Source organism: Falco punctatus, assembly GCF_963210335.1.
Source record: "Falco punctatus genome assembly, chromosome: 18".
Classification (NCBI taxonomy): Eukaryota; Metazoa; Chordata; class Aves; order Falconiformes; family Falconidae; genus Falco; species Falco punctatus.
Window position 1 is genome coordinate 5,330,592 of NC_137598.1, and position 241,303 is coordinate 5,571,894.

The following is a 241,303-nucleotide window of genomic DNA, read 5'->3' on the forward strand; positions in this document are numbered from 1 at the left end:
ATGAGATGGGGCGGGGGATCTCAGCCCCCGGTCGCACCCCGACCGCCGCAGCCCCCCGCACCGGCCCGGGGCTCGGGGCCGCCGGGGGTGTGCGGGGGGGGGTGGGGGGCCCCGTCCTCGTCCCCCGCCCCCCCGCCCCGTCCCTCCCCGGCCCGGTGCCGTCCCGGAGGAGGGTCGGGGGGGCCGGCCCGGCTCGGGTTACAGGGCCCGGGGGGCCGCGCCGGGACTTATACGCGGCGGCGGGGCGGCGCGGGCACTGCTGGGCCCGCCGCACGGTGAGGGGCGCCGCCGCCTCGCCATGCCCGGCCGCCCGCTGCCGCTCCTGCGCCTGCTGCCGCTCCTGCTGCCGCTCCTGCTCCTGCTGCCGCCGCCGCCCGCCGCCGCGCAGGACCGCGACCTCCGTGAGTGCCCCGGGGCGGGGGCGCGGGGCAGCGCGGCGGGGGACGGCGGGGGGACAGCGTGGCACCGAGCGGGGCGGCGGGGGGGGCAGCCTGGGGGGGGGCAGCCTGGGGGTGGGACACACTGGGGGACAGCATGGGGTGGGGGGGAAAGTTTCAGGGTAGCTGGGGGTCAGCCCTGGGGTGGGGGGACACTGGGGACAGCGTGGGGTGGAGGGAGAAAGTTTCAGGATAGTGGTGGGGGGGCAGCATGGGAGGGGGGGACACTGGGGGACAGCGTGGGATGGGGAGACAGCGTGGGGTGGGGGTCAGCCTGGGGTGGGGGGGCAGCATGGAATGGGGGAGAAAGTTTCAGGGTAGTTGGGGGCACAGCCTGGGGCGGGGGGACACTGGGGGACAGCGTGGGGTGGGGGAGAAAGTTTCAGGGTAGTTGGGGGTCAGCCCTGGGGTGGGGGGACACTGGGGACAGCGTGGGGTGGGGGGAGAAAGTTTTGGGGTAGTGGTGGGGGGGTAGCCTGGGATGGGGGGACACTGGGGGACAGCGTGGGATGGGGAGACAGCGTGAGGTGGGGGTCTGCCTGGGGTGGGGGGACACTGAGGATCAGCGTGGGGTGGGGGGACAGCATGGAATGGGGGAGAAAGTTTCAGGGTAGTTGGGGGCACAGCCTGGGGCGGGGGGACACTGGGGGACAGCGTGGGGTTGGGGGGACAATGTGGGTTGAGGGAGAAAGTTTCAGGGTAGTGGTGGGGGGACAGCCTGGGGTGGGGGGACACTGGGGGTCAGCGTGGGGTGGGGGGAACAGCATGGAATGGCAGAGAAAGTTTCAGGGTAGTCGTGGGGGGCAGCTTGGGAAGGGGGGGGCAGCCTGGGGTGGGGAGACACTGGGGGGACAGCATGGGACAGGGGGAGAAAGTTTCAGGGTAGTGGTGGGGGGCTCAGTGTGGGTTGGGGCAGACATTGGGGGACAGCCTGGGATGGGGGGGACAGTGTGGGATGGAGGGAGAAAGTTTCAGGGTAGTGGGGTGGGGGGACAGCATGGGTTGAGGGGGACACTGGGGGACAGCATGGGATGGGGAGACAGCGTGGGGTGGGGGTCAGCCTGGGGTGGGGGGACAGTATGGGTTGAGGGGGACACTGGGGGACAGCATGGGACGGGAACAACAGCGTGGGGTGGGGGGAGGTTTCAGTGTGGTGGTGGGGGAGGTCAGCATGGGATGGGGGGGACAGCATGAGCTGCAGGGGGGACATGTCAGGGTAGTGATGGGGGGACAGTGCGAGTTGGGGGACACACTGGGGGACAGTGTGGCACAGAGAGGGACAGCATGGGACGCTGGGGGACAGTGGCATGGAAGAGGAAAGTTTCTGGGTCGTGGTGGGGGACAGCATGGGATGGGGGACACTGGGGGACAGCATGGGATAGAGGGGGGTGGGATGGAGGGGGAAAGTTTCAGGGTAGTGGGTGGGACAGCCTGGGATGGAGGGGGACAGAGGGGACAGCCTGGGTCGGGGGGACACACAGCATTAGGACCATGGGGTACAGATGGGGCAGGGGGTGCAGCTTGGGGACAGCAGGCTGCAGGGAGGGGACAGTGAGGGACAGCTTCGGGTGTGGGAGCTGGGCTGGGCAAGGGGCACAGCAGGGACACTGGGGTACTGCTGGGGGACAGTGGGGGCCAGCCCGGGGAGGTGGGGTACACCCTGGGGTAGCGGGGGACAGCCCAGGGACATGGAGGGCAGCCTGGGGACAGCAGGGTCCAGCCTGAGACACAGCGTCCTGTTGGGGACACGGGGTGCAGGACAGGGGGCACAGTCTGGGGACACCGAGGTCAAGCCCGGGGGGTACATCCTGGGGACACCGAGGAACAACCTGGGGACCCTGGGAACACCAGGGCACATCCCAGGGACCCTGGGGACACCAGGGCATCTCCTGGGGATCCTGGGTCACGCAACCTGGGGACCCTGGGGCACATTCTGCGGACCCTGGGGCACCTCCAGAGACCCTGGGGTGCGGCCTGGGGACCCAGGGGCACCTCCTGGGGACATCTGGGGACCCTGGGGCACATCTGGGGGACCCTGGGGCACAGCCTGGGAACATTGCCCCCCCGCACCCCTCCCCCCCTCCCCAGACCCTGGGGACGCTGGCGACGCTGTCCGTGTCCCACTGGAGGTGCGGGGTGCTACGGGGACACACTGAGTGCCCCCAAGACAGTGGGACACCGAGTGCCATCAGGGTTCCAGGGAAGGGGGACCCCCCCCCCTGCTTGAGGCTGGACCCCCGTCGCTGAGCCACCCCCCTGCTGCTCCAGGAGTCCTTGCTTGTCCTTGTCCCCCAAGCTGAGGGGGGGGTTCTGCGAGGAGGGGGGGGACACACAGAACGGCTGGGGTTGGCAATGCCACCACCCCCATCCCACCCTGGCGCTGTCCCCCCCGCTGCCACCCTCCCGCACGGGGGTGGGTGGGTGGGGGGCTGCCATCCCCACCTCCTGGCCGTGTCCCCCCCGTCCCCCCGTCCCCGTCCCCGTTCCCCCCCCCCCGCCTTGTCCCCGCAGCCGAGGCAGGCAGCTGCCTGCAGGACGGGCAGAGCTATCGCGATAAGGACGTGTGGAAGCCGGAGCCGTGCCGTATCTGCGTGTGCGACACGGGGACCGTCCTCTGCGACGAGATCATCTGCGAGGAGCTGCGGGACTGCCCCAGCCCCGAGATCCCCTTCGGAGAGTGCTGCCCCATATGCCCCACTGACCAGCCCAGCGGTTGTAATTTATTTATTCCCTCCTCTCATTAATAAATAAATTACCCGCCCATGGATGGGCTTTGGGGGGGGGGGGGGCGGGGGGAACATCCATGGGGACCCCGGGCGAAAGGCAACTTGGCCCCCTCAAAGGGCCTCAAAAAAACTCATCCCAGGGTGAAAAAAAGTAGTTTTTTTTTTTAATTATTTTTTCACCTCAAATGGCAGTGGGATTCGCAGCCCGGATGGTTTTGGGGTGTTTTTTGGAGAAGCGGCTTGGGGGTGATGCTGGGGGGTGACCGTGGCCGTGGACCCCCCCGGGCATCCTGGCAAAAGGGACGTTCGGGTGGTGTTTCTGTCCCCAAAGCCACCATAATTCACCCAGAATGATGGAAAAGCGCTGCCCCCCCCCCCCAAAAAAGCTGCAACCCCAAGTCCCAAACCCCCAAAACCCCCAAAGTTGCCTTTTTTAACCCTTTCCTGCCCCCTCCGGGGGGTGTGAAGGGTTGAGCACCCTCCCAGCTGCCTCCCCCCCAAAACGGCACGGCCCCACTCCCGCATGCTGCACCCCGCTTTGCCCAACCCCACCGCCCTGCTTCGGGGGAGCCCCCACACTCCTGTGCCCCCCGGTTTGGCCCCACAGCCCCCCCAGGAGCATCACCATCCCTCAGGCTGGGGACAGGGGTGCCTCGTGTCCCCCCCAGCCCATCTCCCCTCTAATTTCTCTTTATTTCTTTTTTTTTTTTTTCTCCCAACAGGGCAACCTGGCCCCAAGGTGAGGATGCTGTGTCCCCCCCCCCCCGTCCCGATTTCCCAGCCCAGGGTTTTCCCCCCAAATGGGGGGGGTGGGGGGTGTCAAGGCAGGACCCCTGCACATCTCCCTGGGGCCAGTAGCCCTGGGGTTGCCACCTCCCTGGAGGGGTTGTCACTTCCTGGGGGGGGGGGGGGGGGCGTTTATCTCTTGGGGGGGGGGGGGGGGTGTCACCTGGGAGGGGGGTGGGATTTGGGGGGGGTGATGTGCCCCCCTGTTGCTCACCCCATGCTTTGCCTTGCAGGGGCAGAAGGGTGAACCCGGTGACATTAAAGATGTAAGTGTAGGGGGTGTGCTGGGGGACCCCCAAAACGGGGGGCCCTGCCATTGCAGAGATGGCCTGGATGGGGGGGGGGTCCTACACTCGTCTCACCTCACCTTTTTGTTTACCCCCCCCCAGGTTGTAGGACCCCGAGGGCCGCCGGGACCGCAGGTGGGAGCACGTTTCTCCGGGCGCATTGTTGGAATATTTGTGGGAGGGGTTTGGGGGGGTTGGGGGGAGAGCTGACCCCCCTCCTCTTGCAGGGCCCGGCAGGTGAGCAAGGACAACGAGGGGACCGTGGCGAGAAGGGGGAGAAGGTGAGAGCGTGCCCCCACCCCCGGCAAACCGCCCCCCGGCAGTGGCGGGGCGCTGCAGAGAACTGTCACGCTCGCTGCATGGGTGACCCCCCTTTCTGTCCCCGCCACAGGGCGCCCCCGGCCCCCGGGGCAGGGATGGGGAACCCGGCACCCCTGGAAATCCTGGTCCCCCCGGCCCCCCCGGCCCTCCCGGCCCCCCCGGCCTCGGTGGGGTGAGTATCGGGGGGTTTGGGGTGAGATGAGGGGATTTGGGGGTGGGCTGCGTGCTCAGCCCCCTTCCCCCCGCAGAACTTCGCGGCGCAGATGGCGGGCGGCTTCGACGAGAAGGCTGGAGGCGCGCAGATGGGCGTCATGCAGGGACCCATGGTAAGGGACCCCCCCGGGGCCAGGGACCCCCCACACGCCCCAGGGGGACCTGGCGGCCGGTCGCGTCTTGGGACATGGAGGAACCGGGTCACCGAGGGTGGGGGCTGTCCCCATTTTGGGGGGACCCCCTGGTTTGGCGGGGGGGGCCCCCCCGTGACACTGTTGTCTCTCCCCCCAGGGCCCCATGGGACCCCGCGGCCCCCCCGGACCCTCCGGCTCTCCCGTAAGTACCAACCCCCCGCCAGGCTCGGGGGTCTTTGGGTGGGCACCCCGCCACCCCACCGATGCCACCGTCTCTCTTCCAGGGTCCCCAAGGATTTCAAGGCAACCCCGGCGAGCCCGGCGAGCCCGGCGCTGCTGTGAGTGTCCCCCCCGCCCCCTCCCCGGGCTCGGGGACATGCCACCCACCAGCTCCCACTCACCCGCTGCCTCTCTGTCCCCTTTAGGGTCCGATGGGTCCCCGGGGACCACCGGGACCTCCTGGGAAACCCGGCGATGACGTGAGTCCTTTCCCGCTCGGGCTGAGAACGGGCAGCTCGTTGCAGCGGTGGCCCCGGCCAGGCGGTGACTTTATTTCCCCCCAATCTCATCTCTCTGCAGGGCGAGACTGGCAAACCTGGCAAATCTGGCGAGCGCGGCCCCCCCGGCCCCCAGGTAAGGCAGCGCCAGGCTGGATCGGGCGCCCCTGGGGCAGAGACCCCCGTGTCACCCCTTCGCCCCCAACCCACTTTTCTCCGCACGCTCACAGGGTGCTCGTGGCTTCCCCGGGACGCCCGGTCTCCCTGGAGTGAAAGGCCACCGGGTGAGTGCGTGCCCCCCTCCTTGCACCCCCAGTGTCCCCATCACCCGGTGGCACAGAGGGTGACCCCCCCCATCTCTTTGTCCCCAGGGTTACCCCGGCCTTGACGGTGCCAAAGGAGAGGCAGGGGCTCCTGGAGCCAAGGTAGGTGGTGGGCGACCATCCCCGTGGCGTCGGGGCTGGGGGAGGTGACCATCTCTGTGGCATCGAGGCTGGGGGGGTGACAATCCCCACGGCATCAGGGCTGGTGGGGTGACCATCCCTATGGCATTGCAGCTGGCCCGGTGACCACCACCGTGGCGTCAGGGCTGGCCAGTGACCATCCCCGTGGTGTCGGGGCTGTTGGGGTGACCTTCCCTGTGGCATCAGGGCTGGCCAGGTGACCATGCCCCTGGTGTCGGGGTGCCCATCCCCGTGGTGTCGGGGTGCCCATCCCCGTGGCATCAGGGGACCATCCCCGCGGTGTCGGGGTGCCCATCCCCGTGGTGTTGGGGTGCCCATCCCCGTGGCATCGGGGGACCATCCCCGCGGTGTCGGGGTGCCCATCCCCGTGGTGTCGGGGTGCCCATCCCCGTGGCATCGGGGGACCATCCCCGCGGTGTCGGGGTGCCCATCCCCGTGGTGTCGGGGTGCCCATCCCCGTGGCATCGGGGGACCATCCCCGCGGTGTCGGGGTGCGCATCCCCACGGTGTCGGGGTGACCATCCCCGTGGCATCAGGGGACCATCCCCGCGGTGTCAGGGTGCCCATCCCTGCGGTGTCGGGGTGCCCATCCCCGTGGTGTCGGGGCTGTCAGGGTGCCCATCCCCGCGGTGTCAGGGTGCGCATCCCCGCGGTGTTGGGGTGCCCATCCCCATGGTGTCGGGGTGCCCATCCCCGCGGTGTCGGGGTGCCCATCCCCGTGGTGTCAGGGCTGTCGGGGTGCCCATCCCCGCAGTGTCGGGGTGCCCATCCCCGTGGCATCGGGGGACCATCCCCGCGGTGTCGGGGTGCCCATCCCCGTGGCATCGGGGGACCATCCCCGCGGTGTCGGGGTGCTCACCCCGGGACTCACCCTCTGCCCTTCCCCTCAGGGTGAATCCGGCTCCCCCGGCGAGAACGGCTCCCCTGGCCCCATGGTGAGTCTTTGGGCTGGGGAAGGGGCAAACTGAGGCGGGGGGATGTCGCCCACCCCCACCCCCCCACCGGGCAAGACGGAGCCCAACGCGCTTCTGTGTCCCCCCAGGGTCCCCGCGGGCTGCCCGGAGAGAGAGGACGTCCTGGCCCCTCCGGCGCTGCGGTGAGTGTGACGCTGCCTGGGACCCTGGTGGCACCGCGGTGGCAGGGGGGTCCCCAGCCCCCCACAGTGCCCCCCATGACGTCTTGTCACCGTCTCCCCCCAGGGTGCTCGTGGCAACGACGGCCTCCCTGGCCCAGCTGGACCCCCGGTGAGTAACGGGCTGCCGGACCCTGTGTCACCCCGTGGGGGACAGGGGGGTCCCCTGGGACCCCCCAGAGCCAGGCAGATCCTCACCCCCCTCTCGCCCCCAGGGACCTGTCGGCCCAGCCGGAGCCCCCGGCTTCCCCGGCGCCCCCGGCTCGAAGGTAAGGGGGGGGGGCTGCTCCCAGCAGGGGAAACTGAGGCACAGCGCCGGCTGCACCCCCTCACCCCATTTTTCATCCCTCAGGGTGAAGCTGGTCCCACCGGCGCGCGAGGTCCCGAGGGTGCCCAGGGCCCCCGCGGTGAATCCGGGACCCCCGGCTCCCCCGGCCCTGCTGGCGCCCCCGTAAGTGCTGTCACTTGCTGTGACACCCCCCGGGTGGCTTGTTGTCCTGCCTGTCCCCGGGCCTGGGAGCCACAGGGATGGGGCTGATGCTGTGAGCAGGGAGGGAGTGGGTCATCCTCTGCGTGGCCGTGGGGAAACTGAGGCACAGGGGGGCTGCGGACCCTCTACCCCTCCAGACTCCCCCCAAGGGGAACTGAGGCTGGGGGTGCAGAGCCGGGCTCAGCACCGTCTCCCTCTAGGGCAACCCAGGGACCGACGGCATCCCCGGCGCCAAGGGCTCGGCGGTGAGTGTTGGGGGATGGGGTCCCCAGCCCCGGGGGGCTGTGGCTTGGGAGGGGGCTGGGTTGGGGCGGGGAGGAGCTGGCATCTGGGGACACTTTGGGACACATGGGGACCCTGACATGGGGACACCAGGATGTGGGGAGGATGCTGGGGGATCGGAGGATGCGGGATGCTGGGAGATGCTGGGGGATGTGGAGGGATGCAGGGATGCTGGGGGATATGGGGGGCGTGCTGGGGGACATGGGATGACAGGGGATGCAGGATGCTGGGGGACACGGGGGATGCTGGGGGACACGGGGGATGTGGGATGCTGGTGGGCACTGGGGGGATGCTGGGGGACACTGGGGATGCTGGGGGACACGGGGGATGTGGGATGCTGGTGGGCACTGGGGGGATGCTGGGGGACACTGGGGATGCGGGATGCTGGGGAATACTGTGGGGATACTGAGGGATAGGGCATGCTGGGGGACACTGGAGGGATGCTGGGGGACACTGGGGGATGCTGGGGGACACGGGGGATGTGGGATGCTGGTGGGCACTGGGGGGATGCTGGGGGACACTGGGGATGCTGGGAGATGTGGGATGCTGGGGGACACTGGAGGGATGCTGGGGGACGCTGGGGGATGCTGGGGGACACGGGGGATGTGGGATGCTGGTGGGCACTGGGGGGATGCTGGGGGACACAGAGGATGCTGGGGGAGGCGGGAGGGGACATGGGGACGCTGGGTACCGTGCCCCCCTGATGGCGGCTGGCTGCCCACAGGGTGCCCCCGGCATCGCTGGCGCTCCAGGCTTCCCCGGACCCCGCGGCCCACCCGGACCCCAGGGTGCCACTGGCCCGCTGGGACCCAAGGGACAGACGGTAAGACCCCGGAGAGCCCCCCAGATGGGAACCAGATGTGCCCCGCCCACTACCACATGCCACGCCTGTTCCCACTGACCACGCCCATTCAACCACAGGCCACACCCCTGCTCCCAGCCTTGCAGGTCCCCTCCCTGTCACCCTTGGGTGGCTCCTGCGTCACCCTGTCCTGGTCCCCAGAGGGGCCACCTGGGACAGGATGGGGACGGGATGGGGATGGGGACAGGATGGAGATGGGATGGGGATGGGGATGGGGACAGGGATGGGATGGAGGTGGGATGAGGTGAGGATGGGGACAGGGAAGGGAACGGAGACGGGATGGGGATGCTGTGAGGGCGGGGATGGGAATGGGACGGGGACAGGGACAGGTGAGAGGGCTGGGCGGGGGGTGAGGAGGGGGATGGGGAGAGGCTTGGGAACAGGGATAGGGTTGAGGTTGGGATCAGGAATGGGGGACAGGAAAGGGGATGGGGACAGGGGTGGAGTGGGGACAGGGGAAGGTGACAGGATGGGGACAGGGATGGGGACAGGAATGAAGGTGAGGATAAGGCTGGGTTGGCGACAGGGGTGGGGATGGTGACAAGGGTGGGGACAACAAGGTGGCGGACGGAGGGATGGGGCAGGGCCCAGGGACGGGGACAGCTGTGGGGACACTGCGGCCCCGTCCCCCAGCACCCTCTCCCTCCCCCCAGGGAGAACCCGGCATCGCGGGCTTCAAAGGCGAGCAGGGACCCAAGGGCGAGACGGTGAGTCCTGGGGGGCCACATCCAGCGCCCCCGGCCGCCGGGGGTCCCGTGGCCCCTCGCTCCCCACCGGGGCCGGAGCGTCTCGTTGGCGTCTAACGAACCTCTTCCCCTAACGAGGCCCCTCGAGGGGCAGCATCCCCCCTCCCGCGGGGGAACAATAGCCGCTGTGTTCGGCGCCCCCCCCCCCCGCCCCCCCCCCCGACATTCCCCCCTCGCTTCATTAACCAGCCTCAATGTGCGGGGCCGGATCCCCGCCGGTCCCCGGCGCCAGCGGGACACGTGGCACGGCGAGGGGCTCGCCCGGCACCCCTGGGGTCTGTGGTTTGGGGGGGGGGGCAGAGGATGCAGGCAGGGCTCCCCCGGGGTGCAGGGGGAGAAGGCTCCTGGTGACCCCTTTTCTTCCTCATCCTCAGGGACCCGCGGGACCCCAAGGTGCCCCCGGGCCGGCTGGTGAGGAAGGCAAGCGAGGAGCCCGCGGTGAACCCGGTGCTGCTGGCCCCGTGGGACCACCTGGAGAGAGGGTGTGTGGCCCCCTCCTGCACCCCCCAGTGAGGTGCTGCCCCCCAAAACCTCCCCCCACTTCACTCCTCCTCCTCCTCTTCCTCCGCAGGGTGCTCCTGGCAATCGCGGCTTCCCCGGGCAGGACGGGCTGGCTGGACCCAAGGTGGGACGTCGGGGTCATGGGGTGGGGGGGACCCAGGGGGGTGATGCCCCCCTGAACCCCCAGACTCACCCCTTCTCCCCCCTCCCACCCCGCACAGGGTGCTCCAGGCGAGCGCGGCCCCGCTGGCCTCGCAGGTCCCAAGGGAGCCACCGGTGACCCCGGCCGCCCTGGCGAGCCTGGGCTGCCCGGAGCCAGGGTGAGACACCCCTGCGGGGGCACAGGGGGGCTGCTTGGGGGGCTCCCTGCTGCACCGGGGGGGCTCGAATGGGGCTGGACCACACAGGCACAGCGGGGATGCTGGTGGGAGCAGCAGGGAGGCTCTGTGGGGTCGACAAGGTGCTTTTGGGGTTAGTTAGGACGCTTTTGGGGTCGACAAGGTGCTTTTGGGGACAATCAACTGCTTTTGGGGCTGGTTAAGGTGCTTTTGGGGTTGGCCAAGATGCTCTTTGGCATTAGGATGCTCTTTGGGGTTGGTTCAGTTGGGCTTCGGTGCAAATGAAGTTCCTTGGGGTTAGTTAAGATGCTCTTTGCTCGTTAAGATGCTCTTTGCGTTTATCAAAGATGCATGTGGGGTTACTGAAGGTGCAATCTGGGATTAGCAAAGATGCTCCTTGGTGCTAATTAAGTTCCTCAGGGTTAGTTAAGATGTATTTAGGGTTAGTGAAGATGCTCCTTGGGGTTAAGATACTTACTTGGTGCTAATTACGATGCTCTTCGGGGTTAGCGAAGGTGCATTTGGGGTTAGCAAAGGTGCTCTTTGGGGTTCACCACCATGGGCAGGGGGTTAGGCAGACCCCTCTGCGCCTCCTCTGTGAGCCCCAGGCCCAGAGCAGGGGCTGAGAGCCAAGCAGGATGGGGTGCCCAGCACCCCCCACCTCGGTGCTGGCCCCCACAGCCCCCCATTGCTTCCCTCCACCGCAGGGTCTCACCGGCCGCCCAGGCGACGCTGGTCCTCAAGGCAAAGTTGGCCCAACGGTAAGCGATGCTGCACAGGGGGTCGGGGGGCTGGGGGATGGCGCAGCCCCCGCTGATGTCCCCCTCCCCGCAGGGTGCTCCCGGCGAGGACGGCCGCCCTGGCCCCCCCGGCCCGCAGGGTGCTCGAGGCCAGCCTGGCGTGATGGGTTTCCCTGGTCCCAAGGGTGCTAACGTGAGTATGGGCCAGTTTGTAGCCGAAACGGGGCTGCAGCCTGGGCACGGGGCCCACTGCCACCCCCTCCCCCCTCTTTCTAGGGCGAGCCTGGAAAAGCCGGCGAGAAGGGGCTGCCCGGCGCCCCGGGGCTGCGGGTGAGTTGTTTTCCCTCTCTTGCCACCCCCGCAAAAGCCCACCTTGGGGTCGCACCTGCAGGCTCCAAGTGGGGAAACTGAGGCACGGGGGCCGGAGGGTGAAGCGGGGTCGGCAGCGTCGCGCCTGGTGCTCAGCGGTGGGTTTTCTCCTCCGTAGGGTCTTCCCGGCAAGGACGGCGAGACGGGAGCTGCCGGCCCCCCGGGACCTGCCGTGAGTGTCCAGCCTGGTTCCCCCAGAGCCAAAACCCACTTGAAATTTGGTGATGGGGGGTGGGGTGGGGTGTCGGGGGTTGTAGCCCCCCTGGATCTGGGCAAAGGATAAGCCAGGTCTGCTGGGATGGAGCCTCTGCGCCCCCCAGCCCTCGCAGCAGATTCCCCCCGTGATTCTGGCTCTGCCCAGAACCCTGGGGTGGGGGAAGCCCACGGGGTCCTTCACCACCGTCCTTCCCACAGGGTCCCGCGGGTGAGAGGGGAGAGCAAGGAGCCCCCGGCCCCTCTGGCTTCCAGGTGAGCACATGGGGGGCGGTTTGTGGTGCCAGGGTGGGGGTGATGCTCGTGGGTGACCCTGAGTCCCCATCCCTGGGGGTCTCGCTGCTGCCGTGCTCACGCCGCTGCTTTCCCCTCCCAGGGGCTGCCCGGGCCACCAGGTCCCCCTGGAGAGAGCGGCAAACCCGGAGATCAGGTGAGACCCCATATTTCCCTCCTCTCGGGCATCCTCCAGCTGCAACAGGGGGGTCAGGACCCCAGCGGCCCCTGGGGCTGACCCCCAACTCTTTCCCTCCGCCACAGGGTGTTCCTGGAGAAGCTGGTGCCCCCGGTCTCGTTGGTCCCAGAGTAAGTGTCACCTGTCCTCCCGGCCGCAGGGACAGGACGCCTCTCCCTGTCCCGTGGGGGGGGTCTGGGGGGCTCAAGGTGGTTGGCAGGGCCTGGCTGCCCTCACCCAGGGCCGTCGCCTGCCCCAGTCCTGGTGGCTCAGCCTCTGCTGCAGGCCGTCCCCTCTTCTCCCAGTACATCCCAGTCCCCTCCGGGCAGTGTGGGATGGCTGCTGTGCCCACTGTCCCTGGGGACACCCATGCAGGGGACATTGTGACCCTCACCATGGCCTCGTCCTAACGCTGTTCCCCCCACCCCAGGGCGAACGCGGCTTCCCCGGTGAGCGTGGCTCTCCTGGCGCCCAAGGGCTGCAAGGTCCCCGTGGGCTCCCCGGCACACCGGGCACTGACGGACCCAAGGTGGGTGACAAGGAGGGACACGGCTCCGTGGCTCAGTGCCACCAGCGAAGCTGTGACACTGGGGGTCACACTGGCACCCCAATAACTGCACCTTCGCTCTGCTTTAGGGTGCCACCGGACCAGCTGGCCCCAACGGCGCCCAGGGCCCCCCGGGGCTGCAGGGGATGCCCGGTGAGAGAGGAGCCGCCGGCATTGCTGGTCCCAAGGGGGACCGGGTAAGTGATGGGTGCTGGAGGTGTCCTGAGCGGTGTCAGGGCTCAGCTCGGCTCACACCACCTCCGTCTCGCCTTGCAGGGAGACGTCGGAGAGAAGGGCCCTGAGGGAGCCCCTGGAAAGGACGGCGCACGCGTAAGTGGGACCACGGGGACACGGTGGGTGTGGGGTGGCCGGGGGGGGATGCTCATGGTGGCCTCATCCTCATCTGTCTCCTCTGTAGGGTCTGACGGGTCCCATCGGTCCCCCCGGCCCCGCTGGCCCCAACGGCGAGAAGGTGAGAGCCCGGGGAGCCCCTTGGCTGCTCCCAACCGAGGGGGGTTCCGTGGACACCCCCCAACTCTCCATCCTTCCTTTTCCAGGGTGAATCGGGACCTCCTGGTCCATCCGGTGCTGCTGGTGCCCGCGGTGCCCCTGTAAGTGCCACCCCTGCAGCCCCCCGGGTGCCGGTGGTGCCCCCGCTGGCCTCGCTCCCCCTGTCCCCCCATTTAACTCCCACCTCCCCCACAGGGCGAGCGTGGTGAGCCTGGTGCCCCCGGTCCCGCCGGATTTGCCGGACCCCCGGTGAGTATTTGGCCCCGCGCCCCCCCAGCACGGGTCCAGCGGCGGCACAGCCCGCTCACGGCCGCTGCTCCCCGCAGGGTGCCGATGGGCAACCTGGTGCCAAAGGCGAGCAAGGAGAGCCCGGCCAGAAGGGTGACGCTGGCGCTCCGGGTCCCCAAGGTCCCTCCGGCGCACCCGGCCCACAGGTGGGTACAGTCGGGACCCCCCCAAAGGGGGATGAACCCCGCGGGGGTCCCAATCCCTGAGCAATCTGGGGCATCGCCTGGAGCAGGTTGCAGCCCCCCCGCCGTGTTTCTAACCCGTTTTACTCCTTTCCCCAGGGTCCAACTGGTGTAACTGGTCCCAAAGGAGCCCGGGGTGCTCAGGGCCCCCCTGTGAGTATGGGGGGGTGGGATGCGGGAGGGGGCACTGGAGGGAGCGGGGCAGCATCTGAGCCGCCTTTCCCCTCTCCTTCCGCAGGGAGCCACTGGATTCCCCGGCGCTGCCGGCCGTGTGGGACCACCTGGCCCTAACGTGAGTTGGGGGGCAGCCAGGATCGCTCGGGGGCAGCTGGGATCACTGGGGAGAAGCCAGGATCGCTCGGGGGCAGCTGGGATCACTTAGAGGGCAGCTGGAATTGCTTGGGGGCGCAGCTGGGATCACTGGGAAGCAGCCGGGATCATTCATGGGCAGCTGGGATCACCTGGGAGCAACTGGATCACTGGGGAGAAGCCAAAATCACTCGGGGGCAGCTGGGATCCCTTGGAGGGCAGCTGGAGTTGCTTGGGGGGCAGCTGGGATCACCCGGGAGCAGCCGGGATTGCTCAGCCCCGGGGCTGGGGGCTCAGAAGATGCTGGTTGTGCCGGGGCCAAGCAGCGGAGGGTCCCCGCTAACAGCCCCCAGCAGCTCACCAGCCCCTAAAAGGGGCTTCTCTGGGGGTCTTCAAGCCCCGGAGCGCCGGGTGGCACCAGGATGCGGGCGATGAAGGTGGAGGAGCCACCCCCGTTTGCACTAACCCCGTCTTGTCCCCCCGCAGGGTAACCCAGGCCCCCCCGGCCCCCCCGGCTCCGCTGGCAAAGATGGTCCCAAGGGTGCTCGTGGCGACGCCGGTCCCCCGGGCCGTGCTGGTGACCCCGGTCTCCAAGGCCCCGCCGGTCCCCCTGGCGAGAAGGGCGAACCCGGCGAGGACGGCCCCGCCGTACGTGTTCTGGGGGTCACCTCCCTCCACGCTCCTCCAGTGCTGTGCCACCCCCCCGTGGGTCTGACCCCACCTCTGCCTCCCCGCAGGGTCCTGATGGTCCCCCAGGTCCCCAGGGCTTGGCAGGACAGCGTGGCATCGTCGGTCTGCCCGGACAACGCGGTGAGAGAGGCTTCCCGGGGCTGCCGGGGCCCTCGGTGAGTCGGGACCCCCAGGCTCAGCCCTCCCGGTGCCCCTCCGCGGGCTGTCGGGGCGGCCGTTTGCCTTCCCCGAGCTCAGCACCCTGAGGTTGGGAGCTTTGAAGCACGGGGGGCAGCTTGGGGGCTGCAACGAGCTGCTCACGGGGACGGCAGCCCCCCAGGTGCAGGTCAGGCGCCCCAGGGACCCCCGTCCTGGGTGCAGTTTGGGGTTTTGCAAAGCCACCAGGATGCCGGTGGCATCGGGGCTGGGCGATAACTGGGGTGAGGTGGGCACAGGGGTCTGGGAACCTTAAAGCGCAGCTGCTGCCGGGTGAAGGGATGCGCTGGGACCCCTCACTCACGCCTGTTGTCTTCTCCCTTCGTTAGGGCGAACCTGGAAAACAAGGAGCACCCGGCTCTGCAGGTGACCGAGGGCCCCCCGGCCCTGTGGGTCCCCCCGGTCTGACGGGTCCCGCCGGTGAACCTGGGCGCGAGGTAGGTGGGACCCCGGGTCCCAGTGTGACCCCGACGGCAGCGCTGGGCATCGCTGGTCCTGTGGCTGGGGAGCCTGGCACTTAACTCAGCTCCTGGCAATCGCCGGCACCTTTTCACTGGCGCTTTTTGCTTTGAGAGGGGGGGTCGTGTGTGCCCTGCTCCCTCCGAAGGTCAAGACTTAATTTCTCCCCTTCTCCCAGGGTAACCCTGGCTCTGACGGACCCCCGGGCAGGGACGGCGCGGCCGGCGTGAAGGTGAGCGTGCCCACGCACCTCCCCCGGCGCTCGCTGTCTGTGCGCCCCCTCATCTGGCCAACCCCCCCGTGGGTCTCACCACCCCCTTTGTCTCGGCACAGGGTGATCGTGGCGAGACCGGTCCCGTGGGTGCCCCCGGCGCTCCCGGTGCCCCCGGCGCTCCTGGCCCCGTCGGTCCCACTGGGAAACAAGGAGACAGAGGCGAGACGGTGAGTGCCGGTGCATGGGCGAGGGAGACGGCTCGTTGGGTTTGAGGTCTTGTTAGGGGAGACAGGAACCACCCTGAGCGCAGATAAATGAAGAAATAGCAGAGCCCCTCCAGGAGCAATTAGCTACTCGGAGTAATTGGGAGAGCCAGGCAGGTGCCGTTAGCTGCTGTCGCTAATTTGGCGGCGCCTTGAGTGCCGTTACCGGCGCCGAGCATCTTCCCCGGGATTCATGAGCACCAGGAGCCCAGTTCAGGCTCTGCCTGCGCACAGGCGCTGCCCGGGGAGCCGCTGGCACCGGGAGCCTTAACCAGGCCGGTTTGTTTGCAAGGGTCGTTACTCGGTGCCGATGCTCCACCTGAGAGTATTTAAAGATGCTGTTCGGCGCCACAGCTGCTGGTCCCCGGTGCTGCGAGCAGGGCAGCTGGCAGGCGGCGGGGCGGTACGGGCACCCCCAAAGGCACAGGGCGCCCCCCCCAGCACCCTGCGCTCCTTTTGACTCCCCTCTTTTCTCTCTGCAGGGTGCACAAGGTCCCATGGGTCCCTCCGGTCCTGCTGGCGCTCGAGGCATGCCGGTGAGCAATGCTGGGTCTGTCGGAGCGTCCCCAGCGCAGCGCACGGGGTCCTGGGGCTTGTTGGGCAGGGGTCTGCCACCCTGAGCCCAGCACGTCCCCTTCCCCCCTTCCAGGGTCCCCAGGGGCCTCGTGGTGACAAGGGTGAGACGGGAGAGGCTGGAGAGAGAGGGCTGAAGGGCCACCGTGGCTTCACCGGGCTGCAGGGTCTTCCCGGACCACCCGTAAGTGTTATTTTTGGGACTCCAGCACTCAGCCCCCCCCCAGCATCTCACCGCAGAGCTGGATGCGGCTCCTTCCGGGGGGCTGCGGCTGCGGGCAGAGCCCCAAGCCCAGGCAAAGGCTTTGCTAGGGCTGACCACCCCCCGACGCCGGCCGCGGAGCTGTGACCACCCACCCTCGCTTCCTCCTTAGGGTCCTTCTGGAGACCAAGGCGCTGCTGGCCCCGCGGGTCCCTCCGGTCCCAGGGTACGTCCCGCCCGTGGCACCTGGGGATGGGAGGAGAAGGAGGCACCCCCGTCCTCGAGCCCCGCCGCCGGCCTCGCTGGCCGATGGCAGGAGCCAGCAGCTCCCCAGCACCGTCCCTGCCACCTTGCCACGACCTGACACCCCCCCCCCCCATGGGGGTCTCTCCTAGGGTCCCCCTGGCCCCGTTGGCCCCTCCGGCAAAGACGGCTCCAACGGCATGCCCGGCCCCATCGGTCCCCCCGGCCCCCGCGGACGAAGCGGCGAACCAGGTCCTGCGGTGAGTGAAAACGCTGTCAGTGGTGGGGCAGGGGAGTCCAGCTGTCAGCACAGCCCATCAGCATCGCATCTCCTCCCTCCTGTAGGGTCCTCCTGGAAACCCGGGTCCCCCCGGTCCTCCCGGCCCCCCGGGCACCGGCATCGACATGTCGGCTTTCGCCGGGCTGGGTCAGACGGAGAAGGGTCCCGACCCCATCCGCTACATGCGGGCGGACGAGGCCGCCGGCAGCCTCCGGCAGCACGACGTGGAGGTGGACGCCACCCTCAAGTCCCTCAACAACCAGATCGAGAGCATCCGCAGCCCTGAGGGCTCCAAGAAGAACCCGGCCAGGACCTGCCGCGACATCAAGCTCTGCCATCCCGAGTGGAAGAGCGGTAGGAGCCCCCATCCCGCCTCCTGCCCTCCCCTCCTCCCCCCCCAGCCCAGGAGGACAGCAAGGTCCATGATGCCTTTTGCTCCAACCTCCCGAACCTCGTGTTCTCACACCGCTCACCCTCCCCACCGCAGGAGACTACTGGATCGACCCGAACCAGGGCTGCACCTTGGACGCCATCAAAGTTTTCTGCAACATGGAAACGGGTGAGACCTGCGTCTACCCCAACCCCAGCAGCATCCCCAAGAAGAACTGGTGGACCAGCAAGACCAAAGACAAGAAGCACGTCTGGTTTGCAGAGACCATCAACGGCGGTTTCCACGTAAGCGTCCCCCCGGGCCGGTGCTCTGGAACGGGAGCGGGAGTGGAGGTTGAGCGGGGAAAGGTGCTGGGTGTCCAGTTGGAGGGCTGGGATGTCCACGCTGATGGATGTTACAGGAGGGACCGGCTGTGTTGGAGGCCTGGAGGTGGGTCAGTTGGGCTGGGATTTTTGCAGGCAGCTGGGAACGTGAAGCCTGGAAGCCCCCCCAAAAGGCGGCTGGAAATAGGGTTGTTGCGACCCCCGTAGGCTTCACCGTCTCGCCTCTTCCCTCCAGTTCAGCTACGGCGATGAGGACCTGGCTCCCAACACCGCCAACATCCAGATGACCTTCCTGCGCCTCCTGTCCACCGAGGGCTCCCAGAACGTCACTTACCACTGCAAGAACAGCATCGCCTACATGGACGAGGAGACAGGCAACCTGAAGAAGGCCATCCTCATCCAGGGCTCCAACGACGTGGAGATCAGAGCCGAGGGCAACAGCAGGTTCACGTACAGCGTCCTGGAGGACGGCTGCACGGTGAGTCCGCGGGTGCCTGCGGGGAAGACGTAGGCGATGAGTTGGGGTTCGACCCCTGAGGTTGCTGTTGGTTTGGGGGGGCTCGGGAGCATCTCGTAACGCCCCTCCTCTTCTTTCCTGCCCAGAAACACACTGGCAAGTGGGGCAAGACAGTCATCGAGTACCGGTCGCAGAAGACCTCGCGCCTGCCCATTGTAGATATTGCACCTATGGACATTGGTGGAGCCGATCAGGAGTTTGGTGTGGATATTGGCCCAGTCTGCTTCTTGTAAAAATAATTGTTTTATTTGTGTGTGTGTTTGTTGTTGTTGTTTGTTGGGTTTTGTTTTGTTTTGTTTTGTTTTTTTAAAAAAAATCCAGCCCAATACCATAAAACTAAAAAAACCCAAACTGCCCAACCCCCCCAAGGACCTGAGTACTTCCCCATCGCTCGTATGACTTCTGCACTGAATGGCTGCGACGACCCCTCGAGTCACGCCGTCCGTCGGGGACCACCGCCTCTTTTCAGCGCCGGCCGGGCAGGCTGCGAAATCAGAAAACCCACAGTCTTATTTATTTATTCTCTTCCCGTAAGACCTATTTTTTAGGTCAGGTGGAGGTGGGAATCTAACTGGCAGGTACGATGGCCCTTCCCTGCAAAAGGGATCTCACAAATCCAGGTATCACGAATCCCCTCCCACCCCCCCTCCCTCCCCCTCTGTATCACCAGCAGGAGTGCTAATGTATAATACGATAAAAAAAAAAATATGGTGCTATTCTTGTAAAACAAGTCTGTATTTTTTAACATCCGTTGATACAAAAAACAAAAAAAAAAAAAACTTTTGGTGGAAAGTAGAAGTCGATCTGGGCTTTGCTTTTGTCGCTCTCTGGAGGCGGTTGCTGCGCTCCCGCTCCCTTCTCCGCGTCTCTCAGCCATGATAAAGGAAGGGTTTGGGTCAAATCTTTTCTGGGTTGAGGCTACCTCATGCTAAGGGAAAAGAAAACCCCCAAACATATAAATTCCTCAAAAAGGCAAAAAAAAAGGGAGGGGAAAGCCATCTAAATTGACAGATCTTGGAACACCAGGAGCCGACCTTCTGTCCCGCTGCTCCCCTGAACAAAACAGGGGCAAGCACTGGGGACACCAGTAAGGAAACCAGCGGGGAGGGGGATGCTGAGACCAATCGTGATGCAAACCAGTACACCCATGGCCAGGGCCTGCCCTCTAGCCCCCCTCCCCACAGAATCTGTCCATTTTGTGCAGGTAAAAATCTCATTCCAGGGTCTATTTAGCAATACAAAGGGTGGCAGAGCTGGCAGCCATCGCACACTGACGTCTCGCAAGGCAGTTGCGCCTTTAAAGTTTCATAAAAAGTTACATATTTAAATTCTTCTCTTAAACAGGCTTGCTAATTGGAGGGAAAGCCTCAGTAGTTGAGGGTTTTTTTTTATTATCTTAAAGAAAATTAGCCCACTGACCCCACAGGAGTTACAAATGTGCTTGAGCTTTACGTGCAGGATGCAACATGCAGCTGTTGACTGGGGAAGTTTATGAGTTTCATGACAGTGCTTTTGTTAAAGCCTCGGCTTTTTGCATCCGTTGATAGCCGGGGCGCTGCAGTTTTTCATTAAGAGAAATTACAACTTTAAAGGATTAAAAAAAAAAAAAAAAACAAACACTTTTAAAAACGCTACTTTGGGGCCCTCATCTCAATTTTAAACACTCACAGCTGGCAACACAGCAGTAACTGTGCTAAAGCACCTGAGGCAGCCTCCGCAGGGCTGGGATCCTCAAAAAACATTGGCAGAAGAAATTCATTAAAAAGGATTGGGGGGATTAAGAAGGATTTTCAAAATAAAACGCCCTTTAAAAGGCCAAGTGCTTTGCCACATGACCCAGAGGGCACCCCTAATGATTAGTGCTCCGGCTCACCGCTGCTGGCTGCCACACAACTAATTCGGGGCAAAGCCCTTCCCCTGTCTAGCCAAGCAGCGGGAGCTTGTGGGAACCCCCTGAGCCCCCCAAAATCACCTGGGTAAAAGGCCCCCAGAGGCGGCTGCTTTCCCAGCCTGGAGCAGGAGAGGCTGCGTCACCTCCGGGGCTGCAGCCGAGGACAGTGGCGCAGGTGGGAAAGGTGACTCGGGGGGGGGGGGGGGGGGGCAGGAGGCAGCATCACCCCACGAGGAGAAACCAAAGGGGCCAGGACTGAGCAGGGAAGCTCATGAAACCAGATGGATAAAGAGCAAAGTTTGTGATTTCCTCATTTTCCTGAAGAGTTCAACTCATAAATTGGGGAAGGGTTGTAAGAGTCATGCGAGCAGCTCGTGATGGCATCACCCAGGACTGCACAGTGTGACAGCCACCGAAGCTGGGGTCACCCGTCCCACCAGCCCTGGGGGGGGGGGGGGAAAGGGAGGTGCTTTGCTGCTCTCTGGGTGAGTTTCTCAGCCCTCGTTCCCCCAAAACCAGCAGCGAGAGGGCACGATCCCACCCAGAGCACCAGCTCCAGGACAAGGAGGAAGCCAGAGCTTTGTCCGAACAAAGGACACCTCGCAGTAACGGGCAACTCGGGCTTTAACGAACAGAAATCAGTCCTAGAAACCCTGCTAGAAGGCACAAGTGCCACTTCTTAAAAAAAAAAAACAAAAAAAAACCCGCAAGGTGTGGCTTTATTTCAAACTCACGCAAAATAAAGATCCTTCATTGAAAAGCACCAGCCCCCGTTTCCCTCGTAGCCTTTACCTGCGCTTTGTTTCCACGCACACACATCCCCTCTGCCTCCCACAGGCGCAGGCAGAGAGGAAACACACGGGTGGCTGTAGCGATCACCTTCCAGAAAAGTTACTAAGGGCAGAAGCAGAATTAACCCCTCCGAGCTGCAAACGGCGCGAGGCCGCAGTGAGAGCATCGGCAAGTGGCGCTTTCACATCTTTTTTGCCTTAAGAACATGCCAGGAGGCCGGCTCCTGGGAGGGAAGCCTTCCAAAGGTCCAACTCCCACAAAAACCAGTTCAACTCCGCGCTTGTTTGCGGCAGGCACAAGTACGAAGCAACTCCGAGCTACGAGCCCCCTGGTTCTGAACCCCTGAGACCCCGCAGCTGCCAAAGAGGAGGAGAGGAAGGTCCGGAGCAGTGCGGAGGAGGAAGGTCCAGTTCACCAGGAGCCTTCACAGTTCCCCAGCAGTGCTGCACTGAGGCCGCCTTCATCGAGACGGGTGTGTTGGTAGTAGTTTGCTGTAGGTGGCCTCAGCTGCCAGCAAACAAAATCTGCGCAATAAAGCGTGTTTCAAAGGTTTCGCTTCCTTTGCCTCCTCCTAGTGCAACTCAGGGGATGGAAGCCTTACCTGTGCGCTCCCGACAAGGACTATCCCTTTTTAATCAAGGTCTGCTTTGAAACAAGCCAGTGACATGCTACCACAGAACAAAAGTGGAATAAATTAATTGCACAGAACTAATCAGTTTACCCTGAAAGGAGCTGACACGGTGCTAAGCTTCAAAACAGCTGCAAAAAAGGATCTTCAGACCCTAAAGCAGGAAGCTTGAGAGTCCAGTTTCCCTACCAAAAAGGTTCTTCAGAACCAAAGAGGAAGGTGGGCCGAGCAGAACCCCGGCTTTGGGGAGGGACCTGCCTGCTCATGCGTTAACAACATCCCAGGTGGGTTTTGTGGACAGGCAATGCAGCCCAGCTGCACGGGGAAGAGTGTGAAAGGGACACAGAGCTTTCAAATATCTCCTGCTAAAGTCACTTGCGATCCCCCTGCTTCCTTTTGAAAGTTCCTGCTCCCTTCTAGAAGTTCATGTGCACAACCATCTGCCCACGGAAAACATCAGCTGCACCCTCAGGGCTTGCTCTTGGCTTCCCTGGCTGCGCCTTGTGTCAAGAGGGACTGCAGAGGTAGCGGGTCCAGGGCAGCCGTGGAGTTGGTGCTGCAGTCCACGTAGTGGTACGTTTCCAAAGCGCTCTGTGTCATGTGGCCGATGTAAGAGAGCTTCACTGACGTCCTGGGAGGGGGGGGGGGAAGAGCAGTTTAGCGGGGACAGAACCCGCAACAGCAATCCCTCTATCAAAATAAAAAAGCCCAGTGGATTCTACACTCATCATGTAACCCCTCTTCCCCCTCGAAAGCTGCGGATCCTCTCAGATTTTTGCTCAGGATAGCTCACTGCAGTGGACAGGGATATGCAGAGCAGGCGAGTGCAGCCTCTGGTGCAACCACCCCTCACGTGAAAGCTCAGCGTGGAGCAGCCTGGTGTCTTCTCCTCCTCCCTATCTTACATTTCACCCAACTGTGTCAACTGGCCTGGATTAAAAGCTGACACTGTGAACCAGGCTGGGGTGCTTGCCAAGCAGAATTTTCTTCGTGTACCCTAGATTTGCTGTGGCAGCACTTCCCTTTTGAGTCAGGAGCCGAACACAGAACCACCTACCTCATGAAGATCACGATGTTATGTACCTTCACCTTGGGGAATGTGCAAAAGTAACTGGAAGAGACCAAAACAAAGAAATAGGTCAGCACGGGCTAAGCAGGGTTGTAGACACACTCGCGTTTCTTGGTATCTTCTGATGATGTTTTCCCTGCGGTGCTAACTCAACTTGAGACACGGTCCAAAAGCCACGTCACAACATCCCGACAAAGTGGCCTGTCAAGTCATTTCTAGCAAAGTTTCTTGCCAGGAAGTTAGCAGAAAACAAGTAATTTCCAGAACAAATTCTAATTAAGTGAGCTTAAACTTTCCCTCTTCCCCAACTATATGCGAAGAGTAGTAAACCCTTACTACACATAAGAGAAGGGTCCTCCCAGCTCCGCCTTCACAGTGAAATTCACCTGTAAAAGAGAAAAATATACTCAGACACAGCTTTAGTACTCTGTTAAATCCACTCCTCTCAGAATATTCCCTGCTGGCTGCTGCCTTTCAGCTGGTGTGCATAAAGCACAGGCTGCTCTAGCCATAAGGCTGTTTTGCCAAGCAAAGGTGTAGACAGACTAATACCAGGTTAACTCACAGTGGTGCACAGGTTTCGTACATTATAAGCATCACCAAAACAAGTTAAGTGCAATGAAAGAGGAGTACCAGTTTGTCACTCAGCGGCTGGATGCTAGAGACGTTGGTGATCTGCTGGGTGCCCACCACAGTGTTCATGTACTGCACCTGGCTGGTCAGGCTGGTCACTGTCACCGAGTAGAAGTTGGAGTTCCTGATCCGTAAGGTGGCCTGGATGGAGAGAGCAGGAAGACACGAGTGGCAGCGACCTTCCTGGCAGCTCAGTGCAGGATTTATTCCCTCGGGAACACAAACATAGGAAAATTTTACCGTGATGGCAAGAATAACAACGGAGTTCTTCTTGTCGAACCAAACCTGAACCACTTTAATACCGTCATCATTGACCAGGACGGAGTGTGGGAAGAGGAAGAAGACCACCAGCCCTGATATCAGCAGGCAGAGCAGCACGGAGAGCAGGACATACAGCTTCCTGGAAGAGGCAGGGAAGGGTCACCTCCTTTGCCCTAACGCAGCATCCACGGCTGCAAGAGCCATTAGATCTGAAACCCAACCTAGCCAGCACACAAGGCGTGTTTGTTCTTCCTTGGAAGAGACGCAGAAGTGCTGCTCTAACATTTTCAATATCTGAAATTGCTCAAAACCGTCACCCTTTAAAGAGGTTATTTTTCGGTAATGAGTAACCCAGCAATCATTTTTGCCCCCATAGACTTTTCGCTATCTGCTATTTTTGCTATTGTTAAGGCAGTTTCTTTCTGAGAGCTTCAGTAAAGGGTGTGGGGATGGATGAATGGTGTGAGTAGGATCATTGTTTCCACATTCACCCCACAGTGGGATTTCACAGGATGTATTTAAAGTTACACTTTAAATTGTATTTGTTGGCATACTCCGATGAAAACAAGCCACGAGATGAAGGGGAGGCTGCAGAACGTGTGAAGTGTTTAGCTGCAGCTATAAACAACAAAAGAGCCCTGTTCACTCTTTGCAGAGACGTAATTACTCTCTTTACTACACACTTACGTTCTCTGCGGACGAAGCCGTTGGTCACTGTAGGGTATCAGCGCCACCAGCTCATTTACCTGCTCTGGAACGCAAAAAGAACGCATTAACCGATGGCACGTGTGTGCACGGTCGCTCACGTAAATGACATTTGATTTTTGTATTTAAGTCACCTGTGGGAATGCAGCCAGTGCCTTGGCAGGTGGGGCAGGTGATGCTGTCCTGACCTGTGAATTCAACATACGGGAACTTGGCGATGTCTTCCACACGGCCTCGGCTGTTGAGTAAGTCATCATCATCATCATCCTCAGGCTTCTGCCTCTGCCTTGGGGGGGCACCGCTAACAGGGAGGGGAAGCGCAGAGCCCATCGTGGCCACCGCAGAAGTGCACGTAACCTGTGACAGAGTAAAAGGTTTTGAAGGAAACCCTGAACTGCGGCCATGGGGAACACCCCCGCCCCCCCCCCGCCGAGACCCGGCCTCAGACCCCTCAGGGGAACACCCCCACACAGAGACACGCCGGGGGGGTCCGGCACCCAGCACAGGGAGCCTGCCCCCAGCTGACTTCCGCAGCACCCTAGGAAGTGAGACACCCTACTTAGGGACACCTCATGGGGGGGTTGCTGCCAGGCAGCCCCCTTAGAACAAAGGCGCCCCCCCCCCCCCCCACGAGACAGCCACCCCCCCAACAGAGGTGGTAGCCCCCCCCCCTGAACAGACCTACACCCCTGAGGACCCCCCCCAAAAGGGAGACATACCCCTCCTCCACAGCCAGCCATACCTATTAGACACCCCCACCCCCCAAAAACCCCCCAGGCACACACCCCCCAACACCACCTCCTCAAAACACACACACGCCCCCAGAGGCCCACAGCCCCTCAGCCCCTCCAGAACGAAACTCCCCCCTCAAACGACCCCACAGTGACCTGCCCCCACGGGAAAGCCCCCCGCAGGGACAGCCACGAAGGGTGCCCCCAGCCCAGGCCCCACCCCCCCGACCCACGCAGTCGCTCAGACCCACCACCGCAGCCGCCACTGTGCCACCCGCGCAGCCGCCGTCGCTATGACAACGGCGGGAGGCGGCGGTGGGCGGAGCCAGCGCCGGCTCCACCCTTCGGCCCCGGCGCATGCGCACAGCGCAGGGCGGGACGCGCCGGGCACGCCCCCTTGTTAACCCTGCCCCTGCACGCCTGGGCGGGGCGTGACGTCACGGCGGGGCTGCCCCCCGCCGGGGAAATGGGCGGGGCCACTAGAGCCCCGCCTGGCCCCGCCCGGGCGTGCCCCTGTCTCAGTGCGCATGAGCATCCGGAGGGGGGCGGAGCCCAGGTCCCCGCCCCTTTGGCGGGGCCGCGGGGCGGGGCCGCGCGGCGCACGCGCCACAGCTGCGCGGGGGAGCGGTGGGCCGGGCGGGGCGGGGCTTTGTGCGCATGCGTACTGCGGGCTGCGCGCGGCCCCGCGCGGCCCCTCCTCCCCCCCCCGCCCCCGCCCCGCCTGCGTCTGCGCCTGCACACAGGCGGCTCCGGGACAGATGCTGGGCTGGGGGCTGCGCTTGCCGGTGGCGGGGGCCCTGGGCCAGTACGAGCCCTGCCCGCACCAGTACGGGGGCTCTGTACCAGTATGATCCCTGCGCGCACCAGTGTGGGGGGCTCTGTACCAGTGCAAGCCCTGCCCGCACCAGTACGGGGGCCTCTGTACCAGTACGAGCCCTGCCGGCAGCGGTATGCGGGCTCCATCCCAGTTCAAGCCCTGCCTGCACCAGTATGGGGGGTCCAGGCCAGTACGAGCCCTGCCCGCACCAGTATGCGGGGCTCTGTATCAGCATGATCCCTGCCCACACCAGTATGGGGGACTCCACCACAGTATGATCCCTGCCCACACCAGTATAGGGCTTCTGTCCCAGTGCTCGTGCAAGCTTGTGCAAGCTTGGACCTGCTTGTGCAAAGCCACGCGTGTTTGTGCAAGACCCTGTGTGCTCGTGCACACTTGTGAGTGCCAGTGCCAGGTGGCGTGGCCACAGGAGGCTGCCCCTGCTGCTGCCAGGCTGTGCGGGACTGCATGTGCTTGTGCAAGACGTGCAAACCCGTGCACATGTGTGCGAGGCCGTGCCAGCCTGGCACGCTCCATCCTTTGCCGCAGCCTCACCGGGCGCCAGCTCACTCTCCCCTGGCGCTGCCTGGGGGGGGTGTCACTCCGGGGGTCTCGGCACTCCGACCCCAGGGTCTGCATCCCAGGGGATGTTCCCACCCCGGGGAAAAGCTGCGGGAAAAACCCAGTTTCCCCTAGATCCCCCGAAAACACCCTGCGGGGTCCCTGCCCTGGTGACAGCAGCACTGGACACTCAATCTTGGCTCTGTCGCCTTTATTACACCCCCCCCAACTCTCCTGATGTTTTTATTTCTTGTTTTTTATCAGTTTTATGGCTCAAAGGCATTGGTGCAGCAGTTGGTTCAGCCCAGTATCGCCCCCAGCACCCTGCGACCCAGCCATGATGTGCTGCAGCATCTTGGGCATCTCTAAACCTCTAAATTTGGGGGGAAAAAGGGCCCAACCAGCCCTTTCCCCCCACCACCCCCAGCCCCGATGGCTCTGGGACCAGAGCAAGCAAAAACGCCCCGTTTAGGGCAACATTTATTTAATAAGCTCGCTCCTGTGCAAACACTGGTGGGTTTTTTTCTGCTGGTGGGTTTTTTTCTGCTGTGATGAACGTGAGAGCTTAGTGGAAAAATGAATTCCTTCCCCTCATAATCACCCAAACCATCAAAATAAAGTTTACAGCAAAATTAAATATTTCCACCGGCCCCGCGCACTCCTCCCGTGTGGCCGTCAGAGCTGCTCTCCCCTGCGTTGCCGATGGAAACTTTATGGATCATTTATTCTCTCCTTCCCAGGAGCAAAATGTCAGGGAGGGGGACGCTTCCCAGCTCGCCTTCCCCCCCCTGCACTAATTGCCACCTCCTAATTGAGGGCTGTGCATCTCCCATCACTCCTGAGGAGGTTGTTGGGTGCAGGACTGACCTGTGCGGATGGATGCCTGCATGGGTGGCACGGCAAACCACGTTGAGAGGGGATGGGGAGGGGGGAAACTCACACCGAGCCCCCTGGGGATGGGCTATGGGGCGAGCTCAACCCTATATTAGACAACAGAGAATCCCCAGAAGGGAAGGGAAGAAGCTGCCCCCAAAGACAACGGTGCAAAACCCCACAGCAGCCCCTCTTGCCATGTTGCATCCTGGGTGTAATCCCTTTTTTTCCCATTTTAAGCCTGTTCTCCCACCGAAGCCAGCAGGAATGGAATCGGATGGGGGACGGGGAGGGGGGCCAGGCCGCACCCCACCGGCGCATCGCCACGTCTGGGTTTTGCAACCACTTCCCAAGAAACCTTCACTCACAGGGGGATGGAGCAAGCATGTGAGTCACCCCCGGGAGAGCCGGCTCCGTCCTCCCCCCCCCGGTCGAGCAGGATGGGCTGTCACCGCTCCCGGGAGCCACCAGCACGCAGCCCCTTCCCCAGAGCCGGTGGCATTTCCAGCCCCCTTGTCTTTGTGCTTTTTGCCCTCGTCCGTGTGTCCATCAGGGTTATCTGGGGAGGTGACGTGACTTGGCTGCGTCCTTGGCTGAGGAGGGCTTCAGTTCCTCCCACTCAGCATCCCACCCTGCTTGCTGAGCCATCACCATCCTCCCCCAGCCCCGCTGATCCGCAGCCCCGACCCACCGGGCTGAGCGTCCTTTTCCCCAGGCTGGAGCAGCACAAAGGTTCATGGCTGCAGCTCCTGGCCACCGTCCCCACCCCAGAATTAAATCCTCCTGCATCTCTGCGCACCCCCTGGCTCCCACGTGGGAGGGATTTTGCAGCCCACGTGCACAAGGATGTGCAAGTCACGGGGGCACGATGGTGAGCAGAGCAGCACCAGGATTTGGCCCCGATTCCCTTGTGCAAGGTGGATCAAGGCGGGAGAAGCAGCGGGAGAGCTGCTGGAGAGCAGCTGTAACCACCGCAGGTCACGATGGAGCAAATAAAACCTCTCACCAGCTACAAGCCTCCTCTTAGCTGGGGGCACCAACCCAGTGGCGGTGGCAGGGGAAGGGGCTTCAGCAGAGCGATGTTTTACGGGGTTGAGGAGCACGTCACACCGGTCCAGGCAAGGCGAGGTCGGGGGGGACCCCCTGTGCCGAGGCTTGGGATGTATTTTAACATTTAGGAGGCTGCACCGGTGCTCAGCAGCGGTGGGATGGGTACGTGCAGCCTCTCCCATGCCAAGTCGCCCGAACCCCCCCCCACAGCCCCCTCCCCAGACTGCTGAAAAAGTTCTGCGCCACTAAATTGTCTCCAATGAACTCCCATTTCTTCCCAGACGTTGTTTTTTCTTCTTGGCCTCATTAAATCAATTTGAAAACAGTTAGCAGAACGCTTTCCCCACGCACACAAGAGCTGTTGATCCCGGTGATTGCAGCAGGGGGCGGTGATTGCTGTCTGCCTCCCTCGTGTGCACTGGGGGCTCATTTTCTCAGGGGATTTTGGGTTTAGGGATCACTTAATAAACTCTGGGAGCATCACACAGGCCTTTCTTGAAGCATTTCTTGCTGCTTTAGTGGGTGTTGCTGGTGGCCACACCCCGGGTGGGTTTTTGAGGATGGAAAGGGAAAAACTGCCAAGTGTCCTGAGTTCTCTAGACTGGGGGCATAATGTGCCCGGGCAACGGAGCAGCTTTGGGCTGGGGCTGCAACAGCGGCTGAACTGGCTCAGCCCAAACCCCTGTGCTCGGAACCTGTCTCACGTCACCGGCGAAGGAATTTTGGGTGTCAAGTTCAGTACTGGCAACCCAGCTGGTTGCAGTATCCCAAATACCTCCAGGTCCCGTGGGAGCAGCCGAACCCCGGTGTCCTGCAGGTCCCCGGACCTGCGAGGGCTTCGCACAGGCTGTGTCCATGCTTGGTCCGTGGGACCCCGGGCTCTGCCACGAGCTGAGGGTGGCTGTGGGGCCGAGCAGAGGCTGCCAACAGCCACGGCTCTGCCAGGAACCTGCCGGCACTCGGAACCGCACTGAGGCCCTGCCTGCTGCCTGCAGTCCGGAGGCAGGGGATGAATCAGCTCTCTGCCCTTAATCTGATCTAAACACCAGGAAAGCACAAGGCAGCCATAATCAGATGGAGGTTTTGCAGTGTGCGATAGGGCTCTCGGGTGTCACCCTGAAAACAGGAGAGGAGGGAGAAGCCCAGCAAACGCTACAGCTGCCTGAGCAGGATGGTTTTTCTTGCCAGGCTCGAGTACAGGGTGGCTTCTTGCTTGGAAATCCAGGAGGGCAGCAGCCTCCAAACCGCCGCCAGCCCCAGGCACAGAGCTGTGCCATGTCCAGCTGCCAGGAGGACCCGGAGCAAGGGGAGTCTGGTGGGGGCACCCCAGCGTGCCCAGGGCTGATGCTATGGGGGGGCAGTTTGCCCAGGAGTGCTGGAGGGGGGCACTATTCTACCGGTGGTGTTTGCCCTGCCCCAGTAAGGCACTGACCGCAGGCCAGCAGGACACGGGTAAGCTGCCCAAGCCCACCGGGCCTTCTGTAGGGGTTATGCTCCCCGCAATTCCAGGTGGTGGCTCTCCAAAAGCCCCCAGCCGTGCCCCTGGAGCCCCCGGCAGAGCACAGGGCTCCCCACAGGCCCCGGGAGCGGGGCAGCACGGGCAGGCTCAAGGGGGACACCGGGCCGCGCAGCGGGGTCGCGGCGGGGGGGGTCCGCCGGTCGGGCAGCCCGGGGGAGCCCCGCGGTGCGGCGGCCACGTGCAATCTCCCGCCGTCCCCCGCCACGCCCCTAAGGGGCGAGGACGCACGCAACACAGACCTTATATGGTGCTGGTGGGCGGTGTCGGAGCGGGCACGCCCTCGAAGGGGCGGAGTGGAGGTATTGCCGCGCTGTCATTGGCTGGAGCGCGGCCCGGAGGCGTGGCCCCAACGAGGGGCTGAGCGCGGAGCCGGCCGGTTCCCGTCAAAAGGCGGCCCCGGGGCGGCCAGGGGGGAGGGTTGGTCGGCGCCCGGAGCGCAGGTACCGGGGCCCGGGCTGGGAGCACTGGGGACCCGCGGGGACCCCGCTGTTGAGGGGAAACCCCCGCTCGGTGCCCACCGTGGGCCGGGTCTTGGGGGTGGCAGTGGCTCTGGTGGTCGCTGGGACGTGGGCGGACCTGACCGGGGGTGGGTGGGGGGCGGCTGTTGCTGTGGTGAAGCCCTCAGTGCAACCCCGCGGTCCGGGGACATGGGTGTGGGTCACCCCCGGGTACCCTCTGCACTTTCCCTGCCGGTTAGAGGGTCCTGGGGGGGTATGGGGGTGCGCTAAGCCCCCCTGAGATGTGAGGGTGCTGGGCCTCCCCGGGTGCTCTGTGTGCTCCCTGGTTGGGGGTCTCACATGGGCATGGGGGTCCCTGTTTTCCCTATCTTGAATTGGGGGTCCTATGCATGTTTGGGCCCCCATACTCTTTGCCCACCCCCAGGCTGGGGGTCCTGTACGAGACCCCCTGACAGCTCGTGTCTCCCCTCAGTTGGGGGCTCACAGGGCAGACAGAGGCTTCCCCTGCCAAAACTGAGGTCCCTCTAGGGTTGAGGGGGTCAAGAGCCCCTCTCTGTGAGTTGTGGGGGTGGCTCCTGGCTTTAGGGGGGCCAGGGTCCCCCCAGTGCTGCTCGGTCTAGGGTCTGACCACCCCTTGCTGCACCCAGGAATGAGGGTTCAGCTTGGAGCTGGGGGGTGTCCTGGGGCTGAATGTGACTGCTGGGGGTGCTTTGCTCCCCCCCAAAATTCTGGCTGACTTAACCCTTTCTGGGCTGGTTGGCAATTCCCCCGGGGTCAGCATGAGGATGGGGAGAAGCTGGACCCAGTCCACTGGTGTGAACCCTCCTGTTCCCCTCTGCGGCCCTGAGCCCCTTCCCCTTCTGTCCCCTATCATGGGATGTCACCCCTGTCCCCTCTCCCCATGCTCTGTCCCTCTCTGGGCCTCTCCAAACCCTTTTGGGGGGGGGCTCTGAGCTGTTGAATTATCTGGGTGCTGTTGGGGTGCCAAACTGATGTTTTAAGGTTTCCAGCCTGTTCCTTATCAACAGGTTTCTGATTCAGATAAGTGCCTGATCAGTGATCAGCTTTAAAATGTGTCTTAAACTTAATCTCTCAATTAAGTGTTTTTTGAAGTGGGGCGAGGAGAGATCTCAAAGGCCGGGGGGAGACCCCAGCGTGGCAGTAATTGCAGTTGTTTAATTCCCCAGTGACTTTTCATCTGTCTGTGAGCGATCCCGTTGGCCGTGTTGGATGTGACTGCCAGGATCTTTCATCTGCGAGTTCCCAGCATAAAGAAAGCGAAGGTACCGGGGATCTTCCTGCAGCTCCCGCGTGAGGGAGGGGGGTTCTTTTTCCCTGGGCCAGCACTGAGCACCCAAAGGGACCTGGTGGTTTGCGGGTGGCTGGCATAGGGCAGGTAGAAGTGCCTGCTCTCCGGGGTAAGCTGCTCCTTCCCCTCTTTTCCCCCTTACTTGAGCCTGGGGCTGGAGCCTTCAGCATTAAAAGTTTCTTCAGAAACTGGTTTTCACGAGAAGGCAGCCCTGGCTTTGCAGCATTTTGTGGCGTGCTCTCCTCCCACGTGAACTGGGCAGTGACTCATCTTCCTCCAAGGACTCGATTAAAGGAGCACCAGCGATTCGGGACAACGTGCCTCCTCTCCTGAGGGGAGGCAGATGTCTGCTCAGGGTCCTGCTCTGGTCTGCAGACCCTGTTGGTGCCGCTTCCATGTCTGCTGGGGAGTGACAGCGAGCCGGGCTGCCTTGGGTCAGCGCTCTGAGTGCCCCTGTGACAGGAGGGAGGAATGTCGAACCTGTCAGCTTTGGGGAAGGAAGTTAAGGCTATAATTGCTCATTTGAATAAAACCTCTTTTGCCTCCTCCAAAGCAGCCAGTTAAAACTGAGTCAAATCAGATCGGGTTGGTGGCTGTCGACTGCGCTGCAGCTTCCGGATGGGCCCTGTGAAAGTGCTTAACTGGGAGCGAGGGCAAAAAATATAACGTGCCGGGCTGAGGTAGCGCTGGGAGCCATGTGTTGGCATGGTGTGGCTTGGGCGGCTGTCCCCTGGCACCACATGCCCTGAGGAAGAGGATGAGGCAGGCCTGTCAGGTGCAGGAGGCATTGGCAGACGTCTGCCAGAGGTCTTGCTTGTCTGTAAACAGATGGGGTGTAAGATCTCGCAACGGGATTTTTGAATAACGAAGGCACAAATCACAAAAATAGGTTTTTCATCGGGCAAGAATTTGCCTCGGGTCGGTTAGTCTTTCACTAGATGTTTGTTTCCCGAGTCCCACTGTACTTAAGACAAAATAACTGGATAATCTAGCCTCTTTTTTCCATTTAATAGCTAACTGTGGAGAAGCGGCTGTCCCTCTCTCCCTGTGGCTAGAGGTGCGCTCAGAAACAATTTTTAACCCGCTGTTGCTGAGCCAAAGCGAAGTCAGTCTGGCCCGAGCTTCCTGTGGCGTGCAAAGGGGAAATGCTGAAATCTCAAGTGATTGGGAGAGGAATAACTGGAGTTAAAGGTGGCTGGAAGTGGGTCTGTCTCGCGTGGGATGTCCCAGCGTGAAGGGGTAGGGGGGAAGCCGTCAGCCGAGCTGTGGCACATCTTCCCCTGCTTGTGCAAGGGAGTGTGAGCCCGTGACAGCGTGCCGGCTCCGAGGGGAAGGGGATGTGCACGTGGGGTGCAGGGTGAGATCTGATTGCTCCGCCGTGAACCTCTTCAGTCTAATTATGGTCACAAATGAGGGCAATCAGCTGATGCTGCAGCCGGAGAAAAGACACGCGTGGCTGCAGCAGGCATGGGGGCTGTTCTGTGGGTGGGCATTGGACACTGCTACGAGGGACTTTCCTAAAACTAAGTTATGTGGGAGGAATTAAATCCCACTTCTGTGGAAGGAGACGTCATGTGTGGGGTGTCCTGTTTTGGCAGTGTCTTGTGGGCAGTGGGTTTTACGTGCTGCCCTTCTGTGTTTGAATATGACGCAGGTGGCAAGTGAATAAATGCAGGTGACATCTAAATAACAGTATCACGTTGGTGGGGATGTGTCTAGGTGCTGGGTACGGTCTTGTCCCATCCCACAGGACTGACCTCTCCCAGAGCTGTCTGCATCGCGGTTCCTCCTCGCAGCTGGAGGTGCCGGGAACCCGTGATCCAGGCAGCATCCACCACAGTTACGGTTATCGACGGCAAGCCACTTCTGCAGGAGGTGGCTCTGCTTCCATCGACTCTTTCATATAGCTAGAAAGGGGGTGGTTCCCCCTTTGGGTAACCTCCTGGTTGCGTCTCTTGGGTAAGAGATGGCAGCGGAGCGATTCAGTGCTCTGCTCCGGGGCTTGCGTAACCCGTGTGAAACGGCTCACGCTCACCACGCATCACTGAGGCAGACAGATCGGGGGGGGGGGGGGGGGGGGGGGGGGGGCAAAACAACCGCTGCGTTTTCAGGCGGCGGGTGAAAGTTGTTGCGACAGCTGGCTGCTCACCTCGCAGCCCACGGAGGGCAGGCATGGAGCATCTGGTTTCTGTTGACTGTTTTCTTCCCACTCATGTGAGAGGGTGTTTCAGGAGACCCTGAGGTGACAGCTTCTGGGTTGCCTGCTCCAGTGTCATGGTGAACACGTTCCTGCACATGAACACCCCCTGCTACCTGCCAACACTCTGTGGTGGGGAGGAGAGGCAGTGGTGTTAATTTAGAACCCTTTTGTGAAGGTGGGGATTAAAATGTAACCCCAAAATGAGAGAAATGCAAATGGAACGGCTTCTTAAAATAAATACATAGACCTACAATTTACTGCTGACCATTAATGCAGCAATTAATTATGGAAAGCATCCTTCTGATTTGGGCTGTTTGTGTTAAATTTTGTCTCTGAGGTTGTACCCCCCATGGAGGAGGACAACGGAAGAACCAGGCAAAAATGGAGTTGGGATAGGTGATTGTTGTAGGTCCCTTCCAGTTGAACTATGCTATTCTAAGAATGAAAATATTTTTTTTTTTTTTTTTTGGACAAGACCTGCGGTGTTAGGCTGACAGCCTGTGGGGACAGCTTGTGCCCCTGGGGTTGGGAGAGGGGAGGACGGTTAAACCAGGGCTTGAGGAACATAAATGGCAAAGGGAGCAAAAGTCCAGGGAGATAAGGAAGGCCAGAGGTTCTCCAAGGCTTTAAAATGGAGCTTCTCAGCAGTGACCTGGAGAAGCAGATGTGATGGCTGGGGAATGGGTCTGTTACAGTCGAGAGACCTTGGTGTGGCTTGGCTGAAGGACCAGTGCAGCGGGGCATTCGCCGGTGCCACTCTCACCTTCCTTTTAAGCGTTTGCTGAATCAGTTGCAACTCAAATACAGTTTTCTTGCCTGCGGTGTTTAACGGCAGTATCAGTGTAAAGCTCGTATGTTTAAGTGAATTTTTGCTACTAATAAATGGTAACGGGATGTAAAAGTGATGAAAAACAATACCTGGAACCTTTATCTGTATATCTAAAAGTAGTTTCCTCGTTGCCAGGAATACATGCTGTCTGCCCAAGGCGTCAGGACCTGCTGACGTGACTTCTGAGCTGTGATTATTATTTTTTTTTCCCGGTCAGTGGGACACTGGTGAGTGAATCTTCTGTCTTAAAAGTCCTCTGTGTGTTCATGGTTCCCAGGGGTTTTTGGTGGGAGCGTTGGTGTGCTGGATGAGGTGAGTTGGGTTGAAAAGGGCGTTCTTGGCACATGATGCCTTTCTGCTCGCTCTCTTGAAAAGTCTGTGCCCCTTCCTAAGGGTTTGCACACCCGACGCCGGTGCTGCCCTTTGCCATGAGCCTTTCCATCCCGACTCCAGCCAGCTGGCTGCCCGGCTCGCGTAGGTGCTATTTCAGTTTCTCAATACCAGGCTGCAACGCACAACACCTCTTGCTTTATCGGTGCTCTTACTCCTCCAGCTCACTTGGGCAAGAAGCCTCCCACAATCGGCTGGTGCGATGGGCGAGGTGATCGGTGGTGGGGGCAGTGATGGTTCCCCTCCCTCCCGGCCACGCCGGCATCCTGTGCTGCCCCTCACCCGCTGCCAGGTGCGGGATGGGGCTTGGGGAGCTGTGTGTCACATCAGGTGAAGTGATGTGTCTGTAAAGGCTTCGCTTCTCTCTGCTGCAGGGATGTGGATGGTGCTGACTTGGAGGGTTCCGTTATAAATAAGGACTCATAGCTCCATAAATACACCCGTTCAACAGAACGCAGATAAGATACAAATGAGATCTATACTTAGATTTGCTTAGTTTTGCGGAACGAAGTGTCCTTGATCAGACCTGGGAGCGTTGGCTCACCTTTGTGTCCCCAGAGGGGTGGTCAGCACGGGCTGCCATGTGTGGAGCTTGAACGTGATGCCCTGGGAGACACAGACCGAGAAGCACTTGTCTCTCCTCCGTCTGTGTCTTCCTGAGGTCCTCGTGCCCTCCTGGACAGGACACTGCGCTTGGTGCTATTGTCACCAGGAAGAGAGACTTTATTTCTGTAGTCTGGCTTATGCTGTATGCGGAGATGCTGCTGACTGGTTCCCAGTCCTGAGCTCACACCGCTGTTCTGGGGACTCTTCCGTGAGGAGGAGAGCCCTTCCCAGCCCAGCAGTCCTGGCTCGTTACTTTCCTCTGCCCTTTTGTCCTGGTGTCTGGGTGCAGGCAGTTCTTGAAAGTCCATTTATCAGACACAGACAGGTACAAGTTGTGCTCTCACTGGCACGCTCAAAGGAGAGGCGATGGTTTTCAGAGGTCTCTGCTTCCTGCTCAGACATTCGAGTAATTCTGTGGTCTGGTCAGTGTTGGACAGAGGAGAAGAAACCTGTTTGTGCTCTGGGTGGCCTCCCACACTGTCCTCTGTGTTGACACTGCGTGTCACTGGGAGAGGGCACAAAAACCAATGTAGGTGGGTTGCCTGATGCTCTTGAAAGATAAACTGTCCTTCGCCATCGCAGGGTGGGAGACCCTGTGCCTGTACCAGAACCACTGACAGGCATGATGGAGCTACTGCACCGCAGGAAACACTCCCTTCTGTTTGTTTTACTTGTCATGGATGACAGAATTTCAAGCCGGTGAAGTGACACTGTGACCATGGTTGTGTGATCCCTGCTGCACAAACTTGGCAGGGGAAAAGATGAGGTGGGATCTGAGGCAACGCACCAACAGCACTGCACGCCTAAATCCATGGGTAATACATTGATCTAATCATAGGAAGGGTGATGCTTAACTTCTGGCAGGTCAGAGGCAGCGCTTAGTGGGTTCCTCTGCTCGCGGACACCGCAGTTGCAAGTGCAGAAAATGTCATTTCTGTTTCTTTCTGCAGCCCAGACATACCTGGTCGGAGTGCTTTCTGGTCCGGGACAAGCTGAACTGAAAATGGCTGATGTGGGGGAATGGGATTGCTACAGCTCATCTCTGGGAAGGAGAAAAGCAGAATTACCCACAGATGTCTTAGTAGAGGGAACAATTTTAACCCTGCTCGCTCACTTCCTTAAGTAGCAGTAAAATTGCTGGAGAAGGAACTGCTTGTCAAGGGCAGGGCATGACTCTGCCTTGGCATCACGTGCTGCGGCTGTGCTTAGCTCTGAATTTACCTGTCTGCTCGTCCAGACAGGCAGGAGGAGCAGAGACCTGGGAGCCAACTGCTCCCCGCAGGCTGCCCGGGTACCCGCTGCAGGTAAACAGCTGTCCCAGTCTGGGGGAGCAGCCTGGCTGGCTGGGGGGGTGGGGGGTGGGTCTGACCTCTTCTTAGGGCCCCTGGTCTGCAGCAATAGGCTGTGATTCTGACCAAAACTTCACTTCAAGGGGGAAAACGGCAATTAGTGCAAAGGTTTAATGGTCACTGGGCTTGTTTTAGCTTTTATCTCCTTGGTGAGAGATGATGTGCGGATGTCCTCTTAGTTTTGTCTGACTTCTGGCTTTCCTTTTGCTCTTGCACCCACCCCTTTTAGCTGGGTGCTTTTGCCTCTTCTAACCTGTGGCTGCTGCATTTCTACTTCTCCTTCAGTCAGCTGATAGAGATTGACTGAGAAATCACTGCTTTGCCCGTGGCTGTTCAGGAAACTGAAGTTTGCCAGGAGCGCCTGGGCCGGGGAGAGGTATGGGTGCACGGGCTGGACTTCAGCACGGCTGAAAGGTGAGAGACAAGAAAGAAAATAAACAAGTAATGAATGAGGAGGCATCGCTACGACGAGCTGAGCCTCTGGAGCTCGTGCACAAGACAGATCCCTTCTGAGGAGCTGGTGAGGGTTAGTCTGGTCCTGGGGATGTTCACTTGTAGCTCCTATCCTTTTGCATCTGCGTGCATGCAAATATTCCTGGCTGTGGGATGGCCTCGGAGATGACATGACTGTGTTCTGTTTTTTTTTTCCTCCCATAAACTGGAAATACCCACTGTGATGCTCCAGCTCCGTCCCTCTGGTGCAAGCAGGCCCAGGGATACACTGATTTTTGGGTCTCGTCTTGCCCAAAAGCTGGCAGTTTCCATGGTCGTATTGTAACTTCCTGCTTGATTGCAGTCATGAGGCTTTCAGTCTTGTTATGCTGTGTATTGGGAGCTACATTTTATTTTCTAATTAACAACAGGATTCTTGTAATGCCACTTACTGTCTGTTGTAATACCAAATTCCTGGGAAACGTGCTCGATGGTGAAGCTGGATCGCTCTTAAGAAAGTGGGGAAGGCTTCTGTGTTTATCTAGGTCTTGTAATGAGGGCTGGTCAAGGCTTGTGTTTCTATGGTGTTGTTTTAGGGTGACTAATCCATCACAAATCAACTCTTCTGTCACTTGCTGCTTCTTAGACTGCAGCTTTCTCCAAGTCAGTGTCTTTCCCCACCCTAATAAATAATGGGAATAATAAATATTTAGGAAATAATGCAGCTGAGTAGGAAAGCTGTAACTGGAGCAGCTTGACAAGCCTAGATGGATGCAAGGGGCTTTAAAAGTTATTTTTCCTCTTTCATGAGAGGGTTTTGCTTGCCCCAAGGTAGATTTGTGAGTGTGGCTGAGTGGCACCTTGCAGCAAACATCTAACATAATCTGCTTCCAGCACAGGTTGACCAAAGCCGCCAGGTCTCTACTGCTGGGAATGACCTCAGACGTTGTCCTCTATCTCCAGGAATCTTAGTAAATTAGTTTATTATTTCAAAGGCCACTGGAGCAGATCAGCAGCCTCAGAAGGGCCCTATCTTTTGCATGTACGTTATGACCTCGTGAATCCCAAGACCTTGAATTCTGGACCCTTCCTGCAGAGCTCTGGGTTGGTGCCTTGCACAGAGGAGCTGTTCTGCAGCCCAGCCTTGATATCCCAGTGCCGCTGGCGTGGCTTGCCTGGCTTCATGCACTTATTTCAAGCAAGCCCGGGGAATGTGTGTGTTGTAATATCTGACCTGGTTGTGTGGGTTTAGCTGTGGTGTTAAAAGGAGCTTGCGTGGCTCTCCCAGCCTTCCTGTCCTCTCCTGGGCAGTCTGAAACCAGCCGGGAGCCACTTCTGCTGAAGAGTGGCCGTTCAGCTCCTGGCACTTCCTCAGAGTCGGGGCATGAAGATTTAAACTCTCCTCTTCAGCAGAGTTTCAGTTCCTCTCCCAAATGTAGGGCATGTCTTCAGCAGATCATTATGTCTATGCAGACTTCAGTAGCATTTTGCAGCTTAATCAGCTGAAGTTTTTCCTCCGTCTCTAGCAAAAAAACCTCAAGGTAGGCTCGATGCAATAAATGAAGTATTTTCAGTATTGAAGTTGCTGGGGAGTCCCTGGGGGTTTGTGTATTCTCGGTGCATTTTCTCTCTCTGGTGGAGAGTGATCGAGCAATTTGCATTCTTAGCAAGAACCTGTTTGCATATATTTCGAAATAAGGGATAAGCTCTTAAGGAGTGTGGTATTTGCCACATGCAGGGACAGCTCCTTTCTGTTGGCCTTTGTCGAATTTCTGGAATACGAGCAGAAGGGTTCCTCATCTGTTTTTACCCTGGAATTAGTGGTTGGGAAACAAAGGCACAGATGAAGCACACAAGTGATTTGGAGCAAGAGGGAAGGGATAATTGAAATCTAGGAAGGGTTCAGGTGCCACTAAGTGTCATAGGGAGGCATCTGTGGAAATAATTGCTGTTCTGAATTTGTTTGAGCAGAATATTCCCTTTGACTTGTCCTTGCTGTGCCCTGCAATTACCGGGTGCGCGTGTGGTGGTGTTACTTGGAGGCACAACGGTACAGGCAGAGCAACAGTGATATCAGCATGGAAATCATGTAATCATGTTGACTAAGCTAAAGACAGGCTTTCCATTGGAAGCATTAGCTTGGAGAAATAACTCTTCTAGATAACAAGTGAAAATGTGAAAGGAGGAAATAGCTATTATGTGCTACTCCTGTCTGTAGTTAAAATTATAAGCCAAAGGGGTAGGAAAAGCAGAGACATCTGCTGCCGATAATTTGTGAATGGGTTAGGGTTACAGCACCTTAATGCCAAACACTGCACAGTACAGCTGGTGTAGATTTAATTTAGGAGCCTTTTCTGCGGTGGGAAATGCTTCCCGCTCTGCGATCCTGCCGGATTGCCATCCAGGAGCCCGGGGTGGGTGAGCAAGAAGCAAGAGCTTCTGCATCCCTTGGCTGAGGACGCAGACGTGCACGTGGAGGTTGCCGTCTTTAAATGTCAATAAAACCATAGCAGGCCAAAGAAGTGCCAGCTGCACTGGCTGCGGTGCTGGAGGGAGAGGCTGTGCCGGTACATGTGTGCTTGTTCACTGCATCCATCCGAAGAGCAAACCAAGTTCTGCTGCTTATGGCTCAGCAGCAACGGCCCCGCAGTGGCCTCAGCTTGCCGTGGGGTGCCTTCGGTAGCTCCAGACTTGATTTTTCTTTTCTCTGGGATTTTTATTGATAGCTTCCCATAGCTAACTTTATTCTACAGCTCGTGAATGCCTTAGGACAGTCGAACAGGATGTCCTGCAGTCAAGGATCAGGCTAAACATGACTTTTCTCCACTTCCCCAACCGGCAGTAAGTCATAAAAGACGGGGGTGGGGGGGAAGGTCTTAGTGGGACTAATTATTTTCTGTACTTTGTCCCTCTGTTTCTCCTGAGCTAATGAGTACTTGGGGTAGGGATGATGCTGGCTGATAGCTGGCCTGCCTGAAGCGGTGTCTCCCAGAGAAGCAGGCGGGGAGCTCCCTCAGCCTCCTCCGGAGCAGACCTGCCGTAGCTTTGCAGGGCTCACGAGGAGGTCGGTTGGGTGTGCCGGAGGCTCTTCCCCCAAATCTGGGCAGAGTGTCCTGTGGGCTGCTTTGGTGAGTCAGAGGGGAAGTTGGACGGGGCTGAATCCTTCCCGTGAACTGGCATTTGTGCATCTATTTTCCCGGTGACTTCAAAGCTGAATGATCCTCTTCCAGCACCCGCTTCGGCCCCTGGGTCACGAGAATGAGCGAAAAGTGGGTTTCCGCGCCGGTGCCAAACCGGCCGCGGTGCAGTCAGCGTTACGCGCGTCCATCCGTGGTGGGAAGGAGCCTGTAGTAACTGCTTGGCTGACGTGTGGCATGTTCATGCTTGCACGTGTTCGCTGTGTCTGCAGAGCAGTTTTGACAAAGGGGAGCACTTAGGGGTAAACACACACAAACCAACCCCCTCGGCTGCAGCAGCGTTGACCATCCCCACCCCTGTGGGGGTTGCAGCACCTTTGGGCATAGTGACGCAGGTGCTCTGGGAAAAGCTGTGATGACTGCAACTTGTCACACGAAGCAGTCTGTCACCCAGCCTGCATCTTCCCTGGGCTCTCCATCTTGGCAGAGCTGCTCGCCAGGATGGCAGCCCACCGCAGCCTGCTGCCGGGAAGGTTCTAGGCTGACCCAGCTGTGCTGGAGAGCTGGAAAACGCTCCTGTCGAGCCTCACATCAACTAAGCTGCTGAGGTGGTGTGTCTCCCACTGCTGGGCTAGCTCTGGGAGAAGGTCCACGTGCACTTTCAGAGTGTGGAGTGGAGTGGGGGGGGGGGGTGTCAGTAAGCTGGGAAAACCTGGTGTCTTTCAGGTTTTTCTAGCGGAATAAAAAGAATAAAATGGCCCTGTCCTGTCCTGGGTGCAGCGTAACAGGATTTGGCAGAGATCAAGGGACCATGTTTTAGGTAGCGCAGACAGGCCATTGTGCCAGAATTTTAAACTCCGCTTGTAAATTCAGCGCTATACCAGGGCCCAAGCTGTTACTGGGGTAATCCAGTTTAACATCTTGCAGCTGCCTTTCCCCTTAAATCACAAACACACGCAGCAGCTTCAGAGCGAAAGAAAACCAACGCGGCTTCCATTGCGTGGACCCGCCAAGCTTCCTGGCCCGCGAGGCGTGGGTTCGGCGGCCGCCGCTGCGTCTCGGTCATGACTAACATCCTCCCCGTGGCACGGCTCAGGAAATGAGGCACCGTGCACCCGCTGGGCTGCAGGCACGGTGTCCCCGCTCCGGGAGATGCCTCGCGAGCTCTTCTCTTCGCGAGGTTGCTGTTCAGGCGGGGTGTGTTGAATGGGAAAGGGCTTTTGCTCCGCGTGGGTTGTTGCATCCTGGGAACGCGGTCCCAGGAGGTGCTGCTTGCCTCGGTGAGAGGCTGTGGAGCAGGCAGGGGGTCCTGGCTGGCAGGACAGGCGTCCCTTGCCAAGCACGTGCCTGCACAGTTGGCTTTTTGCTCCTGCAATATGTGCAGGTCGGGCAGGGAAACCGTAGTCCATGGGGATGCCCTTTCTCATCTGAGGCGCCAGGGATGTCTATCGAATGATTAAATACAACTTTTTTGAAGCGCCAGCTGCTAGGAGGATCTAGTGAACAAGGAATATTGCTGTGTTTGTGTGATAGAGAGGATAACGGGCTCTGTGGGGGCTGAATACCGTGCTTGGCCTCATCCAGCACGTGGGACCGTCGTCTCCTCCGTGTCTAACCTTGGCTTTGTGAGGGCCGGGAGCTCCGAAGCTGCCAGGCTTGTTTGTTCCCCTCTGATTTCCTGCTCCCTGCTTTCCCCCTCCTGGGGTGTGCTGCCCTGGCACGGGTATGTTTGATCTGCCTTGCTGTTTGCTCTATCGGTTGGCAAACTTTCACCCTTCCCTCTCCTTATTTTGCTGCTCTTATCTCAGGAGCAGCCAGAGCTGCTGTAAATCGCCTCTTCCTCTGGGTCGGGGGGATCTTCTACTGAAGAACCATCTCTGGGGCATGGGGCAGGCAGCCCCTGTGGTTTGGGTACTGAACGGCAGAGAGGGTAGGGAAGGCTCAGATGAGGCTGGCAGAGGATTCTCCCACTTTCCTGTTCCACCTGAAAGCGGTCGTGGTTTCCCATAACAGGGGAAATAGAAATTGTTTAGCCCATTCCTGGAACCCAGCCCTGCTGCACGCTAATGGAAAGGGATGCCAGCTGCCCTGAGCGCCCACCCCCTCCCCCCCTCCCGGCATCGTGGTGCTGCTGGAGCCTGACTCTGGAGTCACCAGTGCTCCCCAGTTTGGACCCAATTAGACCTGCAAAGGGAAAGGAGCCATTGCTCCAGTTCAAACTGGAGGCGGCAGTGGGGTGGGGAATGGCCAGTCTGTGGGAATGGTCGGTTGTTTTTTTGGGGTGTGGTTTTTTTTTTTTTTTTTTTTTTGGTCTGATTGAGTAGTTTTGGATTTTTGTCCTAGAAAACAAAAATTCCTACTGCTGCAGTTGGTGTAGCTCATAGCCATGTATCCTTAAATAAATGTGTGGTACTTACAGGGCTGTTTTGCACGATGACAGGTTGTGAATCATTGCTCGCCGCTTTCTTTGAAATCCAGGTTCATGAGAGCAACGCTTTGCTGAAACCGTTCTCCTATCTCTAAGCTTGTTTCGGTTAGTTTTACTCTGGAAATGTTTTTGGGCTCTGGATTCCTAAAGGAATCAGTGTTGCAGATGTGAAGTGTTAAAATGCAGCAGCTCCTTCTCCGTGTGATGTTACAAGCAGTTTAGGGCCTTGCTTTATTTTTTTTTTTTTTTTAGTGATTGTGGGCATTAGGAGCTGGTTTAATCTAGAGAGGGAGTTTCAGACAAGGAGGCAGGGGTCTCGGATCAGGAGGTCTCTACTGAAAAGACTGCTGAGGAAGGTCAAAAGCCTGATGGAGCCCATGGTGGCCCGTGACTCAATGCTGAAGGATGCTCCACCCTTCCCAGTGCATGTTTCCAGTTCCCATGCTGCAGCGCTTGCAGGTCCTTCACCACATTGAAACTCGCTGTGTTCCAGGCTGGCTCTTGCCTCTTTGCTGTGTTTGCTCCTCGGGGCAGGGACGGGGGGGGTGGGGGGGTGTCTGTGGGCGCTCCTGCAGTGCTGCAACTAAATGTTTCTCTCTGTTACTACTCTTATCAGCGACCAATGGCCCCTGCTCCAGGTGAGGTGTGCCAGGCTTGCTCATCCCGGTTGGCAGGCGGTCTTGAGACCTGGCTCTGTGTCTGCAGACTCTTACATCAAGCTGGTCCAGAGAGGATGCATGCTTGGATGAGGTTCATCGGTTGGGAATGAGGGCAGAGGCTGAGCCAGGCTGATGCCAAACAGCCCCTTTCCATCTTCCCGCAGCCAGCCCAGACAACATCAATAGGTACTGGCTTCTGCTGAAAAGCCACAATACAGCAAAGATGCAAAAAGGGACGCTCTGCCAGCCTGCATCAAAGCTGCGGCTGTATGAAAAGTTGCTTTCATTTATTTGATGAAGGAGAGTTTGAGAAAGGGTGCATCGCATAAAATTCCCTTATTAAAGTGACCCAGCTGCCACTAACACTGTGCTGGTGGGGTCTCCCTTGGTGTGCAGATCCAGATGTGTCGCTGCAGTGAGTGCTCAGTCTAATTTTTGTGGCTTAAATGACAGTGGTGTGCCAGCGAGGAGTCAGGTTGGAGGCATTTTTGATGCAGTGCCCGAGCTGTAATCTGGAAAACAGTTTACTTCGTTCCTTCCAGTCAGGGGAATGGCACTTAGAAGTATTTTCTCCTTTTTCCTGCACGTGTAAGGATTTGTTGCCTAATTTTCATGTAAGACCATTTAAAGATCCTTGGCTAAGGTGTTAGAAGAGCTTGTAGATGGCCAGGTGTTTTTTCTGCTGCCTCTCCCTGTTAGTGAAGCTGCTGAGGGTTTGCACTGTGGTGCTTGTCCCTGGCCAGCCCTCGTCCCTGCCGTACACCAGCTCCCTTGGCCCCTTTCCCAGGTCAATGAACAGGCTTCTCCTGCGCTTCCCATCCATGGTTGATGCAATTTGTGCCTGGGCTCCAGCCCCCGGCTCCTGCCTTGCAGCAGGTGAGAGGAAGCACGTCCGCCACCCTCACACCTGCCTTGCACACGTGTTTGCTTGAGGACTCCTCGCTGTGCCTTTGGATGCGGGAGGCTGGACCTGTTTTGCAGCCTCCCCGGAGGGTTGCACACTCTGCAGCTCCTGTGTGCCTGCAGGCTCTCCTGGTGCTGCTTCGACCCCTTTGGAGAACAATCATCCTTCACAAAAGAGTCGGGAAGGATAGTCCTGTTGTGTTGATGACCTTGGAAATCCAAACCTGGGAATCTGGGGCTGGCTTGTGCATCACCTCTCCTCCCATCTGGCTTCCCAGGTTCTGGATGTGATGGCAAAGATGCCCAGATGCTGGAGCTCCAGGGTCACAGTGCGGCCCCAGGGGGCTGGTGAGAGCCCTGCTGGGCTGAGAGCAGACCCTGGTCTTGCTCTGTCAACACTTATTTATTTATTTTTTTTTTAGCTTTGCTGACAGGGAGGTGGCTGCTCAGATGTCTGTTCCTAACCACGTTACTGGGGAGCGCTGGGGGCCGTAATAGAGATCAGCGTGTCCCTGGGCTTGTTCCCTTCCATACCACAAAGCGTTTAGGCAGCCCACCAGTGCCTGATTCCTCACAAGAAATTAGATTAGCATCCTGTTCCTTACAGAGGGATTTTTTTCTTTAAGTCTCTCTGACCTTCTTGAAACTCGTATTTGTAGCTTCTTTGGTTGTCATGCAGCTGGACCCTCCTCTGAATGCCTCATTGCAGTGACATGTTGTTTGCAGACTGGGAGTGTCTGGGCTCTCTGGGGCAGGAATTGTCATGCTTACGTGTTGCCTGGCATGGAGGAGTCTCCAGCCTTGGTCTGGGGGCGTTAGCAGAGGCTCCGGGAGGGTTTTACATCTAATCAAATTAATGGAGGAAGGGGTGGCATGAGCTGACTTGCATCAGGTAATAAATAGGTGCCAGTCTCGTGACACCGCCAGGCTTGCCAGATCTCCTTGCCTGGCTCCCAGTAAGTTGCAGCCACTCTGGGTCTCACAAAAACAACCAAACAACAACAAAACACACACAAAAAAATAAACCCCCCCCCGACCAAAAACCATCCTTCCAAACTAGAAACAGAGGTGAGCAGCAGCAAGAGGAATCCAACCATGCGGCAGCACAGGGAGCTTCACCTGCCGCATCCATGCACATGCAGCGTGCAGAGCCACCATCCAGGCACGGGGTTGGTGCTGGGCTCGTGTGGGAGCAGTGCTTCATCTCCCTGGGAGGCTGTCAATCCACTGTGTCATAAATCTCATGGAAAGCAGCTAAATAACAGGCCTCCCTGGAGCTACACAAGGATATTATTTCATTGTCTTTTTAATAGAGAAGGGGGTTGCTCGCATGCTGCAACTAGATGTTATGAATAGGCTGATTTGTACTGGAAAAAGCTTCTTAAAATGCAAGAGTGTTGCCAGAGGCTCTGCAGAGACTCTGTGGAGCATCGTTTTGTTTTGACATGTCAACAGTGGTGTTAATTGAGCGTGAGCCAGGAAAATAGTAAAACCTCCATGTTAATGAATGGGTCTCTCCAAGACAGCAGAGTCTTCAGTAGCAAGTCAGAGCAGTGCCAGGGGTGAGGATTTACTTAGACTTCAAAAACCAGCCTGTTCTTTTCAGGCCATGTGGGTAAAGTGTGTTTTTTTTTTTTTTTTTTTTTTGTTTTGCTTGGCAAATGAATTAACCAAAAAATACATTTTAATGGAGCAACAAAGATGCTGAGAATGTGACAAATACTTTCGCAGTATTGTAACAGTTTTATTTTCTGCATCCTGAAAATGTTTGACGACGGTAGTCTCAAAACACCAAGGACTTATAAGTCTCTTTAATGAAATGTCAGTCTTGTTTTCTGGGAATGTTCAGCTGTTCCTTAACTGGCTTGGTTTCTTCCCCAGATTTCAGCAAAGCCTGAACCTCCTGGGGAGCAGCTGGCTGAATACAAACCCATATCCTTGGCCAGACAAAGCCCTGGTCTGGCTTCTAGCTATTTCTTATGCTGGATGTTCACGTTAAAATGTATTTCTGGCTTTGCACATCAGGAAAGTGTGGGGCATCTGAAGCCCAGCTGGCTGCTGAGCAGCAGCCCTACAACCAGTGTCCCATCAGCCTCCAGCGCCGGCTTCTGGCTCTGGTTTTGTTTTGGCTTGTGTGTTGTTATTCCCAGCTCTGGTTATTGCTGTGGTTAGTGGGAGGCAGGCGGTGTTTTGGTGCTGCGATGCCCCAGGGAAACCTGCTGCTGTACAGATGCTGGATGCGGATGATGAGGCTTTCAGCGGGAGCAATCGTCCTCCGAAGCCTTTTCCCTTCTGCCAAGTCCTGGTGAGCTGTGAGGGGGACTTTTGCGATTCGGTGAGAGAAAAAGGAAAGTGATAAAGCATGAGAAAACGCTTCAGCAAAATACTTTGTACCGGTTTCTGAGAGGTTACTGAGGGTACTTGGAGATAAATACAGAGTCAGGATCCTCCTTTGGGCTCAGTATAAAGGAGGAAGAAGAGCACACGCTGTGCCTGCTTCCCCGTATGGGCAGGTAACTTTCTGGGCTCTCATTCCTTGCCCTGTAGCACAGGTGCCCCTCCTGCATCCCATGCCAGTGGTCCCAATGCTCCTGTAGCCACCCTGTGGGCACTGGGCGATGGTTTCAGTGGCTGTTATGCCAATTTCAGGATGACTAGCTCAGTTTCATTTACTCTGGTTTGTGCTTAGGGAATGGCAAACCCCTCCAAGGGATGCTTTCCCCTTTCTACGGTTGTTTTGCTTCCAAGAGATGTCTTTTAGCTTCCCGACTGCCTGCTGCTTTCCCTGAGCCCAGCTGTTGAACCACTGCTCACACAGGGCGCTCGGCCAGCAGCGAGCGGCTCCGTCCGTGCTCCACCACCAGCCACCTGCTCTGGGAAGCTGCCGCCCGCCCCCAGCCCACATCTGCGAGGCTCCGGTTAGTCAGGGGGGGCTGGAGGCCAAAAAGCTGGGACGTTTCCTGCCCGGGGTTAATGACTGTTCCAGCTGCAGCGGTGGAGGCTCCGTGTGTGTGTAAGGGTTGCGTCACCAGCCCATCGAACGCCGGTGGGAGACGGGCTGGCTGTGCCGTGGGGATGTACCGAGGGGGAGGCACAGCACCCACCTGGGGCTGGGTCTTCCGGGCACCGGTGGCCAGCAGAAGTGAGTCAGCCCTCCGGGTACGGCAGGGAGAGGAGTGTGCAGGGGCAGCCAGCTCCGGCCTCTGCCTTGCCACATCCTCCCGGCTTCCCAGGTACGAGGGATATTGCAACCCTGGCCTGAATAACAGCTGCTGGCAGGTGAGCCGCCGGCTGCAGCCCTTGCACAGCATCAGCTGGCTTATTTGTGCTGTTCTGCCCTCGCAGGGTGTCCCGCAGGTGAGCTTTTCCCATGTTTTTAAACCTTGACCGTGGTGGCTCCTTGTGCTGCTTCATCATCTGGCAGCTTCCCAGCGGAGGGCTCTGGTTGCTAATTACAATCACGCAGCCTTCCCTGCCAGCATCTTGTGGCTGTTTGAGCTTTGCTGCTGTGACGGCTCCATGCAAATCCCCCCAAAACTTGAAATTTCATGACCTGTGCATGGATGAGATGATGGGGAAACGTTAGATTTAGCAAAGCATGGCTGCTGGGAGCCAACCCCAGAGCTTCGCTGGGGTGACAGCTGGGATGCTGCAACTTTGCTGTAACCAGCTACAAAACTGGTTTGACCTTTCTGTTGCCTGCTCAAAAAAGAGGTCAGCGCTTCTAACAAATTATTTTGCTTCTTCCAAGAGATGAAGGCTAAATGTCAGGTTTGATGAATGAGCAACCTTTCAGGGGACGGAGGGAAACTCCTATGCGTGCTCCACCCTGTGCACCGACGTCATTTCCATTATGGGACTGAGTAACGTTTTCCAAGAAGTCAGAGATGGTAGGTTGAAGGAGTGCCATCATCCATGTGGGAATTGTATCTGGCACAGACTTATTACTCTCTAGTGAACATCAGTGACCAAATAATCTCTTGTTTCTTTAATTGAGAGCTGGAGAAAGCAAGAGGTGTGACAAGGGTGGGAGACACCCCTCCAAGGTTGACAGGTTGCCATCAGCACCTGCTTTCTGCATCCTGCCTCATGATGCTGGGAGTGTCAGTGTCCCCGTGTGTGGTCCTGGGAAGGTGTGGGAGAGCAGGGAGCAATACAAAGCACTGGAGAAGTATTCAACGGTGCATTGGGATGCCTGTATGGCAGGGAGGAGGTTTGCCGAGGTCTCCACATGTGTCTTCGCCCAAAAGCAGCCCCGCTGCTTGCTGGAGAGATGCCCTGTGTGACAAATGGAGCAGCTTCCAGCTTGGATGCTCAGCGGGTGTTTTGTTATGGCCTGGTATGCAGCGGCTGGCGGCACTCCTGGAATCCAGCCCTTCAGGAAGGCAAGCCTGCTCAGGGCTGTCTGCGCCCTACTTCCCCCCGAAGACCTCAAAACCTACTGGGACGGAGGCGGATGCGCAGCAGCAGGGTGCTTGGGAGCTGGCCTGAGCAGGTTTCTGCCAAGCCCGGGTGAGTCTTGGGCTTATCCTCGATCCAGAAGCTCCACCGTACGCTGCTTTCCCAGGGGAGATGCCCAAGTGCTGCTGTCGGCCGTTCACCTCTGCCGTGGCCCTCGGTGGTAGCTGCGGCACCATCCTGCAGTGCAGCGCTCGGGGGGAAATAAACCCTCTGGCTGGAGGCACGTGTTGTGAGCTGGCCGCTGTGGGACGTGGCTTGCACCCGCTTGCTTTGGCCCTACGTCGTGGCATCCTCATCGTTTAGGGTCAGAGTTTGCATTGAACAGTGGGGTGATCCATAGGGACAAGCCAGCCCCTTGCCCTGCTGCTAATGCAGGTTAGCCAGGCCTGGGGGAGAAGCTCGAGGAAGGCAAAGCACCCGAGAACCTTTTCCTAGCTCTGTCCCAACACTGTGTTAGCTGGTGCTGGTGTGGCGTTTCCCATCCGTGAGCAGAGCTGCTGAAAGAACAAAATGACATGAGAAGGGAGGAAAAAAATTCCACGTAGTCAGTGCTGCAGTGTTCCCATTGACTTTGAGCGTGCATGCTCTGTTGAATGAAGACCCGTGTTTATAGCAGCCATTCAGCTCTGCTTTATGCCATCCCACGCAAGCAGACGGGTCTCACGCTGCTGCATGCTTGACAGGCTGAATTGTGAAATTTAAATTTATAGGAAAATATTACTGAGGCTAAAGGAATGAGCTGAGCACCTCTCGCCGCCGTCTTTCCTTCCTGTGCCCTTGCTCTCGCCGAGGGTGGCTGCCGTGTTCACCGGTGCGTTCCCCCAGCTCCCTCGGCCAGCGCGCGGAGGGTGGCCGGCCCGTTGCGGTATCTCCTCCTGGATCTGCAGGGAGGAGGTGGGGGAGGCGGGGTGGGAACCAGACAAGTGGTACCCCAGTTGGCAGGCTGTGTCGAGATCACCCCACCCCAGACACGGTGTTCACATCTTGCCAAGGGGCTGGAGCGAGCCGTGACCAGGCTGTGTGGTTGGACGCTCTCCTTTTGACTCATCGACCTTGATCAGTTTTAAGCCGTCTCAGACTGTGTCCTGTCTGCCTCTTTAATTGCAGGTGGCTCCATGTCCCAGCTCCAGAGCTCCTGGGAAATGCACCAGCAGAGCGTGGCATATCTTCCTGATACAGGTAAATGATAACCCTCCTCTGCAGAGGATGTTCTCCTTGTGGTTGTGCCTGTCTCTTCCCGGGAGCTTTCTCCAAGCAGCATGGACAGCTAGGACTCCTACCTAACGGAGCCTGGTCCTAGTGCTATCTAAAGGTGCTAGGACTGTTGGCTGCGCGAAGTTTCAGGTGAGGTACAGGTGAAACCAAGGTTGGAGAAAGCTCCCAGTCCTGGGTTGCTTTGGGAGCTGTGCATCCTCAGGTGCTCCAGGGGCATCGCTGGCTGCCATGGGGCCTTTGAGCCTCGTGTGCGAGCTCTGCAGAGTTGCTGTCCCCTGGCAGAGGATCAAGAGGAGTCCAGGCTTTACTGGGATCGAGCAGCAGCAGTCTGGTAAACGTTACAGCGAGACTTAAATTGTAGGGTTGTCCTCTTGCTTTTTTCTGAACTCGCTTTTGCTCCGGTCTCACTGTCTGGAGTTCCTGGGTGACTGATGAGTATTTTACACAGCACAGCACAATTCCAGCACCTGCTGAAAACCTCGTGAAAGCAGACTGGACACAGCCAGGCAGCAGCTATCCGCAGTGCCTCTTGAGAAAACATTGAGCCATACTTCAAACAAAAAAGCTTGTTTGAAGCTCTTGAATCAACTTAAAATTTCTCACTCTGAGGTGTGCAGAGGGGATAACTCTGTCCCGTGGGGGGGGAGGCTGAGGCACAGGAGCTGCTGAGAACGCACACGCTGTCCTACCGAGCTGCTGGATGGTGCCGTCTGAAACCGCAGCCTTGGCTTCACCAAGATTTGGCACCACGCAAACTTCTAACCTTTATTTGCCCCGTGCTTCTAGATGCTTGGTGTTGCTAATAGCAAACGGGCTTCTACCAGTGGATATTGGAAGCTAGGGGAAGCCTATTAAAAGCTTCATCTCGCTATTCGTTTTGGGGATGTGCATTAGGAGCACTATTTCCGCCCTCCCTTGTTTAGGTCCCTGTTGATGATGATTTTTTTTTTTAAACAATGTTCACTTGACTCACGTTTTGGGATTTTTCTCATTTACGGGAGCCGGTGCGAGTGTGCCGCTGCTGCTTCCTGTCTGTGCACGAGGGAAATTCTGCATCAGCGTGTCAGTGCTGTGACCTCTTTCCCTGTGGGTTTGCAGCATCAGTCTGGGTGAATTCTGGTCCCTTCAGGGCTCCCTGAAAACAAACATAAAGGAGTGGGGGGTGGGGGTGGGGAACCTATCTGGGTTTAGGGTAGGCTATGGAAGTTCTCCCAGTGAAGCACAGCAAGCCTCTGTGAGCATGTTCTGTGGTTTGTTTAAGGCTGGGGGCATAGGAAGAGGGGATCAGTCGTGGCTTTACTTGGGTAGATAAGCGAATGCGTACGCTTACTAAAAACGAGCTAGAACCTGCTTTTTGGTGGTGTGGGTACACAGAGCCAAAGGGAACACAGAAGCTTCTCTTGCCAAATTGTGGTGAAGCCAAGGAAGAATCCTTGATTTGCATCTAATTTCCTTTTTGTAAAGCTGTGACAGTTTTACAGAATAAATACCTGGCTTTCTCTGCTCTCCCAGACATGGAGACCATGGCTGCTAGCACCTCGCTTCCCGACCCAGCTGGTGAGTTCGACAAGAACATGCCCCGTATCTGTGGCGTCTGTGGGGACAGAGCCACTGGCTTTCACTTCAATGCCATGACCTGTGAAGGCTGCAAGGGCTTCTTCAGGTGAGTGAGGGTCTCTGGGGAGGAGGACTCTTACCCCATGACCAGCAAGCCTGGAGGATGGGACCCCCAGGGTGCTGCCTGGCTGCTCTTCCAGTTACCCGTGTCCCTACCCAGCTGGGCTGCGGACAGCCTTGCCAGACCTGTGCCCGCATTGCAGACAGCTGACATGCCTGCAGATCTTGATAATGGAGAGATCACGTACTATTTCCCTTCTTGTGGCTCGCTGTGGCACCCTGCTACTGGGAAATAAGTTGTTTTCTCCTTAGCTGGAGATTTCCATCTGTCTGGGAGCCTTGCAGACCTCCATGTGCAGGAGTGTAAGAGCCTCTGGCACACTACAGATGGTACCTGGGGAAAATACACCTGAAACTATCAGTCTTTGAAAACTAAAACGGTGTGATGGCCACAAACTTCTTTTCTTGAAAGCAAACTGCCCCTAATGTCTGTTCCGTGCACTTGTGTACGGAGACACATGTGAGGCACCAACCTCTTCCCAAAACCAGGCAGTCGCTCAGCCACCCCTCTCGTTCCTGGGGGTTTAAGGTAGCTGTAGGCTGTGTGTGTAGCTGCCTCGAGGCTTTTTTTTTTTCCACTGTCAGGTGGAGGTCTTGAGTGGCCTTAAGCTGGACAGCAAGGCAGAAACCTCTCTGAAAGCTGCCAGGCTCCCCAAGTCTGGAGAGTGGCAGGTTTGCGGAGATTTGTTAGAGGCTCGGTTTTACCCCTGCATTGCCCAGGTGATGCTCCTGTACAGACAGTGCTGACCCATTCACGTGGGAGTTCCAGATCACTTGCACCAAGCGAGAGAATGACTAAGCGCGGGTGAAATGAAGCAAGACAGTGACTGGCGTGGGACTGGCTGGGAAAAGCCTTGCTCAAGTATTTTGCGCTGTAATGAGATGGTGGCACAGGTGGCTGTGGGATTGCAGACACCAGAGTGCACAGCTTTACGCCTTGAACTGGGCTGTTACAGCAACCAGAGCTTGAACTTTCACAGCAAAGTCATAACTCCTCTTCTTGCAGGAATTTCAGGGCTCGATGGGGGTTTTCACATACCACAGTCTTGCAGTCTGTTTTTGAACAGGGCAGCTTCGATGCCGGGCCAACCTGAGCAACAACATTTTCCTCAATTACTGCCGCTAAATGAGTAACTCTTCTTTCAGCTGCTCTCCTCTGTGCTTTGGTCTGGTGCCCCTGACCTTCCCCATCCCCCTATTGTGGCTGCAGAGGCAACAGTCTGGCTTTTAACATCTGAAATGTCCAGGGCTGCTTGGCCAACCCTTCCTGGGTGTGATGTGGCTCTTGCGCTGTTGTGAGCCCTGCTGTTGCGTTTCCCCATCTCGTATCGTCACACCATTGTAATCATGCAAGACATACAACTATGACAGTATTTCTGAACAGACACCTTAATGATGCGAAAAGCTCTCATCTTCCACTAGCCCTTCATGCCCCATATAAAGCCTTTATTTTCAATTTAAGAGTCTTACTACATTTTTTTTTTTTTTTTTTTTTTTTTTTAATCTTGCTTTCTAGGCACGCTCTCCCCAAGCTAGGCCCTGGTGTGTTTTCTCCTGCTTATATAGCCTTGTTTACATGCCACTTTCAATCACTGAATTAATTAATGCTTGGTGCTGCCACAGTATCTAAGTGCTTTCAGCATTAAAATATAGCAGCACTGGCATGGAGGAGCCTGGACCCCTAACACTACTAGAAAAGCCACGTGCCCCTTTGCCAGCGCCTCGGGGTCTGTAACAGGCTGTGCCTGTGTGCGCTGGCTGTTTTTTTCAGCTTTCAGCTTGTGCTCCCTGAGCAGATCTTTGGAAAAAAAATCACTGTGCTGGTATCTGTTTCTGGTGGCTGCTTACAGAAACGGGGAGGTCGGACTCGCTGCCTTGGCTGGAAGGGGCTAAAAGAGAGCGAGCAGCTGTGAATATCGAACTGCAGCAGCAAAACCTTGGGAAGGTTCCACAGATTTTCTTGGTTGCGCTCGGGCTGTAGACGTGACTCTGTGGGCTGGACCAGGACCAGTTCTCCTGTACCAGAGCCTTGTACACCGTAGCAGAGGGATGCAGCAAAATGCAGCCTGAGCCTTGGCTGGCTGGGGTGGCAGCAAAGCTGCTGGGGGGCCCCTGGGTGACACTCACCTGCCTTGGGGACACACCGCTGTGACACGGCTCCCTGGTGTGAAGTCCTCCAGGAGGTCCTGGGTTTAATGACTCTATAAATGGGATTAGGCATTTATTGGCGCCTCCGAGTGCTCAGATGTGCACGTAACCTGCAGCACAAACAGACGTGAGGCAACCTTTGGCTGCTGGCTTCAGAGTCCACTGTTTACTGATGATGCCAATGGCAACAGGGGCCTTTTATTGGGCTTTGCTGTTTGCTCAGGAGCGCTTAAAAAGCAACTAAGCCGGAGTAGTTTATTCTGCTGTGACTTGGCTGGAGCATCCATGGTTTTCTCTGGTTTCTCCTACAGTCCTAGCTTTGCCCCGGTGCAGTGACATCGGGTGTTAATAGCAGAGCTGCTCAGAAGGGCTCTGGGTATTTCAAAACCTCTGAAGTTCCCACCCATCCTGTCTCCGTCACTGCATCTCCCACTCCTGTACTTTTCCCCAGTTCTTTGCCATGTTCTACATGAAATCTTAAAAAAAAATCAATCCATCCCCTTTTCCTGCATACCCAGGGTCTCTAAAGATATTTCAGGGCAAGGTGCAGTGGTCTGGAGGGTTCCTGGGATCAGGAGTGGGGGATGGAGCTGGAAGGATTTGGGGGAGAAAATGCAAATGGATGCAAAATGAGTGCCAGAGAGCTGCAGCTCTGCTCCTGGCATTGACTTGGCCGCTGGTTTACCACGGGGCTTCCCTGGGCGGCTGCGTGTAGGTGTAACGGGGGAGAAACGGGGGATTATCCTACCCCAGGCAGTTTGCGATGGCTGTGCGAGGTGGTTCTGCGGCAGCCTCTGTGCCAAAATGACTCGTCGTGTATTACCCATGTGGCGGGTGACGGAAAGGATGTGCCAGGGAGGTCGCTGCGGGGTCTGGTAATGAGTAGGGCAGCTGTCAGGAAACGGTATCGCACAGGTCCTGCGAGTGGGGGAGCTGGGTGTATTTAAAGCCCACTTCACCAACAAAAACTCGGAAAGAGTGACTTTGAAGATCAGCCTTATGCGGTGAAGGACTGAGCGCACCGCTGATACCGGCCACACGTGGATGCCGGTTCGGGCTGGGCTTTGGGGGCTATCAGGCTGCTGTTCACCATCTGGCTTTTCTGCAGCTTCACATTTCTGATGACCTAAAAGCTGTTTCATGGAGGCGCTGGGGTTTGCTTTCTCCTCGGGGTGCTGGGTCAGACCATCAGGTGTATGTCTACCAAAACCCAAGGATGGAGCTCAGCTGTTGCAGTCGGGGGGTGGTTAGTGGTCAGGTTTCCCAGCTTGTGGAGCTGCAGTTAGGCAAACGGCAGCCCTCGCCGTGCCTGGAGTGCTCCTCCGATCTGTTGGGCAAGATAAAGCCAGGTGGGCATCTTCAGAGGGGTGTCCTGCAGGCACGGCTGCGCGGTGGACGTTACCCCTGGGTGCGCAGCAGCCTGTCCTTTGCAGTGCTGCACTTGCACGCAGCAGGGGCTACATCGGAGAGCGGACACGGAAAATGCTGCCCCTGTTCCACCCCCCACCCCCACCCCCCCCCAGGTGCAGCCACCCTGACCTGGGCACATCGCCCCCTGCTCAGCACACCCCCCTCCCCTGCTGCTGGCCGTGGCCGTGTTTGCTCTCACCCATGGGCTGGGTTGGCGCGGGGAGGGAGCTCGTTATTTTTAACATTTGACAGCCTGCCTGGGACATGGATCTTAAACGAGCCTTGAAATGGCTAGTTCTGGAGCTTCGTAAAAATACACCGGAGCCAGACAGTGGGACATCCCGCTGCGGGTCGGACGGCTGCTCCTCGGGGCCCCGCGTAGCCAAGAGCCATGGACCCTTGGGGCAGCAAAGCGGCTGTTGTGCCCAGCCACCCTGTATTCTAATAAACTGCAATTTTCATACCAAACCCATAATGGTGGCTTGCCCTTGCACATGGGACATCTTTCCCTGCCTGAGGGCCTCCTATTTCTCTGGCTTGTTTGTGCATTCCACAGCCTTGCCCTGTGCTGCGGGGGAAAAGATGAGCCGCCTGCCTGCCCCAGATGCTCAAAACCAGAGTCAATCACCGAAACTGGGGGGTTTTAGGCTGTTCAGGTCCAAATCTTGACTTGCCCCTGAGCTGAGCAACGTTTGTCCCTGTTCCTGGGAGATCAAAGGTCTTGCTGGAAGGGGAAAAACTCAGAGAAAAGTGATAAACTGAGAGCCAGCTGCTGGGTGAAGCAGGAATTTCTTAGCGTAAGGCAGGTTACGGAGGGCTCTGCCATCCGCCCCTCCTGTATTTATTTTCCTAAATACATTTATTCATGTTAGGTGCAGGGAGAGTAAAGCCTTTCTGTTTACATCTCCCTTTCTAAAATAGCCTCTAATTACATGCTACGTGCCCCTTGGGTCTGCAGCCCAAGAACATATTTTATATTTATACCCTATAAGCGCGGGCTTGGCGCTGTTCCTGGGCTGGAGGGGCCCGTCTGCCCTCGCCCTCTCAGCCTGGGGTCGCCCATACGTCTGTGGTGTTCGCCTATGGAGCACGGGGGTCGTGCACCATCAGCTCGGCATCCCGGAGGGGTGTTATTGCAAGGAGAGCAACTCTGCCTAGCAGGAGCCTCTTCATCCCGGTGCTGAAATACAGCATTAACTCGGGGGGGTGGATTTCTCACTGTTGTACCTGAATTGCACCTGAATTTACCCCTCTGAGCACCCTCGTGCTGACTTTCTAGCCTGGAGGCACCCTGGCCTTGGTCTGCCTCCCTTCAAGTCGCCTTTTCATTTAAACCGAGTGGCACCTTTAGAAATACTTGCAAATCCAGAGATAAGCTTCTCTCGCTGATGGCAGAGCCTTGAGTAACTTTCTCCAAAGCCAAGACGGGGCATCTCCCAAGGCAGAGGAGAAACCGCCCTGGATGGACCAGCTCAGCTATGCCTGTAACATGTCATTACCGTGCATCACGCCGGGCAGCCCCGCAGAAAGGCCAGTTTTCGCTGGGAGCTCTGGCTTTGACCCTTTGTACTTGGAAGATGTACAGACCCGACTGCCACAGCGGATTAATGTGGCACGGTGTGGTTTTGGTGGAAGAGGGGGTTATTATGTTAAGTGTTGTTTCTCTCGTATCCTGCAGTGAGATTTCTTTCTCCTGCACACGCAAACATGTGCTCCAGCCAGTTATTCTAGCAAAGCTAGGCTTTAAAGGCTGGTAAATGTTTAATAACACGCACTGCTTTGGTACATGCCTGTCTCCACTCTGGTTTCTTCTGGTGTGTGGGGGGGGTTTCTACAATCCTTCCACCTTTCTTATGGCCTTCAAAATATCTGTTCAAAACCGGAAAGCTGCTTAACCTGTGGCTGAACCCCTCAGCTGTGTCCTTGTAAGAAGTCCTCCTTTTCCCTGCTGTGCAGCAATGCCTGAGCCCCTGAGACCAAACCCGCAGACGCACGCAGCCGGGTACACCCTCTCCAACTCAATGTTCTCAAGCAGCCAGCTGAGCTGAACAGTCAGGTCAGGGATGCTCCCAGCACCCTCTTAGCCATCTCTCTCCAGCAGTTTGCGGCCAGAGAGCTGGATTTGTGCTGGCGTCTCCTCCCGATGTTCAGAGCACGCTCAAAACGGTGTTGATTTGACCCAAGGCAACTTGAGGTTTTGTTTTTTTTTTTTTCCATTCCTCTTCAGGAGAAGCATGAAGAGGAAAGCCATGTTCACGTGCCCGTTCAACGGTGACTGCAAAATCACTAAGGATAACCGGCGGCACTGCCAGGCGTGTCGGCTGAAGCGCTGCGTGGACATCGGCATGATGAAAGAGTGTGAGTACACGGACACGCGTCGCGTGGGGAGCAGCGCAGCCGCCTGCCCTGCTGGCCTTTGGCTGCTCGCTTCACGTGCGGTGCGGAACGCAGGCGCGGGAGTGCAAGACCCGAAAGCCCTACGAGGGTTCAAAGAGGATGCAAAGGGCAAGGGATGCGGTGAGCAATGATCGAGAGGAGCCCGTTTAACGATTAAGGCTGCTCCTGTGGTGATTAGTGATCTGGGGAGTTGCTTTTATGGGAGCCAGGTCACCTTTGCTGGCTCCTGGGGGGCAGCAGCTTAGCGAGAGCATCCGGGGCTGTTTCTGATTAACTCCCAGTTGCATCGACTGAACTTAGTCCCGTCCTGCCTTGTGCAAAGCCGTTGTCCTCTCCGACGCGTTCCTGCTTGCTTCCTCACTCCCTCCAGACAAGGAGGGTTGAACAGGCTTCCCGCAGCACCAGCAGTTTTCATTAGCATGGAACCAGCTCGTGTTTCTTGGCCGTACCTCTCGGGCTTTTTTTTGTTGGGGCCTTATTCATGCAACGTGGGTCTGCCCATCCAGCCAGCCACGTGCACAGCAGAGGCTTAAGTAAATAACAGAGGGAAGTAAAGTAGTTCTTAACCCAATCCAAACACGCTAATGTTATCCAAATATTTATTTTCTTCTGCTATATTTATAGATAAGCAGCTTTTAAAAATAAAATCTGTTTGACATGCTTCCTCCTACATGCACACGCTTTCCGCGTCCTAAGCGTTTGGGAGAAGGCTGGTGTTCGCGTAGTGTTCAAACCAAAATAACAGCCTTCTGCTAGGAGACACCGCAAACAGGAACTCACGTCGATGATTGATGAACCTGAAAATCTGGAAAATGGAAGTGATGCTGGTTTCCTTATGTGGTGAGCAGAGAGCAAACAGCGTCCGATGTCACAGGGTGCCACAACAGCTGCTGGGTCCTCCAGAAAATCAGAAATTGTAGGTGTTTGCAGGAAAAAATGCCTGATTTTCCAATTGTCCCAAAGATCGAGAAGATCCCTGGATCTTCTTCTTTTAAACTAGCAGCTGTGTCCCTTAAAGAGGGAGAAAAAGACCATGTAATGCAAGATACATATCCATATTTTATGGCGAGTTATGAGGACATGTGAGCCCATGGTAGCCAGTTGATGCAGTCCGTTTGGCGTACCCATTGCTAACGAGGGAAATGTGTTAAATTGCATCAGTTAATTACCCGGGAGAGGCCAGAAAATTCAGCAGCAGTGATGCACGGGGTGTTCGCACCCCGGCTGGCTCCAGGTCCCAGGGATGTGCATGATTTCCACAGGAGTTAACTTGTAAGCGACCCTGTTAGCGAACTGTTACTGGGTTAACAAAGCCTAACCTGAGGAGACTAAAAATAGCCTTCCTGCAGACTTTGCTGTTGGTTGAATGAAGAAGAACAAGGTGTGCCGCTGTTATTTTTAGGTCGAATCATGGATCTTGAAGCTCTTGATGGGGGGTTGTGTCTTCCCCAGCCTGGCATGGAAGGCAACGAGGAGCCCCGTGGGCAGGGCTGGGCCAGTTTGACCCCAGTGCTGATGGGACCCGAGCCTGAAGCAGAAATGGGAGTGTGAGGCGGGGGTAAAGAGGAGAAGGAAGAGAGCAGACCCCAGCAGACCTTGTGCCTGTGTTAATTTGGGGCCTGGCGCAGAGAGACTGTTCACCATCCCCTGAATGTGGGGTGGTTGGAGGGCCTGGATGTATTCAGACATCACCTGCAGCCCAAACTACGCAGGGCTGGGACCTGTGGCAGCGTGGCCGTGCTGAGGGTCCCTTCCCCAGCACACGGTCCCAGTTTGAGTGCAGTCCCAGTTTGAGTGCAGTCGGACCTGCAGCCCAGACACTGCAGCGGTGGGCTGGAGGAGCCAGCGCTTGTCTGGGGCGCGCAGCAAGGCAAAGGGATCGTGTGTGTTCAGGCTCGTACAGAGCAAAAACCCTGAGCCAGCAGCACCCCCCGGGGAGCTGGGGACAGTGCCAGGGCGGCCACTGTCCCCTGAGAAGGGACCAGGAAGGGGAGGAGGTGGAAGCTGGAGGGCAGCCGAGGTTATGGTATGGAGCAGGATTTATAGCCCTGCCGCAACGCCTGGGTTCACCCCGCGCTGTCCGCAGCCAGCGTTAGCAAATATTTGTGGGTTTCCATCTGTCTTATCTGAGCAGGGTAAAGCACAGGGCAAGCATGGGGGGCTGTGGGGCGCGGCAAAGTCCACCCCACACCCAGGCCGTGGCATTTGGGGAATGCGCCTTGTGCCATTCTTGGGAGCAGTTTCCCTTCGGGTGGCTCCAAGGAGGGCAGGTCTCCAGCCCAGGGATGCCTTCGCTGCCCTGTCTGCTCGCTGCTGGTTTCTGCTAGGATGATGCTTAACACGAGCGTACTTTAAAGTGGGGTGAAGAGTCTGTTGCTGGACTATTCCACCTGCTTTGGCAGTGGTTTGGGTGACCAGAAGATGCTGCGGTTACCCCTTCTGCCCTGCAGAAAAACCTTTTGCCAACTGCCTGGAGCTCGAGAAGGGACATCCATCCCTCGGGGCCGCGTTGGCCAAGGCACAGGGCATTAGATGGACCTGGGCTCTGCAGCCACCCTTAACCTTTGGGTGATTCACCTCTTTTAGTGTCTCTGCCCCTTCTCCCCCAGTCTGTAACACCTCTCCAGTGTTCACAGCGCATTCACGCAGGGACGAGGGACAGGTCGACTGTCCTGCTCGGTCTAAAGGTGTTCCTGCAAAGCGGGAAGATAAATTATGCATCACCAAATCAAGAGGCTGGAGGGATCCGTGGACTCCTCAGAGCTGCAACAGTCTCACAGCATTGAATTTCTCCTCTCCTTGCCACCTTATTTTCTGCTGGGGAATTTTTTTGTGCTTGACATGGTGCCAGTCAGCTGGGAATCGGTGAATCTCCTTGGGAGGGTCCCTAGCCATGTCCTGGGGCAGTCTGTCCCTCTGCAGCTGGGTCCTTGGGCATTGGGGAGGGTGGTTGCAGCTAATCCCCCTCTCTGGTGCCACAGCAAGCTCTATAGCTTGCCTGGGGTCAGCACCCCATGGATCTTCTCTCCCTTTTTCCAAGGAAGAGGCTTGCCGGGATCTGGTTGTAGTCACGGGCAGCTGACACTCAGCATCCTCGCCACGAGGCTCAATTTATGATCTCAGTGCTGAAAATCCCCAAGAGGGAGGAGAAAAATAAACCATCATCTCGGAGTCAGGGAGGGGAGCAAAAACTGGAAGGAGACTGTGTGGAGAGAGGGGAATTTCCCGAATCGGTCAGGAGAGGAGCAGCGGCACTCGAGGGAGTTGGCAGCGCAAGGGCAGCAGGAGCCGGCAGGGTTACGGTTGTCGAGGGTGGGACTATGGGATGAGGGTGAGCAAGGGGGGAGGTGGCCTTTCCAGCTCTGCTCCGCTTCCCCGAATAGGCGGTGATCCTCCAAGCAAAAAAAGTCCCTGCTGCTCCAAACATGGAACATGTTATTCCCCGGCCCGGGAGCTGCTGCAGCGCGGTGTTGTGCAATGCCGGCCTCTGGGACCCGTGCTGACGCCGGGCACTGGCCGAGAGGCAAAGCAGGAACACGAGAGCGAGGGAAGAGTCCAGGAAAACGTCACTTGGTGGTGGCCAGTGTTTACACGATGACCGGGAAGCGTCTCTGCTCCCGGCAGGCTTGAAGCGCATGCTATAAACATCCAGCGTCCTCTGTAATTAGAGCAGGCTTGGAAGCTGGCAGGCACTGAGCATCTGGAAAGCCCTCTCTGAAATCTGTGCAAGCATCGCCTCAGTTAGCCGTGGCTGAGCTGCGTCGGGGGGACGTGACCCCCTTGGTGGGGAGAGCAGTAGCCGGGGGCCCTGCAGCTGTTGTCGCTGCTCCAGTTTGCTCCAGTGTGGGTCCAGGACCTGAAATTTCAATTGCTGCTGCTTGCCTGTCACTGCAAGCTTTTCTCCTCTCCGGTCTCCGTGCAAACCCGGGTGCTCCAGGAGAAGCAGGCTGTCCGGCCAGCCCGTAGCACCTCATGACCCCCCACTCCAGCCATCACGGTGTTGGAGTGTCTGTTGTGCAATTTGGGTTTTTCTGTCCGTGCCACCTCTTGTTCCATCCCTGTCCCTGCCAGCTGTGTTGCCAGTTACACCTGCCTTGAGAAACGCTCCGTCTTCCGATGACAAAGGCGCCTCAGGACAGCCGCAGCCGGGGTGTGGGGCAGGCCAGCGGGGCTGAAAGGTGGGGGTTTGGGAGAGGTAGCAGGATGAGCTGGGCTTCGCTCCCTGGCTTTCAGGGCTGCATCTGGGGCGTTCATTCTGCGAGCTGGTGCAGAGTGATCCTGGGCATCCTTGGCCGTTAAGTGGGGTCACAGCACCCTGCCGGGCTGCTCCTGACCTTGATGTACCTCGTCCCCACGGCGTGCCGCGCTGCTGCTCTTGCTGCTTGACCCTCATCTAGCCACGCGTTCCCCCAAAGCTGCTGCTGCGAGGGGTGTTTCTGCAGCCCCTTGTCAACCAGGGGACACAAGCTCGGCTTCGGATCACCACCGCTGTCCCAGCGAGATCCCCGATCCCACCCTGCCCTGATGGCCCTGCCAGGCTGGGGGAACAGCCATGGGACCTTTTGCACCCCTGGGGCTGGACGGTGTCCCCGGCTCCAGCGGGGCAGGCAGAAGCAGCCACCATTCAATCTTCAGTGAAATGTTCAGACTGCATCCAGTGAATGCGTATCGTGCCTGACATTTCCTAAAATTTCACTTTTGCTTTATATTTGGCAGCTCTTTCCTTGCCTGATGGAGCGAGTCTGCCTTCATGCTGCCCCACGCCGCCCTCCAGCATGGCCAAGCCCCTGGTTGTGGCTGGGGCTGCAGGTTTGGTGTCGTCGCCCAGCTGGCTGGGTCCTCGTGTGCTCGGTAACCTCGGCGCTACCCTCGGTGTCGGCCGTGGTTTCCCTGCTGCCCTTGTGGCGTCTCGCAGAGAGGGCCAGCGTCTGTCTGCAAGCGATGGGCCGAGGTGATCTCAGCCTCCGCGCGGACGTCGGGCCAGGGCAGCCCACAAGCACTCAGCCACGTTGCCGGTTGTGCCAGGAGTCTGTGGCTGGACGTCTCCAGCTTGGTGTTTGGAAAGAGATTGGAGCTGGGGTGTGAGCTGGGATCTCGAGGGAAAGGTGCAGGCGCTGAGCTGCCTCCTGGTGCCGTATTCCCCCTCCTGGTGCCGTATTCCCCCTCCTGGTGCCGTATTCCTCCTCCTGGTGCTGTATTCCCCCTCCTGGTGCTGTATTCCCCCTCCTGGTGCTGTATTCCCCCTCCTGGTGCTGTATTCCCCCTCCTGGTGCTGTATTCCCCCTCCTGGTGCCGTATTCCCCCTCCTGGTGCCGTATTCCCCCTCCTGGTGCTGTATTCCCCCTCCTGGTGCTGTATTCCCCCTCCTGGTGCTGTATTCCCCCTCCTGGTGCCGTATTCCCCCTCCTGGTGCCGTATTCCCCCTCCTTGTGCTGTATTCCCTCTCCTGGTGCTGTATTCCCCCTCCTGGTGCCGTATTCCCCCTCGTGGTGCCGTATTCCCCCTCCTGGTGCCGTATTCCCCCTCCTGGTGCCGTATTCCCCCTCCTGGTGCCGTATTCCCTCTTGAGGCAGGCAGGTATGTGCTGGGCAGCATCCATCCTTCTGCAGGTACAAACAAGGGTCGAGTCCTTTTCCCCAAGACTTCATAAAACAGGCAAATCACTAGGCAGGCATCCCTTGTCCGTGTTACCCCGGTCCTACCACAAGCCCGTTCCTCCGGCACGGCCAGGCAAGGTGCTGGGCAGGTTTACTGCTCCCCGGTGTCACCAGGAATGCCGCGGGTGGCTCTCAGTCCGCAGCGCTGATGCTGAGCTGTGCTGTGGCTTGCACGAGTACCGCGGTGCGGTGGCACTGGCCTTTGCAACACAAGACAGGCTGGAAGGTAAATCACAATTTACCTCGATCTGCTGGCTTTTTTAAACACCTGCGGGGCTTCCTCTGGGTCTTAGTCTCCTGTAGGCTCCGGCAAGTCCTGTCAGAGCATTAAACACCAAACCCGGGCCCTGCTGCCTTCTGTTTCTGTCTGCATGGCTGGCAGCGGGCTCACAGCAACGTGCAGCCAGCAGCCCTGGGCTGTACAGCGGGTCTGGCTGCTGTGCTGCATAGATCCTGTACCGGGAAATCCTGACTGCCCGAGGCGGTGGTGCTGGGGGGAGCAAACTCTGCCAGCGCTTGTTCCCCCACCAAAGTAATGCTTTGCAAAATCCTCCTGGTTTTCAGCTCCTACCAGAGTGAGAATTGCTGCTGCCTCACTGTTTCAAATCTGTTTGAGGGCTGAATTTCCCGAAGGCGGGTGGAAATCCCAAGCTGATTTCCCTTGCAGTCTTGCCCCAGCACAGAAACATCTTTTTCTTTCCAATCAGTTCTGTAGGTGCTTCCTAATTTTCATGGAATAGTTTGGGTTAGAAGGGACCTTTAAAGGTCATCTAGTCCTTGCATGGTTGGAATTTGGCATAGACACCTGCAATAATCCCTTCCGAAGCCCCGGTGCTTGGGGAAGACCATGTTGGCAAAGACTTTGAACACCACGGCCACAGCTCAAGTGCTTGGCTGTTTGCCCCATCCTCGTTCCCAGCCCCACGTGGCTCTTTCCCCACAGATGCTGCCTCATCTATGAATGGTTTCCCTTCTTGCATGCAGCACCCAGATGGATCCGATGCTTTTGTCATAAGAACCAGGACGGGAGATGGCAAAATCCTAATTTTTCTCCCCAGGCAGCCTGCGCTGTCCCCGGCACAGCTGCCCGTAACGTGCCAATCGTGGGAGCGACCTTTTGGCCCGAGCCGGTCATTCCCCTGCCTCCCAGATCTTCAAGTCCCCTCTGAGATTGTGCAAGTCTGAAAACGTATTGGAAAAATGCCGTCGGCTGGAGGTGGCAGAAAGGAGCAGGGACTGCAAAGGGTTCCTTGCCTCGAGCCCTGCGACCGTGGCTCCCGCTGCCCTCGGCCAACCTCAGCCCAAACTGCACCTCGACTCGCCCGGCATCAAACCACTGTGCAACCCAACTGGTCATCAGATAACGTGCCTGGGGTTTTCTTTAATGACTGGGTCAAGGGCTAAAGGAGTAAGAAACGTTAAAGGGCAATGTCCTGAGGAGTGGGCATGGCTATTTTTAGGACCTGCCGGTGGACGTGTATTAATGCGCAGTTTTGTGAACGTATGACTCTCTTACGAGGGTGAGGGGTTGCTACCCCAAGAGATTGCTGCGGCTCCCTGTCGCTTTTCTTTTCTTTCAACCCTGTGAGGCTATTCAGGTCTTTAAGTTCTTTTCCTAAAGATAAGATTTGAGCCCCAGTTGCCTGTGGGTGCTCCCCTTCCCTAAATAAACGGGAGAAGCCTTGCATATCGCCTTCAAGTCCAACCCTTGGCCGCTGCCAGAGGCTGTCACCCATAATACAAGCCATAAATATGCAACCCTGGGATTATATGTCCCCTTAGTTTAAAAATACTTGCGATGCTGCAGAAGCGCTGCTGGGTACCCAGACTATGGCTGCTGCGGCTGGTAGCTGGCCACGGAGGCTGAGCGGTGCCGCACCGGGCTCCCTCTGTTGTCAGGCTCCAAAAGTGGCACTGGAGCAGGATGAACCCACAGGCCTGAGTCCTGCAGGATCAGGATTTCTTTCACCTGAAAGCACAGAGCAAACAGCAAGGTTGCAGCACAGAGCAGACACGTGGCAGCGCCGACGTGACCTTATCGCGCCCGGTCCTTGCCTAAAAGCACCCAAGCGGGCTCTGAACTGCGCTGGTCTCGTAGCGGGAAGCCCTGACCTGGCAGTTGAGGACAGGAGCAGGATGGGCTTGATGCAGGTTTAATACCTGATTAGCAAGGTGATGGGGGTACTGGCTGCAGTGACCCAGGGTTGCTTCAGTCCCTGTTTCTGACACTTTCCCTGTCCCTGCAGTCATCCTGACGGACGAGGAGGTTCAGAGGAAGCGTGAAATGATACTGAAGCGCAAGGAGGAGGAAGCACTCAAGGAGAGCCTGAAGCCCAAACTCTCAGAGGAGCAGCAGAAAGTCATCGACATCCTCCTCGAGGCTCATCGCAAAACCTACGACCCCACATATGCCGACTTCAACAAGTTTCGGGTACGTCTGGGGCACGTGCACGGGACCAAGCGGTTCCTGCCCAGATGCACCAAACCCATCTCATCCCATGACTTCTTGTTAGAGAGGATTTTAAAATCACAGTGCAAGAACCTTGATGCTGTTGGCAGCAGGCAAACGACTGCTGCCAAATTGCTCTCCCAGCCCTGTTCCTCATGTCCTGCTCTCTCTTCCAGCCCCCTGTGAGAAGCAACCCTGGCAACAGGGGGGCAGCAAGGTCCTCCTCCATCCTCACCCAGGACTTGTTGTCAGAGGACTCCACCGACCTCTTTGGCTCTGATGCCTTCAGCACATTTCCAGGTACCACGGCTGCTGCTCTGTAGGCGACAGGGGCCGGAGCGCAGCAGCTTTACCTAAGTCTGGCCGTTCAGAGCCCTGTTTTACCTCTGCTGGGGAGCTTACTTAACTGTAAGACCCTCCTGGGGGTGCTGCAAAGCCTTTTTGTGAGCAAAAAGCAGGAAGTGCTCAGCTGGATTGTGGCCCTGCAGACCGCTGTGTGTCTGAGCCCTCCAGGATGGCCAAGAGGAGGGCGAACACGAACGCTGGGCTGCGCCGTCACTGCTCTGGCTGCAGTTAGACTCAAGCACAGCACAGGAGAGGAGTTCAAGGCCCCGGTGCAAAAATCGTGGTGCTGTTGGCAGCCAGTGGATGACTGCTCTCTCCCTGCCTCATGTCCTGCTGTCTACATGCAATGCAGAGCCCTCCTGGCAGGATGGGTGCCATTCCTGCTACGGGCTGGCGTTGTTCCCCTCTCCCGTAATGTCTTGCCTACAGCCGAGGTACCCTCTGACCATCTCCCTCTCTCCAGAGTCTGTGGAGCCCCAGATGTTTTCGAACCTGGTCCTCTCTGAGGAGAACGATGAGACCACCTCCATGAATATCGACTTCTCCCACCTCTCCATGCTCCCGCACTTGGCCGACCTGGTCAGCTACAGCATACAGAAGGTGATCGGCTTCGCCAAAATGATCCCGGGATTCAGGTGAGATGTTTGCTCTCAGATCCGATGTCCACGGCGGTTTTCCACTCTCAGGAATCCCGGCCTACCCTTCACAGCCAGGTCATTTCTCTCTGTTTCATCTTCACAGCTCTCCTTCGGGCTTTGTTCCCTTCCCAGGTCTGTTCCTACTTTCATGTTTTCTGTCTCTCCTCCTTCCTGGGGTTACTCCTCTCCTATCTTTACCCTGATTCACCCAGACTCTGTCATAGAATCACAGACTGGTTTGGGTTGGAAGGGACCTTAAAGACCATCTAGTATCACCCCCCCACACCATGGGGACACCTCCCACCAGACCAGGGTGCTCCCAGCCCCGTCCAACCTGGCCTTGAACCCTTCCAGGGACAGGGCACCCACAGCTGCTCCGGGCACCCTGTGCCAGCACCTCAGCACCCTGGCAGTGAAGAATTTCTTCCTAATATCTAATCAGATTTTCCCCTCTTTTAGTTTAAAACCATTTCCCCTTGTCCCTCGCTACAGGCCCTGCTAAAAATCCCGTCCCCATCTTTCTTATAAGCCCCTGGTAAGTGCTGAAAGGCCACTGCAAGGTCTCCATTCTGTCAGCACAACACTTGAGCTCCAGAGATGCTCGAGGCCATGTGAGTGGTCCCCATCCTGGTTTGAGAAGGATCTCAGGTCCCGTTTAACTCCAGGGTGCTGCCCGGGGCACTGCGTGGTGCCACCTGCAGAAACACCTGCTGCTTCATCCCATCGCAACCCCGGGTGAGGGAGAAGCCGGGGTGCCCCCAGGGAAGGGACTGGGCTGCTGATGGAGACCCCGATGCCTGGGTGGCAGGTTTCTGTTCCTTTCCTCACTGCACTGTTCTCACATCACCCCCTTGTCCTCCCCCTGCCCAGGGACCTGACAGCAGAGGACCAGATTGTCCTGCTGAAATCCAGCGCCATCGAGGTGATCATGCTGCGCTCGAACCAGTCCTTCACCCTCGAGGACATGTCGTGGACCTGCGGCAGCAACGACTTCAAGTACAGGATCAGCGATGTCACCCAGGGTAAAGGCCACCAGCCACCCTCCCGCGTGCTGCAGGAATGTGGTCCCAGCCTGCAGTTCACACCAGCAGCTTGGCAGTGTCATGGCCGGGCTGAGACCCCTGTGCCAGCCCCAGCCGCGCTCCTGCACCGCCCTGGCCCCGTGCTGGGACCTGTGCGTCCTGCAGCTGGGCTGGATGGCTGGGAAGAGCCAGGAGCTCCCAAAGAGCAGCGAAGCCAGAGCATGGCCGTAGCTCAGAGCTGTCTCCCACTCCTCCGCCTTGCCACCAGGGTTGGGTTCAGTTTGCTCCGAGCTGCCATGAGGGCCGGGACGGACGCTGCTGGGCTGTCCCAGTGCCACTGCTCTGCAGCCGGGGAGCCCTCCTGCCAGGAAAGGTGGTGACTCCTGCCCTAGACCTCCCTGACCTGAGGCTTTGGGGACCAGCACAGAGAACAGGGCGTGCAGATGACACGTATGGACCTTAAATCTTTCCCTGGGCTTGGAAGAGCCTTAGAGTAACCCAGGGATGCTGAGCTCGCCCAGTGAGGTCCCGAGGGAAGGAGGCAGAGCGAGTGGTGTGTGGGGAGCATGCACGGGCAGCTGGCACCCACTGGGTGCAGGGAGGAGATCTGCACGCAGGGAGGGCTCTGGGCATGTGAGGTGGTGTTTGTGAGGCTCGTGCACAGTGCAGCGTGGAAGTGATGCTAAGGAGGCGAAGTGACCGTGGGTTCATTGTCTTTATGGATTTCAAAGGCAAATTCTACTCCGTAATCTCCTGCTTTAGAGAAACTACCGGGGAGAAAAGTCCAATTAAAAACCAGCGTTCTTTAAACTATATCAGAAGTCCTCTTCTGCTGTCCCGGGTCTCTGCTGCGCTGAAAGAGGAGCTGCTGAGCTCCCCGCCTGTCCCTCAGCTGCGGGAGCTCTTGCTCCGGAGCAGGCTGTGCTAAAGGTCCTTTCTCTCCCCAGCCGGCCACAGCATGGACCTCCTGGAGCCGCTCGTGAAATTCCAGGTTGGCTTGAAGAAGCTGAACCTCCACGAAGAAGAGCACGTGCTCCTCATGGCCATCTGCATCCTGTCCCCAGGTAGGAGCACGCTTGTCCCTCAGCGTCACCAACCTGCCAGGTTTTGGCTGCGTCCCCAAAAACATCACCACCTTTCCCTGCCCCTCTGTTGAGGAAAAGGGTAGGGAATCACCTACGCTGTGTCCGTGGTGTTTTCTAGATCGCCCAGGCGTGCAGGACACCTCACTGGTGGAATCCCTTCAGGATCGCCTCTCGGAGATCCTCCAGACCTACATCCGCTGCAGGCACCCTCCTCCCGGCAGCCGCCTGCTCTACGCCAAGATGATCCAGAAGCTGGCCGACCTGCGGAGCCTGAACGAGGAGCACTCCAAGCAGTACCGCTGCCTCTCCTTCCAGCCCGAGCACAGCATGCAGCTCACGCCGCTGGTGCTCGAGGTCTTCGGCAACGAGATATCCTGAGTCTGGCCGCGGGGCCAAGCACCCCCCCAGTAAAGGGATAAGTCAGCCTGGCCGCCCCGAGGCGGCGAGCAGAGAGACGTGGCCCTGGGCAGGAGTTCTGTGCACGGGCAGTTTGGTTTCACACTACTGGAGGCCCTGCTTTGTCTTCTCATCCCCAGCAGCCGAGGTTTCGCTTGCTTCGGAGCGCTGGCAGACCCAGACCCCTGTGGTTCCCCCACTCCCTGCGCAGCTTTTCTGCTTCCCTGCCGCCTGCGAGAGCTGACTTATCCCTTTATGGACAGCGTGAGGCTGGGCCGCCTCGAGTCACTTAGTTCTTGAGCTGGAAAGTCGGGCTGCTTGGAAGGGGGTGGTCTGTGTGGGAGACGGACTCGCTGCTCCCCTGCAGCACCTGCCCCTCTCCGTCCCCGAAGGGAGACGCCAACCGAGCTGCATGTGCCGAACGCTGGCAGGGACGGCCGCGGGCCGTGTCCCCACGCCTGTGACCAGCTTGGTCCGCGCCCGGGAGCCGCTGTGAGGCCAGAGACACCCGCGTCAGCCCCGAGAGGGGAGATTTGCCCTCAGCCCCCCACGGAAGGTGTGGAGGGAGCCGTGACAGCCGTGACTCACGTTCCCCAGGCCACAGCCTGGTGTGGGGCAGCCGGGCTGGCTCGGGGCGATGCTGGAGCCGAGCCCCGTTGCCCACGACCGCCCCACAGCCTGCAATGGCCTTGCGGTCCCGACTGCGGTCCCGGCTTGGCTTTGGCACCTTGTGGTCTCCTGTGCCCTGCTGGGACCGGGCACCATCCCCCCTCGGTGCCGCCACCCCTGCTCGGTGCCACCGTACCCACACAGTGCCACTGTCCCCGCTCGGTGCCCCCCGGGGCTGGGGGTGGGAGCCCCCCGGGCCCTGCACCGTGTTGGGGAGGGGACCCAGCTCCTCGCAAATAAACTCTTGCTTGGGAACAGCGCCTGGGCTGGGGGTTTTTCTGGGGGGTGGGGGGCTGCGTGTCCATCTGACCCCCCGTGGGCTGCGCAGGACTGTGTCCATCTGTCCGGGGGGGGCTGGCGGAGGTGGCCGCCTGGGCTGGGTGGTCCCGGTGCTCACGGACGCGTCGGTGGGTGTCCCTGGGCGTCTCCGCCCTCCCACCCCCGTGTCCGGTCGCCCACGTGTGAGCGGCGCCGGCCGCGGGGGGGCGCTGCCGCCAGGGAGCGCGGGCACAGCTCTGCGCATGCGCAGCCCCGGCGGGGCGGGGCTAGGGAGGGGGCGGGGCTGGCCCGATCGGCGCGGCGCGGCGGACGGGGCATGCGCAGAGCGGCGGGGCGCGGCGGGGTGGGGCTGGGGAGGGGGCGGGGCCGGGCGGACACGCAGGGTGCAGCCGGCGCATGCGCAGGGCGGCGGGGCGGGGCCAGGCGCAGGCGGAAGGCGGCGGGCGCGCGGGGGCCTGCGCGCACGCGCCGCGCGGGGGGCGGGGCCGCGCAGGCGCAGCGCGATGCGGAGAGGCCTTCGCCTCATGGCCGCCGCGCTGGGCAGCGGGAGCGCGGCCGGGCCTGCGCCTGCGCCTGCCTCTGCTCCGCGCATCGGCACCCACGACGGCACCTTCCACTGCGATGAGGTGCTGGCGTGCTGCCTGCTGCGGCTCCTGCCCCGCTACCGGGTACGGCCCCGCGCCACTGGCCGGCGTCACTGGGATTGCGGCCTGCTCGGCCCCCCCCGGAGCTCCCGCCCGGGGCCCCGGCCCCTGCCCGCCCGCCGGCCCCGGGGCCTTCGGGGCCTCCCCTAGGTGCCCAGCCCTCCTTCGGGGTGCCCCCTTACCTGGAGGCATCGCTCGGGGCTCCCCTAGATCCCCAGCCCCACTTGGGGGCCCCTGCTCCCGCCCAGGGGCCACCTTTAGGTCCCCAGCCCCCCCTCGGGGTCCCAGCTCCCACCCAGGGGCTATTCTTAGGCCACCAGTCCCCCCTCGGGGTCCGAGCTCCCACCCAGGGGCCACCGTTAGACCCTCAGTCCCACTTGGGGGGCCCTGCACCCGCCCAGGGGCCACCCTTAGGCCCTCAGTCCCACTTGGGGGGCCCTGCACCCGCCCAGGGGCCACCCTTAGGCCCTCAGTCCCACTTGGGGGCCCCTTCTCCCAGCCAGGGGCTGCCCTCAGGCCCCCAGTCCCACTTGGGGGTCCCTGCTCTCACCCAGGGGCCACCCTTAGGTCCCCAGTGCCACCTCGGGGTCCCTGCTCTCAGCCAGGGGCCACCCTTAGGTCCCCAGTGCCCCCTCGGGGTCCCTGCTCTCAGCCAGGGGCCACCCTTAGGCCCCCAGTCCCATTTGGGGGTCCCTGCTCCCACCCAGCGGCCACCCTTAGGCCCCCAGTGCCGCCTCGGGGTCCCTGCTCTTACCCAGTGGCCACCCTTAGGCCCTCAGTCCCGGTTAGGGGTCCCTGCTCCCAGCTGGGGGCCACCCTTAGGCCCTCAGTCCCGCTCAGGGGCCCCTGCTCCCAGCCAGGGGCCACCCTTAGGCTCCCAGTCCCCCCTCGGGGTCCCTGCTCCCAGCCAAGGGCCACCCTCAGGACCCCAGTCCCACCTGGGGGTCACCCTTAGAGTTCTCAGTCCTTCCTCAGGGTCCCAGGTCTCACCAGCAGCAGCTCTCAGGGGGTCCCGGCCACTCCTGGGGACCACCCTAGGCTCCTCAGCCTCACTCCACCCCCCGGCAGGACGCAGAGGTGGTGCGTACCCGGGACCCCCAGCGCCTGGCCCAGTGCGACGTGGTGGTGGATGTAGGGGGTGAGTACGACCCCGAGCGACATCGCTACGACCATCACCAGAGGTGAGGCCCCCCAGCACTGGACACCGGGTTCCCCTGGATCTTGGGGGTCCCTCGGAGCTGACTCTTGTGGCCCTGCAGGTCCTTCATGCAGTCCATGAGGAGCCTCCGGCCTGACAAACCCTGGACCACAAAGCTGAGCAGCGCCGGGCTGGTCTACTGCCACTTCGGCTCCCAGATCCTCGCGGAGCTCTTGGGGCAGCCAGAAGACGGCACTGTCGTGACAGTGCTCTATGATAAGGTACTGGTGAAACTGGGAGGGTCTGGGGGGGGGCTCTAACCCTGCCAAGGCTGCATACCTTTCCCCAGGGCTTCTCCTTGGCAGGGGTCATCCCATAAAAGAGCATTCTGGGGAGGGGGGACCCCGTAAAGGGTGGAACCAGTTTGTTCGAGCTAGTGGTGCGCCGCTGGGCTCCCAGCCAGGCTGACCCCCACTGCTCCCAGCTGTATGAGAACTTCGTGCAAGAGATCGACGCCATCGACAACGGCATCGCACAGGCGGAGGGGGAGCCCCGCTACGCCCTTACCACCACCCTCAGCGCTCGTGTGGGCCACCTGAACCCCCGCTGGAACGACCCTGACCAGGACACCGAGGTGGGGACAGGGAACATGGTGGGGCTGCCCCGCTTGGGGCCACCCCACTGGGGGCCACCGCTGACCCCTCTGTGTCCCCAGGCAGGGTTCAGGCGGGCGATGGAGCTGGTCAGGGGTGAGTTCATGGACCGGCTCGACTACTACCACCGTGCCTGGCTGCCTGCGCGGGTACTGGTGGAGGAGGCTATCCGGCGACGCTTTGAGGTAGCCACTGTGCCAGTTTTGGGGGGGTCTGAAAGTTTGGGGGAGGGCACTGGGATGAGGGGAGGCCAGGTCCCCTCGCGTAAACTTCCCTGCGTGGCCCAGGGTGCCCCTTGCACCCCATATACCTACACACAGCATGCACCCCCTTCTCTACCCCTGGGTACAGCCATGCAGCCCCTCCTGTGCCCCCGTAGCCTTGCGTGTGGCTGTGCGCCCCCATACCCATGGCTCTGCGGCCCCCGCTCTCCCCTACGCATGGCCACGCACCCTCTCTGCACCCTGTGTATACTTGCAGACGCCCATATCCCCAGGCATGGCCCTGCACCCCATATCCCTGTGCCCCTCCCATGCACCCCCACATCCCCATGCGTCATCACACACCGTCCCGTGCTCCGCCCCCCCCCTCCCTCTGCACCCCAGTATCCCCCCGCACACTCATGCACCCCCAGAGCAGCGCGTCCAGGCTCGGCAGAGCACCCAGCAGCAGACAGACGTGGGGGGGGGGGGGGGGGGGGGGGGCACAGGACTGGTGTGGGGGCTGGGGGGTCGGACCCCCCGGGTGCTCAGCGTGTGTGTTGTGTCCCCCCCTCAGGTGGATGCCAGCGGGCTGGTGCTGGAGCTCCCACAGGGTGGCTGCCCCTGGAAGGAGCACGTCTTCAGCCTGGAGCAGGAGCTGGCGCTGCCGGAGCCCCTCCAGCTGGTGCTGTTCCCCGACCGCAGCGGGCAGTGGCGGGTGCAGAGCGTCCCAGCGGGGCCACACACCTTCCAGAGCCGGTGAGACCCATCCCCTCACCGTGTCCCCCCCCACCCCGCAGCAGCATCCCCCCCCAGGGGCAGGTTTTCACCCACCGCCTCCCTCTCCCCCCGCAGCCTCCCTCTGCCCGAGCCCTGGCGAGGGGTCCGGGACGAGGCGCTGTCCCAGCTCGCCGGCATCCCCGGCTGCGTCTTCGTACACGCCAGCGGCTTCATCGGAGGCAACCGCACGCGGGAAGGGGCCTTGGAGATGGCGCGGCAGACGCTGGCGCAGCAGCATGAGGGGGGAGCACAGAGCGGATGAGCCCCCTCCCATCATAGTCACCCAGAAGGGACCCCTGGCCCAGCAGAGGGGGTTCCAGGGATGCCCGAGACCATCCCCACTCAGCACATGTAATGGGATTGCACTGGGACACTAGAATGGAGCGGTTTGTCCGGCAGGGGGGCCAGGCTACCCCCAGCAGTGCCGCTGCTCCCCCCCACACCAGCGCTGGACTGGTGTGAGCCCAGTCACAGCCCCAACCAAGAGACTCTGGACCTGTTTCTCTGAAGATTGTCCCTATTCCATTTGTATCTGCTGGCCGGTGGGTTCCAAACACCAGTAAAAAAAAAAAGTGTGTTCCCAGTGCATTTGTTGCTTAGGCAGTGGGGTCTGGTGGGGGGGGGGGAGTCCTTGGGGTGCCGGGGGGGCAGGACAGGACTGTGTGTAGTGATGTGGGGTTGCAAAGGGCTGTGAACTGGGGGTGAAAAAGCAGGTGCTGGCGTCACCCCCCTGCACGCCTCCCTGTGCTGGGAGACTGGGAGGGGAACCAGGGGCATCCTGCTGCCCACCCCCCGCCCCCCGCCACAAACCTGTGCATCTGGCAGGATGAGGAGGGGGGGGACACGGAGCCCCCCCTCGCTCCCAGCCTCCCGTTGCAGGGCGATGCAGGCAGCCTGGCTGCTCCTGCTGGCACTGGGGCTGCCCGGCTGCCCCTGGGGCTCCCGGTGCCCGGGGGGGGCCCCCCCGATGCTGCCCCCCACCAGCAGCCGCAATGAGACCTTGGTGGGGGGCAGCCGGCCGCGGGCACCAGATGTGGCGGTGCTGGTGGCAGTGGGTGGGTGGCTCGGTGCTGTCCTCGTCTACGTGGGCCGATACGTCCGGAGGAGCCGAGCCGAGACCAGGCTGCACCTGGAGTACCTGCGGGCGCTGCCCTGCGAACCGCCCAGCACCCGGGAGGAGGAGGAGGAGGAGGAAGAAGAGACGCTCAGCACCTTCCTCTGAGGCACCAGGGGCACGCCAGCAGTGAACCGGGGAGCCCGGAGGGGGTGAAGCCCCCCCAGACCTGCCCCAGCAGCTGGAGAAGGTTCGTACCGTGGTGGCTTTACCCCGTACCCTCGTGCCAGCCCTGCCCGGGGTCGGCTCCGCGCGTGCAGCCCCCGGAGGCGCGCGCTGCTGCCGTCCTCGCCCCTTGCACAGGGTTTTCCCCTGCTGCGCTGTGGGGCTCGGCTCTGGGGAGGATTTTGGGGGTCCTGGGGCTGTTTGCAGAGTTGAGGGTGTGGGGACCCCCCCTGCTCTCCCCGTTGTATCTGCACCAGGCTCCGGCAGAGCCGTTACAGCGTAATCCTGGGGCTTAACCGCGTGTAATCCCAGGGTTTAACTGCGCTGCCCCCCCCCCCCCCCCCCCCCCCGTTAATCCCTGCGCTGGGCAGGGGGTGGGTGGCCCATCTGCTCCCCCCACCCCTCCGGCGCTGGGTGGGCTCACGTGGGCCAGCACGAGCCCCCCGGGGCTCGGCCCGCAGCGCCGCTTGCTGCCCCGCTGCAGCCCCCCATGGGCTCAGGTGGTCTTTGTGGGCCCACAGGAGTTTCTGGCTCACATTGGGTGGTCCTTCCCCGCCCCCCCCGCCCCCCCCCCCAAGGCAAAGCCCCGAGGCTGCACTCGTGGCCGAGGAGCCCCCAGCCCTCGGGAGAGCAGCAATTCACCCCCAGAGCAGAGCCCCGCGGGGGGCTCCTGCCCCGCAGCGCGACAGGCAGCCTTAATTCAATCAGGGTAAGGCTCAGGGAAGGGCTGTTCTGCAGGTTCACCCCGAGCGGTTCCTGACACCCCAGAGCAGCCCCGCAGCCCCCCCAGACGTGGGACTTGCCCTACACAAACCTTCCAGCCCCCTGGGGCAAGGAAAGGACAACCAGGGAGACAGGAGGGGAGAGGAGCCCGCCTGGATCCGTCCCCAGCTTTAATCCCTCCGGCACCGGCCGCACGGACCCCGAGGAGGTATGGAAGGCGCTCGAGGCCACGCGGCACGTCCCGGGAGGATGGTGGGAGCATCATCAGGGAGAGGAGCTGCCGAGCCACCGGCGGGCGGTGGAGGACCCCCGGGTGCTGTCACAGCTCGGAGAAGAGGGGCTGCTCCCGCACGCTGGCGCTGGCCACCACGGGGCTGCGGCTGGGGCTGGCGTGGGGGGCGTGGGCACTCGTGAAGAAGAAGGGGACGTGGCTGATCTTCCCCGTGGACCAGCACTGGAGGGAGAGGATGCGAGGAGAGACGTGGGGATGGGGGCGACAGTCCAGGCATCGCCCTCTCCTCCTCCCTGTGACCCCAGCAAGGACACCTCCCCCCCGCCCTGCTCCGCGGGGACAGGGACCGGGGCGGGGAGGCTTTCCCACTCCCGGGCACCAACGGGGAGCCCCAAGACCCGTTGGCAAAAGCGGGGACCCCACTCACCACGGTCAGCAGAGCCCCTTTCTGGAAGCAGGGGTGGAAGGCGATGAGCTGGGGCTGCGCGCCGCGCTCGCCCCGCAGGAAACCGCTGCGGGGAAGGGAAGAGCCGGGTTCGAGCGCGGCTGCGGGCACCGGCAGCGCGGCGCTTGGGGGGCAGCCCCAGTTAAAGGGGTGTAAGGTGGGTAACGGGCAACACGGACAAAGTACAACCGATTCTGGGGTAAAACAGTGACCCTGCCCGATGCAGGGGCGCAGGATGGCAGCGTCCCCGCTCCCCTCGGCACCCCTCACGTTTGGCCAAGCCCAACCCAGCGCTACGCACCACGGCAGGAGCTCGAACACGGGGCTGTTGCGGGTGCGAAACACAGCGATGACCGTCTGGCTCCCGGGAGCGTCGGGATTCCCTGCAGGATGGAGGAGGGGGAGAGGAGCGGTGAGGGTCCTTCTCAGCCGCCGAGGGGGGAGCTGGCTGTGGAGCACATTTCTCCGGCGCTGAGGCACACGGGATCCCGGGATGGGGCTTTCAAAGACCCTCCTGTGATCTGAAGCCGGCTCGAGGTCCCGGGGCACCAGGCTGGGTTGAGGAGGGTTCGGGCAAGGATGAGGTGACTCCGTGGGAAACACCCTGGCCTGGCACGGGGCCCCCCCTCCAGTGTCAGGGTCATTTTCCATCCCACCCCGGACCCACCTGGATGTGCAGAGGGAAGGGGAAGCCCTGGTACCCCCAGCTTTCCCCCCCCCAGCTTTAAGCTCAGCAAAAACCCCAAGACTGTGCCCGGCAGCGGCGTGGGGGGGAGCTGGGGGGGCAGCCCCAGCGCCACGTCCTGCTGCTCCCTCCAAGTCCGTTCTGTCCCGGAGTGAGGCCCATCCCGCCGCATCCAGGAGAGCCTGAATGGCCCGATTATCCCAGGGGCTGCTGCTAAATAACGGAGCCAAGAGGCCCCGCCGGGCTCCGGGCGCGATGTGGGCACTGCGGGAACGCAGGGACCTCGCGGTGGGGCTGGGAGAGGGGATCCATCCCGTGGGACGTGGGGAGGGAACTCGGGCACATCGCGCTCCGGGGGATACGGAGGAGCGGAGCGGCAGGGAGGAGGGATGGAGGGCGAGTGCTGCCTCCCCACCCTGGTGGGGTTTGTATCCCTTCTGCCTGCGGGGGGGTGGGGGGGATGCTGGGGCGGGGGGCAGCACCCACCTCTGATGATCACCGCGAGCCTCTCGCCAGTGGGGTCCCACACCATGGAGTGGACGTCACCTCCGATCCTGGAACGGGCAGGAAGGCCGGTGAGCTCCCCCTCGCTCCAGCCAACATCCCCAGCACTGGGGGGTGCTGCTGGGGGGGGGGGGGGCACAGACCCCCTCTGCCTGCTGGGTGTCGCGTCAGGGCAGGGGGCACAGGCAGACCCACCTCTCCTCCCCATAGAGCGTCTCGAAGGTGGTCTCAGACAGGTCGGCCACGATAGAAGCTGTTTTCGAGCCTCCCACTTGCCCTTGCATCTCCCCTGAAACAAACAGCCTGGTCACGTCTCGGCTCTGGCCGGAATCGCCCAGTGGGTCACCTCGCTCCGTGCATCACGTTCCCATTTGCGAAGTGGCACGTAAGTTGTGTCTGTTTCTTCGAGCTGCTGCCCCAGCAGCACCTGCCTGCACCTGGGGTGGGGGATGGGGAGGTGTCCCCTCTACACATCAGGACCAGCCACCTTCAAGGAAAAACGCCCCCCACGAGCCGGGGATTTAACCCACGGTAGAAGTTTCCCAGCAAACCATTTGTGGCTGTAGGATCGGAACTGGGAGCGAGAAGCAACGCGAGGGGGGAAAACTTTGGCCCCACAGAGATTCTGAGCTTTGAGACCCCTGGGCGCCCCTTCCCCCTGCGGGTCCTGGCTTTGCACAGCTGACGAGCAGAAAGCCCGTCCGGCCAAGCCCAGCCGGGGTCGCTTGGGGACCAGCTGCTGGCTCCTGGGAAGCTTGAGCAGACTCACCCCGGTATTCCGAGAAGGACAAGGAGTAGATGACGGATTCCCCCAGCACCGTGAAGAGCAGTCGGCTGCCGTCTGGGCTCCAGCACCCCGTCTGCGGGACAGAGCGCCACGGTGAGAGCCAGCACCCCGCCTGGGAACGGGGCAGCGCCACTGCCACACCACGGACACCCCGACGGCCCCAGGGGCACGGGGCGGGGATGCCCCCCACCCTACCTGGCAGCGTCCTTTGATGGTGGGCCACCGCTCGCACGTCCACATCTGAGCCTCCCACACTCTGGAAGAGAGACGGGCCGAAGCCAGCGGGATGAATTCCTGGGATCTGCCCCAGTTGTGATGCCCCAGGAGGAGCTCGAGGCCAGACCAACCCGTTCCCCTCCCCCGCCCCGCGATCGGATGCAAGAGGAACGGGAGCAGTTGGGGTGCAAAGAATCCCGATGGGTTTGGGGAAATGGTAACAAGGGCCAAAATACGCCTGGCGTATGGTGGGAAGCTCACCGGAACACCGCCGAGGGGGTGGCCGCCAGGACCTTGCTGCCATCGGGTGACCAAGCCAGGTAGGTGACACCACCGCCCCCAAACCACTGCAGCTGGACGCAGTTCTCGGTGGACACGTCCCACACCTGGGGGGACAACGTGGAGGGTAACGGCACCGGCACCCGAACGCCGGCCAGGCGGCTGCCGCGGCTCGGGGGGAATTTTCACCTGGATCAGGGAATTCAGACCGATTCTTTCGGATCTAGTTCAAGTTCGGGAGCTGCCTGATCCACCCTGTGCGGGAGCACTGCCGGTCCCCCTGCTGCAGCCAAACGGCCCCTTGGTGCCCCCGCGGCGCGCTCACGGACCCCCCGGGTGGCACCCCGGGACTCACCAGCATGGCCGTGTCAACCGGCGAGGCCGAGAGCAGCAGGTCCCCGCTGGGAGCCCAGGCCAGGCTGGTGACGGGGCTGTGCCCGGGGTAGGACAGCACCTGAGCGCAGCCGGACGATGGCCTGGCGGGGAGGGGAGGGAAACGGCCGCGGTTGGTGGTGGCAGGGCTGGTCCCCGTGCCACCGGCAGCCCCGGCGTGCCCGCTGGCGGGATGGGCGCCTGCCCGGGGATGGGGGGGGGGGGGGGCTGGCTGTCACCTGGTGGAGAGCGAGGTGGGGTCCAGGTGCCACACCAGGACGCAGCTTTGGCAGGCGACGGCGAGGATGGAGGCGCAGAGCGGCTTCCAGGCCACAGCGGCCACGTTCCGCTGCAGGCGATGCTTCAGCGAGGGGATGGTGGCACTGCCGGGGGGGGGGGGGGGGGGGGGAGCAGCGTGACAAAAGGGAAAATGGGGGATCGGGAGCCCGAGGTGGGCCAGGGGCCGTCTCCCAGGGTCCTCTCTCCAGCTCTGACCGCAGTGGGTGGGAAGGGGGGATGTGCCCCATGGTGACCCGCTTCCCCGGGGGACACAGAGGAGACCCCAGCCAGGTGACACCGGCGCTGTGCAGCAAGCCCGAGCGCACCGAGCCCACCTCGTGCGACCACCCGCCGTGCCCCGCGCCGCCCCCAGCCCGGCCCCGGGGTGGCAGAGGGCACTCGCTGGCCTGAAGTCCCAGCCGGGGCAGGACGCCGCAGCGAGGCGGCGCGGGCAGGGCCGCAGGACCGTCCGGCAGAGCCTTCTCCTGAGGAGGGCTCGGCACGCCGCGGGGGAGCAGGGAGACCTGGAGGGGAAAGGGGACTCAGCGATGGCCGGGGCACGGCTGCCCCAGGGCTGTGGGGCGGGGGGGGGAAGGGAAAACCAGAGCTTGGGCAAGGCCAGAGCTGCAGGGCGTCCAGGACAGGGTCCTGCTGGGGGGGCTGGAGCATTGGGCAGAGGTGTACAAAGGCAGACAAAGTTCACCAAGCCCCAGAACAAGACTTAAATGACTTGTTTAAACCTCCCCCCCGGGCACGGGACCAGGATGTGGACTCGGAAGGAGCTTCAAATCCTCCTGATAGCCCTGTATCTTCCCACACCCGGCAGAAGTCTGCCCTGACTATTTTACGAGCACCCCTCCGAGAGGCGGTGGGGCCAGATGGTGGAACAATGCTAATTAAAGTGCCTTTCTCCACTGCTGATTTGGGAGAGTGGAGAAAGATTGCAAAGGATTATAGAAGCGACCCAATAAGTGTAGCCAGGCATTTCCAATTTATCGTAAAACAACACAATCCCCATTGGAATGATATACAATTAGTATTGGAATATTTGACTGAAACTGAAAAAACAGCTAGTTTTGAAAACAGCGAGGACGGGCTGGGAGAGCTGGGGCTGTTCAGCCTGGAGACGGGAAGGCTCCGGGAGACCCTCAGCACTTACCGGGGGCTTATAAGGAGGATGGGGACGGGATTTTCAGCAGGGCCTGCAGCGACGGGACAAGGGGGAATGGTTTCAAACTAAGAGGGGAGATTTAGATGAGATATGACGAAGGAATTCTTCACTGCCAGGGTGCTGAGGTGCTGGCACAGGGTGCCCGGAGCAGCTGTGGGTGCCCTGTCCCTGGAAGGGTTCAAGGCCAGGTTGGACGGGGCTTGGAGCACCCCGGTCTGGTGGGAGGTGTCCCCATGGTGTGGGGGGGTGATACTAGATGGTCTTTAAGGTCCCTTCCAACCCAAACCAGTCCGTGATTTCTGCTCCTGCTGTGCCGCAGGAGGCTCTGGGCACAGGCGCTGCCAGCGAGAGCAAAGCCTGAGCGAGGACCAAGGCGGCGCAGGGCAGAGACACGGGGGAACCCTGGCAGGGGCTGGAGGGGGGGGCGAGGGGGCGAGATGGGGAGCGGGGGTCTGCGGAGGTGCCTCCAAGGGGCAGCGTCTCACCTGTTGGAGTTGTAGACCCGGACGGAGTCATCGAGAAGGGCCACGGCGAACTTACTGGTGTGGGGGTGCCAGGCGAAGGCGCGGACGGTGCAGCCGGCCCTGCGGGAGCGACGGGCAGCGTGGGGCGCGGCGGTGACGGGCTCCGGGACGGGGCATGCCCGCCCAGCACCACAAAGGCGATTCCCAGAGTCACCAGTGAAATAAAACTCCCTTTTCGCTGCCGAGTGGGGTCATTTGCTCTAAAAACTTCCCATCCCCGGCAATTACCCGCAGCCCAGAGGCCGGCGAGCAGCCCGGGGTCGGCACTGGAAGGACTTTTCCAAGCCCTGACGCGGTTTAACGCCATTTCCCCCGTGCGCGGGGCGTCGAGACACACTGCACCGCTCACCGCCGTGCAGGGGCTGGGGCAGCCGGAGGCAGCGGGGAAATATTTGCCCCAGGGTCTGTCTGATAGGGGGGCTACACAGAAAAATGGGGTGGCGCTGGCCTCGCGCTGCCACCACCCAGCACCACGACCCCGCTTCGCGGCACCCGGGCACGGGGGGCTTCGCGACACGGGACTCACCAGTCCACGGCCTGGGAGAAGGCGGCGATCATGTCCTCGCTGGCGAGCTTTGGGGGAGAGTTACCAGTTGTCACTGTGCCGGCTGTAGTGGGGACCCCCCCAGGGTCCAACCCCCCCCCCCCCATTCCAGCCCCTCTCGCCGCACCCCCTGCCCCAACGCCTTCCCAGCGCCCGTTCTCCTCCCCCTGGCGAGGGAACTGGCCGGGCACCGCCGGGAGGAAGATCTTGCCGTTTCCAGCTGGGAAGCGCCCACCCACCACCCCAACCAGCCGTTCACCCACCACCCCAACCAGCCATTCACCCACCACCCCAACCAGCCCCCAGCCGGCATCCCGGGACGTGCCGCATCCTCCCCACCTCGCCGGGTGAAGCCCCCCGCCCCTAAAGACTCACGGAGAGGTGGGGGAACAAGGAGCCGTGCAGCGAGGAGAGCCAGTGGCACAGGGCCAGCACGTGGCTCGAGCCCACCTTCGCCCACCGCAGCCCTGCGGGGAGCGGAGCAGCATCGGTGCCTGCGGCCGCGGCGAGGGGCACGGCGGCGGCGGCGGCACCAGCGATGGGCACCAAGGGAGCCGAAGGATCAACAGAAGGGCCAGAGGGTCCCGGGGCATCGCCCGGCCCCCCCAGCAGCAGCACAGACTCACCCTCCTCCTCGGCGCTGGCGATCTCCCTCAGCACCCCGCTCAGCCCCACGTCCCGCCTGCGCAGAAGGGTCGCTCAGCCCCCTCAGCAGGGACCCCTCAAAATCCCCCTCCCCTGCTGAGGGCCCCGCTGGGGTCTCCCAACCGCATTCCCCGTCACCTGGGAGCACTGAACCCCCAGGTTCTACATCGTGCCCCCCCCCAGACCCTCGGAGGGAGCCTGGGGTGGGGTGGCAGCACCCCGGGGGGGTGACAGCAGGCTGTACCCCCCCCGCCTCCGCCGTGCCCCGGGGTGGGGGGGCTGCCAGGCAGCCACGGAGAGGGGGTTTGGGTGCAGACCCTGAGTGAAGGGGCAGCCCCCGGCCCTGCCAGCCCCCACCCAGGTTTTGGGGGTGTGGGGGGGGGTGTGGGGGGGGCAGCTCACCAGGCACTGAGGCAGCGCTTCCAGAGGGCCTCGCGGTGGTGGATGAAGGCCGGGCGGGCGCTGTGCTCCAGCCGGCTGTGCGCCTTGAGGGTCTCCTTGGGCAGGCTCAGCACCGGCAGGTCTGCCAGCTGCCAGCGCAGGGGGGGCACCGGGAAGGGCCCCCCGCCGCAGAAATAGCGATGTGGTAAAAGGAGGGGCGCAAAGATGGGGGGGAAGGGTGAAAGAATGGGGGGAAGGGATGCAGGAAAAATAGGAAAGGATGGGGGTGAAGGGTGCAAGGACAGGGAAAAGGAAAAAGGGGGCAAAGGGACTGGAGGGGCGGCAAAGGGACCGGGGATGGGGGGGCGAAGGGACTGGCAATGGGGATGGTGGGGGGGGACGACAACGGGGGATGGGGGAGGCGAAGGGACCAGGGCCAGGATGGGGGACAGGGGGGTCAAAGGGACAGGGATGCCCCAGGCGCGAGCCTGCACCTTTCACTGCCCAGGGTAACCGGGGGGGGGGGGAGCCCCCGGGGCCGGGCTGGGGGGGCAGCGTGGCGCCCCCCGCCCGCGGGCTCACCTGGCTCTGGAGGGCGAGGGGCAGCGGCTCGGGGGGGCGCCCGCAGACCAGCGCGTTGCTGAGCTCGTAGAGGGTGACGGCGCCGGGGGGCGGCGGAGGGGGGGAACAGCCCCAGGGAGCACATGGCGGCCGGGCCTGGGGGGGGGGGGGGGAGGCGCTGGGGGGCTGCGCAGTGCGGGCACCCCGAAGGGCCGGGGTCGTCCCCCCCCGGTTAAGCCTGGGCACAGCAAAGGGGAGATGCTGGGGGGGGCGGGATGCTGGGGGGGGTCCCCGTTCACACCCTCCGCCCCCGAGGGGCTCTGGCTCCAGCCCCAGGCCCGCTCCCCACAGCCCCCCCGAGGCCTCCCGAGCCCCTCACGCACCCAGCGCACCCCCCCAGCCGTGGCCTGCCCGCTCCCCGCAGCCCCCCCGTGCCCCCCACCCGCAGCCCCCCGGGTGTGCCACCCCCGCAGGACCCCTCCAGCCCCCGGGGCCCCCATGCCGCCCCTCACCCTTTCCCGAGTCCACGGACGGGTCCCGGCGAGGGCCAAACCCCGCCGCGGCCGCTCCCGCCGGTTCCGGGGGGGGGGGGGGGGAATTAAAGGGGCCGCGGCTCCCGGGGGCGTCGCGGTGGGCAGGTCGGTGAGTCCTGTGTGTCCCCCCCCCCGGGCTGCGCCTTCTGTGGCTGCGGGACTCGCTCCGCGCACACACACACACACACACACACACACACACACCCCGCCGTGCCCTCCGCTGGGTGAGGGGCTTCTCCGCTGGAACGGGGGGGGGGGGGGCGGGGGGCGGGGGGAGGGGCTCCGGCGGACGTTGCCCCTTTAAGAGAGGCGGAGCGTGCCCCGCGCGGGCGGGGGGCGGTGGCGGTGCGCAGTGGCGGTTGCTCACGTGGTGACCGGGACCGGGACCCCCCCGGACACCCCCAGCACCCCCTGTCCTGCACCCCCCTCCCCCCGACCCTCCGGCGCACGGCCCCATGGGGGGTGCCCACTTCCGTGGGTGCCCCCCCCACCCCCGTGTGTGTGTCCGTCCCGTGGGTGCCCGTGCCCCCCCCGTCCCCCCGCCCCATACCCGGGTCCCATGGGTGCCCATGTCATGTGTCCCCCCCCCCCTCGTTCCCGGTACCGTGGGTGCCCATGTCCGTCCGTGTCCCCCCTCGCTCCCGGTCCTATGGGTGCTCAGGTCCCGTGGGTGCCCATGTCCCCCCTACCCCCGGGTGCCCATGTGCCCCCCAGGCAGGGCAGTGGGTGCCGCCACCCCCCCAGCCCCCCTGGATCGTTCCACCACCCCCACCCCCCCCCAGTCCCCCTTTTCGGCTCGCTTTTATTATATTTATCTCTGTGTTTTCCTTAGCGGCCGCAAAAGTTATTTTAATTTTTTCAGGATATTAAATCAGGGCTGCGGCGGGGGGGGGCGCGGGGGGGCCCCGCATTCCTCTCCCGTTACGGAGCGGGCGGGTTCGGCAGGAGACAACGATTTGGACGGCGCCGCCACCGGAGCCGCCGCGGCTTCCCCGGACCCGGCGGCGGGAGCTGAGCCCCCCCCCCCGCGGGGCAGCGCGGCAGGAGGGTCTGGTGCTGCCGAAGCGGGGGGGCGGTCCCCGGGGGGGCGCTGGATGGGGCTGGGTCCGTGGTTTGGGAGGCTCCGGGCGGTCGAGCCCTCGGTTTGGCTGGGGGCTCCTGGGGGGCACTGGCCCACCCACGGCGAGCGGCAGCGGGACTGGTGGTCTGGGGGGAAAACACCCCAAAAGGAGCAAATCGGAGGGAGGGGGGGGGGAGCAGAGGGGGGGCTACGCGGGGAGCTGGTGCCCGCCATCCCAGAGCCCCCCGGGAGCGTCCGTGTCGCCTCTGGCCCCGGGCTCCGGCCACCCCTTGAGGCGGGGATGCCGCCGTGCCTCAGTTTCCCCTCCCTGCATGGGGGGGGCGGCGTGTGTCCCCCCCTCCCTGGGGACACCCGGGCGCTGGCCAGCCCTGCGGAGCCGTGGCCGACGTGACTCACAGGGCTGGCACGTGTGGCCAGGGGTGGCACCCAGGGCCCCGCCACGCTGGCACGGGGACCCACTGCTGGCCCTGTTCCCCCCGTGGGGCGGTGGGCGCTGGCAGCCCCCTCCCCCCCCCCCGCCTCGTGCTGGCACAGGAGCCTGTTTCCACCTCCCTTTGCCTTTTTCCGTGGCTTTTTTGGTGGTTTTTTTTCAGGAAAATCCCCAAACCAGAGCTGGGCGCATCAAAGGGCTGGCGGGAGCCCAGGGATCCGGGGGGGTGCTCGGGGGAAGGGGGGGCCGGGTCCCTGCCAGCCCACGGCACCCAAAATTGGGGTGTCCTCGGTAACACGTGGCCCTGCCACATGCCCACATGCTGCCACGTGGCTCCTGGCCACGATGCTGCTGTGGGGAAACTGAGGCAAGGCTTGGCTGGGCAGGGGCTGTGCTCACACGTGTCCCTGCGCACACGTGTGTGTGTGTTCCTGTGCATGGGTGTTCTGGGGACACACGTGTGGCTGGCCAGGGCGGGTGTGCGGGGCGGGGGCACATGCGTGTGCAGGGTGAGGCTGGTGTAGGTAGGGTCTCGTGGGGACGTGGGGTCATGGGGACACGGAGCCGTGGGGTCCTGGAAATGGGATGACACAGGAAAAAGGGACGTGGGACCACGGCTACCCAAGGTCTTGGGGCTGTGGGGACAAGGGGATGCAGGGCAGCAGGGTCCTGGGGATGTGGGGACACAGACAGGGGACCACAGGGATACAGGGCCACGAGGAACCGGCAGCGAGGGGCTGCGGCGGGGACCCAGGGATGGGGGGCAAGGGGACAGAGCCAGATTGTCCCCAACTCCACTGGGCTCCTGCCACCCCCAGAGCTGGGGGGGGGGGGGGGGGGGGAGGGGTACAGGGCCGTGTCCCCTCCGTGCCTCAGTTTCCCTTTGAGTGCTGAGAGCTGCCGCAGGGCAGGAGTGCGGGAGGACGCAGGACCCATCCCTGTGATGAAGCCGCCTGGTCTCAGCCCCAAGGTGCAGGAGAAGGGGGCACGGCTCTGCTATCATGCCTTAGCAATCCCTTTATTGCTTTTATTTTTTGGGGGGGCAGCCAGCTAAAAAAAGGGGGGGGGGGGGGTACATTACATTAGCGCCTAACGAACCGGGCGTATTAATGAGGCCGGAGGCGGAGGAGAAGGGGCGAACCCTGTCCCTGAGCTCTGTGCGGGGGTGCGAGGCGGCCAGCGGGGTTTGGGGGGCGAGAAGATGGGGGGGCGAGGAGAAAGAGGGGGTGGGGGTCTCACCTCACTAACCCCCCCCCCGGTGAGCACCAGAGTGCTCGGAGAGGGCCCCCATAATTTAAGACATAAATTATAATTGCTAACAAGGAGCTGCCGCCAGCCCCGAGAGGGGATGCGGGGTTTTGGGGGGGGGGGGGGGCGGGCGGGGGGCAACACCCCGTAATAAATATCCCCGGCAGCACACAGGAGGATGAGGATGACGGATGAAGGCTCAAATCTCCAACAAGCTGCCGGCCTCGGGACTGCCGGCGTCTTTCCCGGGAGAGGCCGGCGGCTGCCGGGGGGAAGCGGGGGGCTGCTCCCCGCCGGTGCCGGGGGGGGGTTTGGGGGTGCCGCTTTCCGCGTGGGTCTTCTGGTGCTTGCTGAGGTGGTCGCTGCGGGTGAAGCGCTTGCTGCAGAGGAGACAGGTGAACTTCTTCTCCCGCGTGTGGGTGCGGACGTGCCGCTCCAGCTCGTCGGAGCGGGTGAAGCGCTTCCCGCAGAAGAGCCAGTTGCAGACGAAGGGGCGCTCGCCCGTGTGCCAGCGCAGGTGGGCTTTCAGGTGCGAGGCCTTCCCGTACACCTTCCCGCAGCCCGGGATGTGGCAGCTGTGCACCGGCTTCCTTCGGGACCCCGCCGGCCCCCCCAGACGCTCCAGCTCTTGGCAATTAGGACAATCGCAGGCCGGACGCCCCCCTAACGAACCGCCGCGGGGTCCCTTCGGGGTTTCGCCCGGGTTGGTTTTAGGGGTGGGGGGTGCAGCGGGGTTGCTGGTGTAAGGGGGGGGGTTGAGAGCCCCGAAATCGGAGCCGTAAGTGGGAAGCGGGGGGCTGAGGGTGGGCTGGCCCTGCAGCGAGCCCTGCAGCCCCTCGGCGCCCGCCGGCCCCCCCAGCCAGCCCCCGTTAGGGTGCACGTCCCACCAAGAGGGTGCCGCCGGCCCCGAGCCCCCCGGCAGCCCCCCGCCGATGCCACCCTTGTACCAGGAGCCGTAGGGATGCGGCATCTCCAGCGAGGGGTAGACGCCTGGCAGGCAGTCACCTGGTGGGTGTCCCTTGGCCGTCACCACCACGGGGGCACCCAGCACCTCTTGGGCACCCGTGGGTGCCGGGAAGGGGTGGCCGAAGGGGCCGTAGTCGGGGCCGTAGGGGCCGGGCGATGCCTGGGGGCTGGCCGAGGGCGAGAGCAGCCCCGGGGCGCTGGGGAAGGCGGCGGTGTAGGAGTCACCCATGGCGCGGGGGTGGGGGGACGATGGCTGGGAGCACCCCGAGGTGGCAGGGGCGGCGTCAGCGGGGGCACGCGGCCATGGCGCCCAGCGGCCTGTGGGAAGAGGGAGGTGGGTGTTAGGGTGCTGGGGGGCACCCGGCACGATGGGGTGCCCAGCACTGTGGAGCACCCCGTACCAGGGTGCTGAGCACCACGGGGCACCCAGCCCCGCAGTGACACCCGTCACCTCCCCCTCCACCCCACCACCCCCTAGAGCTCCCCACACCACTGTGCCTCAGTTCCCCCCCCCCCCCCCCCCCCCAAGCTGAGGACAGCCCATCTCCACCCACAGGGCACCGGCATCCTCGCAGGGGCTTCTCTGAGGGCTAATAGCAGGGTTGTGCTGGAGGGGGGGGGCCCTCCCCGCTGCCCCCCAGCCTCTCCCCACTCCCAGTCTCAGCTCCTTCTGCCTTTATGGCCTTTTAATCGAATTACGCTGTGGCCTCCCCCCTCCCCAGGCGACTTCCTCTGCTTTTATGCCCTTCATGGCTTTCAGCTGCCGCGGGCTGAGACCGGGCGTCACAAGCTGCCCCCCACCCCCCAAAACCCTCCAGTTTTTCCCTTTATTTTAATTTTTCTAAAATTTATCCCTCCCCTTCACCCACACTGTGGCTTTTCCAGCTTTTTTTTTTTTTTTGGGGGGGGGGGGTGCCCCCCCTTTTGCCGTGGTTATTGCGCCTATTTTTAAGCCGGCCGGGGCGGCCGCAGCATGCTCCCGGTTTTCCAAGGATAACAAGGGCCAGGCCTGTGCCCCGGGAACGCTGCCCTGCCGCGAGAGCCGAGGTAATTAAAACCAGGGCGAGCGTCTAACGGAGGCACGCTTAAAATAGTGTAAACCTCCCATAAATCAGCTCCGCTTGCGCCGGGAAATTAGGAGCAAGGCAGGCGCACGGGGAGCCGGGAGCTGCGGGCTGAGGACGCGCGAGCTCGGTGCACGAGTGGCGGCTGCTGGGGTGCTGGGGGGGACAGCTGGTGGCTTCATGGCCCGGCGTGGCTGCTGCTGTGTTGGGGACCCTGACCCTGCCTGTGTCCCACCAACTCCCGAGCAGCCACTTGGGGTGGGATGGGTCCAGCCCCTGCCCTGGGGGTCCCCAATTCCCGGTCCCTTGTCCTCGATCCCCCGTGCCTGGCTCCTGGTCCCCAGTCCCTGTCCCTAGTCCCAGTCTCTTGTCTCCAGATCCCAACCGTGGTCCCCTGACCCCCAGGTCCCCAAAGCCCAGCCCAGTCCCCAGCCCCTTGTCCCCCACCCCAGGTCCCCAGACCTCATCCCTGGTCCCCAAACCTTGGTCCCCGTCCCCAAAGTGCTACTGATCCCAGCCTTGACCCCAGCGGGTGGCCCCCCCCAGCCCATGCCTCAGTTTCCCCCTGCCAGCTTGCCCATAAGCCCCCAGGCCACCCTGCCACCACCACAGCCCCCATCCTCACTCGGCCCTGGCTCCCCCTTGCCCCGTCCCATGTCCCCAGGCATCCAGGACACCCCATCACCCTGGGCCCTGGCTCCCCCTGCTCGCACTGTGAAGCTGTCCCCAGCGAGGGGACAGTTTGGGGCAGAGGTGGCACTCAGTGCCATCCCCGTGTCCTGGTCTCCCCCCTGGGATGGCAGCTCCTGCTGGGGTGGGGGATACCAGAGTGTCCCCTGTGGGCACAAGGACAGCCAGGGGGAAGATTAGGCCCCACGCAGGGATAGGGGACACCAGGTCCCCGGCTCCTGGTCCCCACGGCTCCCAGGGACCATGGTGGCCTCTGGTGTCACAGGGCCAGGGCATGGCCCTGCGCCGAGGGAAGATGTGGCCCCATCACCGGGGCCTTGGGGACAGATGTGTCCCCAAGAGGTGCTGGACCCCTGGGGATGGATACATCCCCATCAGCCGGTCTGGGGGTGCCACGGCCCTGGGGACGGATGTGTCCCCATCCCCAGGTCTGGGGTGCAATGGCCCTGGGGACAGACGTGTCCCCAGCAGCAGGTCTCAGGACGCCACAGCCTCATCTAGCACCCACCCAGGGCTCAGCACCCTGGGGTGCCCCGGTGCTGCAGGACCCCAGCGGTCCCCAGGCTGGGTCCTGGTGGCCAGTGTGGTGGTGGCAGTGGTGACAGGGTGGGGCTGGGGGGGACGCCCATCTAGAAACAGTCACGAAGTCCTGGGGCTGAAAATATCCTTGGAGCCACCCACCCCCCTGTCCGGACACCTGGGTCCTCTCCAGGCCGAGTGCCAGAGGGGGGTCCCCCTTCCCGGGGGGGTCCCATATCCCGGGGGGGTCCCATATCCCAGGGGACCCCTCTTGACTCGAGGGGGTCTCCTTTCCTTGGGGGGGGTCCTGTCCCAGGGGGATCCCCCATCCTCAGAGGGTCCTGTATCCCAGGGGGGTCCTCCATTCCCGGTGGGTCCCTGTCCTGGGGGGAGGGGGGTCACCACCCCAGAAGGTCGCTGTCCTCGCAGGTCCCGTGCCCCGGGAGGCTTCCCCATCCCGCAGCAGCTCCTCCCACCCACCGAGTCCCATATCCTGGGGTCCCTGTCCGGGATGGGGGGTCCCCCATCCTGCTGGGTCCGATATCCCGGGGCTTCTTACCGCGCTCCGGGGCTCCGCGGGTGCGGGGGTGCCGGGGGTGCCGGCGGTGCTGGGGTCGGGATGCCGGGGTCGGGGCGCCGGGGTCGGGATGCCGGGGATGCCGGGGTCGGGGTGCCGGGGTCGGGGTGCCGGGGTCGGGGTGCCGAGGGTGCCGGGGTCTGTGCGGGAGGAGGGAGCGCCGCGGCGGCCGCCCGCCCCGCTGTGCCGCTGCGGCGGGGCTGGGCCGGGCCGGGACCGGGGCCGGGAGCCCAGCCCCGAACCGCCCCTCGCCGGGGGGGCCGGGGGGGGGTCGGGGGAAGGGAGGGCAGGGCAGGGGGAAGGGGAAGGGGAAAGGGAAAAGGAAAAGGAAAGGACGGAAAAAGAGGAAGGAAAAGGGAAAAGGAGGGAGAAGAGTCTGAGCAAAAAGAACAAGGAATGGAAAGAGGGAAAGAAATGAGGAAGAAAAGGAAAAAAGGAAGAAAAGATAAGAGGGAAGGAGAAAGGAAGGGGAAAAGGAAAGGAAAAGAAATGTAAGGAAAAGAAAAGTAAAAAAAAAGTTGCAAAGGGAGGAAGACAGGGAAGCTGAAGGCTGGGGTGGGAGGGGGGCTGGAGGACAGGGATTGGGGGGAGGGAAGTGCAGAGGGGCTGTGCTGGTGGGAAAAGGGAAAGGAAAAGGAAAAGAGTGAAAGGAGGCTGGGAAGGAAAGGGGGAAGCAGAGGAAGGAGAGGGGGGAGAAAGGGCCAGGAAGGAGGAAGGGGATGGAAGGGGGAAGGGGAAGGAGATGGGAAGGGGATGAGTGGGAAAAAGGCTGGAAAGGAGGGAAGGAAAAAGGCAAAAGGGAGAAGAGATGGACAGGGAGAGGAAAGGCTGGTGCAAGAGGGAAGAAAGGGACGAAGTGGGCAGGGAAACCTGGGGGCACCCAGGGGTGCGTCACCCTGGGGTCTGTGGGGGCAAGGTGGGGTGAAACCCCTCCAAAACAGAGAGGGGATGCAGGGGACAAGGGATGGGGACAGGGAGAGGAGAGGGATGGGGACAGGATGGGGACAAGACAGGATCCAGGACCCACTTCGAGGTACCAGCGATGGGGACGGAGCAGATGGGGACAGAATTGGATCCAGGATGGAGATGGGTGGACCAGGATGGGGATGGGATAGGGATGGGGATGGGATGGGGACAGGGATGGCATAGGGATGGAGCGGGGGTGGGGATGAGAGGGAACCAGGGATGGAGCTGGAGGTACCAAGGATGGGGCTGAGGAACCAGGGACAGGGACAGGAGTCATGGACTGGCTGGGACTGGAGCGGGGATGGGGACGGGGGGGACGGGGGGCACCAAGGATGGGGCTGGGGGGGAGGGACAGGGGAGAGCAGGGAGGGAATGGGCTGTGGGGGGCCGACTGAGGACAAGGACAAGGGGCACTTGCAGGGGAGCAGGGTTGGGGACAGGGACATGAGCAGTGACAGAGATGGGGCTGGGGATCCCCCCATGCCTCAGTTTCCCCACTATGAGGGGCTTATTCTTTCCCCCCACTTTTTCTTTTCCCCCTCTTTCCCCCCGGCTTTTCTTCCTGTTTTCCCTTTCCTTTTTCTTTTCCCCCTTTCCTATTTTTCCCCCGCCCCGGCTGTTTGGGAGCCAGCGGGGCCCTTTCCCAGCCCTGAGTCAGGGCTTTCCGCTCCGGAGCCGCCGGCGCCGCGGCCGCCCGCCGAAGGCCACAACCACCAGCCCGCACCCCCCCCCCGGTTCCCCCCTCCACCCCCGGCTTCACCAGGGCTTCCACTGCCCACAAACTGGGAGCAAACTGGGACGGCGGCTCCATCCCTCTTCTTCCTCAGCTGTCAGGGTTTGGGAAGTTTTTCTGGGGGGTCACGGGGGGCTTGGCTCCCACTGGCATCGACTGGGGGGTTTGGTTCACTGCGGGGGGGTGGTTGGGAGTCACCCAAACGCCTAGGTCCCTGAGCTGGGGGTGCAAATTGGGGTGTGGGCCTCCCCCACTGCCCGGCTTGGGGTTAGCGGGGACCCCACCGTGTCTCCCGGGGCCCTTCAAAGGTTGGCGGTCACCCGGCGAGGGGAGCGGGGGGCTGCGGGGGCTGGCGGCGGCGGGGGCTGATTACAGGGCGGCACCGGGGCCCCCGCAATTACCTGGGTATTTATACCCGGCCGGACGCCTGGGTTTGCTTGCGGGGGCGGGGGGACACGGGGGGGCTCCTGCCCCACGGCTCATCCTCCGGCTCCACTTCCCTCCACTGGCTGGCACCCGCCAGCCCACCTTCCTCCCTCCCTCCATCTCTCCTTCCTTCCCTCCATCCCTCCATCCCTCCATCTCTCCTTCCTTCCCTCCATCCCTCCATCCCTCCATCTCTCCTTCCTTCCCTCCCTCCTTCCATCTCTCCATCTCTTCTTCCTTCCCTCTGTCCCTCTGTCCCTCCCTCCCTCCATCTCTCCTTCCTTCCCTCCATCTCTCCTTCCTTCCCACCATCCCTCCATCTCTCCTTCCTTCCCTCCCTCCTTCCATCTCTCCATCTCTCCTTCCTTCCCTCCCTCCTTCCATCTCTCCATCTCTCCTTCCTTCCCTCTGTCCCTTCCTCCCTCCATCCCTCCCTCCCTCCATCTCTCCTTCCTTCCCTCTGTCCCTCCATCTCTCCTTCCTTCCCTCCATCCCTCCATCCCTCCATCTCTCCTTCCTTCCCTCCATCCCTCCATCCCTCCATCTCTCCTTCCTTCCCTCCCTCCTTCCATCTCTCCATCTCTTCTTCCTTCCCTCTGTCCCTCTGTCCCTCCCTCCCTCCATCTTTCCTTCCTTCCCTCCATCTCTCCTTCCTTCCCACCATCCCTCCATCTCTCCTTCCTTCCCTCCCTCCTTCCATCTCTCCATCTCTCCTTCCTTCCCTCCCTCCTTCCATCTCTCCATCTCTCCTTCCTTCCCTCTGTCCCTTCCTCCCTCCATCCCTCCCTCCCTCCATCTCTCCTTCCTTCCCTCTGTCCCTCCATCTCTCCTTCCTTCCCTCCCTCCTTCCATCTCTCCATCTCTCCTTCCTTCCCTCCATCCCTCCATCTCTCCTTCCATCCCTCCATCTCTCCTTCCTTCCCTCCATCTCTCCTTCCTTCCCTCCCTCCTTCCATCTCTCCATCTCTCCTTCCTTCCCTCCCTCCCTCCATCTCTCCTTCCATCTCTCCATCTCTCCTTCCTTCCCTCCCTCCTTCCATCCCTCCATCTCTCCTTCCTTCCCTCTGTCCCTTCCTCCCTCCATCCCTCCATCCCTCCATCTCTCCCTCCGCCCCCCATCCCTCCTTCCCTCCCTCCACACCTCCCTTCACCCCTTCCTCTCCATCCTTTCTTCTCTCCTTCCCTCCATCCCTCCCTCTGCTCTCCTTCCCTCCCTCCTTCTACCCTCCATCCCACCCTCTCTCCTCTCCATCTCTCTTTCACTCCTTCCTTCCCCCCCTTCCCTGATTCATTTACCCCCAGCTGTCAACCCAGCTCAGCCCCCCCAACACGAGTTTGGGGGGTCCCAGCCCCATGGCATAAGTATGGGGGGTCCCAGCCCCATGGCATGAGTAGGGGGGCTCAGCCCCTATGACAGGAGTTGGGGGGGGTCCCAGCCCCATGACATGAGTAGGGGGGCTCAGCCCCTATGACAGGAGTTGGGGGGGGTCCCAGCCCCATGGCATGAGTAGGGGGGCTCAGCCCCTATGACAGGAGTTGGGGGGGGTCTCAGCAGGGCGGAGGTTGCTGTCCCCAGGCAGGGCTGGCAATGTCCCCGTCCCGGGGGACCCCCCTGCTCCTGTAACCGCGGCCCCCCCTGCGGTAAGTGCCGGCAGCTGGGCCGGGGGCACCGCGGCCCTTCAAAGGGGAGCGAAAACCAGCCCACGAATCGCTTCCATGTGTGCGCTGGGGGCACTGGGAGTGGGGAGCACAGGCGGTAGGGACTGGGAGCACTGGGAGTGGGGACTGGGGCACTGGGAAGGTGGTGTTGGAGGCAGTGGGGATGGTGGTTGGAGGTACTGGGAATGGGGAGCACTGGGAATGGGCACTGGGAGTGAGAACTGGGGCCACTGGGGCTGGGGAGCACTGGGGAAGAGGATTGAGGGGACTGGAATTGAGACTGGGAGCACTGGGAATGGGGACTGGGGGCACTAGGAATAAGGAGCACTGGGAATGTGGTACGCCACCCCCCCAAAACACAGTGTCTCCCCCCAGTATCCCCCCCAGTGCCCCCAAGCTCCCCACACCAGTGTCCCCTCACCAGGTGTCCCCACCCCCCTCGACCAGTGTCCCCTTGGTGTCCCCAAGCCCCCCAGCCCACTGTGTCCCCCCCCAGTGCCCCCCCCCAAGCCCACCAAGCCTCCCGGCAGGCCGCCAACTGGGTGACCCTGGGGGTGGCCCCCACGCCCCCCCCTCCCTGCCTGGCAGCGGCAGCCCCCCGCCCCCCCACCCCCACCCCCCCGCGCCCCCCCCGCCGCGCTCCGGCCCCCGGATGTTTCTTTTGCGGTCGGAGGCCCCAAAATAGCGGCGGCCCCAGCGGTGGGTGCGCCGGGCACCGCTTGCCAGCGCCCGCGGGCTCCAGCCGCCGGGGGGGGCACCGGGGACTCTTGGAGGGCTCGTAGCAGGGTTGAGCATCCCCCCGCCCCGGCACCCTGCTGCCTTGGCCTCCCCGCCGGGGTGGGGGCCCCAAGCGTCTGGGTGGCCCCCCAGTATCCCCTCGGCCCACCGAGTCCAGCCCCCCCCCCCCCCCCATGTGTGTGTGAGGGTCTGGGGGGACCTGGAGGGTCTGGGGGGACAGAGGAGATTGGGAGGGACCTGGGGAGTCCCAGGGGGGGCTGGGGGAGATTGGGGGGACCCAGGGGAGACCAGAGGAGATTGAGGGGGACCTGTAGGGACATGGGGGACCCAAGGGGACATGGGGGATATTGGGGAGGACCCTTGGGGACACAGGGGAACATGGGGGAGATTGGGAGGACCCAGGGGGACATGGAGGAGACTGGGGGGACCTGTGGGGACCTGGGGGAGATTGGGAGGTCCCATGGGGAGACTGGGGGAGTCCCAAAGGGATATGGGGGAGATGGGAGGGGACCCATGGGACACAGGGTGACCCCCAAGCATCACGAGCACCTGGGGTGAGCCAGTGGATCTGGGGGGGACCCAGGAGACACTGGGGACATGGGGGGACCCATGGGGACACCGGGGATGTGGGACAACCCAGGGGATCTGGGGGGACCCCTGGGGATGTGGGGGGACCCGGGGGTCCCCGGGCTGGGGAAGCCGGGGGCAGAGGTTGCCCCGGGGCCGAGCCGTGCCCACGCCCGCGGCGCTTCCTTCCACCCTCTAATTATCCCCCGGCCGGGCCAGAAATAACTGCGGTGGCCCCGGGGGACAGGCCTGGCCCGCAGGGACAGCCGGGGGGGTCACGGGGATGGCCCCCCCTCCATGGCCAGACCCCCCCTGGGGTGACAGGGATGGAGGCTGGGGGCCACGGCGGAGGCCCCCAGGGCTGCACCCCATCTGCCTGTCCCCCGCTGCCGTCCCCCCGCCGTCCCCCCCCGGGCCCCCCCCCGGGCCATGTGTCTCTCATTGCGCTGCGGTGCAGAAGCCGCATCAAAGTGGTGGCGGCGGCCGTGGGGGTGGCACTGGGGGGGTCTGACCCCCCCCTCCAGCTGACAAAGGACCCCCCCAAGTTGCCAAGAGACCCCCCCAAATCCTGCACACCCCCACCACCCCCCGGCTGTCATGGTACCCTGCCACCCCCCCCCCAGTCTGCCAGAGAATCCCCCAAGCCAATCTGGGTGTCACCCCCCAGGTCCCCCCAACCCCTGGGACACCCCCCCCCCCAAGCTTCCAAAGACCCCCCCCTTGCCCTGGGAACCCCTCCAAGCTGCCAGGGACACCCAGTGGCCCTGAGCCCCCCACCTTGATGCCCTGGGACCCCCCCAAGCTGCCAGAACACCCCCCACCCAAGACAATTTGGGTGTCTTCCGCCAGGTCCCCCCAAGCCCTGGGATCCCCCCCAAGCTGACAGGGGCTGCAGGTCCTCCCAAGGTGCCCCCAAGCCCTGGGCCCCCCCGGTGCCCCGGGCCCCCCGGCATGCCCTGCCCCGGTCCCCGTCCCTGTCCCCGCGGTCGGCCGAGGCTGGCTCGCGCCACGCTGCATTTCTGCGGTTCCCAACCCAAAATTGCTGGGAGTCGCCCGGCGTCGCCCTGATTCCGCCGCGGCCGCGACCTGCGGGGGGGCCAGGGGCCGGGGGCCCCAGGCTGCTCCCACTGCCCCCCACTCCCCAGGGCCCCCGGGACCCACCCCACTGCCCCTCTTCCCTGCCAGACTGGGTGCCCAGTGCCCCCATTCCTCATCCCAGTGTCCCCATTACCTCCCAGACTGTTCCCAGTGGCTGCATTACCACTGCAGTAGCCCCATTCCTCAACCCAGTGTCCCCATTCCCCCCCAGACCGGTCCCAGTGCCCCCCTTCCCTGCCAGACTGGTCCCAGTACCCCCAGTACCCACCCCAGTACCCCCTGTCCTCATCCCAGTGTCCCCCTTCCCTGCCAGACTGGTCCCAGTAGCCCCATTCCTCATCCTACTGTCCCCATTCTGCATCCCAATGCCCCCCGACTGGTCCCAGTACCCACGTTACCCACTCCGGTGTCTCTGTCTCCTCCCAGACTGGTCCCAGCGGCCACATTACCCAGCCCAGTGCCCCCTTTCCTCATCCCAGTGGCCCTGTTCCCCCATAGATGGGTCCCAGTGCCCATGTTATCCACTCGTGTGTCTGTCCCACCCCAGACTGGTCCCAGTGCCCCCGGTCCCCCTCCCAGTTTGTCCCCATACTAGTCCACCCCCTTGGTCAGAGCTGAGAGCTCCTCAGTCCCCCGTCCTGTGTCCCTAGCGCTATCGTGGGTGGTGTGAGGTGGGGACAGGGATGGGGACAGGGAAGAGGGGAGGGGACAGGGACAAGGATGGGAACCGGAACTGGGTTATGGACAGTGTTGGGAACAGCAACAGAGGACAGGGTTGGGGAAAGAGAGAGGTCTGGGTACAGGGACCAGGCTGGAGATGGGGATAAGGACAGGGCTGGGGACAGGACAGGACAGGGCCAGAGCTGGGGACCCTGCTGGGAACAAGGCAGGGTTAAGGACAGGACAGACGTGGTTGAGGACACTGTTTGGGACACAACAGGACAGGGTTGGGGACGGGACAGGACAGGACACTGCTGGGGACCCTGCTGGGAACAGGACAGGACAGGGTTGAGGACACTGTTTGGGACACAACAGGACAGGGTTGGACAGAACAGGACCCTGCTGGGGACAGGACAGATATGGGGACAGCGAGGCCAGGCGTCCCCGCCAGGCGGCAACAGAGACCCGCACGCGGGGGCGGCACCGACCCACTGCGGCCACAGGGGGGCGCCAGAAGGGGGCGGGACTGGGGACACGGGCGGGAGTGAGGGGACACTGGGGGGGACTGAGGGGAACTGGGGTGCTAAGCGGGAGGCAGTGGGGGGCTACTGGGACGGGGGAACAGTGGGATTCATAGTGAGCTACTGGGGGGCATCCCGATGGGGTAATGGGGTGGGGGTCCAACATGATGGGGTACTGGGGGGCTACTGGACGGGAGCCCAGTGGGGGATAATAGGGGGGGGGGCGATGGGGTGCTAATAGGGTGACGGTTAATGGGGGGCGTCCTAATGGGGTGAGGGGGTTACTGGAGGGGGCCCAGTGGGGTGTAATGGGGTGGCAGGCAATGGTGTGCTAATAGGGTGGGGGTTCACGGGAGGGGGGCTATTGGAGAGGGTCCCAATGGGGGTAACTGGGGGGGGGTTAATGGGGGGGGGGGGCTACGGGAGGGGGGTTAATGGAATGAAGATCCTGGTGAGAGTCACGGAGTGCTGGGGGGGTGAGGGGTGCTAACAAGGGGGAGCCCTAACAGCGGGGTAAGGGTTTGATGGGGTGGGGGCCCTGCAGTGGTTCTCTCCAGCTCCCCCAGACCATCCCCAGCCCCCCTGTGGCCCCCCAGCCCCATGGCAGGGTGGGATGGGGACAGGACTTGTCCCCCTTCGTCCCCCCACAGCAGAGCAGGAGGAGGAGGAGGCGGCAGCCTTCACCCTGGAGAGGCGTGGGCTCTGTGTCCCCCTTGTGTGTCCCCAGGTGCCACCACTGCGGGTCAGGAGGGGAAACTGAGGCACGGTGGGGGACCCATCCCATCCGCATCTGCTGACGCCACAGCCAGTGGGACGTGGGCCCAGATGAAAGAAAATGCTGCGTTCGCCCGGCACGGGGGGCACAGGGACACCCCCCTGTCCCCCACCAGCTGCGGCAGAAGTGACTCCAAGGCCACAGCAGGCTCTGGGGTGAAGTGGTGGCCGTCAGCCCCAGGGGGACAAAAGCTTGACAGCAAAGGGACCGCGGGCAGGACGGCTGTCCCCTCCCCGATGGCAGGGTTTTGTGGGACAGGTTCCATGCAGTGTGACAGCAAGAATGAGGGGCCATCCCCAAAAACCGCCGGCTGTGGCAGGGTTTGGTTTTATTTTACCTCCCCAGGTCGGTCTCTGCTCTTCGGCGTTGTTTTAATGACGCCAGGGGCTCACAGCCGGCCGGTGGGGCCGGTGCCTCACCAAGAAACCGAAATAAAACAGTTCTGCTGGAAGCGGGGTGAGGTCGCGGTGAGCGACGGCGATTTTCCAGCTGCGGGATAAAGGGAATTAGGCCAAAAAAAGTGGAAAATAAAAAGGTCACGGCAAAGACGGCATCCGGGCAGCCGGCAGGGTGCTGGGCAAGGGGCTCACCGGCCTTGGCAGCGCCTCCAACATCAACAGTGGGGCCGTGGGGGGGTGCTGGGGTGAGGGGTCCCTGCGGTGAGGCCCACCGTCACCGGGGGGACATCAAAGGGTGGTGGCCGGCGGGGACGGGCAACGGGTGGGCCGGCGGCTTCAGGGGGCGGCTGGCGCCGTGCGAGGCCGATGGCTTTGATGCTGGAAAACAAGAACAACAACAAAAAAAGACATTAAATGTCACGTCTCGTCCTCCTGTGTCCCTCCCCGGCTCGCGGCTGCCCGCGCCCGTGTCCCGACACTGGAGTGGCTGCGTCCCCGAAGCCCCTTGTGCCTCGGTTGCCCCCCAAAACCCCCTTTTTTTGTAAACCGAAGCGGGTTTGCTGTGAACCCCCCCAAAAACCTGCCACCCCCTATTGCCCAGAGCAGGCGTGACCCCAGGCCTGAGGGGGGAGAGGCTCGAGCGTCACAGCGGTCACAACCCCTGTCACGACATGGCTAGGTGGCGTGATAGGACATGGGACATGTCGCGGCAGGGACCCCAGGGCCAGCTGCGGTGACAGCGTCCTGGGGACATTTTACACAGCAACAAAGCCCCGCCGCAGGCCTGCGGCGACGTGTCGCTGCGGGATGGCAGCTGTCACGACAGGGGCTGGGGTGGCTCGTGACAGGAAAAGGTGATGGGGGGAGGGGGAAGCGGCGCTGTCGTAACACGGCCCGGCTTACCGAGCCGGCGGGACCGTCCCGGGGCCGCCGCCCGGCCTCAAGGGCCTGCACGGCTACGGGGAAAGCGGCTGCCGCGGCTGGGGCGGAGCCAGCGCCAAAATGGCGCCTTTTCCGCCACATTCCCGGCGCTGCCGAGCCGTCCCTCCAAGGGCGCAGCCCAGCCGCTCGCCCCGCCTCCCCGCGGCGTCTATTGGCCAGTTTGAGAGGGATCGTGGGTCTCATTGGCGCGGCGCCCCGCCGCGGCCGACGCCTCCGAGCCACCATTGGGCGGCGCGCCCGTCAAAGCGCCAGCTCGCCTTCCCCCGCGGCTAGAACCGCGCAGCCGCTTGGCGGGTGCCGCCGCCAGTCATTACTTCACCCCGCCTCCCATCCCCCATTGGCGGCCTGGCGCGCCCATCACGCCGCAGCCCACGCCGCCGCGGCCGCTCCCATACGGGGTCTCCCTGCGAGCCCGCGCGGGCGCCGATTGGCCACCGCCACCACCGGCCCGCCCCCTCCGCTCCCCCATTGGCCTCCGCCCGCGGCGCTCCCCCTCCCCCACGGGGCGGGGCGGCGGGGGCGGAGTTCCGCCCTCCTCCCTCCCCCCTCCGCCGGCCCGCCCTCGCTTCCCACTGGCCACGCCGCCCGTCACTCTCGCGCAGCGGCGGCGGCCTATTGGCGGAAGCGGGCGCGGGGGCGGGTCGCGGGGCTGGGGCCGCGCCGCGCGGCTCCCTCCCTCGGCAGCCCCTTGGCGGTCACCGGCGGGGTTAGGCCGCCTCGTCAGCGAGCCGGGCGCGCCCGCCCCTCTGCCCCCCCGCCCCGCCGCCGCTCGGGCTCGCCCCCCCCCGGCCACCATGAGCGGTAAGGACGGGCCCGCCGCGCCGGCCAGGAGGAGGGAGGGGGACGGCGAGGGGCGCACGGCCGCCCAGGCACACGCAGAAGACGGCGCCCGCCCGCTCGGAGGGGCCAGAGGCGGCCCCGCCCCACGCCGGGCCGGGCCCCGCCGGGCCGGGCCTCGCCTCGCCGCGCCGGGGGGACCTGCCGGGGGAGGGACCCGGGGGAGGGGGAAGGCCTCGGGGGAGGGACCCGGGCCGGGCCTGGCTGGCAGCGGAGGAGGGGGCGGCGGGGGGGGGGGGGGGGGGGGCGATGGGGGAGGCCCCGGTAATCAGCGGGGGGGGAGGGGAGGAGGATCCCGGGGGAGCGGGCGCGGAGTGGAGGGTTTTTTCCGGGGGGGGGGCGGCTGTGAGAGCAGATACCGGGGGGGCGGGAAGCGCCCCCCCCCCGTTCCCCCCCCCCTCCCCTGCCAGGAAGGCGCCTTGCGGCGGGGGCGGATGCGTGAAGAGGGGGCCTCGCGGGGTGGGGGGGCCGTGGGTGGGAGGCAGCCGTGCCGCGGGGGGGGTGCGTGGGTGGGGGGGAGCCGGGGGGGGCGTGGGGAAGGTGTGACCCGCTTGGGGGTGTTTCGGAGGGGTCCAGGGAAGCGGTAGGGGGGGGTTAACGGGGCCATGGCGAGGGGTGATGGGGGGCCGGGGGGCGGTAGCGGAGGGTGAGGAGGGGCCGGGGGGTGCAGGGCTCCCCGCGCGGTGGGATCGCGGACGCGCCCGGCCGGGGCAGCCCGGTACCCGGCTCGGCGGCGGGGAATCCCGTGGGCAGGGCAGGGGGAGGTGGCCGGGGGGTGCGCGGAGGGCCGGGGCAGGGGGCGTGCTCCCCGGCCGTTGGCGAAGGGAAGGGGGAGGCCTGGGGAGGACCTCGGCGGGGGCCAGGGAGTGTCCCGGGCGGGTGGGGAGGAGCTGGAACCTGGAGCAGGGCCGGGTCCTCCTCTGCTGTCCTGCTGCCAGCTCCCCTTGGCAGCTCCCTCCGGTTCCCAGCCCCTTCCCGAGCAGCAGACGGCCCCCCCGGGCGCCTGCCGTCCCCCCTGCCTGCCCAGCCCTGCTGCCTTCCCTGCCCCTGACTCCCCCTGTGTCCTTGTGCTCCTTGTCCCCTTCTCCTGCCCAGAAATGTCTTTAACTCCCGCTGTCGTTTCCCGCCCGCACAGACCAAGAGAGTCCCGAGGAGATGGTGACAGTGAAGCCTGAGAAGGGCGAAGGAGATGCCAGCAGTAACAGCAGCACAGGCGGTGGGGAGGGCCAGGTGAGTGCAGGGAGGAGCAGCCCCGAGCTGGCGGCCCGCTGGCTCCGCTTGCCCTGGGGAACTCGCCGTCCCCGTGGCAAAGTCCAGGGCCGGGCTGAGGTGTTTGTTCGGCCCAGCCGAGCATTACACCGGCTCCTCTCCCCCGGGAGAGGAAGAGGAGGGCGAGTGCATGCCGGGGGATCATCATGATACCAGACGACCTGCCGGAGTGCCGACCTGCAGCGCCCGTGGCTTCCCCTCCTCCCCAGCCCTGCGCGGTGCCCCCAAAAACGTGACAGCTCCCCCACTCCCAGGAAACACCGCAGCCCCAGCTGGCCCTACTCCACGACGGGATGCCCAGAGACAACTGTACTTCCCCGGGGTTGTTCTCCTGTGGGGAGGTAACACCCACTTTGGGGTGGAGAAGAGACGTCTCTCCTTGACTTTCACATGCAGACTCCCTCCCCTTTCCTCTCTCCCGGAGGGTTTTTCCCTGTGGGTTCAGTCTGTCCCAGCCTGACAGCCCTGTGTCTGGCAGTTGCATTTTTCCAGCTGTGGGTGGGTTTTCTCAGGAAGGAGTGTTTATCTTTTCCAAGTACGCTCCTCCCTGCTTTCTCTTTTAATGTTCTTTCCCCCTCCCCCCCCCCCCTGTTTTTTATATTTGGCCTGCCCATCGGGCTGCCTCCTACGTCCTTAACTCCTCCTCTCCTTCCCAGGAATCACAGCCTTCCCCGCTGGCTCTGCTGGCAGCCACCTGCAGCAGGATCGAGTCTCCCAATGAGAACTCCAACAGTTCCCAGGGCCAGCAAGGCGGGAGCGGTGAGCTGGACCTCACAGCCGCCGCCGCTCAGATCGCCCAGTCCGCCAACGGCTGGCAAATCATTTCTGCCGGCTCCAGCACGCCGACAGCCTCCAAGGAGCAGGGCAGCAACGGCGGAGATGCCTCCAAAAGCCGGCCCGTGAGCGCGGGGCAGTACGTGGTCACAACCGCTTCCAACCTGCAGAACCAGCAGGTGCTCACGGGCCTGCCGGGAGTTATCCCGAACATCCAGTACCAGGTCATTCCCCAGTTCCAAACCATTGATGGGCAGCAGCTCCAGTTTGCCACCACTTCTGCCCAAGTCAACGTGCAGCAGGATGCCTCTGGTCAGCTCCAGATCATCCCTGGCACAAACCAGCAGATCATAACGAGCCGAGCAGGGACGAGTAACCTCATCGCCATGCCAAACCTGCTGCAGCAGGCCGTCCCCATCCAGGGTGTGGGCTTAGCCAACAACACCCTCTCAGGGCAAACTCAGTACGTGGCCAACGTCCCCGTGGCTCTGAACGGCAACATCACCTTGCTGCCTGTCAACAGCGTGGCCACCAGCCTGGCCCCCACCTCCCAGACGGTCACGCTGAGCAGCTCCGGCTCACCGGACAGCAGCTCCCAGCCAGCCACCTCGGGCGCTGCCATCAGTTCCACCAACACGGCCACGTCTCATGCCAGTTCCAGCGCCTATTTTACCAACGCCAACAGCTACTCCACCACCACCACCACCAGTAACATGGGCATCATGAATTTTTCCACCAGCACGACGGTGGGAACCAACGTCCAGGCGCAGACGCCCCAGAGGGTCAGCAGTGTCCAGAGCTCAGACTCTCTGCAGAGCCAAGTTTCTGGGGTGGCTTTGCAGCCAGGGCAGCAGAAGGAGGGGGATCAGAGCCAGCAATCGCAGCAGCAGCAGCAGATCCTGATCCAGCCGCAGCTAGTCCAAGGAGGGCAGGCCATCCAAGCCCTCCAGACCACCCCTCTCTCTGGCCAGACCTTTGCCACTCAAGCCATCTCCCAAGACGCCTTGCAGAACCTGCAGCTCCAGGCTGTCCCAAACTCCGGGCCCATCATCATCCGAACGCCTACGGTGGGTCCCAACGGGCAGGTGAGCTGGCAGACCATCCAGCTCCAAAACCTTCAGGTTCAAAACCCCCAGGCTCAGACAATCACCTTGGCCCCCATGCAGGGAGTGTCACTGGGGCAGACGGGCAGCACCAGCACCACGCTCACCCCCATCGCCTCCCTCCCCAGCGGCACTGTCACGGTCAACGCTGCCCAGCTCTCCTCCATGCCAGGCCTCCAGACTATTAACCTCAGTGCCTTGGGAGCGTCTGGGATCCAGGTGCATCAGCTGCAAGGGCTGCCACTGGCCATAGCGAACACTGCCGGTAAGTTGTTTTGTCTCAGTTCCTTTTCTGTCACCGGGTGGAGGAAATTGAAGGCGAAACGATGTCACCCAGGCTGCATGCAGCCGGCTCCATGCGCCGTCTGGACTCTGGGGGGGTTCAGGGTGCTGGCAGAGCTGTGCCAGGGCTGTGGCTGGGTGTGATCGATGCCAAAGACAGTTGGCAAGCAGGCTGGCGTTTGTGCTGGCCCTGGGAAGGAAGTATTAAACCTCTGCCGATTGCCAGGATAACACTGAAACTCGTTCTGGGGATTTTCTGATCTGATTAACTCCTGGGCAGCTGATTGCGTGAAAAGAAACGGAGGAGATGCCAGTGAAGGAGGAAGGAGGGAGATGTGCGGGAAGGAGAAGCAAGGGAGGAGGGAGACACCGCGTGTGGCATGAAGGGTGAAGGTTTTGTGCGAGGCCGCTGTCCTGCCCCCATGGCTGTTGGGGAGTGGGGGTCTCGGCTTGGGGTTGGGGCATGGACCTGAGTCCGGCTCAGCTCCTCGGCTGCGGGAGCCTGCAGAAAGAGTCACAGCCTTATAAAACTCAAGAATAACTGAAATCCCCCTGTCCTCCCCCTAGGAAACAAACAAAAAGCCTTGGGGAATTTCCTTGCAGGGGCGGAAGAAAGGGCTCTTTAAGTGTATATTTAGCCTCAAGTTGGGTGCTGGTGTGGGACACTGTGATCTCATTGTGGTCCAGACGGTTCCACGTTCACGGCTGGTGCAGGGCACCATGCTCGGTCCCACCTGGATCAGTCCTGTCATCTCTCAAAAGCTCCCACCAGGCCGGGGATGTGACACGGGGGGGTGTGGACACGAGGTTGTGTGCTTGAGGCTGTGTGTCTTCCCCTTGGAAATGCTGTGCCTGCCTGCATGAGGGGGCTGTAAGCTCCTGCTCTGGAAGAAATCGGTGCTGAAAAGGAGCTCCACTTGCTTTTCCAGTGTTTTTCTTCTTCTTCGTCTTTTTTTTTTTTTTTTTTTTTTTTTTTTTGTTCTGGCTCTGGCTAAAAAGGCAGTTGCTAGATTTAGTCACAGCTGAGAGGCAGCAAAAAATGTTGCTCAATCCGACTCGTGCTTCCTTCTCGCGAGAGGAGGCGGCTGCTCTCCTGGAGTTGTTTTGCAGCATTATTTTGGGCTGTTGCTACAGCAGCTTGGCTTGCAGGCATCCACGGGTTTATTACAGACTGCGCTGCAGTCGGGATTAGCCTGATCCTTGGACTTCCCTGAGTAGAGAGAGACCCACTTGTGCTAAAACACGCTTGTTTTTGCACCCAGAGGGGAGCTGACAGCGTGTCACCTCTTTTATACGTGGAAGTGCAGGCGGCAGAGGGTCCCTGTGGCCTCTGCCCACCCGAGTTCGGTGGGATCCCCTTGCCCCACAGCCCGCTGGGGCTGCTTGTGTCGAGGCGTGCTTGTTTCTTGTTTTGAAGGTGCCTGGAGAAACGCATGGGCAACTCCTAGTTCCTGTATTTGTGCCTGACTCTGCCCTCAGAGGTGGGGCAGGGAGGAACGTTCCAGAGACCACCCATCCAACGAACTCACACTGGGAAGCCACCTCCTCCTCCTCTTTTTTTTTTTTTTTTTTTTTTTTGCTCAGCAGCATATTTAGCTCTTGATCCGCGGTGACGAATTCACCATCTGACGCTGGCAGCTGCACCAAGAGCCGCGGCCGAGGGCCTTGCTCTTCCTTAGCTTGGAGGAAGTGACGTTCAGACAACGCTTTTGATGTTGTTCGGTTTGAAAAGCCAGAGCAGAGTTCAGGTTTCAAAGGGCTGGTGGGGACTCACCGAGAGCCCCATCTCGAGGGAACCGTAGGTTGGGCTTCCAGGACGAGGTCCCAGAGGCTGCGGCTGGGACAGAAAGCTTTCTGGCGCTGATCCAGTCGTATGGTTTGCGTGGTGTAACTCCGAGCTGGAGGAGGTTTTTTCTCTTAGCTGGGTCTGTCAGGATGTGGTGATGGATCTGTTTGTCCCCCTTGCAAATGGCCCCTCTTCCGTGGGTGCTGAGCTCCTGTGGACCCTCCACTGGGTGCATCACCTCCATCCACACCATGGCCTCGTAGCTGAGCCATCCTCTGCCGCGCTGGGGGGCTGCGAGCGTGGACCCCTCCCGGTCCGAGCTCTCCCGATGGCGATTTAAGGGAGCGGTTTGTTGCCAACTGTGCCTGTTGTCCAAATCACTGAACATTTTTCCATGAGGAGCCTCCTCTTCAGCTGCCGCCGGCTCTGTGAGTGCACACCACGTGTGCTGGAACTTTCTGTGCTCGCTTTCTGCTCGAGGCTAAGAGTTGGGAGGGTTTTCTGTAGCAGAAAAAGCTCCTCCGCTTCCAAGGGAGGTGGATGGGAAATAGAACCCAGGTTTGCTTGGGAGGAGAAACTGGCAGCTGGTCGTCCCGGCCCCTTGGGTTTTGCCACGTGTGGCAGGGAGAAGGGGGTGTGTGGCGAGGGGTTTCGGTAGCAGAGCATGTGCCCCAGCTGCCTCCCTGTTTCGCAGCCGCCGTGTTTCCTACTGCTTCCCTGCAGATCTGCTTTAGTGTAGCTGCCTCGAAGAGCTCGGCTCGGCTTCAGGGCTGACAGCCGCTCCGCTGTCCTGGCTCGGCTGCTGCCAGGCTGCTCCAGGCCGTGGGCAGGGGGGACTTCTCCAGGCTGTGGCCTTCAGCCCCTCGTGAGGTCTGAGGGTGAGTTGCTGAGGAGGTTTCTGCTTTTCACTTTCCATTCTGCAAAGCGACAGGGGGAAAGACCCCCCCTGGAGAAAAATGACACCTTGAAAAGGTCTTCAAAAATCAGATTTTTTGCTCCGGGGTGTGAGGCAGAGCCGGGTGCTCTGTGCAAATGTAACTCGGCCTGTGTTTGTATTAATTAGGTGGTTTGCAGGCTGCCACCTCCGCCACTGCCGCCTCCTCCTCGGCCTTAGATGGGCTGTGAATTAGCCCTCGTGGCAGAGGCATGAGAAGGTCCGTGACCGTCATGGGTTGGTATGTGGGCCAACAAGCCTTGTGGCCGGTTCTGCTGCGAGGGGAAGGCAGCCCCGGAGCGGGTGAGGAGACGTCCTCGGCTGGCGTTGCCCAAAACCCGTGCGTGGGCTTGCACGCCGCTGCTCCCCACGCGAGTGGGCAGCCGGGCTGCCCCTGGGTTGAAGGAGAGAGGTTTTTGGGTGCTCTTCTGTGAGTGTACTAGTGCAGAGGTGGGTGTTGTGACACAGACGCCTCGGTGGGGTCCTCACCCCAGAGAGCAGCGTCACCCAAATGTCACCCCAGCGCTGGCCTGCTCGGGGGGGTGACATCGTGCATGAGGCCCCTTCGTGTGGAGGCTTTGCGGCAGTCGGGGTGGGGGCGATTTCAAGAAGTTTGCGACACTGGGGTTTCTCTTCCCCTTTTGACTGAGCTCTAGGGAGGAGGAGAGGGACTTTTTTTAGCTCCGTGTCCGTGTAGTTTTGCCAGCGAAGTGGCTCTGCCCCACGTACCTGTCCCTGGCAGCGTCCCGCTGCTCGGAGCCACGTGCCTTGGAGATGGAGCCCTGCCTGGCTGAGGTATGTGCTGGGTAAACAGGCGTCTGCCTCTGCCTTCCCATTAGGTCAGCACTGCAGTTCAGCCCCTCATCTGAGCCCCTTGTTTTGTGAGCGCTAAAGGATGTTTTATTCCAGGGGGAGGATGGATGGGGCTGGTAGGGTGTCCGGAGCACTGGTGGGACCAGGGAGATGTGCCAGCCCCAAGCCGTGCCCCTGCCCGGGGCGTTTTGGCAGCACCAGCTCCCTCTCGGGGCTCTGTCTATCATTTGGATGAAGCTTGTGGTCTAATCGAGCAGTGGGACATAGCAAGGACATCCTCCTGAAAAAAAGCCTTCGTGGGGGAAGTAACCCTTCGAAATCTGTTTACCAAATGCATCCCCAGCTCTCTGCTGTGACTTTGTTCTTACAGGGCTTTTCCCAGCCGTCGGGGCACTGACACAAAGACCTGATTGTCTCCTATTTTCTGTTTTTAAGGGAAGCTTTGTAGCAGGGCCTTGATGAGACATCCACATGGCATCATCTGCAGAGGGGAGGGGAAAATCGGAGTCAATCGCAGGCCAGCAAGCCCTGACAGGATCTCTCCTTAACACGCTGTAATTGTTTGTTTCATTACACCCATGACATCGCGTCACAAAATAATTATATTGTGAAATTTCCTTCTCTAAACTCTAGCTGGGCTGGACTTTAGATATGCTCCCAGCTTCCTTGGCTGACCTCTCTCTTTGCCATAATAAAGAGGGTGGTTTACTGAAGAAATTACACAAATCCCGAGAGATCCTGGGGTCTGCTTGGCAAAAGGGAGCGATCCCAATACAGAGCTGCTGCGTGGCTTCGTCCCAGCGAGGTTGTGCCCCACACAAAGCTGCTGTGGGCCTGGGACTCCATGGGGTGGCTCTGCTCCTCCTCCTCCTCCTCCTCCTCGAGGCTGGGGCTCGCCCGCCCAGGAATGGGAGCAGGTTGGCAGCCGTGCTGGTTGGACTGGTTGGGTGCTGTGCACCCTGTGACTCCCTACAAAAGGGTTTCCTCGCCCAGCCCCGGACCGTCTCGCTGGGCCCTAATCTTCCCCTTCCTTTTATCTGTGCTGACCTCAGCCCCGCCGCCTCCTCGCCGGGGAGCATAGTCTTTATCGCCCCTTTGCAGGAGCTGGAGCCTGGCGCCCGAGGACCAGGGGTGGTTTCAGTGTGGCTCCTTTCCCCAGCATCGGCTCTCAGGGCACTGGCTCCCACCTCGGAGTGGCTCAGGCCATCCACCCATCTCCCCATCCCAGCGCAGGACATCCAGGATAGATGCCGCGAGCGATACGGGCACGAATTCCCCCACTCTGCAGAGGGGCGTGATTAAAAACACGGGCTTTGTGACTCGGAAAAAGCATCCGCCCTTGACTGCGGCGGGGAGGGAGACAGACAGAGGTTCAGGTGCAGCGAGAGATGCCTGCGGGGATTTCCCTGTCTCCTGAGTGTGCTTTGGGCTGGGCTCGGGCTGCAGCTCTCCTCCTCCTCCTCGGTGGTCACGGGGATCGCCCTTCCCCATCTCAGCTGGGCACTTTCTTCCTTCCTGTGCTCTTGACACATCATCGGGGACTTCTCTTTTTAACTAACCTGATTTCTTTTCTGGAGTGGTTTGGTAGGACCTGCCTATGCGGCGGGGTGATGGTGGTCTGGTTCACCCTGGCAAGGCCACCCCGGTGAAGGCTTTGGCAGATCTAGAGGCTTCATCCCAGTTTTGCGGCGATCCAGATGGGAATTAAAAGGGCAAAGGAGATCCGTGTTTCAGTTTGCAGCGCGACAAAGGTATTTAGCAAGTCCTGGGGGGTCAGGGATCGCGCAGGTTGGACGGGGTGATTTCCCAGCTCGCCTTTGCCTCTGCCCGTGCGTCACAGGGCTAGGAGATGCAGCTCTGGCTCCCCTTGCAGCCCACCTCGTTCTTGACCCAAAGCGCTCCGTCCCTATTTATTTCTTCTCCAAAGGAAGTGTAATTTATTGTGACGCAGAGAAACCTCTAACAATTAAAGGATATCACAGAACTTGCCGTGTGGCTTTTTAAGTCATTAAACTCCAGATTAAAACGCAATTACTGAACGTGCTGCAGTCAGACTTCAAAACTGCACCATCTTACGCAGCCGGGCACCGTGTGTTCCCTGCTCCGCCGTCCGTAACCTGCCGTCCTAACTCCGAAGAATTACTAAGTGAGAGCTCAGCTAATTTACATGAATGACTTCCTACTGCAGATTAACTCATTTTGCAAATTAGCAAGGAAATCAAACGAGATAAAAATCAAGGGGACTGCATTACAAAACCTGCTTTGTTCCTTTGTATGTAGCAAGTGCAGCTTAATTGTCTTTGATCTGTCTGGAGCAGAGCTGGTGTGTTTTGGGGAGAGCAGCAAGCACCGGCGAGGTGCTGCCACGCTAAAGAGCAGGAGGGAACAGGGAGAACTTGAGCTGTGAGCAGGAAAGGTTTAATTTTGGGGTGTTTTTTTTTCAGGCGCATGCCTGCTGTCTGTTGTCTGCTGCAAGAGATGCGCCGAGAGGATGGGGGAGCCCCAGGGCGGCGTGCCGCTGGGTTTTGCTGCCCTTTCTTTTCGCCTTAAAACTTCCTCTTGCCTCTTTTCATTGCGCCTGGAAGCTGACACCGGTTTGTCATGCGTGCCCCACTTTGCGTGGTGACGACTTACCCCCCTCTTCCTCTCCTGCCTCTGCAGCGTTGCAGCTGCCGGTGTTGCAGAATTTGCACAAGAAACTGCGTTGTTTGATTGGGTTGGTTGTTTTTTTTTTTTTCCCTAGAACCTTCCTAAAAATGAACATTGAGTCTGTTTCCCCTCTCCTAAGGTCAGCTGGGGTGGATCTAAAAATGCTCCTCTCTTCTATCCACAGGGCATTTCTCACCTCATTTTAGTTTGCTAAATAAAACGACTAAACTGAAGTATTTTTTTCTCCAACAAGCAGTTAGAAGACAAGAAACACCTTGTCTTGAGAGAAGTCGCAAGCCAAGACTTGGGTGCTTGGGTCTTTTTAGTGTAAGACCAGCAAATGACTCCCCCTCTTCTGGGGGGGGTCTCGGCAGCCGGTACCCCCACCCCATGCTGCTGGAGCAGGGGCTCCTTCGGGCAGAAACAAGTCCGGTGCCGCGGCCAGGCGCGGCAAAGCAGGGTCAGCTCCTGTCGCCTGTCTTCACAGGGAAGTCCCGCTTTGCTCCCCAGGGTTTTCCAAGGATTAAATCCCCCTCCTTGCTCTATTAATATATTTTTTTCAGGACTTCAATGACCTGAACATGGACCAGGGGCTTGGCAGCCTTCATGAAAGCTTTAGTCTTAGAAGTAATCTATATTAGTGGAGATAATAAACATAAATTATCCAGATGATTTCTCTCTGCCAAGCTTTCCCCTGAAACTGCAATATTCTGGAGACTTCGGCGCGTCCTGATATGCGAAGAATGAAGCGTGTATGTGCAAGATCTGTCTTCTTTCGCCGTAATTTATTTATACCTTAATTAGATGTGAGCCATAGATTACCAGAAGGAGGATTTGGGTTTTTTCCCCTCCATATGACATGCCAACAGACTATAAAATGCTGTGTAGGCTTTTGCATGTTTGAAGATTGAAGCCATTCCAAGACATCAGGGCTGGATTCTCCCCCTCCCAAGCGTATTTTGGGGAGAGCGTGTGTGTCTTCTCCTTCCTTTTTACAGCAGCTCTCCCTGGACAGCACATACGTGACAGGGAAATCTCTAATCTGTCGCTGTAATGCAAGCTGTCGTCGTTGGCTTATAAAGCTTAAAAAAAAACCCCAAAGCCTTCCTGGTTCCCTCCATGCTGGTTTTAGACTGTAAACATATGTTGCAAGAGCTGGCGGGGGGGACCAACTGAAAAGGTTTTGTCCTAAAATTGCTGGACTTTGCGGGGAGCGCAGGAGTTTTGCTGATGAGGTACGGGAGGACCTAGCCAAGATTTCTGAGTGGTGCTTAGAATTGTGTCCCCTTTGGAGGGACAAACAGTTTCCTTCCTCCTGCGCAGTAGCGCGCCAGAGCTGGCCTGGTCGCTGCTGCTTGTTGGCCAGCAATATTCCTCTCCACTTTGGTGTCCCAGTGCAAGGGCAGACACAACCTACGCTGTTGCAGTTAGTAGTGCTACTGCCGCGCGGGAGCCCTGTGCCGGGGCTGGACTGGTCCAGGTGTATCGGTCATGGGTGTTACCTGCAGCATCTTTCAGCCATGATACAGCTGAGCATTCCCTCCTGCCCTGGTGCGGACCGGAGGGGACCATCCGTGGGGTTATATCATCTTTGGGGCCAGCACCATCCTTTGACACGTGATGCTGGGGCCCCGACATGCTGGCACAGCCCCTCGCCACACCACAGATGACATCCTGGATTCTGCCTGGGATGGTGGCACGTGCCTCGTCCCCCTGTGGACAAACGGGCCCCAGCGTGACGTAAGTAGAGATGAGGCGAGCAGATGAGTCAGGCTTCGTTGCCTCGATTGCAGCCCTTCTGGTTGTTGCTTTGGTGCTTTGGGTGTCTCGGTCCTCAGTGGCAAAGGCTTGCCTGGCGCTGCCCTCTCCCAGGAAATCTGGACCCCTGCGGACATGGGGGGCAGAGCAGCCAGCCCTAATCCCGAGCCTCCCTGTGTGCGTGCTCCTGCCTGGGAGAGCGAAGCTCCTGTCGATGCCGCTGTGGCCCAAAGGAGTGGGAGCAAAGCTGTTCGTCTTGCTGGAGGAAGCCCAGCGGTGGAGCACAGCTGGGCTGCGCCATGCAGGTCATTGGCAATGCCACCGCGGAGCTGCTGGGCATCGCGGCGCGAGCTGGCCGGTGGCCCAGGTTGCCAGGGATCTCTTCCAGGTGGCTCTGGTCCCTTCTGGAGCGAGGGCCCCTGCCCCAGCCCCTCTGTCGAGCTCTGCCAGGGTACCACTGACACCTGCTGGTAACAGCCGAGCCGTGGGGCCGGGGAAGGCTGCCAGCTGCCAGAAACTTCTCAGGCCCCCCTCGCTGGCTCCAGGCTCTCAAAAACTCCCTTGCAGCCGCAGGAAGAGCCCAGCGTGTGGCCAGCGGATGTTTTGGGCCAGTGTAAGCCTAAAGTTTATCCTCCTTCAGCGCCTCTCCTGTGGATGCTTGCTGTGCTGCCTCCTGCATGGCTACATCAGGTTTTTAAAGCAAAATTTCGCCGCTTTGCTGAAGGTACTTGTCCCAGCAGGGCTTCTCAAAAGGCTGTGCTGGCCTCCTGCGGTACCACCACCAGCGGCAGCATCTCGGTCCCCATGCCGGGGAGGTGGCCTTTGTACCTGCAGCCCTGTCATCACACGGCTCTGGATTGTATTTTGGGAATGCCAGCTCTGGAAACCACAGCTCTGTGATGTTTCTGCTCCCTGTTTAAGAAGCAGCTTCCAGGTGCTGGGAAGAGGAGATGGAGCGAGTGAGCCAGTGTTCCCAGGGCAGCACGACATCCCTCACACCCCAGCGTCCCCATCAGCCTTTGGCAGGGCTGGCTGGCGCGGTGCTTCCCCTTAACTCATCCTCGCTGGAGCCAGCCGGGCAGCTGCTGATCAAAGCAGCATCAGGAAATCCCCCAGATGGGTGTTTTTGGGCAGGACTCGCCCTGACACCCTCATTTCCCAGCCATGGGAGAGGATCTCTGGAAGGAGCAGCAGAGCACGGTGTCGTTCGCTGTGGGGGACAAGCGCACCCATGTGTGTGTTTGCACCCACGTGTGTTTTTTCTCAGCTCTGTGTTCGAACACCACCGTGTTTGGGCAGCGGTCTCAACCCTGGCTGCCTGCTTGCGAGGGAGTTGATAGGAAAAAGGTGAATTTTGGGCTTGAATCACAGCCTGTAGCCAGCCAAGGATGCTGCCACCCATCCGGCGGAAGCGTCTCGGCTCTAAATCTGCTGTTAGACCTATTGGCATATGTTAATTGCAGCTGAAAAGAGATTACTCAGCCTGTCGTCTCTGCGCCCGCTCTGGCTTTTCAGCATGAAAATAATCAAGCAGCGGAGCTTGAAGGGAAATAAAACACTTGTGAAGTGTAGATGGGGTTATTGGAGAAGCAATTAGATGACAGCATAAGCGTAGAGCAATAAAATGGCAATGAAAACTGATAGGCTTAAAAACTTCCTACCCCTCAGCCCCCCCGTTACGAACGGTTTATGTTTGTCTGCATTTGGGAGCTCGTCAGCACTACCCTGCGGTTCCTACGGCTTTTGTAATTGGGAATTGCTCCTCGAGAGAGGGAGGGACCATGCTCCGCCAGCAGCGCCAGATGATTTTTCAACTTTATATATATATATTCCTTTCTGTAATCGCAGTAATTAACCAGTGAGCGCGTGCCGATAATATCTTTGCTGATGGATGCTGCTGAAGACTACGGTCTTCCTGCCCACTTTGTTTATCGCTGCCTTTTTTTGGGGGTGGGGGGAGTGGTTGGCAGGAGGGTTCACATCTGCTCTGTAGATTTGCTCCTGGATTGTTGCTTTCGTCAGGTTTAAGCCGGAGAGATGTTTGCAAAGGGAAATCTGCCTCTTTCAGCCCAAAAACACAAAGGGGGGGGGGAGGGAGGGACCCTGGTGAGGTCGGTGACACAGTGTGATTTGGAGAAGCCCGGGGTTCCCTCAGCAATGTTTTGATGCTCAGTTTAGGTTTTTGCTGTTTTCCGTGCCAGGTGAGCTGGAATAGCCAGAATAGCGGGCAGGCGGCTGGGGGGCGCAGGGGGGGCTGTTTCTCCTGAGACACAGCTCTTGTCTCTCCTCTGGACAAAAGCAGAGGACACAGACCGAAATGTGGGGCGACACTGGGGGGACCCCACTTTGCTGGGGGCTGTGGAGAACACGGAGAGCTCCAGGGCTTTAGGGAAAGCTCAGCGGGGGATTCTCAGGGCTTGAAAACACCGGAGCCGGTGGAAAGCCAAGGGAGAAGCTGGAATTAATGACTTCCTACGGCTCGATCAAGCTGAGACCCTCCCGGCTTTGCAGCTGCAGTGGGGAAAGGCTGGGAAAAGCCCCTCTTGCTTCCCTCTTGCTGCTGGGGGCTTTGCCAATGAGGACCCGCAGTAACCTCCTGTGTTTTCTTCCAGGTGACCACAGCGCTCAGCTGGGTCTTCACGGCACGAGCGGAGACGGGCTGGGAGACGAGAACGCGGCTGTGGAGGAAGGAGAGACGAGCCCGGACCCGCAGCCTCAGCAGGGACGGAAAGTGCGGAGGGAAGCATGTACCTGCCCCTACTGCAAAGACAGCGAGGGAAGGTAAGGCTGCTCCACCGCGGATCCGGCAACCTCCGAGCCCCTGGAGAGGGCTGAAACCCCAGAAGTGCATTGTTTGGTCCCATTTTCCCTCCCTCCAGCCAGCTGGAGCTTTCAGGTTTTTTTTATCTCTTACCCTTGGACTCTTGGTTTTTTAGGAGCTCTGGGGATCCAGGTAAAAAAAAGCAACACATCTGCCACATCCCGGGCTGCGGGAAGGTGTACGGCAAAACCTCTCACCTGCGGGCTCACCTGCGGTGGCACACCGGGGAGCGGCCCTTTGTCTGCACCTGGATCCTCTGCGGGAAGCGCTTCACCCGGAGCGACGAGCTGCAGCGGCACAAGCGCACACACACAGGTAGGGCCTGGGATGCTGCTTCCCCTGGGATCCTTCATCCTCCTGCCGGTCTGGGCTGTGATGGGAGCCAGCCTGGCCACCGCCTCACCCCTCTTTCCATCCCTTCTCCCAGGGGAGAAGAAGTTCGCCTGCCCGGAGTGCCCCAAGCGCTTCATGCGGAGCGACCACCTCTCCAAGCACATCAAGACCCACCAGAACAAGAAGGGAGGCGCGGCCAACAACGTGGCCATGAACGTCTCTGCCGTCCCCATGGACACGGGGGCCTCAGCGGAGGGTAACGGCGGGGCCACCCCCTCGGCCCTCATCGCCACCAACATGGTGGCCATGGAAGCCATCTGCCCCGAGGGCATCGCCCGCCTGGCCAGCAGCGGCATCAACGTGATGCAGGTGGCCGACCTCCAGTCCATCAACATCAGCGGCAACGGGTTCTGAGGGCGAAGCGGGACGCGGGCACCGGCGGGCGACACGGCGGCGCCGGGCGGCACAGGGCCGAGAGGCAAGCGGAGACGGAGACGGGAGCTACTTTCACCACGAGGGCGGCTCTCCCTTGTCGCCCTCCAGCACTAAAGCCCAGCTCCTCTTACCTGGGATCGCAACCCTCGAGCTGTCCAACCTCCGGGGCCCAGTGACCACACACGAAGGCCAGAGCTATATATATATATATTTTTTTTTTTTTTTTTAATTTCGGCTTGACCTTATTATGATTATTTCCACTCCCCCTCCCTCCCTTCCTCCACTCCCCCCCCGAGATCCGTCTGCCCCTCCGTAGCTAGCCTTCGACGCCATCATGCCTTGGTAAAAGTATACAATTCTTGAAATACTTTTTAGCAAAAAAACCACAAACAAACAAACAAAAAAAAAAAAACCAAAAAAAGAAAAAGAAAAAAAAAAAAAAGAAGAAAAAAAGATTCTATATTATTATTATATATATAAAAATATAAAATGTGTTTGTTTGAGAGAGGAGAGATTTTGCTGCGACCATGGCTTGGTCTCTTTGATGCCTTATCTTGGAGCAGGTTGACCCTCTGGGGCAGTTCAGACAGTGCCTGAGCTGTCTTTCAGACCTTGTATTACATTTTACATTGTAATCTTAAAGGAAAAAAACCACCCCAACTCCCCTGGCCTTTTTTGTACGCTTTGCTTTTAGGTTGTTCTTTAATTTCTTTGTAATTATTTGGGTGAGGCTTTGTTTTTTTGTTGTTTTTTCCGCGCCCCCCCCCCATCTGCCCCTTGTAAAAACAGCTGCCCTCTCCTTGCTCTTCACTGGACTTTTTGATCTTTATTTTCCAGCCATCTTCTTTGCGAAGATCCTTTTCCTTTGGCTTTTCTAATCCTCGCTCTGGCAGGCTGAGCGGTGACTCTACACGTGGAATCGATTTGTTAAAGGGTTTCGTGCAGGTTCACTCAAACTATTCAGCAGAGGGTCTGGGACCCGGTACGGTGGGAGACGGCTCGGGAGGTCCTCGGGGAAAATGTCTATAGTTTGGGGTTTTTTTTTCCGGCCGCTGTTGGTCTTAAGAATAATAATAATTACAGAAAGTCAGCGCCCGCGGAGCTGGTCAGTGGAAGACGATGCTCTTCCACCCCGGAGAGGTCCCAGTGGCGAGGGTGAAGCATGGAAGGGGACACACGATGGGGCCGTCACCTCTTGGGTTTTGCTGGGAGGCTGCTGGAGGTGGCTCCTCGTGCTTCCTCCTTAAAAAAAAAAAAAAAAAAAAAAAAAGAGGAGGGGGTGTTGGAAATGGGGACGGTTCCAGGAAAACCCTTTTGGTTTTCCAATGCCCAGCTTTTCCCACCCTGGGAGGACCAGGACGGCTCAGTCCTCTTCCGTTCTTCCTCCACACCCTCCTCTTCCTGCTCCGCTCGAGACAATATCTGCCCTTTCCCCTCCGGCTGTAAGCAGGCAGGGGCTCCCTGCCCGCCGTGGGGGGGGGTCCTGCGCCGCCCCCCCCGACACTGGGGGGGATTTCATCTCAGGGTGACGCAGAGCTCACGGGGAACCTTCACTTCATCCCCGAAACAAGGCAGCGGTGGGCCATGGGTCCCTGCCGCCCCCTCCCCGGCTGCAGGGAGGTCTCCGGTGAAACCTCTTCTTGTTTTCAAGCAGAAATTTTGGGGTGAGACGAGCACGAAGCGGGTGTGAGCGGCCAGGAGAGCGCCCGGGGGGGGGCTCGGAGGGGGGGCTGAGCCGAGGAGAGCAGGCTGCGGCGGTGGGAGCGAGGTTCACGGGAGGAGAGGGTGCTGAGCTCCCGGACCTCCCTCCCGCCCCACCCGGGGGTCTGCCCTGGAGTTTTCTAGAAGCGTGTGATTCCCCCGCCTGGGGACAACCAGGAGGCTGCTCCGCCCGGGGGGCTCCAGCGCAGCCGGGACCACCGGGAGGGAGGTGGCAGGGGGGGGGTCAGGGTTGCTCAGGGGGGGCTGGGAAGCCCCTTGGAGAGGAGTTCAACCCGCGCCCCCTCCCCCCCCCAGGCCCCCCCCAGACCCCCAGGGGCCCAATTTTCTACCAAACTGCTCGGACGCTTCCCATGGCAGGGTGGGCTCGCCGGAGCCGGGGACTCCCCCCCCCCCCGAATCCGAACCAGGACCCCCCGGGGCTGATCCATCGCGGCAAACCCCAGCCAAACTGTGAAGCGTGAAGGTGTTTTTACCTTGTGGTTGTTTTTGTTGTTTTTTTTTTTTTAATAGAAGAAGCTCTGCAGGGAGGGAGGCGGCGAGCCTGGCAATTCCTCCGGCCGATCTTTCCGCGCTCTCTCTCTCTCGATATATATTTTTGCATTTGTATATTTTTATATAGGAAACTTTAAGCATTTGTATTTTAATAATCTGTGAAGCACTATGAGTTCCCCAGCGCGTCGTGTCCGTCTCCTCCCCTCCTCGATACTGGAAGCTACAGAGAATTGGTAGAAAATAGGATTTTTATTTTTTTTTTTTAATTTAATTGTTGATAATTTCTTTTGGGTTTGGTTTTGTTTTTTTTTTTTTCCCCTCACCCCCGTTAACGTGGGGGTCCCCGAGACCCCCCCAAGCCCCCTGCGCTCACCGGCTCTGCTCCGTCCCAGCCCACCCTGTGCCGAGCGGGAGTCAAGTGCCAAACCCCGATCCCGAGACCCCGCCGAGGGGACGGGCTCTGCGTGGGGTTTTGGGGTGTCCCGTGCTGTGTGTGTCCCCCGGTGATTTCCCTGTTGTCCCTGATGGAGCTTAATTTTCCTATGGAAACGCAGCTGGGAGGGAGGGGGAGCCCTTGGCGGGGTCCCCCCGGGGTGGGCTGCGCACAGAGCCTGGGGTCTTCACCCCCCTCTCTGTTTTGGGGGGTCAGAAGATCAGGGGGTGGGGGGTGGGGGGGAGCAGCTGGACCACCCAATCATCCCCATTTTGGCTCTGCAGCTTCCGGGCCCCTCCCCTGCTCTGTGCACCCCAACCCCCCTCCCCAAATTCCCCCAGCAGCCCCCCAGAACACCTCCAGCCATTCCTGGGCTGGGGGGGGGACACGAAAACGTGCCTTGACGAGGGGGTGACAGGCTGGGGACAAGCCCCTGCTCCGTCCCCACCTCCCCCAGACTTTTATAGGTGTTGGGGGGGGCAGGGGGGGAGAAACTGGGGGGGCCGGGTCCATCCCCAAGGCTTCCCCCATCTCCCAGCTTTAATCCACCGTTGTCACCCGTTAATCTCGGGGGGCTGGGGCCAGTTGTCTATGCAGCGCGGGGGGGGGCGGGGGGTCCCGCAGGATCTGGCCCCTCCACACCGGCAATAATTTCTCTCTCCTTGTCAAGACTGTTTGATCTTGTCATGTCTGTGCTATATATGATTTTTTTTTTTTGGGGGGGTGTGTTATTTTATTTTTTTTTTTTAATCTGGTGGCTGATGTAATAGCATTCAAAACGTGTTTTTGGGGGGTTTGTTCAGGTTTGTTCTCCCCCCCCCCCCCCCCCCCCGAAGTGCTATTTTTTTGTACAAAAAGAGTTAGATTAAAATGTTAGTTTTTTGGGGGCTCCTTTGTAAATGGGGAATGACGATTTCTTTTTTGTAATAAACACGAGTCGCTGGCATTGTCTGGAGATCTGCGGGGGGGTCACCTGGGGGAGCACGGCCCGGGGGGAGGGGGGGGGGTGCGGTGTCTGTCCCCGGGTGGGGAAACTGAGGCACAGCACCAGGTAGAGCTGGGGCGGAGGGGGGGAACTGAGGGCAGGGTGCTCAGTCTGGGGGGGGCGGCAGTGCCTTGGGGGGGTGCTGGGGCTTTGGGTGATGCAGGGTGGGGAGTGGCTGCTACCCAGGGTACCCCATCCTGTTCTCCTCCCTGCTGCGGGGGCAGCACCTTCCTCCTCCTCCTCCTCCTCCTCCCCGGGGGCTGCCTCCGGCCAGGGCCCGCTTTCTTCTTCCCACCGGCCCCCGCACGCATCCTGCCAGCTCCCTCCTGCAGCCGGAGGCACCCATGGGGCTGGCGCCGGGGCCACCAGGTGGGTGCTGGGGACCCCCCACCCTAGGGTGCTGGTGGTGGTTGTTGGGGGGTGGGAGGGGAGGAGAGGAGGATATTTTTGGGGGGCGGGGGGGGCGGCTTGAAGCCATCATCACTGTGTTCTGCCCCCCCCCCCCCCCCCCCCCCCCAGGCCCCTACAATCTCAGCTGCGTCTCCTACAAGCATCCCAGCGTGCGGGGTGGGTTGGGGGGCCCGGGGGGGGCCAAGGCTGGCACCGTCCGCTGCCCCCCCGGCCAGTGCTGCATCGGCATCTGGAACCAGAGCCACGCGCTGGTGCAGGGTGAGACCCCCCCCCCACCCCCCTGGGGATGCATCCCGATATGGGGGGGCCTCGTCCTGTCCTGGGGGGGAGAAGGGGCCTGATCCTGTCCTGGAGCGTTGGTGGGAGAGGGGCTGGGGCCTGATCCTGCCCAGGGGAGGGGTGGGGAACAGAACGGGCCGGGGCAGGGGCCTGATCCTGCCCTGGGAGGGTACTGGGGGGGAGCAGAAGGGGCTGGGGCAGGATAGAGGGGCCTGATCCTGCCCTGGGAGGGTACTGGGGGGGAGCAGAAGGGGCTGGGGCAGGATAGAGGGGCCTGATCCTGCCCTGGGAGGGTACTGGGGGGGAGCAGAAGGGGCTGGGGCAGGATAGAGGGGCCTGATCCTGCCCTGGGAGGGTACTGGGGGGGGAGGCAGAAGGGGCTGGGGCAGGATAGAGGGGCCTGATCCTGCCCTGGGAGGGTACTGGGGGGGGGCAGAAGGGGCTGGGGCAGGATAGAGGGGCCTGATCCTGCCTTGAGGGGCCGTTGGTGGGTGGGGGAGGTGCTGGGAGGCCGGAGCCTGGGTCCCTTCCCAGCTGCTGCGCTTGACCTTGGCCTTGAGAAGCAGCTACAGAGGCGCTGGGCCGGAGCAGCGCTGCGGGGGGGGCCTGGGGAGGGGGGTCCAGCCTGGCCCCCTGCCCCTTCCCTGGGCTTGGGGGTCCCCTTGCCAGCACCGTGGGGCGCCCCAGTGACGGTTGCGGTGTCCCCAGGCTGCTGGGGGGGGGGGGGGGGGGGCCACCTGCCCCTCTCCCACCTGCGCCCCCAGCCCCGCGGGACCCCCCGGCGGTGCCGTCCTCGTCTGCCTCTGCCACGGCCACCTCTGCAACGGCAACGCCAGCGGGACAGGGACGGGGCTGGGGGGGCCCCAGCATGGCCCAGGTGCTGGGGGGCACTGGGGGGCTGGATATGATCCACCAGGAGGTTGGGGGTGCTGGGGGACGCTTGGGGAGAGGGGCTGGGGCTGCATGGGGGACTGGGGGGACCCATGGGGACCTTCAGGGGACACCTAGTGGGATGTGGGACCCAGGGGGGGGCTGGAGGCCTGGGGGGGGGGGCGACTTGGGACACATAGGGGACCTGGGGGGGGACTGGGGGACCCATGGGGGGGACCTGGGACCTATAGGGGACTGGGGAACCTGTGCGATCCAAACAAAAGGGGGCCACCCACCCGGGTCCCCACCAGGTGTGGGGGGGCCCCGTGTCACTGCAGCCTCTGTCCCCAGTGCCCGGCCCTGTGGGGGCTGTGGGGCCCCTGTGGCTGTGGGGTGCTGGCCCCCTCCTCCTCCTCCTCCTCAGCTGCCTGGCCATCCTCGGTAGGGATGGGAACGTGGGGTGGGACGTGGGGACCCCCAGGCACAGCCCACCCCCTACCCCGTGTCCCCTGGGTTTGGGTGTCTCCAAATGCTGCGTCCCTGGTGTCCCCAGGGTGCAGGTTTCCCAGGGTGGGGGTGTCCCCAAGCATCATGTCACCCCTGGGGCAGGGGGGTCCCTGGTGTCCTGGGGAGCCCTGGGAGGAGGCGCCCGGGGGGGTTGTCCCCGGTTTCCCCAGGATGCAGGCGTCCCTGGGTGTGGGGGTCCCAGGGTGCCACATCCCCCCTGTCCCCAGGGTGGGGGGGGTCCTGAAAGTCTCTGGTGTCCCGAGGTCCCCCCTGGTTATGGGGGGTCCCTGGGGGGGTGGGGGGGGCTCTGTCCCTGTGTCCCACATGTCCCTGTGCCAGGGCTGCGATGGGCAAGGACCCACGCAGGGCAGCCACCCCGGGGGTGCCAGGGGATCGAGGCTGCCCCAGAGCCCCCCAGCCCAGACCTGCCTGCACTGCGCTTCCTGCAGGTAACGGGGCACCTGCGGGACGAGGGGCACCCATGGGGTGGGCACCCACGGGCTGAGGGACACCCATGGGGAATCCCGGGGGGGCCACCCATGGGTGCCTGGGGCTCCCTGGGTGTGGGGTGCCAGGGGACACCTGGGGCTGGGGACACCCATGGGTGCCTGGGGATCCCTGGGTGAGGGGGTACCTGGGGCTAGGGACACCCATGGGTGCCTGGGGCTCCCTGGGTGTGGGGTGCCTGGGGACACCCATGGGTGCGGGGGCATCCCTGGGTACGGGGGCATCTGGGGCTGCTCAGGAGTGGGAGGCACCCGTGGGTGCCCAGCACTGAGGGTAGGGGCTTGGGGCTCCAGGGGTCACCCATGGGTGCCCAGAGCTGCTTGTCCCTGGAGCTGGGGCCACCCAGCCCCGGATGGGATCCCACCACCCAGCGGGGACACGCTGGGTGTCACGATGGGCACCCATGGGTGCTGTGTGCACCGGCAGGTGCTGCAGGCCGGACGCTTCTCAGCGGTGTGGCAGGGCACCCTCCAGCAGCGGCCGGTGGCCATCAAGGCCTTCGTGGCCGGGGCGGCCGGGCGCTTCGCAGCCGAGCGAGCCGTGCACGGGCTGCCCCTGATGGAGCACGACAACGTGGCACGGCTGCTGGGCACGCGGGCGGCCGGGCCTCGTGCCCATGGGGGGCTCCTTGTCCTCCAGCTGTACCCTGCCGTGAGTGAGGGGGGGGGGGGGGGCACGGGGTGCCAGGGGTGCTCATGAGTGGGCATGGGGTGCTGGGGGTGCCCATGGGTGTGCATGGGGGGCTCAGGGTGCCCATGGGTGTGTACAGGGTGCTGGGAGCGTGCACGGGGTGCTGGGGGTGCTGAGGGTGCACATGGGTGTGCACAGGGTGCTGGGAGCGTGCATGGGGTGCTGGGGGTGCTGAGGGTGCACATGGGTGTGCACAGGGTGCTGGGAGCGTGCATGGGGTGCTGGGGGTGCTGCGGGTGCACATGGGTGTGTACAGGGTGCTGGGAGCGTGCATGGGGTGCTGGGGGTGCTGAGGGTGCACGTGGGTGTGCACAGGGTGCTGGGAGCGTGCATGGGGTGCTGGGGGTGCTGAGGGTGCACGTGGGTGTGCACAGGGTGCTGGGAGCGTGCATGGGGTGCTGGGGGTGCTGAGGGTGCACGTGGGTGTGCACAGGGTGCTGGGAGCGTGCATGGGGTGCTGGGGGTGCTGAGGGTGCACGTGGGTGTGCACAGGGTGCTGGGAGCGTGCATGGGGTGCTGGGGGTGCTGAGGGTGCACGTGGGTGTGCACAGGGTGCTGGGAGCGTGCATGGGGTGCTGGGGGTGCTGAGGGTGCACGTGGGTGTGCACAGGGTGCTGGGAGCGTGCATGGGGTGCTGGGGGTGCTGAGGGTGCACGTGGGGGTGCTGAGGGTGCACGTGGGTGTGCACAGGGTGCTGGGAGCGTGCATGGGGTGCTGGGGGTGCTGAGGGTGCACGTGGGGGTGCTGAGGGTGCACGTGGGTGTGCACAGGGTGCTGGGAGCGTGCATGGGGTGCTGGGGGTGCTGAGGGTGCACGTGGGGGTGCTGAGGGTGCACGTGGGTGTGCACAGGGTGCTGGGAGCGTGCATGGGGTGCTGGGGGTGCTGAGGGTGCACGTGGGTGTGCACAGGGTGCTGGGAGCGTGCATGGGGTGCTGGGGGTGCTGAGGGTGCACATAGGGTGCTGAGGGTGCACATGGTACGCACAGGGCGCTGAGGGGTTGTGCATGGGGTGCTGGGGGTCCTCAGGGTGCACATGGGTGTGCACAGGGTGCTGGGAGGTTCTGCATGGGGGGCTGGGGGTGCACATGGGTGTGCATGGGGGTGCTGGGGGGAGCGTGCATGGGGTGCTGGGGTGCACATGGGTGTGCACAGGGTGCTAGGGGTGCGCATGGTGTTCCGGGGGGCCTCAGGGTGCACATGGGTTGCTCAGGGAGCACACGAGTGTGCACAGGGTGCTGGGAAGTTGTGCATGGGGGGCTGGGGGTGCTCAGGGTGCATACGAGTGTGCACAGGGGGTGCAGGGGGTGCTCTGGGGGTGCTCTGGGGGTGCGTGGGTGCTCGGGGTGCCTGTGGCTGCAGCGGGGGTGCTCTGGGGTGCACAGGGTGGGGGTGCTCACACAGGCCGTGCCACGGCCACGCACCCACCGGAACACGGGGTGCCCCCACAAGCAGCGGGGGGCAGCTGGGTGCGTGCATGAGGGGGGCAGCTGCCCTGTGTCCCCACGCGTGTCCCCACGCGTGTCCCCAGGGCTCCCTGCAACACTTCCTGGGGCAGCACGTGGGGACGTGGGCCGGCAGCGTGCGCCTGGCGCTCTCCCTCGCCCGCGGCCTCGCCTTCTTGCACCAGGAGCTGTGGCGCGATGGTGAGTGCAGCCACTCCTGCACCCGCCCGGCCTCTGCAGGGGTGTCCCCCTCTGGTGACCCCCTACAAATTTCCCCCCCCCCCCCAGGCCTGTACAAGCCCAGTGTGGTGCACCGGGACCTGAGCAGCCAGAACGTGCTGGTGCGGGAGGACGGGACTTGTGCCATCGGTGACTTCGGGCTGGCTCTGGCGCTGCCACCGCGCGCCCAGGCTGGCGCCCGCCATGCCGTGCCCATCCGCAAGGTGACGGGGACGGGGACACGGGTGGGGCGGGGATGGGACCCCCTCACACTGCTGGTGCGTGTGCAAGCGCAGCCCTGGTGCAAGCCAAGCCCTCGTGCGTGTGTGAGGACAGGCGCAGTGCTGGGGGGGCTGGCAAGCACATGCACGGCCCTGGTGCAAGCTGGGTCCTGGTGCACCTGCAAGTACAGCCATGGTGCAAGGCTCACCCTGGTGCCTATGCACGCACGGCCCTGGTGCAAGCCTTACCCTCGTGCATGTGCACACAGCTGCGGTGCTGGCTGGGACCTGGTGCATGTGCAAGCACCACCCTAGTGCAAGCCTTACCCTGGTGCCCACGCATGCACGGGCCTGGTGCGAGCCTCACCTGGGTGCAGGCCTTACCCTGGTGCATGTGCAAGCACAGTCCTGGTGCAAGGCTTACCCTGGTACATGGGGCCTTGGTGTAGGCTGGGACCTGGTGCTCGTGCAAGCACGACTCTCGTGCAAGCCTTACCCTGGTGCCTGTGCATGCACGGGCCTGGTGCGAGCCTTACCCCGGTGCCTGTGCGTGCAGGCGGGCACCCAGCGGTACCTGGCACCCGAGATCCTGGATGAGAGCCTGGACCTGCGGGCATGGGGCCGGGCGCTGCGGCAAGCGGACGTCTACGCGCTGGCACTGCTCCTCTGGGAGATCCTCTCACGCTGCCAGGCCCTCAGCCCTGGTGAGCACCCATGGGTGCCCCCCTGCTCCCTTGGACCCCCCCCATGCCCACTGACCCCCACCCTGTCCCGCAGGAGCACCCGTGCCGGCATTCCGGCTGGCATACGAGGCGGAGCTGGGTGCCAGCCCCACGGGTGCCCAGCTCCGGCGCTTGGCCGTGGAGGAGCGGCGGCGGCCACTCATCCCCCCCGCCTGGCACTGTGCCCCCCAGGTCAGCCCCGATGGGCACCCATGGGGGGGTGGGTGTCCTGCCCCGGGGAGGTCCCTGCCTGGATGCCCAGGGGTGTTTGGGGAGGTGCGTGGGGGGTCCCAGCCCTGATGAGGTCCCTGCCTGGGTACCCAGGGGTGTTTGGGGGTGCCCAGGGGTGTCTGGGGAGAGTCTCTACCCTTGGGGGGTCCCTTCCTGGGTGCCCAGGGATGCTGTGGGTGCCCATGGGCAGTGGTGACGCGGGGTGTCTGTGCCCAGAGGGTCCCGGCGTGCCTTCGGGTGCCCATGCCTGGGGGGGCGTCCCTGCCTGGGTACCCAGGGGTGTTTAGGGGTGCCCAGGGGTGTCTGGGGAGGGTCCCTACCCTGGGGGGGTCCCTGCCTGGGTACCCAGGGGTGTTTGGGGGTGCCCAGGGGTGTCTGGGGAGGGTCCCTACCCTGGGGGGGTCCCTGCCTGGGTACTCAAGGGTGTTGGGAGTTGTGGCTGGGGGTGTCCAGGGTGCCCTGGGGTTCCCCTGTCTGGGGGGGGACACGACAACCCAGAGGGTCCCAGGGGTGCCTGGGGGTGCCCTTGCCTTGGGGGGGTCCCTGCCCAGGTCCCCAGGGGCGCCGAGGGTGCCCCTGCTCAGGGTGGGGAGGGGTGGTCTGTTTGGGAGTTCCATGCCCGGCGTGAGGGTCCCTTCCCGGGGCTCCCCACGTGGGGGCTCCGCGCTGAGCGGGGGTCCCGCAGCCCGGGGGGGCGCTGCCGGAGCTGCTGGAGGACTGCTGGGACCCCGACCCCGAGGCGCGGCTCTCGGCCGAGCGGGCGCTGCAGCGGCTCCAGCGCTTGGCAGCCGCCCCCGCGCCGCCCCCCGGCGCCCCCCGGCAGGTGCGTGCGGGGGGAAACTGAGGCACAGGGGGGCGGGCGCTCCCGCCCGGCAGGGCCCCCGCCCCGCCCCCGCCCCGCCCCCGGGAGGAGCCACTCGGCGCCCCGCCCCCCCGGTACCCTCGGGCGGGGCCGCGGCCGGAGCGCAGGCGGCAGGTGGGAGCGGAGCCCCCCGGGACCCCCAACTCCCCCCCGGGACCCCCAACTCCCCCCCGGCACTCCCAGACCCCCCTGCTCCACCTGTGCACCCCCAGATCCAGCCTGCACCCCCCTGGCACCGCCCCGCACCCCCAACTCCCCCCGGCATCCCCCCCCCGCGCCCCCAACTCCCCCCCCGGCACCCCCAGACCCCCCTGCTCCGCCTGTGCACCCCCAGATCCAGCCTGCACCCCCCTGTCACCCCTCCGCACTCCGATATCCCCCCCGGCACCCCCCCAGCACCCCCAAATTCCCCCCGGCACCCCCAACACCCCCCAGATTCTCCTACTCCGCCTGTGCACCCCCAGATCTAGCCTGCACCGTCCTGGCACCCCCTGAGCCCTCAAATTCCCCTGGCACCCCCCAGATTCCCCCTGCACCCCTCTGTCCCCTTCTGCACCGCCAGGTCCCCCTTGTGACCCCCCAAATCCCCCCTGGAGCCCCTGTGCACCCCCTGTCCCTTCTGCACCCCCAGCCCCCCCCCCCCGCAGCCCCTGTGCATCCCCCATTCTCCCCCGCACCCCCAAATCCCCTGAGCCACCGACCCTGCAGGCCCTGACCCCCAGCGACCCCTGAGCCCCCCAGCCACCCCCCACCCCCTGCAATATCCCTCTGCCCCCCTCTGCTCCCCTGGATCCAGCCGGGGGGGGTCCCCAGGGACCCCTCCTGGGGTGTTTGGGGGCCCCCACTCACCCCTGTGCCCCCCCAGGTCCTGGAGCTGCCAGCTGCCATGTGGGACCCTGGTGCAGGTAAGGGGGGGGAGGGACCCTCAAAGTGGTGGGGGGGCTGCCCTGACCCCCTCGGGGCAGCGAGGGGCTCTGGATCCCCCCCTCAATTTTCTTTTTTCTCCTCCCCACAGGGCAGCCGCCCCCCCTGAACCCCGTGTACCCCCCAAACCCCACGTGCCCCACTCAGCCCCACCCTGCCAACCCTGTGTACCCCCCCCCGGTGGTACCCCCAAATCCTCTGGGGGGGCCCGGACACCCCCCATACCCTTCGGGGCCCACCCCGTGCCCCCCGGGGACTCCCCTGGCCCCTTCGGGGCCCCCCCTGTGCCCCATGGGACCCCCAGGGTGCCCTCCCCTGCAGCCCCCCCACCCCGGGGTGCCCCCCCCATACCCCCCCGGGCTGGACAAGAAGGCAGCAAAGAAGATGAAGAAGAGGATGAAGAAGGCTCAGAAAAGGCACAAGGTGAGGAGGGGGACATGGGACAGACATGGGACACAGGACATGGGGGACATGGGGGACACGGGGGGGTGCCCCCCAGCCCACCCTGGGTGCTCATGGCTGTCCTGTCCCCCCACAGCGCTCTTCGTCGTCGTCGTCCTCCTCCTCCTCCAGCAGCTCCGACTGAGGCCACCAGCACCACCCAGCACCCACCTCCTGCTGTGGCCACCCGTGACCACCTGCGTCTTCCTGTGACCCACCCGTGTCCTTCCATGCCCATGCGTGTCCTCCTGGGTGCTGTGACCATCTGTGGCCAGACGTGACCACCCAGGACCCTCTGTGTCCTCCTGTGGCCAACCACGTGCCCATGACCACCCAGGATCAGCCATGACCACCTGTGACCTCCCTTGTCCATCCATGACTGCCTGTGACCAACTAGGACCACGCATGACCATCTGTGTCCACCCATGACCACCCGTGTCCACCTGGGACCTCCCATGTCCATCCATGACCACATGTGACCAGCCATGACTACGTGTGACCATCTGGAACCACCCATGTCCACCTGGAACCTCCTGTGTCCATCCATGACCATGTGTGACCAACCATGACCACGTGTGACCACCTGGGACCACCTGTAACTACCTGTGTCCCCCTGGGACCTCCCATGTCCACCCGTGTCCATCTGTGACCATCCATGACACACATGACCAACCATGACCACGTGTGACCACCCATGTCCATCTGTGCCGCCCTGTGTCCCCCCACCCGTGGGTGCCCCCCCGCCCCGTGCTGAGGGTGCTGGGTGCCCCTGCTGCCCCCCAATAAAGCCCTGGGACATCCCACTGTGTCAGCATCTCCTTCGTGCCACTGGGGGCTGGGGGGTCATGAGCACCCATCAGCTCCTGGGGGGGGAAACTGCCCCCCAAACTGCCCCCCCATGGCCCCTCGTGTCACTATTGCCCCCTGATTCCCTCCTATTGCCCCCCCACCCTCCAATACCCCCTCTTCCCTCTTTTCCCCCTTATTACCCCTTGCCCCCCTCCAGCCCCCAATCCTTATTGCCCCCCTCCCCTTTTGCCCCCCATTCCCTTCTATTGCCCCCCGTTTCCCCCATTGCCCCCCATTACACCCCTTCCCCTTCTTCCCCCTCGCCCCTTATCGCCCCCGGTCGTCCCCCCCGCCATTGCCCCCCATTCCCCCATGGCCGCCCATTGCCCCCTCCTGCCCCGTTGCCCCCCCCCTACCCCTTCCCTCCCCAAGTCCTCCGAGGTGCCGGCGGCGCTGCGGTCGTGCGTGGCCACTCTACCCGCGGGGCGCCGCCTCGTTGGTAGGAGCCGGTAGGAGCCGGGCGGGGCGGGGCGGGGCGGGGCGCGGGGAGGGGAGGGGGGAGGCCTCTCTATCCCCGCCCCGCCGCGCCTCGCTGGTGCGCGGCGTCCGTTTCCGGGTCGGGGCGGGGTGTAAATCGGGCCGCTCCCGCCGCCCCCTCCCAGACCCGCCGCGGCCGCCGCAGCAGGAGCAGCCGCCGCCGCCGCCTCCCGCCGCCATCCCGCCCGCCCGCCCCGGCGCGCTCCCTCTCCCCCCCCACCTCCCTCCCCTCCTCCCCGCCCTCCCTCCTCCCGCTCCGCCCGGAGCGCCCTTCTCCTGCTGCCGTTACCGGCGCCGCTCCAGGTAGGCCCGACCCCCCCCACCCCCACCCCCCCCCGCCGACCCCCCTCCCCTTCCCGAACCCTCCCGCCGCCATCCGGCGCCAACTTATACACCGGCAGCCGAGCCGCGGCCTCGCGTAGCGCCCCCGCGCCGCCCGGCGCCGCCCGCCGTCGGCCGCGCCCTCACGCCAGCCCGCGGCCTATGTGCGGCCTAGTCGCGGCCTAGGCCGCGGCCTGCGCGCGCGCCGCGCCGCCGGCGGGGCGGGGGGGGTGGGGGTGGGGGGCGCTGCTGCCCCTCCCCCCCTCCCCGCCGCCCCCCCCTCCCCCCCCCTCCCCCCGCGGGAACCGGGACTCGGGGGGGGGCCGAGGAGCAGCGTGCGTCACATGGCGCCGCCACCCCCCGCCGTCAGTACCGAGCGGTCGCGAGGGGGGGCAGGAAATTTTTTTTGCCTTTTTTGTGGTTTTTTTTTCGTTTTTTTCCCCCTTTTTTTTCTTTTTTTTTTTCTTTCTTTTTTTTTTTTTAACGGTTGAGCCTGTCTTTGCCGCCATGCCGAGTTGTTTTGCTCCCGGCTTGGCTCGCGACGCTGCCGCCCGAGGGGTGGGCGCCCCACACGCGGGGCTGGGACGACGGCCCCGCCTTGGGGTCGGGGGTCTCCTCCTCTGCACCCCGGCCCTGCCCGGGTTGGGGCCGCGATCCCCGGCCGGGGCTGTGCCCCCCGCCCCGCCGCAGCTGCTGGGGTGTTTTTAGAGCCCCGGAGCCGGTTCTTTCCCAGGCCCGGTTGGGGGTCCCGAGCCGCCTCCCCAGCTCTTCGGGACCGAGCTGGGACTGAGCCGCGCTCCCGGGGCTCGGCCCTTGTTCCCCTCCTGGGGTCTGGGGCCGGTTTTGAGCTGCGATCTTGGCACTGGGGGCCCCCTGCCCTCACCCCGCTTTGTGGATGGGCCTGGTTCAGAGGCTCAGTCCCAGCCCGGAGGTTTGGTCCGTGCTTCCCCCATCTCACCGCGGGCCAAGGAGCCCGGTTTGGAGCCGGGATCTCCAGCCTCGGACTTTTTTTTCACATCCCCCCCTGACTTCCGCCACAGGGATGAGCCAGTGGTGGAGCCACGTTTCCTTCCGCCTCAGGGACAAGCTGCTTTTGGAGCCAATTCACTGCCCTGGCAACTGGTTCCCCCCACATAATGGTCCCAGTTTTGGGCCAGGATACTGAGTGGGGAGGCCCCGGGTGGGTGTTTGATCCCGATACAGGCAGTGGGCAGGGGCTGGGCCTTACACATGCCCCGTGGGGGCAGGCAGGGCTGCCGGATGGAGGTAAGGAGAACTTTGGGGGAAGTTTCCCTCCGGAAGAGCCTCTCAGCAAGTTCGGATTGGAGCGATGGCTACTCGCCGGCCTTGGCCTGCCCCGCACGGCTTCGCTTCTCCCTTTGCGTAACCCCCTGGCAGGTCTGGTCGGCTCCTTTTGTCCCCGGCGGGCTGTGAGGCGGCCCCGTAACCAACCCAAGCTCGTTTGACTGGCAAAACCGCTGCCAGGAAAGCAAATTAATGCTAACGAAGGCGAACTGGGATGCTGAACTGGTGGGAGGAGGAGTGGGTTTAAAGCCAGAGAGACGGCGGCGGGTGCCAGCGAGGCTCCCGCCACCTCCGGTGAACCGGGAAGCTCGTAAACAACCAACTCGTGGGATTGGGTCTAGACTTTCCTCCTCACTCTGCTGCTGCCGGGCTCGGATCCTGAGCCCTTCTTTCCAAACTAGGCAAATAAGCGCCTTTTTGGATCTGATGGGATGTCAGGCTGAGTTTTATGGAGGCCATAACTCCTCGCTGGGGGGGGGGGGGGGAAATCTTCAGTGCCAGTGGCTTTCCCCTTAAAAGAGCATTAACCCAGAGCATGGCAGCATTGCTTGCTTGGCATGGTCCCCTGCCAGATTAATGCCCCTGCCCTCGCCCTGGCTTCTTCTTTCCCGGGGCATGGTTAAACTTTGATGGGGTGGTGATCAACTGGACTGATTAAAAACAAGAGCTAAAATTTAGTTTAATTTATTTTTAAAGTTAAACGGCTGACTGGCTGAGCTGGTGGCCAGTTGTGTTTTGCAACTGCTTTCGACTCGGCCGCAGATTGTTTGAAACCTGATCGTGTGCTCATGTGGCCTTACCAGGTTTGAGTAAATCAACTTGGAAACTGGTCTGAAAGACCTCCCCCTCCGCAGGTTCAGGCCACAGATAAGTTCATATATTTTTATTTTCTCAACAGCCTGGCTCCTCAAGCAGGTTAAACTGAAGGGGAGCGGGGCGGTCACTCTGTCTGGCGCGTGTGTCTATACGCAGCTGCGGAGGAAAGCTTGTAATCTAGATTAAGGTATGGGGCTCGCAAGCAGAGGCAAGTTCTCTGGAGCTGTAAGCAAAGCCTCTGTGAGCAGCGGGGTTGGAAAGAGGCAGGGGATGAGTGAGACCCGTATGGCCCCAGCTGGAGGCGGGATAGTGTCAGCTTAGCCCGTCCACTCTGGAAAATGCCTTAGCAGGAGGAGCAGCCTGTTGGGGAGCTGAACCATCATGGATCAGCTCTCCTAATCGCCACTTGAAGAGGAGCGTGGCCCTAAAACTGCCAGGGGGGATATTCAAGGAGAGAAGAAGCATAGAGGGGCTTCAGGCCCCCTGGAATGGGTCTGAAACTGGCCAGGGAGGGTTGGCACAGCTCCTCAAATGCAATCCCTCTCATTTGTAGCTCTGCTCGACCAGTGACCAAAGATCTGAGCACTGACGCAGCCTGACTCAACCCAACGCAGCTCAAGATGGACACTGGTGTCATTGAAGGTGGTTTAAATGTCACACTCACCATCCGACTACTCATGCATGGAAAGGTACGTGTCCATGGGATGTGGTTTGTACCGACGCCACCTCGCCCAACGCAGGGGGTGGCCCTTCTGGGAGCCCGGAGGGAGGCTGGGCGCTTCCATGGCAGTAAAGCGGCGTCGGTCGGACCTCTTGGAGCTGCGTCGTTATTGCAGCCATTAGGCAGCGGTGTTAGGAATGTGCTCCTTGGCACTGGGCCGGCTCCTGGATATCTCATGACGAGCGAGGCCGCCCTTTAAAAGCCTGATGCATCAATAAAAATATCAGCTTCAGGGGGGTGGAAGTGACTCGATAGAGGGGCTCAGCTGGGAGAGAGGTGGCCAAATGGCTTGGGGGGGGCATATCTGAGGTGCAGAGGAACTTGTTCTGGCTGTAGCAGGGAGTTGTTTAAGCTTGGGACTCCCGGGAGTGTTTTTAAACACTGAGTAATTGCTGCTTTTGTTTCCATCCCAGGAGGTGGGAAGCATCATTGGGAAGGTAAGTGAGCAACAAACCCCCTTGCCCTGCATCGCTCTCCCCCCTCACCGCCCAGCACAGCCACGCTAACGCCTCTCCCTTCTCTCCCCCTGCACAGAAAGGAGAGTCGGTGAAGAAGATGCGTGAGGAGGTGAGTGGAGGGGGGCTGGGAGGGTCGGGGCGGGGAGCTGGGGGGGGCCGCGGCTGCGCGGGCCTGAAAAGGAATTTGCAGGCAGTGCAGGCAGCGGCACCGGCAGCAGATGGGAGCCGCGGCGCGGGGCATGCTGGGAGGTGTAGGCAGGGCCGGGCAGGAAGCCGAGCGGGCTAAGATGGCTGCCCGGAGCCGAGGGAGGGAGGGAGGATTCGTCACCGGCGGGGGTTCCCGGGGGACCCTGGCTGCCCCATGCAGAACGCAGCTGGGCACGTGGACCTGCTGCTGCTTTTGGGGGTCTGAGCTGGGGGCCGGGAGCCCTGATGTCTGCCCGTTTCCCTCCTGCAGAGCGGTGCTCGCATTAACATCTCAGAAGGGAACTGCCCCGAAAGGATCATCACCCTCGCTGGACCCACCAATGCCATCTTCAAAGCTTTTGCAATGATCATTGACAAACTGGAAGAGGTGTGTCTGCGGCCTCGAGTCCCCCGGCGCTGCCCTGCCTGCAGTCATCCTTTACCCCCTCCCTGGATAAATTTGCCCCAGAGTGTGTGGGGGTGGGGGGATGTCTGGAGCACGAGGGAAAGCTTTTCCCTGAGGATGAGGAGCAGGATGGGCTTGTTCCACGTGGGCTGGTGGTGTTTTCCCCATGGGGCCTGATCTTTGCCCAGCTGTGAGCAGGTTCAAGGTCCAAGCAGGGACACTTCCCTGTGTGCACTCAGCCATCCTTAAGTGACTGCTTGCCGAGTGCCAGAGCCCTGCAGGGACTTTCCCAGGCCAAAAACACCCTGTGGCCACAGGTTAAACAGCTTAAAACAGAACAGGGCTTTGAAACTCACTTGGCTTTGCTCATCCTCCTGGTGCTGCTTCCCCTTTGGCGGGGCTCGGTGCCATCTCCAGCCCTGCCAAGGAGGGGACCCGGGGGTGCAGCTGCATGGCACTGGAGGAGAAGCTGCATTGTGCCCCTGGTTCCACTGAATCGATGACTTCCAGAGGGAATGTTGGTTCTAAATAACCAGGAGCCTGGCTGTGGGCGTTAGAGCCTGCTCAGGATTGTCTTGTCAAGGAGCTTTGCATCCTGCTCTGCATTGTTTGGAAGGCATGAGCGCTCCTTGCCTGGTGTGAGGCAGAGCTCCGTGGCCCTCGCCTTGTCTGTGGGGGTAGAAATCCTGTTGCCCTTTGGATTTGGGGCCCTTCCGTGGAAGGAGATAAGCCAGTGCTGGCAGATCTGACCTGGTGCCCCTCTGCTCTCGCTTGCCACCTAAAAGGCTGCGGAGCCTGGAGCTGTTCCTGCTGTACCCCGAGCGCTGGAGTCCTCTGAGGGCTTCCCATCTGAGCGTGGCTCCTGGCTGCTGGTGCTCCGAGTGCTGGGCTTGGAGTTAAAAGCTTTTATTTTAGTAGGTCAGTTGAGCCGTGGCCTTGTGCCTTCCCCTCCCCCTGCCAGCACATGACCGCTGTAATCAGCGCTGGGCTTGTTTTCCCTGGAGCTGCTCCTGCCTTGATCCCCTGTTACGACGAGAGGCTCCGTGCTGAGCTGGGAGCTGTGGGCACACGGAGCCCCCAGCCACTTGTTCCACTCCAACATGGGCACAGCCCGTTCGCGTTTGGCTGCAGTGTGACCCAGCCGATGCCTCCCCACTGGGCCAGTGGGGGTTAAACCCCCATTGTCAGTGAGATGACAGAGCTTGGCGCCTTCATCCTTCCCCAAGACGTGGCTGTGTTGTTTCTGGGCAGCTAACAAAGTCTGGGAAATGGGACTGAGAGTGCCCTGGGGTCACCTTGGCCTGGCCTGTCTGTGCCAGCGACATCCTCCCTGTCCCTCTGCCGGGCACGTCACCACCCGCGTGCCATTCTGGCGAGGGCAGTGCGCCAGGCTGACCCCTCTGAGTAACTCCTCTTCCTCGCAGGACATCAGCAGCTCCATGACTAACAGTACAGCTGCCAGCCGGCCCCCGGTCACCCTCCGACTTGTTGTACCTGCCAGCCAGTGCGGTTCCCTCATTGGGAAAGGAGGCTGCAAGATCAAAGAGATAAGAGAGGTGTGTGTTGGCCACCCTGAGGAGAGACGCACCGGTTTTAGGGATGAATCCTTGGGTTGGCCCCTACTCTGGGTGGTGCCGCATGGCACCACTTGGCTGTTTTGGACCTCCTTGTATTTTTAGTGCTTGTGAAAGTGAGACTTGGGGCAGACCCTCCCCTTCCCAGCACTGTCCCTGGCGGTGGGATGCAGGGGTTCTTGCTCCCCGACTTCCCTGGGCTCCTGATTGCCCATCCCAGCTTTTTCCCAGTTGTTGGAGGAGGGGGGAATGCACTGGCAGGCCTGCACCGCCCTCAGTAATGCCATTTAGTGCACTGGGCGCTGCCAGCTCTGGACTGCCGATGGATTAACTCTGCCCAGCTCCACTGGCTGCGGAGACGGGCTTGACTTGGGTTACAGGAAAGGCTGTAGCCCAGGTCCTCCTCTCCTGCCCTGGGCTCCTGATGGCCAAATTATTTCCAGCTAGGATTAAAGGATTTTATTTTGGGGGAAAGCAGGAGAGGCGGGCAGTTTTGACTATGTATAACCCAGCTGCGGGGTTTGTCGCTGAGGTCACAGCTCTCCCTGAGGTCTGACTGCCTATTTTTAACCGTAAACTTTGCAGAGTACGGGGGCACAGGTCCAGGTGGCAGGAGACATGCTGCCCAACTCAACTGAGCGAGCCATCACCATTGCTGGGATCCCACAGTCCATCATTGAGTGCGTCAAACAGATCTGCGTCGTCATGCTTGAGGTAGGGCCTCCCCTTGGCCCCATGGGCCTGTTTTTCTCCGGGGGAAGCACGTGCTGCACAGGAATCTCCACTGCCCTTGGCAAGCCACGTCCCTCCTCACGAGTGGAAACTGCTGAGGACGGAGAAATGGCTGCTGGGGGATAAAGGGATAGCTGGGGATTACAGCCTCATCCAGGTGAGGCTTGGAGCTGCTTAAAACCGGGGTCGAGCCAGGCCTCTAGAGCTGCTGACCGGCTAACGGTGTCGCCTGTGGCTCTGTGCTGACCAGTCGTGCTGCCCAGCATGGTGACACTGAGCAGTGGCCTCCCGCCGTCCCAAGCCTCCCTCGCACGCCGCACGGCTCCTCGCATGTCCTCCCTTGGCCTCATGCTTGGGATGGGGAAGAAAGAGATTGCTTTGCGTCCTCCCAAATGGCTGATTTTTAAACCCAAAGCAGAGAGTTGGTGTTTGGGGTGCAGGGAGGGGATTGTTGGTGCCAGCAGCGCTTGGTGTCTAACCTCTCCTCTCTGCCTGTCACCCAGTCTCCCCCGAAGGGCGTCACCATCCCGTACCGACCCAAGCCATCCAGCTCTCCCGTCATCTTTGCAGGCGGTCAGGTAAGGCCTCTCCTCTGCTCCTGGGGTGCAGGGTGGGGAGGGGAAGGGGGTGTCTTACCGAGCTGCCACGCTGCCAGCGCACATCAGCCGCTCTGCGTGCCTGTCACCCACGCCGCTTCCTCTGGCGGAGAGTGGCTCTGTTGGGCCTCGGCCTCCCAGAGCCCGCTCCCAGCCTTCCTCGCTGAGCTCGCTGAGGGATGGAAGAGGGCAGAGGTGGGATGGGGTGGGAGGTGGGAGGGTAAAAGGGCTGATCTGGAGAGGAGAGGGTGCTGGCAAACAGTCCTGGAGTTAACCAGAGGGGGAAAAAAAAAATAATAAAAATCCCAGTGTGGTGGGGGATTTGAATCGGGCCGATGCTCCAGCTGCCAAATCCAGGCTTTGCCCCTCTGCCTGCAGCTGGCTCTGAGGACTCAGCACGACCTGTTGTGGGTGACCGGCCCAGAGGGTTGGGGGGGTTCTCTGCTCTCTGGGGCTGGCTTTTGGGGTGCAGAGGCTTAGCCTGTGCTGTGGGTAGGGTTGGGGTGTGGAAAGGCTTCATCTCGTACGAGGGGAGGGTGTCAGATAGGAGTAGCCATCAGGTGATGTGGGATTTAGTCCCTCCTGCACTGAGCTGATCCAGGGGAGTTGCTTGCTCCCTGCTGCCCTGCCGCCGAGCCAGCTTACAGGTGACAGGGCTCCCTCGGGATCCTGTCTGCTGTAAAGCCCTGAATCCCCCCGGCCCTGTTGGGGCTGTTGGGGTGCTGGCTGGGTGTCCTCGCCCACGGTCCCATCCAGGCCACTGGGCAAGGCAGGAGGCTGAGGCCTGGGTGCGGGTCAGCCGTTCCCCACCCTGCGGTTCCCAGGGCTGCCGTAATGCTTGGAGAAAACACAGCGACTTGTGCAAACGCATCCGCTGCCTTCCTGCTGTCAGGGAGACCCCTCGGGGGTGGGCTCTGGCAGGGCCTGGCGCCCATAGCCAGCCCGGGGACCCGCGCAGGCAGGGTCCAGCATTGCCGATGGAGGCCTTTGTAGGCAGGGAAAGGGGTAGCTGCTGCCGCCGGCCTCCCCGAGAGCCAGGCCTGACTCTGCTCTTCCCTGCCCCCCCACCAGGCTGGCATGCCATGCTTGTTTTGGGGACGGACCTGCTGCCGTCCCCTTCCTCGCCTTGGCCCCCCCCACCCCTTGCCCTCCCTGCCTCTTCCTCCTCCCCTCCCTGAACCTGGTCAGCCCCCCCCCGCCTCTCCGACAGCTTCTCCTGCCGCTCTGCACCCCGGGGGAAGCGCCTGGCCGGTACGTCTGTGCCCCCCCGCGCCTCTTGCAAGCGGAGGGCCGTACCATGTGGCCCCCCCCGTGGCGCGGGAGCCGGCCGCCTTCCCCGTTAGAGCAGTGAGGAGCAGGCTTCCCACGGCCACGCATCTCTTCCCTCCCTTCCCCTTTCTTCTCCCCCTTCCTTCTCTTCCACCCCTCTCCCCTGGCCCAGGGCCGCGGCCAGCCCGACGCAGCCGTCCCGGCCCCGCTCCCGGTGGTGTTGCGCTCTGTCTTTGCAGCTCAGAGTCGTGCGTAGAGCAGGGTTAGCCCTCGAAAAGCAGAGCTAATGTCGATGTGACTTTGGTGTTAGCGGAAGGTTTCGGATTGACAGCCCTGGAGACTGAAGTCCTCTAATTTATCCACAGGACAGGTACAGCAGCGGCAGTGCGAGCTACCCCCACACCGCCCCATCCATGTGCCTCAACTCTGACTTGGAGGGACCACCTCAGGAGGTGAGAGGGGAGTTCAGTCTCCACGGCCCGTTCAATCCTTGGCCTCTCTGAGACTGCCAACAAGGGTGGCATCCCCGTCCCCCAAAACCGTCAACGGTGGCTTTTGTGCTGTGGACTCCTGTCCACTGGGAACTGGACTCTGAGCCCACCAACCTCTCCTCACGCAGGCCACCCGGCAGCCACTGCATGGCAACGAACTTGGGCCAATTCCAGCCTGGGCTGCAGTTCTTCCGGTGACCTGGAAGTGAGGCTGTGTACCCCCCTCTCCCCTTCCTATCCCACCCACCCCCACCTGCCCGGCCCCCCCACCCCCCCAAACCTTAGCCAGCCAGGCCCCAGCCAGTGACTCGCCCTTTCTGGGTAGCTTCAGGAGGAATCTGAAGTCTGTGGCTGTCCCTTAACCTCAAGACATGGAATTGTGGCAGGTCAGGCACTCAGCCTTGTTATCCCCCCCCGAATGCCTCTCTTTTGCCTTGTCTAGCATTGGTAGCCAGCTCCAGCATTTACCTCTAGCTTGCCTGGCGACGTTTTCCTAGGCGTGCGGAAGTGACGAGAGGACTCAGAACGGGACTTTTTTTTTTGGGGGGGGCTGCTGGGCCGGGGAGAGGAGGGGCCGGGAGCTAGTAGGGCTGGCGGGGGCGTTGGAGATCTTCCCCTGTCGGCGAGGCGGGGGGCGCAGGGCTAGAAGCATTGTCGGACTCCACCACACCATACATCTTCATCAAGATCCCAGCCGTTCTGTTTTTGTCTGCCACTTTTTTTTTTGGGGGGGACGGCACCATACTGTCCACTCCCTCCCTGTAACCGCCACGTAAGGCCAATTTGAGTAACCGCCCGTCTAGAAACTGCTTGTTACAGCATTTATCCGTCCCCTGCCTCTCCCTGCCCCACTTCCCTCGCCCCGGAGAACTCTCCACCTTGGCTCTCTGACTTCCTGGCTAGTTGAAATCTGTCTGTCCCTGGGTGGCTGTCCAATGGTTGTTAATAGGACTGTTTTCCTCCTTTTGTAGGCCTATACCATTCAAGGACAGTATGCCATTCCACAGCCAGATGTAAGTTTTGTTTACAACTTCTTGTCTTGAAATCCACCCTCTTCCTCCCCCCTTCCAAAATTTTCTCCGTGCTTTCTCGACTCGAGCCATTAGCCGTCAGCTTGGGCTGAATGCTCTGTCTGATCCGAGCTCCCCCCCAAAAAACTTGTCTCCCTTCAATTCGCCCTCCTGCAGCCAGCTTCACCCGGTCTCAGATCTCTCCTTTTTCCTTCCCCCACCTTCTTTCTGACACTTCCCTCCTCCTATATATATAATATTTTTTTCCCCCCCCAACCCGTCTCTCCCCGGCTTGGCATTTCACACCAGCTTCGGCTCTTCCCTTGCCCCTCCACCCCCCCGAATTTGGCCCGCAGCCTGTCAAGAGAAAACAAAAACAGCACATGATGGTTCACTGTCATGGTGGTTCTCCTGGGGCAGGGGACAGCTGGCCCAGCGAGCAGTCGCAGGTGGCAGTCGCGGGGGGGTTGGATCCGGCCCGGCCCAGGCTGCTGCCAGCCTGTCGGGGACCGTTTGGGAGAGGAGTGACAGTCCAGGCAGGGGCCGCCTCTCCCGCGGGCGCTGTCCCAGCTTGCTGTTGGACACCACCATCCTCTGGCACCCATGTTCATCCCGTAGGCTCGTTGCAGGCTCAGTGGGGGCCGATCTCCGCTCCTGGCACCCTTAGAGCAGCAAGGGGGGGCGGCTCTGACGCACCAGGCCAGGGAGAAGAAGGGCTAGAAGGAAGCTGGGCTAGAAGAGCTACTCCGGCAGCTGAACCGAGCCGGGCTCCACCCCCATCTCCCTTCATGGCACCCCTGTCCCCCCTGCCACTCCCTGCATGGTGTGGTGTGAGCACCCTGCTGTCTCGTCTCCTGCTCCTCTCTGCTTTTCTCCGTTGAGCTCCTTTCATACCTCGCTTCACCAGGGGGTGGGCGCAGCCCTGCCCCCACAGCCCACCTTGGCCTGGCGCCTTCCCCCTCTCCATGTGGAGAGGGCCGTGCCGTGTATGGAGGGGCCGGGGAGGGGACCCGGTGCCACTGGCAGTGTCTGTGTTGATGTGTGTGCTGTGAGTCCTGGCCCCCCCGGGCTTGGGAAATGGCTAACATCAGCCTTTTTCTTTCTCTTTTTCCCCTCTAGCTGACCAAGCTGCACCAGTTGGCAATGCAACAGTCACACTTTCCAATGTCTCATGGCAACACTGGATTCAGTGGTATGGAAACTCCTTCTCTCTTCTGTACGCTAGCGTGGGCCAAAGGCCAGCCCGTGAGCCGCCGCTTGGCTCCTCTCTAACGGGGCCTCCGCTTGGGTCTCGCGCTCTCAAAAAAAAACCAAAAAAACCAACCAACCAAAACCAAACGTTCCCCCAGAGCTGAGCCCAGCCAGGTAATGACTTCTGTTGCGACATCTCTGGGGGTGACTTGGTATCGGCCTCTGCAAGTTGCGGTGGGCTGCAGAGGGTAGAGAAAAAAAAACAACCACCAAAGAACCCCCAACCATACACCAAAAAAACCGAGCAGGCAGGGCCTCTGTGCTGCTTTCCTTCCTCTTCACTCCCATCCTCCACAGCTCTGCCAATGCACCGGGAGACCCCCCCCAACATGCAGCACCCTCTCTCTCCCCTCCGGCTACTCCAGTCCTGAGCAGGCAACTGTTGAGTTGTACCAAATTTGCTGTAGATTTGCTAAGATGGCTAAAAATACCCATTTGGGGCTCTAAACTTGAGACAGCCAAACTCATTGTCACTTGTATCTTAACAGGCATTGAATCCAGCTCTCCAGAGGTGAAAGGCTATTGGGGTAATGATTAAAAAACAAAATCTGTAGTAATTCTATTGTGTATTAATACTGACCGGGGTCTCATTCTCCCTGTTAAATGCTGCCCGCCTTTGTGCACGGATGGGAGGGGAAAGGGGGGGTTAGGGGAGCCTTAGAAGGGCTGGAGGTACCGACTGGCTTGGTTGTACGTGCCCCAGAAGTCAGCTGGACAGTGGAGAGCAGCAGGACTTGTTGGAGGGCTTGCTTGTCCAGCGCCTGAGGCTGTTAGCGAGCCTTGGGCCCCCTCGCTTTACCCCCCCCCAACCATGCGCTGAGGGGGGAGCGATTCCCCCTGCCAAAGGAGTTGCTGGAGCGGATCGAGCCCCTTCTTGCTGCTGGTGACAGAATCGCTGGTGAGGGAGGGGACAGCACCCCGTTAACCGCCTTGGCTGCTGGTGTGTCCCCAGGCTGCTTCACCCCTGCCCTGGGGTGAGGTCTTGAGGCTCCCGCTGCTCCCTGTAGCAGGGAGCGAGCTGGGGAGGGGGGCAGAAAAATTAAAAACGCCCCCCCCCCAAAAAAAAAAAAAAAAAAAATTCCGCTTAGCACATGCACTTGGCCCCAACTGAGGCGTGAGTAGCCTTGCAGCGCCCGTGCCGGCCGGCATAGCACTGCCCTGCCGGGGCCGTGGCGGCGAGGAGGAGGGGGGTAGCGTAGCCCTTGGAAGCTGGTACCAGAGCGGGCAGCAGAGCTGAGTGCCCGCATGGAGCCCCTGCAGTGAGCGCGCTGCTCTGGGACTGTCCTGACCGGAAGGAAGATCCTGTGGTGATATCGTGGGGGGGGGACACGAGAGGGAGAGAAATGGGGGTGACCCAGCTGGGGGAAGCAGGTGGTCGGGGAGGAGGTGTGGGGAGCAGCGGGGAGGGTTGGAGTAACCTCACAGCTTGCTCTGCCCTTCCCCTCCTGTTCTAATCGTCTTCAAGGTAGCCATGAAGCTGGCAGCAAATGCTGGCTTGACTGCTCCGGTCTGTCTGTGCTGCACCCCCCGTCCCACCGCCTCCCCCTGAACTTCTCTTGCCTTTTCTCTGTCTCTAAACAGGTTTGGATGCCTCTGCTCAAACCACCTCTCATGAACTCACCATTCCAAATGATGTGAGTGTGCGCATGGGGTCCCTCCTTCCCAGCCCGCCTCGGGGAGGGAGGGTTGGTGGGCAGCGGGCAGGCAGCTGCCCCCTCATCCCTGTGGGTCACCGGGATCTGCCCCTCTTTCTTCAAACAAGATGGGGTGTGGGGCTGCCCGTTCTCAGCCTCAAAGCTGCAGGAGGGCTTGTGGCTGCACCCCAAGCCGCCTCCTTGGACCACTCTTGGTGGCCATGCATCCCTTCTCCCCTTGCAGCCACCTCTGAGGCAGAACCCCCCTTCTCAGCCCCTTAACCCCCCCGTAGGTGCCAGCCCTGTCCCCGTGGAGGACAGACACTGGGCAGGGAGGAGGATGAGGACGGGTTAACACGCTTGGCTCTTACCCCGCTAACAAGGCGCTTTCCTCCCCCAGCTGATTGGCTGCATCATTGGGCGTCAGGGCGCCAAAATCAATGAGATCCGCCAGATGTCTGGGGCGCAGATCAAAATTGCCAATCCAGTGGAAGGATCTACTGACAGGCAGGTTACCATAACTGGATCTGCAGCGAGCATTAGCTTGGCCCAGTATCTAATTAATGTCAGGTAAGTCTCTGGACGAGGAGGCTCGGTGGGTCGGGGGTCTGGCTCTGCACGCCCGTGCCGTGGGGTACTGCTCCCCGGGCTGGGACCCTGCTCATGCCCTGACACATGGAATGAAGGGGTTTTCTCTCCCGTGTTGTTGTTTGGTGTTTTTTTTTTGTTTGGTTTTTTTTTTGTTTTTTTTTTTTTCCTCCCCTCCTTTTCCTTTCCCCCCTCCCTGTGCCTGCTGTCCCATTTTCCTGGTGCGATCGCCTCCTGGTCTGTGGGAAGCTGTAGGGTGACGGACCCGGCTGGGGAGGGGCCTGGCCACGGGGCCGAGGGGAGCACGCGGCCGCTTACAAGCCGTGCCTGGCCCTGTCGGGCCCTCGGCAGTTCGAGCTGTGCTGTTCCGACCCGGCGCTTGCGTGGCGAGGGCTTTTTCAGGGGGTGATAGAGGAGGGACACCCCTGGGCCTGCTGGTGGAGATCCCGGCTATCTCCCAGCGGAATGTCGTGATCCCAGGGAGAGCGGTCGGTGCTGCCGGCAGCACTTGGCTGCGCTCCGATAACCGGCGAGCGGCGGTGGGGGCACGGCTGGCTTGCGCGGGGCCTGGCCGCTTGCCCGCCATGCGGCACGCTGCGGCGAGCACTGCCGCAGTGGGGACCGAGGGCCCGGCCTGGGCTCCCCGTGCTCAGACCCATCTTGCCGCGGTGTCCTACGTTCCCTGCGACGGGCCGGGCTGGGAGCGATGCCCTCCGTGGTCCTCAGCCCCCGGGGCTCTGGATGGAGGCGAGTGGCTGGGAGAGCCCCGCACTGGTGCAGGGACTTGTGACCGCTCCGTGTCGTGTGGGTCGATGCTGGGCTGGTGTGGCAGCTCCAGCCTGCTCCCAAGGGGGAGCAGAACAGAAGCCACTTGTGATTTCTTTTTTTTTTATTATTATTTTATTTTTTTTATTTTTACTTTGGCTCATGCCACTTGCTCCACACTGGTTGCGTTGAGGTGCCTGGCTCTGGGGCACTGGGATGGCCTCGCTGCTGAGCCAGTGGCTTGGCCCAGGGTGTGCGGGGGGTCCCGGTGTGGCTTGGAGGGTGCCGCTCCTTCCTTCCCTCCCTCCCTCCCTCCCCGAGCTCGGCTCGTGCGATTTGACGCTGTTTGTCCTGTGCTTTTTTTTTTTTTTGTGGTGTTCCCTTCCACCCACCCGTATTTTTTTTTTTTTTGTTCCTTTCTCCTCTGTTACAGTTTAGAAAGCGCTAAACCCTCCTCCCAGGCAGCCTCCGTCACGATCCCTGACCACCTCAGCATCAACCTCTCTCAACCCTCCACCCCTTCTTCTTCTTCCTCCTCCACCACCACCCCCTCGCTCGCCACAGCGGGGGCCTCCGAAGCACCCGCCAGCCTCCCCAACCCTCTTCCGACTGCCCCTTGTGTCTCCAGTCTGCTTGGCATGAAACCTGTCCCTCTCCTGGCTCTAAATGTTGTGTCTGCTGCTAAGGGTACCTCCGCTCCAGCTGTGCCATGTGTCACTAACAAACTGAAAGCGGAAAAGCAGAGATTTTCTCCTTACTGAGTCTGCTTGTGGCCTTAGAGGACCAGCAGATTGGTGGCAGCATGGAGACCCCGTAGAGGAGACTTGGAAGAGCAATTTTTTTTTTTTTCCTCTTTTCCTTTTTGTGGTTTTTTTCTTAATATTTTTTTTCTCCTCCTCCTTTTTACTCCAAAGTGAGCTTGTGATGTTTCTTAGAGTGGAGTTTTCTTGCTGGCTGGGAGACTCTTTTCCCTGTGTCCCAGCCCGGCATCTAGTGATCTGTTTGATTCCTTCTTGATCCTGCTAGCTTGTAGCTGTTGCTTTTTTTTTTTTTTTTTTCCTTTTCCTCTTTTTTTCTTTTTTTTTTTTTTTTTTTTTTTAGTAGCTTGGTTGCAATCGTGGTTTTGGGGAGGGGGGTGGGGGGGTGGAGGGAGGGGGTTCGTTACCGAATAAACGAGTTGGGATTTAATTGCATTCCTGGTGACGTTGCCCACGGGGCTCGCGGCCTCACCTGTCTCTCTTTAATGTCTGTACCTGTAATAAAGTTGCCACGGTGAGAATCTGCTCTGCTAGATCTGTGCCGACGGCGGGGGGCTGAGCCCCGGGGAGGGGGCCTCATGGGGTGCCCTCTTGCTGGGGGGGTTCACTGCCACCCAGGTTGGGGTGGCCCCCCCAAAAAAAAAAAAAAATTGCAGGGAGGGAGAAGCTTTGAGCCGTGGAGGTGGCAGCTCCCCGGGATGCTCTGTGTGGGTTGGGGGTGCTGGTGTTGTCCCTGCTTGCTCGGGGACCCCCTTGCATTGTGCGTCTGTCCCCCCTCCCTCTCTGTTCTCCAGGGGGTCCCTGGTGGGGGTAGAGCCCCCCTGCCCCTCGTGCTCTCCCTTCCCTGCAGGAATCGCTGCCAAATTCCTGCCTGCCTGCGCCCTGGGGTGCCCAGGGCACCTCGGCGTCCCCCTTCTGCTGGGTGTCTGCACCCCAAAAGCTTTGCCCTCGCTGCTTGGAGCAGAGCCTGCTGGTGCCCTCGCTCCGGCCGCATCCCTCCCCGGCAGAGTCCCCAGGGAGCCCCTGGCTCCGTTTTGGGGAGGACAGTCAGGGGGTGCCCCCCCTCCTTGCTGCATCTCCCCTTGCTGCTTGTGCATAAAGCAACTCCCCGCACCCCAGAAACCTACTCCCTTCCCTCCCTGGGGGACTGTCCCCCCTCCAGCGCACTCCCCACGGGGAAGCCCTTCCTCCCTTGCGCCCCATCCTTCCTCCTCCTGTTCCCCCCCCAGCCGGGGTCCCCTCTGACGCCCTTTTCTTCGTTGCAGGCTCTCCTCGGAGACCGGGGGCATGGGAAGCAGCTAGGGGCCCCGACGCGGACCCTCGGCCTCACCTCACCATCCATCTGTGTAGTCCCTTAGCAGCCAGCCCCAGGTTTTAACTAGTTTGTAAATTTTTCGGTTCCTCCATGCTCTCCGCGGCCACTCATGAGGTTTATTTTTTGTTTTGGTTTTGTTTTTTTTTTTTTTGTTTTTTTTTTTGTTTAAATTGTTTTGTTTTGAATTACAAGCATTTTAATTCCTTTCTCTGTTCAGCTGTTAAAATGCTGAGCCCCAGATCTTAGTTTTATAAAGCTTCTCTCTCTCCTCCCTGCCCCCACCTCACCCCCCACCCCACACCCCCTGTTTTTCGGCTCATGAAGTTTGTTTTGTCATGAAATGTAAGAGTGGAAGAGAAACATTTCAGTTTAGTTCTGTAATGTCAGGAAATTTTTCAAAAAAAAAGTTAATAAAAAGATGGACTGGAGCTTTTCCTTGTGAATAGAAACTGGAGGATATTTTGGTTAATGGATCTGCCTGTCTCCGTCTTTATTTGAACCCCGCCCCCTTCCCCAGTTCTTCCCAGTGTGGCCCAGCTGGGGTTTGGGTTCCTGCTGGTGGTGGAAGGGGGTTCCCCAGGCTGAATTAAACCAGCCCCCCCGGGGGGGGGGGAGGGGAGGGGGGGGAGGCTTTTTGATACTCCAGCTGCATTTTGGGGGGTTTCCCTCCTTTTCCCCCTACCCTGCAAACTGGTCTTTAATGGAAACCAGTATACCCACGGGGTGGTCATCAATGGAAGCCAGTGTCCCCACTGGGGGTCTCTACCTCTTTACCTGCCCCCTCAGCCTGACGTCCACCTGGGACCCTCCTTTGCTTCACAGGGGTGAAAGCGGCTGTCCCCCACTTGGGTCTCTGCCACCACCCAGTGTTCCCAGTTCCACTGGTAAAGGAGCAGTGGGACTGTAGGGGGGGCTCAGCTCTTGATATGCTGCCTCCCTACCCCCCAAAAAAAACAACTCATTGGGTTGTAACCCCTCTGGGGTGGGGGTTATTACGGTAGGGCCTACATAAACAGAAAAGGGAGGTAGTCAACATCTACCCCTGCTCTTACCGCGCCCCCCCTCCCCCCCCCCAAAAAAAAACACCCGTTGTGACCCCCGTGCCCCCTCCCTGAGCCCTGTTCCCCCCCAGGCACAGAGACAGCACAGAGCTTTCTGTAGAGATCGATAGATATTTATATAAATATTTGGGGCTGTACAAGTGGGGGGTGTGCAGGGTGGTGGTGGTGGGGACAGGTCACAGGCCGGGGGGGGCTGTGGGCCGGGGGGGCCCCTCGCCGCTGCCTGAGTGGTCCAGCTCCGCGCTGTCGCAGTCAGAGTCCTCGGAGACCTGGGGGTGGGGTGGACAGGCATAAATGGGGGGGGGGTGTTAAACATCTTCAGGGTCTCCCCCTGCCCCACAGCTGGTCCTGGGGGTGTTGGGGACCCCCACCTCTGCAGGGCAGAGACCTGAGGAGCCCCCTCTCCCTGGCCTCTAATGTTTGGGGGATCCCCACCCCATGGTATCTGTCCTGGGGGGGGGGCTGGGAGACTGCTCCCCATGGTGTTTGGTCTGGGGAGGGGCCCTGGGGGACCCTGCCCAGCGATTTAGGAGACCCCTCCCTCCCCACAGTACTTCATCCTGGGGGACACCGGGGACCCCCCCCCCCGAGATACCTGGGGTATGTCCTGGGGAGCCCTTGAGACCACCTGCCCATGATGTCCACCCTTGGTGGGGGGCCCTGGGATATCACCCCCTCCCCCAGTACTTGGTTCTGGGGGGCTCTGGGGACCCCGTTCCCCATCGCACCTGGTCCTGCCTTCCTCAGTGGGTCCCCCCCTCCCCATAGAGGAGGACTCCCCTCTCCTTCCCCTTGCTAACCCCATCCTGGGGGCCTCAGGGGACCCCCTACCCCATAGTGCCCAGCTCTGGGGGACCCTAGGGACCCCTACCCAATGGCACCCATCTCTGGGAGACCCCTTTCCCCTGACTAACCCCATCCTGGGGGACCTTGAGGACGCCCACCCCATAGTTCCAACCCTTAGGGACCCCCACACAATGGCACCCATCTCTGGGAGACCCCTTTCCTCTAGCCCCATCTTGGGGGACTTTGAGGACCCCCACCCCATAATTCCAGCCCTGGGGGACCCTAGGGACCCCTCACCCCATGCTGTCACCCATCCCTGGGGGACTGTGGGTGCTCCCTGCCACCCACCCCGGGGTTGGGGCATCACCTTGGGGCTGAGCCCCCCATGACGGCGGCCGGGACCCTCGGGGGGCGCGGCGGCATCCAGGGGGATCTCGGAGCCCTGGGAGAGCAGGTCCTCGGAGCGGTCGTCGGGCCGCTCGTCCGTGTTGGTGCTGCCCACGTCGGGGGTGGCACTGTGCGAGGGCTCGCTCGTGTGCCCCTCGTCCCCGTCCCCGTCCGAGAAGTTCTCCGAGCTGAAGGTCGAGAGCGACTGGCGCTTGCTCATGCCCGGGGGCCACCTGGGGAGGAAGGGGTGTTGGGAGGGGTGAGGACCCCCATGTCCGGGTACCCACAGACCCCCCTGCACCTACCCCAGGTGCCTGAGCACCCATGGACCCCCAAACGCACCCGGGGAGGGGGGGGGTGTCAGCACCCACCTCTGCCGCAGTGGCAGCTCCACCTCGCTGTCCACTTCACCCTCCTCTTCCTCTGATGAGACCCCCCGCTTCTGGGGGAGGGGCGGGGAGGGGCGTTGGGGTCCTCCTGCTGCCTCTCAGGAGGGATCCGGGGGTCCTCACCCCCCACCACCACCCCAGGAAGGACCCACGGGTCTTGGCCCCCTCTCGCCCCCCCAGGAGAGACCCAGAGGTCTTGGCCCCCTCCCCCCAGGAGGGAGCCAGGGGTCCTGAAACCCCCCGAGGATGGACCCAGGGGTCCTGACAACCCCCCCCCCCCCCCGGATGGACCCAAGGGTCCTGATGCCTCCTTTGCAGGAGGGACCCCCCCTCCAACCCCTCCCCAGAAGGGATCCATCCCACCTCCCCCTGCTGGGATGGACCTGGGGGTCCTGCCCCCTCCCCCGCCCCCCCAGGGAAGGGACCCAGGTGTCGGGGGCTCTCACCTGCCCACGGGTGACAGCCGCGCGGTACAGCAGTGCTGCGGGGGTGAGGTGCTGCCCGGCCCCCACTTTCCCCCCCCGGCCGGCCCCGCTCTCCCGCTCAGGCTCACCGGGCACGGGGGGCTGCGGTGGGGGGGACCCTTGGGAACCTGTTGCCCCCTCAGGTCCTGCATCAGGTACCGTGGCTGGGGGGGCACCCACAGCCTCCAGGGTACCCCCAAGGAGATCGGGGCCGGTGGTGGTTGGAGGGGGGCCAGCGAGCCCCCGGGGGGGTCCAGCCTCGGGGCCTGGCTCCCCGCAGCCCCCCCGGGGTCCCGCTTTGCGATGGCGGCCCTTGGCCCGGCGGCTGCGCCCGGGCGAGGGGGGGCCCTTGGGACACCCCGGCAGGGCCACCTGTGCCATGGCCGCATCCAGCTTGGGCAGCAGCACCTCCGGCTTCAGGATGTCGGGTCTTGGGGGGGGGGGGGGACAGACACGGGGAAGGGCTGCGGACGGGGACCCAGGCGTCCGCCAGCCCCTAGGACACCCCCCAGCCAGCCAGGAGGGACCCTCATGTCTAGACCCCACCCCTCCAAGGGACACCAGCATCTGCACCCCCAGACCCACCTCCCCAGAGACCCCAGGGATCTGCACCCGCAGAGCATCCCCCCCCCTGCAAAAGGACCCCAGCATCCACACGCCAGCCCCTCTCCCCAAAGACCCCGGGCACCCAAGCCCCCAGAACCCCCCACCAAAGGACCCAGGTGTCCGGGCTCCCAGCCCCACCAGGACCCCCATGTCTCCAGACACACCCCCCAACCCTGAGAGACCCCCATGTCCATGCTCACCCCAACCCAAAGCACCCAGGCACCTGACCCGCCAGCCCCCCCCCCCCAAAGGACCCAGAGTCCACCCCCCGTCCCGTCCCAGGCGTCCGGCCGCACCGCTTGCCGTGGGGCGAAAGCTTCTGGGGGACGTTGCGTTTCTTGATGAGGGTCTCGACGGCGTTGCCGTGCAGGAGCCCCCGTGGTGCCCGCGGCTTGAAGAGCCCAGGGTAGCGCTTCTCCAGCGCCTGCTCCCGCCTGCCATGGGCCACGCGTGGGCACCCACCCCCAGGGAGGCGGCATGGGGTGGGGTGGCCATGGCCTTGGGCTAGTGGCCATGGGGTAATGGCTGGCCATGGGTTCAGGGAAGCCACAGGGTGGGTATAGGGGTGCTCATGGCCATGGAGAAGGTATCAGGTTGGCCATGGCCATGGGGTGGCTGTAGGGTTGGTCATGGCCACGGGGTAGATACAGCGTTGGCCACGGCCATGGACTGGCTGTAGGGTTGGTCATGGCCATGGGTGGGTGTAGCGTTGACCATGGCAATGGGGCGGCCATGGGATGGGCAGAGGGGTGCGAGGGGTGCTGGTGGGTGCTGGAAGGGCCCCCTCACCTGAGCAGCTCTTTCTCCTTGAGCTCCAGCTGCAGCATGAGGGCGCTGAGCTCCATGTAGAGGTTGTTGGCGCGCTCCAGCTTGCGCTCGTAGTGTTCCCGGATGTCCAGCGCGTGCCTAGCGCCCAGGGCACGCGTGGTGTCAGCACACGCGTCCCATGGCACCCACCACACAAAGTGACAGGGACCCAACAGCTCTCCCTGCGCCACGGCACCCTCCGATACCCCCAGCCCCTCGTCCCTCTACGCGCCCCTGATGCCCACAGTGTCCCCAGCATTCCGTGTTCCCAGCGTCCCCGTGTCCCGCGGACGGGCCCCACCGGAGCTCCTCGCGCCGGCGGTTGATGAGCTCCTCCTCCAGCCGGTGCAGACATGTCCCCTCCGACTTGATCTTCTCAAAGTGCAGCTTCACCTCCTCCCGCCACTCCGCCTGCGGTATGTGGGCACCGGCTACCACGGGCACCGGCTACCGTGGCCACCGGGCACCCCGGGCACCGGCTACCGTGGGCACTGGGCACTGGCTACCACGGGCACTGGCTACCGTGGGCATGGGGCACCCTGGGCACCAGTTATTGCGGACACTGGGCACTCCAGGTACTGGGCACCAGCTATCCTGGGCATGGGGCACCCCCGCCACCAGCTACCACGGGCACCACGCACCCGGGGCACCGGCTGCCATGGGCACTGGGCACCCTGGGCACCAGTTACCCCAGGCACTGGGCACCACCTACTCTGGGCACGGGGCACCCCGGGCACAAGATACCCCAGGCACCAGGTACCCTGGGCACTGCATGACCTGGCTGCAGCTACTCGAGGCACTGGGATACACTGGGCATGGCTACCACGAGCACTGGGATATACCGGGCATCCTGGGCACCAGCTGCTGTGGGCATCAGTTATCCCTGCAGCAGCCCTCACAGTCCCTGGGATTTGCAGCAGGTCTCCTGCAGGGTTTGGGGGTCCCGGGGTGCTGGGGGTCCCGGGGTGCTGGGGTGCTGGTACCTGGGATTTGAAGTAGGTCTCCTGCGGGGTGGAGAGGACATCGGCAGAGGCGATGTCGAGGTGCAGCAGGATCTGCCGGAAGGACGGCCGGTTCCGGGGCTTGCTGTTCCTGGGGGGAGTGGCAGGGTGCTGGGTGCGGGTGGGGGGGTGCCTGGGTGCTGGGGGGGGGGGATCTATGGGGGTGTTGAGGCTTTGGGGGACCACAGAGAAGGGTGCACAGGCCACATGGGGTGCAGTTTGGCATGGGGTGGCCCTGGGCACACCCCTAGGGTGGGGGTACCACTGTGACCAGGGTCCCCCCTGCGCTGCCCACATTGGGGTGCCAACGGCAGGTCCCCCATGGTGGTCCCCACAGTGGGGTGCCCATGGTGGGGTCCTCCATGGCATGACGCATCCATGGCATGGGTGCCCATGGTGTGTCCCCATAGTGGGCTGTCCCCGTGCTGCGCTGTCCCCATGGCAGTGTGCCCCATGGTGGGGTGTCCCCACGGACGCACTCACCAGCACTGGCGCAGCAGCACCTTGAAGCCGTCGGGGCAGCCGGAGGGGACGGGCAGGTGGAGGCTGTTGCTGCCCACCCCCCAGATGATGGCTGACGAGTCCACGTCCTTGTAGGGGATCTCACCCGTCAGCAGCTCCCACAGCACCACCCCGAAGGACCTGGGGGCACCAGCACCCATGGCCCCTGTCACTCCCAGCGTCCTCCCACTGTCCCCTCATCCCCCTTGCCCTGTGTCCCCTCCCTGCCTCTGCCCATGCTGGTGTCCCCTCTGTCCCCTGCTGCTCCTGTGGTCCCTGATGTCCCCTGTCCCTTCAACATCCCTCCCAGTATCCCAAATGTCCCCATCCCTGGTCCCCTGTAGTGCTCCTGAGGCCTCACATGTCCCTGATGTCCCCGCAGTGTCTCCCGTTCCTATTGTCCCCAGTGCCTCCTGTGCCCCCGTGTCCCCACTGCCTCCCAAAGCCCCGTGTGTTGCTGTGTCCCCAGTGCCACCACAGCTCCTTGGTGTCCCCAAGGTCCCCATGTCCCCAAGGTCCCTGTGTCCTCACCAGATGTCAACTTTCTCGGAGACAGGCTCGTTGCGGATGACCTCGGGTGCCATCCAGGCCACGGTGCCAGCGAAGGACATCTTGGTACTTTTGTCAATGAGCTCCTTGGAGGTGCCAAAGTCCGAGATCTTCACCACGTCGTCGTAGGTGATGAGCATGCTGGGGGGCACCTGCTCAGTGCCACGCCAGCACCACACCAATGACACACGATTGACACTGGCATGGCACCGACATGGGCACGCAACTGCTATGAGCATCACCAGGTCACGGGCAAGCCACCACCATGGGCACAACGCCATCGCAGATGTGGCACCACCACAGCACCAACATGGACGTGGCACCACTGCGGGCACGGCACTGTCATGGGCATGTGAATGCCATGAGCATGGTCCTGTTGTGGCATGCCACCACCGTGGACACAGCACTGCCACGGTCAAGCAATTGCCATGGGCACGGAACTACCACAGGCACGGCACTGCCGTGGACACACAACTATCACGGACAAACAACCAGCACAGTCACTGCGCTGCCACAGACACACCAATGCTGTGAACGTGTCGCTGCCACAGACACACAGCCACCGCAGCCATGGCACTGCGACGGGCATGCAACTGCCACGGACATGGCACCACCATGGACATGTCACCACCATGGGCACAGGGCACCAGCAAGGACATGCCACCACCATGGACATGTCACCACCATGGGCACAGGGCACCAGCAAGGACATGCCACCACCGTGGACATGTCACCACCATGGACACGGCACCGCCACAAGCATGCGACCACCACTGGCATGCAGCCACCGAGGACAAGACACCACCACAGGCGTGGCACTGCCACAACCATGCAACCGCCACATGCATGTCCCCACCACGGGCATGCCATCACCAGGGTCACCCACCCCAGCACCCATGGGTGCTGTCCGAGCCCCCAGCCCTCCTCACTTGGGTGACTTGAGGTCGCGGTGGATGATCTTGTGGAGGTGCAGGTAGTTCATGCCGCCGGCGATGCCCATGGACCAGTCGACGAGGAGGGAGGGGGTGACCTTGCGCCCGGCGCGCAGCACCTCGTAGAGCTGGCCCTGGGCGCAGAACTCCATGATGATGCAGTAGCAGGGTGCCTGGGTGCACACACCCCTGCGGGCACAGCGGCACCCTCAGCACCTGCTGCCCAGCACCACCAGGGCACCTGGCAGCACCCAGCACCGCCAGGGCACCCTTCTTCTCCAGGGCACTCATCTGCATGGGTATCTGCCAGCACCCACCAGTGCTGGGGCACCCACCTGCACCCAGGCCCCCCCATTGGCACTAGGAGCACCCATCTGCACCGCGGGCACCCCTCTGCACCCAGACTCCCAGTAGCACTGGGATACTGGGGCACCCATCTGCACCCACATTGCCCTGCCCCGAGAGTGCCCTGCCTGTGACAGAGCTGTCCCATGTGTGGCCGTGCCCAGTGCCACACGTGGGACACGCTGGTGTGCCCCGTGTCCATGCTGTGTCCTGCCCACCAAGGTCCATGCCATGCTGCTGCTCCCCATGCACACGCTGTGTTGGTGCCCCGTGCCCATGCCATGTCCATGACCTCTGTGCCCATGCCCCTGCCATGTCCGTGCCAAGTTTGTGTCCATGCCCACACCACGTTCATGCTCATGCCCCTGCCGTGTCCATGTCATGTTTGTGTCCATGCCCCTTGCCCATGGCACGTCCATACCTCATGCTGTGCTCACGCCCAGGCCGTGTCATGCCCTGTGCCCATGGTGTCCTCCATGGCCACGCCACATGCCATGCCCTCTGCCCACGGCGCATCCATGGCCCATGCTGCGTTCATGCCCATGCCATGCACACGCCTCCACCCCTCACGCCCACGGCATGCCCGTGTCTATGCCCCATGCCCACGGCATGTTCACACTCCGCCCCACACCCGTGCTGTGTCTGTGCTCTGTGCCCACATGCCCCGTGCCCATGGCTTGTCCGTGCCATGTCCATGCCGTGTGCCCATGACCGTGGCTTGCCCATGCCACATACACAGTCCATGACCATGGCATGACCATGCCCCATGCCACGTGCATGCTGTCCCCAGCCTTGTACCCGCGGTGTCCCCATACCCTTGCCCACGCCCCACGCCGGTGCCAGCAGCACCCGTGCTCACTTGAAGGTGATGATGTTGGGGTGCTTGAGCTTGCGCAGGTGCTTGATGTCGGTCTCCTTGAGGTCCCGCACCTTCTTCACAGCCACCTCCTCACCGTGGAAGCGGCCCAGGAAGACGGCACCCTGCGCCCCACTGCCCACCCACTGAAGGTCCAGGATCTCCTCGAATGGCACCTCCCAGGGGTCTGCGGGCACTCACACCCATGGCACCCAGGCACCAGCACCCCTGGGGCACCCACGGCCACGGTACCCACACACCGGCATCCTTGGTGCACCCACGGCCGTGGTACCCACACCCCGGCACCCCTGGGGCACCCACATGCTGGCACAGCCGGGGTGCAGGCCCCCCCCTTGGCACCCTCAGCCCAGCCCTACGGCTCCCACCCCACCGCACTGCACCCTCTGCACCCCAGCACCCCAATCCCTGTCCCACAGCATCCTCCCCCGCTCCCCCCCGACCCCGCAGCACCCACGCTGCACCCCCTCACCTTCCTGGGGGTGCTTGTGCTCGGCGGCGTAGGCTTTGCCGATCATGGTCCAGACGGGCTTGAGGCAGCCAAAAAGCCCCTCCAGGAACCCCCCCCCAGCCTGGCACCGCAGGTGGGCGGCCTCGGCGGCCAGGGGTCCCGCACCCTCGGGGCCCAGGTCAGGGTGCCGGGGGGGCCCGCGGCGGGGCCAGGCCTCGGCGGGGGCGGCGGGGGCGGCGGGGGCGGTGGGCAGCACGTCGCGCAGCACACACTGCGTAGGGGTCAGCTCCTGCTCCGGGGTCCCATCCGAGGCCAGCGCCAGCGAGGGCGAGGGCGTCCGCGTCTCGTGCAGGCAGGCCATGGCGGGGGCCCCCCGCGCCCCTCCGCTGCCCCCTGGCCTGCGGGAGGGGCTGTCAGTGGGATTGGGGGTGCAGCCCCCCCCCCCTTGCACCCATAGGCACCCCCGTGCAGCCGCCTGCGCCCTTCGTGCCTCTGTGCAGCTCCGCCGGTGCCCCTCCCTGCATGCACAGGCACCCCTTGGCACGCGTGTGCACCTCTGTGCACCCCCATGTGCAGCCCCACACGCGTGTGCACCTCCTTGCACCCATGGGCACCCCTTTACATGCACCTGCACCCCCTTTGCACTCCTGTGTACAACCCACGTGTGTGTGCATCCCCAGCACATATCAGCACCCCCTTGCACCTGGATGCTCCCGTACACACACGTGCACCCCCTTACACACACGTGCACCCCCTTACACACACGTGCACCCCCTTACACCCCCATGTGCAGCCCTATGCCCATGGGCACCTCTTGCAGGCACGTGTAGCCCCTTGCACACACGTGTGTACCCCTACAAGTGTATGCACCCCCTCTCCTGTGTGCCACACTGTGTGTGCACCCCTAGTTTAGGCATGCATGCCCCCTTGCACACGCACACCCTCCTCACGCCTGCATGCACCCCTACACTTGTGCGCCCCGCTTGGCTTGGAAGAGGCCCTCCATAATGCACAGAGGGCACACGAGCGTGCAAGAGGAGGTATGAGTGTGCAAGAGGGTGTATGAGCAGGTAAAGGTGTGCCCAAGTGTGCAGGAGTGTGCAGGAGCGTTCAGGCACGCGCACAAGCATGCAGGAGCGTGCAGGAGCGTGCAAGCAAGTGTACAAGCATGCAAGAGCACGCAGGGGCCTGCACGAGCTTGCAGGAGTGTGCACAAGTGTGCAAGGCCACACACGGCGAGCAAACGTGACAGGGGAAACTGAGGCAGGGCTGGTGGGGGACCCAGGTGTCCGGGGGTGGGTCAGACTCGATCCAGCTCCCCGGAAAATTGGGGGGGGGGGGGGAGTTGCCATGGCAACAGTGGAGCCGGCAGATGAGGTCATCACTAAAATTAGGTGGGGGGGGGTGAGTCACCGCGGGGGGGCGTGGGCGGGGCTTACTGTCACCCCGAGGGACCCAGCCGTCCGGGGCCGGGGGAGGGGGGGGGGACACAGGCGACACGACGCCCCGCCCCTCCAGGTGTCGTGTCCCCCCCGTGGTGACATCACGTCACGCGGTGACGTCATCCCGGTAAGGGATGCAGCCTCCTCCCCGCCGCACCCCCCCCGGCAGCTCCGCACGGGGAAACTGAGGCACAAGTGGGGAACCAGCATCCCGGGGGGGGCGGGGGTGTGGGTGTGGGTGTATCTGTCACGACATGCGACAGCCCTGGCCCCATGTCGTGACAGCGCGGAGCTGGAGGAGGGAAGTGGGGAAGAGAGCGCCCCCACCGACATGGCATGTCGGGACATGGCGCCCTGTCGCGACAAGTAGAAGGGTGGGGGGAGCGGGACGGGCTGCGAGGGGCTCACGCCTGTGCGTGGGGGGCACACACGTGTGCAAGCGGCTGCACAGGCCTGTGACAGGCGCACACCCACGGAGCAGGGCACACGTGTGTGCACAGGGCTGCACACGCCGCAAGGGTGCACACGTGTGTGCAAGGCAATGCAGGTGCCGGGGAGGGCACAGGTGTGCAGGGGCGCAGACATGCGTGCAAGGGGTGCACACACATGCAGGGTTGCACATGCAGGTGCGAGGGCATGCACAGACACGTGAGGGTGCTCACGCGTGTGTGCAAGGTGGTGCAGGTGTGTGTTAGGGGTGCACAGGTATGCACACATGCACGCAAGGGGTGCACACACATGCACGGGTGTGCACAGCAGGTGCAAGGGGTGGGCACTCTTGTGTGCAGCGGGTGCACACGTGCCTGCAAGGCGGTGCACAAGAGTGCAAGGGCCGCACATCCATGCAGGGGGGCATGCATGCCTGCGGGCGTTGCACGCGCGTGTGCAAGCACGTCTGCAACGGAGGTGTCATACGTGTGCACGGAGCTGTTCACGCGTGTGCGAAAGCAGCTCACGCATGCGGGGGGGCACGCGTGTGTGCAAGAGGCCGCTCGTGTCCCCGGGCCCCCCCTCGCCCCCCCGCGCCTCCGGGGAGGGGGAAGGGGAGGGCGCGGCCCCCCCGGGCCCTGTGCGGCGGGGGAGGGGAGGGGGCGCGGCGGGGGGAGGGGAGCACGGGACACCCCTTCCAACCCTCCATCCCGGCCGCATCCCTGGTCCTACCCCCCCACACCACCGTGCCCCCCCCCCCGGCCTCCCCGCCGCTGCCCGCGGCCCCGCGCCGGTACCTGGAGGGGTGCGGGCCCCTCGGCCGGGGGTGCCGGTGGTGCCGGGGTGATGTCGGCGGTGCCGGGGGTGCCGGGGCCGGGGCTGGGCCCGGCGGGGCCGGGGCGCGGGCGGGCGGGGCCGGTACCGGGGCCGGGGCCGCGGTCAGGGCGAGCGGCGCGGAACGGCCCCGCCCGGCGCTCGGCGCGGCCCCGCCCCGCCCGCCCCGCCCCGGCCCGGCCCCGGCAACCGGGGACCCCCGGCACCGCCGGCATCACCCGGGCACCACCGGCACCCCAGCACCGGCACCACCGGCACCACCGGCACCGGTACCACCGGCACCCCGGCACCGGCAACCGGGGACCCCCGGCACCGGCACCACCGGCATCCGTACCCCCGGCATCAGCACCGGCACCCCCCGGCACCGGCACTCCTGGCACCGGCAACGGGGGACCCCCCAGCACCGGGACCGCCCGGCACCGGCACCCCCGCTGGCACCGGGGCCCCCCAGGTTCGGGACCCCCCTGGCTTCGGGGACCCATCAGCTCTGACGAGCGCCGGGACCTCCCATGGGCCACCAGCACCGGGAACTGGGACCCCCCCAGTGTCCCCAGGAGCTCCCAACACCAGGACTAGGACCCCCCCGGTATCCCCTGCTGGCCCCAGCATCACACCAGGGCCCCAGTGCAATTCCAGTGCTTCCAGTCTGCCTGTGCCTGTCCCCAGTGCTCCCAGTCTGCGTGCGGTTTTGTTCCCAGTGCTCCCAGTTTGCTTCCAGTGCTTCTAGTTCAGGCATCTCTGTCCCCAGGGCTCCCAGTATGGGTGTCCTACTGTCCCCACAGCTCCTTCCCTGTCCCTGTCACACCTTGACCATCCCAGCGGGTCCCAGTCTGACCATTGTCACCGCTGGCCTGTCCCCATCACTGCCCGCCCTCCCCTGTCTGTCCCTACCACATTGTCCCTGTCCCCATCCGCCCCCTGTCGTCATCCCACATTGTCTGTCCCCATCCATCCCAGTCCCACCCAGTCTGTCCCTGTCCCACTCTCCCAGTCCCTGTTGCCCCCACTCTATCCATCCCTGTCCAACTCTGCCTGTCTCCATTGTCCCCAGCCATTGATCCCTGTCCCTCTCTGTCCCATGCTGTCCGTCTGTCCCTGTCCCACCATTGTCCCCATCTGTTGTCCCTTGTCCATCCATATCCCATCCTGTCCATCCCTGTCCCACCTTGTCCGTCTGTCCCTGTCGCACTCCATTGTCCCCACTGTCCCCATCCACTGTCCCTTGTCCTTCTGTCCCACGCTGTCTGTCCCTGTCCATCTGTCCCCATGCCACCCTGCCTGTCCCCATTGTCCCCATCCATCATGCCCTGCCCACCCCTGTCCGTCTGTCCCCATTCACTGACCCTTGTCAGTCCCTGTCTCACCCCATTGTCTCTATCCTGTCTATCCATTCCCATCCCACCCCATTGTCCCCACTGTCCCTTGTCCATTCCTGTCCCTGCCACCCCTCCTTTCCCCCTCCAGATTGGGGAAACTGAGGCAGGCCTCCCTCCCCCGACATGGCTCCGCCTCCCGTGTCCTCCACCTTCCCAGCGGTCCCTGCCGCGGGGGATTCTGGGAAGCGTAGTCCGACGAGGGGGGCGGAGCGGCAGAGCTGCCGCTCCGCCCCCCTCGTCGGACTACGCTTCCCAGAATCCCCCGCGGCACCAAGTTCCCATCGTGCCCCGCGCCGGCGCGCAGCGGCCGCCCCCTGGCGGCGCGGGCGGCGCGGCGGCGGGACGGAGCGCGGCGGGGATGAGCGAGGAGGGGGCGGGCGGCGGGGCCAGGCGGAGCGGCGGCTTCCCCAGGTACCGGACGCAACCCCCCCCCGCCATCCGGGATAGACCCCCAAACCCGGGATCCCCCCGCCCAAACCGGTTCTTAATGGGGAGGGGTGGGCTGGGGCCTACACCGGGCCCAGCCCTCAGGCACCGGGCCTGTGTGAGGGGGCTCCAGCCTGGGGCGGGGGGCTCCGGGCTTGTCCCCGTGTCCCCAGGCTGCGTGGGGGGGCTCCGGGCCTCTTCCTGTATCCCCAGGCTGCGTGGGGTGGCTCTGGGCCTGTCCCCAGGCTGGGGCGGGGGGCTCCGGGCTTGTCCCCGTGTCCCCAGGCTGCGTGGGGGGGCTCCGGGCCTGTTCCTGTATTCTCAGGCTGCGTGGGGGGGCTCTGGGCCTGTCCCCAGGCTGGGGCGGGGGGCTCTGGGCCTGTCTCCATCCCCGTGTCCCCACGCTGCGTGGGGGGGCTCTGGACCTGTCCCCAAGTCCCCAGGCTGCGTTGAGGGGGCTCCATCCCTGTCCCCATGCTCCGTGGGGGCTCCATCCTTGTCCCCGTGTCCCCATGCCGTGCGGCGATGCCACCCCTCTCCCCGCATCCCTATGCGGCGTGGCCGTGTCAGCCTCTCCCACCACCTCGCTACCCCCAGCCTGTACCCATGCTGTCCCCGCTGACCCTTGCGTGGGCTGGTGACAGCCCTGTCCCCAGCCTGGAGCAGATGCTGGCCGCCAACCCCGGGAAGACGCCCATCAGCCTGCTGCAGGAATATGGCACGCGCATAGGCAAGACTCCCGGCTACGACCTCCTGAAGGCCGAGGGACAAGCCCACCAGCCCAACTTCACCTTCCGTGTCACTGTTGGGGACATCAGCTGCACTGGTGGGTCCCCGACACCCTCGGAGTGGGGGGACGGCCTGGAGAGGGTGGCCTGGATCTGACTTGCTTGGGATGTGGCAGGGCGGATGGCGAGGACGTGGGGATCGTCCCCAGGATGGTGGGGATGTGCTGGGGGAATCACCTTGGATCCCGATGCTTGGGACACGTGGGGGTCCCATGGGGCCCCAAAAAGTGGGTTGTGGTGGGGGATAGCTTTTGGATCCTGATGCTTGGGACACGCAGAGATCTCTTGGGGCCCCAAAAAAGTGGATCCTGGGGGGAAGATCGGCTGGGACTATGATATCTGGGACATTCAGGGATCCTCTGGGATCCCCAAAAGTGGGTTGTGGTGGGACATCATCTCAGACCCCCATGCCTGGGACACCCAGGGATCTCCTGGGACCCCAAAAAGTGGGTCATAGTGAGGGATCGCCCTGTACCCCAATGCCTGGGACATATGGAGATCCCATGGAACCCCAAAAAGTGTGTTTGGTGGGGGATCCCCTGGGACCCTTATGTCTGGGACACTCAGAGATCCCTTGAGACCCCAAAAAAGTGGGTTCTGGGGGGGATTGTCTCAGATCCTGACACCTGGGATGCTCGGGGACCCACCCTGGCACCCTGCTGCTGGGGTTATGGCAGAGGGATCCCCCAGGACCACCCCCCAGCAGCCCTAATCACAGCCTGTGGTCTGCGAGGGGTCTGGGGGGGCCCCAGGTGTCCCCCCCTCCTCACTCAGCCAGTGTCTCCCCCAGGGCAGGGGCCCAGCAAGAAGGCGGCAAAGCACAAAGCAGCCGAGGTGGCCCTGAAGCTGCTCAAAGGGGGGGACATGCTGGAGCCCACCGCCCCTGAGGAGCCCAGGTGAGGGGACACGGGGTCCCCAGGGTGTTGGGGGGTCAGGGTGGGGGTCAGGATACAGTGCAGGATGGGCTTGGAGGGAACTGGGGGGTGACTGGGGGGGTGACGGGTGCCCAGGGGAGGGCGCTGAGTGTGTTGAGGTGCTGGGGGGAGTGTGGGGTGCTCTGGGGTGCTGGGATACCCAGGGGCTTGGGAGTACCCCAGGCGTGCTGAGCACCCAGCGCCGGGGGAGTTGGGGGGTGTCTGTGGGGGGGTTCAAGGCATCCAGGGGAGTTTGGGGTTACCCAGGGTGACTGGGGATTCTGGGGCAGCTTGGGCATTCCAAGGGATCTGGGGGGGTTGGGGTTCCTGGGTAGGGATTGAGGGTACCCAGGCAGGTCTGGGGGTGTGTGGTGGGTGTTCGCAGGTGTCTTAGGGGAGCCAAGGGAATTGGTGGTGTGTGGGGGGGAATAACAGGGGGTCTCTGGGGGTCGCAATGGAATTGGGGGTGCCTGGCAGGATTTGGGGGGCTGGGGGCCCCAAGGAGTGCCGGGGAGAGGGTGCTGGGGGGGCCGGCTCGGGCGTTAACGTCTCACCTTTTATCCCCAAGCTCTCCTTTCCCCCCAGAGCCCCCGGTTGAGCTCGGCCCCACGGCCGCCCCCCTGGCACCTGTCGTGCCCCCACCCTCGCCCAGGTAATGGAGTGGGGGGCCAGGTGCCGGGGCTGGGCAGAGTGGGGGCACAGTCCTGTCCCCCCCCCAGCTCCCGGCACCCTCTGACACCTCTTTGCTTCCCCAGTGCGGGGGTCCTGGCTTGGCGGGGCTTAGAGCTGCCTCCCGCCGTGCCCCCCTCATGCTGTGCCTGTCTGCCCCACACAGGGGCACCCCCCTGGAGATGAAGACGCCCGTGTCCCCCCCCCAGTCGGAGTGTAACCCCGTGGGGGCTTTGCAGGTGGGTGACACCATAGGTGGGGACAAGAGGGGACATACCCCCCTCCAGCTTGGGGGCTGACCCCATTTTGGCATTGAAGAGCCTGTTTTGGGGATGCTAATCTCTGTCTGGGGGGGCCCATGCCCATTTGGGGGTGACCTTACTCATCCTGGGGGTGGCAGTGACCTTTGGGGGCTGCCTCTGCCTGGCCAGGGAGGCTCTTGTCCATTCTGGGGACAGTTATCCCTGTTTTGGGGACAGTAGACCCATTTTGGGGCTGGCTATCCCTGTTTCAGGGCTGGTTATCCCTATTTTGGGGATGGTAGATGCATTTTGGGGACGATTGTCCCCGTTTGGGGGACAGTTATACCCATTTTGGGTATATATAACAGGATGGAAACACCTGTTTTGGGGATGGCGGACACATTTTAGGGACAGTTATCCCAACTTCAGGGATGGTTATTCCCATTTTTAGGGCAGCAGACCCATTTTGGGGCTGGCCCTGCCCATTTTGGGGCTGGCAGCTCATTTCTGGGGGCAGCTGTCCCCGTTTCTGGGAGGGGGGATCTGTGGCCCTGCTCTCCCTGGACCCCCGCATTTGCGTCCCCCTCCCAGGAGCTGGTGGTGCAGAAGGGCTGGCGCCTGCCCGAGTACACGGTGACGCAGGAGTCAGGGCCGGCGCATCGCAAGGAGTTCACCATGACCTGCCGCGTGGAGCGCTTCGTGGAGATCGGTAGGGGGCTGGGGCACCCCCTGGGTGCGTGGGGGGACACGACGGGGTGCCAGGCTCACCGTGGTGTCCCTTGTCCCCTCCCCGCAGGCAGCGGCACCTCCAAGAAGCTGGCGAAGCGCAACGCGGCCGCCAAGATGCTGGTGCGGATCCACAATGTCCCCATGGAGCCGCGGGAGGGCAGCGAGGCCGAGGTGGAGGAGGACCAGTTCTCCATGGTACCCCGTGGCCGGCAAGGGGTTAATGGGGGACACGGGCACCCTGAGGCCACCCTGGGCGGGTTAATGGGGGCATGGCTACCCCAAGGGGTCAGTGGGGGATGCTGGCACCTCTGTAACCCCTATTTTGGGGCTTCTGGACCCCCAGTGATCGAAGTCCGGTGGCAGTAGGGCAAGGGCTCGCCCAAGGGTGACCTAGGGGGGACCCTCTGGATTTGGGGTCCCTGGGTGGCTGTGGGTGTTCCCCATGGAAGGTCCCTGAACTGGAGGGGGGTCCCACAGTTTCCAAGCCCCCGTGTCCCCTAGGAAGACACTGAGGGGGTGTGTGTCCCAACAGCCCCCACATGGGGGTCCCTGAGCCATCTTGTCCCCAAGGGGGTCCCCGTGTGGGGGGTCCTGGCAGTGTCAGAGCTGCTGTGTCCCCACACAGGGTCCCTGTGGTTCCTGAGCCGCTGTCCCTCAGGGGTGTCACTGCACAGGGGTCGTGGTGCTCCCCAAGCCCCCATGGGTGTCCTTGTGTCGGGGTCCCTGCAGTTCCCATGTCCCCGCTTGGGGGTCCAGAGGTTCCCTGAGCCCCCGTGTCCGTTGGGTGTCCCTGTGTGCAACTCTGGGTGGTCCCTGAGCCCCTCACATCCCTGGAGGGGGGGGGGTCCGGATGGTCCCTGTGTCCCCACTGGGGGTCTGGCAGGTCCCCAAGTGCCCTGTCCCCGCAGGCGTGCCCCAGGCTGGAGGGGCTGCGGGGCCGAGCGCCTGGCTGCACCTGGGACTCCCTGCGCAACTCAGCGGGCGAGAAGATCGTGCAGCTGCGGAGCCACCCGCTGGCACCCATGGGCGCAGGGGCCTGCGCCCTCCTGCAGGAGCTCTCCGAGGAGCAGAGCTTCGCCATCAGCTACCTTGACATCGGTGAGTGCCCCCTGCCCTGGCACCCCCCTGCCCTGGCACCCCCCCAGCCCCATGTGTGCCCCGGCTCACGCTCGGGGGTGTTGTGGGGGGTTTGGGGGGGCTCTGTGGTGATGGTGGCTCATCCCTGTGTGTCCCCCCCTGCCGCCCCAGATGCGTTGAGCCTCAGTGGGTTGCACCAGTGCCTGGTGGAGCTGTCGACACAGCCGGCCACCGTGTGCCACGGTGCGGCCCCCTCCCGCGACGGTGCCCGCTCCCAGGCTGCCCGCAACGCCCTCCAGTACCTCCGCATCATGGCGGGGGGCAAGTGAGCCCCACACCCACACCTGGACAGACCCACGGACACTCTGAGGGACCCACAGACGGACCCCTGGATTCACTGACCGACGCGCGGAGCTCTGGATGGATGCTGGGACCTACTGGTGGACACCCAGACCCACCCATGGACACCCAGACCCCCCCGGCCCCAGTGATGCACCCTGTGGGCCCCTGGACCTGCTGACAGACAGATGGACAGACGTGGCCCCCCAGCATGGAGCCCGGACAGACCTCAGGGCTGGGGGCACCCTCCGTCCTGGCCCCCCCGGGGCGAGGAGGGTCCCCGGGCACCAACCAGCCCCCGGGAATAAAGCTGGGGGGTTTGTAAACTCCCCGCGTTGGTGTCTCTTTGCGGGGGGGGGTGGGGGGGGCGCGCAGGGGGCAGGTGTGGAATGTTGGGGGGCAGAAAGGTGGGAGGTTCCCCCCCTCCATCCCCCAGAAGCAAAAGCAGAGCGAGCGTTCAGGGGTGAGAGGCACCAGTTTATTGGGTGGCAGATGGAGCCGCGGACCGACGGACGGACGGACGGACGGCTCCAGGACAGACGGACGGAGCTCAGCGGCGGCGGCCGAAGCGCTGTGGCGTTGCCATGGTCCAGAACGGGGCAGCCGGGGGGTCCCAGCTGCGGGGGCTGAGCCGGGCCTGGGCCCCCCCCTGCCCCAACCTGCAGTGGGGACACGGCACTGCTGGCACCCGCCGGCCGGCCGGGGATGGATGGCCGGGGATGGATGGACGGATGAAGATGCAGATGCTTGGATGGATGGGGCCGGACAGGTGGGGACAGAGGGATGGAAGAAGATGGACAGACGGACAGGGACAGGTACGATGGGGACAGGCAGGGACGGGGACAGGCAGCGGGGCAGACGTGGGGGGGGACACAGTCGGGGGCAGAGGGACAGACAGGGGCACGCGTACGGAGAAGTTCAGGGACAGACACCAAGGGGGACCCCCCCCGGCCCCCGCGCTGGTGCCCTCAAACCATGCGGGTCCCCCCCAGCCGCGAGGTCCCCCCGGTGTCCCCCCACCCCCGGTCCCGCTCACCTCTGCGGCTGGAGGGGCCCGGGGCTGCGGCCGGGCCGCTGCAGGGAGCGGAGCAGCGCGCCCAGGACGGCGGCGGGGGGCGGCCCCGGGGGGGCGGCGGCGGCCTGTGGAGGGGGAGAACGCGGGGGGGTCACGGCAGCCCCTGCCTCCCCAAACCCGGCCCCCGCCTCCCCGAGAAGCCCGAACCCCCGGTCGGGGCTCACCGGGCCGGTACCGGGGCCGGGGCAGCAGCGGGCGGCGCGCAGGGTCCCCGCCAGCAGCAGCAGCAGCAGCAGCCGCGGCCCCGCCATGGCCCCCCCCGCCAGCGCCCCCCGCCGCCGCCGCCGCCTCTTATGGCCGGGCCGGGCCGCCGCGGGGGTCCCGGGGGAGCGGGGGATGGCGGGGATCAGTCCTGGCCCCGCCGCCGCCGCTAATGAAACCCATTTACCAGCCGCGACAGCCGCCCCCGGGGACGGAGGGAGGGAGGGAGGGAGGGGGGGGGCGGCCCCGCCCGGGACCCCCAGCCCGTCCCACCGGAGCTGCCCGCGTCGCCGGAGCGAGACCCCCACCCGTCCCCGGTACCCTCCGCCCTGTCCCGGGACCCCCCAGAACCGGGCCCCCTGCCCCGCATCGGCCCCGTTCCCGGGCCAGGCCCCCCGGGGCGAGGGTCCCCTCCCCGCCCCGTCCTCGGGACACCCGGCCCCCGCCGCGGCTCGTTGCCGCCACCCTGTGGCCGCGCTGCGCTCCTGCAGCCCCGACGGGGCGGCCCCGGCTCCGCCAGCCCTGGCCCGGGTTTTAAGGGCTCCCTCCGACCCAAAACCAGCTGAAATCGCCCCAAACGCTCGCCCCGAGGGTGGGGCCTGGACCACTGCGGCGGCGTCGTGGCCCCCCAAGCAGCCTCACCTGCTATGCCACCCAGGTGGGTGACAGCCCACGGTGTCCCCAGCGGGTCTGAGGGCCAGACGGTGTCACTCAGGTGATGGCTGAGGGTTGCCACAGCCAGTGCTGCCACCCCCTGCCCTGTGACACCCACCCTGTGACCCCCAGGCAGGTGACGGCCAAGACTGTCGCTCAGGACAGGTGACACCAGCGTTGTCCCCAGCCGAGCCAGTGCCAGGGCCCCTGTGAAGCAGAGGGCGGCAGCCACCAGCTCCTGGGTAATATTTTAATGTTATATTTGCAGCATAAATAAAAGGCACATTACATGTTTGGTACGACACGGCCGAGGTGGGGGGCTGGGACGTGTCCCCCCGCGTCCCCAGGCCCCCGCGGGGGCTGTGAGGACCCGCTCACAGGAGCCCGTGCGGAGGGGGGGGTCCGTCGGGGCCCAGGGGGGGCCGCAGGAAGGGGTTACAGCTAGAAAACCATTTCGTTGCATAAGGAGCTGCGCATCCGTTCAGGAAGTTGATATATGTCTATATAGGTCTGTATATACTCATAGATAAGTATTTATTTATTTTTTTTTATAGATACTACACCCTCGTGGTTATGCTTTTCGGGGGGGTTTCCTTTTTCTTGGCTTCTTCCATTATTGATCGTCAAAGCTCGCCGTACAAAGCAGCTGGGACACACACACTCACACACATCCAGGATGCTCCTCCCGTGTCCCCAGGGACCGTCACATCCCTGTCACCTCCTGGGCTCGCTTTGGGCCAGGAGAGCATCACCGCTGCTGCATCCCACACACGCATGGAACTGGGGGGGAGAACCAAACAGAAATGGGTCCGCAAGTCCAAAAATGACAAATCTGCTGGCTGAGCCATCGAAATCCGGAACCAAGGAGCCAGTCTGGGGGGAAAAAGGAGGCACCCCCACCCCCACCCCCCGCCCCCTCAATCCTGAGGGATTTGGAGGCTGCTGAGATCTTCTCCCCTGGAGGAGTGGAGGGAGAGGAGGGAGTGCTCCCCTCCATCAGGAGCCCTCCCAGGGGTCGGCATTGCCCCGGGACACGTTTTTCAGCCGTTTGTTTCTATTCAACATTACAGCGAAGCCGGATCGATAAAACCCTGACTCCCAGTGGCCGATGCCACCGTTCGGGCTCTCCCTGACTCGATCACAAGCTGAACGCGACATTTAGACCCCGTACGGCTTCTCCACACTTGCGCCAGGAGCCCCAGGATCATTCTCCCCCATTAAGTGGAGGGATGGAGCTCCCTGGCGCTCCACGCAGGGCTACCGGGCGGGCTTTGTGGGAAGCCACAGGACTGACACCGGCACCCACCGGGGTTTCGGTCAAGGCACTGAGGCCCGAGGGCTGGCAGAGCAAAGTGCAGGTGCCCGGCAAGCTGCCGAGCGGAGCGGCCTGGTGGCTGCCATCCCCTGGGAGCCTCTGAAAGCAGGAGAAATCAGCCTAGAGCAGAAATCGAGGGGTTTTGCCCCAGACAAAGGCGTCTGCAAGGTTTTCAAGCGAGAATGGAGCCAGCATAGGAAGACGAAAAAGCCACCTTCACCCTCGCCCATCCTCACGGGTCTGGGGGGAACCCTGCATCACCGACCTGCCAGAAAGTCCGTCTTCCCAAACAGAACACCCCTGACCGCCACCAAAAACCAGAGCACGTCCTCTACAGCTACTGCCACGCCGGCCTAGAGAAGCCGCCTCCAAAGAAGTGATGACGTGGGCCAGAAACCCAGCAGCCGCTGGGCTCCTCGGAGCTGCCTGGAGGGCTCCCCAGGGCTCCCCGTAGCGGCACGGGCAGCTTGGCTCCGAGAGGCGACCACACCAACCCCGGCTTTTAACCACAACTGGCAGCCCCACGCATCCACACGTGGCCGCTCCGCCAGCGTGGAGGTGCTGGAAAAAGCACTGGTGGGAAGATGCGCTCCCTATGTACCCTCCTCTCTGGGGAGCCCAGAAACGAGTCACCTCTTCAAAACCAAACCTGTCCCTCCCGGTGGAGAAGTGACAACCACCCCGTGACGTTCAGCTCCTTCTGAGGTTTAAGGCTGGCCCAGCATCAGCTCTGACGGGCACATTCTGCGACCCCAACACGGGACAGCCCTCACCCACGTGCTCCACAGTGATGTTTACAGCTTGTGACATCCATCCATCCACCAGGGTGGGACCAGAGAACTCCCCCGCTGCCCGAGGCTGGCTGGGGCAGAGGTGCCAGCTAAGGGTCATGCTGAGGTTTTGGCTACCTTCCTCACCGCTGGCTCAGCCTGCTCGGGCTGGGTGAATTCCTGCTCCACCTCTGCCCCTGCAAGCAGGGACACTGGTAGCAAGAGACACGGGGACCTGAAATCTGCTCCGGCACCTGCTTTTGCAGCAGCGGTGCCGGTATCAAACGCTGCTGGTGTAAAACATACCCGAAGGGGACAAGGGAAAGCTGCAACCCTGTAGATTAAAAAAAATAAAATGTTAGGGTATGGTCGAACACTTGTTCCCTGATTATTGCTGCCCAGGTTTGGAGCTTTACAACTGCGTTTTCATGGGTTTGCAGATTTTTGAAGGCACTAAGCACAAGTGGAGGGGAGCTGAGACGGGGAGATGCTGGAACGGGGGCAGCACCGACGGCATCAAGAGCACCGAGGCATGGGGGGATGGGGAGAAAAAGCCGCTCTCTGTGTCCCCCACTCGCTACTGGCTGAACTGATGCCTGGTGGGGTGATGAGGTTTCAAGGGTCGGGGCAGGGAAAGTCTTTTTGCAGGATGCAGACACGTCGTGGGCTGGCGGGGCGACCTCGGGTCTCCGAGCACACAACATCGGGTTAATTTCAGTCGCCAGGGGTAAAAATTAAGGGTCGGGGAAGCTGCTGCGTTTGATGTCAACGCTGCCATGCGTGTCTCTGTCCCAGAGCTGCTGCCTCTCCAATGTCACCTTCCGCTCCTTCCTCCCACCCTGCCCACAAAGCCCCCGGCTCCTCGCCTTGCCTCATCCACCAGACCCTGACGCCAGGAAGCAAACAAGGAACCAGTGGTGGGGTCAGCCCAGTTCCTCCCTTCTCTTCTTTCTGCAAACACGTTTCCTCGACAGTCGGGTTTCTGCAGAGCCGAACCCTTGGCGAGCCTAGGAGGAGCTGGTGCGCTGCATTCGGAGCTGCCGGAGGCACCACCGCTGTCGCCGCTCCTGGCTCCCAGCTCCTGGCCACCGAGGGATGGGACCCGACAGCTGCCAAGCCATGAAGCAAATATGTTTACAACACATTTTTGTCATTCCTGCTATTCCCGGTCAAAGAAAGCAAGCGAGACACTTGTTTCCAAGCCCCCTGACGCAAACTTGAGCAGCTCTGACGACGAGAGCAAACCCTCTGCTGCAAGACGGGTCATTTTTATGACCATGCGAAGGTGCGTGGGGGTTTCTGCCATTCCCCCTCGCTGTATCCAGCAGCAGCTCCAAGAGAGGAAGCCGAGCTGGCTGGGCTGGATCTTGTACCTCCTTCAAACCCTCTGCCCCCCCCCCCCAAAAGCTCCTGACCCTCCGCTGTGCCTCACCTGGCTGAAATCCCTGTTCGTCCAGGTTGCACATCTTTAAGACACGCCAAAACCCCGTGTCCCTCTTGTCACAGCCCGCTATCGCGGCAGGAGCACCCCCCGTGTTGGCACAGCAAGAGCTAAAAGATCTGAACACGCAGACTCTGCAGAAGCAGCTTTACAGGAACAAAAGGCGGGTCTGGGGGGGCTCCACAGGACCTGAGGGGCAAACTGCCGAGGCCGAAGTGCCCCCCGTTACGCACAGGACTCCTCCGGAGCCGCCCAAGAGAAATGAGGGAAGCGCACGAGCAGCACCGCCACGAGCAGCACCGCGCCAAGACAAACCAAACCCAGGAACACCGTGGCTGATACTGCGGAGAAGTCGAGGAAAACCTGAAAAGGAGGAGAGGGGGAGAGGACAGATCCCATCGACCGAAAAAAACCAAACCGCCGGACTTCCCCATCTAACGGGATCTGGTTTCTTTGCTTTGGGTTTTGCTGTCCCTGGAAACCTCCCAAGTCTGGGTAAGCCAAATGAAATGACTTCGACAAACAAACTTGGCTCAAAAGTGGCGAGTGCAACCTGAGGGGGTGAGAGCTTGGGTGGGGGGGGGGGCGTCCCGAGGAGGAGAGGAAGGCCAAGGGCCGAGGCAGCTCCCGGGGCTGTGACGAGGTTCCTTCCAAGACCCGAACGTTCACAGAGCCCCTTCCTGCTCCCTCCTATTTCCAAACTATCGACTCCAACCACCCGCCCAGGGCCAGCGGCAGCCTCGGGATGCACACACAGACACACACGCATGCTGCGCCCGCCCAGCCAGAAAACGGACCCGATTTCAAGCGCCTTTCAATGTCAAGGCCGGGTTTTTAACCTGTCCTATGAAACTGGAAGCTCTGCGAATCCTTTGTTTGCCCTGGCTGGGAAGCAACAGGCGCTCCACCACCCAGAGCAGGAGCTAATCACAAGAAGAGGTACAAGATCAGCGAGCAGACACACTCCTTTGTGCTCCCTCCCCTTGGAACAGGCAACTAATTCATAATATTTAAGGCCACCATTATTAAGGTCATCAAGGTTATGTGTAAAGGAGGTGATCCTTGGAAATGGAGGGATTTGTTTGCTAAGATGGACAGTGAGGTTGGGAGCAGATGATGAATCCTGGGACTCAGATTATTCCTGCCTGGTGGGCCGGCTCGTCCTCTCCTGTGCCTCCTGGAGCACCTTTGCACCAGTCCCAGCAGACACAGGTCAGCACCCATTTACTGTAAGGAAGACCGAGGGCAGCCCCTCCGCTGTACAACAGACGGTACCTTTTCCCCAGTGACACCCCAGCATCCCACTACGAGTGCGGCACGTCAACGGCTGCAGATCCCAGCGCAGCACAAGCGACCAGGAACACATGTACCCCCCAGCCCCGTGTCCCCCTCTCCCTCTCGGTGGGCACACAGCGATGTACAGTGCCTACACTGCCACGGCGGCCAGAATCTGTCGCTGGTGTCTTGGGAGTGAGTGGACGACAAGACTAACCTCGATCCCTTTAACCTCGGAGCTCAAGGAGGCTTCTTGTGCGAAGGTGCAATGTTTCAGGTAGCTAGAGCAGGGGGGGGAGCAGATGCCTGGAAGCAGCATGCTGTTAAAAATAAAATACATTGACAGCACGACTAAATGTCACAGCCTCCCAAGAGCTATGTTTTCCTTTGCCGAGAGTGGAGGAGGAGGGAGGGGTGGGGACTTGGAAGAGTGAAAGCGCCAAGGGGATCCACCAAGCATGGAGGTTTAGTGTTAATGTAACTGATACCTGAAAGCGAACCTTTCAAGGTGCTTTTCAAAGAGGCTCTGTCTGTTGGGACGACTCTGCGAGTTGACGGATCGTCAACCCAAGGATGGAGAAGAGCGCTCAACCCGCAGCCGCCCCGTGGGGACAGGGCTGGCAGGGCAGCGGCGGAGGCCAGGATCTGTACAGGCTATGCAGTGTAAGAAGCGCCATAGCTGCCCTTAACTCACTTGAAAAAAAAAAAAAAAAAAAAAAAAGAAATAAAAATCCTTATCGGCCCCCACTCGTCAGGGACTTGGTTATGGTCGGTCTCTCCGGCTGGGAGTTCGCGGTTAGCTCCGTGTCACATGCACAGGCTGTGACATCATCTGCCAGCAGACTGCGACTGTGGAGCCATGATGACGTGTGAGGGAATCGGCATGCTCAGTTCTGTCCTTTGGCTCGCCATCTGCGTGAGCACCGAGGTGGCAACCGCTTCCGCAGCCGAGCGGACGCTGAGCCCGTTGGGGGAGGCCGTCACGGAGCTGTGCTGGATGACGGGAGCAGGGGAGCCGGTGGGCTCGGAGCTCTCCTTCGGGCTTTCTGCTTGACCAGAGAAGAAGGGGATGGGGTGGGGGAAACAGAAAAAAAAGATGAAACTAAGGTTAGAGAGAGGCTGTGCACGTTGCTACCAGTGTGAGCAGCAGGGCGATGGGCTGGGAGGCTGCCCCTGCAGCAGGGGCAGAAACCAGTTCAGGTATTTGCTTAACACTCACCTTCCCGGCCAAAGCAGCCTGGAGCTCCCTACAGGAATCCCAGCTCCCCCCACACATGCTGCGCCCCCCCCCCCCCACACCCCCCCAAGCAGCTGTTTGGCAAAAGCAAGTGAGGACTGGAAATAAAACTGATTAGAGTTGGGACATAACGACCCACCGGGTCCGGCTGGCCCCGTCCTGCGGAGACACCACCGAGTCCTGCCACACTGCTGCCAGGGAGGCACGAAGCGCGGGCGTCACACCAGGGATGGCAAACCCAGCGTAACCTTTATCGTAATAAATCTGTTTCCTCATTATAAGAAATGAACTTTCCTACACGTTGTTTCCTGGCGTGGTACTTGGTTCAAGGCCATTTAGCCCAGAGACTGCACAGCTCCTTCAGAGTCCTCACCATCTGGTGGGTGAGCAGGCAGCAGCCAACCCTCTGCAAAGGCAGGGCTGGTGGTTTGGGTTTGCTGGGGTGGTTTTTTTTGGCCATTTTTTATATAAATTACCTGGTTTGCTCTTTATTGTTCTCCAGAACATTAAAATCAATTACAGCCCATTACAAACTGTTTGCTCACTCGCTTTCTTTCGGTAACTTGAAGCAGTACGATCGAAGGGATGGGAGGCAAACAAAGGCAGAGAGCTTCTTCCCTGCTCGTTTCTGAGCGACGCAGATTGCTTTCCAAAACTTTGGATTCTCTCCCACAAACAGCCTGCTGCGCCCAGGCAGAGCTTCTAACACACAGGATAATTTGTGACCTATCAAATGCCAAGGCGAGAGCAATCAGACCTCTCTCTTTAGGGGTATACACTCATTATCTACAGATGTCAGGAGGAAATTCCCTCCTGTGCACTTGGCTAGATGAATTACGGGTAAGATGCGGTCACCTTCCTTTAAAAGAGCAAAATAATGGCATGAGCTGGGGTACTTCTTCCACATCAAGACGGTAAACCCCATGACACCGGGGGTGGGGGGGGCGGGGGGAAATTAAAAAAATCAGAAAAGAGGTTTACAACCTTACCAGGCACCAGCAAATATACTTTAGGGCTCAGTTTTCGACCAGGTGCCAGAATATTGTACCCCCTTCCCAAACGGGTTTTACCTTCCCTTGCGGAACCTTGGCTTGGCCTTCGCCGGCGTGCTGAAAGACGCGGCTAGCACAGCAGATTTGAAATCTGACTTGGCGGTGAGAGAGAAGGTCGAGCAGAGCCATATAATAGTTTGGCATCCCAAAAAGAAGATTTACAAGGTATTACAAATAAAACAACCCAACTGTACATGAGGCAGCTGTAATTCCATCGAGGGAATCTGGCATTTTTGTTTAAGGACCTGCTTAGTCACAAATCTCAATAATAAAAAAGGCAGCCAGGAAGGGGGGGGGGGCACGGGGAGGGAGGTGTGAATTTAATTTTTATTATTCAGATGTGTGATGAATTCCTATTATTGGAGTAGACAGACTGTGAGGAATAATAATAGGAACTGTAAACTTTGGAAGTTAACAGGAAAAATCATGTTGCCTCTCTGCATTATACACAGAGTGAACACCTGTCTGCAAGGGCTGGGGGACAGCGAGGATTTTCACGACCACATTACTCAAGCTCTGAGTCACTGTAATGAGTGAAAATAAACTGGCTGTGCCGGGCCCCGTGCAGCATGTATTCGTGCCTCACCGCACAGGAGAGGAGCGTTTCGGAGACCCAGGAGGTGGGGATCGGGAGGCAATCAGGAAGGACAGTGCCTGCTTCCTTGGCTTTTGTTTTTTCTCCCCCGTCATTACTTATCTCCATCCATCCCTGCCTCTCGTCCTGTTAATCTAGGCGACGCTAGGGGACTCCAGCATCCTCCCAAAGTCTTTGTACGAACACCGCAGCGTGGAATTGTTATTGCAGAGATGACATAAGAACCCAGGCATAATGTTTAGCTCCCGGGTTGATTATAATGAAATAGGCAGCATTAAAAAAAAAAAAAAAAAAAAGAAAGAAAGAAAGAAAGAAAGGAACATAAAAAGAAGCCTTCTTACTTCCAAACCCGAGCCAATTTGATGTGAATTGCAGAGAATGAGATATAGAGCCCCATGATGTCATTTATAGAGTCTGGCCTTTCCTGACTCTGGCTTCGCTTCCAGATCAGCAATAGTTTTTAACTTCAAAGCGAATATCAAGTGCTTGGCTTGCTGCCTGGGAGCCCGCGCTCCCGGGAGAAGCGGACATATGGATCTGTCAAATATTCCACTCTACCCAGGCGTGGAGGGAGACGCGCCGCCTCCTTCCCTCGGCGCTTTCATGCTGCGGCTGCCCTGGCCACCTGGATCTTACACACCAGGTTCAAGCGCCGATTTGCAGTGCGGATGTGCGGGTCCACCTGCATGGATCCTCCTCCGTGTGGAGGCTGTGGAAGCCCTACCAGCAGAAGACACAGGACCAAGGTCTGCCCTGTCCTGCCAGCTGCAGCAGCTGGAAGCTGATGGAGCAGACACTAAGACGAAGACTCCCTTCCCTTACGTCGTAAGGCAGGCTGCATCTGCTTAGACCTACTTAAAGGGTAGTAAGGACCAGCAAAAGTCATCACTCACCGAGATAGCCCTGTGTTTTCTTCTGTAGTGCAGTGACGGGGCAGTCCTTGTGAGCCAGCAGGAGCTGTTTAAGTTGAGCAACTTCATTCCTCAGTAGCGTGACTTCATTCTGAGATTGAAAAACAAACACGTGCGTATGCATCACTCATGCTCTTGACAGCAGCCTCTAGCCACGACAGGACGTTAATTTATGTGCCCTGTAAACTTCAAATTTGTTGTCTAATCTGAGATGCCTCTGGCCCCAGAACACCAAACAAAGTTTCTGGGTTCAAGGAATTCAGCGTGCAAGCCATGGACTGCAGCGTTTCCCTCCAGCAGCCCCCACCGCGGGCTGGAAAGCCCCTCGCTGTGTTAATCATCTAATACTGGACATAGATTTGCCTGAGCCCTCCCGCTAATGCCAACTGCTGGAGGCAGACACTCCGGCATGCTGCTGGCTCTGATGGAAAACTAAACCAGAGCGAGAAGCTGAGTGTACAACCAGCTCAGCCACGCCAGGCTGTGGGGAACAGCATCGCTCCTCCAAGCTCTCGGTACCTCTGTGAGCTTCTTCCCAGGTCTAACTCCCCTGAAAACTTTGTGCACCATACTACTCCTCTGCTGAAACGTTGGGAGAAACAGCTGAAACCCAGTCAATTGTATTTCAAAATCGCCTGAGGAAACAGTTTCTATAATTATCTTGGGAAGAGAATAAAAATACCATGATCAGTGCTATTGAAAAAATCCCACCGCATGAGTCACTGGCCACCAGCAACGGAAAAAGCCCAGAACAGACACGGGTTTGGTCTTTGCAGACCCTTCGGTCCTCGGCCAGTGCTGGGAGCATTAACAAGGGGGCTAATGGCAATGGAAATGAAGTCTGTATTTTCAGATGCGCTGCACTTCTGCTAGGCAGGCTGGGGGTGCTGCCAGAGAGCTGGGGAAACCCAATTCTCCAGAAAACAAAAAAATGAGTGTGGCTGCAGGCCACAGCTGCAGAGCTTCTCACCCCAGTGCCAGGTCCACTGTGCCTGGAAGGGAACTGGGACTGCTGGTGCCTACCCCGCGCCAGCAGAGCTCTCCCTCTCCACAAATACAGCTGCTCCTGGGGCCTCGGCTCTCTGCTCCTGAGGCCGCTCCAGCTACTGTCCCCACGGGCAGAGGCAGAGCCCTTTGGAGGGGGACAGGGAGGGAGACCAAGAGCGCTGAAGCGCTCTGCTCCCATGGCCTGCTGGAGGCAGGGCACCAGGATGGCAAGCAAGGAGTGAAATCCAGGCAGAGAGGCAGTGATCCTGCTCCAGAGAGCAGCATCCAAGCGCACGCTGTCTCCGCAGCACTGGGAAGACGTTCCCACCCGACGGTCCTAACGCTGTGCTCAGCCTCCACAGTTACATACTCACGCTCAGCTGGATGTTCTGGGTGGTGAGCTCCTCGGCCTTCTTCTCCAAGGAAGACACCCAGAGCTTGCGTTTCTGACGGCAGCGGGACGCAGCAGCCCGGTTCCGCTCCAGGAACCGCTGCCGGCGCTCGTCCGGGTCCTCGTCAACCGTACGTCTCCGTCGCCCGCCAGTGCTGGGGGTGGGCTGGGCAGGGGAAACCTGGAGATGGGGCACGTGGGAGAGAGAGACTGAACAGAAGCTCTGGTGCAAGCAGGCAGGCGCACACTGGTGTAACCGAGGTCTGGCCGAGGAGAGAGCAGCTCCCGCGGCGGGGACAAATGGGGATTTGCTTTTGCAGAGCAGCCAGGACCGTGCGGCTGCGATGGGCGAGCTGGGGGCAAAGCCCCTCTCACAGGTGACTCTGGCAGCCCTTCCTCAGCTGAACCTGCAGCGCCCGGCAAACTTCAGGTGGGAAACCCCACCAACTCCCCGAGATCCTGAACCCAGTGAACATGTGAGTGTCAGGGAAACCAGTGAAACCCCAAATCCTACTGGTGGCACTGGCAGAGACGCCTCCTCCCCTCCGTGCTGAGGCAAAACGTGGTGAATGACCGACCACAGGCCACGCAGAGGAAACAGCCATCTGTTTAATGTCACTTAAGAGACTTTAAAAAGCACTTCACCCTGCAATGACAGGAGATTCCCACATGGCCAGCGACCACGTACCTGCTGACGGAGGGTAACCTCCAGCTGCAGGGCTGGGAGTGCTCGATCCCGCTCTGACGCACGTCACCACACGTGGCCAAAGCGCCGTCTCCATTTGGGTTCGGTAACTCACCCCCGGAGCACAAGCAATTCCAGTTTTTGAGTGGGCAACTGGCTTTCAAAATTAATTTGGGTGAAATTTTTCCTGAGTACCTTCAGCCAAACAAGCTCTCAGAGGCAACTGGTACAAAAAGATTTAGTAACGCCGTACATTTCCCGGTTTTATTTCGGGAGAACAAAGGAAAAGTCTGCGAGGGCAAACAGTCATGCAGACACAGGCTCGCCGGCGCTTCTGCGAGGGCTCTGTAATTACACTGCCACAATCGGGGAGTGCAGTTACACTTCGGTACTCACTGTCAGGCAGCATATGGATATTAAACTTTTGGAAGCCTATCTAACTGACGGAGCAGGTGGCGATCCTGATGGAAGGCTGGCATTTGGTTAGCTGGCAGGAGCCAGTGGAGCTGATTGCCTAAGAGGGGAGCGTTTAACCCCAGTAATTGAGCAGGGAGAAGAGAGCGAAATACTCTTTCGAAACTCCAGACCTTGTCAAGCAAATTAACATGTTGCTGAAGTTCTCTGCCTGGTGGCGTTTGAGAGCATTAGTGCTGAAGCGGCACTGAAAAAACAAGGTGTTTAACCTGTTCTGCAAACCGGGAAGCTGCGAGGTTTTCCTCCTCTTTCCCCAAAGCCCAGACCCCCCCAGCACCTCCAGCCCAGCCTCGCGGGCTGAGCAGCAGCAGACCTGCGGCTGAGCTGGGGAAGGGGCGTCAGGGTGCTGGACCAGTATCTGACTCTGCTCCGGACGTGCAGTCACCATCGTGCTGGCTGATCCCACCACCAGATTGCTGCCATTCAGTGAGGAAGATGCTGTCAAGCTGGCCTTCAGCCTCTGTTAAAGGAGAAAAAATGGATCAGTAGACCTGTCCTCCACACTCTTCAGGCTTTCACCAGCTCCTCTTATCATCCAAGAAGCCACGCCGCTGGGAACAGGCTCTTCAGAGACTGTGGCTGAGTCAAATGCAACTGAAAGCCATCACCATCTGGCCTACCCAAAGACAGACAGCAGCTTCCTACTTCGGCCCAAGCAGACAGGTGTCCGCATCCCAAAATTGCTACTGCAGCTGGCACCAACCCACCCCCCAGCGGCAGGCTCTGCGGAGGGACCGTGGACTGAACAGGCTGCGGAGCCCAACCGTCCTCGAGCACCCGCAGAGGGTCCTCCCGGGGCAGAGAAGGACCTACGCGTGATCCAAGACCACGTCTTGCACGTCCCTTCTCTGGGCAGCCAGATGCAGGATGGCTCTTTCATACCCCAGAATTTAAGATCTCTCACCCCTCTGGTCTGCCCAGGAATCCTGCAGACACCAAAGCAGGGTGTTAACGGGAGCAGTGACAACGCAAGGGCAACGGCGAGCAGCACTGCTGCAAGAGGTGGGTTTGCAAACACCTCCACCCTGTCTTGGACACAAAACCTGGAGGGTTTCACTGCTCTTCATTCGCAGTTTGCTTCCCCGGCTCTGTGCGCACCTAGTTTGAGCCACGAAGAGCCAAGAGAGAAATATTCTTTTGTAAACTTTCAGTTAGAAAAGGCCTACATGAAAACCATTACCAGGATCCTTGGATTACAATGCAACAACTCTCCTCTTGGCTCTGCCTTCCTCAAACCCACCTCCAACCCATCTGTCATCTTGGAACTAGAAGCACCAGCTTTACAAAACAGCCGTGTTTAGGATGGGGCTGAGGTTTGTCTTGACAATAGTACCCCTGCTCTGCCTGCCAGAGCCACAGCGCTGATTAGTCTAATATTCCTGGTGGCATTTGTAACACCTGCTCTTGGTGCGGGGAGGTGTTCCGATGGCTGCACAGGATTTCGGAGAAGCAGTGGCTCTTCACGAAGGCTGCAGGGGAAAAGCCTCCAGATGGAGTCTCTCCTGGAGGAGCCAGTGACTTAGGGACAACACTGTGGACGCAACACCCTCCCCAGCACGCCTCTGGACACTTACCATTTTGGCTTCAGAGTGCACTGGAAGTCCTGATGGTGAAATGGACCCGCTGCTGTTGATGGGCGGCCCAGGAATACCAGGAATGTTCGGCACCATGGACATTGGCCGAGCCAGCTATTGGGGACGAAGCAACACATGGGTTTGGGAAGCTGAGGTGCTTTTGCAAGCATGCTCCGCGAAGCGGCTCTGTAATAATTCCCCGGCCAAGCACATTTATAAATCTTGACAAACGTTCAGCGTTTAACTACTGCCATCCATTACGCCTGCTGTCACTGAAGGCCAGCAGCCACTCCTTTGGTGGCCATGGTGGCTGTTTCGGAATCAGCCAGCCATACCAGCCCATCACTGCGGACAGGGAGGAGGGCAGCTCTGAAGCCTCCCTTCCTTCCCTGCCCTCCCAGTGGGCTTTTCCCCACCAGTGCAGGAGAGTGGATGGAGAGGGAGGGTATGAGATCCCCCCTGGTTTGCTCTATTGCTCTGGCAGCGCTATTGCAAAGCTGCCGCAACACCAAGGGTAAGTCACAGCATCCCCTCCTAAGCACGGCGGGTCTTCTCCCTCACCAAAGAGGGGAAAAAGCCGAATTTGCCTTCACTTTTATAAGCCACTCAAGTACACCGTTGCAAAGCACCACAAAGGCAGGTCGTGTTTCCAAGGATCAGGAAGGTGCAGATATGTTTCCATGCCCACAAGCTATGCCAAGCTGCCTGCGCATCTGCCTGCTTTGATGTCAACACTCCCGTTACCTGAGGCAGAAGGTTTTGGCCATTACTCACTCAAAACCCAAAAGACATGCCCAGCAGGACAGACAGGATTCACGCAGGCTGCCTGGTCGGGAGCTGAAGCACTCGGAAGACCTACAAGCCACCCACCAGGCAAATCTGCTCCCGAGTTCTGCACCATGGAAAATTCTCTGTATGCAAAAAGCAAACCCGCAAGGCTGATATTCAAAGAGCTCTTTAGCGCGCTGGCGAGGTTAGGGTGGCTTTCCTGGCCTGCAAAGACCAACATGTTCTCTGCAAGCTCGAATGGTTTCAATTGAGGCACGCTGTTCCAAATGGAAGCAGCTAATCAGGGATCCTACAGTTCCCAGCCCTGGATCAGCGGCATGAGCCATCTGTCCAGGCAAGGCTTTGGTTTTTTCCAGACTTATTGCCCTCCAGTGTGATCGGCATGTTATTACTACCTTGCCAGAGCTGGCCCCCCTCCTCCTCCTCCTCTTCCAGTCTTATCTTGCACAGAGGGGGAGATATATTTTAATTTTTACAAAATGGAAGTGTCTGCGTAAATTTGGCAAGGGGAAGGCGCTGTCCCCTCCTCTGCCGTGCAGAGCCATGTTGGAAGTTTCTCTCACCGATATAACAGAAGGCATCTGTACGGGAGGGCCTGGAAGGACGGGCATGGTCTGTCCGTTTGCAAGCTGCACGACAAGTGGAAGGGAACCTGTGGGAGACCTGGAGAAACAACAATTCAAGTTCTCATGGACTATTACAAGTTTACACTGTCCCGGCAGCCCCGTGAGCTCAAGGGCAGAAGCAGGAATTAATACTGGCCAGAACTCGGGCTCGCTTTCCCATTTCTCAACGGCCCGTTCTGAACGGGAGGGTGCCAAGCCTAGCAGAGCTTGTGTGAGGGTCCCTCAGCCCCCGCACACCCCCTGCACGTGCCAGCGTCACGCCGAGGTGACCCAGGCTGCTGCTCCTTGCTCGGGGCTGGCTGCGACACTGGTGGCCGGCGCCAGGATGTGCCCTGGCTGACGCCCTGGCATACACCCACCACAGCTGCCAAGGCCCACCTGAACGGGCAGAAAAGCACATCCAGGGGTTGCTGCAGCTCCTCCTCGGGGAGATTAAAAGTGCTGTCCTGGGCTGAGCCTGGTGCTGGGCAGATCGGGGATCTGGGCAGCTGCTCCAGTCACTTCTCAGCCTGTGAGCCGCACCAGCCAAGCTCCCGGCAGAGGGTTTACAAGGGTTTAGCTTTCCGTTAACAAGCGATTCTGACTCCGGAGAAAACCTCCTAAATACGGAGTCGATGCAGGGCTGGGCCGTGTCCTCCCAGACAATGGCTCTGGGGGATGGGAACGGCCCCGGCACCGCAGGCTCGGGGAGGCAGCGATCGATCGTGCCGGAGCCTCATTATGACAAATTGAAAATACCAACAATTTTTTCCATCGCAGATCACTTTGAAGCGAAAGGCAGCGTTTCTGCATGTGGGGACAAGCTGGCGCACCCCCCCCCACCACCCCCCGGCCCCTTGCCTTCATTTTGGAGGGTCACAAACCTCTCCGTGCTCTGGCTCCGACCCTCCGGACTCTGCCTTTCTAGGAGAGCGGAGGAAAAGCCAGAGCCGATCTGCTCGAGCCAACGGGAGAGGAAGGAAACCATTCCTGGCAGCAAGGGCTGATCCCTGCTCCTCCTCCCTTCGCGGCAGGGAACCGAATGGAGGCAGAGATGAGCCGGGGAGAGCAGAGCAGAGCTGTTGGGAGCCTGGCTTTGGGGGAGGGAGAAAAAATTAAAAAATTCGCTGCTGCCTCCTCTGCCAGCCCAGGGAAAGGGACAGAGGAGGCTGGGCTGCCTGGGATCCTCAGAGGAAGCTCTGCTGGCATGGAGTAACGGCAGGGTGGGGAGAGGCAGGGGACGTGGGTCAGAGGGGGGAGTTCATCGTGCCAATAACTCAGGCTGGAATTTTTAAGGCTGCCTTGGGAACGTGAACACTCGACTCTCATTCATTTCTATTGGGCATCCCAAATCCTCCAGGCTGCTTTGAAAATTCCAGCCTAACAAGCCGAGTTACAGGGAGGTCACAGCCTCCCCTCCATCTCTGTCACGCTGACAACCCCACCACGTCCGCAGTGGCCCTAAAGCAGGGACCCTTGCTACAGCTGCAGCCCCACCTCTCCATAGAGCGCCCTAGGAGGGATCTACCCCTGTGGGCTGCAAAGGGCACATAAAATCGTATTAAAGTCTAGCTTGCTTACTCCAGTTCCGATTTTTTCATGCCTCCAAGTGCAAGGGGACTTGGTTTCCAAACAGCCCCGTGAGTCTCTGCTGCACTGGGTTACAGAAGGAATATAACGCCCTTTCAAAACCCCAGGACAATCGCTTAACCCCTTAACGCCTCAAGACAGGATTTAAAACTTTCCGTCAGGAAGTCTGGATTGATGGTGCCAGAGGGTCAAAGCAAAAAACACACACAAAAATATGAACTGACAGCCAAAAAAAATGGCCTTGTTAATGTAGGGAGCCAGCCTCAAAACAAGGGTAATTAGAAAGAGGCCAGGACCACAGCAAAAAAGAAGCATCCTGACACCAAAGAATAGAAGTGGGGCTAAATATACGTCTCCTGAGGGCTCATTGTAATGTGTTTCCTGCATCCTTCAGGCTCCTTCCTTTTATGTGCAGGGCCGGAGCTACCTAGCAGTGTGGCAGGCTCATAACTGCGGCAGCCAGCGCTCTGGAGCCTCCGATCCAGATTGTTAAAGTGGCAAAAAGGAGCAGGTCATTAGATCTGCTGAAACAAACAGCTCCCGAGGCAGAGGCTGACCATGCAGGAGGCCAGCAGGTTGCAGGAGAGGTTACACTTCAGAGGCAACAGCTGTCTGAGAAAATCCCAAAGCCATTAAAGAACCAGACAATTTCCTACCACCAGTTTAGCCGAGCTCTCTCCACCGCGTCAGGCTGCAAAAGCAACTTGGGAGTCCCCAGTCAGGCCACACTCCCATCGTAGACAGCGAGTGTCATGTCAGCGTGTTTGGGGATTGGGTTTAATTTCTCCCCGCGGTGAGTTTTGCCTCGTTTCGTTACACTGCGACAATTAGTTCCTGCTTTCTGCACTTACACCCCATTCTGCTTCTGTAGACAGCGCTGCAACGAGGCCCTTATGCCCAAGCAGCCGCAGCGGGAATCATGGCATCTCGGTTGTTCTGACAATCAGGGAACTTATTTAGGTACCTAATTACTGCCCAGGAAGCCTGACGGTATGGGAGAAAAACCTCGGCGCGCGTGTCCCTCTTCTGTACTTACCCAAGCTGTCTGTTGGAAGGGGGAGCCTGGGTAATGACAGAGGTTGGGGAAGGCAGCGTGGGGTGCAGCGGGTCGTAACCCAAGTGTAGCGGCAGCGAGCCTGGGCGCACGATGGTTGGAGTAGGCGTAGAAATGATTACAGGCTTGGAGGTGATCTCCTGAAGAGGATCAACAGACAAAAGGAGACATGCTGTTACTTATTAGCTTAATAATCACCTGGCTGTCTCTTCCTTCTGATGACTTACAAGTGATTTAGTGAAATAACTGAGGCACAGAGACGAGCAACGTACCCAAAGCCACACCGATCTGATGTCGGCGCAGGGAGCGCGGCACAGAAATTCAGACTCCTGCCGCCCGCAGCAGCCTCTGGGCAATAATTCCCCTCCCTGAACTACTGCTCCAGCCCCAGGCAGCAGGAGGTTCTCCTGATGGAGAACGTGTCAGCCGGACTAACCTGTTCTGAATCACCAGCCCCCTCTGGACACAGGGAGACGGTTTTGGAGAAGACACGTTACTCGCCTGGCACTTCTGCCCTGCCAGAAAAGCGCTCCCAGGGTGAAAGGCAGGGCCTTCTGCATTAGCCAGATCCATGCGGAAACTTAAGGGCAGCAAGCGTGTGTTGCAGCGAACAAGCTTTCCTCTTTCCTTCTAAACCAGGAACCTCACAAGCCCAAACCAGGCCTCGGCACCCAAGTGGAGAAGCTTGTTCTCCTCCTCCAGACCTCCGCAGGGCACGGTCGGGGAGACCCACCTTCTCTTTGTTCTGCGGCGACTGCGGGTTGGACGCAGGGCTGTCCGGCGGGGACGAGTCCACCTCCACCGGCTCCTCTTCCTTTATCTTGATGTCCGGCGTGGAGGGCAGAGACATGTCCAGGGCTCCGGCACTCTACAGGAAAACCAGCCACAGATTGAAAGGACAATTAGCTCATATTGTTTGTGAAACATTCGGCTGCTCCCAGAGGAAGAGCTACAGCTCTGAGCTCTTGCCAAATTATTATTATTTATTTGTACTGAAGTAGCATCTGGGAGCCCGAGGTGGAGAGCGGTGCTGCGCTGTGCCGGCCCTGTCCAAACAGAGATGGAGGCCTAGGAAAGACAGTCTCTGCCCCAGATGGCACCATTTTGTGGTTTCTCAGTCACACACACACACAATTCTTTCCATGGGTTAGGTTTTTTGGGGGTTTTTTTTTGGGTTTTTTTTTCATAAAAGGGCTCTGCTAAGGAGAACAGGTAACAAAGCCAAATGCCTGCGAATTACAGAAGGCACTTTCATTCACAGAAGAGCTGTAAAGCATTGTATAAATCAGCCTGAATTATTTTATTACCCGATTATCAAAAGCAAACAAAGAGCCATGCAAGTTATTAAATATCTATGAGCGCCCCATTAAAATAAAACCCAACCATATGCCTGAACCTGGCAACTTGCCACCACCCTGGGTTCCAGCAGTGCCATGTGCCCCATTTTAACCAGTTAATGACTTGCTGGGGACGGGAAAAGGGCAAGGTGACAACCAGGTGGGGGAATGACTAAACTGAGCGGCCACCTCTCCCCTCCCCAGACCTGGAGGAAGACAAGACCTGGGAGAAGATGTCATGCAGGAGCACGGGAGGAGCACGCGACGGAGCAGGATGCTGCATTCAACTGGGCTACAAGAGACCTCGCAAATCACCCGGTCCCTCCTTCCATCCAGGGCAGGAGAAACGCTCCCTAAATCAGTCCTGACAGCTGTTGTCCATCCTGCTCTCCCCCTCTCCACAATCAATCCCAGTGCCTTCCTTCACTTGCCCGACCACTGACAGTTCGTCCTAGCGTCTAACCTAAACCTCCTCCTTTGCTGCATTTTAAGTCCTCTCCAGGGAGGGAAAATTGCGGCAAGAGGGTAAATCCAGGCGTCCACGGATGTTCTTGCTGCTCTTGAGTGGGGTGCGGCTCCAGCACCACTCTGCACTGATTTACGCAGGAGCTTTGCTTGCCCTACGTGCAGTAGTAACCATTTACCTGCCCTTTTAAGCAGAGATGTTGCACTGGGAATCACAAAGGAGAAGGGATTAACATGCAGGAAAGTTTCAAACCACTTAAAGTGCCTCCAGGGAAGCTCCTGCTGTGCCGATGTTTTTAATTAACATGCTGGTGTCGAGACCACCCTTGGAACTGGAGGACAAAACACAACAGCAGCAACTGGGCTTGATACGGCCAAATGTTGAAAGCATCTCAGAAATGCAGCAGGCAGCCCTGGCCAGGGTTGGGAGTGACAAGCCATCTGGGCCCGGGGACCTCGCCTGGGCAGAGATTTTCTAGGAGGGATGATGCTTTCCCTAACGCCTGCACCCACCCCGAGCTCCACGCCGCCCCATTTGCCCAGCTGCCGGCAGAAATATTTAGACTGCAGTCATCCGAAAGCAGAAAAGGAAAACATCTAACAGCCTAAGGATCTCCGCTCCGGCTATTAGGTAGCGCAGCCCAGGAGATGGGTGGTCTTACATATAAAACGACTGGCTAGACTGTGGGCTGCTCAACCATTTACATGTGAAACCACAAACGAAAAGCAACCACCTTCTCCCAGCACCGGGGTCTGGGCTGCGGAGAACAAAAGGCAGGGAATTCAGAGCATAAAATGCCCCGCAGCCCGACAAGGCCCTGCAGCATACCAATGAGAGAGATCAATTTATGCTTTAAAGAGCCCTGTTATTGGGAGAGAGGGTGAAAGACAGTTTTCAGTTTTAATTCTGAATTCCTCCGTTCCCCATCTCGGTGAAGATTTACGCGGCTGTGCTCCTGCAGTTTATTTCTGAGCAGCGCCGCTGACTGCGAGTGTATGTACATACATATATCAATTTAGTAAATGTATGTGCCAGTCTAAGAGCCCAATACGCATCTGCTGCTCCTCAGATCCTGGAAAGGGGAAGGGGGGGAAATGTCCTTAATTAGCTGCTATCTGACGAGATCCCGTTGTCCTTCAGACCCCTGTGCTCCTGAGGTTGGCAGGGGCAGCCTGAATCGATATACCGCTTGCATATGAGGGAGCTCTTTGTTCTCCTCCTGGAGCCCCTCTCTCTTTGCATGAACCCTGACACCCTTCAGATGCCAAAGGCACGGGGCTGAGCTCGTCCCCTCTCCCCTGACTGCACCTTAAAGGCACCATCCTTAAGGACCCCCATCCCCTGGGAGGCTCTGAGTGAATTTTTGCTCAGACTCTGAGCGCTTAACAAAGTCCTGCTCTTTTCCCGCATCTCCTTCCCAAGGTGCGAGGTATTTCAGGTCCTGCCTTTTTTTTTTTTTTCTCTTCTTTTTTTTTTTTTTGAAGTGAAAAGCCAAAGGAATAATAAACCATTAAAATCTGCTCTCACCAGGCCTTGGATTGCAGGATAGCCAGCCAAAGTCACTCAAGTTAAAAAAATAAAGTCCCAAGCAAGGCAGCATATTAAATCTGAGACCACACTTAGTTAGCCTACAACATATGCCTTTCATCAGAACAGCACCGGCCCCACTCCAGCCCCCACAATATGCGCCCGGCTCAGTTTTACGGCAACGGTGGCCTTTGCCTCTTGCCTTTTTCTCGTCATCCTCCGTGGCTTTCTTGAACTCGTGCTCAAAGGAGCTGGCCAGCTCATTGAAGAGTCCCACTTCTTCGCAGTTCTTCAAGAACCGAGTTGGGGTCGGAGTCTGATCTGTTTGGGTTGTAACACCAAGCATTGGTCAAAGAGAGGCTAGAAAATTCATTTTAACCACCTTAGTCCTCTCTGGGGACCCCTAGCAAACATGGCCTCTGTTTTGTGGGAGCCTGGATGCTTTTCTGCTAAGGCACGCATCGTGTTTGCAAAGCAAGTGGCAATTCAGAAATGGGAAAATCAATTGATTTTGCAATGCTCTTCAAAGAAATAATGACTGCAGTGAGAAGCGTGGAGTGATTTCTCTGAAATTCCGGCCTGTGGGTCGTGTCCTGTCCCTCCCGCCCCAGGGTTTTGCCTGTCCTCAGCTGAATTGCTGCTGCAAGGAAGGAAAATAGCAGGGTTTGATCTCCCTGAAACAGCAGATCTCAAAAATACAGAGCGACAAGAGGGGAAACAGCTGATCGGAGCAGCCCTGCCGCTGATGTGGAATAGAGCTGGGCAGCGTTGCTTCCCTCCCTGTGCCGGCTCCGTACATTAATGCACATCCTAGGACAGATGGCTACGTGGGAGTGCTAATAATTACCACCACTGTCCAAAGCAATCCCTCTGGGGCCCGTTTTCCACCATATTAACACGTTGAGTCATGATCTCTCTGGCCATCACCCAGGCTATAAAGCAGAACGCGAGCTCCCCGCTCCCAGCGAGCCTCGTTTTTCTGCGTGACGTTAGGTCAGGAGTCCAGGTACTAGCGGGAGCCCGACACGAGCACATTACACTGAAAGAATCCATCTGACAGAAAGCTACATAGATTTTTAAGCACAGAGGGGATCCCCAAGATAGTTCCGCCTGACCTCCTGCACAAAGCATCGGCCGTTTGGCACGGATGCTCCCCGTTCCGTAGAGCTGAAGCATCTATGGAAAACATCCCATTGGATTTCAAACTGGCCGGTGGTGGAGAGGCTCCCACAGCCTTCAGGAAGCGACTCTGGCGACTACTTCGCCTTGCTGTCGCAGAACTACACTTTATTTCCAGCCTGACTTCAAACCCTACTTCTTGGTTTTGCTAATAAAGCAAAGGCCTCCTCTGAGCACACTTCGGTTCCCCCCAAATCTCTCTTCATTAAACCAAGGAACTTTTATCAACTAAAAATCTCAGCAGGAGGCTGTTTTTCCAGTGCTTTAACAGCTCTCGGGGCTCTTCTCGGACCATTCCCCACTTAGCAATGTCCTTCTGAGCCGGGCACGCCAGCCCAGGGCCAGATCTCCGGCAGAAGTTTGCACAATGGCACAAAGCAAAGCTGTATAACCTCTCATCCTACCCTTCCCCAGTCCGTACCTCCAGGAATGGCAGCAGCTCTTCCACCCGCAGCGACACCCCAGAAATGCACGTTCCCATTTAAATAAGTCTCTCTGCTGCCAGCTATAACCGGCAGAGAGAGAACAATTCTTTATGACTCTCTTTAGCTTAACCACGGAGTTGCGGCAAGAGATGTTCGCTGAACCCTCCTGCTCATTAACACACGGGCTGCTGCCCTGGACTCGGCACAAAGCAAGAGGGAGGGAGAGAACAAGAAAATCCAAAGACAAAATGGTGGCTTAAAAAAGAAAAAGGATGTTAGGAATGTAGGGCAATAACACCCTCGATCTCACTGCTCAAAGCCAGCATGCTTTATAGCCCTTGCAAACCCCCCGGCTGCTCTATCTGCCATCAAGACCTCAGCCAGGCAAAGTCGGTGTTAAATAGGCTGGTCTTGCACTGACCACAGCTAAATAAGTTTGGGTGTTTTTTTGTTTCCCTTGTGGTTTAACCCAGAGCAACCCACCGAGCGTCAGCCCGGAGGAGCTGGGAGACGGGGCTAGACCTTGTTCCTGGTGCTAAAACTGGAGCGTTTCATCCCACCCATGGTTTCACCTGTGACAGCTGGTGCAGAGGAGGGACATGCAGCTCTGGAAGTTGCACAGATGAGGGCTTTTAATGCTGCATCCCTCCTAAGAGCAGGTGGGACTTCGGCTGGAGATGGGACCGTGCCCCATTTCTGCTCCCCCATCACCACCTGGCCCGTCTACACCCTGGGTTCATCAGGCAAAAGCTAACCCTCCTGCCGTGCACCCTGCTTCAAAAAGGGGTGAACCGAAGCAAAAAATGACCTTTAGGAATCTGAGGGGTTTTTCAGCCCCCACTCCAAATTCTTCACCATCCACTCCCATTAGTCTGATCCTGTTTGGAATTAACTCCCTCTCCAGAAGCCCGTTTTGTCCCAGGGAGCCCTCCCCGGGGAGCAGCTTTCTGTCCTTCCAGCAACGGCTGCATGAGCTCGCTTACGACCCTACCCACAGCTGCAATTAACTTGGAGGCTTTAAGAAACCAACCAAACTGCTATTTCAACTACTTCCACACCGAATTTGGGCTGGAGATGAACCTGGGAGAAGGGTGCCAGGCTCTTGCAGCAGACGTGTTTCCCCTTACGAACTCTCCAGGCTTCAGAACGCATTTCCTCCTCTCCTCTCGTCCTCAGCAGCAGCCTTTTCATCCAGCGGGAACACAAACCTCACGCCCTTTTAAGAAGCCCAAACGAACAAGGACTGACAAGGCAGGAGAGTATCTGTAGCCGGCAATGATCTGCTGCCAGACAACAATATATGTGGGCTGGTTTTTTTCCCCCCAGTGTTATAAAGGCTGCATTGACTGTGTACTGCCATTTGGGCTCTGCAAATGCACTCTCGGCAGTAGCCAGTGCACTCGATGGTGTTTTAATTTATTAACTGCTAGCCTAAAAGCTCAAGAAAATTGACACCTGGGCTGAGGAGAGGAAGCTGGGTTTGTCAGATTTTGTTCATCGTCCTCAAAGCACATGCAGAAACGTGAAAGACCTTTTGTCCATAAATCTTCCAGTCTTAATAAAAAGGGTGAGAGCTAAAAAAAAAAAAAAAAAAAAAAAAAAAAAAGAGCCAAAAAAAAAAAAAAAAAAAAAAAAGCCAAACCCCACAAAACCTGATACTACCATAAAAAAAAGAAAAAAAATAGAAACTTGGAAGCCTCTGGCTTTCCTTTCCTCCTGATTAAATGCAGATCACAAGAGCTTTTTATGGGAGGTAGAGACGTTTTTCAGTGCATCTGGTCCCTGGTATTAATCTTGCAGTCATGCTATATTAATGTGCACCATTTTCAGAGCTGGCCTGGATTGAGCGCCACATACCTGCTATGATGACTGAGTCAGTTCGAGCAGGGCCGAATTTCAATGTCATCTCATGCTTGTGTTTATGAACCGCCAGGTGGTCCTCGTTTGTAAACCTCTGAAATGAAACAATTTAGAAAATCGTGAATAAATGCATTTTGTGTTTTACGGGTACATCCTGCAGCAGGGTGGGGGAGAGAGCCGCCCGGAGAGCAACTGTAACAGAATCGCTGCCGAGCATTAAGCAAAACCAGAGCGGGACAGATTGTTTGAGAAGCGGTGTGTGAACACATTGCTCAAAATGAAAAAGCCATTACATGGGGCTTCTGGGGAACGGGGGACAAATATTTTTAATAATCCATTTTTTTAAGTGGCGGGGCCACGCGGCGGCTGCAACCAATGTAGGAAACACAAATCTGCCGCGCTCGGTGAGATGCTCCGCTTTATTGCTGGCTAATGGAGGGATGAATTAGGTGCTATTAGGGGTCAGGCAACTTTTTTTGGATGGCATGCGGCAGAGCTGGCACCCGTCCGGCAATTCAGGCTGTGGCTTTATGGAGCAGGATGGAGGCGGCTGTCCACCGTCCTTGCCCGTGCCTCTTTGTGACAGCACGGTGCAGCCCGAAGCACCACCACCATCCACCACCGTCGAACCGGGAGGGGATGCATTTCACATGCCGTTAAAGATGCCGTCTGAAATTCCACCTGCAGGAGAATAGCAGGATAAAAACCCACCTGCAATGGCTTTAGGGATGTGCTGCAGGGGGAGGCTCGCATCCCCCCGTGAGAGCACGGAGGCAGGGCTGGGTGCGTGGGGGCATTGCCGAAATCCCAACAAAAGGGCAGCGTCGCCCGCTGCGGGGCTGCTCTGAGCGGCTGCACCAGCCCCAAGCATCGAGATCGAGGAAAGGGGGGGGGAGAGGTAGGGACAGGGTTAAAGCAAATAATCATAAAGACCCGAGGATGGATTGCGCCTCTCCTAATAGACTGCGACAAACCGGGAGGCTGAGGGCATTGCACGGGCCGTACTGCAGGATTTTTATGCATCCAGGAGCCGTGCAACATCAGGCTCATTTCTAGAAAAAGCTGCTGCTGTAGCAAAGGATTTCTGCCCTTTTCCCCTTCCTTTTTTCTCTCTCTTTAAACCATCCAACAAACAAGCCAACCCAAAGCCACCTGTTTCTGTGAATTAGTTCAAGCGTGACACCCTGGGTTCCCTCGCTCTTTCCAATGCTTATTTATGACTCATTTTTTTTATCGAGCAAATCTGCGTTTTCCAGGCTGGAAGCCACCACGGCGCCTTCCCGGGAGCCGTGCAGCAAGGGGGGGGGCACACGTTAGCAGAGGCAAGGGACCGCACTGCCAAGACAACGGCTGCATCCACGTATGTCCCATCCATCTTCCCCCTCGGTGCAGTAACAAGTGTATTATGCATAGCGTCCTTCAAACACGTCGTATCAGAAGGTGCTTTTGATGCTGACTCGTAACTGGGGCTCAAATTAAAAGAAATTAGAGCTGGCGGGTCTTAACATGCTTGCAGGGAGAAAAGCAAAGAGGCTTTTGCCCATCTAACTCCAGGCACACACGCTCCGGCTTTCCCAGCCACCCCTCCCCAACCTGGTCCGCAACCTTAAATAAAATTTCTCAACAGTTTTGCTAAAGATACATGTGTTCTGGGTTTCTTTCCTCCCTGCAGCTTCCGAAACCCTCAGCTCTGCTCCAGCCCAAATGTGACTCATTCCCAAACAGCGTTACAAATCTTGGCGACGCCAAAATGCCACCGAACAAAGGAGAAGCGAGCGAACCGCCGCCGTTCTCCGAGGGAGACAAAATTTGCGGCGTCGTTTTGCATCGCACCATAAAGTGCTCGCGGAAGGGGGGACCGGGGAGAAAGGGTGGGCACCAACTGACACTTTGTCATGTTTCTGGCCCAAAACCACCCTGGCTTTTAACGTACTCTGCTGCCAACTCCGCTCGCCCCTTGCGATGCAGTGACAAGCCGTTAGTGGAGGAAAATAGGTGGGTTACGGTAAGCGGAGAAAAATAAATCAAGTTTTTTTTGTGAGGACAGAGGAGCAGCCAGTTTCAGATGAATATTTAGCAGGCAAGCGGCTGCTGCTCCAGTGGTGTCTCAAAATACTAAACATGCAGAGACAGAGGGAAAAAAAGGAAAAGGAAGAAAATTCCCAATTCTCTGACTCAGTTTTGTACTAAAGAAATGGGAGATTTTTAGGTCAATGAGGGAAGTAGCAAGAAGATGAGGTGGAGAATGGGGTCACACTTCTCTCCCCCCCTCACCCTCTCCCCACCAGCCCTGGCTCCACGAGGGGCACGTTTCAGCCCAGCCTTGGCACCACTGAATTTATTTTAATCTTTCATTTTGCTCCATTTCAGGATTATTTTTTTCTTTTTTTTACTTTTTTTTTCTAGGGCACTTTTCCTGCTTTCGGTGTGCGTTACAGCTCTATTTAACATCTTTATGTGGTCTCACTAGCTTGGGAGCTCTCTCTTTCTCTGCACAGAAATGCTCACAGACACAATATATCTTTCTACATACATTTCCAAACGCCGAAACCTAGAGGCTGAGTCTGGCACTTCAGTTCTAAATCATGTCATTTTACACAGAGAAGAAAAGCAGGGGGGGAAGAAAGGGGGAAGAGTAGGGAAAAAAAAATGGAATGAGTTAAAGCCACAGCGCTGGCTTTAATATTTAATCTCCTTCCATCAGCAGCTGACATACAGCAGTGTTATTTCAGCCTGCTATTTTGCGGGTGTCTGAATTAAGAAGATGTAGGCTGTAAACTCTTTGGGGCGAGGGATGGGCACTGGGATAACGCTGCTGCCTCCGCGCTGCAAATCAGCCCCAAAACCAGCAGCGACCCTTCGTGCCGCAGCGGCGAAGGGCTGCGTAAAAATAAAGAGTTTAAACAGCACGCACAGCCCCAGTTTCTGCCTTTCTTTCCCCTCATGATGACCCTACAGCTGCCTTAGTGCAGGGGACGGAGCACACGGGTGACATTTGGGATTTGGGTAAACATGGAGCTGGGTTTATTTACCCCAGAGACTGTCAGAGCTTTTTGGAGAAAACAGATTTGAGGCAGACTAAGGCTGGCCAGTCTGCATTCTTTACTCAACAGGCTGTGACAGCTCGATGAATAAATGCGCTCATTTAAGAATCTTTATTTGATAGGGCACAATACTTCCAGCTGGACCAACGCACCATCTCCATTAGGAGCAAGAGCCAGAGAATAAAAGCAGTAGGCTGAAGCCCGGATCTTTAGTCAGAAGGAGATTTTTTCCAACAGTTTAATAAGCACAACATGAGAAACAAGGGGTTGCTCAGGGCTTTTCCTTGCTTCTGTAAAGCCTACAACTGCGCTCGATGCAAAAGGAGGATCAGGCAAGTGCTGAACCCACCGTATCCAACACTCCGGCCATGCAGGAGCCCAGGTGCTCGCTGGCTCTCCCAGCAGCTCCAGCACACAGGCTGCACGGCTATTTTTTAACTTTGACAGTAATTTTCAGAGACCATAAACACTGGCTGCACACCGTGCCAGTCACTAGCCAAAATTCGGCTTTAATATAGATTGGGTGTAGGTTGCCCCAGCACAAACTGTTCCAGGGGTGCACACTTGCAAAAAGGAGACTTTACCTTGCTGAAAGCACAAGCTCTGGTACAGCCTCACCAGACCTGAAAGGAGTGAGGAGCCAAACCTGCCTCCATCAGGCTCCTCACACGGCTGAATTAATAAGCTGTCATTAATAAAGGGAAGCCAAAACGCTGCTCCAGCCCCAACTCCAGCACAGCGATGTGTTACTCTGCCCACGGACACCACGGTACTGCCGTGACATGGTTGAAACACCTGGATACCAGGGGAAACAAAAGAAAACAGCACGTGTCTTGCAACTGCAGTGCGGGAGGTAAATGACTGCACTAAGCGCTCCAGCATGGATAAGCTGAGCTTTGAAAGAAGCCACCGCAAGGTTTCACTTCCAAAGCCCGTCCAGCTGCTGCGCTGCCCTACAGCAAGGGATTGTGGTGCGATCAGCCCGGGGCGAGGGGGCTAAGGGAATGTCCGGGGGTTTGCCTGGCTCTCCTGGGCTGAGGGGTACCAACCTCCTTCGTTTGGGGACCTCCCAGCAGGCAGGGCACCCACACCAGCTGGGAGGCAGTGGCGTGCAGAAGGCAAGGCCAACGGCACGAGGAGATGCCGGACCTCCTGCACGCATCCCAGCCCACCCAGTGTCCGACACAGCGCATCCTCCTTGTGCTTCCCAGCTGCGGCAGACCCGCTGCCTACGCCCCATCCATACATCTCACCGTGACAGGGCTCAGATGGATTTCTAGCCGCGTGGCAGGCTGGATAGATATTCCCTGTTCACTCGGCACAACTGCAGAGGTAACTAATGCAGGGTCACGGATGCCCCCAAGGGCTGGGTGCCCAAAGGTTAGCTGTTACGGCTGTGAGTGATGTGACCCCCTAGTTCTGGCGCAGATCTGGGCTCCATCTCACCCATTTCCCATCTGAGCAATGACAACGATAATTCCCTCCCTTGCAGAGAGGCTGTAAGGATTAATTCGCTAATGTGCATAAAGTGCCCAGATACTGGAGTGATTCATAGATTTTAAAGGCCGGGGGGACCATTACAATTATCTGCCTGGGACCACGTGAATCCCCAGATGGGCCCATTTCCATAGGAAAGGAGGTGTCATGAGATGACTAGGAGGTAACACCGCAAAGACTTGTTGGTTTGAAAGAATGCAACAATAGCATGGCTACGTTGTCTTATTTCTACACTTAGGAGAGACAGCACACAAGTATTTTGGACCCAGTTCCTCTCGGAGGGCTCCCCGTAAGGCAGTGCTCACCAGGCCAGGTTTCAGAAGAGCTCAGAACCTAGCGGCTCCCACCAGAAAGCTCATGACTACATTTTTGAAAGCAGCCAAGGCATCAAGTCCATGCAGCTTGAAGGTGGCCGCAGCAGCTCTGGTTACTGAGCGCTTCTGGAAAGCTGGTTTTGGTGGCAGCATGCTTCTGCTAGAGGAGGGAAGTGACAGCACCTCCCGGAGCCTGAGCAAGGAGAAACGAGAAGAAAAGTGAAGGTTTACGAGTGATCAGCTCCAGAACAAATAAAAAAACAAACCCAGATGATGTATTTCACATACAGGTATTCAAAGAGAGCTCTGCCGCTCCTGCTGTTGCACAAAGCCTTTTGCAGCAGGGGGAGCGGCTGCTTGGTGGGCTGCGAGCGCAGCTCAGGCTTTATACACAGAACGCCCCTGAGCCAAGGTCATTTCACCCCACTCGGTGCAGGGGAGAAAAGAAAACCTGAAAGAGGGCTGAGAGGTAATCTCCACGGCCGCATCAGCCAGGGGACGTCAGCTCAGCATCCGCGTCAGGGCTCTGCTTTGTCGCTGCCGCAGCGGGGCCATTTCTTGCATTGCAGCAGGATGCTCGTCTGCAAAATGTTTGGGCATTAAGTGACCAGTGCCCCTCCCAAGTCACAGGCAGCAGGAAAAGCTTATTTCTGCTCGCTCAAGTCCCGTGACAATCAGAAAGGCCACAGCCAGCTCAATCACCTCGGAAGGGAGCAGGCTTGGATGCATTTTGTGCAGTGCCTCCCTGCAGCTTCCCCCCCTCGCCCCCCTCTGCACTAAAACTGCATCAAGATTAAACCTTGAAATGTTATTTTTGGCTCAGGCAACTCCAGGGACCCATGTGGCTATGCCTTTTACTTTAAAAATCTGCTTACATCCTGCCCTGTGATTAATTCACGTTCCTTTCCTTATTTAAAAAAAAAAAGAAAGAATAAGAATAATAATCAGAAACTCCAGCCTATTCACAGGCAGCACTGGGTGCTCCTGTCAGCAAGCCACGTCCGAACAGCAAAAATGCCCTTTAACAAACACTTTCTTTGGGATGAACATTGTGCAAACCACAAAAACCTGGCTTTTTTCCTTTTTTTTCTCTCTTAGAGAGAACCATCTGCCTGCAGATTTTGGTTTTCTGCAGGACCGTGTGTTTTGCTGCTGAGCTAGCTGTCACGGATAGGAGCTGTGCAGCAGCATCTTCCCTGTGTCATGCAACCCGCCCTCCCAATGCAGGTGGCTCCGAGACCCACTTCTCCGGTCACCAGCAAGCAAAGGGAGAGTGACAGCAAGGTGAAGGTGCCGATGCATGACACAGGCCACTTCGCCTTCCCTGAGACCAGCACCTGGGAGGTGACAGGCGACCTAGGCTTTTCATAAGGCAGTGATGACGAGGCTGGAGGGAGTAGATTTTTATGGGCACTTCGGTATTTGGCTCCTACCAAACCACTGGCAATTAGTGCCAAGAAACTCCGCTTGCTCCACAAACTTCCCTGCAATTTAAACAAAGAGTTAAGCAGGTTCTGGAGCCCCTCCCATCCCATTCCTCCTTGGCCAGAAGGGCAGAGCATTTAACTCGGAGTAGGTAAATAATTTAATTTACATTTCTATAGCTTCACTTATCCCAGAGGGCTTCTCATACACATGCCCCTCCACTGAAATGCAGGTGTTTCAGCAGGGGGGAAGGCAGCAACCATCTGGCCTACAGCACACCGTGTAGCAGTGAGGAGGGAAGCATTCGGCCAAGGACACACGGGGCAAGCTCTTTAATAAACTCTGTATTCAAGTTCACTTTATTTTTAAATTTTAATAAAGTCTCATATGGTAGACACAGCCTCTCCTTCATCTCCAGCACACCCGAGCTGAGCATCAGCACACCTGGGTGCAAACAAAACCAACCAGCAACCCTCTGGAGCAGCCAGCAGCCACCCTGCTCAGCCAGGAAGGCATTTATCCCAGCGGGATCTAATCTGGGTTGGACACTGGGCACTTCAGCTATCAAGCCCAAGCCTCCAGCTACCAAGGGATTTCTCTGCAGCACACCAAAGGACCACAAACCAACCTCCTCCTCTCCTTTTTTAAAAAGCAGGTGGTTGAGGTTGGTTTATGGAGCAGCCCCTCTTTTTGCTCAAAGTATACCCGGTCCCACAGACAAGGAGCCCTCAACACCTTGTAGGCACAGCTCCTCCGGGATGGCCGCTGGAATTACAGCCAAAACCCTGGGATGGAAACATAAGCTGGGAAGATCAGGCTCCTACATCTCCAATGGGTCTACACTAGGTGAGAGCAGGCAAGATTTTCTAAGGCACTGATACCCTCCTCTCCTGCTCGAGCGATGCTTGAGGGGGACGGACACCTCAAGGAGTCAGTCCCGAGCTCCCCATCCGTGGCCACGGGCTGCTCCGTGCCGCTGGCAGGTCCCTGCAGCCAGGCACAGCCGAGGGATGCGGGGACCTACCCAGCCGAGGGATTCGGGGACCTGCCCACAGCCACACAAAGCTGGCAGCGCTCAGCCAGAACCTGGAAATGCAATCATTATTTACTTCCACACGGTGGAGCATTTTTAGCCTTGTTTCGGTAGAAGTGAAGGTTATTAAAATACATGTATTAATTACCGCTGCCACATAACTTAAGAGGAGAGGCACAGCGGTAATTAACGGAGGTGAGCGAGGGGGTGGAGTTGCAGAGCGTCAGCGACTCCACAGCTTGTGCCTATGGATACGCGCCTGCCCCATGGGAACCCCCAGATAGCTCCAGTGTGGATGTGAATCATTATTACGTTCCCAGCTCGAATCCCAGCAGCACCACAGGTTTTCAGTGTGACCTTGGGCAAGCCATCAATTTTTCCCCTACCTACCAGACAGAGCAAATAAAAAGGGAAAAGGCACCATACTTCACGAGGGTGTTAGGAGAGGAAGCCGACCGCGCATGCAAGCACCAGGAGCCATGCGAGAAGCACTGCAGGAAAAAAAAAAATATATTAACAAAGGCTATTACAGCTGTTTCCCTGACTGTATTTCAAGCGCGGGCGTTCAGTGATTCATTAGGAGCTCAGCATCTCTTCCCATCACAAGAGCCGGGGAGTAGAGAGCAAGAACAGGGGCAGAGGCAAGGCGGTGGGCAGGGAGCTCGGGCTAAGTGAAATTCCTGCTTTGCCCTACCGCAGTGAGCTGCTCAGGCTGAGCACTTTAGGAAGTTATGTGGCATTGCAGGAGGAAAAAGGTGAATTATGCAGCCGCGCTGTCGTGTTATTTGTGGGGCCCTGCCCTCACGCAATGCAAAGAACAAACTGTGAGGCCGTGGAGCTCTACCTGGTGTGGTAGAGAAGAGAGGGTAAAAAAGACAAAAAAAAAAATTCCCCCCACCAAAGGCTTCAGATCTACCACTGAAACCCAATCTGTGCTCCTGCCTTTCCCTGCAAGCCTCTGCTGTTTACCAAATGAGTCACCCTTCCTGCCTTGAACGCTCCACAGCTCCTGAATGAATAATCTGGGAGCAAAGACTCTTTCTCGGCAAACAAACAGCATCGGCAGCAAGCCCCGTGCAATGCATGCATGCCAGAGATAATTTATAGAGTGAAAAGAAAAGAATAACAGGAAACTCCTTCTCTGCATACCCTGAGAAACAAGAATGTATGTGTAAAAATAATTAAATGTGAACTGGAGTCGATTAATTTGTCTACAGGGCTGAGGATTTGTGCTTTGGGAGGCTGCACCGGGATCTTAAAAAGTCTCTGGACAGTGGCCAAGTCTGTCAATACCGCACGGGCCCGGAGAGGCTTTGGCAGCAGGTGCCGGCGCACATGCAGCTCCAGCAGTGCCGTGGTACAAGCCGCTCTGGCTCCCTGCTCCCTGCCAAGCCATACATCGCAGTCGAGTGCTCGGCCTCGGTGCAAACGCAGCCCTTAAGCCCAGGGTGACAACGGGGGGGGCGTCTTGCAGCCTGAACGTCCCCTGCACCTGGCGGGGACACTGCGATGCTCCCCCAGCAAGGCAGCGCTATCCATGCCAGGCAGGCGAGCTTCACAACGTAGGCACGGGGAAAGCGAGCGGCTCGAGCCAGCAGAACTCAGCCAAAGCCAGGACTCTGCTTTCCCTCGGATCTCGAGATACCCAGCGCAGCTGTGTCGGAGCAAGGGTCTGCAGTCGGGTCCTGGAGCAGCAGGACAGCGCTGCAGGGAGGATGTGCCCACGCGTGGGACGGCGATACCTCCCTTTTTGTACTTACCCTGGGGTGAGCGTAAAGAGAAAGCTGTGCTGGGAAAGCAGGACTCCAGCAGCGGACTCTGCTCCGAACAGCTGGTCCCTCAACTCCAATCCAACCCCCTTACGGTCATTTCGAAAGCAAATTCTCAAGGGCCAAGGGAGCAGAGGTTAAATTTGGTCTCATCCGAGAGGTTTGGTGGTTGTCCTCTCGGAAGATGCCTTGCACCAGGCTAACACGATCCTCTCTGCTGCACTATTGTTTCAGGGCTACGAGAAAGCTGATCCTAAAAAAAAAAAAAAAAAAGTTCGCTCCAATGGAAAAAGCACTCATTGTGCCAGTATGCTGCAGCTTGAAAAAGTCGACGTGACTCAGCCTTGACCTTTGAACAACACTACAATTAGAAAAAGGATGCCATGGTCCCCATTCAGTTTTTTTACGCGTTATAAGGTTGATTTCCCTCAATTCATTAGCGATATTGGGTATGCACCCACCCATTCACTGTGTGCGAGCCTCTCCTTACAGGCTTTATTGCCTGAAAAACAGGGTGGGTTTTGTGGACCTGTGCAAGGACCTCGCTTGGGGAAGCTCCAACAGCAACAGCCTGGAGAGGACATCACGTTAAATGAAGGCAGAATTCCAGTGGCTTGGAGGCTTGGGGTGTTTCCTCTTTAACGTTGGCATTTGCTAGATCGAGGGAACAAGCTCCAAAGAAGCACAGACCCACGTAACTGGTGCACAGGCACGACTTAACGCACTCAGGCACTCTAAAAATGGGGAGGGTCATTACTGAGAGCGGTAGACGGGATATCATCAAGTGGAGAGGGACAAAATGCAGGAGGCAAATTTAGATTTATGGATCCTCGGCCCCCTTGGAGAAGCGACTGGGGCATTTTGGAAATGAGCTGTAGAAATAGGAAGGGTCTGGCCCCCTTCGTGCTGAGGGGTACGAGCGCTCCGCAGAACTCAGTGGTGATCCTTTGCCCAGCTCCCATTTCCACACCTCCCAGTGCAGGATGTGAAAAGGGGAGTCCAAGGAATTCACCAAACCCCTGCAGCAACTCCCGGAGGGGCAGAGCCACTCCTGCCCTTGCACCCCTTCCCATCCATCCTCATTTACAGACCTCCCAGATCTCATCCTAGGGCATGATTTCCCCCCATGACTAACCCCATCCTGCAGCTCCTTTGTTTATATTTCAAGGAGCCCTTACAGCAAACAGCTTTCTGGCATCGATCGCATCAATTGCCACATAAGAAAATGCATCCCCTCTTTGTGCACCCCCTTTCTCCCAGGATTTTGGCCAAACTGCAGAGCCCCTTTATGCCTTTTCTACCCTGCTTTCCAGACACGGACACAAAACTAAGTCCTGTATTTTATAAAGGACCATGATAGCCCATGATAAGTTGTCAGATGTCAGCGCACCATGGTAATTAAGCTTTTAAAAGGAGAAAGGCAGCAGTAGGGAAAAAAAAAATTCCGGGCGTTTGACTATTTTTGCCTCTTGGAAGAGCCACCTGTTTTATCGTAACAGGTAGATTTATGGGCATATTAACGCGGCGCTGCTGCTCCCACCCTGATGAGGTTCTCAGTGACCCTCTTCTCTCTCGAGATTTATGATTTCTCAGAGCAGACTGCTGCAGAGGGGTCTAACTCCAAGCTCTTTTCCCGACTCCATCCTGTACCCAGAGTGCTGGGAGATCTCCTGCACCAAGGATCCTGATCCTCCCCCCCCCCCCCCAGATCATCTGCAGGCATTATGCAACTGCACCGGCTTTCAAAAGGTGCCAAGTTTTCCCCAGCAAGTCAGGTCAGGTTTATGGGGAAGCAAGTCTCCTCGCTCTTCTCACGTTCGTTTCCAAACGCCTCGCAACGCCTGCCATTATAGGAGCTCACGACAGGGAGGTTTTAGCCGTCTACACAACAGGATTAGGTTCAAGGAGTGCATTAACACGCTCCCAGCTCTCTGGCACTTGCCTGCGTACTTAGTGACCCGACAAAATCCCCAGCAAAAGCCCTTCTGCCGCTGAAGCAGACTCCCCAGCTGCAATTCGCACCAGCCCAGAGCTCTCGCTCGTTTCTAATTGCCTCCTCAGCCGCTCCTAGCTAATGGTAAACCCCTTTAACATCACTTTCCACCTGCAGCCCTTAATAAAAATTAAGTGGATAAACTCTTAAGTGCAAGAAAAATCAGACGAGATAGAGCCAAGCATAACGCAAGCAGCTTTCCCATAAGCTTTCCCCCACGTTGTTTGATCTACGGCTCTCCCCCCAGCCCCGGCGGTGCTCCCAGCCTCGCAAGCAGCAATTGCCCCTGCTGAGGTGCCAACTGGGTGATGATTCAGCGATGTAGAAATATACAGCTGAGGTCACCAAAATCGCTTTACTCGCATCCTTAGGGTCTTAACAATTTTTCCGCCTACGTTATGGGCTGCAGATAATAAAATTTCACACGCAGTCAAAGCAAAATGCATTTAATTTTCTTCTAAAGCTTACAAATGTTTGAGGTTTATAGCAAACATCACACAAGCCTCTTAAAAGGGAGACGAGTTAACACAGCAATCACAAATTGGTTTTAATACCTAAAATGCATGCAGGAAACACCTCCCCCAGCCACAGAAACAAAAGCTTGGATTAATACCCCAGCGAGTAGGTGAATTAGCAGATTTTACAAGTGCAGAAGCCAGAATTAAGATGTCGACAGCGATGCTGTGCACTGAAGAGCTCGCACCTGTACCTCCGGCACTGCAAGTATCTGGTAACACATCGCACAGTGACTTTGCAGATGTCTGGGGCAGTAGAAGAAGTGGGGAAGGCAGGAGTCTCGCAACAAGAAAAGCAAAGCAAAGAGCCAGCAAGATACACACGAGCCAGACATCAGTGGAGTGATCTGCTCCTTACTTTTAAGTCTAGCTTGGACTGCTTAAAATCCCCTCCTTTGAATATTTGTTCTTATAAATGAGCTTTTTTTGAGACCGAACAGCTCATCTCCCTGTCTGAAGCCCACATTAAGGGGGTTTAAGTAGATAAAAGTGACAGTTGATGCTTTGAATTCCTGCCCATTACTCTAGTGACCATAAAGCCCTCCCTGTCTATCCCCCAAAATAAACACCGCTTCTCTGCCTAAAAGCGGAGACTGACACAGCTACACAAGGCACATCCACTATTAATAAATAACCTGAAGAAGTTAAGAAGCCAAAAATCTTTAACTGCCCCAAAGACAGACTGATTCAACATTTTACAAGAACTTCATTTTATGAAATGGTTTAATTTAGCAGGCTTTACTGCTGAGATTAATTTATAGCTTGTTTTGCACTGCTGCAAAACTCTCCCACCCCATCCCCTATACACACACAATTCTTTATTGTCTAGATGTTTACTCTCAGGGGGAATTTTAGGACTTTAATGTTTTTATTGTTTTAATCCGGCATATAAAAAAATTATTTGAGCAAAACAGCTGGTACAAGTGCTTGGAAAGTGGTGGTGCAGCTTCTCAGCTTGCATCATTAAGCAGGTGTTAAATAAACACGATGCCACGCTCCTCCCGAGATTTACCATGGCAGGAGATTTGCAGGGGATCTTTCAAGAACGGCAGGGATGTTACGGAGCTGGCAGCTCGGTTTTCTCCTGCATGGACCTTTGCTTTTCTGCCAACACACCCAGGACCTGCTTTAGCCTAAATTTGTCCAGACAGTACCACCAACCCAGGGAAGGGGTGAACCGTGGCAAAGAAACAAACAAACAAAAAAAAAAAACAACAAAAAAAAAAATCCCCATGTGCTACCTCTTGTACACAAAGGGGACTTCTGCAGCTCGGCCACGTGCCCCGTTCTTTACGCACAGAGAAGAAAAAGCCCTAAAGGTACTTTTTTTTTTTTTTTTTTTTTTTTTTTTTTCTTTCTGACACACACATGCCAGTCCTTTGTGCAGCTACGGCACCGCAACCCCCCCAGCGGCAGGATAACGCAGCGTTTGCCCAGCGAATCCATCGGTCCTTTACAAACCTCATGTTTCCTCCCATGTCAAAAGCACTACTAGAAATAAACATGTTTACGGTGAGCTTTAACACCTCAACCCAAGAACTGACTCTTTAAGGAAGGTTCTCGTGCAAAGCAGCGACCACCAAGGGGAGAGAAGTGTTAGCCAAAAACCTCTAAAGCACAAAAAAACCCCAGCATGACTAGAAATCCCTTCTACACACAGCTCCACGTTCTAGAGATTTCACGTGCGATTTGAAAATGAAAGGACCTGAGATATTACAGCTTAAAGGTTTTTTTCCACCCTGCTCTCCAGCAATGAGATGCTGGGGGAGGGTGATTCCCACCAAGTATGTAAGGACACGGCATCTCCTGTTCGCCCGCACTCCGGCATCACCGCCACCGCCCAGGAGAGCTGCATGGACCACCCGACGCCCCGCTGTGCACCAGCAGCCGTGCCGGCCTGGCTGCCAGAGGGGCGGAGCGGCCTCCACCATCCAACAATGCCTGGCGAGCATCCCTGGGAGAATAAAAGAGAGGATTTTAGCTGCCTTTCCAATTGCCGAGAGCCCTCTCTAGCTGCCTACTCGTGTCCTTGCAAAGCTCAGTTGCGTCCGGGATTAGAGAACAGAGCAGAGGAAGCGGGCTTATGGAAAAAAAAATCCCCTGGTTATTTAGATATTGAAATAAAACCAAGTCACAGGCTTGTTGGCTACTAGTAACTCTGCCCAGGGCCTAAGGAGCTGAAGGAAAACACGCCCGCCTTTCTCCTTACGACCAAAAGCAGCCCCCTCAGCATTGTTTTTGCTGGGGAAGGAGATGGAAGTCCCAGAACGAGTCCCCGCTACTTGGGTTTTTGTCCTTAAGCAGCAACTTGGCTGAATTTTATGCAAGAAATTTGCAGAAAATCCTGCAAACTCACATACCTTCGTGAATATTAAACGTATACGCAACGGCATGATAACGGGGTCTTTGTCAAAGCCACACACTGCATCCGCACTTGGGAAATAAGTTATCTGTTTGTGCAGTAAAATACAAAGCATTTGTAATTTTCTCAGGCATTTAGCAGACAGGTAGCAAGCAAGGCTTTGAACAACTACAACAAAAAAAAAAAACCAACAAACCCACAAAACCAAACAGTCATGTCTTCAAAAGACCATTTTTAACATAAGGAAATATTTTACTGGCCAAGAAAAAATCCAGAGCTCAAAAGAGGCAGGAAGAATTCAATCCCGAGTGTACGGCTGGCTTTGATTGCACCTTAAGATGTCTTCCTTGTTTCCAGCCAACCTGCCTCCCTCCCAGCCCTCCAAACCCAGTGCCCTATTTCTCATTTGCTTTACGAGGGACAGTGGCTGCCACACAGCACGGATGAAAAACAGGTTTTGCAGTTCTCCAGATAAGATCGTATGAGGTTAAACTCACATGCCACGGTCAACATGGCAACACTCGCAGGTTTGCATTCGGCTGCAGGAGCATGCAGCCACCGGCAGCTTTCTGCTCCTATTAAGCTCAAGACCACAAGCTTGCTTTTAGATGAGTCTAATTTCAAGTTAATAAAAGAGCCTGACTCAATTTATGGCTTCGTGCTAGCAGCACACGCAGTTTGCATTTCTGATACAGAGCAAGAGCTTTAGGTAAGGACTGGGCTGAGATTAGTTCATTCAAAGCAGAAACTCCACGGTTGTGAAACCCCCTTAAATCAAAAAGAGAAGAAACCATTCCCTGCAAGTACACGGCCATGTTCCTTTGTGGGTATTTTTGCAGCCCTGATCACGTTCCCAAGAAAGGGGAAACCCTCCCTCCTCGTTCCCCTCCACTGCAGAAAGTGGAAACCGTCCCATCATCTGGGAAAAGCGAGGATATGGCTCAGTAAGAAACAAAACAAAACAGAAATTTAAATCATTAAGAACCCCAGCAGCACCTGAGAGCCTCCAGGCCTGGGTGGGCTTTGCCAGCCTGCAGGCAGCACAACCGACTGGCGCTGCAGGTGGGAGATGGGCAGGGGGCTCTCGTGCTGCCAGGGGAGGCGAGAACAGCGAGAAGGGCTCTGCAGCAGCAAGCCCAGAGGAGAGCGTGCCCATCAGCGGGCACCCTGCAAAACCCGCGTCCCCCCCGCACCTTTCGAGGCCCCTGTTCAAGCAGGGGGTGCCCTCCTACACCGATGTCCAGAGCAAGGACTGCTGCTGACTTTCCTTCCTGCTGCCCCAGCACGGGCCATCAAATGGCCCCAGTAAAGGGCGACTGGTGGCCAGGATACGTTTGTGCTTAGGTAAATATAAATGTAGATACACATATAGGACTATTTATATAGGAACACATCTTGGCGTGCGCCCTGTCTCTACACGTATATGTATTTATAGTTGCTGAGTCTGCAAACCACCCATCGAAAAGCAGATGGCTTAACAGTCCAGCTTTCCCTGGAAATCAGGCTCGATGCCCCGCGGCGCTACTCGGTGCCCTTCCTCCGAAATGAGGAAGGTTAAACGAAGTTTTAAGCGGCTCTGAAGAAAAGCATGCCGCTGCCGCCGAGCTCTCAGCCCCCACCTCACTGGCAGGAGGGGCTCCCTTTGCACAGGGGACCAGCAACGCACCGTCCCCAGCGCCACGGCTCTGTGGTAGGTGCATTTCTGATGTGATTTGTGACCGCTTGAAGAATCCTTTGGGACAAGAGGTGCTCCAAAAGGGCAATTAGATCCATTACTGGCCATTCTATTGCCACATGAAATAGGTTTACTAGTTGTGTGCCGCCTCATATACTCCATTTTTACGCCAAAATGAACAAGTATGCTAATGAAGCGATTGGAGAGCGTGCCTGAAACGGCGGCGGTGGACAGTGAGCTGACGCTTTGCGGCACGGCTCATCCTCTGATAATGTTTTCTTTGACAGGACCTGCATTAAAGCCAGCTTGTGCATATTTTAAGGCATTATTAGGTATTCTGCAGCCTCGGCACAGCATCTCCGAGATGATAGAGGGGAAAACCATGCAGCTATTTCTTCATATCCAGAGGTGCTATTTCTTCATTTTAATTGCTGCAGCAGCCAATATGGCTAAGAAATCCTAATGAGGGCTTGTTCTAGAACAGCCATTCACCAAAACAGAAATGTAAAAGCTATTGCCAAACCTCACCGCATCTCCAGAGCAAGAAACCAAAGTCACAGCCCCATTGTTTCTGAGAAAATCCAAACTGGAAAGGAACTAACATGAGTTGAAACGTACCTCCTCTACATACACGTTAAACCAATTTGTGCTAGTAAGCAATTACTTCACAGAAAAACCCACCCCACCCCAGATACATTTAATCAACCAGATCTGGGAGGTTTCTAGTGAAAAATGCACCAGAGACTGATCGAGCATGTCCACTGCTGCTTCCAGAGACCTTTTGCCAGCCAAACCCCAGCGCTGCACGCACAGCGCACACAGGAGGACACTGCAACAGCCCAAAACGTGTATTGTCATTTCCAGATAAATTTTGCTTCAATGCCTGCCCTTTAGAACAAACAGCCCCCTCCCAGAATGGCCTTGGGGTGGACATCCCAGTTTGCGGCCATCCCCGAATAGAAGGGAAAAGCTGCTCTTACACACCCAGCCCTTCACGCGTGGCTGCGGAAGGGAGAGCAACTCCTGTGGCTCCCACGAGGAAGGGGAGGGAGGGCAAGCAACAGCGCCTGCACATACAAGCGTGCTTGTAGCATCGCAGAGTTTGACCTACAAACATTCCCAACTTCCAGGTTACATTGCTTTCTACTTAGTGCCATTTTTTTAAAAAGAAAAAAAAAAAGTCTATACAAAACATACCACCCCAACAGATTAAAGTGACTACTTCAGAGGTCTCTGCATCCTGCTGTCAGCATCCCCGATAACAAAGGCTGAGCTGAGAAGGTACGCAGCAGCAGGGGTAAAAGCAGGGAGCTTATTCAACTGCAAAAGGGAGAGCAGAAAGCAAGAAAAGCAGCAGGAAAATGGAGAGGACACCATACAGTAACTGGTGCTCTCCCGCTGCCAGTTCCACTTTCAAGCCAGCGCAGGAAACGGGTGTTGCAACAGCCCCTGCATCTGTGGCACTGCCGCAGCCATCCAGGGGCTATTTTTAAACAGCAGCACTTCACGTGAGGAAGGGGGGGGAAAGAAGGGCAGCGAAATAGAGGAATTAGTGACTCCAGGCAAGGGGGCAGGGATGAAAACCAAGCCCCACGCTGGGTGGGGTGTGACAGCTGTGCAGCACCATCCTGCCCCGTGGCACGAGGCCATTGCACCAGCGCCAGTAGAACGGGCAGCGGGAGGAGAGCAGAGCATCCCTCTGGGAGCGGGGAGAAGCCCGAGCAAAGCCCCTGCAAAAGAAAAGCCTTTTCTTTTGCTGGCAAGGACAGCTCTCCAAGCTGCTGCGCTGCAGCGTGAGCGGCTTCCAGATTCATCACGGCCAAACCGGCTGCTCAGTCCCCAGCTTTCCAAAGTGCCCCGAAAGGCTGTCAGCATGTGCTGAGAACACCAAAGCAGCCATCGCGCTAAAAGCACAACTCCTAATTAATACCTAATCAGCCAGAGGGGATGCAAACATGTTTGCCTGCAAAGAATGAACCACCGGAGTTTCACGTTATTAAAAGTTGAGTCCTTGGCAGAGGCTTACGTGGCAGTTTCTTCCCAGCACCGCAGGATTTGTGCGGAGGTCCAGTGAGCCCTTTGGCATCCAGGCTCTTATTTAGAAATGGGGAATTTGGAAAGCTGTCCAGACCCATTTCCATTTGACAGACAAGTGTCTGTGTCGGTTCAGCACTGCACGCGTGCTTCAAATGCAAAGCAGAGCTGGCATTCGCAGAACTGGCAATGAATCCCAGCCATAGGAATGATAAAGATTTTAACTTACAGGAAATGCTGCTATTAAATAATATTTAAGTCTTAATTATATTTTAAAACAGCCATTTTATAAAAAAAGAAGTTCTATTATAGTGCTTTTGTAGTTAAAGGTCTGTCAACATTTCCATTTTAAACCTTCATTTCTAGGGGGTTTATAATTTGGTCATAAAAATTCATTCTAGGCTGGAACTTGGCATACAGGGGCTCAGCCTAGGAGCAATATTTTTTATTATCCAATTTGGTTTAAATTGGTTTGGCCATTTTTAAGTTATAGGAGTGTAAAAAATAAACGTTTACTGGTTTCAGATGCCTTCTCAAGCTTATTATTATTCAAAATTAGCTTTCCCCTCCCCACCTCCAAAAATACCTTCAGCAAGAGGTGGGAGATATCATTTTACTCTGCTGACAATACATGAGTTACAATTCAAATTAATTCACTTCTTTTGATGCTAACAACCTAAAGAGTTACTATAACCAACCACTACTTTTACGCAGACCCATTACATACTGTAAACGCTTGGAGATTTGTGTAGCATCTGCCATTTTGTGCTTGACGTACAATGTACAGGTACTGCAGCTGTAAAGGCCTTAATTTGAAATAAATAATTAACTCTGGAAACCTGCATTCCTGGAAAATAATAGAAGACCTTTAACCAAGATGTTTCTCTGTAGAATTTTATTTCAGCTGTGGCAGCTTCAAATAAAAAGCTGCAGATGTGAAGCAAGCAGGCGTATACAGCTAGGAATTCCTCGCCACAGAGCTTCAGACGTTTCCTTCAATTTAAAAAACAGGAGAGAAACTCTAGTTTATGGCTCAGCTCTTCAAATCATTTGGGTGCAGTAGGGACACAACACATACGTGACTTTGCATGCTAACTACAGACAAGGGGTATCTGTGCCCAAGCATAACAAAAAGCTCTGAGAAGGATTTTATTCTCACTCCATCGTTAACATCCACAATTTTTCCTTTTAGTATTTGGCTGGTGTAGAGGGGGGCATCAGCCATGGCTCGACCCCAGTGGGGAACAAGCCTTTTGGGCACACAGGGGAAGTCTCAGCGCCCCAGGGCCACCTGCAAGGGCTTGCAGGTGGATGGGATCTGCCTCCCATGTGATCCAGCCCTTGGCCCCAGTCCCCCAGTGACACACCGCACCCAGCCCCACGGCATCCCGGTGCCCAGGTCACCTGGGGGCCCCTGGAGCCGAGACCCCGATGTCAGTTGTGCCACGTAACCCTGGCAGGGGCCGCTGCGTGTCCTGCTCCTGGCTCGCCGCTCTCACCAGCCCTGTCCAGGGTGACAGACACTACCCACCCTGCTCCACAGAAGCCATTCTCCTGATTAATGAGGCTCAGATTTCCAAAGACATAACGGTTCCTACCTCATTAAATCAGTGGGTGTTAGGAGCCTGAATTCTTTAGGAAAAACACCCTGTGCCAGCATCCAAGTCCAGTCCCACTCAGTTCCTGTGCCAGGACAGTAACAATTTCTACTGGAGGACAGGGTGTCATAACTCTGCTTAATAACCATTTAAATTCCTGTTTGCTCTAACAGCAGGTAGCCAATTGGGCTGAAGTTTCTCAAAGATTCAATTTTAACTCTGAACTTCTTAGGCAGTTTGTCTGGCTTCCCTTCATAAGCTGCAGGAACAAAGTCTCAAGAGGCAGACCCTAAAGAGGCTGTTAAACCAACACACAAGTATTCCTTTCTGTACACGCTCATACTGAAACCGAACACATTCGTGTCCTGCGCACGCGTGGTCCCAGCCAGGGTTGGCAGTGAGCTCCAGCAGGGCTGAGACATCCCTTTGGATTTTCTCACACGAGTAGAGGCGGCTCCTGGCACCTTTGAGACGGGGAATGTTTTCTTACCTTTTGCTTTATGCCGTAACTGGAAGGAGAGAAGGACGGTAACAAAGCAAACCTTTGAAATTATAGCGTGAGAAAGATGCTTTGTTGTAAAGCAAATGGGCATGGGCACTTTCTTCTCGTTACCTCTGGGCTGCTCTACAACACCTACCTACTTGCTTCACTGTATTATTCTGCCTCTTAATCACAATGGCTCGTCTTGAACAATCTGTTTCCACAAAGGGCATTCAGTCACAGACAGAACTGCAGAGACAGGGACAAGACTCATTCCTCGCACTGGTGGAGCTGGTCCCTACCTGAAACCGGGATGAAGATAAACTGTACAAATCGTAGCTCAGGCTGCCGACAGGGTAGCTCCAGGGCTGGAAAACCCAAGGCAGACCTCCGAGCGGCCAAGGCATTATGCACATCCTGGGCTACCTGGAAGTTTGAACCGTGACAAGGAGAGCTCGCCGCTTCTTGGAAAGAGACTAGGGCCTTTTTTTCCTCTCTACGCCAGCACTCATATAAAAGGAATAATCTATATTCGTTTGGATTATACAAGCTACAAAACACACCTTAGCTTCAGTTCCACATTTAACCAATCGCAGAAGCCATTTGTTGCCTCGTATATTACAAAGCAATAGAGATTTAAGGGATAATGGTCATGGCGGCAGAGTATACAAAGCAATAAACTGCTTTTGAGGTTGGTTAAATGCCAAGTGATGCTGAGGCCTCAATGCCATAAACATTATTTCTATTATATGACAAGATAAGAGGATACAATAAACCACAAAGAAGAAAAATCATTTTCTGGCCTCGTGAAAGTTCTGGGCTTCGCGTTTCTTGGACACTGCACGAGCATCACCTCAGTGGCATGGGTTTAAGGGGAATAAATTGTTAAATTAAGGGTGGGTTTAAAAAGCAAACGATTGTTTGAGGAAATGGCCTGTATAACTGTAGCACTGGAATTAGGACCTGAGTGATGATTTGTGTCACTTTTTATAAAAGTGAAACGGCATGGAGTGGGGAGGCAGGGGCTCGGGAAAGTCTTGCTCCCAGTAGAATATATTCAGTATTATGGCCCCTCCATTAGTTTGGGCAACAGGAGTGGACCAAACAGTTTTATTAATAAAGATGTTCCTCCATCATGACACTTCATAAAGCCTCAAGCATCCAGCACTCCCAAAGCCTTCAGGAGAGGAGCAGAAGAGGCACGACTGCCGGGGAGGCACATCTGTCTCCCCACCAGCCCGCATTTCACGCTGCCAGCTCGCCTGCCCACATCAGCCACCAGGCACCCCGGGAAGGGTTTAACACCATTTTAGAAGGGAGGATACAGAGCCAGACATGGAGCGACTTCCCTCTGCCACCACCAGCTCATGGTCATGAAGCAGCACTGGAGCATCCAAAGCTCCCACCCTCCTTCCAGACCTTTGCTCTAGATGCCTTAGACAGGACGGCCGAAGTTTTAATTACCTTGTGTTAATGAGTCAGAGCTGTCTCATTATACAGACTTAGTTAATACCTTTCAACTTTAACGGCAATGCTCAAGTTTACAGCCAACACTTGGTTGCGCTAAGGCCACCTTTCATCACTCAGTATGTTTTAAATGGGATTAGAAGATTTTAATAATGATTAGCAGCACACACCACCCCCAGATTAGTTTCACTTAACAGATTCAACTAAAGCCTTACTTGAGGCATTGCTCTACATCCCCTGCAGACATTTCGGAGGCAGGGGCTTGCCTCTGCCTCCCTCCACGCCTCCACAGTGGCACAGGGGGGCCCGTCCCCGTGGCAGAATAGCTCTTCTCCATCTACGCAGAGAGGGCCGGGGAGAGGGGCTCGGGGAAAAACGTGTCACCTGTCCTCTTAGAGAAGAAACCAGATAAATGACCTTGAGAAGAATCTTTTTTAAAAGCAGTATATGCAGCACATTTAGAAGTCAGCTGTGTCACAGCAGACTCACTGTTGGGAAGCGATCACATACAGAATCCAAAAATAACAACCATTAAAGACCTAGCAACCAAAACATGTTTACATACCCACTGGAAGTCCACTAGCTGCAATGATATGGGGGGTACAGCAAGACCTGCTCATCTATTTTCGGTGGCCGCTCCCTCTTGCCCCTCCTTGCTTCCCTGAAAAGTAAGCTTTACAGCCTTTTTCTACATAGAAGCAGTGAAGGAAAAGGAGGAAAAAAGGGCATACAGCATAAAAAAAAACGGGGCTGGTACCAGTTACAGAGGGAAAGCAGCAGCTAATGGTTCAAAGAAATTACACTGGGAAGCAAAATAATTTTTTTTTTCCTTTAAAGGGGGAAAATCACCACTGACTTTGCAGTAATTGTCTCCAGTGTCCTGTTCAAATGAATTTGGCTCTGCTCTCCCTTCTCCCGCGACCTCCTATGCTACTGCGTGTCTCAGCCCAGCATTTGCAAGAGGCAGATCACTAATTTTAGCCAGCAGAAAAGGACTGGGTGATTTGTCCCCACACCTGCTGGCCCACCTGACAGTAAAATCCAGAAGCCCATCCCAATTTACTCGGGACCAAAGCAGCCAGTTCCCATGGGAGCAGCCCACCAAAACCAGAGCGCACCCCTCCAACAGGAGTATCCAAAAGAACTGGAATATGCAGGGATAAAAACTTGCTAATGGATTGGGCACGGGATCAGAGGTTTATAAACAAGAGAAAGGAACAGAGAGGCTGGAGCCACAGCAGCAAAAGGATAAATCCCAATATCCTGGTGTTATCCCAAAACCACTGACCCTGATAACCCAAGAGGCTCAACAGCCACAGACATCCTCCCACTCAAGTGGCTTTTTTCCTAAGCAAAATGCACCCAAAGGTCTTAAAAGAATGAGGCGGCAGGGGGGGGGGGGGGGAAGGCTTAATCCTGCAAGGAAGTCTCCCTCTGCAGTGCCAGCCACAGTCTGGCTGGCTTTTGAGCTGGGGAAAAAAGAAAAAAAGTTTCCCGTGCTGTAAGCAATACAGCACTGCTTGAGAGTGCATTTGTGTGCCTGGGTGAAAAAAAACACAATTACCCCCCCGGAAAGCTCAAACCTCTGGATCACACAGACTCTGATGGGATCCATAGGCACTGAGCGCCTGTGGAAAGGTCAGGATGTCTCTGTACCAGAACACACTGAGCTGATGCCTCCGTTCTTGCCCCCTATGTTTGAAGACAAGGGTCTCGATCTTCAGGAATGAGGGAATGAACCAAGATAGTTTCACACGAAGAAGCCATTTCTGATGGGATGATCCACAGCGGCTTGTCAAGGGTCAGGGTTTAGTGCCAAAAGGCAGCACGAGCTGCGGGGGAAACAATGCAGCATATGCTTCAGAGGCTGAGCCCTGCAGACAGCTGCTGGTCACCACCAGCCCCCCAACTTCAAATTCGGAATTATTTTTAATATTCAAAGCTACCAATTGCTCTACCCTGTCCAGCTCATCGCAGCAATTGTACTCTGCTTGCCCCAGAAAGCACAGCTCACCAAACATTAATTTTAGCTGATGATCCTTCTATGACTGTCTGTACAGCTCTTGGGTACCACTGCACTTCTATGGCAGTACTGCTGCATGTTAGCGATGAGCTGGATTTGTAAGGGCTCTTAAAAACCTTCAACGTGAAGCTGATATGTACATATTAGAGGACAAAAAAAATGCACGGAAGACACCAGGACTTACAGGAAGATGCTCAGAGCTCTGTGTATTTAGTTAGTCTGAATGACTGTTTAAGGGATGACTCGGTCGATCAGCAAACACCTACAGACATCACAAATTTGATGGGAAGGATCTTCTGTCTAACAAACAAAAATTAACAAGCTCCATAGCCTGGAAGCTGCAGCTGAACAGGTTTAGACTGGAAATAAGGCATAATTTTTCCTTACCGGTGAGAGCAATTAACTATTAGAAAAACTTAACCAAGGGCTGTGGTGAATTTTCCATCACTGGAAATATTTTAAATCAAGCTTGGATCATCACTATTTAATACATGCTCTGGTTTGAACAGGTATTGAAGGACGTTCTAGGAAACTGTGCATGAGGTCAGGTTAGATCACAATGAATCATACCGGTATGAATTACCCGGATTCTAACATTTCAATATTAACATGAAGAATTGTCAGAATTACCCATAAGCAGCAGTCTGGAACAGCGAAAGGAGGAAGCAACCACCTTTATATGTCATTTGTGGGAGATTGTGGGAGATTAAATTTAAATACATTGTTGTTTGCCTTAATTGCTTGTTTGAATCCGATTTTAAGGTTGTATGATTGAAGTCCTCACATCATTAAGTGCTCAAATACAGCTAATACATTTTATAAATGACTTGCACAATTTCACAGGCAAAGAAGTTCAAGATAAAAAGCAGCTTCCAACAAAAAAAAAAAAAAGGGGGGGGGGAAGAGGAAGATCACCTGCAAGCGGATAGAGAATGCTTCAGATGAGACTAGTGCCAGAAGGATCAAAAAGCTGAGAAGTCCTAATTGTGTATTTTTAAAGAGCCCCCATCTCCAAGAGTTACCAGATGAGATTTTTGACCCATTTCTGTGCTATAAAAATAAATGCGTCACAGAATTCACATGCAGTCTCAGAGGACGTGCCCTGGGGATGCAGAATTATCTTTAATTTCAATTGAGAGACCCACAAGAGACATTTAAGGTATTAAATACACTGAAGAACTGGGGGGGAACAGGGGACAGGGTGAGTGCCCTGGGATCGGTTAGAGCTCCCAAATGCGTCACAGCCATAACAGTTTGGCAACCTGACATCCAACGGTTGCAGCCAGGAAAACTGTGTGCACATCACTTAATATCTAATTAAAAGCCACAATTCCTTCCCCCTCCTTCCCCTACAAAAGGCATCTTAGCATTTTGAGGTTCAAATGCTTCAGAACAGACAAACCGAATTCTCCCTGGACTCTCCACAGGGCTGTACTTCCACAGAAGCCCCAATTTCTAATGGCTCCCATTAAAACAGCCCCAGCAGTAACTGCACAATCCCCCTGTTCCTCCCATTAACACGGCGTGCAAGCTGCCAAGACACCACTGAGCGCCGGAGTGACCCTGAGCCCAGCTTTGGGGAAGTGTTAGCTTCATTGCAGAACCAAGCAAAATGCAATGGGAAGGTGCCTTCGCAGGCAGGCAAGCCCACGAGGAAGGTCGGATGACTGAAAAGGGGATGTGACTCATTCAGAGCAATAAGCATTTGCCCTAGGAAAGTGACAAAAAGTTTTGCAAGGCCATAGCCAACTCTAGCATGCTGTCCGCAGAGGAAAAATTCACAATGGGTCGTCTTTTTTTTTTTTTTTGCAAGCCCAAAATAGACTACGGCAGTTTGGGGTTCGCATAACACCAACCATCAACTGTCACATTCTCAGCTGCTTTACAGAATATGCTATAGCTGCTAACTCATCCCAGCAGAGAAGGAATATCTGTCCTTTGGTTAAACAGCCTTGAAAGAAGATGAGCAATGTTATCAGAAAACATTAACAGGAGATCAGCATGTTTTCTCTGGGCTGGATGGGTCTCACGGAAAACACCAGCAGAATAACAATACGCCGCAAAGCAAGGCAGATTTCATTACTTTGGAGTGCCTGCACTTGCTCATAACCTGGATTTACACACTGCAAATCCTCTGATCTGATTACCTCCAGTGATCACGTAAAACACCGGCTTTAAACTCTTTGCCTCAGTGATAAAACAGCCACTTTGATTCACAACGACACATTCACAATAAAGTATACTGTAAACGTACCTGTCCACAGCCGGGGGCATTGCACACAAACGGCCTGTCGTCTCCCATATTTCATGCAGCTGAGCTAAGCTGAGGAGAGAGGAGAGAAGAGGAAATTGTTAAATAAGCCAAAAAAATTAAAAATATCAAGAGCAGAAGCTGCCCTTTGCGGGGCTGTAATTAATCAATGCTGTGCTTGCAGAGAAGGAGGATCTCATTGTGCCCTAGACACAATCAGGGAAGAGAAATTAATGCAACCCAAGTTTGAATAAGACTTCGGAGGGCCCAGTCAATTTTTCACGTATGAAGAGAAGGTGCTGCGTCACACCAGAAGGGCTCATTAGGAACTGTGACAGTGAGACAGTGCGGGCCAGTGGGTAGGGAAGAAGCAGGAGCTCTCCACGCCTGGGCTCCCACCAGGGCCCACCAGCAGTTCTCCGGAGGGCCATGGGACTTTCCCAGCTCACTGTCACCACCTGCAAGATCGGCACAACGCTCATCTCTCACAAAGGACCACCTGGCACTGCAAAGACCTACAAAAGACCCCCCCAACAGCGGGTGCCGAGGAAGGGCCGAGCCTGCTTCACCCTCCCGCAGCATTTACAGTAGAAAGCACAGACACATAGGCAAAGACAGTGACAATCTACAGGAAAAAAAACAAAGTGCAACCAAGAAGTGATCAAATAAATCCAAGTCCTCTCTATGTACAAGTTATATTTTCAATGGGAGAGAACTAAAATTTGTCATTTAATTAATTAAGGGATTATAGGAGTGGTGCTCCGTTTTACAAGGCAATAATCTGGCTCCCTAGTGGGTAAACTACAAGGCTGATGGCAGGGGTAGTTTATCACAGATTATAGCCAAGGATAACAAAACACTCAGTCCTATTATGCTACAAGTGAAGCTATTCTTATTAATAAAAAATAAGAGTAAATAAAGTAACCCCCACCACCTCAAATTCAAGAAATAATGGTTCCCTCCACCCACTGATATTTTTATAGCAGGATTTTAAAAAGCTATAATAAAGCAAATGCTATCTCTTCAGGGGGTTTACTGTGCGAACATGTTCTGGCTGTTCATGTTGCTTCCAGCATCTCTTACTCCAAGTTCGGCACTTGGCTGCAGCGACGCATGTCAGCTTGGTACAGCCAAGAGCAGAAATGAAACCCGAATGCGGCCAAAACGCGTTCACGAAGACACAGGCTCTTTTAGTTAGCTTTTTGCATTTCTAACCATTAATACATGCACACGCACTGAGCAGCAGCAAGAGGGTGGGGAGACTTGTTATTTTTAGGAGCTATATGAGAAAGTGCTCCAAGAATGCAACTTAGCAGCAGAGGGTGAATGCATGTGCTACAGAAAACAGTCCCCTTTTGCTTTGATTGAAAAAGACACAGAAATCAATTATTGCTCAACGTGAAAAAAAGTTTATTTTTCTACTACCACACGCTAGGGCAGTGTGCAGCTAAAATGGGTGGCTACAGGAGGTGGAATTCCCCTCCTCAAGCACTGGCTCAGCCGCAGCGCACATCAGCAACAACCAAAAGTTATGAGAAAGCAGCTGCCAGTTCTTCTCCCACAAAAAGGGGAGAGACTTCCACTACACTAGACTATGTTTGGATTTTTTAAGCAAAACTGCATGGCCTATGCAAACACGAACTCACAAAAGGATAAATAGCCCTCTCACAAATGGAACAGGCGAGCAGCCAAAACGCTCCCTAGCATAGGACGAGCATAATAATAAAAGCAATAAAGATGGCCAGGAACATCCACCCACGACAGCAGCCCCCTCAGAAAAGCTCACAGAAGTGACATGGGGCTTGCAGAACTCGCAGGAGATAACAGCAGCTCTGTATCTTCACCAGAAGATTAAATCCTGGCGAAGGCTAGCCTTGAGGTGACACAGGCACAGATGACAGCAAGACAAGGACATGTTAAAGACAGGACTCTTTGTACCATCCTTCTGAACTTCTGCGAGAGCTCTAGACCAGGAGAAACCAAAATACTGAACCATTGCTCTTGCCTGCTAAACAAACTGGGATCTCACCTCCACCCACAGCAAACTGATCCTCCTCCAAGAGTAATCTCCTTCAGGCCCTGACGTAGCTGACTTCCATGCATCTGCTGCATCTAACAGTGGACACAGGAGCTGCTGTTACGTATGACCTGTTCTGAAGGCACAGAGAAACCCAGGCTTCCTCAGGAAGCTTTAACATGCAAAAGCAGCCTCCAGCAAAGAGGGATGAAGAGGTCAAACCTTCCTGTAATACCAAACCACTGCTTGGACCAACTCTCTGACACCGCAAAGAAGAGAAGCACAGAACTGATTAAACACTTTGTCACCTGTGCTTGGGGTCCAAAAAACACTGCAACTGAACCTTCCAGGTAGCTGCACAAAACGCTGCAGCTCTGAATGAGTCAAGAGTGCTCAGCCCTTCATCAACCACTCCTAGCAGAGGGCAGCCTCACTACAACTCTCTCTGTAAGAAAATAACAAAAGAAGTCAGATCAGACAAAGGACACATCAACTTGATGACTGCTAGAGCTATTTTACCATCACCTGTGCAGTATGGTGGCAGGTAAGACTATCGTATCAGGATACAGACCAAATAAAAGTCAAATATTGCTGTCTTGAGCAGCCTGGGCGTTAGTTTTCCCCCTTCCTGACAGTCACATCGTCACTCGTCTCACTGTGCACCCGTCTTCCTTGCCCATAAGAGACAAGGATCTGTCCCACGGCTCCTGGCACGGCCCAGGCTCCCAGAAGCTGCAGCCAGTATTGTCTATCAAGCTGAAGGTAGAAGCAAGTGTCATTAGTTCCAGATTTCTTAACTCCTATTCAGTCAACGATTTGTGCAGGCTTTGACAAACGGGTTACCTGCCTACAAAAGCCAGGGCCACAACTCTGCGCTTGGTGGGCTCACAGGTTTGTGTTTGAACGGCACTTAGAGTGTAAACAGCACCAGGCGTGACCATACGTACCTCCAGCAAGCTGAGCACGAGGCCACGTGAGAGCCTGAAAGCTCCTCTCAAGAGTCCTTGCAGCCAGGTATGCTGGTGAACTGGTCTACAAAGGGAGCCTGGGGCGTCAGTTTTTACAGTTTGTTCTCAAACTAATCACAAACCCCAGAAGTCTCTGCCAGTCCAGCGCCACATTCAGCAACTGTCAAGTGATGAAGCAGCTTCAAGTTAGGAGCTACGACATTGAGACGGCAGCAAAGTCACAAAACTTTAGAGGACAGTTGTTATGCCCCTTCCTGTCAAAGTCAGGCTGGTGCTGGAGGTGTTTGAGGACTGTTTAAATCACCCTCCTACATTTAAACTCGGTTGCGTGGGATGAGGTTAGGGATGTGTTTATTCCATCAACAAACAAATCTTATTGTTAAACACGCAGCATAATTATTACGGAGGGAGACTGCCGTATTTCACAGGGCAGCCAACCCTATGCTTTTTTAATTAACAGAGGTCAGAGATTGTCCTTACCACTGTCACTTAAGCAGCCTGCTGCCTTCGCCAACATGAAGAACTTCAGGGGTCTCTCTACCTCGTATTTATGCTTCCGATGTATAGAAAAGCTATTTAGGAAATTAAAGAAATGGATCAGCTGTCACTCCCAGTGCTTTGATAACACTAACTGAAACGGAGAGCAGGAAAACAAAGCAAAAACCCAATGGCATTTCAGGCTGCCTGCCAGCTACTTCTGATAGCAAAACAAGCAGCTCTATTAAAAAAAAAATCGGAACCAACACATGGCAAAAACCTCAGTTTACTCGATCTTGCAAAGTGTCAGGAGGATTCACTCATTCTTTAAAGAAAGATTTAGCTGCTCGTTCACTACAGAATATGACTGGTATGTACATACATGTGCTCAGATTTATATCACATTTAGTCAGGATAAATTGCTTCAATAAATTCTATTCTTAAGAACAGGCAGAATAAGCAGATGATTGGATACTGGGAACACATTCTCATTCCTCTTCCTGCAGCCGCGGGACAGTATTTCACTGTTTTGATGATTTTTAGCATGTTGGAAACAGCAAGGGGAAGCAGAGAAATGCAGACAGATTACTGAAGCGTGCTTCAAAGTTCTGTCAGCACAGACCTGACAAGCAGCTGCCGTCTCACAGAAAACTGAAGAGACCATTTTCAACCAAAACAGACTGTGCTCCCCAAGTCTGTATGTGTTTTTCTTCCTCCCTTGCCTTATTAACTCATGCAAATAACCTATAGGCTGTCTGTAAAAAGAAGTAAACCCAAAGCCACACTTCAAAGCAGCAGTCTCAAGTGTGTGTTGTGCTGATAATCAGGCACCCCTTGGAGTCTGCACAGGGTATTTAAGATACAAATTTTCTGATGACTAGCTTGTATAGAGCAGCGCTCTCAACAGAAGCAACTCCTCTGGAGCAAGCACAGCATGCAGAAAAACAGAATAAACACGAGCTTTGCTTCCAAGAGTGCATCTGCTCTGTAATGGATCTCATTCCCAGCTCCAACCGCACCTTTTAACTCCTCACCAAAGCAACTGCAGCATTGCAAGAGGATGTTTGCAAAGCTGGACAAGTGTGGCCAGGACAACTGCCACACTTCACCATTTCTCCAGCAATGCTTATCCAAGGGTGTCAGCACCGAGGCAGCAATGACAACTTTTTCCTGAAGTTAATCTTGTTCTTTATTTGTTGGGAACATCGCCTCTTCCTACTTCTGGCATTGAGATAAATGAGAAATACTCTGCGGAGTGGTTCAGTGCATGCCAGGATGCTGGGCTGACACTGAGCTGACACAGGAGGTACGTGCCGTGATAGCATCCGTGAGATGAGAGGCTCTTTTTGCAAACAAAGTGAGACAGAGTCAGAGAGCGATGTTCACCCAAGCCCCACTCCCAGCTCCACCACTGCCATCTGCTGTGATCCTGGCCATCCCGCTTACGATTGCTTTGTGGCTAGAGAAAACAAACCCTCTAGATTAAATGCACACCCATGCAGGCTCCACTTATTCAGCCGCTGCATGAATTGCATTTGTAGGGTATGAAGATACTCAAAGTTTTGATTCCACAAGGAACCTGCGCGCAAAGCCACTTGTTAATTCAGGTCCTTAGCTGGGAGGGATCACATGCATTTCTAACAGAAAGAGTAATCAAGTCACAGCTGATGTGCAATAAAGTTAAGTATTTTGCTGCATGTGCTATGAGGCAGCGTGTTTTAAATGTCCATTAACAAGAGAGCATTTGGGCAGCCTGAGGCCTTTCTGATAGCAGAGGGCTTCTATTAAGTTCAGAAGAACTACAAGACATTGTTTTGGAGATCATTATTGGTCTGATGAAGAAAGAATTGGAGGCAATCTACTTTGAGGCTTTGGAAAATCTGAGTCAAGAGTGTGAACGTGGTGGTGCAGACACATCAATTTTGTGTGCAATACACCAAGCATGCTGCAGATTGCTTAATAAATAATTCAGTCAGCAGACCCACCTGAAACTTGCTGGAAGAATTCCCTCGTGAAGAGTCAAGAGAATTAAAAAAGAAAACCCTCAAACAAATCAAAATATCAAATTAGCACCTGCAGAACTCAAACCATACAAAATTCCCTTAGAACCATGGAGGCTCATAAATGAGAAATCTATCACCGGCTAAACCTGGGTGCAAGAGCTTGCTCTCAGCAATGAAGAAGGTGGCAATTCACCCCTGCAATGGGTATGAGGAGACCTACAGGCCGTGATACAGCTACACTGACAAGGCTACTTACCACTTCTGAACTGTTTTCTCCTCTCAAAGTTTAAGCCTAACAAAAGGTCTTCAGAATATATACCTATCACCTCAGATTAAATATATTTAGAACTATGTTTTAACTAACCTGTTTGCAATGCCTGGCATAGACAGGATCAACTGCAATCCAAGGCTGCCGTGAGGATCCCTGATCTAGGCAAGCCCCTGCAAAGGGAAGGCAGACAGATGGAGGTGAAGAGTTTTACCTGCAGCATCAGTGCCAGCACAGGAGGAGGCTACATGCCACAGTGTCCACTGTGCCTCCTTCTACATGATGGAAGGAAGAGAGGAGGGTCTTCTCAAAAAGAGCTGCACGAGGCCCCAGTCAGAGCTGGACAAGCCTTTGCCAATGTCGTGATGACAAAGAATATCGCAGTTTGGAGGAGATTCACACACACCCCTCCACCACCGTTTTAGGGACATAAAGCTCCACAGGCTTTTGAAGTTGCTTTATTGTCCTTCCCTATGACCCTTCACAGAAGTCCACCAGGAAGCAAGAGTGCAAACGAGCTGCAGGAATGGGAAGCATGAGGGAGTTCCAGTCTGGGACCTTCTACTTGTTTAGTCAACAGCCTGTTTCCTCCCGCCCAGGCTCCCCATCTCCTGTTGGCCAGGGAGAATTGTGCGCCAGAAAGTTCTGCCTTTTCCCACTGTTACTGCTGAATTTCTGTCATGCCTCTTCCCCCCGCCAGCACCCACACACACACACAAACCAGTCATGCCGATTCCCTGCTCCCTCCCTGCATAAGGGCATTAGCTGGCAGGTACTTTAACAAAAGGTATCATTTTAAAGTTGGCAGTGAACCACAACCTAGGTGTGAAGTTCTAGAGGGGTTAACAGTGATGCCCAGGTTCATACATAGACAGGACAATGTTACAACCTTTAAAATATGTATTTTACCCATCTCAACAGGCTGTTGGTATTTGCAGGAGCTGGAAGGGAAAAGGCTGCAAGTATCTCATGAAAGCTGAAACCACCCTGTCCCATCGAAATGAACTGAGCTGCCCACCACACCCTCTTATTTCCGAGGAAGAACTTGACTGGGACACTGGTCTGGGGATAAGCTGGTTTTGCTTACCTCAATAATCAAAATTTCCACTTATTTAAAAGTTTAATTCTTCCTACAGATATTAAAGTCAGCCCATATGCTACTTTCCCCCTGGTATATCAGTCCATAAACTGAAGTGGTCCCAAAGCATGTTAATGAACCCATTAAGAAAAAACGAAGCCCGTTATCCTAGTCTAGACAGACACCTAGGGGTAATATTTTAACTCCCTTAAAAGGAATTAAGACATATTACATGCATCAACAACAGCAATGAAAGACCAGCCTTCCTGAAAAGGATTTCCCTCAGGATGTGCATTGGCACCTCATGGAACCCATTTTCCAAACTTTAATTTGGAAACAGTTTAGGAAGAGACACCAGAAGCAGGATACACATTTTCAAAAGCACATTTGGCATTTATGGATCCTTTCATCCACGATGCTCTCTATCCTTTCCAACGCACTATTGTAGCTTTACAGAGGAAGAGTTTGAGGTATGTCTGTAGCCACAGGTCAAGTCATGGTTTTGGCTGGCAGCACCAGGCTGATGCCACAGAAAGGGCCACAGTCAGATTCTTAATTGTCTTTAGTAGCATTACCCACAGCCACATGTTCACAAGTGCACGTTCCCACAAATACCCCGTGCCCTGGCGGTAAGGACACTCAGCTGCCCTAATGCGTGTCAGGATCCAGATATGAGCAGCGTGGGTTTTTGTGTTCGTAGCTTTTACAGACCTGTTCCAGCTGAACTACTGACAAGCAGCTGAGGTCTGGAATCAGTCTCAAGCCAAGATTTGTAAGTCTGAGTCACGCCTCTTCTGGTTTGCGAAAGTCATGAGCAAGTAACTCTACATCCCCTCTGAGGACCCTCCTATGTCCAGCTGCTTCCGATGGTGGCCCAGCATCTCCTGTGTCCAACACTGGGACCCTCACAGCTCCCAACTGGAAAGCACTCCCCCCCCATCACCTCAAATCCCTGAACAAAAAAAAAAACCACACAACCTTTTCCTTAAACCTCAGTGGTAAGATGGAAGAAACTGCCAGGTCATTAACTGCTGAACATTGGGGGAGAGAGGTGGTATGAAAAATCCTCTAAAAATAAAGCTCTATTGTCATACTTGCATGTGACCATTGTTATTGCAGGCATGCTTGTGGCCAACACTCTTGCATCTGTGCCTTGCAGACAAACTGAAATACTTTAAATCCCAATGAACACTTGGGTGTACATAAAAACTGTTCCACTTTGAGTCTGCCAGCATGGCTCCCCTCTCCAGCACGAATGCACTTACCAGTATACCAGTACCAGCACATTTAAGGTTTATTCCCATAAATCATAAGGATAAACTTTACATTAATATGACCACAAAATTAAAGCTAGAGGTTGCACCAACTATGAAACAAAACCAAAAGAGCTGCACAACAACCTCCTAAAAATAGACTTAAAGTAGAACAGAAAACAAAAGCAAACTGCACGCTCTGCTGACAGAAGTCTCTCTCTGCTAAGATTTACTCGCCTAGGAAGAACCTGATTGAAGAATGAGCTGCAAAATGAGTTAGAAGAAAGAAAATTGCTAGAGATAGGGGCATCAAGAGAAAGGACGTACCTAGGGAACCGACTGTAAGTTAAGATTGTCAGTGAAAGGTGCAGCACAGAAACAAAAGGGCTGTTAGTGTCCAAGAGACAGCAGACACCTGCAGGTAAGATCAAGCCTCCCTCGCTCTATATTCTGCCTGTGCATGAGTTTATCTATAGTTATTTTTCAGATTCCAGTAAAAGGCTTCAGTCTCCCACCGTGCTCCCTCACCCCTCAGATTTGCAGCCTCCAAAAGAATGAATTGCTCAAGCGTTGTGCTGTGAAAAGGGACAACTTGGGGAATTTTGGCATCAGTTTTAATAGTCTGCCAATAGTTATGGCAACGATGGAAGGAGAGGTGGTGAGGAAAAGCAGACAAATCACACAGGATAACTGCATGGGTGCCTGGTGTCAGTGTCAGCGCTGACACTGTGGTGATTGTGGCACCCGGTGCCCCAAAATGGGTTTTAGCCAGGGCTCTAGGGTGAGGGAGTTCATCTGAGACATCTGCAAGCAAAAAGAGGGTACCCAGATGGTTCAGTGCAGCTGCCCCATCCTGTATCACTGCAGGACATGTACTGGCGCAGAGATAATAACTGTTTTACTCTCCAAAATGAAAAAGCGCCCTTCAGAGTCAGATGCAAAACCCATCACAGACACCAGCCTCAGGCACGCAGGAACAAGTCCAAGCAAAGGTGCAGCTAAAGGTAAGACGTCTTTCAACCCACAGGGAATACAGAAAACCAGTTAGCAACTGTCCCAGGCTATTAAACAGGGCAAAGACTTTTCAAGAAGGGTGCAGGACCCAGGGAGGGCTGTGACTTTTGTAGAAAAATTACAGTATTTAGCTGACAGCAGGAGAAGCAAAGGCAGAACTGGATCAGAAACGGCGCTCTTATGACCATAGAACGCTTGAGTTGGAAGGGACCTTAAAGACTGTCTGGTTCCAACCCCCCTGCCATGGAACACCTTCCACTAGACCAGGTTGGTCAAAAAATCATCATAATACCCATATTCCCCCGAAAAAGAGAAAGAAGTCTCCCCACAGAAGGTTTCGTTACCTGGGATTATTGCAAGGTACAGCCCGGGTACTACTACACCTGTGGCAGGCAAAGCGTGTTTTCTCCTCGATCCAGTCACTGTGCTCCTTGCTGCGCCTCTAGTTTTAGCATGCCAGTTTAATGCAAAAGGTAAAACAGAGCTAGGAGTTAACTTTTTATGAGACTGAGCTACATGGGATTAATTCTCAGAGACTAATGAGTCGCAAGGCCATCCCAGATCAATTTGGGTAACTTTGTTGAGACCTGGGAGCCATGCCAAGAGCATTAACAACCAGAGCTGCAATACAAACAAGCCTATTCAAACACAAATAGTGCTCAAGACACTAGACCAAGCCCCAAGGACAGGCAGTACACTGCTACTGGGAAGAAGAGATAAAACCACAATAAACTAGATTATTATAGATGGCTGCACAGAATCTGTGCTGTAGCATACATCTTACTACAGGAGAGTATACAAGATCGCAGACTTGAGACAGAATCTGTAATTGCCACTGGGAGCTGGAACTGGAAGAGAGGTTGGTTACAATCAAAACCCAAACTGCTTTCTGGCAAGTACGAGGGAAAGAAAGACTAAGACAGCCATTTCTACTCTGCTAGCCAAAAGAGAAGGAAGCATAAGGCACTGCCCCAAGCTCTCAAAAATAGTAAGAGATTTCCCACTAAAATGCAAGGAAGGAAACATGTTGCTTTGAGACTGTTCCAGGAAAGGCTCTTTATTATTTTTCTAAGTGCAGTCATTAACAGCTCTATGCCTCGAGCTTCCTGACAATCGAAATGAATATTCAGCACACAGTGCTCTGAAAAGGCTGGGATCGGCAGGGTCACAGAGGCAGCTGCACCCCGAAAACGCATGGAAGGGAACCCAGTCCTGCCGTAGCACTTGCCTGGGGTTCGGCATCAGCGTTCCCCATGCTTGCCTGGATTAACATACCACATCGCAGAGATGGCTTGGAGCACCATAACCCACCATGAAGTGGGGAAAAGCCAAACAGGTCAAGTTCTGTCTTAACAACAACAAAAAAAAGCCACTTTAACATCTAGGCTTCCTTGTTGCAGGGTTAGCTCTGCAAGGCAGAGGGCTAGGCACCCAACCTGCCTAGTAAAGTCAATTTGGCACCTAATTTCCACTGGTGAATGATTGCTGACTCTCAAACTACATTAGGTGCCTGTAGGGACTTAGGAACAGAGCTGGTTCTGCACCTTTGGGTGCCCAGATCTCCGTTTGACTATTGCCAGCTACTACACACATTGCGAAAGATTTTAAATTTTACAGGGAGAGGCCACCACCAAGCTTAGTGAAAACGCACAGGCTGCTGTCAGTCCTAGGCTTTGACTTTAAAGTTATTTTGGGGTGTAAGAGAAGGAGTGCGAATGTTTGCTTTGTAACCAAAAAGCTACAAGAGAGCTTAAGATTGTCAACTGGGAAAGAAGGCCAAAAGCCGACGCTATAAAATCTGCTTTAGCGGCACAACACCCTTATGCTTTATAAGCTTGATAAAGCAAACCCAACTGTATAAACTGGAATATTGGCAAGGAACTCACTTGAAGTAAATCTCCAACAGACATACAGTATTTAACAAGTCGTTACAAGTTAACCTACAGCAGAGGGTGAAAGCAAAGTCCAACCACTTACCACCTGACTGTACCTTTCTGGGTGCTCAGTGCTGCTGAGAAGCTCGTAGAGGATCTCCGAGCCACAAGAGCATCCCCAAATAGTCAGAACTATCACCTTGATAGCATCAAAGATGCACAACACCCTCGCTTCTCACTTGCTAGTGCCTTAAAACAGCCTTGGAGCTTCACCACCCCCATGAGCTGCACTTGCTGCTATCAGAAGAACGATCTTTCCTACCAAGCAGGACATTTGGCCCTAAAGTGACGGAAAAAGCAGCTTTCCTCAGCTCACACCGGAGCAAATTAACAGCCTGAGTGCAAAGAGTATTTCTACATGCTTTGGGAAGAGGGTCAAACCTCACATGAAGCAACAGCCATGAGCGAGAGTTGCGCCCTCCTCCTCTCCGTGTGCGAGCAATGGGATAGGGAGGCACTGTCAGCATCCTGTCAAACGTAAACCAAACTCCAGCAAAAGGAGCAACACGGGCCCCAAACCCTGTGCACCAGCCATGACAGACTTTGCTAAGACCAGGAAAGCTTTTCCCCTGCAGTTACAGCAGCAAACCCCCCTCACAGCTGAGAGCTCCAGACAGCTAGGAGGCTTTTCCCACCACAGCTTCCACCAGCCCTCCCAACCGCACAACTTACACCGTTTATAACCCTTTTATAAACGGCAACGAGTTTACCGTTACCATAACAAGAAGTGTAATTTGTTAACGTTGCCTCCACATTAGGTTCTGGCAGGATAAAAACCATTATAGAAGCTCCATTGTCCAAGAGCCTCCTCACACTGGCCAGCCTCCAGATCAGATCTGGCCTGGCCTCCAACTCCAGAGCAAGGTGTCAGAGAAACTCTGTCATCTCAGCATGGCTGGGGCCCAGCTGAGCCACAGGTCTGGGCTGCACAAAGGGAAGGATACTGGGTTTTTTTAAATCTCTGCGGAACACCGTGATGAAAAAAGCCAAGTGAGACCAACTGCGAGAAGCTCGAGCAATCTAGAACTATCTTTGTGAGGTCCTTATGCTCTCCGACATGAGCTGAGGGACACCGGTGTGCAGATGCCTCGTGAGCACTTCCCGAGTTCAGTACCTTTGAGAGGTCAGATTCCATCACACTAACAGCCCAATCCTCATGCTCCTCCTTTCATGATCAGATTTCTGAGAGAGAAGTAGCTGCTGCTCTTCAAATACCTACTTCAACTAATCCTTGCCAAACGTCGCTGAGGCAGCCATAGCTTGGCAAAACATGCTTTAACACAAGCAAGGCTTCTCTAGTGAGGTGCCAAGGACTAGATTTCTAATATGAAAAGGCATCTGTCCAAAGGGTTTCGAAGCCTTTGATGAACACAAGACAAAATCCAACCTAAACCAGCAAGTCAGCAACCTCCCCAGGCAAGAAGATTGAGAAGGACCATCTACCAATCACTCATATGCCAAAGCTGTGCTTCCCCTCCCAGCTTCTGGAAGAAAGATGGTCTGTACAGGATGTCCCCAAGGCATTTACCCTAAGACACCGGGGAGAATCCAAACTGCAAGGCCCCGACAGCAGACAGAGCGGGACTCATCGGCAGCACCTAGGCAGAGCATTTGATGGGAGCACCTACCAGGTCCCATCAAACACAGCACCTGGCCTCCACGCTGCAACAAGCAGCGAGGCCCCAGGCACGATCATGAACTTGCTGTTCCAGGACCTCCTCCAAAATGGGAGGAATTACCTGGAAGTCCCTGAGGCTCTCCACTGAGGTCAGACAAGCCTCCACTTAATTCCCACCACTGCTGTCACCTTTGCTATCAGAGCAGACCTTGCACCTTTGGCCAGACCCAGAGGTAACAATCTAAGTGTGAACCCAGAGCAACAAAGGTGAGAGCACATCCACATCCAACTCTAGCCAAAGCAACGTGGCACAAATGTTCCTCACAGCCTCAGGCAACAAGCTTTTCCTTCCTCCTTCATACCACAACCAACTGAATCCTTGCAGCCTGCAGAAAGAAAGGCTCCAAGCGGAGATCACCAGGTAGGAAATGCTTCTGGCATTGCTTCCAGCAGGTTCAAATTTGTAGCACGACAGCACACAGAGTAAACAGACACTCTAAAGGCAGACTCTCCAAGATGCACGCAGGCAGCTTCTGGATCCTGACACTATGGCTCTCGGGTCGCCTTGTGGTTCTTCATTAGCAGTGATACATCTTCAGCTATATACTTCTTCACAGCAGGGACAACATATTGCAAGATATCTACTACAGGAGACAGAAATAATTCAAGTTTAAGAAAGGAAGGAAAAACCTAAGAGACTCACTGTTTCTCACTGAGCAGAGATAATTACAAGAAAGACATGACAAGCCTTAGAGAATGCATTATTTTACCTAGGAAATACCTAAGTGACCTAGAAACTCGAGTCCCATTTCCTGAAATTATCTAGCTGCTTAAGAGCTCTTGTTTCAATGAAAGTGAGGAAGAAAAAAGCTGCTGAAAATGGGACATAAGAGCCCAAGTCAAGCTTGAACATATTTTCCCCACAATGGTGTGTGAATAGTTTTAAAGGAAGATCGAAGTCAAGGCTGCACCGAGTTAAGACTAGGAGAGCCTCTTATGTAAGTGACAACCTCCAGATAAAGCTCTTGTCAATGAATTAAAACAACTGAAACAGCACCAGCGGGACAGGGGACAGAAAGGCACGACACTCCTGTATGTACGTGTGGTCATAAAATAAAAATATTTAGTCTCACCTGTTATTATTTACATCACATGTGGGCATTTTTATTTATTTAGCATTCAAAGGCACACACATTTTATGGTGTCATTATTTGATATGCGAGCCCTAAAATCAGAAGGGAGCAAGAAATATTCCAAATATAAGCAATGCCTAGAAATTTGGTACATTATTGTGAGTTGTTTAACTAGAACTGCATTCTGCCTTCAGAATGATTGTCTTTTAGCGGTGAACAAAGCAGTGATTTCCTATATATAGTTTACATAATTCAAAACATGAAACCTTACATCAGTGAAGGATACAGTATCCTAAACGTGGATCATACAAACGGGCACTCTATATGCATTAAAAACAGACAGGTTTAAAAAAAAAAAAAAAACAAAGGAAAAGAAAGCAATGTAAGGCAGAAGGATGAAAAACATCCACACAAAGAAAAGCGAGCATCCCTTAGGAACTTTCTTACCACCTGCACCAGAAAACATACTTGCTCATTAAAACACCGCCAGCACATTCAGGATTACGTTTTTAAAAAAAAAAAAAAAAAAAAAAAAATCACATTTCATCACATTTGCTTTGCCCACGGCTCAGTCAGACTGAAGATCTGGATGATGAGCAATGCTTGCTCTTGTATAAACTCTCCAGGTTTGTAACAGTGCACTCTTCCATATAAAGACTTCTGATCCGATTAACGTTGTAGACAAACTTTCTCAGCCCCGTTTCCACACAGTACATCTACCCTGCACTGTGGGATGCTCAGCTAAGTCTCTGCTTTCACATTTTTGAGACCCAACGGTTGATTCCAAGAGACCTGGCACCCGGCTGCTGTCACCCCTGGTGACAATCTGCCTTTGGATCTCACCTCCCTCCACTCACCCTCCAGCTCTATTTTACTAACACTCAAAAAAACATAAGGGATTATTCCTGGTGCTGGAACAGCAGAAGAATGGCCCATGAATGGCTGCCAAGCCTACCTTCAGACCCTGCTGCAACAAGAACAGCACAAGATTGAAGAAAACTTCACATTTTGCAAATTTGCACATTCTGGCAAAGCTTTCTCTCCCCACACGCAACCTACTTCCAACTTCACCCGTTCAATCTCACTTCCAAAACTTCTTCAGACTTCCAGCATCTTCAGCTGTGGACACGACCAGCTGTACCTCTAGAAACAAGTCTATTTTAGATGCCAGCTATTTTAAATAATTGCAAGCATTAACTACTTAGCAATTTGAAGATTTGTTTCCTTCGTCTCAGCAGACTCAGCACCAGCAAGAGCTTTTTGGCAGAAAACCCAGAAAGCCGTGTTCTGCTCCAAGTCTGGTCTACTCACTTTGGAAACAGTTAAAGGGCATAAGACAGCTTGGTACGGTTACACAGGTATAAATACACTCATTTGGGCATTGCTTATTCCCTAGCACTGCCAAGTCCACGTCTAGCCAAGTCCTTAATACACTGAAGCCTGTGAAAGACTGCTTTTTTTATTATTATTATTTTAAATAGTAACAATGGTATTCAGAACGAGGTCTCTGCCAACCAGGGCTGAAAACATTCTCCATAAGCACAAAAAAATGAAAGCTGTGCAAGAGCTCTGCTAATAGCAACACTACAAGTGTGGCAGCGCATCCCCAAAAGGCAGGGAAGTGGTGAACTTCACAGCTTTACTGTCTTTTCAACTCCAGGCACAACTTGCATTTCATACTAAAGGAGTTCAAACATCTGTTTTTCAGGAGAAGGGGAGGAAAATGTCTTCGTACAGCTTCCCTTGTCGGGTTTTTCAGTAGCCGTGCCTGACAAAGAGAGCTCAGAGCTCTGCCGAGCGCGCAGAGGAACACCCGCAGTGGGTAGCACGGCCCATAGCTGGCAGAGGAGCTTTGTTTATTCATGAACCAGCTTGCAATGGCTGGCACCACGTCTCCACTCTGCTTCATTCTCTCGCACAAGGGTGGGACAGCAGAGTGGCATTCCAGACCTCTGCAGGCTCTCCGCAGGCTGGCTCGCTCCTGCAACCAGAGCGGCAGAGCCATCTGTGATCCCCGCGAGCTAAAAACACGTTGTTTTCCTTGGGAAACTTCAATAAATGGTTGCTGTCGCCTGGGAGCTCAGCTCCGTGCTTGTCCTGCTGCGGGACTGCAGCCCCTGCTCGTGCACAACAGCAAAACAGTGACATGGAGGCAGGAAAACTCACCCCGGCCAGCTTGGCCTCTCACTGCCACCCCAGCAAAGCATGCCAAGAGCTTAGACGAAAGAGGTGCAAGCCAAAAATCCCTTTCCACTAAATAATTAGCCTACATCAAAGTTAGGTTTAGCCTCAGTGAAACCACACCGTGTTGGGTCTGGTTAAGGCGCTGAATTTATCATGTTTCAAAAACAAATGTCAAACTTGGGCACGTATTAAAATACAGCATGTGCTGTACAAAGGGTACTGTATGGCCGACTTCTGCATCAGCACGTGCCCCAGCAGGTGTGTCGGGGAGGTGGAAAAAAGCAAGAAGCATCTTGGAAGATTATGAAATCGAACTTCAGAGAAGCAATTAAGCCAAATTCCCACGAGCCAAGACTAATTGCAGCAAAACACACTGTGTTAATATCAGCTCTAAAGAGGGAGAACAAACCCGATCACACCAACATCAACCAGCGGCTTGGAGAGGAACCTCTGTGGATACTGGCACCTCCATGGGCTGTAAATTAGGAAATGCTGGTGTCCTCCAACACGTGAGCTCGCCGTGGCCCTTGCAGCTTCCCTGCCCACATGTGCATCGCTTGGTGGAGGGCTGAGGCCACGGACGCAGGGCAGTGGGCCTCAAACACCTGCTCCAGCCACCACCAGAACAAGGCTGTGCACAGGTTGAGCCTTAACTCCTCAGAGCTGGGCAAAGCAATTTGAAGAAGTGAAGGAGCAGCAGAATTACAGGATTCGCTGAGGACTTGAAGCGACATGATGGAGAAATTCATCAGCCAGACAAAAAGATGTGACAAATATTATGATGTGAAGGCTGATTAAAACCTCAGTTTTATATTCAAAAGGAAGCAAGGCTATAAATGTACTTTTATTTTAGTCTCTATAGACAGCTTCCTACACACTTCTACACCAAACAGAAACCATTTCTAGCTCCCCAGGGAAACCCAGCCCCCTGGCTTGTTTCTCTGCTCAGCCTACACCACTCAGCATTCACCTGCTGTATTACAAGTTCCTTGAAACCAGAATGGAGAAACTATATTACTTCAAAAGGGTAGAGAAAAAATTAATAAAGTTACAGGAAGCAACAGGTCCCCAGTCCTGAAGGTGTGTTACAATGCATTTTGGGAGGAAATATTTTATTGTAGCTGGGTGCTAAATGACTGAGGAAAGAGCAGTTTTGGAAGTCTGGCCTCAATTCTCAGTGCTAGGAATGTAAAAAGGCAAAAAAAAGAAAGGCACCAAGAAATTCAGAAGGGTAAATAAAACCAAGCAGAATGCAAGAAAGCATCACATGTGATGCAGCAAAAAATTAGTCCAAAACAAAATCCAATCCAGAGATCCTCTGCTAACACATGCTGCGAAAAACAACACATGCACCACAAGGCCTGCCAGAAGCTGAGTGTATTTTACTTAGCCATTTTTAAAAAGTTTCCACCACAAAGAGGCGGTGACTGGCTCTGGGTGAGGACATGTCCTAGTCACCCTGATCCCCGCTGCACACCCTCAGAAGAGCTCCAGTTCCTCCTGGCTGCTTCATCATGTGAGACCGGTGGACCCTACAAGCAGGCTCCTGCGTGCTCAAGGAGGATGGAAGGAGGATTTGGTTTCTTCCCCCCAGCCATCCTCTCACATCCATCCACTCACTCGTGCTTCCTCTCTCAGACTTCCCCATCTTTCAAAACAGTAAGGGAAATTTCCTGCCTGTCCCGCACCACGTACACAAACCCCCTTTTAGCCATCCTGAGAATGTCCTCTGCAGTCAGCGTCTCTTCCAGTCAGGCTCCGAGGGGTTTCAGAAGAGATGGAAATAAAGACATTAATGAGAAGTTTGATTTTTTTTAAGCCACATCCTTTTATTTTTGTCACCTTCCTACATGGCATATCTACACAATCACCACCAGATCACAGTCGTGCCACACAGATTGTACAGCATTTCCAAGTTAACTCAGACTAGCAACTGTCCCGTCAACCAGCTTAAAAAAAGTAGTGACACTTGCAACGTACCCAGGTGGGCTGACTGTCTAACAGTGGGACTCAGCAAGTCTCAACAGCGAGTTCATTTTCGCCTGACACCTTCATAAATCACACAGAGGGAAAACATAAAAATAAAAATCAAGAGTACTAGAAACATACAGTAGGAAATGCTGGAGAAGACCAGAAAATAAGAAACCTCGAGAAAACAAAAATAGGAGCAAGAGTAAGTAGAAATTAACGTTAGAAATATCTCTCAACATGGAAAAAGTTAAGGTACTTAACTTACTGAAAGTTAAGAGAAGGACAAATTGCAAGTGGGCGCTTTAACATACTCAAAGTTTGTGTAAAGCTTTTCCTTCTTTAAATCAGAGCAGGGAGCAAGGAGGGAAAGTCCCCATCTCCAACACTCTGATGCAAAATACGTTCAACTCCAAGCTATTCTGTATCAGAAAGATATTGACAAATTGGAAGGCATTCAGGAAAATATAGTTAAGCAGCTGAAGGGATTGATTTACACGGAAAGGTTAAAATAACTAGACGCCTAGTTTGGCTAAGCAGTAAGTTGGACATGGTATGTTTGGGTTTTTTACCATTAGTTGACAGGCAGGTGTCAAAAAGGAGAGGAACTGTTTAACATACTACAGTTAGGTATAACCAAAAGATTGGCATGCAATTAAGGAAGTTCATGGCTGTATTAAAGTTCTCAAAGCAGTGAGGTCTATTGAATACTAAAATAGTCTTCCACTTCTCAATTCCCAACCAACTTCTAGGATCAGAAACACTCTTCTGAGAAAAGACCATCCCAGCTGCAGGTAATCATTACAAACCTCGCAGGTCGATGGCTGACTAGCTGCTTCCACCAGCGGAACCCACACCTTTTTTGTTTGTTTGTTTTTAACACTAAGAGCAAACAAGCACTCCAGCACCCTCCAGCCTGAAAAGTGATTACAGCTGGCAACAGTAATTACCCCACTCAAGTCACAGAAGGTGAATATGATCTCTCAATTTAAGGAAACAAGGAGCAAGAATGTTAACCCTATTCATTTTCCAAATGGGATTCTGGCTGTTCAATCCACCTCCCACAAACTTCTCCACATTCAAACACTGAAGTTATTCTTAGACTCTGCTGAGAAAACCCCAATCTAAAAAAACTGTCCAACAAAGCCCGTGGTTGAGAACTGCTGCTGAATTCCTCTCCAGAAATGACTGCATTTCAGTCACAACTATTTTTAAAGCCGTTTGCAAAGAACTAGACAACCCCTTCAGAACATGCCTGGTGGAAGAAAGCCCAACGAGCACTGCAGTGAAGCAAAATAAATTGTAAAGTCCACTGAAGCGTTAGCAACACTTTCATGTTGTACTCCTGGGTGTTAAGTGGAAATGTTGTCTTTAGAGGGACCTGAGCAGGGAAAGAAGGGATAACTTCATGAAGAAACAACATAATGATGGGACCTGGCAAAGAAGAGGCAACAAAGAGGCAGAGAGGGCAAAATAGGGAAAGCTGAGCAGAACAAGGAGGTTTTGTTGTCACACACATTTCGTCTCACACCTGAACCAGCCGATCTCTTTTCCTTAGTAAGGCTGAGGGACTCCATACCAGCACTCCTGGCAGTAGGAACAAAACAACTTTGAGACGTGACCCAGGCTGTGCTCACAAAGTTGGAGCTACTGAAAGGCAACGGATTTCACAGCACCAGCAGGGCAGATGAGCAAGTGCACAGTGAAACCTCACCACTTTGACACACTCTCAGAAGTTTGAGCTCTCAAAGTGCCCCAGTGAAAATTAACCACTGTTTCAGACTTCAGAAGAAACTACTTCATTCTCTAACCCCTGCTGTTCGCAGGTCCTCCTTCACGCAGTGCTGTGGGAGTCACTGATGCCCCTGCGACTGCGTGGGGCTGACAGTCCCCCACCTCCCAACACTCTGCAGACCCAAGTCCGTACCCCAGCCCACACCCTGCTCCCCACCACACCCCCACAGGCACCTACAACCTCTCCACACCCTTTCTACATCAGTTTGCCCCTGGGACCCCACACACACGTAGGCCTGCGTCCTCCCCAGCTGCCCCAGAAGAGCCACAAGCCACCACACTGAGCCCAAACCCCACTTCACCCAGGAGGGCTGAATCCCAGTCAGAGGGGCTCCCCCAGCACCTGCACCTCAGGCGGTCCCCGCAGGGTCCCCCCCAGGCCCCTCTAATACTCGAGATTCCCCCAGGACACCTCATATCCCTCCAAGGTCCCCCAGGACCTGCACACCAAAGGGCCTCCCATACCTACAACCTCCACAGACATCTCCCCCCTCCAATTCACTCCCTCATCTTCCAAAGCTCCCCCACTCCCCGGGCCCCCGCGCCCACAGTGCCTCAAGACTCCCCAGCACCTCTCCAGGGTCCACCGTCCCCCCCAAATCCCACCGCCAGACCACTGTCCCTTTAAAGCCCCCCACAACTACAACCCCCTCAAGCCCCCCCAGCCATCAGCACCCCCCTGTGTGCAGTCCCTGAAGCCCCCTCACCCTCCCCAGGATCTCCCGAGAGTCCCCGCCCCAGAGGCCGCCTCCAGCCCCCCAGCCCCGTGGCCCCCCCGTACTTCTGACGCCCCGCATCGCGCAGACCTCCCCACACCTCCGCCCCCAGCCCCCCAAGCCCCTCAATTTCCCCGGGATTCCCCCCGCCCCGGGGCCCCCCTGGCCTCTGGGCTCCCCCCCTCAGGCACCGCCCGGGCCCCTCGCTGCCTCCAGCAGCCCCGCCCACCTAGGGAGGGGCTTGCGCCATCGCGGCGCCCCCTAAGCCACCATTGGCCACGGCTCCCGCCACTCCGGACTTGGCAGCGCGCCGATTGGCCGGAGGACGCTATCAATCAGCGATGAGGCGGCGCAGGGGAGAGCGGCTGCTTCACGAAAACTCGGGGAGAGTTGTGGGGGCAGGGGCCGGCCGGGGCCCCCCGCAGACCCCCCGGACGCCGCCCCGCCACCTCCCTCACCGCCGCCGCCGCCGCCCCGGGGCCGCCCCGCGCCCCGCCGCGCCCGAGAGCCGCCGGTTACCTGACGGAGGGCCGGGCCGCGCCGCTCCGCGCCGCCGCCGGGGCCTCGCGCTGGCTGCCTCTCGCGCTGGGGCTCCCGCCTCCCCTCCACGAGCCCCCCCCCTCGCGCCCCATGCGCGAGGCTCTCGCGAGACCCGAGGGAGGGTATAACGGCGCCGGGGCCAATGGGGGGGCTCCGGGGGCGGGGGCTCGCCTCGGAGGGGCGTGGTTAATCACGCCTCCTCGGGTGGGGTCAGCGAGAGGGAGGCCTCCGGCGGGCCAGAGGGACCGCCCACGGGGCCCTCCATCCTGCGGGGACCGCGAGGCGGGTACACCTCGATACCGGGACAGCAGCAGCCAGGCACACCCCGGCCCCGGGGCTGCCAGGCGGCCGGTCCCCGCTAAGGTGTCCCCAGGTGGGGAGACATCCTTAGGCAAGGGATGGATGGAGGTGACAGCCCAGGCTGCGGCCCCGAGGGCTCCCAGCTGCCCCCGGGGACCGACGATGTGCACGATGTGCACGGGTGGCTGAGGGCTCAGGGTGGCAAAGGGGCTCAGCCCCTGCCACCTGGTGTCCCCTCCTGGGACACTGCCACCTCCCCAGAGTAACCCCAGCAGGGAGAAAAGTGAGCCCAGGGCAGCATGGTCCCCTGCTCCACAGTGCCAGCCACAGGCAAGTGACACAGGACAGGGCCACCAAGGAGACACAAGGAGCCAAGACCCCGATATCAAACCGTCTTTATTCCCTGCCCGCCCATGGCGGGGGCCGGGGCTCTCTCCTGCCCCCCTGCTGGCATTCATGGCTTGGGGGGGGGAGGGGGGACGGGCACAGTGGGGTGCTGGCTCCATCACCATCACTGTCAGTGGCTCCATCACATGGCAAAGAGGATGAGGAAGGCCACCATGAGGCAGAAGAGCCCCATGGCCTCAGAGAGGGCAAAGCCCAAGATGGCGTAGGAGAAAAGCTGCTGTTTAAGTGAGGGGTTCCTGCGAGGAGAGGACAGGCCTGTCAGCAGGGGCACAGCTGGCACCCAACACCCCATTCCAACCCCTCCGGTGCCCCTGCTGACCTGGCATAGCCGATGATGAGGCTGCCGAAGACGGTACCGATGCCAGCGCCGGAGCCGGCTACCCCCACAGTGGCAGCACCGGCGCCGATGAACTTGGCAGCGGTGTCAATGTCTCGGTGGGCCGTACTCGTCTGGATGGCTCGGTGGGCGCCCAGATGCGCCTGGGCGACGGGAGGGTGAGCAAGGGCTAGGGAGGGATTAAGCCTACCCCAGCCCTGCCTAGAGCCTGTCTCCCCCCATCAAGCCCCCTACATCCTCTCAGGGCATCGCTTCCCCACACCCCTCCCACGGCCAGTGCTCAGCACCCCCCAGCATCCCCCAATCCAAGCTGGGCGCATTACCTGCTCTGTCCGGGCCTCGGGGCTGCTCAGCATGGAGGCAGAGAGGGGCTGGGACAGCACCCGTGAGCTCCTCACCTGGAAGGCACAGCCACCCTCAGATTTGGGTGGGATACCCCACCCCCCGTGATCACCCAGGGCAGTGAAATTCCAGCCAGGGGCTCCCTGAGGCCACCTCCAGTACCTCCCAAACATGCCCAGCTGCCTGGGGTGCCCTGTGAATTGGCAGCACCCAGAGGGAAAAGCCTGTCCTGGCACCCCATAGCCACAGGCATCAGTGTACGGCTCCAGCGTGCCACCAGGGCCAGCACCCAGCCAAAGGCACTTTACTCCCAGCACTTGGGTAATTAGTAACCATTAAGGGATGGCAAATGATCATTAACCAGAGCGGCTCATCGCTCCAGGCTTTGCTCACCTTCGTTGTGGCCCAGGGTGGCTCTAAACCTGCAAAAAGTGTCCCCAAACCTCTCCCCCTGTCTCTGAGGGGGTCACATGCTTTCCCTCCGCGCCCCATGTCCCACAGAAGGGATGTTGAGGTTGAAGGAGGGGTCTGTCACTACTCACTAGTGCAGGAGTGGAGACGAACTTTGCACAGGCGTACATGGCGAGGGACGGAGGGGCACACACACAGGACTCAGCTGGAAGAGACACACAGACACGAGGGTGTAAGGAGCCACAGCCTGTGCGATCCGGCCTCACGGATAGGGGATGGCTCCCAGGACAAGCAGGAGACTTGGGGATACACAGGAGGTCTGAGCCATGCGGGAATGGTGGGGCAGGACATGTTTTTGTCACCCAGGTGACAGCTCCTGGCTGAGTGTCACCATGGGACTCAGGAATTTGGGGTCCTAGGGTTGCGCCACTGCAATTCCCGGGGGGTGTCACCCACCCGGGAGGCAATAGGAGCTCAGGAGGCCCCTGGTCCCCACCAGGCAGGGCAGGCCCTGGGGATGCCGCCTCGGCCCTGCAGACAGAGAATGGCGCAGCTGGAGGCGGCTGCTGGAGAACCATGGGGGGGTCACGGCCTGGGGACCCCCAGCCCTGGCAGGGGACGTGGGAGCTGCAGAGGACGGAGCATGGCGGGGGGGCAACCCAGTGTGGAGGGAGATCACCTCAAAGGCAGCGGGAGGGAACGTCTCCCCGAACAACGGCGGGTCACCCGCAAAACACACTGAGGGGCTGCCCCAGCGCCAACCGGCTCCGGGGGGCAGGGGAGGCGCCCGTCCCCGCCCCACCCGAGTGAGGGGTCTCTACTCGCCCTCCCCCACCCCAAGATCTCCCTCGCCCTCCCCCGCCCTGAGGGGGTGTCGCACCCCCTCCCCTTGCCCCCCGTCAGGGGCTGCCCCCCCGCCGCAGCCCGCCGCCCTCACCTGCCGTACCGGCGGCGGGCAGGTCGCGGAGGTAGCGAGTGCGCAAACGCGCCCGGAAGTGCGGCCCGGAAGCACCACCGAGAGGCAAAGGGGCCGCCGCCCAGAGCGCCCCATGCCCCGCGGCGCCGCCTGCGGGCCGGGAGGTGGCGGGGCCGGGGGCTGCGCGCCCCCTGCGGGCGGCGGGGCGCGGGGCCGGGCGGGGAGGGCGGGGCCGGGCGGGGGCGGGGTCCGCGCCCCACGCCCCCTGGCGGCCAAGCGGAGCGCTGCGGGCGCAGTTGGGGGGGCACACGCAGACGTGGGGGGTGCATATGTGTGTGCACGTGTGTGTGCGCGTGTCTGCACCTGTGTGCGCATGTCTATGGTGCATGCACACGTGTACGTGTGTGTACACATCTACATGCGTGACACGTGTGCGCTCCCAGGTCTGTGTACATGTGTGTGTGCAGGAGCATGTGCATCACCAGGGTCCATGTGCTTACACATGCATGTTTGCACATGCGTGTGCAAGGAGCATGCATGTGTGTGAGGCTGGGGGGCACCATGTCAACCCTGCATGCAGGGGGGCAGGGACACCCCAGGGTGCTGGGGACCACTCAGGCTGCGGGGGGACAGCATCACCCCAGGGCACAGTGGGACTCTGTGCCACCCCAGGGTGTTGGGGGGTCCCCAGTGTGCAGGGGGACAGCATCACCCCAGGGTGCTGGGGACCCCCCAGAGTGCATGGGGATATTGTGCCACCTCAGGGTGCAGGGCCCCCCAGGGTGCTGGGGACCTCCCAAGGTGCAGGGGGACTGTGTCACCCTAGGGTGTTGGGGGACAGTGCCACCCCAGGGTGCTGGAGGGTCCCCAGGGTGCAGGGATGCAGCGTCACCCCAGGGTGCAGGGCCACCCCAGGGGGGCTGCGGGGCCGCACGGGCTGTCAGGCTGCCATATTTATAGGCAGCCCTAATGCGGGAAGCCATAAAGGCAGAGAGAGCCGCTATTAATTAAATCATTGTTATAATTAACTTTCATTAAAGGAAAATCAATAACAAGGAGCCAGGATTGAAAGGAGGCCATCCATCACCCTGCCCCGCCGCGTGGGGGGAGCAAGGGGGGCTGCACGTGTGGGAGGGGTGCATGTGCATGGGGCTGCGCGTGCACAGGTGTGTGAGTGCATGTGTGTGCACGTGTGCGTGCACAGGGGTGTGAGGCATGTGTGTGTGCATGGGGGTGTGCACAGGGGGTTTGCAGAGCGATACATATGTGTGCACAAGGGTGTGAGTGTGTGAGTGTGTGCACAGGGGTGTGCACGGGCGTGTGAGTGCATGTGTGTGCACAGGGGGTGCGCACAAGGGTGCTGCACAGGGCTACATGTGTGTGCACATGGGTGGGGGGAGTGCACATGCTGTGTGTGCGCACAGGAGTGTGCATGTGTGTGTGCACATGGGGAGGTGCGTGTGTGTGTGAATGGCGAGGTGCACATGGCGGGTTGCATGTGTGTGCACGAGTGTGTGCGTGCGTGCCCAGCGCACAGGTGTCTGCACATGGATGTGAGCGGTGTGTGCGCATGGATGCGTGTGCACATGGCAGGGGTGCATGTGCATGCACCTGTGTGTGTGTGCACGCCAGGGGTGTGTGCGCGTGTGGCTGCACACCAGGGTTGCACGCATGTCTGTGCACGCGTGTGTGTGCGCGTGCACGGAGGGGGATTGCACAGGGACACGTGTGCGCGTGCAAGACGCGTGCCCCCAGCCGCCCCCACCGAAAGTCCGGGCCTCCTGCGCCCCAAGGCGGGGGGGGGCTCCGCGCATCCCCCCCACCCCCGCCCCCACCTCCCCTGCACCCCCACCCCCGCGGGGAGCCCCCTGCCCCCTCCTCCGCCCGTCTTTGCCCGCCTTTCCTCCCCCCTCTGCTTTTTTTTTTTTTTCCTCCTTTTCCCTTTTTTTTTTTTTTTTTTTTTATTCCCTGATTTAAACCACGGCTCCATTTGCTGCCACTGACCTTAACGGCTTAAATTAAAAAGCAATGTTCTGTGCGCGCCTCCAAAGCCGCCGAGCCGGGAGGGTGGGCCCCCCAAACCCCCCCTCCCCTCCCCCCGCCTTTCCACCCTCCCGCCCCCCCCGCGGGCTCTGATGGGTTTAATATCCCCGTAATGGCTTTGACCTTGCGATTAATAGCGGGATTTGCGAAGCCGCCGCGGCGTGACGGCGGCCGCCCTGCGGGGTGGGGGTCCCAATTTTTTTTTGGGGGGGGGGATGGAGTGGTTCTGGGTGGGGAAACTGAGGCACAAGCCGTGGTGGGGAATTCCCCACGGAATGGTGGGAACTGAGGGGGTGCTGTAAATTGGGGGGTGGGGGCGATGGGGGGCTGGAGGGGTATTGGGGTGCGGGGGGGTGTTGGGGTGTTGCAAAGTGGGGGGAGGCAGGACACGCGTGTGGCTGGACATGCGTGTGCTTCTACGCGCGTGGGGGGGTGTGCATGGCTGTGGGGGGTCTCTGGGGTGCGGGTGGCTGCCGTGGGGTGCCCTCTCCCCACGTGGTGGGGGCCGGGGTGGCACATGGGGGGCTCACGGGTACGTAAAGGGAGTTCGGGGGGCTGGTGGGGGCGGATGCCCCCGGGGGTGTTACCGGGGGGGGTTACGGGGGGGGGGTGCGGCTGCCCCGCTCGGGGCCCGGCCCCGGCGCTGGCGCAGTCGCCGCCCGCGCTGCATCCTAATGAGGCGGCGGCGGGAGCGGGAGCGGGAGCGGGGACGGGGATAGGGACAGCGACGGGGACAGGGATGGGAATGGGGATGGGGACCGAGACGGAGACGGGGATGGGGACGGGGACGGCGACGGGGATGGGGATGGGGACGGGGATGGGGATTGGGATGGGGACCGGGATGCGGATGGGGACCGGGATGGGGATGGGGACGAGGACGGGGACGAGGATGGGGATGGGGATGGGGATGGGGATGGGGACGGGGACGGGGACGGAGACGGGGACGGGGACGAGGATGGGGATGGGGACGGGGATGGAGATGGGGATGGGGACGGGGACGAGGATGGGGATGGGGATGGGGATGGGGACGGGGATTAGGATGAAGACAGGGA

General features: G+C 58.7%; 14 protein-coding genes and 3 long non-coding RNA genes across 51 annotated transcripts; 10 read left to right on the forward strand and 7 right to left on the reverse strand.

Moving 5' to 3' along the window:
- Window positions 1–262: 262 nt before the first annotated feature.
- On the forward strand, window positions 263–18,479 carry COL2A1 (collagen type II alpha 1 chain). 3 transcript variants are annotated; one of them, XM_080367924.1, is made up of 54 exons: window positions 263–401; window positions 2,949–3,152; window positions 3,886–3,902; window positions 4,183–4,215; window positions 4,339–4,371; window positions 4,464–4,517; window positions 4,628–4,729; window positions 4,806–4,883; window positions 5,062–5,106; window positions 5,189–5,242; window positions 5,330–5,383; window positions 5,484–5,537; window positions 5,632–5,685; window positions 5,773–5,826; window positions 6,756–6,800; window positions 6,908–6,961; window positions 7,065–7,109; window positions 7,213–7,266; window positions 7,350–7,448; window positions 7,688–7,732; window positions 8,494–8,592; window positions 9,285–9,338; window positions 9,752–9,859; window positions 9,949–10,002; window positions 10,100–10,198; window positions 10,924–10,977; window positions 11,051–11,149; window positions 11,233–11,286; window positions 11,444–11,497; window positions 11,740–11,793; window positions 11,915–11,968; window positions 12,076–12,120; window positions 12,420–12,518; window positions 12,626–12,733; window positions 12,813–12,866; window positions 12,955–13,008; window positions 13,094–13,147; window positions 13,242–13,295; window positions 13,373–13,480; window positions 13,616–13,669; window positions 13,755–13,808; window positions 14,312–14,473; window positions 14,563–14,670; window positions 15,040–15,147; window positions 15,348–15,401; window positions 15,503–15,610; window positions 16,129–16,182; window positions 16,296–16,403; window positions 16,594–16,647; window positions 16,817–16,924; window positions 17,010–17,298; window positions 17,432–17,619; window positions 17,894–18,136; window positions 18,262–18,479. In XM_080367924.1, the coding sequence occupies exons 1-54, from the start codon at window positions 299–301 to the stop codon at window positions 18,406–18,408; spliced, it is 4,479 nt and encodes a 1,492-aa protein (XP_080224050.1). In that variant the 5' UTR covers window positions 263–298; the 3' UTR covers window positions 18,409–18,479. The 3 variants fall into 3 exon arrangements, with proteins under 3 accessions (XP_080224050.1, XP_080224051.1, XP_080224052.1); XM_080367925.1 differs by having other exon boundaries at window positions 264–401; window positions 2,949–3,149; XM_080367926.1 differs by lacking the exon at window positions 2,949–3,152 and having other exon boundaries at window positions 264–401.
- A 7-nt stretch (window positions 18,480–18,486) lies between these two features.
- On the reverse strand, window positions 18,487–30,008 carry TMEM106C (transmembrane protein 106C). Of its 2 annotated transcripts, XM_080368003.1 has the most exons (8): window positions 25,137–30,008; window positions 24,289–24,511; window positions 24,137–24,200; window positions 23,429–23,588; window positions 23,189–23,329; window positions 22,892–22,941; window positions 22,544–22,597; window positions 18,487–22,117 (listed from the first exon to the last, which is right to left on the reverse strand). In XM_080368003.1, exons 1-8 carry the CDS (start codon window positions 25,242–25,244, stop codon window positions 21,955–21,957), a joined length of 963 nt encoding a protein of 320 aa, XP_080224129.1. In that variant the 5' UTR covers window positions 25,245–30,008; the 3' UTR covers window positions 18,487–21,954. The 2 variants fall into 2 exon arrangements, with proteins under 2 accessions (XP_080224129.1, XP_080224128.1); XM_080368002.1 differs by having other exon boundaries at window positions 23,189–23,588.
- Window positions 30,009–30,113: 105 nt separating this feature from the next.
- On the forward strand, window positions 30,114–70,229 carry VDR (vitamin D receptor). 6 transcript variants are annotated; one of them, XM_080367990.1, is made up of 13 exons: window positions 30,114–30,145; window positions 31,351–31,446; window positions 34,637–34,728; window positions 37,076–37,260; window positions 49,974–50,045; window positions 51,594–51,744; window positions 57,544–57,674; window positions 65,617–65,801; window positions 65,996–66,119; window positions 66,628–66,799; window positions 67,673–67,824; window positions 68,772–68,888; window positions 69,028–70,229. In XM_080367990.1, the coding sequence occupies exons 5-13, from the start codon at window positions 49,982–49,984 to the stop codon at window positions 69,285–69,287; spliced, it is 1,356 nt and encodes a 451-aa protein (XP_080224116.1). In that variant the 5' UTR covers window positions 30,114–30,145; window positions 31,351–31,446; window positions 34,637–34,728; window positions 37,076–37,260; window positions 49,974–49,981; the 3' UTR covers window positions 69,288–70,229. The 6 variants fall into 6 exon arrangements, with proteins under 6 accessions (XP_080224116.1, XP_080224115.1, XP_080224120.1 ...); XM_080367989.1 differs by lacking the exon at window positions 37,076–37,260; XM_080367994.1 differs by lacking the exons at window positions 34,637–34,728; window positions 37,076–37,260 and having other exon boundaries at window positions 30,120–30,145.
- A 251-nt stretch (window positions 70,230–70,480) lies between these two features.
- MYG1 (MYG1 exonuclease) lies at window positions 70,481–74,254 on the forward strand. 2 transcript variants are annotated; one of them, XM_080367938.1, is made up of 7 exons: window positions 70,481–70,921; window positions 71,966–72,078; window positions 72,157–72,316; window positions 72,520–72,669; window positions 72,751–72,873; window positions 73,466–73,647; window positions 73,744–74,254. In XM_080367938.1, the coding sequence occupies exons 1-7, from the start codon at window positions 70,496–70,498 to the stop codon at window positions 73,928–73,930; spliced, it is 1,341 nt and encodes a 446-aa protein (XP_080224064.1). In that variant the 5' UTR covers window positions 70,481–70,495; the 3' UTR covers window positions 73,931–74,254. The 2 variants fall into 2 exon arrangements, with proteins under 2 accessions (XP_080224064.1, XP_080224063.1); XM_080367937.1 differs by having other exon boundaries at window positions 70,737–70,921; window positions 72,755–72,873.
- A 1,545-nt stretch (window positions 74,255–75,799) lies between these two features.
- AAAS (aladin WD repeat nucleoporin) lies at window positions 75,800–83,455 on the reverse strand. Its single transcript, XM_080367970.1, is given in 17 exon segments — window positions 75,800–76,124; window positions 76,330–76,414; window positions 76,649–76,730; window positions 77,519–77,586; window positions 77,732–77,825; window positions 78,306–78,396; window positions 78,519–78,579; window positions 78,801–78,925; window positions 79,174–79,294; window positions 79,430–79,573; window positions 81,126–81,224; window positions 81,691–81,737; window positions 82,084–82,175; window positions 82,335–82,390; window positions 82,756–82,883; window positions 83,317–83,418; window positions 83,420–83,455. Coding segments are annotated over 17 exon segments (1,551 nt in total). The 5' UTR covers window positions 83,441–83,455; the 3' UTR covers window positions 75,800–75,989.
- A 2,876-nt stretch (window positions 83,456–86,331) lies between these two features.
- SP7 (Sp7 transcription factor) lies at window positions 86,332–90,680 on the reverse strand. Its single transcript, XM_080368159.1, has 2 exons — window positions 90,386–90,680; window positions 86,332–87,871 (listed from the first exon to the last, which is right to left on the reverse strand). Exon 2 carries the CDS (start codon window positions 87,780–87,782, stop codon window positions 86,787–86,789), a length of 996 nt encoding a protein of 331 aa, XP_080224285.1. The 5' UTR covers window positions 87,783–87,871; window positions 90,386–90,680; the 3' UTR covers window positions 86,332–86,786.
- Window positions 90,681–98,857: 8,177 nt separating this feature from the next.
- Window positions 98,858–100,077, reverse strand: LOC308054910. The gene is made up of 2 exons (XR_013924297.1): window positions 99,137–100,077; window positions 98,858–99,035 (listed from the first exon to the last, which is right to left on the reverse strand). It is a non-coding gene; the product is annotated as an uncharacterized lncRNA (long non-coding RNA).
- SP1 (Sp1 transcription factor) lies at window positions 100,077–119,273 on the forward strand. Of its 2 annotated transcripts, none has more exons than XM_080368357.1 (6): window positions 100,077–100,687; window positions 101,859–101,953; window positions 102,649–104,134; window positions 114,704–114,872; window positions 115,028–115,227; window positions 115,340–119,273. In XM_080368357.1, the coding sequence occupies exons 1-6, from the start codon at window positions 100,681–100,683 to the stop codon at window positions 115,657–115,659; spliced, it is 2,277 nt and encodes a 758-aa protein (XP_080224483.1). In that variant the 5' UTR covers window positions 100,077–100,680; the 3' UTR covers window positions 115,660–119,273. The 2 variants fall into 2 exon arrangements, with proteins under 2 accessions (XP_080224483.1, XP_080224484.1); XM_080368358.1 differs by lacking the exon at window positions 100,077–100,687 and adding an exon at window positions 102,202–102,333 and having other exon boundaries at window positions 101,397–101,953.
- A 1,597-nt stretch (window positions 119,274–120,870) lies between these two features.
- Window positions 120,871–128,440, forward strand: AMHR2 (anti-Mullerian hormone receptor type 2; the record flags this gene model as incomplete). The annotated part of the gene is made up of 12 exons (XM_080368228.1): window positions 120,871–120,921; window positions 121,124–121,313; window positions 121,719–121,828; window positions 122,313–122,537; window positions 124,106–124,220; window positions 124,308–124,462; window positions 125,016–125,163; window positions 125,237–125,373; window positions 126,098–126,235; window positions 127,140–127,179; window positions 127,290–127,621; window positions 127,737–128,440. The coding sequence occupies 12 exons, from the start codon at window positions 120,871–120,873 to the stop codon at window positions 127,782–127,784; spliced, it is 1,689 nt and encodes a 562-aa protein (XP_080224354.1). The 3' UTR covers window positions 127,785–128,440.
- A 643-nt stretch (window positions 128,441–129,083) lies between these two features.
- Window positions 129,084–145,634, forward strand: PCBP2 (poly(rC) binding protein 2). Of its 8 annotated transcripts, XM_080368428.1 has the most exons (16): window positions 129,084–129,268; window positions 131,961–132,096; window positions 132,542–132,565; window positions 132,663–132,695; window positions 133,044–133,160; window positions 134,603–134,734; window positions 135,338–135,466; window positions 135,988–136,062; window positions 137,715–137,801; window positions 137,969–138,034; window positions 138,812–138,853; window positions 139,970–140,042; window positions 140,590–140,628; window positions 141,683–141,735; window positions 142,136–142,305; window positions 145,112–145,634. In XM_080368428.1, the coding sequence occupies exons 2-16, from the start codon at window positions 132,028–132,030 to the stop codon at window positions 145,146–145,148; spliced, it is 1,146 nt and encodes a 381-aa protein (XP_080224554.1). In that variant the 5' UTR covers window positions 129,084–129,268; window positions 131,961–132,027; the 3' UTR covers window positions 145,149–145,634. The 8 variants fall into 8 exon arrangements, with proteins under 8 accessions (XP_080224554.1, XP_080224555.1, XP_080224558.1 ...); XM_080368429.1 differs by lacking the exon at window positions 140,590–140,628 and having other exon boundaries at window positions 129,086–129,268; XM_080368430.1 differs by lacking the exon at window positions 137,969–138,034 and having other exon boundaries at window positions 129,089–129,268.
- Window positions 142,312–145,105, forward strand: LOC308054944 (uncharacterized protein). The gene has a single exon (XM_080368436.1). The coding sequence runs from the start codon at window positions 142,908–142,910 to the stop codon at window positions 143,847–143,849; it is 942 nt and encodes a 313-aa protein (XP_080224562.1). The 5' UTR covers window positions 142,312–142,907; the 3' UTR covers window positions 143,850–145,105.
- On the reverse strand, window positions 145,294–158,581 carry MAP3K12 (mitogen-activated protein kinase kinase kinase 12). Of its 2 annotated transcripts, XM_080368410.1 has the most exons (14): window positions 156,983–158,581; window positions 154,336–154,712; window positions 153,849–154,032; window positions 152,642–152,833; window positions 151,695–151,853; window positions 151,146–151,304; window positions 150,645–150,753; window positions 149,963–150,072; window positions 149,644–149,760; window positions 149,151–149,288; window positions 148,231–148,678; window positions 147,767–147,837; window positions 147,376–147,628; window positions 145,294–146,491 (listed from the first exon to the last, which is right to left on the reverse strand). In XM_080368410.1, the coding sequence occupies exons 2-14, from the start codon at window positions 154,673–154,675 to the stop codon at window positions 146,399–146,401; spliced, it is 2,373 nt and encodes a 790-aa protein (XP_080224536.1). In that variant the 5' UTR covers window positions 154,676–154,712; window positions 156,983–158,581; the 3' UTR covers window positions 145,294–146,398. The 2 variants fall into 2 exon arrangements, with proteins under 2 accessions (XP_080224536.1, XP_080224537.1); XM_080368411.1 differs by lacking the exon at window positions 152,642–152,833.
- Window positions 158,582–158,670: 89 nt separating this feature from the next.
- TARBP2 (TARBP2 subunit of RISC loading complex) lies at window positions 158,671–163,905 on the forward strand. 4 transcript variants are annotated; one of them, XM_080368426.1, is made up of 9 exons: window positions 158,671–158,806; window positions 159,466–159,647; window positions 160,400–160,505; window positions 161,092–161,175; window positions 161,359–161,431; window positions 162,026–162,143; window positions 162,231–162,358; window positions 163,072–163,261; window positions 163,412–163,905. In XM_080368426.1, the coding sequence occupies exons 1-9, from the start codon at window positions 158,754–158,756 to the stop codon at window positions 163,567–163,569; spliced, it is 1,092 nt and encodes a 363-aa protein (XP_080224552.1). In that variant the 5' UTR covers window positions 158,671–158,753; the 3' UTR covers window positions 163,570–163,905. The 4 variants fall into 4 exon arrangements, with proteins under 4 accessions (XP_080224552.1, XP_080224550.1, XP_080224553.1 ...); XM_080368424.1 differs by having other exon boundaries at window positions 162,026–162,358; XM_080368427.1 differs by lacking the exon at window positions 161,092–161,175.
- Window positions 163,906–164,822: 917 nt separating this feature from the next.
- Window positions 164,823–168,990, forward strand: LOC308054947. Its single transcript, XR_013924317.1, has 2 exons — window positions 164,823–165,751; window positions 166,064–168,990. It is a non-coding gene; the product is annotated as an uncharacterized lncRNA (long non-coding RNA).
- On the reverse strand, window positions 165,746–236,033 carry LOC308054939 (cyclic AMP-dependent transcription factor ATF-7). 13 transcript variants are annotated; one of them, XM_080368422.1, is made up of 17 exons: window positions 235,474–236,033; window positions 220,359–220,435; window positions 217,995–218,086; window positions 216,559–216,991; window positions 214,533–214,601; window positions 198,122–198,383; window positions 189,046–189,142; window positions 185,787–185,905; window positions 182,988–183,122; window positions 182,237–182,394; window positions 180,495–180,704; window positions 179,569–179,668; window positions 178,217–178,330; window positions 176,956–177,102; window positions 175,467–175,664; window positions 174,088–174,196; window positions 170,663–171,359 (listed from the first exon to the last, which is right to left on the reverse strand). In XM_080368422.1, exons 7-17 carry the CDS (start codon window positions 189,092–189,094, stop codon window positions 171,139–171,141), a joined length of 1,560 nt encoding a protein of 519 aa, XP_080224548.1. In that variant the 5' UTR covers window positions 189,095–189,142; window positions 198,122–198,383; window positions 214,533–214,601; window positions 216,559–216,991; window positions 217,995–218,086; window positions 220,359–220,435; window positions 235,474–236,033; the 3' UTR covers window positions 170,663–171,138. The 13 variants fall into 13 exon arrangements, 12 of the variants coding, with proteins under 12 accessions (XP_080224538.1, XP_080224548.1, XP_080224547.1 ...); XM_080368412.1 differs by lacking the exon at window positions 198,122–198,383 and having other exon boundaries at window positions 165,746–171,359; XM_080368421.1 differs by lacking the exon at window positions 198,122–198,383 and having other exon boundaries at window positions 170,663–171,356.
- Window positions 220,443–228,669, forward strand: LOC308054946. The gene is made up of 2 exons (XR_013924316.1): window positions 220,443–223,014; window positions 223,081–228,669. It is a non-coding gene; the product is annotated as an uncharacterized lncRNA (long non-coding RNA).
- Window positions 236,034–236,172: 139 nt separating the features above from the next.
- On the reverse strand, window positions 236,173–238,611 carry ATP5MC2 (ATP synthase membrane subunit c locus 2). Of its 2 annotated transcripts, none has more exons than XM_080368438.1 (5): window positions 238,239–238,611; window positions 237,424–237,497; window positions 236,863–236,937; window positions 236,522–236,682; window positions 236,173–236,438 (listed from the first exon to the last, which is right to left on the reverse strand). In XM_080368438.1, exons 1-5 carry the CDS (start codon window positions 238,594–238,596, stop codon window positions 236,324–236,326), a joined length of 783 nt encoding a protein of 260 aa, XP_080224564.1. In that variant the 5' UTR covers window positions 238,597–238,611; the 3' UTR covers window positions 236,173–236,323. The 2 variants fall into 2 exon arrangements, with proteins under 2 accessions (XP_080224564.1, XP_080224563.1); XM_080368437.1 differs by having other exon boundaries at window positions 238,230–238,611.
- Window positions 238,612–241,303: the final 2,692 nt, after the last annotated feature.

Bases quoted from the DNA above. Each gene is read 5' to 3' on its own strand.
- COL2A1 (XM_080367924.1), top strand. From the start codon at position 299: ATGCCCGGCCGCCCGCTGCCGCTCCTGCGCCTGCTGCCGCTCCTGCTG. The intron at 4,216-4,338 runs GTAAGTGTAGGG...ACCCCCCCCCAG, and splicing joins AACCCGGTGACATTAAAGAT to GTTGTAGGACCCCGAGGGCC. The intron at 5,243-5,329 runs GTGAGTGTCCCC...TGTCCCCTTTAG, and splicing joins CCGGCGAGCCCGGCGCTGCT to GGTCCGATGGGTCCCCGGGG.
- TMEM106C (XM_080368002.1), bottom strand. From the start codon at position 25,244: ATGCGCCGGGGCCGAAGGGTGGAGCCGGCGCTGGCTCCGCCCACCGCC. The intron at 24,512-25,136 runs GTGGGTCTGAGC...ACTCTGTCACAG, and splicing joins GCACAGTGGCGGCTGCGGTG to GTTACGTGCACTTCTGCGGT. The intron at 22,598-22,891 runs GTAAGGGTTTAC...GGTCTCTTCCAG, and splicing joins GGACCCTTCTCTTATGTGTA to TTACTTTTGCACATTCCCCA.
- VDR (XM_080367990.1), top strand. From the start codon at position 49,982: ATGTCCCAGCTCCAGAGCTCCTGGGAAATGCACCAGCAGAGCGTGGCA. The intron at 50,046-51,593 runs GTAAATGATAAC...CTGCTCTCCCAG, and splicing joins GGCATATCTTCCTGATACAG to ACATGGAGACCATGGCTGCT. The intron at 66,120-66,627 runs GTACCACGGCTG...CCCTCTCTCCAG, and splicing joins TGCCTTCAGCACATTTCCAG to AGTCTGTGGAGCCCCAGATG.
- MYG1 (XM_080367938.1), top strand. From the start codon at position 70,496: ATGCGCAGCCCCGGCGGGGCGGGGCTAGGGAGGGGGCGGGGCTGGCCC. The intron at 72,317-72,519 runs GTACTGGTGAAA...CACTGCTCCCAG, and splicing joins TGACAGTGCTCTATGATAAG to CTGTATGAGAACTTCGTGCA. The intron at 73,648-73,743 runs GTGAGACCCATC...CTCCCCCCGCAG, and splicing joins CCACACACCTTCCAGAGCCG to CCTCCCTCTGCCCGAGCCCT.
- SP7 (XM_080368159.1), bottom strand. From the start codon at position 87,782: ATGGGTGACTCCTACACCGCCGCCTTCCCCAGCGCCCCGGGGCTGCTC.
- SP1 (XM_080368357.1), top strand. The intron at 101,954-102,648 runs GTGAGTGCAGGG...TCTCCTTCCCAG, and splicing joins CAGGCGGTGGGGAGGGCCAG to GAATCACAGCCTTCCCCGCT. The intron at 115,228-115,339 runs GTAGGGCCTGGG...CCCTTCTCCCAG, and splicing joins GCACAAGCGCACACACACAG to GGGAGAAGAAGTTCGCCTGC.
- PCBP2 (XM_080368428.1), top strand. From the start codon at position 132,028: ATGGACACTGGTGTCATTGAAGGTGGTTTAAATGTCACACTCACCATC. The intron at 135,467-135,987 runs GTAGGGCCTCCC...CCTGTCACCCAG, and splicing joins TCTGCGTCGTCATGCTTGAG to TCTCCCCCGAAGGGCGTCAC. The intron at 140,629-141,682 runs GTAATGATTAAA...GTCTCTAAACAG, and splicing joins AGAGGTGAAAGGCTATTGGG to GTTTGGATGCCTCTGCTCAA.
- LOC308054944 (XM_080368436.1), top strand. From the start codon at position 142,908: ATGCGGCACGCTGCGGCGAGCACTGCCGCAGTGGGGACCGAGGGCCCG.
- MAP3K12 (XM_080368410.1), bottom strand. From the start codon at position 154,675: ATGGCCTGCCTGCACGAGACGCGGACGCCCTCGCCCTCGCTGGCGCTG. The intron at 149,289-149,643 runs GTGAGGGGGCCC...GGCCCATGGCAG, and splicing joins AAGGAGAAAGAGCTGCTCAG to GCGGGAGCAGGCGCTGGAGA. The intron at 148,679-149,150 runs GTGCGGCCGGAC...CCCCCCCCCAAG, and splicing joins CTTTCGCCCCACGGCAAGCG to ACCCGACATCCTGAAGCCGG.
- TARBP2 (XM_080368424.1), top strand. From the start codon at position 158,754: ATGAGCGAGGAGGGGGCGGGCGGCGGGGCCAGGCGGAGCGGCGGCTTC. The intron at 159,648-160,399 runs GTGGGTCCCCGA...TGTCTCCCCCAG, and splicing joins TGGGGACATCAGCTGCACTG to GGCAGGGGCCCAGCAAGAAG. The intron at 160,506-161,091 runs GTGAGGGGACAC...TTTATCCCCAAG, and splicing joins ACCGCCCCTGAGGAGCCCAG to CTCTCCTTTCCCCCCAGAGC.
- LOC308054939 (XM_080368412.1), bottom strand. From the start codon at position 214,580: ATGGGAGACGACAGGCCGTTTGTGTGCAATGCCCCCGGCTGTGGACAG. The intron at 180,705-182,236 runs GTAAGTACAGAA...CCTCCCCCAAAG, and splicing joins CCTTCCAACAGACAGCTTGG to CCAGGCTCCCAACAGCTCTG. The intron at 174,197-175,466 runs GTGAGTATGTAA...TTTCAATCTCAG, and splicing joins CCCAGAACATCCAGCTGAGC to AATGAAGTCACGCTACTGAG.
- ATP5MC2 (XM_080368437.1), bottom strand. From the start codon at position 238,596: ATGCACCATAGACATGCGCACACAGGTGCAGACACGCGCACACACACG. The intron at 236,683-236,862 runs GTAATGCGCCCA...CCCGTCGCCCAG, and splicing joins CCGAGGCCCGGACAGAGCAG to GCGCATCTGGGCGCCCACCG. The intron at 236,439-236,521 runs GTCAGCAGGGGC...CTCTCCTCGCAG, and splicing joins CTCATCATCGGCTATGCCAG to GAACCCCTCACTTAAACAGC.